General features: G+C 45.6%; 1 protein-coding gene across 3 annotated transcripts; it reads left to right on the top strand.

Annotated features, from left to right (window-relative positions):
• Positions 1 to 20,102: 20,102 nt before the first annotated feature.
• Positions 20,103 to 235,561, top strand: TMEM183A (transmembrane protein 183A). 3 transcript variants are annotated; one of them, XM_069633681.1, is made up of 8 exons: positions 20,103 to 20,299; positions 77,543 to 77,632; positions 87,144 to 87,308; positions 101,254 to 101,410; positions 121,313 to 121,493; positions 139,591 to 139,671; positions 140,037 to 140,189; positions 234,034 to 235,561. In XM_069633681.1, exons 1-8 carry the CDS (start codon positions 20,236 to 20,238, stop codon positions 234,217 to 234,219), a joined length of 1,077 nt encoding a protein of 358 aa, XP_069489782.1. In that variant the 5' UTR covers positions 20,103 to 20,235; the 3' UTR covers positions 234,220 to 235,561. The 3 variants fall into 3 exon arrangements, with proteins under 3 accessions (XP_069489782.1, XP_069489784.1, XP_069489783.1); XM_069633683.1 differs by having other exon boundaries at positions 140,037 to 140,206; positions 234,034 to 234,169; XM_069633682.1 differs by lacking the exon at positions 234,034 to 235,561 and adding an exon at positions 192,642 to 192,767.
• The last annotated feature ends 52,797 nt before the right edge of the window (positions 235,562 to 288,358 follow it).

Consider the following 288,358-nt stretch of genomic DNA (forward strand, 5'->3'; position numbering starts at 1 on the left):
CAGAGGATGTATCCCAGGGTGAGCTAAAATAGTTGGCATAGGTAGCAGGCCGGAAATGGTGTCAGGGGACAAGCGGGCTGAGTAAGTAGGACAGATGTCGAACATTGGACAGATATCGAACATGTCTATTGCTGGTCAAAGAGCCAAGATTTGGTTTTAGTCTTGAAGGTGTTGAAGGAGTCTTGGCTCTGATAGTAGCGGGGAGGGTGTTCCATAGTTTAGAGGCTAGGACAGGGAAGCTAGTGCCTCCAGCTTTTTGAAGCTTAAACCTAGGGATTGTTAGGCAATGAGTCTGTGCAGTTCTTAGTGGTCAGGCAGTGGAGTGGCGCGAAAGCTGACTGCAGAGATAGATCGGGGCTTTGTTGGCTAGTCATTTGTGCATGAGGGCAAGGGTTTTAAGGGAAATTCTCTGCTTCACAGGTAACCACTTTAGGCTAGTTCTGGCTTCTGAGATGTGGTGGTTGCGAGGGATGTTCAGGGCCGCTCGAATTGCATTGTTCTGCCTTGAAGGCTTTACCCTGATTTTAGATGTCCACAGTAGACCAGCACCAATGTAAGGGGACTGGAGGAAGGGGCTTCGGAAGAGAAGTCAGACCTTGATGATTCAGATGAAAAAGAACAGATTAGAGAAAAGGAAACAGAGGAGAACATCACTAAAGCGTGATATCAGTATCTGACCTACCGAAAGCGGATAGCCATTCGACTTTACAGAAGCAAGATGCGTCTGTTTCCGGCTGTATACCCTGAGGTATGATGGGTAGTGTAGTTCGGGTGAATGGTACAACACCTATGCACTGGAGGGAAAAGGATACTGTAAAACAGAGCCAGAAGTAGACTAGTGAAAGAGTATGGAACCGGAATCGGGGTTACATACGTTCTGGGAGAGGTGACATTTCCAGGGTATTACGGTTCCCATACCGGAAACAAAAGCGTCGAGGGTCAGAATCGGGAAGGGAGATGTGACTGTAAGGAAGTAAATGAAAGAAGAAAAAGATGACAAGGACAGTGAGAATCACTAAGCAGATCCAAGGGTTAATAAACCTATTGTTAGTGTGAGACTCACGGAGTGTGGCAACTTTAGGAGTAGCAACGCACTGTTGCTCTGGACAAGGCATCTGAAATACAGGATCTGAGTGAAGGGGAGGAGCCCCGCCAGTCACATCCTCCGGGAGAACTGCACTGCTGAGCTGCAGAGCGGATGCCATCTTGAGAAGAGGCAATGCAAACCCATAACACAGCGCCATTGATGCCAAAGAGGCCATCCACTGCGCCTAGACATAACATTGTCCATATTTCTATGTCCATTCCTGGCCACCAATATGATTCCCTCACTTTCCTTTTCGTCATGTTGTTTCTGAGATTACCAGCATGAGCCCTGCATATAATGGTTCTTCTGAATGCTATGGGTGGGATTACTTGGTCACCTCTCATGAGCATCCCCTCACATTTAAAGATTTCATCTGCTACTTTCCAATAGGGCCGCAACCTTTCTGGGATGGATTTCCCATCAGGCCACCCTTTCCTGACCCATTCTGTGATTTTTGTTGTGGTGGCATCCTTGGCTGCTTCTTCTTTCCAGTGCCCTTGGCTCATTTAGAGGAATTCTGGTCTGCTCTTTTCACACTGGCAGTCGGGACATACAGTCGCTTGGGCATTTTTCCACCCCGCTGTGTGCTGTATTTCGTATGTGTATTCTTGCAGTTTAGCTGCAATGCGAGCAAGGCGGGATGTCGATGTTCGGGTGCCTCCCGGGCTCAATAGGTGTACTAGGGGTTTGTGGTCCAAAACCAGTAGAGATTTCGTGTTCCAGACATATGTGTGAAAGTAAGCTACAGCCCACGCACATGCCAACATCTCCTTTTCTATGGTGAAGTAATTTTTTTCTGCTTGCGAGAGTAAATCAGATGCAAATACAACAATGTGTTCATCATCGCCTTTCTATTGTGTGAGGGTTGCCCCTATTCCATACCAGCTGGCATCAGTGGTGATCATTATTTTCCATTGAGGATTGAATGGATGTGAGCAGGGCGCATGCGTGATGCCCTCTTTAACTTCTTCAAATGATCTTGATTGTTCTGCATTCCAGTGGTACTCCGCACCTATCTTGAGCAATTGAGCAAATTTTGATTAACGTCTATATCATTCCCCTCTTGAGACTGTTAGACGGCCTGGGTGTCCAGTAGAATAACTATGCTGATGACACCCAAGTTGTTATGAGACTCACGGGCTAGTATGCACAGGATCTAGCCGACCTTAACAAAACCTACACTGCAATTCATGATTGGATGGCTATTAATTCACTGGCACTTAATACAAAAAAGACCGAACTTCCGATTGTGGCCACTGGCCCGAAACTCAAAACCTTACCTCAGGAATATGAAAGCTTCACCATCCTTAATGCTGTTATCCCTGTGGCAAAAAAGTGAAGACCCTCGGCGTCACCCTTGGTGCCGAGTTAACAATGAAGCAGCAGGCTGCTCAGATTCAGAGCTCGTGCGGCCATGTTAACAAACTGCTCAGTAATATTCGGCCATTTGTGTTTTATGAGAATGCAGCCATCCTTGCAACTGCTCTCGTCAATTCTTGCCTGGATTACTGCAATAGTCTCTTGAGTGGTTGCTCTCAGACCATTCTATCCAACCTCCAGGTAACCCAGAAGGATACAGTCCGTGCCATTATTGGCCTTTCTAAACGAGCACATATTACAGCCTCCAGACGGTAACAACATTGGCTCCTTGTGAAGCACAGAGTGACACACACGCTCCTTACTTTGACTCATAAGTGCATACTCAACAATGCTCCCAAATATCTTACTGACTGCCTCCTGCACCATACCTCATCACGTACCCTTAGATCTAGGAACCAACTTTGACTTGTACAGCCTTGGTTTAGACTGGCTAAAGCAGGCAGCCTTAGCTTTGATGTATTTATTGAGCCCTGTTGCTTGGAACTCACTTCCGATAGCCCTCAGAAATGCTACTACGACCATTGACTTAAAAAAAAGGCTGAAGACCTTACTCTTCAACCTCCTGCCTGACTTAGTCCTCTGCATGATGTCTACCTTATGATGCCACTGTCTTCTGCAACCCAAGACCCGGACCTTTTTGTTTTACCTATTCAGTTTGTTTTGTTTTGTTTTGTTTTGTTCTGTGTGCGCCCTGAGGCCTGCTGGCATCTAACGCAACGCGGTATATAAAAATTAAAATAAATAAATAAATTATCTCATGGGCTGGTGGTCTCTGAAAAATGTCACACAACTTTTGCGTAATATTCGGATAATCCCAAAAAGTATCTCAACTCTTCTTTACTGTTTGGGGGAGGCACCTTCACAATGGCTTGCAGTAGATCTTTCTTTGGACTGATACCTTCCTTGGATATGGTGTATCCCAGATACTCTACTTCATCACCCTGTGGTACACACTTAGTATAGTGTAGCCGCACTCCTGCGTCTTGCAACTTTGCTAACACTTTCCAGAGAGCTGTATCATGTGTCTCTTTGTCCTCCGCATAAATTTAAATGTTGTCTTGGAGCATGAGAGATTTCCAATTTTTTTCAACAGGGAGTCCATCATGCGCAGGAACGCAGAGGCTGCTGAAGACAACCCGAAGGGCATTCTGGTGAACTGAAATGTTCCAAAAGGGGTTATGAATGCAGTGAGAGGTCTGGACTTTGGATGCAAGTGTAACGCTCACCTGATTCCCACGGAGGCGCTGATCCCGGCTGGGCTGCTATCGTTTTTTCAATGGAGAAGCGTAGAGCTCGGACGACTCTCAGGACTGGGCTTCCTCTTATCGAATGTCTGACTTGCAGGGTAAGTTTTCTGCAGGTGGAAGAAAAAGGGTTAATCACCGTTTGATGGGATTCCTTCTCCCACCAATCGCCAGTTTCTCCCACAGCCTAGCTTTCTACTTGTCTCGGCGAGCTCTCACCTTAGGCGTATAAATGCTGAGCTCTCCATCCTGCGTCTGGTGCAGGGGTGCGTGGATTCCAGTTACGTCACTGGATGAGTTCAGTGTTGAGGCTCAAGTCTTTTGCGGCCTTAGTTGTGGCACTGGTGCTGGGATGCCGAAGAGCGATGCCGCCGTTACTGCATGAGCGGATGCCTGTAAGTATACTGTAGTCTTTAGGCTTTAAAAGATGGGCACCTCAATAATGTCCCTTTTCCTTTGTTTCAGGCCTCGGGATGCTGTGGGCGTAGTTTTCCGTTGCCGCTGCACGTGCCGATGCACGTAAGTATAATGATCGTTGGCCGCTTTTAATGGCACCTCTAATAATGTCCTTTTTCTAGTTTTCAGGTGCCGGGATGCTGCGGTTGATGCGGCCGCTTCTGCACGTGCAAAAACTGGTAAGTTAAGATGAATGCGACTGCCTTCACCCGAACCCCTTTTTAATTATGTCCTTTGCCTTTCAGGTGCAGAGAAGCTGCCGAAGAGAAGGCAGCGGTTAGCTCCGTTGCAATCACGGATGGATCATGTAAGCGGGCGCGTCTGCGAGCGAGTTGCACTTTTCTAACCTTATGTTTATTCTTTGCAGGTTTTGCCGGTGACTGGATTCCGGGATCTGGTAAGTATTGTTCTGTGTCTTTCTTCATCCACAGGTTGCTGCGCGGAAGCTGAAGATGACTCTGGACCTGGAATGCAGGAGCCGACTCGGTGAGCGTCCTGCTGCTGCTGCAGAATAACGCGAAGCACGTGTTTTCCATCGGGCGTGGTTTAAATAGCAGAGAAGTGCTTCCAGTGTGTGTTCTTCCACCGGTTCCACCCAGGTAAGAAAAGAGTTCCTGAATGGAGGGAATAGTTCCTCCCAGCCCTGATGGCTGGGGACTTCAACCAGACTGGATTGTTCTGGGTATATATGCAGCATGGTCTGCCTCAGGTAAGTCCACCCAAGCATTATTACACTCTTTATCAATATGAGCCCGGCGCCTATGGCACCGGGACTGAAACCCTTCATGAGCCTGGCGCCAAAGGCGCCAGGACACGGTCCAAAGGGCCCCTGTAGTGGTCTGCTGGGTCCGGAGTAGTGGAAGACGGGTCTGCTTCCGAGGGCGCTGGGCCAGTCCTGGCCCCTCGGGAGTAGCACCCATGACAGCACCCCCCCTCAAGGCCCCTCCCAAACTTGTCCTCCCCGGGGGTTTTGGTTTATCGGGAAAGGTTCGGTGAAATTTCTGGACTAGACGAGGAGCATGGACGTGGTCATAGGGTTCCCATGACCTTTCCTGAGGTCCGTAGCCTTTCCAGTCGATTAGGTAGAATAGCTTCGATCTGATGATTTTAGAGTCCAAAATGTCTTTTACTTCAAATTCGGGCTCCCCATTCACTTGAATGGGCTCTGAAGGATTGGTCAATCTGGTTCCAGGTTGCATGGGTTTCAAAAGAGATAGGTGAAATACAGGATGTATTCTCATATGGGTTGGCAATTCTAATTTAACGGGCACTGGATTAATTATGGCCGTAATTGGATATGGTCCCAGGTATTTGGGGTTGAAGGTGCGAGGCCCTTTAAGCGATAAATGTTTGGTGGACAGCCAGACTTGATCCCCAACCTGGTATTGAGGGGCATTGCTTCGGTGTTGATCTGCTCCTTTTTTGTACCTCTCTTTAGCTTGTTGTAGATGTGCAGTCGCTTCCTTAAAAGCTTGGGTAATAACGGTGTGCAATTGATCCACGGCGGGTGTTCCAAGATCTTGAGGTGGATCAAGGTTGGAGGTTCGAGGATGAATCCCATAAAAGATGTAGAAGGGACTCTTCCCGGTACCCGAATGAACTGAATTGTTGTAAGCATATTCAGCTATCCAAAGGATGTCCTTCCAGTTACTCTCCGACTGTTGTAGCATGCATCGTAAATATTGCTCGAGAGTCTGGTTTGTTCTCTCGGTTTGCCCGTCGGTCTGGGGATGATGGCTGGTCGAAAGTCTTACATCGATTTGAGCTAATCGACAACAGCTACGCCAAAAGTGGGAAATAAACTGGCTCCCCCTATCTGAGATTAGTATTGACGGGAAGCCGTGTAGCCGGACGATGTTTTCAAGAAATACTTTGGCTAGGACTGATGCTGAAGGTAAGCCTTTTAGCAGAATGAAGTGGGCCATTTTAGAAAACAGGTCCACAATAACAAGAATGGTGTTGTACCCGGAACAGGAGGGTAAGTCTGTGATGAAGTCCATGGAAAGGGTATGCCAGGGACACGGTGGGATGTCTAATGGTTGCAGAAGACCAGCCGGCCTCTTCTTCTGACCCTTGTTTTGAGCGCACACACCGCAGGACATCACGAATTCCTTTATGTCTTTTCTCCACGAAGGCCACCAGAAGTGTCTCTTCACCTTTTCTGTGGTTTTGGCAATGCCAGGGTGACCCTCAATTAATGAATCATGATAGCAGGAGATTACCTGTCTTTGTAAATCGGCGTGTGGTAGGAACAATCGTCCTTGGAAATAAGGCAAGTCATTGCTTACGGTGAAATCTTTTCCTTTTTGTAACCAGTTCAGTAAGTCTGGTGAGGTTACAAGTTGTTTAGTTTTTTCTTCAATATCCTCAATGGATTGTGAAGAAATCAGACCCACGATCCTTTGTTCAGGAATTATTGGTACAGGTTCTGGATTGGCAACGTTATCTCCCATTCCAATTCGGGAAAGAGCATCCGCTTTGCCGTTCTTGTTGCCGGGGCGATAAGTGATCACGAAGTCAAATTCAGCAAAGAATAGAGCCCTGCGAAGCTGTCTGGAGGATTGAGCCTTGGCGGTTTTCAGATACTGCAGATTTCGATGATCGGTGATCACTGTGACAGTGTGTCTGGCCCCGAGGAGATAATGCTGCCATGCCTTAAAGGCTGATTTAATGTTACAAACTTGATGGTTGATGGTCGTGCAGAGTATGGGCAACCCCTCTGTCCCCAAGTATCACACTGGCAACACCAGAAATACTGTCTGTGTGATCTTTGAAGCCACAGGTGGAAGTCCGCAAACTCGGACGTGGGACACAGCCGGAAGAACCCCTTGAGCGCTGCAAGGCAAGGTGCAATTATGGTTAGAATGCAGGACGAGGTAAAGTATACGGAATGTCAAATACAAGAACACAATGTACCTGTGAGGATATGAAGGTGGTTCTGAAAAAGGCCGACGAGGCGTTGACCTTTAGACGGCTGTTGGGCCAGGCAGTGTGCAAGGTGAACACCTAGTGCAGGACCGTAATCCCAAATTGGTACGTGATCCGTGGAAGAAAACCAAACAGTCCGAGGTCAAAAAACATACGATCCAGGTAGATAAAGGGTTTAAGCAGAGCAGTCCGTTTGGGCGAAGCGTAGTAGTCAAAACCAGTAATCCAGAGTACAAGAACAGTTCAAGGGCCAAGCGTAGCAATCCGTGAAGCAAACCGTGGTCAGGCGATGGGTAAGTTCCTTGGAACGAAGAAGTGGGCGACACGTGATCCAGACGAAGAACAGCTGTGAAGCAACGCTTTCTGTTTCCAAGCGTCCTTTATCCATCCGGCAGAAGTCACGTGATGTATGCACGTAACCGAAGCGTTGCGTCGTTGCTATGAGACAGGGAATCACGGGATCCGCGGCGCGCAGTGACGCGCGGTTCTCCGCAAACGGCGCAGGCCGATGTGATGATGCGGAAACAACCTCCAGTTCAGCTGCCACAGACGTGAAGGGCGGTAAATGCCAGTCCTAACATTCTGTGACCGGGAGTGAGGGGTACGTGTGCCAGATCTTGTATGTCGGGTAGCAGGGTGAATGGGAGTTGTGTGTGGGGAGGGGCGTGACCTAGATCGTGTGGTCGGCGTGGTCGGCGTGACATTTAATCGCTAGAAGCTCTTTGTCTGTGATGGTGTAGTTGATCTCAGGCGCCGAGAACTTCTGAGACCAGAATGCCACAGAATGCAGTTGGTTAGTCTCTGGATCTCTTTGTGATAGGACTGCTCCCATTGCTAAGCTGTAGGCGTCAGTTTCAACGATGTAAGGGAGGTCCGGGCGTGGGTGTTTCAGTATTGGCGCCGAGGTGAATTTAGCCTTTAGCTCTTGGAAGGCTTGTTCTGCTTCTGCGGACCATTCAAAGCGTTTATTTTTTCTTAAGAGGGCGGTGATGGGTTGTACCACTCGTGAAAACTCTGGAATAAATCTACGGTAAAAATTGGCAAAGCCTAGCATGCTTTGAACGCCTTTCACGGAAGTAGGAGACGGCCATTTGAGGATAGCGTCTACTTTTCTCGAGTCCATGTGGACTCCTTTGGATGTCAGAATAAATCCCAAAAATTCGACCTCAGTGACATGAAAAACACATTTTTCGAGCTTGGCAAAAAGTTTATGTTGGCGAAGTTTTTCAAGGACCGCCCTAACATGATTTCGATGGTCAGCTTCTGAAGATGAGTATACAAGAATGTCATCTATGTAGACGACAACGCAGACATCAATGAGCTCTCTGAGGACATCATTCATAAAATATTGGAAGGCAGCCGGTGCATTGCATAGTCCAAAGGGCATCACTTGGTATTCAAATAGCCCATACTTAGTGCGAAAGGCCGTCTTCCATTCATCTCCTTCCTTGACCCGTACCAAGTGATAAGCTCCCCGGAGATCAAGCTTAGTATAAATACAGGCGTTTTTTACCTGGTCAAGGAGTTCCGGGATCAGAGGTAAGGGGTACCGGTTTTTTACTGTTATCTGGTTCAGAGCACGATAATCTATACAGGTTCTGAGGTCACCTTCTTTTTTTGGTACGAAGAACAGAGCCGAGGATGCAGGGGACTTCGACGGACGGATAAAGCCATTGGCCAGGTACTGGTCTAAATACTGTCGCAGATGAAGATTCTCAGGCTCGGTAAGGGCGTAAATCCTACTGCAAGGGGGAGTTGCACCGGGTAGCAAATCTATCTGACAATCGTATGATGCGTGGGGTGGCAAGGTGTTAGCCTGTTCCTTTTGAAAAACATCTTGGAACTCTCGATACTCTAGAGGTAATTGTGGACCGTCAGCCGTTACTGACGCTAGGCCAATGTTGGGTCGTGGATAACAAGTTGGTGTGCACTCTGGGAACTTTATCGTCTTTGCTCGCCAATCAATCTGAGGATTGTGTTTCTCCAACCAAGGAATCCTTAGAATTACTTGGAATTGAGGAGCCTTGATCACGTCGAACACAATTACCTCCTGATGCCTGTCTTGGCCTAGTATCGTCACTTCAGTAGTGGTATGGGTCACTGGTCCGGAGGCGATTTCCTTCCCATCCACCGTGGTAATGACGTCTTTAACCACCTTTGGACAAAGAGGTAAGTTCATCCTCGAAGCCAATTCGCGGTCCACATAATTTCCAACTGCTCCGCTATCAATGTATGCCTTAATTGCATGCAAACGATCCGGTTGCTCTGGGTTTACGAGGACCATTGGCATTATGAAGTGCGAGGTCAAAGAACTGGTTTTTACGCTCGGCAAGCGGACCTCTACACTTGTCGGGCGAGGTCGTTTCCCGGCTCAGGCTTTTCAGAACTCTTATCAGAAGCTCCCACTGTCTTCTTAGGTGGTTTCACCGGGCAATCTCGAAGAAAATGTCCTGAATTTCCACAATAGAGACATAGTTGCATTTGTCGTCTCCTGTCGCGTTCTTTCTGGGTTAGGGGACCCTTTACAACCCCAATTTGCATAGGTTCGACGGCTTCAACTCCTTTGGTGTGACTTTGAGGCTTAGGGAACACTCGTGTTTCAAACCTGGATCGATCCGCCTTTCTGTTTTGTAGTCTGTGATCCAATTGGACCACCAAATCAATGTACTCTGAACAATCCTGAGGAGGATTCACTACCTGGGCAAGGACGTCTTTGAGTTCGCCACGCAAACCCCTGTGATAAAGCGTGATTCTTTTGTCCTCAGGCCATCTGGTTTCCACGATTAGCCTATTGAATGATGCAATGTAGGCCAAAAGATCTTGATTGCCCTGTCGTAGGAAAGGAGTTTGTTGTCCAGGGCCTGCCCCTGGGAATGCCTTGCAAAAAGTCTTTCCATATTTGCCTGGAAGGTCGGGAAATCACGAAGGATCGGGTCATCCTGTGTAACCAGAGGGATCGACCAATCAGCGGCACTGCCGCTAAGATACGAAAGCACAAAGGCTACCTTAGTCTGCTCAGTCGGAAAGGCTGCAGGTCTACAAAGAAAGTGCAATCGGCATTGATTTATAAACACTGCAAACCTTTTAGGGTCACCAGAGAAGCGTTCAGACGGTGCCAATGGCACATTTCCGGGTAGGTTGATTTGAACAGGATTGGCTGAAGCCGCTGGGATATAGCTCCCTCCTGAATTAGGTAGCGGGGTTTGCCCCGCTTGTGTCTGTAATAACTGTCTGGCGAGATCATCAGTTCGTTCTTTTGATATTATCAATTCCCTCCTAAGGGCATTCGTTTCCTGGCGGGCAGCATGAACTTCAGCTCTTAATTCCCCTAATAACTGGGCCAGTTGGTCTGTGTCGGAAGTTTCCATAGCGCCTGGGTAGGAGGTTATTGGTGGGCTTCGCGTTCTGTAACGCTCACCTGATTCCCACGGAGGCGCTGATCCCGGCTGGGCTGCTATCATTTCTTCAATGGAGAAGCGTAGAGCTCGGACGACTCTCAGGACAGGGCTTCCTCTTATCGAATGTCTGACTTGCAGGGTAAGTTTTCTGCAGGTGGAAGAAAAAGGGTTAATCACCGTTTGATGGGATTCCTTCTCCCACCAATCGCCAGTTTCTCCCACAGCCTAGCTTTCTACTTGTCTCGGCAAGCTCTCACCTTAGGCGTATAAATGCTGAGCTCTCCATCCTGCGTCTGGTGCAGGGGTGCGTGGATTCCAGTTACGCACTGGATGAGTTCAGTGTTGAGGCTCAAGTCTTTTGCGGCCTTAGTTGTGGCACTGGTGCTGGGATGTCGAAGAGCGATGCCGCCGTTACTGCACAAGCAGATGCCTGTAAGTATACTGTAGTCTTTAGGCTTTAAAAGATGGGCACCTCAATAATGTCCCTTTTCCTTTGTTTCAGGCCTCGGGATGCTGTGGGCGTAGTTTTCCGTTGCCGCTGCACGTGCCGATGCACGTAAGTATAATGTTCGTTGGCCGCTTTTAATGGCACCTCTAATAATGTCCTTTTTCTAGTTTTCAGGTGCCGGGATGCTGCGGGCTTTATATCCGTTGCCACTGCACGTGACGATGCATGTAAGTATAATGATCGTTGGCCGCTTTTAATGGCACCTCTAATAATGCCCTTTTTCTAGTTTTCAGGTGCCGGGATGCTGCGGTTGATGCGGCCGCTTCTGCGCGTGCAAAAACTGGTAAGTTAAGATGAATGCGACTGCCTTCACCCGAACCCCTTTTTAATGATGTCCTTTGCCTTTCAGGTGCAGAGAAGCTGCCGAAGAGAAGGCTGCGGTTAGCTCCGTTGCAATCACGGATGGATCAGGTAAGCGGGCGCGGCTGCGAGCGAGTTGCACTTTTCTAACCTTATGTTTATTCTTTGCAGGTTTTGCCGGTGACTGGATTCCGGGATCTGGTAAGTATTGTTCTGTGTCTTTCTTCATCCACAGGTTGCTGCGCGGAAGCTGAAGATGACTCTGGACCTGGAATGCAGGAGCCGACTCGGTGAGCGTCCTGCTGCTGCTGCAGAATAACGCGAAGCACGTGTTTTCCATCGGGCGTGGTTTAAATAGCAGAGAAGTGCTTCCAGTGTGTGTTCTTCCACCGGTTCCACCCAGGTAAGAAAAGAGTTCCTGAATGGAGGGAATAGTTCCTCCCAGCCCTGATGGCTGGGGACTTCAACCAGACTGGATTGTTCTGGGTAAATATGCAGCATGGTCTGCCTCAGGTAAGTCCACCCAAGCATTATTACACTGTTTATCAATATGAGCCCGGCGCCTATGGCACCGGGACTGAAACCCTTCATGAGCCTGGCGCCAAAGGCGCCAGGACACGGTCCAAAGGGCCCCTGTAGGGGTCTGCTGGGTCCGGAGTAGTGGAAGATGGGTCTGCTTCCGAGGGCGCTGGGCCAGTCCTGGCCCCTCGGGAGTAGCGCCCATGACACAAGTTGATCTGGTGGGAGGCATCTCTCATATCTAATTTCGAAAAGACATTTGCCTCCTTCATCAGCAAAATCAGCTCATTTATGCTCAGTAAGGGATAACTATCCCTTACCTATAACTATCCATCACAACTTCAAGGTTTAGACTGCGTAAGCCAATCCAGATGCGTAAGTCGCCAGTGTTCTGTTTCTTTATGAGTACTATGGGGCTGAGCCATTCTGACGATTCCACCGTCTCTATGGTTCCTTCTTCTGGCATCTTGTTGAGTTTCTCTTGCAATGCAACTCCGGCACCGGTCTCACCCTCTGCTTGACTGGTACAGCTCCCTGTTTTAACCTTATATTGTGTACATAGTTCTTAATTTGGCCGGGCATGTCTGAAAATAGCTCTGAAAACTCATCTTTGGTGATCAACGTCCCACTTTTGTTTATGGACAACACTTGTCCCTCCATGCTGGGGTCCAGCCTAATTTGCAATTTGGCCTGGTCATCCCAGCCTAATACTGGTGGTCCATTTGCTGCGAAGTACACTTTGGTTTTTGTGACTCTTCCCTTGAATTCCACTGTCCCCACTGATGTATCCTAGGAGATTCACACTAAACTAGATTCCGTAAACCGTGGGACTGATGTTTGTCTTGTATGCCTCCACTCTTTTCTTTCCCACCATGCTTTTGTACAGGTTCAATAGTAGTATGGTGAGGTCTGAGCCCGAGTCCGCCGTTACCCTTGTTTCATGACCGTCAACTTTAAAGGCACAATGAGGCTTTTACCTTCGGGCCGTGAGGCTATTAACCATGAGAACTGTGGCTCATGCATCTTCATCAGAGTAGGCCTTGTCTCTGCCCTCTTCACTCTGGATTGCCGCAACGGTCATCCTCCCTTTGCAGGTACAAACTGATTCAAAATGTCCATACCTTCTGCATTTCGTACAATCTTTATTCCTTGCTGGACATTCTCTGCTGTTGGCTTGGTGAGTGATGCTGGCACATCTGTGGCACTTCAGCGGTTCACGTCCCCCTGCTGCGTCATCTTTGGCATTGCATTGCCCCTTTTCTCTTCTGCCTCCGGACTGCACCCACTGCACTTCTGGTGACTGCGAGTTGGTTTCCCACTCCTTGCACCCGCAGGACGTCTCCTCTACCACACTCGCAATTTGGATGGCTTTGTGTGACAATATCTCCTTCTCAAGAATAAACTTATCTTACACTTTTTTGTTATTCGTGTGCACAATGAGCCTGTCCCAAATTCTTTCTTCCGACTTTGCTCCAAAAGTGCACAATGCTGCCAACTCTCTTAACTTGACCACGTAATCATCTACAGGTTCGGCATGTTCCTGTTTTCTGCCATAGAACCTGATTCTGTGTAGCACGATGTTTTCTTTGCATGAAAACCTCCTGGCTATTCTTTGCTTCTTGATAGGCATCATGGCCTTCTCCCGCCTGGGCTTTCAGGTTAAGGCCTGTAAACGTTCTCTGTCCTTCTACCACCAGCGCATTCAACAACATGGTCTTCTTACGTGCCGCTGGGTAGCCTGTTCCCCCCATTGCTTCTAAGTATGTTTGAAACAAAGTGTCCTATTGGAGCCATGGAATGGCTGGCTTGCCTAAGACTAGCAGGAACGGTGGAGGTGATGTTGCTCCTTGCATTGTGGGGTACGTGGGTCACACTTGGATCCTTGTCGCCAATTATGTTGTGGTCTAGTTAAGGATCACACGCAGGCAGGAAGGTGTAGTTATTGCTATTTAGTTTCTCTACACACACAGCACTGGCTTCTGGCTCAATAGATACTCTCTCAGCATTATTGTCTTGGATGTAATCACAGTCCCTGCTGGATTCACCTGTGTCCAGTGCAGGAGATTTGTAAAGCAAAAAAGAGAAAAAATCCTTCCACTCCAACTCATGGTTCTCAGAGGATCTCCAAGCAATGCGCACAGACAAACGTCAAGCGCTCAAGAACTGGCAACGTAATCCCTGCGACAACACAAAAGATATATTCAAAACCATAGCCAAAAAATACAAAGAGGCCATCTTCCGAGCCAAATCCGAAGCGTACAACCAACGCATCACGGCGGCCAACTCTCAATCTAAAGAGCTATTCTGTATCTTTAAAGAACTAACCATACCGCCCACCTGCCCAGACGAGATCATCAAGGACGAGGCATGGTGCACAGGCATACAAACAGCCATGCTAGAAAAAATTAACCTCCTCCAAAAAAAGATATCACACCACTACAACTCCTTACCTAAACAAAGTACACACACACACATGAAACATAGTGTCGAAGCCAACAACATACACAAGTTCACTTTCAACGAAATCACCAAAACCGAGGTCATCAACATCCTCAAACATCTCAAACCCTCACTCTGTAAGGGTGACATATGCCCCCCAAAAATCATCAAAGAATGTGCGGAACAGCTCGCTCCTCTCCTCACTGCGTTCATCAACGCATCATTCAGGTCAGGCATAGTCCCAGACACCCTCAAAGAGGCCTGGGTGCGCCCCCTCCTAAAAAAACCCACACTTGACCCCGAAAACCCTAACAACTATCGCCCCATAACCACAGTCCCATTCCTTCTAAAACTACTTGACAAAGCCGCACATATACAGATCCAACACTACCTAGAATCCAACGCAATTCTAGGCAAAAGGCAATCTGGATTCCGTAAGGGACACGGAACCGAAACTGCCCTTCTAGACTTAAAAAATGAAATCACTAACATCCTCGACAAGGGCAAGCCTGCCCTCCTCCTCCTCCTCGACCTATCAGCAGCATTTGACTTGGTAGACCACGACACTCTCACCAATCATCTAACACAAGCAGCACACTTTTCCAAGAACGCGGCCTCATGGGTGACCTCCTTCCTACAAGGCAGAGCTATGAAAGTCTTCTCAAACACAGCTCACGCTGCACCATCCATCATCCATTGTGGGGTTCCTCAAGGCTCTTGCACGGCCCCTACGCTATACAACCTCTTTACTAAGCCCCTATTCGACAAACTGGACGCCATGGGGATCACATACACGAACTACGCTGACGACACGCAGATACTCCTGCCCCTGACTGGTAATTATCATCAAGACTCCACCTCCCTCCAACTAATCTACTCTACCATACAAGCCTGGATGGCCACCAACGGACTCTGCTTGAACGGGGACAAAACTGAAATCCTCATTTTAGGCCAGAAGCCCACCCTTGCCAACCTCAACCCACTCTACACTAACTTTAGCATAGACAACTGCACTATCCCAGTCCTATCATCAGTTAAAACACTAGGAGTTCACATAGATGCCACCCTATCGATGGATAAACAAGTAAACGCAATCGTCTCAGCATCGGCATTGAGCACTAAACTCATCAATGCTATAAAACCGTTCCTAACAAAAGAAAACTGCCTGTCCATCGCAAGAGCCACTATTGGAGCCAAACTGGACTACTGCAACGCGCTCCTAGCCGGCACCTCCAAGAACAACCTAGCAAGGCTCCAAACCACCCAAAATAATGCCCTCAGAGCAGCACTCAGCATACCCAAAAGAGAGCACATCACCTCAGCAAGGAAAGCCGTCCACTGGCTCCCAGTTAAGGACAGGATTACTTTCAAAATACTCACCACAACACATAAATGCATCAACCTCACAGCACCTTCCTACCTATCTGACACACTGTCTAGATCCCAATCCACAAGACCCACCAGATCCACATACGCCAACCGTCTCACCATACCACGCATCAATAGATCCAGGGCAGGAGGTATAGGCTTCCCATACCTGGCACCTAAGCTTTGGAACGCATTGCCCACCAACCTCAGAGCAGAATCTTCCCTCCTCTCCTTCCGGAAACAACTTAAAACTTCTCTCTTCAACTAACCTGTGCACCTGACCACCTCTGTGCTCTCTATGCACATGTACTAAAGCATAACCATTGCCAATGTAACCAAGGGCACAAATGCGTGTAAGAAACACTGTAACCAGCGCCACGATGCCTCAGGTCTGATGTGCGCTTAACAAATGTGAATAAATAAATAAATAAATAAATAAATAAATTCTAAGTATGCAGGGAGAGTGTTGGGCTGCCGTCCTTTTTTCAGCTCGCTGAGGTCGTAATGATCTTAGCAGGAAGCCCTGCTTCACATCTCGTGTCCGCTCTCGCAAGCCTTCCTTGAAGTCCTTTACTCTACACCTATGAATGCAAAATGCAAAGAAAAACAATAAACGCCAAAACTATTGGCCTTGCCAATGCTTGTTGGATTCTGCCTGCGTAGCACTAGTTCATTTTTTCCACTTCCACCACTGACTGTGATGAGAAAGAGTAGGACTAGTTGTAATGAAAATAACCAGTAACATAGTTGGCAACGTTTTGGGGTGCCAGGGCGGGTGAAAACACCCGATTTAATTTTGGACTGTTACAAGCCCATTGAATTATATGGGCGGACAGGGAGCTGAGCGTGTGAAAGAGCTGCTTACAGGGCGGGTGTTACCCGCCAAAAGCGTGGGAGTTGAGAAGTATGCTTAAGTAACCAGATCATTTGAAAGCGTTAGGTTTTCGTTTATGGTGCCCTTCTCTAATGTTAAGCAGTCACTGCCAAATTCACACTACTTTCTTTAACATCATAGCTCTCAACCTTTCTTGGTCCTTGGGCGGGTGAAAACAACCGATTTAGTATTTGGCGGGTGAATGCCCATTGATTCCTATGGGCATATCGAGAGCTTGGCGGGTGATAACAGTCCAGTGCTTACATATGAAACGTATACATTTTCATACTTGCCAACCCTACAGATTTACGGAGTAGGCTACTGCTTTTGAAGCAGCCCTACTGCCAACAGATTTCAGTGACAGATCCTGTTGCTTTTTACAGTGGCAAGTAATTTATTTTTTTATTTATTTTTATTTAATTCTTTATTTTAATTTTAGTACTTAGAACAAAACTGAACAATAAATCACAAAATATCACAACACAGCATAAAGGATATATACATGTAGGAATAGAAAAAGGAAAGAAATAAGCGATGAACTAGTACCTACTCAAAAAAGCTCCCCAGACCTTTGTATGTAAACTCAATTTCCCCATTTTCCTGTATATAAATTTCTCAATATTCGCTAAGCAGTTCATTTCTGTAATCCAATCCTCCAATATTGGTGAGACACACGATTTCCAGCTCCTCAAAATCATTTTTTTGCAAATAGAAGCACCTCTGAACAAAAATTTCTTTTCCGACAGTGAAAGGTCGTCCAGTAAATCATCACAGCCCAGCACCATAGTCTTAAAATCCAAGTCAACATTTTGGTTCAGAACCCCGAGACAAATAATACAAACCTCATGCCAAAAGCCACGAACCCTCACACAGTCCCACAGCAAATGTTCCATACTGCCTTTCTCACTCCAACAACACCAACAAACATCAGAATCAGACAAACCTCTATTTTTAAGCCTTTCCGGGCTCCAAAAAACTCTATTGAGAATTTTGATTTGTCTCGACCGTTCAGTCAAACTTATCGAACAAAGCTTCACATTCGCACACATCACAAGCCACAGGTCAGGATTGATTTCACAACCCAGTCTTCTGCTCCATTCATCTAGTAATTCAGTATTCTCCTTATAGTTCGATACTATTCGATGATACACCCTACTCGCAAGCGACTGAACGCCAGAAGTGAAAAGTTCAACATTCACATCCCCGTCACAATGCACTTCACCAATACATCTCTTCAATTTCCTGAAGTCCGAGATAGAAAAATTTTCAACAGTAAAAGTAGCACTTAACTCAGCATAGTCAATCCATTTTCCATCTTTAAAAACATCACTAATCCATTGAATTCCGCCAAGAAAACACTCCGGCCAAAACAACAACTTTCCATTGTCCGTTATAGCTTTATTCAGCCACAGAGATGCATCAGGCGATTTCAGAGCAACCGAGCCACACATATCATAGATATTCTTCCAAACGTCTCTTAGAAACTCCGTCAAGGGGCATCTATTACCACGTTTGCTAACAGTCGTGAATATCGCTCTTGGGGCGAGTGGGCCCATCACACTTGCCTCTGCCATCGCCCATTCACTAGGAGAATCCTTCAGAAAAGGAAGAAAAAATTGGCACGAGAAGGCCATGTGATATGCCTTAAAATTTGGGACACCTAGTCCCCCCTTCTCGACCGGGAGCTGGAGTTTCCAAAGCTTCAGTCTAGGCGGTTTCTCATCCCAAAGAAAGGACTGGAGAGTGGTATTGATCAACTTCCAAAAGGATTGACCAATTTTCAGGGGAAGCATACTCAGAATATAATTAATTTTTGGTGCAGAATTCATCTTTAGCGCATTTACTTTACCCCACAGAGATAGGTGCAGTACCGACCACCTTTGGACGTTCAATTTCAGTTCCTTACAAACCATACCCATGTTCTCTTCAACCATATCACTAACATCCGGAGTCAACCAAACCCCCAAGTATTTAAGCTTTTTCTCACACCATTGAAATCCAAACCCCACCACCAAAGACTTATCACAAAGTGCAGTCACCGGCATTACCTCCGATTTAGACCAGTTAATCTTATATCCAGCCACTTCATGAAACCAATTAAGCGTGTTCATCAACGAATGCAAAGACTAATCCAAGTTCCTCAAAACTAATAAAAGATCATCTGCGTAGAACCAAATCTTCTGTTCAACACCGTGAAAGGAAACACCTTGCAAATTCAAATCACCTCTCAATGCAATAGCCAGCGGTTCAATGGCTAGGACAAACAGCAAAGGGGACAATGGACAACCTTGCCTAGTGCCCCTATGTAAATCAAAAGATTCCGACAATAAGCCATTAGTTTTAACATTGGCTGTGGGGCGAGCATATAAAAGGGCCACCCACGTAATGTATTCCTCTCCCATGTTCATATTTCGTAAAACCATTAACAAATATTGCCAGTTAATTCGATCAAATGCTTTCTCAGCATCTAGGGAGAAAATCGCCACGAGAAAATCCTGCCGGAGAGGGTGTTGGGTCTTTTGAAGGATATGTATACTGAATCCAAGGAAGCTGGGCTTCTCCCGTCGTCTACAAACCATGCTACTATTTCAGTCTTTTTAAAGAAGGGCAAGGATGGTAATTTGCCGTCAAACTATCGACCAATCAGTTTGATAAACACTGACAATAAGATTTTGGCTAAATTACTTGCTTTACGGATTGAACAACTCATGCCGAAGCTTATTCACACTGACCAATCTGGGTTTGTTAAAGGCCGTAGGACTTCCAGTAATATCAGGAATTTGTTATTGACCATGTCACATGCACAGGATTTAGATGAAGACGTGGCAAGTAATTTATGTGATTCTAAGGCAGACTGCTTGAGACCAGCCCAGGAGAAAGCATGCAACACATTAATGAGTCTGTCTGTACAGTGTGCTGGTAGGTGATTACTTTGATTGGGCTCAGACCAATCCACTGACCTGTCAGCTACATGACTCTCTCCTGCACTCTTGCCAGTACAACCCTTAGGTGAACCAGAAGTGAAAGCAAATGGCAGAGTGTAACACCATCACACAGCATCTGCAGACAATATGGTGTTAGCATTCAGAATTATACATTTTTAACATTTCAACATTTTTCCATGTTGTGCTGTTTGTATGTTTTGTATTTTCCTGTGATGTCATTGTTATGGGAATTATTATTTTTCAAACTTGAAAAATCCTACATCTTTTTGGTCACAGAATGTTGGCAAGTATGCATTTTAAATAATTGTACTAAAAATATATTTTACCTGTTTGAAACATTATTTTAAAATATGGAAGATTATTTTTGATGTAATACTTAACATTAAAACATTTTTTAAAGCATTTGTTCAAATTTAAAAATACCGGAATTAATAATGTGCTCATCATGCATGCCGTGCCCATACGAAAGTATATTCAGTATGGCAGAATAACACATCTAACATGGCCACCCGCGTAGCCGTGACGTCCTTCGTCCCTTTCCACGACTGATCGTGTCACAGTCCCGAGCAGAAACATAAAAGACGGACAGGCGGAGACGAGTCGTAGCCAACCTGTGGAGGCTCCTTGGGTCTCTCGGCTCCAGCATGGCGGCCGAACCAGGAGCGTCCCAGTTGGGTCTGCTCCCACTTTATTGTGTAGTCTTCCACAACGCCAGAAAGCCATGTCGGAGCACAGAGTAAGCCCCGCCCACTGCGCCCACAGACGCCCTGGGACTGGCGGCTTTACACCATGCGCAAGAAACGTCGCGGGAAGCGTCTAAAAGAGCGGGGAGAGGAACTGAATACAGCACAAGGTGAGGGTGGGTGGGTCCGGTAACATTACGTCACAGCTTCCAATTTTCACTGTGATACCACCCCCTTAGCAGAGGACACATTCAACTCCGAGGGTGGGGGGCGAAACTCAATCACCTGAACAGGTTTTCTAGCCTAGATACTTCATTTAACGAAGTAACGTATTCTGGGAGTTGGTATTCCACCACTTCAAAGTAAACGTGCAGAAGAGTACTTAATAAGGTTGTATTGCCAGAAAGCCTCGTATTGTGTCAGTGTTATGGCATATTGGTAATAGTTGGAAGGTACCGAATGTACCACACCTGTCGCAAGCCATGGTCACATGTTTACTCTTCCAAGGAACCACGAGTCTTCCATAGACTGAAATGTTGCAACTAACACAATTTCATTTTTTCCCACTGACTTATGGGCTCACTGGCATTTCTAGGAATCCGTGTTTGTTGGGAAAGGGGACATATTCATAGCTCTCAACTCACCCGCTTTTGGCGGGTGTCACCCGCCTTGCAAAGGGCTGACTCACCCGCCAGGCCTCCTGCACGCCCATTCATTCCAATGGGCGTCTCACCCGCCAGAAACAAAATCGGGTGATTTCACCCGCCTTTGCAAGACAAATGGTTGAGAGCTATGCATATTAATAGAAATAAACGTGCACTATTTAGTGAGTGCAGGTAAGTGGCAGATGCTTTTTCAGCGTCCATGAGAAGGCGGACATCCCGTTATTAAGTGAAAGCTAAGGAAATAAGGTAAAGCCCAATCTGGACCTATTTCACTTTGAAGAGATACATTTTTCGGCCTGGGGCTGTTGCGTTTACTTTAATTTGGAACAGTTTGGGGTGGTGTTTTGATGGCCCCATTTAGAGCTTTGCTATTGTTGTTTTCATTAAATAGATGATGACAATATACTTACATGCTGACTACCAAGCAGGACCAACTAAAGACAGAGGTGAATGAATACACATTATGCTTATGTTTTCATTGAGTGAGCTGAATTACTATGCAGAATGTAGATCTAATTGGATGTTTTGGGTCCGTTTTTTTCACGTTTAGTTTGAACAAGGAGTGGTTTAAGTTATGGTGTTACAAAGCTTATTGACTACTGTGATGAAGTGAATGCCACCACGATTTACTAACATTCTCTTGATGTTTTGCTGTGTGTCCAAATATGTTTGTTTTTATTTGTATTTTCATCCATTGATGACACTTATTGTAAAACGGTTGAGCCCCGAAGGCAGATTTCATCCGAAATGCATAGGCATCTTTGAACCCATTTATCAACAACACTGCTGTTATGTCCTGTTTCCCGGCCGATGCGTCGGCGGGAAACAGGAGATGAGGGCCTCGGGCTACAAGGCCCCGCTGCGCAGCTCCAGCAGGAGCAGTGATGAGACGGACACAGAGGTGTTGCTGTCCTGCCCCGGAACTGCCCACGCAGAGCAGGGACGGGGCCTTTATTCAAGACGCCTTACGTCACCACATAGCGGACATTAGGCGGATATAACATTCCTCCTTTTTTTCCCAACAAAACATTAACATGATTTGAACAGAGAGTTTGGTAGCCTTGCGGGCTGGTCTTTTACCACTTATAGTCTGAGTCTTTCAGGGGGTCTGTGCGCAGTTCTTAGGGCATACCGTCCACCCCTGGGTGCTATCCCCTGACTCCCACTGGGTTGCTCACCTTCATTGTTTGCCTCGTCCACCTCTGGTTCGCTCGGCGGCTCTTCCACTCTGCCGTCCATGGGTGCATCATCTTCCTGATGGTAGCGCTCCTCTTCATTTTGCGGGTCTTCGTCTTCCTCTGGTCGCGGCTTGCCGTCAGTCCACAGGTCTTTCGGTACTGTCTTGAACCAAGACACGTTTCTTGTGACTTGTCTTGGTCCCCTCTTGGCTGTTATCATGGTTCTGTGCCTTTGGGTTATGGTCCATGGGACGGAGTCGTACTGGGTGTCCAACTTTGACTTGGATGGGTTTCTCACCATTCCCACCTGGTCACCGACTTGGTGATGGAACCTCCTGGAGTTTCTCTTGCTGCTCATGTGTTCGTTCGCCATGGTCCTTCTTTGTTCGGTGCGTGCCCTGTTATACATGTCCGTACCCCTGCTCGGGTGGTGTGGGATGGACTAGTTGATTATGGTTCCGTACATAATGTCCACCGGTGGTATCCCTGTTGTGCTGTGGGGTGTTACTCTATAATTCCTCAGGAATCGGTACAAGTTCACTCTTCAGGGGTTTGTGTTGACGTGAGAGAGGCACAGAACTTTGTTGATCGCATAAATTGTTCCACGTCGCTGTTGGCCTGCAGCCATCTGGGCATTATGTGGTGGTAGTGAATGTTGCGATCGGTGAGGTACTTCTTGAATTTCTCTCCTTGGAACGGTGGACCATTGTCACTCCGAATCCACCTTGGAAGGCCATGAGTGGCGATCATTTTCTCCATTGCGGGTATGACCACCTCTGCTGCCGTGGAGGTTACGATTTCAACCTCAGGGTACCTGGAGTGGTCTTCGATCGCCACCAATAGGTACGTGCCCCGCTGTATCTTGCAGAAATCCACGCTGATGACGTCCGATCTCGAGGACCCCTGCTCAGGCGATAGTATGGGCTCAGGATTGGGCTGAGCCCCCGTTATTTGGCATGGGAGGCATGTTGTGATGAGCTGCTCCACTTTTTCATCGATGTGTGGGAACCAGATACAGTGTCTGATCTGGGCCTTGGTTCTTACCATTCCCTGGGGACCTTCGTGCGCCAATGCCACGACTCTGTCCTGCATGCTTGGGGGGATGGCGATTTGGGTCCCTCTTAGAATGAGCCCTTCCTCTGTGATTGATGGGTCTTGTCTTACTGTGAAGATGCCAGCAAGGAATTCTTTTGCTTCAGCCGTTTGATTGTGAATATTCCGTAGGAAAAATTTCCATTCACCAGAGATGATTGTCTTTTACTAGGTCACAGCATGGGTCAGCTTGCGTGGCTTCTACAATGTCTTCAATGCCGATGGCTCTTGGTTTCATTGTGTGGACCACCTGACAGATGTGTTCTTCCGTTTTCTTCCGCCACGTGTATCTCCCCCGTTGTGGCCGCTCTTGGGTGCCTGGACAGGAAATCTGCTGGGTTTTCACTGCCTGGCTGGTATGCCAGCTCAAAGTCATATTGTTGTAGGTGTAGTAGCCACTTTCCGATCCTGGCTGGGGGGTGTGATGAAGAGCCAGTGAAGATGGGGAGGAGGGGTTTATGGTCCGTGTAGGCCTTGAACTTTCGGCCGTACAGGTGTAGATGAAAATGGCGGCAGCCCCACAGCACTGCGATTACTTCCTTTTCAATATGGGAGTACCGTTGCTCCGTCGGTGTCAGGGCGCGAGAGGCATATGCGATCGGCATTGACTCTCCTGTGTTGGCCACTTGTATGAGGATAGCTCCTAGACCCACCGGGCTGGCGTCATCATATCGTTCTGTCGATAATGTGGGATCGTAATACGCCATGGTAGTGTCTGCCGAGAGTGACGCCTTGATTTGTTCGAACGCTTCTTGGCATGTGGGGCTCCAAACCCATTTCATGCTGGCCTTCGTGAGTTCTCTTAGGGGTTCCGATAGTGTGGCCAGGTTGGGGATGAACCTTCTGCAGTAGGTTGCCATTCCTAGAAAACTGCGTACCTCCGTTGGTGTGGTAGGGTGCGAGGCAGCCTGGATGTCTGCTACTTTTTGAGGATCTGCCGAGATGCCTGTGCTGTTGAAAGTGTATCCAAAGAATGAGATCTCTTCCTTTAGGAACTCGCACTTGTCCTTGTGGATTGTTAGACCCGCGCTCTCTAGCCCCGCGCTCTCTAGCCTGCTGAGTAGCATGTGGAGCCGTCGTACGTGCTCTTCCTTGCTCTCTGCGTGGATGAGAATGTCATCGCTGACGTTGAGTACCCCTGGGATGCCGCGTATCACCTCCTGGATAGTTTGTTGAAATACTTCAGCCGCAGAGGATATTCCGAAGCTGAGCTGTTTGTATCTGCGTAGGCCTATGTGGGTGGAGAACGTTGTGATGTACCTGGAATCCCGGTGGAGTTTGAGTTGGTGGTATCCGGCATTGAGGTCGACTTTGGAGAAGATTTTGGATCCTGTAAGGTCTGTTACTATTTTATCGAGGGTCGGGGTGATGTGTCGCTCCCATTTTATCGCCGCGTTGGGGAGGCGCATGTCAATGCATATCCTCACTTTTCCAGGTTGTTTGGGTTTCTTGGTGACGACCATGGGCGACACCCACAATGTTGGTCCAGTCACTTCTTCAATGATGGCTGCTTTTTCGAGTGCCCGGAGCTCTTTCTCCACCTGGTTTCATGTGGAATGGCATTCTTCAGTGTCACACTGCTCGTAGATGGACGGGCTCATCAATATGAAGCTTGATGGACTTTCCTTTGAGGCATCCAATCTCTTTAAGGAGTTTCGGGTACTTTCTGAGAATGCTGTTGATGTCTTGTGAATCGGTCACCTCACATATGAAATTTATGAGTCCCAGATCCTCTGCCGCGTCTCCACTCGGTAGACACTCAATTCCTGCGTTCACAACATAGTTTTTGGACTGCAGTGATTTATCACCCTTGCTGAGTGTGGTCCGGAATCTTCCTACTATGGGCATTGGAGTTTTGCACCCATATGCAAACAATAGTGTGTCCGTTGTTTTCAGGACTGGTTGGGGCCATAGTCTTCTGAATGCGGTTAATGGCATGACGTTAACGGCTGCCCCAGTGTCTATGGTCATTTGCGTATCTTGTCCTTGGATTGCTATTTGGCATTTCCGTCTTCTCAGTTTCCTTTTGGATGTAGTCTAGTGCTGAAACCAGGTACACTTTTTTTCCATTGGTCGTTTGCAGCTTCTTGCTGGGTGTGTGTCACATCGTCCCCTTCCTCCTCGGTCGACGAATTGGCGGTCTCGACTCGGCGAACACTGGCTTGTTTCTTCTTCTTTCCCGAGGTTTTGTCTTCGGGTGTTTGGGGTTGTTGTGGCAGCCCCGATGACCTGCATACCTTTGCGTAGTGGTCTTTTCTGCTACATGCACCGCATGTGGTACCATTGGCTGGCCAGTTGCGTCTTCCGTGGCGAGGTCCTGCGCACCACCCACATTCCGTAGGGCCTGGGATTCTTTGTTGCCATCTGGGGTGCGTGCTGTTTCCGCTGGCCTCGTCTCTCAGAGATCTTCCTTTTTTGCTTAGCACCATTCTCCTTAGCTTCTCTGAGTCTATCCCATTGATAATCTTGCGTCGGATTTCATTTTCAATGTCGTTGAATTCACATGAGATCGCAAGTTTCTAGTGCCTGGTGTGATAGGCATCCAGTGTCACGTCGTCCAGCTGGATGGTGGTACAGAAGATGAACGTTTCATAGTCTGGATTCAGCTGGGGCATGAAGTGGAACGTCAGAGCGTCCTTGGTTTGTTGGTAGACGTCGAGGCCATCTGTTATCGCCAGCGAGTTGAATATGCGTTGAACCTCATCCCCGACATTCAGTAGGAAGTGCAACCTCATTTTCCTTGATGTGGTAATGTCTTTGCAATCCATGGCCATCTCGAATTTCTGTATCCACAGCTGCCACTGACCATCAACCAAGGATGGGTCGGTGTATGGGTCGAAAGGGCTGAGTGCAATCGTTGTCCCTCCTTGCGGGCGTGTGTGTGGCGTGGATGGTGATAAATTGGGGCCATTCTCGAGGGTGTGCTGGGTCAGGGCGTGGATGTGCCAGTTGCCATGGTGCGTGGATCTGGTGCCTGTCTGTGCGCACGTGATGCAATCCCCTCTCACCTTAGTAACGTTGTGTGTTAGTGTTGGACACGAGGCTTGCAGTTGTCTCCTGTATTCACCACCTGGTGGGCCCAAAGACAACTGTCCGTTGGTATTGGGCCTCCCGATGCTGAGGTAGTGGCAGTTGTGGGGTGATCTGGAATGATCCAATATTGCTTTCTTTATGTTTGGAGAAAAGAGAGATTCCAAAAATGTCACCGTTGCCGCGGGCTGTATTCGCTAGGCGGCATCGGGTGTGCCGTTGTTACTGCTGCCCTTGTCGCCAATGTTATGTCCTGTTTCCCGGCTGATGCGTCGGCGGGAAATGGGAGATGAGGGCCTCCGGCTACAAGGCCCCGCTGCGCAGCTCCAGCAGGAGCAGTGATTACACGGACACCGAGGTGTTGCTGTCCTTCTCCGGACTGCCCCCGCGGAGCGTGGGTGGGGCTTTTATTGAAGACGCCTTGCGTCACCGCGTAGCGGGATGTAAGGCGGATATAACTGCCTCTATTTGTTTCACTGCCTCTATTTTACATTAAAACAAACTGTGTTATGCATTTGATCTGATGTTTTTTCACCTTTTTTATTTGGTTCTCATTAAAAAGAAAATGTGTCTGTCAGTGAGACTGCTTGCGCTAAACCCACTGACTCAGTATTTCTTATGGCTCTCTAGCACAATATATATGTTTTTTTATAATTGTTCTAACACGCTTAATTTCGGAGACAAGTTTTTAAGTGCTAGACCGGGATTCAAACCTGTGTTGCTATGCAGTGTCTTGCTTCCAAAACAAACGTGTTGCCCCTGAGCTATCCTCCCAGCCTTATACACAATAGAAATGTCAATTCTTCCATGTAATGTTTTTAATTTTCCGTGTTTTGACCTTACAAAGGTCTTCCACAGAGAACGTCCGTTCTTTTGAATGTTTCAAACTCTCTCTGATCTCAGTTACCTTAAAGGGGTATGGTTCTTCTCTTTTCCATTGATTGTCATTGTTCCACTATTTCAAGGAGGGGTTTTGACCCCTAAACTTCCTTTACCCTTTCCTACTCTGCCAGGGTATTGACAAGTTTGTTACTTATCATTAAAAAGAGGTTTGGTTCTTCCCTTTTTATATTGGTTATCACTATTCCATGACTGGGTTTTTTACCACCAACATTTCTCACTTCTCTTCTTACCTCTGGTATACTCTCCTGCCAGGGTATCTGCCTTGAAGGCGCGTTCCAGACTTGCACACTGCCTAGTTTACTTTCCTGCTATGGCTTTTTATGTCCTCTCATGGGTGTGAATCCCATGGCTATTCGATGCTCCATTCGCTCTCTTGTGCCCAGGACATAATGCTTTTCAAGTATTTGGTCGCCAACCCTTTCTTAACAATGTTTGTATGTTTATTAACTATTCCAGTTCCTTTTTATAAGGCTCTCTTGCTCTGTGAATGGTACACAGCTTTCGGCCTGAAGCGCCCCGGTTTCCTATTCGCTCTGACTGGATTTACCAGTCTAACTGGCGGCTTCTGTGTTCCTTATGTCTCACTGTCTTCTTTGCTCTTGTCCCGCTGCCTGGGAGTGCGTCCTGTTAGCCGATAGGTTCCTGCTTTGCCTTCCTCTGCTTTTGGTGGCTCCCACTGCACCTTGTAATAATGCAGCAAACTTCTCTTGGCTCGGTTTCTCTGCACGCTGTTCTCTTCAGCCTCTGTGCTGCGTACTGCAGTCTGCTCGCTTCCAGTGCCCCAACCAGCATCGGAACAAGTTTGATTCAGCAGCATTCTCCCTTCTCGTGTTCTGTTCAGCTGTGTCAGTTTTAAATGTCCCGGCATTGGTTAGCATTTTCCAAATACTAGAACGTAGCATTGGCTTACCGCTTCTGGCCATCCTCATTACTCTATCCCTCTTCCTCGTCTCAGTACTATACAAGGGTGGGGGGATAACTAATGTTCTTGGCCATGAAACCCCAGGAATTCTCTACACCACGTTAAGCCATACAGGAATGTTGCAAACGCAAATGCCTCCCTGGAGTTTGAACCTCCCTACGTGGTCCGTCTGTAGATAGCCATCCCCAGGGTCAGAGTCGGATAGCTTCTGCCTTTCCCTGGCCATGGAAGGGAAGCTTAGAAAATACAAAGTAGAGACTGCACACCCTGTATTTGATAGGAAAACGTTTAGCTAAGTTTATGAAATTTAGAGCTCCAATTGGCTCATACCATTTTATCACTCTTCAAGGGATCCGGGGAGAAAAAAATGACTCTGGTATCAAAAAAGTCAACTCTAACATGAAAAAAACAAAGTTCCTATTTGCGATAGCAACTCCCGTCCCCTGCACACCATGTGGTATTGGAAAAGGATTCCAAACAGGATTTAAGCTATTTAAGTAGTTAATCTGTTTCCAACTAAAGATTCCTGTTATGACAACTATTTCAGTCCAAATTTTCGTATGGCAAATCAATTCTAGCAACAAATTGCAATTTTATCAAAGTTTACTGAAGAATACATTCAGTCATAAATATTTTTAATCGAAAATCAAGAATCAGAATTCAAATCACTCAGTGTAATAAATTGAAAATTAACAGTAATAGGGAGCTCTACGTGTTTCGAGAGTGAACCTCTCTTCTTCAGGAGCAATCGACAGTGTTTTTGAACCAATATTTTTAACAAGAATTTAAACAATCCCAACATGGGTTTTTTCAATGTTTTTTACAAACACAATATTAATATGTATTAGTGATCTGTTATGTCAGAGGAGTAGTAATGTTAATTCTATTGGGTGTATAAATTATTCATACCTGTGTGATGTTGCGGCATGCTCCAGAGAATTTCAGATTCTCAAACATCTACAAATTCAAGTAGTTGTGCCCTACAAAAGGTAAGTATATCTATGTGGTAAGAAATTGTAAAAAATTTAAGAAATGTGACTTTCAATCCTTGTCCAAAATTTAAAAGCGATTATAGGGCATTATGCACTCACCATTTCCGTGTTGCGCTGTGTGTCGCAATGTTCGATTAAAAATATTTGACTGTATGTATTCTTCAGTAAACTTTGATAAAATTGCAATTTGTCGCTAAAATTGATTTGCCATACGAAAATTTTGACTGAAATAGTTGTCATAACAGGAATCTTTAGTTGGAAACAGATTAACTACTAAATAGCTTAAATCCTGTTTGGAATCCTTTTCCAATACCACATGGTGTGCAGGGGACCATAGAACTGGTGATGATATTGCTAGAATCGTCGATCCAACCATGTGTAAATGGCATGTGAATGGGTGGAGAAAGGCACACTAGAGAAATAAACTGGAGGGTGTGTGCAAGAGGATAGTCCCTCGTGTGTGTAGCTACAGTTCTAATCTTTGTCTTGAAAGGAAGCTGGGTTTTTATGGTAGACGTGTTGAGCGAAGTGTCATTCGAGTTGTGCATTAAAGCAGATGCATGCAGACGTGTGGTCGCGCCTTTGGCTAATTCCATAAACGCTGGGTACGAGATGAAAATGTAATGGTTATATTCCAAGGAATGCCTAGAATCTGTACATTCGGGGAGATTGTAAACATCTAGGTAGATAAAATAAGATGCATTATTTTGCATGCATCCAGCTATCATAAGTGACTACATTAAGACAGCATATGAAGTCTCAAGTTACACACAGGTTCTGGAACTAGTACAAACCAGAGTCAATAATGGAAATAGATAAAGTGCAAGCCAAAACCCATTATAAAAACAAAGCAGGGACAGCATATAAGCATAGAATTCTTGGCGCTCTCGCTGGTTACATAAAAAAACAATGGTTTATATATTCAACATTTGTCATAACTGACATCATACTGTAATCTTAGTTACCAAACTTGTGGGGATTGGTTAATAGTGGTGACTATTCATTCTATAGAGGTTACATTTCTAATTGGCTAACACTCCTCCTTCGACAACCTCTAAATGATAACTGTAAAAAAAATAATTGGCTGGCACCTTGCATCATGGGTGGCGTAACATTAGAGATTTTCAATGGTTGGCTTCTTACTAACCAACCTTGGATAACTGACAGGCCGTCAAGACATGCGCCAGACAGGAGTAGGGAGAGAGAGTCCACTGACTTTGTTTCCTTTCAATTAATGAAGATGCCATTCCTAATTTCTTGGCCTTTAACCAGGGTGATCTCTTTGTATTTGCAGACAAGTCTGTCCTGCTGGCCATGTCCCCTATGGGGATCAAGCGGGTCCTGGAGCATTTCTCAAGTGTTCCCAGTTAGGACTGACCCTTAATAGGAGTAAGACGAAATTGATGGTTGTCAGACCAAGATGGTCAAGGGCTACGGCCCTTGGGTTGGATATTGAGGAGACTGCTTTGGAACAAGTTCCCTTTTATGACTATTTGGGGGTTAGGTTTTCAGAAACTGGAGCATGGGTAAGCAGTCTTGTAGGTTGCAATCCATCTTAGAGAAGAACACTGATGGCCTTAAGACATTTGTTGTCTCCCGTGGTGAGCAAGCAGCTCTGCCTGCCATTAACATCTACACGATTCAGGTCACATCAGCAGTACTGTATGGACCCGAGATTTAGGGCCACTCCAACTGTTCAAACTTGAGGGTGGCGAGAGCACATTTCTAAAAAAAACTATTCAGTCAACCGTGTAGCTCTCCAAGTGCTCATATATTAATGGACTTCTGGCTCGAACCTCTAACTCAACAATTCGCCTGGAAACCAATCTTCTATTGGGTTAGACTTTGGGGCGCATCGGAACTTGGGCAATATCAAGAAGCCCTCTTAGATCTGCTGAACCACCCGGGAGGTGGTTCTTTGCAATGGCCGAGTCATGTAATACAACAGTTGGTATCGATAGGCTTGGATGAATTGTGGAAGAACCCGCTAAACATGCCCCATAGTACAAAGGGAGATATTAAGCGGCTTGCTAGATGTGATGACCAGGAGCATCTTTTAAATTCATGCCTAAGATTTAAAAGCAGAGTTGGATTATCTCACCTCGAAACCTATTCAAGCTGTGGAGAATTATGTAGATCTAATAACCCCAGCCTATGCGCCGTGCCCTGTTTATGGAATTGAGGGTAGGCACCCTCCAGATTGAGTTTTACTTGCGGCTGGAAGGGTGACACCTCTGATATTTGCCCGGCTTGTGGTAAGGTGGTCTGTTTTGCACCTTTTTGCTGTTTTGCGAATGCTATAACAAACAGAGGAAAATGTATTTGGTACCAATATTTAGAAAATCATTTGTCAAAAATATTTCAGAGGCAATTGCAATGCCATTCTACTGAATTTACAAATTATATTTATTTTCTATTGCTCATTGTCCAATCTAACTGATTTTTTGGTGCGATTAAGCAATCTTACCACCGTTATGTTTTAGATTTAAATTTTGAGATTTGTATGCTGATGTCAAATCTGCTGAATATAGCATTTTTGACTGACTGTATTTGACCTTGTGTGGTTTCTCGTGTCTAGGGATACCTGTAAGGAGTAGGGCAGTTGTACTATCTGTGTTTGTGCTAATGAATAGACCATGTTTTTTAATTATGGGTCACATGTGATGGGACTGTTTGGAATTATTTGACTCTTAATTTATTGGGAATATTAATGCATTGTTTTTTCTTGCCACTGGGGACACTCTTGAGTTATTCCTCATGGAGTCTTTTAGCTTATAGTTGGCCTGCACCTGTTTTTATAAAAACTGGTGGTTCTCTTTTATAAAACCCTTAAATTATCTGGGAGTATCCTTCTTGCGTCCTGGGAATTGCTAACTTGTTTAGTTTATTCATTTGTATTGCGCACCAGACCCGAGGGTATGAGGGCGCATGAGCAGCAAGGTGATTCAACTGCAAGGTTCTACCCCTCCCTTAATTCGCGGTAACCTTGGCTGTGGTTGCACAAATCTCTATTTTTATTATTTCCAGCATTTTGAGGTCTAGTGAAGCCTTGAGGCGTTTCGTTCACTTTGAAGCAGGTTGTGGTTTCCGTTTCTGCCCATTACTGTTGCGTTTCTATGTTAGTGAGCAATATTTGCGTGTCGTTCATGTTGCAGTCAGCTTATGCATTGCTTATGTTAGCATTTCTCATGTCTTATGGATCCTATGTTAATATTGTTCCCATTATACTTGCATATGTTACCCAGTGTCCACGTTCTTCATGTTGAGCGCACATTTGCTTCGTGTCTAATGCATGCACATTTATTGTCACAACGGTAATTTTGGTTGCAATCTTCAGCTTAGATTTTGTCCATCTCCTGCTGCACCTGCCTCGGATATGCGTGGTACGGTTCCTAGTAACGTTTCTCATCTGTGCAGTATTGAGCTGGGGGAAGGGCAGAAGATCTGGATGACTTATTCATCTGCCTCCCACCAATGTTCTAACACCAAAATGACCATACAGGCTTCATTTTGCCGTCACATGCATTCCATGTAATGGACACGTTCTACAATCAATAAATTGGCTACTCTCATAGAAACATCTAGGTGCAGCACCCTGGCCAGCTCCACAACCTTTTCAAGTGCTGTGTGGAGGCTGTCGCCTTAGTTCTCTTAGTTGCAATGGCTGCAATTTCATAGAGCAGTAACTTGACTACACGTAGCATCTAAGTGCTAGACATTGGCCGCCTTTCTGGACCATCTGGTTCAACGTGTTGACTGTTAAGATGGATTTCTGAACTCTGACCTGGAGGGGCAGCGGTTCAGAAGGCTAGACTAGTTTCTTGGAACAGGATATCCTCTGGACAATCCACACCAATCAGGGTAGATATGGCAGGCGGTCAAGATGTCGCGGGAGGGGTGAGGGTGACTGAAGGACCTCAGTGAGCCCACAAAGCAAGGACAGTTCAAAATTACTCCAGACAGGTGTTATATCAAAAATATAGACCCATTTATTACAAGGCCTTTGTAACATAGACCATAGTAAAATAATCACAGTAACACTAAGTAAACCAGCACAACACTATCAATACAATGTATATACAAGACCATTGGGGTCTGAAGGGTTAAATGCACGAAATATGTCGACAACCTAGAGGGGATGGAAACGAGCAGTGCAGGTAGTCTTTAGGCCCCTTTCGACATCGACAATACACCTAAGAGGCAGTCCAAGCCCTAAGAATAGCGGAGCCTTGTGCTCAATAGTACATGCAATGCAAGCACACTCAGTTGTTCCAATGGGCAAAATAGGGTCTCTTTGAAATTGAAGGGAGCTGGGAGCTATTTAGCTCTTGCTCTTAGCCTAGAAGAGCCTGGTTAGCTTGACACCAACCAACACCTACAAGATACCTTTGACTCCCCAGCCCAACTGATGCGGAACAAACACGCCTATGTGAACTTAACCCTTTGTGTTTGGAACACTCTATAGGTAAACATTAGGAAAAATCTTTACAAAATGTATAACATAAAGGGCCATGAGGAATGAAAAAAATGATGTTTCCATCTTATGTGGAAGTTAGATTTGCAAAGCTCTATGTACTAGCTCCTTGTTCCCCAGTGGTAGCTCCTGGTCACTGGTTAATGCTGAATACCCAGGAGCTGCTTTTAGTTCCTGCTTATCCTTAATTTCGAGCCCTGTGACTAAGTGCAATATATTGCCTCTCCCCATATAATCCATCTAATTACAATCCATTGCCTATCCCAAAATCCACCCACTGTTACGCCAAATGTGATCTCTACCCAATTGGCAGCATTTCCTAGTAACATGAGCAGGTGCAAATCACAAAGAAGGCAACTTTCCTCATGGTTACTTTGAGACTCTAGTTTCAGAGCAAATCTTGGCACATCCATTCAAGGAGTGAATGAGCGTTATACATGTCACCACTACAGTGCTTGCAGCGCTCAGCCCCTCAGTCACAATATGGTCGCAATGTGGTGCAAACGTGGCACAGAAGTTATCCCTCGAAACAGCACTGCTTCCCTCTTGCAGTGTATAGGGCGCAGTCTTCACACACTTCTGATTGCTGACAACTTGTATTTTGTATATAATTGATATAGCCCTTTCGCCAAAAGCGCTAATATAGGAACAATATGAAACAGTACAATCAAAATGCACAATGCATTCCAGATACAAATCAGAAGAGGGGAGAAAGCTAAAGCTTAGTTGTTATGGTGAGCTTTGAGATTAGACTGAAAAGTATGAAGGGAAGGGGCAATGGAGTTATATTTAGGGGCAAGAAGGACAAAGGAACGAAAGCGAGAAGACTCACATGGAGGTTTGAGAACAGAAAGAAGGAACTGACTCTGGGAACAGAGGGGCTTACACTGGGAATAGAGTGTGATAAGCAAAGAGAGATCAAGTGGAGCAAGTTCTTGGATGCGCTTAAAGACAATGTAGAGAACATGAAGGAGACGAGACTCAAAAGGGAGAAGATGTATATCGAAAGTAGGCAGAGTGTGATCGAAGATCGAGGAGAGAGAGCAAAAAGAAGGCGAACAGAAGAGTTATAGTTGGAGCAAAGAGGAAGATGGGAAGCAGAAAAACCAAAAAGGAGGGATGAACAATAATCAATATGCGAGAAGTCTTAAATAGGAAAAAGGGGTTTAGCATGAAAAGAAAGATACGGTCGGGTACAACGACTATTCTATTAAAACGAGTATAAAGACCAGATGGAGCAGTAGAAGAAATATGTAAAGAAAAGGAAAGCAAGGGCTCAAAGATTACACCCAAGTTATAAGCAGAAGAAGAAAAAGAAAGAGAAGAAGGGGGGGGGAAGAGGGAAGGAGGACGAACAGTGGGTGGATCTTAGTGGCAGGAAAAAATAGAACCATGGTTATTGAAGACTTAAGGTTGAGTAAGTGTGAAGACATCCAGTTTCCAGCTGCAGAGGCAGTCGGAGACAGAAAAGTGTAAAGTGTCATCAAAAGAAGAACGAAAAGAACATTTGGTTATTAGCATAAAGATTAAGAGAGATGAAAAGACGTGTTATAAATATGAACATTGTTATGGTATGACTATATTTTGTACCGTGAAGGTCTCGTTATTCTAACAACCTTTGTTTTCCTTAATACCAGTTTACTGTCTTTTACCTCCTTTTGCTCTCAAAATACAGCAATTGTTTCTAAAGTAATAGCATTCACCAACAGAAAGCTTTATATCTTAATCACTAGAATTCAAGTCCACTATTTCACCATTCCTCTCTGCTCATTTTTGAAAATCATTTGTAAATTATGTTTGCTTAATGATTTATTTTAGCCGCAATATATGGATAACTTTAGGGATTTCTGGTGTTTTGTTTGGTGCTATTTTACTATTGTTTGAAAATTAGGGTGAGTCAAGTAATCTGAAATAGGCCACGAACTTGAGCAAAAAGTTAGTGGCATGTGGTGGAGGACTTTATCCAAATAATCCTAGCAATTTTGTACAATAAAGTAACAATTATAAATATTTGCAAAACCTTAAGACATATGATTTTGTAATTATAAATCAGTGCAAAAATTAAAGCTGCAAGCTACTAGCAAGCCATATAAAAAGTTACTCTCAAGTTACTAGCCACCTAAATGCTATAAATAGACAAAGGACACCATTTCCTATTTGCCAAGAGTTAAATATCGCTAGCTAGTGGTGAGTGCACATTTCTTTGCACCCTGAATGATACTGCGGGACACAATTATAACATGGAACATGACTGCGGTCAACTAAAAATCCAATGAAAAGTGGATCTATGCTCCCTTAATTCAAGAAACCTCCAAAAATGTGCGTACTCCAAATTGAATAGTTGATCTAGGCATGAGTATAATACCCCTAAGGCCTCAACTTTGAACTTCAAACAAACCTTAAGGGAAATTTTAAATACTTGCGCAATACCGTGATAATCCATCACTTTGAGGTTATCATACCGGTGAAAAATTAATACTGTGATATCCCTATTGGTAACAGTAATCGGCGTACATCTCACACTGCACAAATATAATCCACTCTTATCTTCAAGTGAGTGTGTACATTTTGAAAATTCACTGCCACCACCCTGCAAATACTCCTCACTCATCCTTCCTTCTCTCACTGTGGGGATGAAATAAACAGGCACACAACAGTGTCCCTTCGCATGCGTACTGGTTGGGGCATGATCGTTTGAGGCACTGATGAGATCAGACGGCCTCCGGAATCCACTGTGCGCAAATCTCTGGAGCCCAAAGCCATGTCTCATGCAACAATGCTGTGCAGCGGAACACATCTTATTAGTGCACATGCCTGCAGTGCTGATCAATTGGTTGGGTTCTCAGAACGAGCAGGCACTTTTCAGAGTCATCAATACTATTTCCTCCTTAAGTGGTAAGACCAGAAGCAAAAGCACATGGTCACTTCCTTGCAGAGTCACAGATATTTGAACCGCTCTGCTCAAGCAAATAAGTTGGCCCCAGTGGGGACACTAGGGTTGGAGCACCACCAGCTAAGCATCCAGACAAAGGATACCAGTAGGATGACAGAGCATACGAGAGGCGGCAACAAAGGAGATCATACCTACACAAGCCTTGCAAAATCCCCTCACCTGCTCGCATTGGCGTATACTTTTTTGAAGGAGCTTGTACAGGGCCAGGGAACACCTTTAGGAAATCTTTAATATTAAATATGATAGATGCATCGTCCTTAGAAGCTTCTGGGTGGCAGCACTGCACTGTGCCCAGCATTTCAATGCTATATGACTCGGAGCAGGAAGCTTAGGTGGCAGATGTCTTGGCTTGCCTTGTTTATTTCCTCAAAAAATAAGAATAGAGGTATGGTTTGCGTTGGACATGGCATACAGCTCTCCAATTTGTAGTTGGACAAGGGCAAATGAAACGCCCAAGAATGTGCTGTTCTCTTGTTCTGCCCAGTTGCAAAAGCGAGCAGCTCTGGCATTTAAGTAAAGACATTGGTAGAAATAAGTTGTGCTTTGTACACTCTCACCCATTCATCATTTTATGCAAAGTATTAAAATCACAATTTAACAGAGATTTGAGCAATTTCTGAAAGCACACATTTTGTAATCCAATTAAATGTGACAGCTGGCAGGGCATGAGGTGAAAACGGACAGTTTTAGCCATCAAAAAAACTGCAAGTGACAGAATACAACTAAACAAACGGGCATGTTCCAAATTGACGATGGTCAAATTTACATATGTCCTAGACAGGAACATGCTTTTTACAGGCTAATTCTAAAGAGCAGCACAGATCGAGTCTACCATAAGCAGGATTTCTGAATGGAATGTTTAACATCTGTCTTATTTCAGCTTCTTGCGTAATAAAAATGCTTGCCTTAAAGAATATAATCAAAAATGACTGTGCTATATGAGGGGAGCTTTTTTTACAGGAATGTCTGCAGGCAGGTGTGCTAATCGGACCCCTCGTACCCGCAAATAGGCATGCCCTTCCTGGATGTAAGAAGGCGGCATCCGGAGAACAATAGACTATGTAGACAGAATACACCACGGCGGGATGCGGCCATGGTGAGGGGCGACTGTGATCTGTGGCTACCCAGTCGGAACCCACACGAGATCGATATTACAATCAGATTGTGCACAGCTGAACTGGAGACCAGAGCTACAAGGCACACAGTTGCTGCGGGGCCGAAACAGGTGATTTTGGCGATCCCGCCGAGTGCAAAGCAGTGCAGCCCCTCCAGCTGCAACAGCAACATTGGCACCGAAGTTACCTGAGCGGAATAAGAGAGGAGAGAAGTGCCCGTGTATACTGGCCTCATGGAACAGTAGCGGGACCTGCATGCTAGCCGGCTGCTACAACAACACTGCAGACTGTAGGAAACGGTAATGTGCCCGTGGCAATACTGTCCCCCTTGGATGATGCATTGTGTGTGGATGTGCGTAGATGTGGGAAGGAAGGACTCCGGCCAAGCCGCAGCAGCAGTATTGAAGGCAGGCGAGCCGCAGCTCGTCAAGAACGAAACATACAGCTAATGTCAATTTCACGTGAGTGCAAGCCCAGCTGAACAATAGAAAAGGGTTACATGCTCTGGCAGTTGAACTCCATAAGTAGCACTGGCAACATTTGTCTAGGAATACCCTCAGTGGTAACAAACATCCCAAAGCAAACCAGTAGCTGCAAGTAGGGGGGAGGGGATTGACTGGTTAGGGTCCACTGACTGGGGGGGAGGGCCTGCGGTGGCCAGGCTAGCAGATAAGTGCGCACATATGGCGCAGGAACGCAACAAAACAAAGAATATTTACATGTAGGTTGTCTACGGTTAAAATGGCGCAAGAACCCAGTAGCAAGTTGCCAATGATCACAAGCGCAACAAGACCCCCAGTACAGAGAGAGGTGCAGTACATGCATTTTAGCAACAAAATACATGCGTGCTACCACAATCTGATACAGAAGGAGGGATAACGCGCACGCTTTACAGGGACATAAAGGGCTGCCACCCATTGAGGAACACATAACCCAACAAATAAGTGGCAGCAAGAAAGTTCACTTGGGAAACCGGAAGCTGTATATCGAAGGGATAACGCTGCCTGTCTCCAGAAGCATAAAAGGTTACACATTGAGCGAGGTGACTGCAATACACAGCCGCAGACTCGCGCATATATCTGCAGCATAATAATATATAGCAGTGCTCAGTCGCCCATCATCACGACAGAACCTAGACGGGTGGTTCAGTACCAGAGCACGGCCAGGATATTTAAGTACCAGCAAAGCAGCCTAGAACATTGCAAGTAGCCCCCCACCCGACGCTGCCCAGACAACCTCACCACCACAAGGAGAGCAGATGCACATGAGTGGGGACCAGCAGGTCTTGGATGCTATAGCAGCCTTGAAAGTCGCTCTTGAAACTAAAATGGACGCCATTAGCATAGATGTGAACGTTTTGAGCCAAGATGTGAGGTCTTTGGCGGAACGCACTGGGGCACTTGAAAAGCAAGTGGGGGTGAGAAGTGATGGTATTGCAGCAGCAAGTACACAACTTAGAGGACCGAGTTGAAGACGCAGAAGGAAGTGCTAGAGGCAACAATGTGAGAATTATTGGGCTCCAGGAAGAAGGAAGAATGGATCCTGCCAATTTCATAGAGCTTTGCTGTTACAAGAAATAGGCCCTGGGGGCCTCATCCAGGACTTCACGCTTGAAAGAGCAAAAAGGTCTCTTGACGAGGAAGCTGCCGCCGGGAGCCCTACCACAGCCAATAATAGCTCGGATACTGCACTTTAAAGACAGGGAAAAGATCCTTGAACACTTCCGTAAAGGAGGAACAATTGAACGTGCATCTGCTAGCATTACTGCATACCCGGACTACACCCTACAAGTACAGAAATGGAGGATGAACTACATATCGGCTCAGAGGAGGCTGCGGACTGCGAACCTCAAGTATATGTTGCTGTATCCGGCAAGACTGAAAGGTATAAATAAAGGACGCACCATTTTCTTCGATAATCCTGAAGATGCGCATAAATGGATGGACACAGAGAATTTGCCAACCAGTGCAGACACTCAAGAGAGCAAGGAGGGAGTCGCACGCTGAGGGCCGATATTGAAGTCGAGCGAAGGCGGGATTGTAATCGTGGAACGTTGTGGAGATAGAACCTCTGGGCGGAAGCCTCAGGACTTCAGCTTGACCAACTGCAAGAGCCAACAGTGCAGTACCCATTTAAGATCGCACTGCATGGAAGCGTCCTACACCTAAGACTGGAATTGTTTTACGGAGATGAACAGTTGCATATCCGCCCTCTGCGCCCCGTGCACCAGGGCAAGTATCTAGGACGAGGGCGAGACTCGGTGATGCCTGAGCACAAGGTATTGAGCTGGGCAATTGTTTGGGTAGGGACACTAAGGGGGGGGCAGTTAAATGGGAGTTAGCCTATAGATCCACAAATGGTATGCTGTATTTGTGCATCGGACTGTCAAGGCACGTTGGAACCTTTTAGGTGCAATGGCGGAACTTAAAATAGTGTCCTGGAATGTCAGGGGGCTTAACAGCTATATTAAACGTAATAGAATTATGACATATTTGAGACGCCAACGAATTGCATTTTACTAGAGAGAAACAGTGTGCCCTGGCCAAGAAATGGAGAGGCAGAATGCTAGGTTTGCCATACTCCGCATATGCGAGGGGGGTATTAATTTGGATAGCGCAGTCTGTACCATTGAGGGTGCTCGAGACTTTTCAAGATAAAGATGGCAGGATGTTAATAATGCGAGGATGGGTTGAACATAGAGAATTTTGCATCAACACATACACTCCGAACCAGGATACAGCAGCCTACTTCTGCACATGGTAGCCACAAATTAGCCCATACAGGGAAGGTACATTAATTTGGGTTGAGGACTCCAATTGCACCCACGTTAGATGGATCTGATGCATCCTGCCCCTTCAGCCAAGGCCTTGAATATACTGTTACAAACGTTTAAACTTTGATAAATGGTAGACCTGACCTTAAACCTGCAGACCCGTGGATATTCGCATTACACTGCTCCCCAAGATCTACATACTAGTTTGTCTTTACAGGGGATGAAACCATGGGGGAATTTACAATGGCAGAATATAAAGCATGTGTATTAGCAGATCATTCCCCTCTCATAGTGACATGGCATACTCCTCCCCCTCCGCTCCCCCAAGGGCACAGATTCCGATATGGAAGCTTAGGAGCGACTCCTTGAAGGATGGAGTGTTCCAAGAACACTTGAGAGACGGAGTGAAGGACTATTTTGCGCACAACACAGGAAGTGTAGATTCGGCAAGTACACTATGAGAAGCCTTCAAGGTAGTGATTAGAGGGACGGCAAGTGTTAAAGCAAAAGGGATACAGGCCACGATAGAAAAGGAGCTACATAAAGCAGAGATTAAATTGGAAGCCTTGAGTTGCCCGGGAGACTGGTCCAAGGAAAAAGCTTGCGAGGACATCGCCTTACAGCAGAAATGCCTAAGGCACTGGGGTAGATTGGGCATGTTGAGCTATAGGAAATATGTGGAAAGGCAGCACGCCGAGGGAGATAAACCGCGACGATTACTGGCCTGGCTGTATAAAAGTGAATCTGACAGAGGTATGGGGTACGAGCGATCGCAGTGGAAAATAGGGAGATCTGCGATACAAGAAGGCATAAATGATAGTTTTCATGATGATTACAAAGCGTTCTATTCAGAGACCAGAGAGTCGGAGATAGATGAAGCCCTAACACTGATAGACCTTCCGAAGCTGGATGCAGAGACAGCTGATAGACTAGAGCCCTCCCCATTACCACAGAGGAGCTAAAGTATATTATAAGGGGGCTGCCGATGGGGAAAGCTCCCAGTGCTGACTGTTTAACAAGTGAGTTTTATAAAGAATACATGGCCGAGGTTACGCCCCCGCTATTAGCAAAGCATCACTAAATGAAGGCACTCTGCCTATGTCGTTGAGAGAGTCGATCATTGTTCCACTATTGAAGCCCAACAAGCTTGAAACTGAATGCGGCTCATACAGACCCCTTTCCCTGCTCAACCAAGACGGGAAAATATTAATAGCTCTGATGGCTAATCGGCTGAAGCCAGTGATTTCCAAACTCATACACCCGGATGTGTTCCGGATAGGAATATTAAATGTAACCTACGGCGGTTACACCATATCTTGGATCATGCACAAGATGGTACTCTGCTCCTAGCGGTGGCCTCATTGGTTGCAGTCAAGGCATTTGACTCGGTCAGATGGCCATGGTTGCTGGCAGTATTGAAAAGCTTTGGTATGGGTCCCACATATATCAAATGGTTTAAGCTGCTATATAGCAGTCCAATACCGAGATTCAAGATGGGCAATTCTATCTCAAAACAATGGCGATTAAGCAAAGGCACATGGCAGGGCTGCCCGTGGTCTCCTATGCTATTTATACTAGTGTTGGAGCCATTAGCAGTGTATCTCCGGAAAGAATATCAAGAGGCGGTCATTAATACGGTGGGCAGTAATAATCTAATTTTGTTATATGCTGATGAAACGCTCCTTTACCTACGATATAATGGATTTTTGAATGCTATGCAGACCTATCTGGTATCACAATGAATGCACAGAAGTTGTGTTTGTTCCCCCTAGCGGGATATAAAGGGAGACCCCTGAATGCACTACCAGAGCTACTGACTAAATGGGAAGCGAACACATACCTGGGGGTGTATGTGTTTCACAAACCTAAACCAGAGCACATACCGAATATGTTAAAGGCGGTGGGCAAAATAGAGAAATCCATGACTTCCACTTTCATTGATGGGGAGGGCGGCATTACTGAAGATGGTAGTACTCCTGAAGGTGCTTCATTACTTTACTAAAATCCTGTATGATATACCTAAAGCCTTTTTTAGGACACTTAACACCATTTGTCGGGGTTTCCTATGGCACAATTTGAGGTGCAGGATGTCTTGCAGAAATTACAAAGACCATATGAACAAGGAGGGATAAGAGTGCCTAACTTTGAAACATGTTTTGTTGTGTGCCAACTTCAGTTCGTCGCAAACTGGTTGTCAGACGAACACCAGTCACAAGAAGCCCAGTTGCTACAGCCTGCATGCACCCCATTCTTTTTGAAGGAGGTGATATGGACCACAGCACCAAGAGATTCTAGACTCCCGCTGCTGTTGGAGCTGGGAAAGAAAATATGGGATAGGGCCTGTCTCTTCTTAAATAAAGACACACCTTACACCCCCTGATCCCATTGGTAACACTAAAAGGGGAATATGCACAATTGAGGTTGAATGTTATGAAGTATTGAGAACCCATGGGAGTAGCGACATTGGGCGATGCAATACGTGAGAGGAAGCTGATGTCTAGGGTACATCCCAGCACTGTCACCTTAGAACATGAGGCTGATCTCTTCCTGCATACAACAACGTTTAAGCGGGCGCCTCCCCGCTGCAGGCGCCCCACTGCTTGGCCTGGGCCGCGACCCCTGGCACGCCTGACACTTGGGCCCCAACAACAACCCTGGTTTCACTTTCTTTGCAGGGCTGTGGCCCCCCACCAAGATTACTCACTCCTTCTCAGGACTGCCTGACAACACGTACCATCTTGGCAACTGCCCATCCTCCCGGTGGGTACCATACTGCCCCTCCCCCCCCGCCTATGGCCCTGCTGTATCCGACCCCAGGATCCCTTGACTTCCGGGTTTGACAGTGGTGGCTGGGCCGTGGATTTTATTTACGCGCTAAGTCGTCTGCCAAGGGGCCCATAACAACATCTTGGCTCCAACACCACAGTGCTGATCTGACAAGTGCCTCACATCTGCTGTTGCGCCCAACATCGCTCTGGCCGCTTGACAACGTGACCCTTTATCGCCCTGACATCCCCAACGTTGAGGGCTACATGGTCAACGGACCCCATTGAATCCCCATTGCAACCTCACCATCGAGTAACCTTGAATGCAACTGCTGGGCTGCCGCCTACTCCTGGTTCTTTCATTGGGCACTAAAACTTGGTGCTGCACTCCTGCGCTCTACACTGCCCCGGGCTTGAGCCACTTGGGCTCCCCCAATCACACTTGCAATGTCTAACAGATCCAGAGGGGCCAATAAGGTGGGTGCCATGGACAAATTTGCGAAAGCCACCCTGCGAGCGACTCCGAACCCGCGACATCCGTCCAGGAGGACCCTGAACCCGACCCTCCCTCCATCGCACTGACCCCCGACCTTACCGCAATGATGGAGTCTATGGCCAAGAATTTTGCCTCTTTCCACAAGAAACTGGACGATATCAACGCCAATGTTGCATCGCTCAAGGCACAGGTTGATCAGGCGGGGACTAGAATCACTGAGGCCGAAAATCAAATTGGGGCAAATGAGGACGGGCTGCACATTTTGCAAGACACAGTGGCCACTTTGACCCGGGATATGAAAATGGTGAAGGCGAAGTGTGATGATCTCGAGTCCCGCTCGCGCAGGAACAACCTTCGCATTGTCAGGGTTCCTGAAAACGCCCTCAAAGGGCGCATGGAATTGGCTGTCGAGAACCTACTTAAGGACCTACTGGGTGATCCCGCTCTGTCCCCTTACTTCACAGTCGAACAAGCTCACCGGGCCCCATCACCGCACCCCAAGCCAGGTGACTTTCCCCAGGCCTATCATCGCCAGAATCCTCAATTACAGAGATAGGGACCTTATCCTCCGCCTGTCCCGCAGAAAGGGGACCTCCGCCTTGACTCACATACCATCCGTATATTCCCCGACTTCTGTGTTTGGGTACAACAGGAGAGGCGCCAGTTCCTAGGAGTTAAGAAAATGCTACGTCAGCGCAACATCCCCTATGCAATCCTTTTTCCGGCCTGGCTCAAGATTACCTTCAGGGAAAAACTGTACTTTTTCACCGTCCCGGAGGAAGCTGTGAAATTTCTCAGATACCACTCCACAACTTGAATGAAGACCCTGCGGTCGAAGACTGAGCCTCAGTTACCCAGAAATTATGTAGCCTAGTCATTATTGCTTATTCTATAATGTGCTGATGGTAACAACATCTTACTGACCCAACTACGCATACACGTTTGTCACTTGAAACAACCACACCTGGCAAGTGCCCCAACAGAGGCCATCGACAGTCTCTCACCAGTCCCTGCTTACTTGTTGTCACTCGCTCACATTTGATCTTGTACTCACCCAATTGCTCCAATACCCCTGGGTATTTACCATCCATGATGTGGGCGTTCTTACTTCTGACCAAGCCTGTTGGTGTGGGATAATGTGATTACTATGCATTCCATTGTTTCATGCACCGCTTGATACTTGTCATCCGCGTTTGCTCAAAGGTCCCCCTCACGGCAACAGCCCATCCCACTGCGATTGCAATGGTTATTCTTGTTGAATTGTTGTTGGGTATTGGCCCCCGGTTGGGCCACCACCAAGACGGACCCACGTTGGGACTCCCCCCGCTGACCCCTGTTTCATGGGGGATTTTGGTTTTGTAGGGAGAGGAAGGGGTGGTGCGGGAGGGGGGGTGGGCCTGGGTTAAGGAATGTTATTGAAAATGGCGGAGGCAAACTGGCAGACCAGACAACATTGGGGTGCACGCAGAGTGGCGGATCCCGCTGTGAGCATGTTCTAAGGTGACAGTGCTGGGATGTACCCTAGACGCTTAGAATGCCTACTACAGTAATGTCCTGGAACATTCGGGGCTTGAGTAAGTATACTAAGGCCCGTAAAATCATGGCCTACGCTAACCGGTATGGATGCTATATATTATTCTTGCAGGAAACGCACTCTACGGGCCCTCTTACTAAGTGTATGGCACTTCACCTCATACTCTACGCGGGCCAGGGGGGGTCCTGACAATGATTCATAAATCACTCAAGTTTGTACTACACAGGAGCTACGTTGACCCGGAGGGTAGATCTATCATATTGCGCTTCGCAATAGCTAACAGAGAGTATTTCTTGGTGAATACTTACGGTCCTAATGTAGACCCCCCCCCCCCGACTTTGTAGACCTGGTGGCATCCATATTACTGGGCTATGTGGGGGTACAGATTATCTGGGGGGGGATATGAATTTCATATTAGACACTGTATTGGACAGAACTGGCACAGCTCCTAGACTATTGTCTAGTGTGTCACGTAGACTGCTAGCTCATAGCACAACGCTCGACATTCGAGATGTATGGAGGACATTGCACCCACAAACACGAGAATATACTTACTACTCCTCAGTTCACAATAGTTCCTCCAGAATACACATGTTCCTACCGTCAAGCGGAATGCTAGGTAGAGTGGTGGACACACGAATACTCGCTCGCACCCTGTCGGACCATGCCCCAATCTTGCTATCCCTGAACTGGGAGCTCCTGCCCCTACCATCAACACATGGCGATTCAAGTCGGCCGTCCTGCAGGATATCGTATTCAAGGCAGACATCCTTGCTGATATCCAGTCCTACTTTGAACACAACACACCCCAGTCCACCACCATGGGAGTCCGATGGGATGCCTTCAAGGCCTTTATCAGGGCAATGGCCATTTCCAGGGAGGCGGGAGCCCTCAAAACTATAAGAGCAGCCCTCGGCCGCTTCGAAGCCAGACTACACAAACTAAAGCGGGCACACCCGACATCAGTTGAACCTGCTATCCTCTCTCAGATTAGCGAAGAACTCCAATTATTTAATGAACATACCACAAGGGAAGTCCCATACTTTAGCCGTCCACAAGCCACTCGGCGTCCACAAGCCACTCGGAAATATGGGGAGGGCGATAGACCAGGCAAAACACTGGCCGCTTTGACAAGGGGAGAGTGGGGCCAAACTCAGATCACTTGTGTCAAGAATAGTCGGGGGTGCAGCACAATAGTCTGACCAGCAGATATTAGACGTCTTTACGGACTTCTACACAGAACTATACTCCCAACCCCCGAACATAGTGAATCCCATATGAGAGACCCCTTTGAGCGGATTCCCATGACCTGTGTCTCCCCCACAACCAGAGACCAACTGGACTCCCCAATCGTACTAGACAAAATTGTCGAGGCCATATCCAGTCTCCCTAAGGGCAAGGCGCCGGGTCCCGACGGGCTTACGGCAGAAGTTTACCAAGAGCACTTTGCTATACTGGCCCCTAAACTACTTGAAGTATGGGACGAGTCACTTCGGGTAAAGACCCTTCCCCCAACACTACGCAAGGCCGTCATAACGGTGTTACTCAAACCTGGCAAACCCAGCGATGAGTGTGGATCATACAGGCCCTTCTCGCTAATGAATCTGGACACCAAAACATTCGCTAAAGTAATCGCGAACCGCTTCCTTCCAGTCATGACATATATGGTCCATGATGATCAATGAGGCTTCGTGCCTGGGAGATCCACGTCCCATAATATCAGAAGGCTATTCAATGTCATGTTGCGGATTGATCAAGGCGCAAATGCAGTTGCGGTCACACTCTATGCCCAGAAGGCGTTCGATATGGTGTCCTGGAAGTACATGTGGTTGGTACTGGAAACTATGGGCATTGGACCTAAGATGATCGGATATATTAAGTTACTATATGCCTCTCCCATAGCCAGAGTTCGAGTCAACTCCCAGACGTCTTGCCTAATCCCACTCTTCAGTGGCACCCGACAGGGCTGCCTGTTCTCCCCGATACTTTTCGCCTTGGAGATAGAATCAATGGCGGATCACGTCGGGGCACGCCACTCGCGCAAAGGGATACGGCTGAAAGATGCTCCTGAAATCATTTCACTCTATGACCCCCCTGCACTTCACTCTGCCAGAGTGTGGCTGCTTCTCTTCTAACAGAATGGCTAACAATTCTACTTTCTATGCATTTCTCCGGATTTAGCAGCTGAAGTGCAGTGGGGTCTTTAAATGTGGGTCGCTGTCGACTGTGCAGTCGGATCCTTTATGTTGTTTGTAATGACGCCATGAGTTTATTAAGAGTGTAAATTACGTTTTTTGAAAGAACTCTTGTTCAGAGTGCGAAGACAACCCGTGCTTCCCCATCAGTGGACCACCTTCTCACATGCCAGGAATAAATCCGACTCCATCCTATTTGGTATGTTTCCAGTTGGGATCTGCAGTATAGTTCAGTGTTGTGGTGATCTCTGAAAAGATAAATATTTTACTAGGGTGCACTATTGCTATTTACTTAATTTCAGAACAGTTCTCTTCAAGCAGTTCATTCAAGTTATATAGTTTTCAGGTGCCCTGGGTACATCTCTCGCTACAGAGAACTTAAACTAACGTCATGAACATCCCAGTCGCTCTGAACGAGGTAAAAAAAAAAAAAAAAAAAAACATACATCTTTTCAACTAAAATTACTTAATCACTTACAGATATAAAAATTAATTATACACTTTCTGTAACTCTTAAATATACCGTAATTTACTGTTGTCTTGTACATATATCCTTTGAAGCAAGAACAGAACTCTTATATTTTATTCAAAAAGGAAGAGAGACCACTAATACCTTCAATAATTTGGTCTTCACATATAATTCATGAGAAATATAACATATGCATGTTGCATAGATAACAATTTCATGTTCAATCTGAGCAATACAGTCGAAAAAGAATGAACAGATCACCATCCGTTCCTGAGCGTGCTCTCTCGTAACTCTCCCCCCAGAGTTGAATTCGAATTTCAATAATATTATGCCAATAGGTAAACGCAATACCACTTGTCTCAAGATATCGGTGAGTCATATGTTATTTTAATTGTCAAGGTGCTTTCAATATTTTAGTTTGCCTGACTTATCAGTGCCCAATTTAATTTAGCCAATGCATTTCAGACATAAATCCATCGTCTGCGCTCTCAGGCACTGTACAACAGTTGTCAATAATCATCAGTTCACCACAGATTTAGTTATTTATATATATATATAATTAGTTCCAATACCCAATGGTCAAAAGGTGAAGCAAACATACATTTAACACAATAACATATGTGAAATCCATCAAAATTAAGAAGATCAATATTTACACATAACAGTAGTTGAAATCCATTCACAATGATAGGAGAATCAAAACACTTTCCTTGTTTTAGTCAAATGTATCTCTATACATAATTTAGGATGTGTAACAAATAATAATTCAAGGGCAACCCTGCAAAATGTATTTCAAATATGTGGCTGCAGAGGCACACGCTTAATTAGTCAGAAATCAGGCTGCCATCCATCCTTGGTTTGAACACATCTGCTCACATTATTACAGGATTGCAATCTTTATACTCGCTCAGGATAGTGTAGGGTCATCTTTCAAACCTTGGGCCCAACTAACTCACAGGGAATTCTGGGCACAGGTCCCCAAATACCAATGGTCGCTGCAACCTGCCTTATAATCTGTGGTTCATTTGAAGGAAAAATTACTCTGGCATCATTCAAGCACAACATTTAGGAGGCAAAATCTTTAGTGTAGGCGAGTGAGCTGCATGGGAAAACAACTTTGCCAAGTATTAAAATTACAATAGAGGTGGGTAAGTTGTCACTAGGGCGAGGGAGAGCGAGAGGGCGATCATTGGAAGGTGCAAGTTTAGGTGTAGCTGGCAATTTCTGTACCTATTCTGTATGAGTGAAGGTTTCACTTTTCTGCCCATTCACCTGTGCTGCATGGTATAAACGTAACCATTAAAAATTTGAACTCACTTTTTATGTGAACATTGATTGTGATAACATATTTGCAGTTGTGGCAGCGAGGGGGACACTTTTTCCATTCCCTTTTCAGTTTTGGCTATTAGGTGGCGCCGAAAGAGCTCCCTTTAAAACTAAACTATTGTCATTAAAATAAGAGCTTTAATGTAAGAGCTTGAAATGGGGACTTTGAATGTAGGTGTGTAATGCTTTTCAATGCAGGTGACATATGAGGATAGATTTATGTAGTTTGGCTATATTTCACCCATATAAAAGCAATATAAACACAACTGCACACCTAGCTATGTTTGAATGTAACCTTGTTCACAAAATGTGGGTAAAGTAGTGAGGTGCAGAGGAGAAAGACACAACCCTGACACTAGGTTGTGATGATCAAAAGAGCGGTAAGACAGAGGGTTTCAAAGTGCTGTGGAACACTCGCGTCCCCTGCACACCATTTTTTTTGTCTAAAAACAATCAATCAGTGAGACAATTTCAATTTGCTCGTTCAGGGATAATTTGATTAAGCAGTTAGGTGTGTGTGTATTAACAAAGGTTAAATATTGGTCAATAAATTTGGCAAATTTCTTACACCTCTTCAGGTAGTATATAATTCACAACTTTCAAAATTGTTCACAATTTTATTCATACATGCTACAATATGTGACTCAATTTTTTCAATTAAAAGCTCATATGCAATAGTCCATATTTCTACAATATTCCCTTCATATCGTAATATGCAGATAAATGTCTCTGTATATGACTATGTTGACTATTAATACAACCGCTCAACGCGTTTTGGGAAATACTTTCCCTTCTTCAGGAGCAGATACTTACATTTTTGCACTTTACACCAGTTGAAATATTCTTAAATTCTTCATGGGCATCTATGAGAAATAACATAAGTAAATGTCTTTCAGAAGTCTTATTGAACAATGATATATCCACCAGTTATGTGGCACCCTACCTCTCATTGGTGCCCAAAGTTCCTCTCTTATTAATGTAATTTCTGTGGTAATAAGAATCGGGTCTCGAGTGCTTTTTGTCTCCCCAGGAATCACCTAAAAATGATGATTAAGATATGTTCAAGTAATGTCTGTTTCTATAGGTAAATAATCACAGTCGTGTCATTGCAACGTTTTCTGTTCAGTGCTACCGAAAGTCTCAGGAACTCAAAAAGACCTACCTCCAGAATGGGGCAGTTTCAAGATTATGATCCGCTTCTAGTCATATTGCTGTGGACTGATTAAGCAACTAGTCTTTCTAAGATGCACTGGTTTTTCCAGAAGCCGTACACCATCTCTGTAAGAGATATATTTCTGCTAAACATACTGTGCATGTTTTCCACGGGGTGTCAATGCAATTCAACAGACAATGGTCTAATGGGTGCAGGTAATCACCTTATTATTTTACCTTTAGGAAACAAAGAGATTCTTTCCCGTGGCTGACTTATTGTGGTCGACAGTTCTCTCTTAAGTGCAGTATACTCCTATTGTAATGTGAACACGAGATAAGGGGGACAGTCTTATTATCTGTTAGAGGACGTTCTTAAAGAAAGAATAAGCGTAGGTTGAGCTGAGACGCTAACCTGCACTTTTTGTTACCACCCATGTAACGCCCATTTCTAAGTGTGATCTATTAGATTTTCCTCCCATTCCCACCCATTTTCCCTCCAACCTCTTTTTGCACTCTTTGGCTGAATTTGTACTGTGGTAAATTTGTCAGCCATTTTTACTTACAAAATGGCAGCCGCCATCTGTTAATGTTATTTGACCTGTTTGCATTAAAATATATTTAATGCAGCTTTCAAGTTATGTTACACATTTTACAGTATTTTCTATTAAAAATGAACAAAGCTCTGTAATAATTTTGTTTTGGTTTAAAATGTTTCCGAAAATGTACATCTAGTGACTTGTGGGGGATTAGTGGAGTGTTTTTGATGAAGGGCACACCTGATTTGCTGTGCAGTTATTGATGTATTTGGATGTTCAGTGTGTGCTTGTTTGTAGAAGTGAGCCATTTTGTTTCTGGTAAGCCATTTACTTTGTATGTTTGAAGAGAGCTGAAAGCTATGTATTTTGTTTGCATTTGTTAATTTGTGTCGGTGGCTTTAAGCCGCTGCCGACATTGAATTCGTTTTATTAATGTTGCAAATATGTAAAGGCGGCAGATTAATGTTAACCCGCCGCCAGCACGTGTTTGCAATGTTAGTGAAACGAAGTGAATTTCGGCGGCTTTGCTTCTCCCAGGCCGCCGACTTTGACTTTGTTTTACTAACGTTGCAAATATGTGCCGGTGAGGGATTAATGTTTTTAACCTCCGCCAGCACATAAGGGATACCATAAAAAGTACAATGAGGTGACCAGCAGAATTTATTTAAAATGTTGCTGGTACACTAAAAATACACTAGTACTACAGTATAGAAGGTCGGTTTATAACTAAAAACTATGTTCTTGTAATGGATTCCAGTACAAATCATGATATACTGTAGCTGGTCACCTCGAATTTTAACGAGGGAACCTTTCACTTTTGCATGCAACAAGATGCTTGGCGAATTGAGTTATGTTTGTTCTTTTGTCGGCCTCTGTTTTTTGTGTGCAGTAGAGTCTTCTCTAATGCACAAAAAACGCAGAGGCCGACAACATCGAACGTGTCCGGTTTAAACCATTGACTTAACAATATTTATGTTGACGATTGCTAGTAGTTCTTGTGATGTATGCTCTGCTTTTAGTGGCCGCAGCCTGGAAGAAAAAAATGAAGCAAATTTCCACTATTTGACAGATAAGGAGAGTAATTTCCATCATGATGTAAATCAAATTTCTCCCAACTGAAAGCACGCAGCAAAACACTATGCAGTCAATGGAGGCAACATTCTACTGGACTTTGCAGCTTGTGCTTTTCATAAAGCGCAGAGATAAAACTTGTTAAAGAAAATGATATGCTAGCTGAAGAATTATTGCAACATCAACCATATGTTCTGGGAAAATGTCAAATCTATGACTGCCAATTTTTTGTTATCTTCCTGAGGGACAATTTAAACATTGGTACCTATAATATCGATTATGCTTTTGGGACAGACATTTTTGTATGCAGTTTAAGGTGCCTCTGGTATCCAAGAAATGGCGACGTTAAAACAAGTGCACTCTGATTTAACACACCAAGTCTATCTTTCTGAAATGTATAGCACTGTGGGTTATTCCGGAGCTTTGCCCGATTTGCAAGGGAGGCACTGATTTTGAGAAGGTGGTAGATTACAGCAGTCCTGCTATGTAATTGGGTCCCACACAGTGTGACATCTGCCATGTTAATGGCCTCTTGTGATGTAGGGTTCTACAGGAAGTGGGATGGGGGTTTTGGTTTGGGATGTTGAAGTGATTAGCCTGATGGCAGAAATGTAGATGTTGCTGCAGATCAGAGAAAAACAGGCGCTTTGTGCGAGTGAACTTCTAGGTGTTTTTGGAAGCCAAATATATTGTGCGACAGTGACCTGATCATACCCTAGAGTAGGTATGTTTGGTTTCAAGCATGAATTGGTTTGGGTTCATGCATGGATGTGGATGTCATGTTCTCTAAGATGGTATTTAAGGATGTGGCGCTTCAGTGTTAAGACGGTGTGAAGGGCGGAATGGCTTGCCAGCGTGCGATGTGCATGTAGTTTCACAGAGCTCCCGCTCCACTGGCCTAAATGCTGCTGAAAATCTGGCATTAGAACCCTGTGAGCTGAGCCAAGACTAACACGACGGGTGCAGAAGGGGCAGGTGATGCGAACAGCGGTCCGGAGGAAAAGGAACGGGGTATAAAAGTCCCAGGAAACTGAATCAGGAAGGGGATGGAGAGTGGCTCCAGCACGGATCGAAGATGGCCGCCGGAACACCGTAGCGGGACGCAGCAGAAGCCCACAGCCGGCCAGACAGAAAAGGATCGGGAGGCCACGCTCAGAGGACCTGAAGGAAATCGGGAACGTCCCTGACGACGACGGAGACAGTGGCGAGCTGCTTCTGGACTGCAGAGGGACTATGCTGGCTAGATCTCTCTCGCTCGTTGCAGAGATCATGGACGCCACCTCCTCACTAAGGGAGACGGAGCACCAGGCCAAGAAGGGGCCACAAAGCTGTAACGCTACAACTTTCAGTGAGGAGGGAGAGACCGCAGGGCATTAACTTTAACTTTAAGCCCAAAATGAGCAGACCTAGCATCAGTGATTGGGAGAGATGCCGTACTGGTCTCACATGGCCTGAGAGTCTGGGAGGCCATCCACTGCAGCCCGGACAAGGGATAAAGGGAACCGGACCCAGTGGATCAAGCACAACGAGACAGCTGAGGAGGTGAGAGACAAAAACATAGTTATTCACCTTGGGGCCTCGACCCCCACCCCCCCTTAATAAACTGCCACCTGCCGCATCTCCACTAGATTGGAGCTGGGGAGACGCGAGTGAGTGGACGATCAGGAGCAGAGAACTGCAATCGAGATGAGGGAAGCAACTGGGGGTGTTCGGGGCATTACGGATACGAGGGAATTATTGCTGGATAGAGTAGTTTGGAAGCCTGAACTGGCCAAGTGCACCGAATTGGAGGCGCCCCTGTGACACAACAAGGCACGCTAGATACCGGGGGGGGTTGGCCCATGAACAAGGACGCAACAAACTAACCCCCAGTAAAGGAAGTGAAGTGAAGGGAAGGATGGGAGCAAAGTGGGTCCGGATTATGCTCCTAGAACCCTGAGCCCAACCACGGGCTTCAACCTGCCCCCCCCCCCCACCTGATATTGGCTGGAACGAGGTGGAAAGGTACCAGCTGCCACCAACCCGTGACGGGAACAGAAGGACTGACACCGGTGCCATTGGGCAGATGCCCAGAGCAAATAATATATTACAGAAGGAGTGCCATACTGCTACAACGCTCCCCCTACCCCCCCATCGCCCCACCCGGGTACGCCAGGCAGGAGAGCCAGGAGCTACACTGAGGAGGTGACACCAGACTGAAACAGAGGCAGAGGGGAGATGTGGCTGAGGAACGCCCTCAGCGCACGTGCTGAACCCGGTGGCATAACTTTAAGAGCAGCCCTGAAAAGGTCCATGGCCAGTATGGTTTTGGGACAACAAAGGATGGAGAAATACACAGAAACAAAAGGCAAGTCGCAAAAAACAGGAGGGGCCGGATCAGACCACGGAGGAAGGGGAAACCGTAGGGGGTGGAGGAGGAGTGACCCTGGACACGCTGATGGAGGCAATTCAGGCTACTAGAGCCTCCCTTGAAGGAAGCATTAAGGAAGTAGGGGTGGATGTCTCCTTGGTGAGAGCTGACCTCTGCAATGTGTGCGACTGGTCATCAGAAAGTGGAACAAAGGGTCAGTACAGTGGAAGATGACATCCAACTCCTCAAAAACCAAGTGGCAGGCGTCGTGGTGGCGACCAGAACTTTGGAGACACGAGCGGAGGATGCAGAGGGCCGCTCTAGGTGCTGCAACATTCGACTTGTTGGGGTACTGGAGAGAGAAGGACCTAGTGCAGAGCTATTTGTGGAAAATATGGTCCTGAAGGTGTTGGGCATAAAAAGGACTGTCTAAATTCTTCACGATGGAGAGAGCTCAGAGGGTGCCGGGTAGACCCCCGCCGCCCGCCGGGTGCCCCATCGAGAGTAATGGTGGTCAAGATTATGAAGTTTCGGGATCAAGACGCTATACTACAAGAAGCCCACAAGGTAGGCTTCTTCCCGGACGTCACACTCGTAGTGAAACGGCAGAGGAGGACATATGACGCAGTGAGATGCGGACTCCGGTAATAGAATCTAAAATGCATGATTTTTTTTTTTGTCCAAAAAAAGTCTTATCGGGGGGGAAGTCATGGTTATTTGCGTCCCCGAAAGAGGTGTGGGACTGGCTGGACCACCTCACCGCAGGGAAGGGAATCACAAAATGAGAGGGGATCGGGGGACACAATCCGGGGCAGGGGATTGAGGACAGATCGGGATGCTACGATATGCAAGTGGGGAGCCACTAGTAAGATGACACCTAGGGGTAATTATGAGAAATTGAGAATTGGAATGGGCAGGTGGAAGCGGGGGCAATGTGAAACCCCCCCCCCCCCCCTGGCTACTAACCCACGAGGAGCGGGGAAAAGGTGGGATATGTTAGTCAAGGGTTCCATGTGTCTGGATTGGTGGGATGGAACCTGGGGGGGGGGGCTCACCCAAAGGACACAGTTCAGGAGTTTGAGGGAGGGGGGTAGAGCTCAAGGGGGAGGAGGGGAAAATAATACCAAGTTGGGGATGGGTATTATCTGGGGTACAGTTAAGGGACAGGAAGGATGCAAGGGGCCTGGGGAGAGACCAGACACTGGAAGGTACAAGGCCGGAAACGGGATCATGAGAGAGGGACGGCAGCACAACAAGGAAGATGGAATGATCGGAAAAGGGACCTGGGGGGATAAGAGGAGAACCAAGAGTAGAGGACCCTGGAGGCGGGTGGGGATAAGATACACGTTTGGCCTCTAAGATGGGAGAGAAGGGAGGGCTGAAAATCGGAACATGGAATGTTCGGGGGCTAGGATCGAGACAAAAGAAACGGAGAGTAGAATATTTGAAACGGCATGGGGTACAAGTGGCCCTGATACAGGAGACCTATATGGGTAAGGGGGACCTTGGGGAGAATGTGGGGCGGACATGTGGTGGGTACGTCCTACTCGACACAGGCAAGGGGGGGTACTGATTTGGGTGGTGAAGCGGGTATCATTGCAGGTGGAAAAAGTGCTGAAAGATGAGATGGGTTGGATGGTGGTGCTGGTGGCAACATGGGGTTGGGGGGCCCTCAATGTGTATGATGAATTCATACTCACCAAACATTGACGACAAGGCGTACTTTCCCCTCCAGTGCTACACATGATTATGGCGTTCAGAGGGGAAATGATCATATGGGGGCGGGGGGGATTTCATTTGTCACCTAGACACGCACTTGGATGGAACGGGGGAGGAGAGCCCAGTAAGAAACGCATGACAGCGTCTCACTTCACGAGGTAATGGAGGAACTAGACTTGGTGGAAATATGGAGGGAAAGGCACAGTGAGCAGAGGGGGTTCTCGTATTACTCAGGAGTACACAGATCATATTCGCACCTGGATTATCGTCTGACAGGAAGGGAACATTCTCAGCAATTTCAGGGGCCAGAATACTTGGGACGCACTCTCTCGGATCATTGCCCCCCTGGTGGTCAAGCTGCTGGGTAAGAGTAGGAGACCCCCATGACGGGTGTGGCGTATGCTGAAAGGAGCATTAGAAGATGGGGCTTTTAAAAATTAGATGCACACAGGGATTGAAGGTTATTTTGAGTTAAATGAGGGGTCAGTGACATCAATGGGGTGCTCTGGGAGGCCTTCAAGGTGTATATGAGGGGGATGTGCCTCTACGTGATGGTGGGGATGAGAAAGAGACTGCAGGAAACGCTATGGAGGACAGGGGGACAGGTGGCAGAATTGGATAGGGAAGCTGCGAGGGGAATCCGGGTGGGGGACAGTTTGGTGCAGAACCTAGCGCTTCACCACAAGACCCTAACGGATCTGACGCACTTTGACAACAGTAGACTGAATGTTAGGCGAGGGAGACCAAGCAGGGAAATTATTAGCTTGGCTGGTAAATGGGGCGAGCTAGAACTCAAAAATAGTGGGCACACAGGGATTAATAATGGGTTCGCAGAATTTTATGGGGAACTGTATACGAGTGGAAGAGGATGTGGAAGTCCAGCTGGACATGGTTCGGCTACCAAAACTAGGGGGAGATGGGAGGGAATGACTGGAGACACCGATAGAGGAGGGGGACATCAGATGGGCAATACACTCCATGAGGAAAGGCATGGCTCCTGGTAGTGATGGGTGGCCCATAGAATTTTACTCTGAGTTTATAGAACTCCTAGCCCCATGGCTCAAGAAGTTATATGACGAGGCTTTCGAGAATGGGAGCCTCCCAGAATCAATGAGGGAAGCCATACAGTGACCCTGAAGGAGGGGAAGGACCCCTTGGACTGTATGTCATACCAATCCATATCCTTATTGAATGTTGATGGGAAAATACTGGAGAAGATTCTAGAGCCAGGATGGCGAGGGGGTAGCTCCGATATTGGTCCACTCAGATCATTGTGGGTTTATTTGAGGAAGAAAAACGTACGGTAAAATCACTCACCTCCACCACGTCATGGATCATATAAAATCTCAGAAAAAAGACATGGCGATTGCCTCCTTTGAAGCCATGAAGCCGTTTGACTCGCAGGAGTGGAAATGGCTATTCCGAGTGTTGAAAGAGTTTGGGTTTGGGGAAAACATTTGTAAATGGCTGCCCCTGCTATACAACAAACTGGTAGCGATGTAAGAACCAATGACAGGGTCTCGGGAAATGGGAATTAAGCAGAGGGACAAAACAAGGATGCGTGGCGTCCCCAATACATCAGGTCCTCGAAGGCACAAGACATTGAGACTTGGACACCAGAGCTACTGATACCTGGGAACGGAACTGTAGGTTCGTGCTGGGAAAGCTCGAGCATGTGCTGTGCTCAGGAGTCCCGCCTTGTCCCGTGCTCAAAACGTGGGCAAGGGAGACCTCTGCCTACCACATCCTGACTTATCATTTGTGAACACTTCTTTCTTTCTTGTGAACCCTATCCCACAAACATTTTGTATTTAGTTGTAATGATTGGTAGTAGGTTTTTCTTAGTATAGGCCCTTTTATTTGACAAGCCACCACTAGGACTGCCTCGTTATTTGATGGTAGTAGCTTTCTCCCATCTTGGATTTTGGTTTAGATTAGGTGTTTTTCCAACCTACCTAAACAGTTTAATGAACACCCTTGAACTGTGAACAGTTGTGCCTGTCTTTACTGTTGCTACCATGAGTTCCTTACACACCTTACAGTTATAAATTGGAAACCAACATGGAATCACGGCTATGGACCGCTGTTAAAAGAACTCTGCTTGAAAATACGAGAGTGGTATTGGATTAAAAATGCAAGAGCACTTATACAACCTACCAAGTTCTAACGAATATATGACTGTATAGGAGACTTCTTACACCACCCAAATATTTAGTATTACATCCTTCCCCTAAACATTGTAGAATATTTTTATTGCGCCTGAATCAATTGCCAATCTTGGAGGTTGTAAGAAGATGGTTTTGGCATTCCTAAATGTGCCCATTTATGTTGATTTTGTAAAGTTTAGAGGTGTTAAGAAAACAATAGGCACATAATGACTTCATGCTCATAGTTTGCATATTTACATGTAAGATTCCATTGGAATATGATTAGTGTGGGAAGTTTTAATTAATTGAAACAGAATAAGAAAAAACCATGTTGTCGGAAGTACTTGATGGTCGGTTTGATTTGGTAGAGACTAAGCAAGCTTAAGCTGCAACCGTGAAGCGAGGGTATGTGTTCTAATTTGAATAATTGCCTTTTGAAGACCCCAAAGGAAAAGTAGCACTATTCAAGCTGGGGAGGAACGCATGTAGTTGATGACGGAGCCTAACACGTGGTATGCAAGAGGTATTTGCTTTTGAATGTATGGAAGCACAAATAGTTGGACTTGGCACATCGAATGGTTGGTCATTCACTCGAACGATAACTCATTGCCTAATACAAGAACATTTTAGCTCTAAAGCTAGTCGGCTGTTTAATTGTACCACAACACTAACATTATTATCAATGATGCTGTCTATATTGATTATATAGAATTTCTGCCTTTTGCCAAAGGATATAGTGCCAGAGTGCATTCAAAGGCAAATCGTATTGTTAATTTGATCATGTCACATGCTCCTTGCTATCTAAACATGGGTTGCTAAACACCAAGCAGGCTTTTCCATTGAGTCTATGGTGAAGACATTCAAGGTGAAAAATCGATCAAAACGGTTGTATGGGGCAGAAACCTGGTCCATCAGAAAAGTATAAGAACTAGACAAAATGGAGGCAAGTTGTCTTAGTATATTATTAAATCTACCAAAGAACCTTACTATTGAATCTTTTGGCATGAATGTCACACCTGCTCTATGTAGTCTTGCAATATAAGGGTGAGATATTGTTGAAAAATTGCTAATGCAGAGGGACATACCCTATTGTAATTGTTGTTCGTGGAAGCCTCTAAAATGAAGGAATACTCTATCAAAACCTCTATCACCAGAATGGAAGTTTAGGCAACCACTTGGAATTGGAGGCTAAATGTATCTCCGAGTGAAATCAGTGATATGTGAAGGGTATCAGAGTCAAATCTCTATCCCTACAGTCCCCTCCCTTGCACTTATTTGCCACCCACTGGCTTCACTCTTGTTTCTCTCCTTTGTCTCGCACTCCACCCTACCCTCACCCTCAGTACCCCCCCTTCTCCTGTGTGATCTGACTGACACAAGGCCTAGTACAATTGTTTGTCCTCCTTTTTGTTTTGTCCTCGTCTTGTCGCGCCTAGAAACCCTTGCGCACAGGCGCGTTATAAATGCTATATCATATGATATATATCAGTCCAGATTAAAAAGGGTATTGAAGGAAGGCATATAGTGCGTGGGCAGGATGCAGAATCTTGTACATATATCCACCAAGAGTAGTAGTGATAAGTCTGGTCCCCAGGAGGAATGGCTAAAGGAATTCCCAAACACCTACTGAGAGCAGAATATATGCAAGCCACATTTTAATCTGTCTAGCGCTCTGGAGGTTCTAGGAGCTACAAGTGGAATACTGAAGATTGGACGGACTTACAGATTCTGCCAGCATGATGCATTGGAAACTGTTAAACATTTATTAGTCCAATGCGCTTATTTTGAAACTGGTAGGAGAAATGCTTCGAGGGCAGCAGGAATTAGTAACAGGGCTGACATTGGAGGAAATTATATTTGGGAGGATTATGTAAGGAGAGAACATATCTTGCTTATTTATCATCTTGGAAAAAACTGGGTGACCAATAACGCCAGTCTTGAAGCGCTCAATAGGGAATGGAAGTGAGTTGGGTTCCTCCATGCTCACTAGTGATGGGGATGATAGCCGTAGTATTACATGTACGTGTATGTTTACACTGTTTTATTTTTGTAATCTTTTTGTGTTTAAAGCAGGGTGAAGTTACTTGCTATCCATGTAAGTATTCTTGCAAATGTCAGTGTTTTTAAGGAATATGAATTATTGGGAATTTGTGTTTGAAGACCCCTTATTTTAAACTTGTATTATTTCTTTCCTCCTTAACTTATGTTGAAGATACATTGGTACATTGGTGTTATGTAATGAAAAGTCATTTTTACGGCCAATATAAAAAGTGGGTTATGACTTTGGAATGAGCTGATGGAATGTGTGGGTGCTATGAAACGATGATCTATGATAATAGAAAATCGGGAGGGGGAAACAAGTGCTGTGAGATGTACATATTTGGAATTTGGAACATCATAATAAATATTTGGGCATGGTTACTCACTACGTTTCAAACTTGCACTGGACTGAAGCCCCTAATCTTAATAGTATACATAGTCAATGCTAAAATTCACCAGGCGGAGGTCTCCATTAATAAACACACTAGTAAGTGAGTTCAACAATCATTTATTGCAATTCAAAACTTCCGCGGAAGGGCTGACTGCAAGATACACCATAGGGATGCTATCTAGAGTGAGCTACTAACATTACAGTGAGCAGGCTCTTTATAGGAAAAGGTTTACATTGAGTCTTATGACTGGCGCGAAGCCCATGCACTTCCTGACATACAGTTTCCTTCCAAAACACATTTGGCTGTTATTCCAGCCCTTGCGGTGACACTTTACAAAGGCCGAACATTTGCAAATGGTCATTACTCATATAGCTTATCTAAGCAAGTCAAAATATCCTTCAGGATGCACGTGTAATCTTTAACATGCGTGGTCGTAAAAACAAGCTAATTCATCACATTTGACACAGTGGGGAATTTGCAAACTACACATATCTTGCCGCGGTAGTGATGATAATATCCATTCATGGGCTGCTGGACAATAGCAGGACATATCTTTTAGAGAATGACGCACGAGCTCTGACACAAGTTCCCCTTCCCACATATCCCAGAGAATAAGAACTCCGAATATAGATACGCTTTATGCTTATGTTTCGGGAAAGAGTGCGGATGCTAGCAATCATCATTCATAGAGGAGACCCCAGGGTCAATGAATGCATGCTGACTCGCACGGCAGCTTTAGACAGGACGGGAAGTGCAAGAGTTTTAACAGACATTATTTATGTAGCCTTTACAGGAAAGGAGAACAGAGGGAACATTCCTAAGCCTGTGATTAATATCTGTTCCAGGCGAAAACCCTGGGCCTCGTGTGCGGACACAAAAGCAGTTGGTTTAACATGGACATAATGCTATTACATGGGCAATGGGTTTAAGTCTTGCTGAGGCAAAGAAACATGGCTATTACATGAGTTAGGTAGGCTCTATATAAGATACAATTGTGTGATTGTGCTACATTAGCAGCAAAAGAAGTGGACAAACACTGCTCCCAAATTTTAACCCAGGTATCTGATGAGAGTTGTAAATCCCAATCAAATACCCATTGTTTAGTAAATTTGGTATTTAGACAGTCATTTTCTTTGGGCTGATTGAGAATGGAATATAACTTAAATGCTTTATTAGACGTAGAGTGAATTAACAATTCAATATACTTGAAAGGTGTATTTTGGTAGCAGATGGGAAGGGCTTTAGTGTCAGAGTTTACAAGATTAACATAGTGTTGTAGTCTGCATTATTAAGGTTGAATTGAGTACAAAGTAGGGGAAATGGGATAGCTTTATTATTCAGGAATAAATGTTTAACCAGAAAAATTCCAGCAGAGTACCATCTATGCAGCATATCATGTTTCCATCTAAACGGGATGAAATCATTGAGCCATAAAAAGCAACACAAGCAATTTAATAAGCTGGTCCAAGCATTTTTTAAACAATGAAGGAGAAGGAGAGGGAGCTTCTTAATGACGGGCCAATATGAAGTCTGAAGAAAATGAGATTTAGAGAATGGAGCAATTTACTTAGATTGTAATGTAATCCAAGTATGAGCATAGTTTAGTCCAGATTCATTATATTGAAACAAAAGGATTTGTCGGACTAAAAATGATTTGTGATATTTGGGGAAAAATCTGGGAATTTTACCCCTCCACTATCTTTATTTGCTTTTAGTTTATTCAAAACTATTTTTTGAGTTTTATTGTTCTAAAGAAAATTAGTTAATTTAGTCTATTTTTTGTAAAAAACATAGTTGGCAACAATAATGGAAACATTGAAAGAAAATAAAGGCTAAGAGGTCCATGTGTCATTTTGATGGAATCTAGAAGGCCCCACCAGGATAGAGGGAACCAATGGTTATTTGAACAATTTATTTAATCTCAAATTTTGTTTTTATTTAGAGTTAAAGTAGAAGTATTATCCTTGGATATAAGGATGCCTAAATATTTATTAGATGAAGGACACCATTTCATACCATTTATAAAGGAAAATTGGACATTAGGCAAGAATAAGGTAAGAAATCCGATTGATCAAAATTTTATTTATATCCAGAAACTTCAGAAAATGTATCAATAATAGTCCTTAACGCAGGGATAGATGTGGAAGGATCCAAAATATAAACCAGAATATCAGCTTAAGCAGAATTTTAGATGTCCTTTATTGTAATTCATTGTATATTGTCATTTAAGGTAATGCTTTGAAGAATAGGTTCAAAATAAAAATCAATGGAGAAAAAGGACAACATTACCTAGTTCCACGAGAGATGGGAAATGATTGAAAGAATTATTAATTAAAATTCTGGTACAGGGTGAATAATATAAAAGTTTCATACATTTAGAGAATGTAGGACTAAATCCATGCTAAATTAAACATTCAAGCAAAAAAGGCCAGTTGACACGATCAAAAGCTTTCTCAGCATCAAGTGCAAGACGCAGAAGCGGATCAGACGAGTTTTGTGCATGAGAAAGAACAAGAAAAAGAAATCTGGTATTAGAAGTAGAAGACACATATCTTCCTTTAATAAAACCTGATTGATCTATATTGACAAGCTTAGACAAAATCCCATCTAATCTATTCGCAATAACTTTGGATATCATTTTTTATTCAGAATTTCTTAAATGGGGTGATCATTTTTAACATATGATTTATGCGGTTTAGGCAATACAGTTAATATAGCTTTCCAAATGTCCCAGAGCTGGGACCTTTTTGACACAAAATTAATTAAATATATCAAGAGGTTTGGGAGAAAGTATGTTTGTGAAGGACAAGTAAAATGAATGGGATCACAAATCTGACCCAGGAGTCTTAGCAGTCTTAAGCTCAAGAATAGCTTTTTGAATTTCTTGTATCATGAAAGTGTCATCTAAAAAGGACAAATCTACTGGTATTATTATGTACGAAATATTGTCACTAAGTATAATGCGATCAGACAAAGTATCTGACTAAGATTTGAAAAATGCACTATTCATTTTGTCAGATCTAGTAACTTGTTGATTTGATAATGGAAGTAATCGTTATTTCTTTTCTTTTTTTGAAATATTAAGCTAATAACTTTTTATCTGACCATCTATAAAATGTTATTCCCAATAAAGAGGCACAAGCTTTAATGGAATTCAATTTGACAAATTCAATGCCTTTAGACATTAGGGATTTAAAAGTAGCATCTGTCGAGGATTAAAGTATGACGATTCAAGTAGCTTAATAGAATGGAGTTGATATTCTGATATCTTGGTTTCCTCTTTAAATACAGTATTGTGTATAACAAAACCTCGTAAAATAGCCTTGAATGCATCCCAGTTATTATGCACAGAGGTATCAAGCGGATTATAGATCAAAAATTCAATACTGAAGTAATTAATTTCTTGAATAAAAGACGGATCATGTAATAAAAAGGAATTAAACCTCCATCGAGAAGAGAAATTGAGTTGAGGTTCCCATTCAAGGACTAGGGACTGGGGCATGATCAGATATAACCATAGGGCCAATTTCTGAGTGAAGAATATTAGAAGCAAGTGGTGAATTGATGAAAATATGGTCAAGTCTAGATAGGTATTTATGTGAGGGAGAGTAAAAAAGTAAATTCTTTCAAATTAGGGTGACAAACAAGTCTGAATCAGGTTGAGATCTACTATGAAGTTATACATTTTTTGTGTGATTTGGAATTTATGAATTTAGTGTCAGATTTTCAATTGAGTGAAATCACAGATTTGGTTACAGTCACCACACAAAATAAGGCGTTCATAAGCATTTGAAAAATAATTTGTATTGAATTAAACCAAAAAAAGAACCTGGTGCATTATGTCCATAAACATTGTAAATTGTAATTTATTAATAATTGCTTCAATGATCGCCAACGCCCTAAGGGATCATGGTCTTCACCAATTACTTGATAAGAGGCTCTTTTGTGGATGAGTATACTAACTCTGCCTCTTTTCCATAAATAGCTGGTGCAAAAAAAGCATGTCTAACCCATAACACCTGTAAGATAGCTCAGTGGGTTGAGCGCTCGCTGCTGCGATCTGTGCATGATCTGCAGGTCACAGGTTCAAATCCCAGTAAGGCCAACTCAGCCTTTCATCCTTCCGAGGTTGATAAATGAGTACCAATTTCGGTTGGGTAATATTGCATGTAAATATGTGCTCTGCAAAGCGCTTTGGATTAAGGCGCTGTATAAATAAACACATCACTATCATTATCGTAATCTAACCTACTTATTATTTTCAGTCAAATCTAAGTGAGTTTCTTGAATACAAGTAATGTCAGATTTACTTTTCCCGCAATGGCTCAAGATTCTCTATCTCGTTAACAGGTTTGTTTAGCTCCTTCACATTCCACAAAATAACTTTACTTCTCCTAGTAACATAAGTCTGGAATATTGGAACTCATCACTCTGAACTGTAAACAAATATAAGTTTCTTCTATCATAACAAGATCATTTGAGGCTAGGGGTGTAACAGTATAACGGTATACTGTTATAGATAACGTGAACAGCTTAATTGAACTATAAAAACTGTCACGTTGTTTATACCGGTATACCGTTTTAGGGCCTGCAGCAATTAAGTGAGCCTTTCAAACTGATTTGAAAAGGCTTCAGTAAGCAAGAGCTGCACATTCTGGATCTTGGGATGTTGCATTTGGCATACAAGAGTATAGGGAAAGTGAGGCCACATTGGTAAATGCAGCTTTGATGCTGTGACCGCTCTTTCACTGTGATCAGTAGAGTCGGGTTAAAGATCCAACAATTTGTAGTTTTCCCCGCAATTTGAAAGATGGGGGAACTACACATCCCAGCATTCAAAGGGGGAGATAAACTGGATGCCCTTCTGATGCATGTCCACAAAAACTGTTAGGCCCAGTGTTCATACAGTCTACAGAGCTATCAGTGCTTTGTGCTAGTATATAAACTCCTTTATAACACACCAGGCAGATGGTAAACTAGCTATAGTGATTTGATCAATATGCAACCTTTTGGTGAGGGTGTGTTGGCTATGACGTTTTGACAAAAGAAACACAATGACATGGGCTTTCAGACCTCACATGAGTGACTTTTCTCCCTTTAATGAGATAAAGCGTTATCAAAACAAACTTTTATGACTGATCGCAGCAAGGGGTCATGATGCCCATGCCATGTGGTTCCAAAATAATGCAGGTCGAGGCTGATTTTCAAAGCGATTACCTGTGACTGAGCAGCAAGCTCATTGCTCAAAATGCGCATTTGATCATTTCCATTAGTCACTCTTTCATTCAAGGCGATCAACGAGTGCGCGCCATGAAAGACCAAATCTGCAGCCCCCTTAGATTGTTGGAGGATCAGCTAAAAATGTGCAGAGACCAGATTCAAAATGCTGACAATTTATGACCTGTAAGAAAATATTTCTTAAGATTAGCTAACTCCATCTGCAATACCGCGATAACCATGATATACCATCATTTGGCAAGAAGGTTATCATACCGCCATAAAACCAATAACATGACACCCCTATTTGAGGCACGATTTATGCTTCGAAATATAAATCACAATGAAAATATTTAATAGAAAATTTAAAACAAAAGGTGAGAAAAAAACAAGGGAAGGGATCATACAAGGACATGTGGCATAGAAAGCAAAAATTGATGATTAAAGACGCAATAAAATAAAAGTAAAATGAAATATAACAAGAGAAAGAGGGAAATAACTCTCAGCAGGTGCCATAGGCAGGAATAAGACCGACTACTGCGAATAAGCCCCGACACAGCACATTGAGTAAAAGGGTAGTAAACGCAAACCATGAATAAGCAAAGGTAATTAAACAAAAGCACAGATTTACTGTTTGGGGCCACCCGGTCAGGTTCAATCTGCTTAATAAGGAATCTGGATTTATCCTTATGTTTATCTGAGGCTTAAAAAGGATTTGGTGCAGGATCATGGTCCGGTTTATTCCTGGAGTGATGAGATTTACCAGACTTGAACTTACTACGATTAGGTAAGTTAAAAGACATGAAGTGCTATTGCAAACTGGAACAAATTGTAAACAAAGAAGTAGGATTGGGCGAGGTGTCCATATTTGTAGATTGAAGAGACTTAATAAGAGCTTGCAACTCATCGTGTATTCTTCAGTGGTGCATTGAGGTTGCATTCTTACAGGTTCCAATAAGTCATATTTAATGTCGAGACTCTTTCCTTTTGTCTTGAGTAGCTTTTGAAAAATCTGGAGAAATAAATATCTGATTGCCTTAAAAAAATAGAGGAGATAGTTTTTTTTTCATGCCTCTCACCTAGATCCCAGCCCCCTTTTTGTAGTCTGCTATATAACGTAAAAAAGATAAAGAAATGTAAGGGCGCTTGTGTAATGATAATTATCGGGTCCAAGGGCAGTGTGAACGGGAATTGTTCATATAGAAAAAGGATGCAGGTGGGTTTCACCATACTCCTTCTGCGCACGGCTCAAAATGGCTGAAGGAGCTGCAAACACTGGGAGAAAGGGCTTGGGAAAGAGGCTAAGCAGCTTGGGCTGCCTGATTCTTCTAAAAGGTATTCCCCCCCACCCCTGCATAAACATCAGCCTGCTTGCTGCTATGCTTTTGCTGATGTTACTCTCTTCCCGCTTGTAGCTGATATTTTGGGGTGGGAGCAAGCCTGATTTGCATACGGTCTTTCCCCTCTGTAATGGCTTGGCAGGCAAAGAATGATGGTCTGGATGGTTGCCCAGAGCAATGCCATAGGTTAAGATTCCTTCCAGCCATCACCTCGTCAGTGTTGACTAGAGAAGATGGCGATCTCTTCACATTATGCACCGTTTTGCACTTGGGGACACCCAAACAAACAATTGACTATATCACTATAATTTCTGGTTCTAATCATATTAGTTTGAATTCGGTCAATCTTGATCATGAATAGTACCTCAATACATAGTTTGGGGGTACTCCATGCTAATATGGACCATAAGCTGCCCAGGGCTGGTAGTATATTTGGCGCAGTGGAATTTATCTACATTTAAAAGACCACTATAACTAATGTATATCAAATGAATCTGCATCCAACAGGAAAAACAAGGGAGTGCTACTTGTAATCATTTCAAACCTCAACTATTCTCAGAGGTTTGACAAGGAGATAGACCATGCCAAAAGAATACTGAGACATGATTTACTGTCAATCTCTTGCTTGAATCTATCTGCTTCGGACGTTGCATTTACAATTCGAGCAAGGAAATCTATCAGAAATGGCTTGAGGTTTCAGCAACTCCTGTGTGTCTCTAGCATCATTTACCCACTACACACGTTTCTTCCATAAGAGATGGCACCTACTATTGTCCAGTAGTAAGGAATTGGTGATCATGGCGCTGACATTTACATTCCCCATCTTTTTCTTTACATTTTCTAGCCATCCAATTTGAAAAGCATTTTTTTCCCCAATAGATCCTTTATCATTTTCTGTGTGGGCCCTTGTTAGGAAAGATTTCGTAACTGTAGGTAATTTTCCTTCCATGTGGCAACCCCTAAACTTTTTACTGTTGTTTTTCACCTTGTTCTCGACTTTGCCAGAGAAGTGCAGCCTTCTGCCGCACTCCTCTGGGCTTTCGCTCCATTCGTACGGGGAAACTGACATGCCCTTAAGACAGTCAGTCCCGGGAAACGCTGTTTTCCGTAGTTTCTTTTATCATGTTGCGGCTTTCGTGCAACATGACACAAGAGGGCACTGTAAGCTAAGTTACTGCTCTCTTGGGTCTCTAGCCTTCTACAGGCCCTAGATACTCTTTTAGGATTGTAACTGATCGGTGCAAGTGATTCACGGACGGGAATGGTGGCAGCGATCGTTTCTTGTGTTTTGAGCTCCTTTTGGCGTTCTAAGCGCGTTTCTCGCGCTTAACCCAAAATGGTGGCCTGGCTCCCAAAATGGCCAGACCACAAGGCTCCTTTGTCCTGTCCGCTGACCGTCTTGCTCCCTTCACCTTCCCCAGGTCGAGCCGACCCGGGGCCTTCCTTATTTGGGCATGTACTTTCCCGCGAAACACGGATGCTTTCGCGGGCTTCTACATGCCTGGTGTGTCCCTCCAGGATGTGGGCTGGGATGTCTGGTCCGAATACACATCCTGGGTGCCAGAGAGTCTAGGGTGGTGTGAATGCCTGGGACCACCGTGGTCCGTGATAGGTCCACGAATGGTGTGAGTGTTGATGAGCGGATCTCCCATTGGGTCCCCTCCGTTTTGGCGCGAAGGGAACCGTGGATAAGAGGGGGCTGGAAACACCACTACCATGTCGATCTCCTGAGTTCTCACGAACGAAGGAATACAGGAGCCAAGTATCCTGTAACCAAGAGGCTGAACCGAGGAATCGCTGGTGACCCGCTGAAGGACTGCTCCTCTGCACTGCTGTCGCCTTGTGAAACCCTTTTTACCTTTGATCGAACCAGAAGGCCTGTACTGGTACTTCGACCCTTGGAATAGCGGGGACAGCTATTCTCGGCATCTTCACCATCTCCTGCTAGTAAGCCTCCGGAAGCGTCTCTGGGCCATCCAGCAGACTGACCAGCCTACACAGGAGTCTTGCTCTGTAACCGCCGCCAGGTTGTGTAGTATTTCGAGTCCTTGTCACTCTCACACGATTCGTACACTTGGCGTTCCCAGGTCTGAAGTGAGTAGTGTACATTTGGCTCAGATACACACGGCCGCTCCGTTGCCCTGCTGTGGTAACAAACTGTGCGGGTTCCTTCGTTTGGGACGTCTTTTACTCAACTCTGCTGCTTCAGACGACGACGAGACGTCCCCTGCTCTTCCGAACCTGCCAGCGACTGAAACTGACGCGGAGAAGCCTGAGTCTGCTTGCATCGGGGACCGGTGAGTAGCATAGCTAGGAACTGGTCACCCTCCTGCAGGAGCCCATAGCTTTTCCCCGCTGTGTCAAAACAGCACGCCTTTCCGTACTCGCGCTCTGCTTCTGCCCACAGTGGAGGCTGCGCTTGAGTTGCGGAACACTGTTCTTCTTCATTTGTGCACTAAACTGAACTGCCTGATTTCCCTCGAAGAGACTCCCCTTTTGCCCGTTGGCACCAGCGTGTGCAGGTACTTTTGAGCACAAGGCTCCACTCTTCGCAGGGCTCGGACTTCCTTTTAGTTAGGTGCCTCTGAAGGCGGACTGGGTCTAAGCATTATTTCGCACTGCCTGTTTTCCTTCCCTTTTAGGTGGACTACACATTTCGTGCATCTAACGCTTGAGACTTGTTGTATTTGTATTGGTATGGTATGTGTTGGTTTACTAGAGTTGTATTGTGATTTCTCGCTACGGTCATTGTTTTAAAGGCCTTGGAATAAATGTGTATATATTTTTAATATAATACCTGTTTGGAGTAGTTTGTAAGTGTCCTTGCTTTGTGTGCTCATTGCGGGCTTTCAGTCACCCTCACCCCTCTTGAGACCTAGTCTTGACCGCCGCGATTGCTACCTTGATTGGTCTGGCTTGTCCAGAGGTTACCCTGTTCCAAGTAATTAGGTTGGCCTTCTGAACTTCTGCGCCACCAGGACAGAGTTCAGAAATCCGTCTGAACAGCCCTACCCTCGGATTAGTCCAAGCACGCAACCATAACATGCATGGCTCCTGGACCAATACATCTTCAAGAAAGGCGAGGCCTATCTCTTTGTGTGATGCAAAGTTTGGAGCTGACCCGGATAAACCAAGAGCAATTTCATGAAGCAGTTTTCCTCTTTTTGTGATGCACCATTATCCCCAAGCTCCGAAATCGCTGCACCATATTTAATCGCCCCTACAATGCGAGCATTCTAGATCTTTTTCACAATACAGAGCACTTGCTGCTTATGCTGTTTCATAAATCTGTCAATTTCAACAACCGATTGATTTATAACTAGGACCTGTTTCTGTATATTTGCGTTGCCAGTCAAATTCTCGTTGAAATGAACCCCGAGATAAACAAACTGGTTCACTCTAGGCATCACCAAACCATCACACCAAAGTTTTGGGAATTTGCACCATCTTTTTTTTCCCCTCCTAAACATACCGTTAGTGCTGATTTAGTAGTATTAACCTGCAGGTCCAAATCTCCCATGTAAGCAGAGAATGTGTTAACCAAGATCTGCAATGCTCTTGTGGTCCGTGCAATGAGCATTGTATCGTCGGCATAGATTAAAGCTGGGATCAACATATTTCCCAACCTAGGTACATCAGTATTACACTCCAACAGTTTTTCCAAGAGCTTATTAATAAACAGGGAGAAGAGGACAGGTGCCAAAACACACCCCTGTGTAACCCCAGAATTAATCGCAAACTTAGTTGTACAGTGTCCCTCAATGACATACCGAAAACAGGCCTTCTTTCTCTATGCAGGATATCCAAGATGGTAGCTGGGCAATTATATGTCCTGAGCACATGCCATAGTTCATTGCGATTAACATTATCGAAAGCAGTCTATAAATGCAAGATTAATTGGTTTTTGTTTAATATTCAAGAAATGGGCAATTACCAGGTACACATTTAGACACTGCTACATTGTCCCCAGTTTGGGCCTAAACCCCAATTGAATTGTTGATAGAATCTCGTAGTTTGTGACCCACTCTTCCGATTTGGTGAGTAGACACTTCCCAAGCATTTTAAAACTAGTGTTCAGAAGGGATATTGGGCGATATAATTGTGGGCTTTTTCTACAACCTTTTTTTTAAATGGGAACGACGATTGCTCTCAACCATTCCCTTGGTATAGACTTTGAGTTCAATATCGCATTAAACTGTATTGTTAGAATTTGGCCCCACATTTCACTATTATCTTGATAAAACTGGTATCCAAATGCTACAGGAGCACGCCTACGTGTTGCAATTTGAATGGCTGTAATCACCTCTTCACGCGATAAACAGACTTCACCATGTGCGTTATCTGCTTGCCTCAATTTTGACACAAAAACAAGCTCCACATTAATGTCCCCTGCTTGAGCTTGAAAGAATGTACTAAAATAGTCTACCAGTTTATAATCTTGGATAATAGACTCCAACCCTACTAGCTGCTCTATATCTGCAGGAAGCCATTAACTGCTTTCCAGAAACTTTGTGAATCATTGGTTTTGCTTGCTATCCCCAGCCTATCCCAGGCTTGATTGTCCAGCATGATCTTCCCTTTTCTAATATGTTCTTTATAGTTGGTCCTTGCCTGAACAATCTCCCACTTAGGAGCCCTATTTCACCATGGACAAACATTTCCCCATAAATCCATGTCAGATTCTTTCCCCATCAGCTACGTTAAAGTTTGAACTGTTACCACTGGTTTAATAGCGGGATTCAAAAATGCCTCTAAGAGAGCCATATTATCCTTCATTATATGTCTCCCCACCACAGCTTTTGTTGAATCATTCCATCTCAGTCTTTGATAGTATTACCTTTTCAAACAATCTCTGTGTTGTGGTCAAGAGCGTGATGGTATGATATGGCATTTATAACGCGTCAATACACAAGTGTTTAAAGGCGCAATGAGGCAAGGGAGGGGGAACAAAGGCAGGACGGACAACGATCCTACTATAGAACTCTTCCCTTACTCAAATTCTTAACCAGACTCCACATATTAACGGATACAAGAAAGTAGTCTATGGTTGAACTCTCTCTCGTGCTTCTAAAAGTAATCGCACCAGGAATATCTTCCCCCAAATCTGCCATTAGGTGATGTAAGGCCTACTTCCATCATCCAATGCCAGAACCGAAGCCCATCACCACACATCCTTATGGCCATCATATGAGGCAGGGAAACGCCTAATACCCTATCGGGCCGATTCGAATTAAGATCACCCCGACACAAACCATTACGTCTTTGTCGTTTGTTTATTGACGTAACCTATTTATCGCCTCTTTTAGTGCTTTGGATGAGTCCCATGCCATTTTTCTCAGAGGGGCTATTATAAATATTGATTACATACACCGGGAAGTCCTCCAGTGGGATCATTTTGAGAACCTGAATCAGTGTTTCCCATTTAACACCTACGTCAATAATTTCACAAGCAAGTGAACCCTTGATCAAAGTTGCCAGCCCTCCATAATTTCTCCCTCTCAATCCCTTTTTTTGAAAATCGTGCCTTTACAATCAAACGGACTTTGAAAAAAAAATCAAGTACATTGGCTAATATACTAACTTTAGTTACCACTGTTGAGACTGCCTGGAACACTCATAAACTGGCGCCCATCTACATATCTTAAGTTTGATTTTGGTTATGCTTTCGACACGTTAGGGGGACGTACTCTATGGTAAAAAATGTGCAGAACTGGAACATCCCGAAGGAGCTACTAACCATGATTATTGCTTTACACTCAAACAGAGTCAGAATCCGACTGAATCATTATGGTGCTATAACAGACTGGGTGTCTACCTGTACAGGACTGAAACGGGGCTGTATATTGGCCCCCACCTTATTTAACCTATACTTGGCTGACCTTCCTATGGCTGTGACCACAGACAAGGCTCCTGCGCTCCCCTTCCCACCCTCCGGAATTAGAGGACACTGTCATACAGTGGTTCGGGGAGGCAGATGTTTTGGTCATCATAAACTGCACCCCAAAAGGCTTGCAAGCACAACTGAATCTTTGAAACACCTATGCTCTGCAAAACGTCTGAAAAATAAACCTTGAGATATCAACGATTATGGTCTGCAACCAAGTAAAGCAAACCATAAAGGTAACAGTAACAAAGTTGAGATAGTCGCAAAATACCTAGGCCTAACAATAAGCTGGCGTCCGTGACTGAAAAGCACCCAAATAAAAGTTAATCAGCATACCGGAGTCTTTTGAGCCTTTTCACACAATCATGGTGGGTACGCAGTTGAATCAATTATCAAATTGTATACTGCACCAAAATCCTGCACATTATTACATATGGGGCAGAAATTTGGCTAACAACCATGATCAGGATTTAGACTCATTTGAGCATGTCCTCTCTCCACCCTTATTGAATATGTTAAGCTAGAATGTAATCTGTCAGCTCAGTAACATACTGTTTGTGTGCCGACAAAATGTCCACTGAAATGTGTAAATGCTACTCGAGGCACATTACTTCACTTATCCACAAAGGGTTTTATCTTGCGCCTCAGAGCAAGTACATTTGGATAACATCTGCGTCACGGAGCTCTTATAGAGGTCGTATTTACCTGTAACAGTTGATAACACCAAACATGAGTGATGCAAAGGATGACAAGGTTAAGCACCACCGCTCTTGATGTAGAACAGGCTATTGTACACTTGACAAGTGCCAATTATATATCTTCCAAGTTAGAACAACTGTGCATCACAGCTTACTTAAACTCTTTCCCGAACAACAACATACTTTGGAAATACATTAAAATCAAAATCAACCTGGTCAAATCATATAGATAATTGGAGTTAGATAGTAAGTTCTAGAGAGAAACGTTTATGTACATTATATGGGGATAATTTAATGGAAACCACCAGATCTCTTTTAACTGAATGTGAAAGCATTGTATTGATCCGATTCACTTGACTTCAATTAATATCTGGGGTCAGTATATGGCTGGTCATGATTTAATCTTGATATACCATTTTACCGTATTTCTGGAGCTTATCAAAATAATATTGGTTGATGTAACTGTTTTTAGCTGTTTTATGTTTTTTTTCTTTTTGTTGATATATGAACCCTTTTAGGCAAAGTTTACATGCAGTACCCTCTGGGACCACTACACACAACTATGACTACAGGTGTAAGCAAAACCAACCTTTGGTATAAGTCTGTACCACACAGTTTTTGGTAGCGAGCTGAGCAGCCAGGCTTATCTCAAAAGGGAATGTGAGCTGTAATGATGTTACACAGAGGTCTACAATCACAGTATTCAAATAGACTCTTATACTTAAGGTTTCATGCTAAAACACTTATTAATTTGTTACACAGTCAGTTAGAAAACATTCACTAAAAGGAGGCAATCAATAACACACACAAATATTGTACAGTACTTCACATTGCTCGGTTCTGAGGCATTTAAACTACTTTGAAGGAGGAGCAAAATGGCATTCAGAGCATTTGAAGTAGTAGCAAAAATGCATAAGTTGATATAAAACGAATAGTAGAGTTATTCTTAAACAGTGCAAATAGTTTGAGTTCACCAGAGGAGTTGATCCAATGCAATAGGTAGGCCAAAGTCAATGGACTAGAGTCTTGTATCAGTAAAAAACGGTTCTGGTAGTTAAACGGAAAAGTCTTTGCCACGGTTCTCAGGATTAGTTCATAGAAGAAAGCGTTATATGTTGGGTCACAAGATGACTAAGCCTGCAAGTTGCCAAGTTTCACACACTTTTGTGAGAGGTAAGTTCTCTTGGTCGGGTTTTCACATTACCTTATGTTGAAGAAAAAGATGCAGCTAAAGACTTCTGTTCCTGGCAGTTCCTGCAGATCTCGCTGTTCCTGAGCCTCAGTCGTGGGGACAAGAGGGAGGACATCAGGGGGACTCCTGCACTGCACGTGGACGGGTCAGAAAGCTGGCAAACTGGCAAGCATATATGCGATTCCAGTAGCTGTAGTCAAGCACACAAACTGGTGTCCTTCTCCCTGGCTATTCAGTTTCCTGCAGCACTCTGAGGAAAATGCAACCAGCTCCAAGAATGGTATCCAGGTGGTTTACGAGTTGATTGGTCCCACCAACTCAAAGGGAGAAGTCGTCCTTGAAGGGCTTCTCTGTTGAGATGAACTTGTCGATTCGGACATGCAGCCGTGCTTCACCGGACAAACCAACAGTCCAGGAGTTGCAGCAGCCATCCTCTTCCAGCTCTTCTTGGGTTCTTTCGTTCCAATGGTCGACTCTGCCTTCCAAGCCAAGAGACTTGCCTTTTATTTCGTTTTCTCCCTTTCATTCCAACCTAGCTGCCCCTCACCCTGCAGGGTGGCTGTCCTTGCCTGACAGTCAGCCAGCCAATCGCGCCAGAGTGCACTTGGGTCTCCCAGGAGACTAAGCACAGGGAGTTTCGGGCACCACCCTCACTTCCTGCCCACCCCAGACACTCGGGCTGCAGAGGCGGTCTTCAGTCCTGAAGCCCGCCAAAGGCATAGGAACAAAGGGACCAAACCTCGTTTGGCGTGCAGAGACAAACTCTAGGGACCTTTCCAAAAAGAAATGGCAAAAAAAGAAGACCTGGACCCGTTTAAACAAAGGAGGCTCAGACACCATCTTGAAAAACCTGGCTCCTGCGATGTAACGCTACTTGTGTTCGTGGTCTGGAAAAAATCATGGTAGATCGTTGTAAAACCACTGCCACCAGCCATTTTGAGAGAAAAGGGTAACATTGGCCCGCTACATGAGTTTCTAGACATAGGGGATACTAGGTAACCCCGCCAGCACTCTATTGTAAGATAGTGTGTGCTGGATCTAGGAATTTAGAAAGACTAGTAAAGTCAATTTCAATTTACTTTCTCTGGGAAACAGTAGTTTATCCCAGAGAAGGTATTTAAACCTTAGGATAGCCTAAAAGGCTTCTCTGTGTCACTGCACTGAGGATGCTGTGTGACGCACATGAAAAGATGATGCCTATGTAGTTGTCTAAAACTCCATAATCAAAGAACACAAGAGTAAAACACACATCAAAATACATGAGAGTGGGGAGAAAAGGCTCACGCTCTTTCCAGGTAAAAAATCAAGTCCTCAAAATCCAGCAAAGTTGCTGGGGGTCTCTAAGGTGAAGGGAATTGGCACACATATGAGAATTCTCCCTGACAAACCCTGTCTGGGAATGTGGTATAAATGGCTGCATGTATATGTTGTATGTTGCTTTTTAACAAAAGTCTTGACTTCTATTATCCAACAAAAACAAAAAAAAGATACAGCAATATATGGATAATTGTATCATGATTATTATCGGGTCCAAACGCAGTTCATCTTTCACAGCTGCAAATGGGAATTTCACATGTCGAACAATCATGCAGGCAGATTTGAATTTTCTCTTTCCGTACACGACTCTTAACGGTTGAAGGAGCTGCTAACACTGGGAGAAAGGGGTTGTGGAAAGAGGCAAAGCAATACGAGAGGAGGGCACTGAGGAGGAGTCTAATATGGCAGAGCTGCCCCATTCTAAAAGTTCTCCCACCCCATTATGAACATCAATTTGCTTTCTGCCTACAACTGAGTCTGCAGCGCCTCGGGTGGGGTGGGGCCGGCCAAATTGTATATACAAGACAAATTCCTAACTTCACCTAAATCACATGTACATGCGTCCCTGCATAGCCCTTTAGGGTTCAAATCGCATAGTGATGCAGAGTGTAAAAGGACCTCCCGAAGCAGAGATGAAGGAGTTTGAAGGTGAGTTGTCAGGGGAATATGGAACAGAAGAATGAGTGAGGACGAAGGGGATAGAAGTTGGAGGAGGGCAGGACTATGAGTAAGGAAAGGAAGGAAGGAAGGAAGGAAGGAAGGGTTCAGCAATAATGCTGTTGCGCTTCGTGAGGTGGAGGGGGTAGTAACAGACGTTAGGGTACCGTGTGTATGAGGTACATTTATTTAGTGAAAGTTAGGAAGAGAAAAAGGTGGTTAGGCCACTGAAGGGATTGCAATGTGGAGTCCTACACTAACTGTCTTTATCAGCAAAGTGGAGGTTCTTGCTTTGGTTTTGTTCCTATGAAACGAACTTGGGGTTTGGGGGTCAAGGGAATCGTGACATTTTGGATGTGTTCAGTTTACGTTGTACCTGCCTGGTGAGTACTCATGGAGGGGTCTTAATGTCCCATGACCGTGATTGTGGGCGAAACTGCTTGGTAGGTTTCGGTCATTGGGAAGGCTCAACCGGTGAGGTTGCAATAGAAGAGAATTTGACTTGTGATAAATATAAAGATACTGTCATGTTGCCTTTTTATGCAGAATCTTTAAATTGTAAATTCATTTGTGCATAGAGTTTATTAATTCATGATAAGCAGATATGTCTTTGCTTTTAAACTACGTTTCTGAATTGGCATGAAAATATGTGACCTTGTTTTATTTATTTAGATATTAAACCCCCACCACTCCTGTATTTGGCATTGTCACTCTGCATCCTGGTCTTTCATGTAGAGCAATGCCCAATCGGAGACCCTATTTTCATAGTGCGTTGTGTGTGTTCTAAATAACCAAGGAAATGCTTTTATTCCATTCCAGTAACAGTAGCCGATTTTGCCAATTCAGATCCAGCTGTGGTGAAATCTGGTCGTGTTAGAAAAGCTGTAGCCAACGCAATTAAAAAAGAAGGTAAGTCAGTCGACAGATCTTGATAATATAGTTCAATTTGTTTTGTAGCTTCTCTTTACTTTTTTCCCCTTGCCAAAGCATAAGTTAATAGTGCAATTGTCTGTACTTCAAATGTTTCTTGTTTTATACTTTGGACCTCATGTGCCTGTTTTACTGACCAGCCCATGAAAGAATCCTTTATATCCCTCTCCCCACTAACGAGACCGTTTGAGTAAGTTCCTTTCTAACTTTGCTCTGTGTGATAGACCTCCGAGCCACCTTTAATGATGAAAAGACTGAAATTAAAAATAACCTTCCCCTCGTATTTAATTCTCTACTCCATTTGGGGTAGTGGCAATACGTTGAAAGAAAATTTCTCTTTTTTTTTCTTTCAGAATTTCCATCCTTTAAGGTGACTTCCAGTGCCCTCCCTGTCCTTATGCTGCTAAAGGTAAGGAGGGGGGGGGGCCTTTTGTGAAGGTTACCCACACAATCACAGTGGTGTCCTATGAATCACACCTTTTTATAGTGGGGGTGCCTTGAGTATCGCCTATGCACTTTTAAGCTGATTGATAAGATCTGGCATGGTTCGAAATTGCTGGGAGCTATTTAACTCTGGTTGGCGTGCTACCAGAAGCTACCTTTGGTTCCATACAAACATACCTATGTGCTATTAAGATGTGTTTTTGGGAATGTTTATAAAGACACATTAGAATACGTCTAGAAGGCATTTAGGTCATAATGGATTATCCATAATGGACAGAAAGTTTAAACTTTTCATCTTGGGTAAGTAAGATTTGTGGCATGCTATATACTCGCTCCTGGTTCCACAGAGGTAGCTCCTTCCCACTGGGTGATCTTACCAAATCTTAATTTCAAACCCTGCCTGGCATTCAAAGAGAATAGCTTAATACTGGATTAGAATGTCTGTCTCTTAGGCATCCTGTTTTTAAAATTCTACAATGCTTTGCAGATAATGTCACCTGAGGCATGCTTTATTCATGTGCAGGAAGTCATGGTTTGAAGTCTGGTTTTCTGCTTCCAATTTAACTGCAGAGTGTTCCTTCTGACCGAAGGCATGAATGGCTCTACCTCTGCATGAAACCAACTGAATCAAGACACGGGTGAGGTGGGAGCTATCTGCCAATAACCTATTCTGTTCTCCTTTTTCCTACCCACCAACCCAGCTGTCTAACCCTTCCACAAAATCCATCCAAGTGGTCATTGCAAACCATGTTTAGCATTTGGTTCAGGTACAGCACTTTAGTCAAACATGTTTTTGAATTTTGTTGTGCATTTTCTTTTGGATTGGTGTTATCACACTGATAACACAGACTGTCAGCCAATGGCATACTACAGAAACACATTAAGTGGCTAAACAAGTTTGCTTAATAACCAATTCAATGACCAAGCAAATGTGTGTTACCTACGCTGAAATAATAACCATGCGGTTCCCTATGCAACGAAAAGTGGACTGAGTGAATGGGTTACACAGTCCTGAAGCAAAGTTGCCAGTTGTGGGAATCCTTTAGCTGATTTTCTTCCCTTTGCTCAACCAGTGGTAGCAGCCATGAATGGGAGCAGGGTATATAAGAATACAGGGTAAACGTGTTGCTTTAAATAAAACCGTATCCAAACAGTTGTGTATGGCTAACAGGCTAAAGACACTCACAAAAATGTTAAAGCTTTTTTAGATTTATTTTGCTTTTCATGTTTTTTTATACTTTTTGTATGTTTAGAATGGTACTTCTCATTGGGAAGTCTTGTGGTGATTCTTTGGGAAACAAGCTGCCTTTCCCAAAACGTCTGCTTCAATGTGTTTTTGGAGTTTTCATATTTTCACACCATTTCCCAGAATGCAGCATCTATGTTCTTTGTCTTACAATAGTTTTACCCATTATTAACTTTACCTGAAAGAACTGCGTTTTCACAACTTTCCTTGGTCGGTCTTTCCATTCCTATTGCTTAATAGGCCCTTCCTAACTTTACTTAATTTACATTTCAACTTGAAAAGACCCCATGTCTTTACGCAGCACATGCCTCTGCTCTCCGTATGTCTAGCAAGTCTTTCCAGGATATGCAGGTGCACTTCTGGCTCCTCCGATGGGATTTACAGTATTGTTGTGTGGGCACAATTGCATTTTTGTGGGTTCTGTTGTCTCTTCTTGGGGACCTGCAAACGTATTGCTTTTTCCCTGTGATTTAAGATTTCACTTTTTGTTTTTTTGTGGTCAGAGGATCTTCTACTGCAGTGCTGTTGCAAACTTTCTTTTAACATGACCCTATAACTGTTAGCGCAGGGGTGCTTTTTTTTAAGCACTCCATGTTGCCCACCGTGTGATCACCCTACATTAGTTTTAGGGAGTAGGCTGTTGGAAGCTGTAATTTTAATTTTGGTTTCACCAGGGATGCCATCCAATTTACTGCATTAGTAACTTTTCTTTTGGTAGCCGTTGGCATACTAATGTATGCTCTTCTGTTGGCCATTTTGTTTGTTTCTTTGTTTAGTGAAGCTACAAGATAAAAGAGCTGTTGTGCATGCAGGCATGCATCCATGGTCTTACTCTGAACCCATCCCTGCGTCCTCTACAGTGGGTTGGAATGGTATAGACTAATCACTGGTCCTAAAACGCTGTTGCACATCCTTTGGGGAGGTCCTGATAGGTTAGTGGTTTTTGTGGTCAACCATTGTGGCTAGCTGACAAAACCTTTGTTTGGAGCCCACTTGTCTGATTGCAGCACTGCCAATGAGGGTGGCATTTTAGCTTGATCCTTCCGTCGGCTCTGCTAGATTTTTCTTGGAAGGCTGCAGGCTTAGTTGCCTGCTGGAAGATTTAGACACTGAAAAGTTGCTGCTGAATTTTGAGACGAAGTTTGGCCATCCTGGCCCTGTTTCGGTCTCTGTACCTTTTTAGCTCCAGTTTTGATTTTTGACTACCTGATATTCTTCTTTGGCTATTCTTTTCCTCCTATGGGCCCTCTGCATTGGCTGGGCTGGGTCTTCCATGCTGTGAGTTTCTGGGCAATTTCACCGTCATCCACCTTGGTGTATAGGAAGCTGCTGTCATCCAGAAGAAAATTGGTATCCCTCTACCCACACCTCTCCTGCTCTTTTGTGCTGTCCTCATCCACCTCTGGCTGTTAAGGGTTAGGGAGTATAGGGGGGAGTATACGGGCCGGACCGTGGTAGTGGGGGGGTTAGGCGGGCTATGGGGGTGTCCCTATTTAAAAAATAAAGTAAGACTAAGTAATTCTATAGAAGTAAATGTCATCGATAAAATAACATAGAGCCTCCACATAGCTGTTTTGTGGTAGTGTTCTGATGACTGGCTGCCCACATTTGCCTTTCCGTTGGAATCTGCTTATTCAGGTTCATCCTTAGTCTAAGAGCCATCTCTGCCAGTGCTTGAAATTCCGGTTGGTGGGTGCCACTCCCACAAAGATAAATTCTTCTTCTTTTTGGCTTCTGAGTTGTAATTGGCACAATGTTCAGGTCCCTGGGTGACCGGATTCTGTGAACTGCATCTGAAAGGAAGGGCTGTACTCAACTGGTTGTTTTCTATTTTCTGAACAGCCTTTTTCAGAAACCAACACTGTGCAAATTTACCTCTAGGTCCTGGGTTAATGGGATGTCTGAGCGTGCACAGGTAAGAGACTAACACAGAGGTGGCATGTTTTGGTCTATAAACATTTAATGTAAAATGGGTTGGGAAATAAGCTATCTTTCCCTGTGACCAAGGGGAATTTCCCCTACCTCGAAACAATCTAAGGGGTCGGTCAGGATGTCAAATGTAAATCCACTGTTGTCTAAAACAACCTATTTCCTGCCCATACACTAAGGCAAGAGGTGAATATCTTTTCAAGTTCCTTGACAAAACAAAGTGCACAAACTGAACTTTAACTTGTGTTTGCCTTGCCTTCCAAGATAGTTGGTTTCCCATCAGTACCTGAATATCCAAATGGTTCACCACTCTTGATCTTAGGGAGATGACTCCCTCATCCTAACATTTTCCCAGTCCGGAGTGCCAAGGGGGACAATCTACTTCATCTGGTCTATTCCACTTTAACATTGGCTAAGATGATGCCTCTCTCCTTTTAGTGCTCACAAAGACCTTAATCCACAGCTCTGGTATACTCTCCTGCCAGGGACACTCTCTCTTTTTCCTTAGTATTCGGGTCCTCAAGGGTCCCAGCCCTCGGCTGCTATGGTAAGCATCTCGTGCTTCTAGGCTCTCGGGTGGTCTTCCGCCGGCTTTCCCAGCTACTTTCCCAGCTGCTCAGTAAGGAAGTCTCTTGGTTCCCTCAGTTGCTTGTAGACTGCTGCTGCTCCAGGTTGTACTTGGAGAGAGAGATTCAAGGCTTCCTCAGTTCCCCACAGACCGGCTTCCTCAGTTCCCCCTCTATCTGGATAAGGTAGTGGTCCAGAGCTCCTTCTGCTCCTGCATAGGATTCCGGTTCCCTGCTCCTCCATGGAAGGCTTGACAATACTTTGTGGAAACCAGCAACCACTAAAATGTTGTTGGGATGGTTCCCCGGTATGCCAGAGGTCGTCTGGGGGTCCGTCCGACTCCCAAGGGCCCAACACCCTTCCCGCTCCTCTTCAAGGTGATGTGAAACGATTGTGTCTGTATTGTATCTGGTAGTGTACCACCTTTGCCTGTGAGAGTGTGTCTCCACATTGTAACACGTGTTTCACTCTTCGTCTGGGTTGCTGGGATTGGCTCTCCTTCCCACCATGGGTGAATGCCCATTGTCTAGCTCGGCTGCATCACATGCGTGTAGACCACAAAATCGAGCTGTTGGACCTGCATTTATGAAATGTATTCAATTTTTATTTATTCAATTATTCATTGTGGGTACACTCCCCGGACCAGAAATGTTTCTGCTCTAAGGGCATCAGAGTGAGAACAGCGGCCTTGCTCAATCCACCGAGAGAATGGGCATACAACTGCTATCATGTAGCGGTATGCTTGGCAGACTTGGATCATGCCGACATGGAGGTGTTGAAATGGACCAACTGGGCGAGCTGTGGCTCCTCTCACAGCTCTCAATGTATGTCATGCAGTAAACTGCTTGCAAGACAAGCAGTTACTCATATATTTGGCCACTTCCACCAAATTAGGGCACAACCATGTTTCTCCAATATGGGCTGCAAGCACATCCTTCCCTGTATGTGTTGGATAATGTAGCTCTGTCAGTGCTGTGTGCAGCAATGCGCTTGGCATAACCACTTTCCCCTCTGTTATTCTACCGTCATAGGGTGTCTGTTGGAGATACTGTACATCCCCTCCTAGTCCACCGATCCTTTTCTTCCCTGTGATGATAAAGAAGAACGAAAGAACAAGAAAGAATGCTGAGTGGAAAGAGAAAAGACTTTGATGCTCCGGTGCAAAGGACCCAGAAAGCCAACATTGAAAGGGAAGGAGAACTACGGAAAGGGTGTGAAACTTAGGAGTTCTCAGCCAAGACGTGGAAGCTGCTGAGAACAGAGCAATCCTGACGGGAGTACCCGGCCCTTGGGTGTAACAAGGAGGCAGGGAGAGAGCCGAGAGCCGAGGGCCGAGCCATGCAGCGGAAGAGCACCCCGAGCGAGTGTACCAGGGGATTGGTGGCATGACCAGTGGAAGGTGGATTGTTTGGTCCAAGAATAACGCCAAGACAGTTTGTACACTGGTCCTGCCAGGCCATGAAAAATCACCAAGAAGCATCAGAGTAAACACAGGAACTGTTTAGACTCTCAAGTGTTGGCCCAATCCTGGAGAAAGACCGAGTGACAATAACTGGTGAACAAGAAGGTAACTGGAGAGGCAGGAGACCTGGGAGGGGATACAGGGACCAAGGACACACACAGCCAACTCTTCCCAGTGAAGGGACAAGTGTTTGTAAAAGTGAGGATATCTACGACACTCAGCCTACTCGTCCTAGTAAAATGACAAATGTTTATAATAGTGAGAATATCTGAGACCCGGTTTAATCATCTCAGTGAAGGGTCTAATACCCATAATAAGGAAAGTCAGTTGAACCTGTCTCACTCGGTACAACAGGACAGGAACCAAACAAGGGAGTAAACATAGTTGCCTGGACGGATATATTCGATATAAGGAGAAGGGCAGTTTGCCAGAACAAGATGATTGTGATAAGAGACATATTGATTATGCAGAAGTAAGGAACAAGAGGAATACAGAGACACTTCAAGAAAGCATAATACAAGGGCATGAAATCCCAAACAGCGAAGAGACAAAGTCTAATTCAAGAAAGAAGAGGGACACCAGAAAGATGGCAAAGTCCCCAAGAGGAACTGTACAAATGAATCCAAGAAATAACCAAGAACTATTTAAGAATCGACTACTAAGGCTTCAGAAAGCCTCTAGGGGAGAAGGGAGTCTGTTAGGGAGAATTTTCATTTCTGTGCTAATTTCCTCCCACAATAGAGACCAACAGCTCTTTTGCTGGACTTAGGACTTCTTTTTAATTTTAACACCTGAGCGAGTGGGACCTTTTTCTCACTCCCTCATGTGTTTTCCCTGATTAGGATTTTGTTTCGACAGTTTTTGGAGTCTAAACCTCATAAGCAACTGTTTTTTGTATAGTGACACACAGCACCCTCAGTGTAGCGTCACTGAGTCTCTGAAGGTTTAAATAACTTTTTCTTGGGTGAACTACTGTTCCCAAGGATAGTAAGGTGAAATTGATATTACTTACCTTTTTTACTTTGTAGGTCCAGTGCACACCATCTTATGTGGAGTGCTGGGGGTTGCCTAGTAGCCCCATATCCTCCTTTCTCATGTAACATTTTTTGTTACCCTCACTACTTCAAATGGCTGGTGGCAGTGGTTTACCTTTTACTACCAATGTGCGTTTTTACCGCAGGCTGAACTCTCAACTGCAGTACAGCACCCATGGGTGTGCATTTTGTCAAAATGGCCCCTGTTTTCTTTTTCTGCCATCTTCTCTGTGAGGTCTTTCTTGGCTTTTATTATGTAAGTTGAGACAGGTTTGAGCCCTTTTTGTGTTTTGCCTTTGGCGGGCTTCAGCCAAAGTTGTTGTTTTCTCTTAGTGGTAGGGTCAGGATAGTTTAGCTCTGAGAGAGAGGACGGACTGTTTACATTTTGGAATTCACTACTGACAACGAGCACACTTTTTATTTGGTTGGGAAACCCATAGAATAGGGATAGAGAGGCGTTTTTCTTTTAATTTGAATAAACAAATTGTATATCATGACAAAAACTGGTCCCACATCTGCCAAGGTTTGATTAATGTGGGACTGAGAATGGGACGGGCGGTGGGTTGTTTATTCAGGAAAGCGGCAGCACTGGTGTAGAGGGGGCAACAAAAAGAAGAAAAACATAGGCCACAGGGGAAACGTCCCACCCTCCACCCACGGCGGGCTTTTAGGAGGGGCCTATGGGTTGTGTCAATGTGTCTGGAGAGAGCTCAGTGGTGAAGCAGAGAAGTGAGGACACAGCGTGAAGATGTGCTGTGGAGAATGCAGGTGCAGTAAGTTTCCCGTGATCCATTCACAATCTTGTCATACCTGGTTCTGGCAATTGTTGTCCTCACTCTCCGGTACAGGCAGTGGTCATGACCTTCTATATCAACATGAATACCCCATTCTCTTGTAGGAAATGTCTGACCTCTGTACAAGATCTACACAGGTGGGTCATTCCTGGTGTTTGAGCACGCTGTATCCTACTATAGTTCACAAAGGCTCCTATAAGCCAGTAAAGCCCACACAGTGAGTGGTGCAAGTCAAACGAGGATTCCTTGGTGCGCACCCTAACTACCGTTTTCTCAGGTGGCACAAATGGTTTTCACTTCCCAGTTGATGCACATGTTGGGACTCACTAGGGAAACCATCCGTTCCGTTGGCTAAGGAAAATATTCAAATACTGGACTAAAAGTGGAATTTTCTCTCTCAGATGTGAGCAACAATTTGGTTAAAATATTATGCACATTGCTTCGTTTAGCAAATAAACATTAAAGTTCTCTACACCTATGAACATTTAAATCGGATATAAGAAAAGTAATTAAAATGTTCAGGGGGCTGCTAACTTGTAAAATGTCTGCTCTAAAAGAGGAATAGCAATCCAGTGTCACACCAAGGTAAAAAGCCAAACTTGGATGGTGCAAAATCGAGTTGAAACTTTGAAACTCTACATTAATCACCTGGTAATGTGTGCACAGCCTAGTTTTTGTACCTGTAAAGGCATTTGTGGCAGATGGTCTTTTTGAAGGAAAGCGCAAATGAGTACGAAAATAGTCTGATAAAGTAACTCCCTGGTAACAAAGAAATTGAGCTAGTGACCTATGTAGCAGAGGGTCAATGCTTATCCTAAGTGATTGGACTTTTGGGATGACTGTTAGGGGTGCATTATTTATATTGCAAGGGGAGCTGGAGGTTTCTTTGGGTTGAATGTGTGGGCGTCAATAGAACTTTGCAATATAATATCTGTAGAAGACTGAGCCAGTTACTGTCAATCCATGTGTTTGTTTTGAAATGTGCTCAAGTTTGGAGGGATCTTGATGATCTTCCCTGGAAGGGTTTATAGTTGTTGGGTGCTATTTTGCTCCTGCTTGTATCTTATGAGAGCCTGGTTAGCTTGACACAGACAGCTGCCACTAACTACCTTTACATCACCATATTAACTGGTACTATATAAACATACCTATGTGTCATTAACTTTGTGTGTATGGGAATGTCTCTAAAGGGCACCTCCTAGAAGATATTTAAAGCATGTTGCATGAAATGTTTCAACTCATTTTGAAGTTAGACTTTCAGCAAGCTATATATTAGCCCCTCATTACTGAGGGGTTGCTCCTGCCAACCAGATGATATCCAATACAGAGGAGCGCTTTCAGCACCTGCTTAGCAAATCTTAATTTCGGCCCCTGCTCATCAGTGAGGCAGTGAAACCGTAGGTTGGGATGGGAGAATGTGAATGTGTTTAGTATATAGATTAAAAAGGTGGGAGCAGCGTAGATCACTGTTTAAAACCCTCTAGGTTCTCTATAGAACAGTTGTAGGGAATGTTGCATTATCAGATACACCATTCCTCTGCCTAACATGTTGTAACTGGGGAGTCAATGGTTGGAGTAGGGGAATAAACTTGAGGCAAGATCGGGTGGGTGGTGTGTGGGATTGCATTATAAAACAAGTATGAAAAAGACCAACTAGTAATGGAACCAAATATTTCGATTATAGGGAGAAAGAGTACCGTGACAGCAAATTGGATTACGGATGTCTGAAAACCGTGAAGGGAGATCTGTTTTTAATTACATGCAGTAGGCTTTATGTTTGCTTTCTAATGAAAAATACATAATACAAAATGTGTTTACTGTTTATTTTATTTAGTTTTGCTTTCCTTTTTATTGCAGAAATGATTATGTATTTTGTGTGCTGTACATGATCATGACAAGAAATTTAAGGGGGCCATTGATGTTTCTGAACTGCTAGCTGAGAACTTTTTTTTGGAAGATATCACAAAGTATAATCATTTCAGCTCCATCTCATTGTTAATTTGGCTTGTTCCAGTAAAATCGCTGTGTGGTTTGGAAGCCTCTCTGGTTCCAGTGGACGATGAGCTCACATTCTGTACTGTAAATGAACAGTGTGAAAGCAGTGATGACCTGGACATGGCAGAAAACTCACAAGAAATAGTACCATCTGGGAAAAAGAAAAGAAGCAGAAGGCACAAAGGTATGGCTTGGCAAGAGCCGAAAGCAAGTGTTCACTTTCTTTAACCCCTTAACTACCATGGTTCCCCCTACCCCCGTGCCAAGGCCTTTTTTGGTGATTTCGGTATGCCGCCATTCAATGCCTTGCAACTTTTTATCTCGGCCATATTTGGCCCTTTTTTCCCACATGTAGGCAGTTGTAACGCCACCCACAAATCCTAGTTTGCCGTACGGGTTGAGCGAAAATAACCAAAAAAGGAGAACTTTTTTTTTTTTTTTTTTTTTCAGAAAATGCAAATAAAAGGTTGTACAAAGAAGCCTTTGGATTTTCCCTTGTAAGAGCTAGGAACAATTGGTTTGCTGTGCTGAATTCGCCATTTTCCAGGTTTTCAGGAATAGGTTGAGTGGAAACGAAAAAACATTTTGATATATTAATCCAGCTGTGAGAGGTAGGCGATTATGGCCTTTTTTGTCCAATAGGACATGCGTGGGGACGGAATGGAAGAAAAGGGTAGGAAAGCTGAATGTGAAGCCAGAAAGGCATTCATTTCTGAAAAGTAGACAAAATTCCAAGTTTAGGAAGGAGTGATTTGCGCAGGTCAGGAAAAATTCTATAGTTTGGGGGGAAAAACGGGAAAATGACAGAAAAAAACCCACAATTTCCGCACATTTCACTCTGATCAACCACCGAAACACACTGGCCACAACGCATGGCCTACCTTCCCGTGTTCCCACAGGTGTCCTGCCGAAAACGGTACCTCATGTGTGGGTGCACCTACCTGGGGGCAAAGGGAAAAGCCTAAAACACTGGTAACTCCAAGTCTTTCGTCGGAGCAGATTTTGATCATGTGGACAACCTACAGATTTGTGCCTAGGGTGTGGAAGCCACTAAGGAAAACGGGGAACCTCATGCATTTCTGAAAAGGGGACACCTGTGGGAATCCACAGAGGACTGACTTGCGCGAATTGGCTCAGAATGTATTACCCACAATCCCCGGCAAAGTCCGAAATTTGGTGAAGAAAAATACAATTTTCAGACATTTCACGCTGCCAACACCATATGTCCTACCATTTCCGTGTTCCCACAGGTGTCCCGATTAAAAAAAAAAAAAAAAAAACGGTACGGGGGGAGGGGTGCAAAACGTACTGCCCCCATGCTTGGGGGGGTTGGGGGGCCTGTGCCTATATTTCTGGTGACCTCTTCCCCCCCCGACCCCAAATGGATGGGGGCATCTCATGTACCCCTTCCTAGGGTCAGCAATCTGCCCCCAGGGAGGACTACATGAATTGCTCCCCATCCATCCACTTATGGTGAGGGGGTGGGAGGAGGGGTCCAGGGCCAACCCCCTTTCAAAAATACCCGGTGGCTAGTGGTCCCACCCCCACCCCCACCCTAAACGTTTTTTTAAAAAAAAACATTTTATTTTTGTTTATCCCCTTCCCTGGGGGCAGATGATCACCCATCTGATCCCAAGGTATTGCCCCATGCTTTGGAGGCTGGGGGGTGGAGGGGAGGAGGGTCACTTACATAGTAAGCAGCCCCTCCCCCACTTAAACAGATCCCTGGTGGTCTAGTGGCATTGCAGTTGCGGATCGAGCGCTCTGCGCCCAGCAATGCTTCCAAAAAGGTGTTGTTGGGAAGGGGAGAATCTCCCCTTTCCAACGACACCTCCCTCGATCTGAACGGCACAATACCTGTTCAGATCGAGCGAGATAAAAGGTGTAACGCACCTTTTCTTTTCACCGCGGCAGCCGCAGTGAAAATTACTTTTAGTTTCACGTTGACGTGCGTTAGGCATGCTGACATGAAACTGAAGGAAATCCAACCCCCGGCTGTGAGGGGGGGTGGGACCTCCCCCTCACATAGCCCGCGGATTGGATATATGTTTTGTGCGATCCCTACTTTAAAGGGACTGCACAAAACACAGTGCCTAAAAGGACGAGCTCTCTCGTCCTTGGCAACACAGAAGTAATGTCAAGGACGAGATAGCTCGTCCTTTGCACTTAATGAGTTAATATACTTTCGAATGGATTGTGTCCGCCAATGCATTCCACATCTTTGACATTTCATGTCCACAGCTGTGCACTTCGGAAACTTTTTCGGCAGAGGGAGTCCTGTCTCGATAGCGTCAGGTCCATGTCCCTCGAGGGCCTCTGTCTAGGACGACATCACAGGATGTTACAAATAGGACGCACGGTGCCCGTAGCCTCAGTTCCGTTTTTTCCGTGAACGTGTTCACTTCGTGAGACCTGGCGCGCCTCGTGTGTTTTCTTCATTGAAGATGTCTTTCTCTTCAACCCCCCTCCAACTCTGCGGTCCGGTTTCAAGGCCTGCCGGGACTGTAAGTCCAAGATGTCACTCACCGACCCCCACCGCATTTGTTTGTGGTGCTTCGGTGAGTCACACGACACCGACGACTGCTCAAAATGCCAGTCGCTGACTGCAAAGGTCTTGCCGGAGCGGAAGAGGAAGCTCCCGCTAGATAGGGGCTCGAAGCCTGTTACGTCCCGGACTTCCAAGTCCAAGGGGTTTTCCACCGATGACTCCAGGGGCGACTCTCAGTGTCGGAAGGAATCCCGGGGATCCCGGTCCCGGAGTGGTTTCCGCCACTCGTCTTCCTCATCCCGGCACGCGCAGAAGCACTGTCACCGGTCGCCTTCCCCGTCCTTCTCGGAGGAAGGTTACGTTCCCTATGAAGTCTTCGACCCCGGAGGAATGGGCAGCATTCAAGAAATCTATGATGGCGATTTTTCAGTCGCAAGACACGGGTCTGGACGCGCCTTCTGACGAAGCCGGCCTGGATCAGTCTCGGTCTATGGCTCGCACGCCTTGGGGCTCAGGTTCAGGACACGAAACACATTAGGAGCAGTTGAGGTCCTGTACTGACAAGGTTTTGAAAGGTCGCAAGAGACGTGTCTCTAGGTCTTGGGCCTCGTCCCCAGCGAGACCGCAGCAACCTATTAAGGGCTTGGGCAAGAGTCGACTTGTTCGGCGTCGTGTCCGTCTGATTTGGACATCGGCACCTTGCCGTCGTATCGGCCCATGGTGCCATCGGCACCTGTGTGGACACCGAAGCCTTCAGCGATGTCGAGGTTGTCGACGCTCTCGACGTCGAAGCCTTCGCCGCTATCGGCGCCTTCGGGATTTTTTTTCTCAAAATTTGCAGTTTCAGTACCCAGACATTGTGGATCCTCCAAGAAAGGCTACATAGAAGTTGGTGAGGCCGGTTTTGGCCTCCAGGTCCTCTTCTGTCCCAGGCCTTGGTTTCAACCCCCTCTGGATGATATTTTTGAAGAGGAGGAAAGGTCTGAGGTTGAGGAACCTGGTGACCTTGATGATGCTCCAATTTTTTCTGGGGACAGTCAGTTGGGGGAGTTGAGACAGACCCTCCATGATGCAAGTGGACTGGACACTTCCCCGGAAGTGGAGTTTGGTAGACCTGAGCCTGGGGCTCATGCAGAGTCTTCTTATAGGAGACTTGTGGCACGAGTCTCGGAGGATCTGGACTGGTCTAGTCCTCCAGAAGATTTTTGTGCAAGATGATCTGACAGACATCTTGGATCAAGGTCCGTCCTATGACCCTGTTTTGCCATTTCATTCTACCTTGCAGAAAAGGATGGCAGCTGCTTGGCAGTCCCTGGAATCTCTTCTGGCTGTGAATAAAAATATTACTAAAAAATACCGCCCTTCCGTTAGCGACCGCAGCTTTTTGTCTACTCACCCCACTACTGAGAGTTTGGTGGTTCAGGCGGCTACAGCCACCTCGAGGCAGGCGGCGTACCCTACCATCCCTCCGGATAGGGACGACAAGGGTTTTGACGGTTGGGCACGGAAGGTGTTTTCTGCTGGGAGCATGGCCTTGAAATCGGCCAACTCCATGTGTGCCTTGGCAAGGTTTACACACACTCTGTGGTCTTGTGTTGCTTTTGCGGCTGATCGTATTCCCGAGGGGGAAGAAAGGGATGGTTTCCTTGCTATCGTGCAGGATGGCAAGGATGCCATGTGTGAGGCCCTTCAGTCGGGTTTGGATACGACTGACAGTGTGAGCCGGTGCATGGCTGCGAGCACCGTTATACGCATATTTGCGTGGTTGCGGAAGTCGGTGTTTGCTCTGGATGTGCAAGCCCTTCTTCTGAACATGCCCTTTGATGGTGCTCATTTATTTGGCAGCAAGGCTGACTAGAGCCTTGGGGTTACAGAGCTCAAAAGCTGCGGCGAAGTCTTTAAGCGCCGCAGTGCGTCAACCTCTGCCTTTTCGTCCCAGGGGACAGCAGTGGAGGGGAGGTTCCTTTTTGTTTCTACTCCTCCTTTGGTAGAACGAGAGGGGCCGCCAGTCAAAGCGGACAGTGGAAAAGTACCTGTGGTGGTCGGGGAAATTGTGGTGCCAAAGCCGCTCAGGCAGCTGCCTCTTTGCCTTCAGGCACTCACTGCCGCAGCTGCTTCCAAACTGTCATGAGGCCATGTCCCATGGTTCGCCGGTTGGGGGGAGACTGTCTCAGCATCTCGAAGAATGGTGTGCCATTACTTCAGATGCGTGGGTTCTGGATACCATCGTCCACGACTACTGCCTTCCCTTCCTTCAGCGGCCTCACGACATTCCACCGGGGAAACACTGTTTGCAGAGTCTGGATCCGCCCCTTGCGCAGGAAATCTTGTTCCTGCTGGAGAAAGGTGCCATAGAACAGGTACCTGTAGCGGAGAGGAACAAGGGTTGGTATTCCCCTTATTATTTTATCCCAAAGAAAGACTGGGGATTGAGACTCATCATGGACTTGAGTTGGTTGAACAGACTTCTCAGGAAGGACAAGTTCAAGATGGTCACTCTTTCTCAGGTCCTCCAGGCCCTTCAACTTCAGGATTGGTTGGTGTCTCTGCACCTTAAGGATGCATACTTCCTGTGCGCGGGATGGATCAGCACATGGAAGTACCTGAGGTTTGCGGCTGGCGACTTTCATTTTCGGGTCTTGGCATTTGGATTGACCTCTGCTCGAGGGTCTTCACCAAGCTCATGGTCGTGGTGGCAGCATATCTCAGGCGAGGGGGGGGTGATTCAAGCCCCTACCTGGACGACTCGCCTCGCTGATCCGGGCGTGCTCTCCCAAGCCAGCTTTGGATCAGCTTGGTGTCGCCTGCCGCACCCTCCACAGACTGGGCTTCTCCCTGAATTTCAAGAAGTCGCATCTGACACCTTTCCAACAGCTCCAGTACATCGGGGCTGTGTTGGATACGTCCCTGGGGAAGTGTTCGCCTCCCAAGGTAAGGGCTCATCACATTGTGCAGATGGTGGACAAGTTTCAACATGTCCAGAGTCTCCCAGCGTTTGAATTCTTTAGGTTGCTCGGCCTCATGGTTTCCTGCATTTTTCTGGTGCCAGAGGCCAGGCTGTGGATGAGATCCCTGCAATGGGTCCTCAAGATGCAGTGGTCGCAGTTCTCCGGCAAGATGACGGATCCTGTTCAGATCCCACGCTTGGTCTCCCAGGACCTTCTGTGGTGGGTGAACGAAGGGGACCTGATGAAGGGGGAACTGTTTTGGCAACCGTGGCCGGAGGTGACTGTAGTTACGGACGTTTCCCTCACAGGATGGGGCGCTCATGCCAACAACCTGACCGCCAGCGGTCGTTGGTCTCCGTCAGAGTCCAGAATCCACATCACTCTGTTAGAGCTGAGAGCCATCGGGCTAGCCCTGAAGGCTTTTCTGCCCTCGGTACGGGAGAAGAGTGTCTTGGTCATGACAGACAACACAGTGGCCATGCATTACCTCACCTCAACAAAAAGGGGGGGGGGCAGGGTCACTCCTGTTGTGCAGAGAGTCAGTGCAGCTCTGGTTCTGGGCCATCTAGCAGGAAATTTCAATCTCGACAGTTGATCTGGCCAGCGACTAAAAACTCAGCGGCTGACGCTCTGAGCAGGTAGAGCACAGTCTTTCACGAGTGGGAGTTGGCTCAGGAAGTCCTTCAGGAGATCTTCGCCCTTTGGGGAACCCCGTAAGTGGATCTCTTTGCCACCAGTGTCAACTGGAAGTGCGAGAGGTTCTGCTCAAGGGAATTTTCTCCAAGAGGAGCCTTAGGAGGCACGTTCGTGGTGGATTGGTCATTTCCACTGCTGTACGCACTTCCTCCAGTCCCCGTCATTCCTCAAGTGTTGCGGAGGTACGGTTCCCACATGATCCTCATTGCTCCGGATTAGGCCAGGAGAGCGTGGTACCCAGACCTTCTGGAAATATCCATCTGCCCTCCACGCCGTCTTCCCCCACCGAAAGGATCTGCTCTCGTGCAAGGGAAGGGGGAGTAGGGGGGGGCGGGTGGCGGTCGGAGGGATCTAACGATCGGTCGATCGAGGGAGGGAGGGGTAACCAGGTTCTCCATCCAGAGGTCAAGACTCTCAACCTTCATGCTTGGTATCTGAAAGTTTGAGGTATAAGGATTGGTGCATCCTGTTGGTACCAATTGGTGTAAGTACCGTTGGTGTAAGTTCTGCAACTGGTGCAGGGATCACAATGTTGATCCTTTTCAGTGCTCCATTCCTATGGTTTTGTCTTTCTTGCTTTCTTTGGCTCGCAGGGGCCTTCATGTGGGTACCATTAAAGGTTACCTGGCGGCGCTGTCTATCTTTAAGCACTCATCTGACGAATGCTCTTACTTTAAGATTCCTTTGATTTCCAAGTTTCTTAAAGGTCTGACTAATGTATTCCCGCCGTCCCTTTTCCAGGTGCCGGTTTGGGATTTGAATTTGGTTTTGAGATTTCTCATGGGTGCTCAGTTTAAACCCTTGCACTCCTGTCCTTTGAGATTACTGTCCTTCAAGACTGTGTTCCTGGTTGCGGTTACTTCCGCTCGCAGAGTGAGTGAATTGCAGGCACTTTCAGCTAAGCCACCCTTTACTGTGTTTCGTAAGGACAGGGTTGTACTGAGAGTATGTCCTTCTTTTTTACCTAAGGTAGTCTCTAAATATCATTTGAGTCAGAAGGTAGTTCTTCCATCTTTCTACCCTCCTCCTCATACTGGTAAGGAAGAGGAGTGTCTCCATCGGTTAGATCCTAGGTGAGCTCCTAGCTTTTACATTTCTAGGATGTCCAGGGTCAGAGTGGACGATCAACTCTTTGTAGGATATGCTGCACACCGATTGGGCCAGGCTGTTGCCAAACAGACCTTGTCCAGGTGGATTATCCTTCGCATTACGGAGTGTTACCGGTTGGCGGGTAAAGACCCTCCTGAAGGGTTGAGAGCTCATGCCACTAGGCTACTTCCACTGCCCTCAAGCGAGGTGTTCCTTTTGGGAATATTTGTGATGCCGCTACTTAGGCTTCAATCGATACATTTGTAAAACGTTATTCCCTGGATACAATCCATGGTCGGGTTATGGCCTTTGGGAAGGTGGTTCTTTATTCCGCAATCTAATTGGGTCTTCTAAATTCTTTTTCCCGCCTCCATTACTGATACTGCTTTGGGAGTCTGTCAAAAATGTGGAATGCGTTGAGGACACAATCCATGCGAGGAACAAGTTACTTAGCAACTATTAACGTTCTTTCGACTGGATGTTCCACCAACGCATTCCACATCGCCCTCCCAGCCTGCCCCTCAGGAGAATTTCCTATGCGATTGCAGCTTCTGTTTCCGCAAGGCTAAATGCAGTCCAGCTGCATCAGACTGGTGTCACACATTCTAGGGCAAAAGAACTTAAACTGAGACTATGGGCGCTGTGCGTCCTATTTGTAACATCCTGTGGTGTCGTCCTCGACGGAGGCCCTCGAGGTGCATGGACACGACGCAGGACGCCCTCTGCCGAAGAGGTTTCTGAAGTGCACAGCTGTTCACATTACATGTCAAAGATGTGGAATGCATTGGAGGAACATCCAGTGGAAAGAACGTTACCAATTGGTAAGTAACATATTCTTCTCCTGCATGTCTTCCTAAAACAGGGTCTATAGGATTCTTGAGAAGTATTTTTGTGTGTGTTATGTGAGGGCTGAGAAATGTGAGGCAGAAAACTTGGTAAAGATTTTTCACATGTAGCCATTTCATTTTAATACAAGGGTGAGATAAACACCTCGCTTTCCCTAATCTAACGAGGATTTCCCTGCCTACAAAACTAAGACTAAAGGAAAACACACTAATATGAAATGATTCTGTCCCTCACACTTGTACATACAATAAAATCATACAGGAATATAGATGGCTGATCAAGTTCAACAAAAATGACAAATATATTCAAATGAACTAAAGATCCTTGTAACCAGGGTCAGATTCCCTTCCCCAAGTTCAATGCAGGGTTTCTGAATAAAAGTCCCAAAAAGTAGAATTTTCCAATGGTAAAATTCCACATCCACAACAACCCAAAGTTCCTTTTTAGCATCCAGGTTTGGTTTCACTCTACACTTGAATTATCTCAGGGTTGAAACAGGATAATCACTTGAAAAAATTAGCTTTTCCACACGCCTCAACTTATCAAATGAAAAAGTCTGTTCTCTTGCTACTGGATCTTTCCCCTCCTACCTCAATCACTCTCTTGTGCACCACCTCCTGAAAAAACCTTCTGCAGACCAATCCTGTCCAGCCAACTACTGCCTCATATCGATCAACCACTTCCTTGGGAAACCCTTGGAGAAGCTGGTCTACCCCCCAACTGACCCAGCACACTGAACTTGTTGGTTGCCTGCACAACCATCAATCTGGATTCTGAGCATCCAGAGGCATGGAAACTTCACTACTGAACACCTGTGACGAAATGCTCACATCTCTTGACTCCAACTCTCCAGCTGTTCTCATTTCACTTGATCTCTCTTCTGCATTTGATTCAACCACTCCATCCTCATAGAACAGCTTCAATGATACCCTGGATATATCAGAGCCGTCACTGGACTGGCTGACCTCCTGCCTCAACGACTGTCTGTCCCAGGATATTCTGGGCTCTTTCTACTCGCCCACCTCTATCTCCACCTGCAGCGTCCCCCAGGGCTCCAGCCTTCTCCCTGGCTCTTTAACACCTATCCTGCTCCTCTTGCACACCACATTTACATACACCTTCTCCCCTAACTAACTTCCAGTGTTATGCAGATGACGCACAACTCTTCTTCAAACTTCTCACCGATGCTCTCCTCCTCCATCATTCCTGACTGCTTATCTGACATCCAGTCCTGGTGTACTTCCAATGATCTCTGCCTAAACGCCAGCAAGACTGAGATCCTTCCTATTGGGACTTCTGCTCCCTCTTCCCCTCACTCTGGCCATCCTCTTTGGGCTCTTCCTTTTCTCCTTCATCTGAAGCCAGAAACCATGGAGTCATCTTCAACTCCTCTTTTCTTCCTCCCTCACATTCACGACCTTGCCGAGAAGGCCCACTTTCAACTCCACCTCCTCAAAAGAATTCTTCCTTTCCTCACTTCCCCCAGAAGCTCGATGTCTGTAGAGCTCTGGTTCTCTCTAGACTAGACTACTGCAATAGCCTTTTCCTCACTCTACCCTCTTCTTTACGACCTCTCCAGCTAATCCAGAATAGAGATGCAAGACTGATCCTTGGCCTCAAGCCTATGGACCGCATCTCTCAAACCCTAAAATCTCTCCACTGGCCCCAAGTTGCTACAAGGATCAAATTAAAATCCCTCTGCATCATCCATAAGGCTGTCTGGGGCGGGGACTACGCTATCCTACAACTGGCTCTCACTAAATGCTCTCCTTCTAGATCTTTACATTCCTCCGACACTGTGTGTCAAGCGCTTCGCTAATCTCTGTGCTGGTGGGCGATCTCTTTCCTCAGCAGGCTCACTCCTATGGAAGAGCCTTCCTCTTCGTCTTGAGGCAAATCGCCTCAAATTTCGGAAGCTACTCAAGACCTTCCTTTTCACCTACTCCTTCCCGTCCTCCCTCCTCTGCTAAACCCCACAGTGGCTAAGATTGGGGACCAGGACCCTTATGTGTCCTCCTGGATCGTGGCCTCCCACACCCAATCACATTCAGCCTCCGCCCGCTCCCAGCACTTGCCTCAGCACCCACTGGCTTATGCTACCTCAGACCTGCACTTACTTATTTTTTGGCAGCTGACCACTTAACAACTGCTCACTCCTTAGTACTTCCCTCTTGGTACACCTAACAATTACCCCCACTCCCTCATCCCTTCTCTCTCGCTCTGCACTTGCACGTTATGAATGCTCACAAGGCGTTCTGAATGTTCAAAAGGCCTAGTAGGTCTGACTCTATCTTTCACTGTTTATTTGCTTCTCATTACCATGTTCCCTCCCTATTTTCCTGTGGCCGCTTTGAAACACAATATTCTTGATGTATAAGCGCCTTACAAATGCACAATAAATATTCCCAATAAATGTTCAAAAAGCACTTCTCTTCTTTGGAAAAAGACAACTGCTTCACACCAAACACAATTATGTTTTCATCAGGATGTTTTTTACCACAGTTCATCAAACAACTTTAGTGGCCTTTCCACCACAACCTTTCACTGCAATGTAGTAATGTCTTCTCCCTGGTTCACTAACCTGCCAGGACTACCACTAATGGGCCCTCTCCTGGTATACTCGCCTGCCAGGATAGAAAAACTCCTACCACTACAAGTACTCTGTGATGAGGTTATGTTCAAGCATTAGTAAAGACTTTAGCTTTCAACAAGTTTGAGATTCACAACTTTTTCAGCTTTCAACACGTTTGAGATTTAGAACTTCTAAATAAAACTATAACAACCATTGATGATGCTTCACTCCACTTGTTTACTTGCCATATGTCCAACTGTTTTCCCTCTCGCTGTGATAGATCAGCTACGTTTTGTTGCTATTGATCTTCAATATTGCCCCCTCTTTGCTTTGGCAATGACAATTCAGTATTACCCTCTCTTAGCTTTGGTGATGGGGTTACAGTTAAGTTTCACTACTGCATTTAATGGCTTTGGCAATGTAGGATATAGTATACTTTTAATCTTGCATCCTCTTGACTTTGGCAATGATAGTTGAAGTCTCTTCCTCTTGGTTCCGCCTTTACATATGAGTAGTAGCAAATATGCTTTTTTCCATTAGTACGGCATTCAAAATAATTACACGTATCATGCAATGTCTGACAGAGCGCTCTGGGGGTCACCACTCCTAGGCAAACTCACTGGTCTTTGTTTGCACCTCTGTACTCTTCGCTGCTGTGACCTCGCCGGTCCTCGCGATTGGAGCCTTTGACAGCTCCTGTTTAGTTTCCGTATCCCGCGCCTCTCCCAAAAGGAGCCTGCTTTCCTCCTAGCTTTCATCGATGCTCCCAGCCACCGGAGAGTGGAGAAAGGGAAGCTTCTTCTGTTTACCGGGCAGCCTTGCAGTTTGAGCTTCTTAATCCTACGAGTCTCGGCACCATTTCCCGCTATATCAACAGTGGCAGTCCCGCTGTCTTCATTTCTCAGCTCTGCCTGCATACACGGCTGCTTGCTGCTTCTCCAGCTTCTTCTGCCACGACTTCCACCGTGATTTCTAATGGCCTGCACCTGAAGTGCTTTACGTAATCAAAAGTCCAGCTCAGGTGTGGGCCATTAGAAAAAACTACACTGCACGTTGCAGTTCTGTGCATCCAAGCCCCTCTTCCTCGTCCCAGTACCTATGGTATTATGGGACCTGAAGTACCTAATGTCTGGGCTTATTTTGTTTTAAAGTCCTTAGTTTTACAATAGCCATTCAAAACTGTGGGGTCATCAGGGAAATTAGTTAACGGGTTCTCCCAATTTTCCTGTCCCAAGTCCCCTCCCATGGGATCATCCTGCAGAACACCACCCCCAGGGGCAGGATTTGGTAGCATCTGCCTTTCCCCTCTGCCACAGGAGAAGGGTCCTAGGCCATGCTCTTTGGGATAATCGCATCGGATTCACATATGCTTTTGCAGAGTGGTTGACTTTTCATGGCATGGTTCCTTGGTAGTTCTCTTTTTCTTATATCTTGGTTGAATGTTTCAGGCTTAGTGATACTAGACCTTCTTTGCAATAATTATCAGTGATCTCCGCACACAGATGGGCCTGTGAAACCTCATTTCAAAATCACAGTCCTTCATAGAGGTATGTTTATGGCAGCTTAAGAATGGGTATGCAAGTTTTTTTTTATACCCTTATGTCTTATTTGTGCTGCTCTACCTGGCAGAAAAGCTTCCATTTAGCAATCCAAACATGAGAGACCCCCTGAAAGAACATTTGGGAACATTGCATTGCATGTCAGAAAAGTTGCATGGATGCTTTTTCAGAAACCATTAATGCTGCCAAGGTTTAAGAGGTTTTTAAGAACCTACTCTGGTGATGGGTTCAGAGTAGTTAACTTCGTCGTGCACAATGTTTACATTGAAGTCTAACCACACACTCTCAGTATGACTGAGCAGCACAGCTTAGATTCAGGAGGATGTAGGTTTGGCGTTAGAGCAGAGACTGCTAGTTAACAGAGCCACACAGGTGGTTACATAAATACTAAATTGAACATTTGGTTGCTTCAAGTTAGCTCCACTGCTAAGATTAAGTTCTGTACACATATATGCATTCACAGTCTGGTCACCAACATGGATTACACACCACTTTAGGCTTTTATGCATTTATCAAGCACATGCAGTGTGCCAATTCTAGAGTAGGGGGAAAAGGAAGTTTGTACCTTAAATAACAAGCTGTGTTTTAGATGCCCAGCCTCACTGTCCGTACTGCCTAGGTTTGCTACATGCGAGTAGTCAGGCATGTAAGACATGATCATTTGAGTACATACATTTATATGGCCGACCATTGCAGACAATAGGTTTAAAAAGGCAGCACAAATGGCAAAAGTGGTGAAAGTCACTTTTCCTGCTAAGGGAAATGAAGACCTCCCTTCCTTGTGTTCAAACTAATGGTATTGAGAACTTCTCACCCAGGCTTCACTGCCGTTTGACCGTTAAAGTAGCAACTTATGAGGACAAGGCTTTACACCGATGCATTCCTAGGGGGCTTGGGTTGGTGCAAGAATTATAATCCATTTTAGACCCAAATCCTGAAGAAAGTAACAAAGGACCTCAGGCGACATGCAATCCCTGGGGAAGAACAGGCTCACCAGTGGTTCGGCTTCAAAGGGATTTATAAAAAGGGACTTCCTTGTTTGTTCAACTGGAGAATTGTGATAAATAACCTGACTATACGACCTGTTGCAAGCCGAAATCATGTCCTGGGGATTGTTTGCTTCCACAACATTTATGGCAATTACTGACCTGAAATGGCAGGAGTATCCAAAATGTTTCTTTCTTACAGGAAAGATAACATTGTGTCCCTGCTGCACTCCACATAAGGTGCCCTTTCATACAATGCAGAGAAAGAGACATACACAGGAGAACCCTCACTGCATTGGGAGCCTCTAGGGATACCCAGTGTGAACCAAACGAAATTATTTGATCTGATTTAGTGAGGCTTAAAAGACACCTTTCACCCTAAGTCAGCCAGAATCCTTTTCTATATTAACAGATGTGACCAGTGCCCCGTTGAAGTCAAGCAAATGTGCAAAAAGGGGAAATTCTGAATGGGAGAATAGTCAGTTAATTAGCAGAAAACCTTCTGGGAGGTTAATGTGAGGCCCCACATTTGGTATTCATTAATTATGAAGTGCATGTCTATTTATAATGAAAGCTGAAAGGTTTGACATGTTGAAAAAGTCCATCCTTGTGAGGATCCTGCATGCTAGCCATGCAAAGGCCAAAACAATGTGGCCTGACATGTTTGTGAAATAGAAGAGAGAACCATTTCATATGTGCTCTTTGAAATTTTTCTTGTGGGGAAGAGTTCCATAGTTTGCGATGTCAACACGCACCAAGGCGAATTTCGCAAAATGATGCTCTTTGCCAAAATGTAAACATGGTATACATTTGTCACTGCTCTCTAGATTATATTACGTTCAACTGTTTTTTGTTTTGAATATTGCTTTGATTTTGTACTGTACATAGTTGAGCACATTATAATGTTTCATTTAATTGTATAATTTCTTTGTCTGCATTTTGTAGCCCCAGAAGACAAAAATGGGGGCGACTATCCCATAGATATTTGGCTGATGCTTGCTTCGTACATACGCCCAGAAGACATTGTGAAGTTTGCTCTCATTTGTAAGAATGCTTGGACTGTAACTTGCACAGCAGCCTTTTGGATGAGATTGTACAGAAGGTATGACATGGAAATATAATTTGTACTTGGGGTTTGTTTTTACTTTTCACCGCAACTGTTTTGTTTTATTCACTTGTTTTTAAGTAGTGAGCTTATCGAAGTTTGTCAGTTTACAAGAGCATGTTAAATGCACATGTTGGATTAAAAAAAAAAGCCTTTTAGCAAGGCCTGGATGTTTTTTATTTGATTTAACTTGACTAAGTACATACATACGGACTTCTTTTTAAAGGCTGGTCCCACCTCTAGGATTGCATTGAGTGTTAAAATAGTAGTTGTGCCACTGAGCATAAATCAGTTATTTTATTTAAAATATTTATTGCATTTGTTGGGAATGTTTTCCTTCAGACCTGTGGTCCAGGTCTGCAGTTAGGTCTACCTGACTTAAAGGTACCAGTCATTCCCTCAAGTTCACCAGGCTCTGTACATGGCAAGTGACAGAGCATCCCACTCCTAACTACCAGGAGGTGGAGTAGGGTACGTTACACAAGTTTCACAAATACCAAATGGGGGGAGTCTTTTTGTAATGAGATGTTCTTTTAGCACTGCGGTCAGGGTTCTTGTGTGTATCTGTGTTAGGGAGAATTCTCAGAAATTTGCTAATTCCCCTCTACCCTAGAGACCCCCAGCACTTTTGCTTCACTCTAGGACATTTTAATTTTTACCTGACAAACTCCATAGGCATCTTTTTACATTGTGACACACAGCACCTTAAGTGCAGTGGCACAAGGAAGCGTTTCAGATTTCCCAAAGGTTTAAATACCTTCTCTTGGATAAACTGTTTTCAAGGGCAGTGAATTGAAATTGACTTTACATTTTATATCTTTCTAGACCCGGCACACACTGAATTACAATAGGGTGCTGGAGGGGTTACTTAATATCCCCTTTGGCTAGTTTCTCATCTAACATTTTTGGGTCACCTTTTCTACAATTAATAGCTGGTGGCAGTGGTTTACTTTTAACTACCGTGGTGTGTTTTTACCACGGGCTGCATTCGCAGCTGCATTAAAGCACCCTTGGGTGCCATTTTTGTCAAAAAGTCCCCAGTCGTCTTTTTTCACCATTTCTCTGTGGAAAGGTCCTTTTTGAGATTTACTCTGCACGCCAAACCAGGTTTGGTCCCTTTGTTCATTTTGTCTTTGGTGAGATTCACGAGTGAAGCCCGCTTCTGGCTCCAGAGTGTCTGGCAGGAAGTGAGGGAGCTGCCCGACACTCCCTGTGCTTAATCCCCTTGGTTACAGGAATGCACCCAAAGGTGACTGGCCGGCTGGCTGTCTGGCAAGGACAGCCACCCTGCCGTTTGACAGACCACCCTGCTGTTTGACTGACAGCTAGGCTGGAATGAATGGGAGAAACCTGCATAAAAGCCTAGGCTTTTTGGCTTGGAAGGCAGAGTCGACCACTGGATGAAGGAATCCGAAGAAGAACTTTGATGAGACGCCTGCTGCAACTCCTGGACGGCTGGTTTGCCCGGTGAAGACCTGCTGCTGTGCTGAAACTCCGAATTCGCCTCGACTAGAGAAGCCCTGCAAGGACGACTTCTCCCCTTGAGTTGGTGGGACCAATCAACTCTAAGTGAACTAGTCTGGACATCCTCTCGGAGCTGGCTGTACTTCCTTGCTGCTACAGGAACCGAAGTGCCCGGGAGAGGAACAGCAGATTTAGAGTGCATCACTTTTAAGCTGGCCAAGAGCTCCAGGAAGATCCTCCGGACTGCCAGGAAGCGGGACCGAGCCACCTCGACAGAGTGCTGGACCCCAGATGCAAGGAAAGCCCATCTCGACAGCCAGATGCGAGAAGCTGAAACCACCGTGAAGTGCCTCTGATTTGAAGATTGCCGGTTGCTGTCACTGACCATCCCATTGCAGTGCAGGAGTCCGCAGAGTCTTCCCTCTTGTCCCCATGACTGAGGACCAGGAACAACAGGATCTGCAAAGCTGCACAGGAACAGAAGTCATCTGCCACCTTTTTCTTCTAACCAAAGGTACTATACAGTCTAAGAGAACGTACCTCTTGTTGTGTAGCCTTGCTTGTTCTCAGTTGAGACTTGTCTTGGTTGCTTTTGTAGAGTTGCTTGCATCTTCTACTACTCACAGGCCTAACAGCTTGTGCCCCTACTGTGATTCTTCTTTGCTACAAAGACTTCTAAAACATTGTGCAAGACTTTTACTTACGAGCAAGAAGTGCTTCAGCTCACCTAGACTTTTGCCTAATTGACATTGGCCTAGCCTGGCTCCCGGAATGACTCTTCACTCCCCTGACATTGTGTTGCACCTATCCTTCCAGGAAAGGGTTAACTTACTCTGCATTAGGGGGGTTCAAAAGTACTTACCTGTTTCAGAATATTTGTGTGATCTCTTGTTTATTCTAATAACCCTTTTCTTTGACACCAATAACAGTATTGCTCTAAATGTACCAGTAATAATGTCCTCAGTGTCTTAGCTATTTAAGTCACCTGAGGGTGTAGGAAGTGTCTGTGTGCCATCTCCAATGGGTATTTGCTGATTTAGATAAACTGATAGTGTATTTGGAGTGTACTTGTGTGTTACTGTTATATTGCCCCTTCTGAAGAAGGCTTATTCATACTGACTGTTAAATTAATAATTGTTTAATCAAGAAACCTTGAGTGTAAGTGTAATCTCTGTGTAACTACACTACTGCGCACATTGACCCCTCTTGAGATAAGCCTGGCTGCTCCTACCAACCTGTGTAGTACAGACTTATACCAACAGTTGGGTTTCTATTGCCAGGAGGCCAAGGTTGGTGTGCAGCCAAAGGGTACTGAATCGAATCTTGCCTAACAATCTCCATGAATAAGGTACTGCTAGCAATTTCCTCCAAGTTCATCCAGCTCTCTAAGCAGTAGTCACTGCAGAGGAGGCCAGGCCTAATTCTTGGGAGGTGGAGTGGGGTGGTTAACCAGTACAGTACCCATTTTTCATTTATACCGAATGAGAGAATGTCCACACTACATTTTTATATAAATATCTTTATATGAGAAACAGTAAAGTGATAAATCACTACACTTAATGGTAAGTGAGTGTTGTAAAACATGATACCAGATATAGACTTAGCTTATAAGTAAAGACACGTTTTGTTTTTTTATAAAGTTGAGTAAAGGAATCGTTCCCAGTAAAGAAAATGAAGTAGCCGGTAAACACCCTTTTTCTATAAGGGCTAGAACGCTAAAAGAAACCAAGATGACCACTTATGTGGATTTGGGTCAGTTGTTGGCAGTCATTTTTGATCCAACCCACCCTGGTCAAGTACGTCTTATTGCAATACTCTTCCCCATCGCCACTCTTTCTCAGCCTATATGTTGAATCCCTTGGACAGATCCTTAACAAACACAAGGTCTATTTCCACCAATATGCAGACCAGATGCAAAAACTATTACAAATCTCCCCCCTGTGGCAGAGGAGCCAAGTACCCCCACCTCAACCACCTTGAATATATTGCCTATATGTTGGGACCCAGAGTATGAAAGCCATGCAGTACCATTGGGAATACTGATACCAAGGAGAATCCTGGAAGCAAGATTCCCATTGAGAAAACCATACCTGCATAAAAGAAAAAATGATGGCCATTTAAATAAGATTCCAGAAGAAGCAGAGCACATGAATGGCAAAGATGAATGGTGACGTCACACTGAGTCAAGTTGACGTACATGGAGGATGCAGAGACGAGAGAATGAAGATATTCTATAAGGCATCAAGAAAGTATCAAAGATAAGTGACATCTTGGGATCAAGGTGAAGAAGCTTATGCTACAGAACTGATATCATCAAGTCATTTCACACATGTACATATGCAAAGAAACGCAAGCAGACCAAGTATTCTTGAGGCTAGCTTCATAGTGAATAGATTGCGGCAAGTGGCGACATGTATATATGTATATGAACCATTAAAGGATGGATGTTTCTACTACGTATTATAGCAGTGCTGGAGTTTTAAAAAGAAGGCCTCATTTCTACTTTGTTGCAGTTAAGGCTGGATGAGCTAAGTAAGCCAAGGTCTTATCAGACTGGAGTAAGCTGACATTGGATACAAATCGTGTCAAAGAACAAAACTCCTGTTCAGAAGGCACGAACAAAACAAGGAAGAAGTCAGAAAATAGTATTTTAAATACACTAAAAGCTCGCTGCCATGGTCTTCAGTCACTTGGAAGGATGAAGTTGAACAAACAAGATGATCACACCTACGCATGAAGGCAGTGAGTGCCTTCACTCCCCTGAATTCTTCAAAGTAAAGATCACTCTGAAGGACAAGTTCAAAGCCCTAATTGACAGTAGACCACTGAGGTGAAGATGGATGAATATGCTAATTGGTGGGAAGCTGTGGTTAAGACGAGCGGCCAGCACCTGGAAGGCCAACCTGCGTGCTGCTAGACGTAAGTAGAAAAGTATTTACAGAGGTTAGAATGCCAACCAATTTTAGGGGACCGCGTAATTAAGGGTCCTATAGTTGTGTAGCCAATTGGATGTTGTACATTTAGTGACGTTCATAGTGGCCATTTTGGGGGGCGGGCTTAGTTGCTCCACCTGATGTTGAGTAACCAATCACATAGTTTCACTCTCTTAGACCAGTATGGAACGTATACTTAGATGTTCACTGAGAACAAATCACTTTTCTTCATAAGTTTTTGTAGTTTGCCACGTAGGATGACATTAGTAACACGTAGGATACACGTCACTTATGACGATTTTTTACTTTATAAGGAGGTTTTTTCCAAAATACACAGAATTGCACTGCGACATCTGTTGATGTCAGTTGTACTCCCTGTTTTAGATAATTGATATTAAAACAGTTTTCTTTTTTGCCAACTACCGGAGTCGTTTCGATTATTGATGTATGAATAAAATCTGCACCCCCATCCATCTCCAAGGTATTGCTACTCATCTTAAAGGGCTGGGTTATCCTGTTCACCCCAGTCTCCTTCCCAACTCCACACCCTCAAAAGCTGTCTCTCCGCCACCCCCACCTGGAGGGCCAGTCACTACCTCAATCTCAACCCCCCCTTGCACCCCGGATCAAAGACTAGGCCACAGACAACTCTCGCAGATCCCTCACCACCCTTGCCAAATCCCTTGGCTTCACCATTAACCCCCCCTCCCCCGTCCCACCTTTGCTTCACACTCCATATAGCTGCTGTCAGCAAAGCAAGCAACCTACAACTACACCTCCTACAAAAGATCAGACTCATCGTTCCCCTTGACTACTTGCACACTGCAGCCCAAGCACTGGTTCTCTACAAGCTGGACTTCGGCAATGCTCTCCTCAATGAATTCCCCACCAGCACCCTTGCCCCCTGCAAGCCATACAAAACGCAGTATCCTCCACCTACCCGCAGATTCAAACATTACCTCCGATCTCGGCCAGATCCACTGGCTCCTCGTACAACAGAGAATTGCCTTCTCTGCATTGTTTTCAAAGCCATCCATCACAAACCCCCATCTTAACTGCATGACAAACTCACACCCATCATCCACACAAACACTAGACAGGTATGTCAGCATCTCCTACGCATTCCACTCTGCAAACTAACATGCGCACAAAAAAACGCAGTTACCCTGTGGGCACTGAGAGCATGAGATAGCCTACCTCTTCACATCTGCTCTGCGGCCTCCATCACTATTCTCAGAAAAGCGCCACAAAACATACCCTTTTACCCACACATAACCCTGTCACCTCCTCTGCTACCACTTGTCTATCCTAACCTTCCTGTCCGATGCTGAAAATATTTTAATTCAGTGTCACTTCCTACCTGGTGATCCTTATGTACCTTGTAAGGAGTTTCAAGACCCTCTGGGTTGGGGCCTGTGCTGAACAAAATTGTCAATAAAATAATCCAAGCTGGACTCCTCCATGGCATAGCCTTCCACTTTTTTGGTTAGTTTGCCTTCGATGTCCCCTTTGGTTTAAGCTTGCCCTTAGTCTTGGCCGGGGGTGGTGTAGGGGGGCAGCTTTTGTAGTTTCAGTGGTTGGAGAAAGGTCTGTAATAGCCCCCCAGAAGACTCCTGTCTTTGAGGTAATTTCCTAAAAGAACTCTTACTGAGGCCTGCTTCTGAACACCCCCGTATCCTAGCAGTCTCTCCATTAACTGAGAGGACTACCGGCATCATTGGGAACATCAACAGGTTTAATAGAGCTCGAAGAGCCCTACCAAGAGTTTACGAAAGTGGAGTTTTCTATGGTCCAACTGGCCCCAGTGTCCCTCATGCATTAGGCTCATTACCATCGACCAGAACATTATGCTTGTTGGTTATACAGGCATACTACTGTTTCTTCCAGGACTTGTGATAAATTCTGCAGAGTCATCACTGAACCCCAGCCTAAGATCCCCTCCCATATGGCTAGGGGAAGGCAGACTCTACCTGATTCTAACCTTGGGGGTGGTATCATGGGGGAGGATCTCATGGGAGGAGATGGTTGTCAGGGAAGTGGGGACTCCTTTGGGAGTGACGTGGTATTCATCTTCTTGTGAGGATGGGTGTCCTGCCATTCCCAAATATCTGCTGATATTTAAGTCCCTCTCATGAGGAAACCAGAGGAACCTTCTGTGAAAAGTTACCTAGACAGAATAAGTTGTATAATCCGGCTGTTCCTGAATTGGATAGGACATCCTCTAATGGCCACAACTCTGTCTTGGGTGGAAGTCTTAGCCCTAATACTAAGTCACACATCACTCATATAGCATCTCCTAACTCTGATAACATCCAGTTCAACAATCAAATAGAAATGAATAGACTTAAATCACTCAAACCATTATGGACTTCAAGATCCATAAAGTATGTGGAAGGACCAAGAGTCAATTGGGATCAAAGATGCCACTGAAGGGAATATGCGATCTAGTTGTTTGTAGGCAAGGCACCTGAGCGGACATTTAAACCTGAAAATGGACCACAGCTGTGGCGCAGGAAAGGAGCAGCAGAAGCAGTCAGGAACGACACTGAAGCGGTTGGAGCTGCAGTAGGAGTGGGAACACCAATTCATCATTGCGTTGGCACTCCCCCTCGTTTCAACGGTATACACATGAATGGTGTACCTCGCTCATAGCATCTACCCCCTCACCAACATTGTATCACTGATGCATGAGACGATACTCCTTGAGACAACCTTACAGACCCGACCCAGATGACGTCCCTGAAGCAATAAACCTGCAGGCGATGGAACCACTGCATGAGCTATAATCGTGAAAGAGACAAATGACGTCATGGTGGAAGCCAAATGACATAGGTGCACTAGACACAAAGCACATATTCATCCAAATACGAAGATGCACAAACACTAGGTAAAATTGCACTTTGACTCAAAGAACACACTTGCATCCACTAGGGTAGAAAACATATACTCTCTTTTCTATGCTGAAACGCAAGTCGCACGAAAATACATATAAAAGCTTGCTTAGTGCATAACACAATTAGAATGAGTGACCATGTAAACCAAGATGGCGGTTGCAGGTTTGAACCAGCATTGGAAAAGTACAGACAGTAAGGAGATCCCAGATGACGGACATAACTGTATCTGAAGAAGCAAAGAAAGACATTTTGCTGGACGGTCACGTCCCTTCTGGCTCACACCTGACACAGAGAGGAAAGTAGTTTGAACAAGTCTCAAGAGGCCAAGGAGGTAATGACACCCAGAGTAAAAAGGGCTAAAATCCTCATAAATTACTGAGCAGAATAATTGGAAATGTGTTCCCCACACACGTGACTTGCAGCTGGCAGAGAATGTCTGTTGATTAGAGCCGGCCATGGGCAGACGGAGACCTTCATTACCATCCATCCCTTTGGGACGAAAGATAGAATGCAGTGTAAAGTTAAAAGCTGAACGTCCCTGCTCGAAGTGTACACGCAGCACCTTTCGGCCATTCTCGTCACCTTCAATTGTTGCTCCTGTGCTTGTGACAGTCCAGGGTGCCGAGGCTGAGAAAGCCATCCTTGACCAATCACTTTCCACCTTTAATGCTCACCTGAACAGTGTTGCAGCCACCACTCATAACGCACCCTGGTGACATGTTCCCATGTATCTTTTTGTAGGAGGTCCCAGGCAGAACTAGGCACTATTTCCAGACCAATTTGATTCCTAAACCCATATAGAATGTATACCCTACCATACTGCTCACCCAATCCCATCCCACCTAGGCTTGTGCAATGTATCATTTGTTTGTGGAGTCATATTGGATTAAAACTCCGTGACAAACGTGTACCAAGACGAGAGAGAAATGGAGATCACCTGATGTCCATTGCTGTCCCTGTTATATTTGGATGTTAATAAAACGGTACTTTTGCCACATTACTGGACTCTTATGTTTTTTTGCCCGTGGGATGCTCTCTGCCTATGCGCTGCATACCTGAGAGGGGGCGTCCTCCCCAATATCGAGATATGGTAGAAGAGGATGCTTTGAAAATGCCCCCAGTGATTATATCACCTTTTTTCCCACCGCAATCCTGAAGCACTGCGTCGCACCCCGTGAAGCCAAACCGGATTGCCAATCATGCAAAAAATATCAGACGGTCGTCAGGAGCCCCCTTGAAAAATTCCTGCCCGCTCTGCACAGGACACTTTGCAGATAAGATGGCAAATTGTGGGAAGAGGCGGTTCCGAAGGTGTCGTCTGACCAACGGATGCAAGTATGAAAATAGTATCTTGCAAACCTGGGGGGGTGGGGAGGGATATTGTACATATTGTGGGTAGAAAAGAGACAAGAGTGAGGCATGGAAGTAGGGCCACGCCCCTGATGGCCTAATGGGGCTGTTATAAGAAGTGATAACCTTGTCATGAGTAGACAAGATGACGGCCATGGGGTTCAAATGATTTGATTATTGTATTTATTTATGAGTGCACTCATATATTGTATGTATATAGGGGTTGTTGTTGGAGGAAGGTTAATAAGAGGAGGTTGTCTGCCCCGGATAAGGGGCACATGGATTGCAGCAAACAGATGCAAAAGATCTAGGCTTTTTGTGACAAGAGGCAGTAGCTAAAGAGTGGGGAGCCAGCTCGAGGTTGTTGAGGCTGTGAACTCGAGGGTGTGACAAAAGGTTGTTCTGACATTACCACAGGCTCCAGCAGCACGTGCCTTATATGGTGTGGTTTGAAGTAGTGGTGGAGAATGTGGTGCATGCTCCAAATTGAAGTTGGTGGAGCCAGAGAGGCTTGTGGGAAGACTTGAGGTGTTGAAATGTTGTGAAAATATATTGATAGTTGATGAAGGATTGTGAAAGAGTGAGGATATTCCAGGTACAAAACAAAAGCCCATTTTGAGGTCACATAAGTATCGGCAGTCAGAAGAGGGATATGCCATCATGGGAGGCACTTCCCTAATGCATATGTGCAAGTCCCTTCCACTGTATGAGGTCAAAATGTTTAAGTATAGTGCAGAATGGACTTGCGAGACAGTGGGCAAGATGATTAAACCTTGGTCCCAGGAGGGCAGTTTTCTGTGCTGCAACACCTGACTACATATTTGAGCCGCACAGAATGGCAAGAAGTTACAGAGCAGGATAGCTGTTCTAGAGCTATGAAGTTGTTCGGTGGCTCAGTGGCGGACCCACCGAGGAGAGAGTGGATACTTAACCAGCATAACGTGGGGGACAAAGTGTCCGCAGCTGCTCCTCCACAGAGAACCGAGCCACCAACGAGGGACCGGCATTCTACTCATTGAAAGAATTAAAGGCTGCAGCAGGGTACACTAACCCAGTGTCTGCACCTCCCCCATATAGTAGCGAAGACACAATAAACGGAGCCAAGTAAAATAATTCAACGTCACTACCCATGCTTGATGAGTATAACGAGTGCTGTGAATTACAGACGATGCTAGCAGAGAGTGACAAGGGAGGGTCGACCACTGACCATAGCAAATGGACAGCATAAGACCCACCATAAAGACAACGAAAAGGAAGCTAAAGACAAATGGGATAGAGAGTAAGCAGAAGCGTGACAGAGAAGGAAGTTGGAGGAAAGAGAATGGGAAAGAACGATAGAAGAAGTGGGGGGGAAACGAGAGAAGAAAGAAGGTGGCAGGAGAGAGTGAGGCAATTGGAAGAAGCAGAGGGGGAGAAGGAAAGGGAAGCAATGAAAGGAGAGAAGAATGGCAGCAAGAGAAGCAGATGAGAAAAGGGAGAAACGGGTGCAACTGAATGAAGAAAGGAAGAAAGGCTTGTTTGAAAGTATCTGCTCAAGAGCAAGGAAGAAAAAAGCAGGAGCAGGAAAGGGAGAGAAGCTTGGAAAGATGAGTTGTGGAAACAGAAGAACTAATACAAAGTAATATGCTTCCAGATGAGGGAGGGGGAATATTAAGGAGGATTGGGACATTATATCAAAGCAGAAGGTATGGCGAGGCTACCGTTAAGACCGCGAGGAGCACAGCGGAGTCTCCACAAAGGGAGGAGCCAGGGTTGTTCGACAAGGCTAAGAAGTATGTTAAAACAACTGAATTTTGAAAGTGACAAGAGTGGAGACAGTTGTGGGACAATGGAGTCAGATGAAGAAAGAGAGGCAATTGAAGATGAGGATGAGGATGAGGATGGGGGAGTGGTCTGAGAAGATGCAGGAAGAGAAAGGCTGGTGCTTAAGACTCAAACGAAGCACCCAAAGGGCTGCTTGCATAGCTTAGATGTAGAGGCTGAGGGTGATACCAGGGTGAAAAGGAGGTGAGCATGGCTGGACCATTTACAGTGACAAAAGGTCCCGAAACACCCAAGAGTTAATGCACAAATAACTCGGGGAAGAGGAAGGCCACAATATATGCCATGGCTCCAAATGGACAAGGACCATTTCAGTTGTAAATTGCCACTGTTAACTGCAGGGGGGGGGAATTGATTTATGAGGTAGAGGAACTGACAGCAGGGGAGACTCTAGCAGTGGGTGACATTAAAAGCTTGCTCTCTGCCATCTTTGGGGAGAGAGCGTGTGGCATTTGGAAACGAGCAGGATATCCTGGGGCAACCGCACTGAACACATCTCGTAACAGAGCTCCATTTTAATAACTGCTGGGCAGCCGTGTGGCAAACATACAGTATCCTGACACGTCAGACACAAGCGCGATTATAACACACAAAATGCGTGATGACGAAGACCCCATTGCATATATTCAAGAGGTCCAAGAGCGTTGGCGTCTCAACTCGTGAACTGTGGGACAAGGCAGTGTGTTTATTTGATAACATATCAAGTCAGGGACTACTCAAGTATGTACAAAAACAGTTAAAGAAATTAGTGAAGATGGAAGCAAGACGGTGACGAAAAGAAGGTACAGAAGAGCCTGCTGCATGAGCGGGAGCAACACAGACTCCAAAAGAAGCCGGTGAGTTGGCCTGCAAAAGAAGGTAACCCCAGGGCGCTCTGAGTGGAACGTTTGCTAAAATCAGACTATTTTCAATACCGAGCAAGTGGAATACGAAGGCAAAAAGGGCCCAATTCTCAATTTGTGAAACGTCAACTTGGGGAAACCTGTAATCCACATTCCTACATTGCCAAGAGCTATTGTGGAGAGTCAGAAATGCGAGACTGGCACAAAGGTAAAGTTTTCCGAATGTTTGCCATTTTTTAAATGAAAAAGGGTGAGATAAACACCCATCATGCCCTATCCTAAAAAGGATTTCCCTACCTAGCAAACTAAATTAAAGAAAGATGACCTAATGGCCAAACCTCTATGACCCTCACAATAATGCATACAACAAAATAACATAAGGGATATTTGTCTGTTTTCAAGTTCAACATAATAAAGTAAAAGTTCAACCGTATATGTTTTAGTAACTACTCCTTGTGACCTGCGTTGGATTCCCTTCCCCTGGATCAATGCAAGAATACCTTGAGATAAGTTCTGCTTCCACAGAGTTCTATTCAGTTCAATACAAAAGATCTTTTCCTTCCAACACGACCTTCCATTTGTTAAAGTAAATGTGTTTCATAAACACTTGTTCCACAGATCAAAGCAATTGGTATCCTTCCCGATATCCTTCTTGGGTAAAGCAAAAATGTCTTTCAAACACCATTTCATAAACCAAACCAGTTGGTGTCTTTGCCAATATCCTCTTTGGTAAAGTAAACATTTCTTTCTTTCAAACACAAGTTCATAAACCAAAGCAAATGCCTGCATATCACATTTCTTCTTCAAATGAAAATACTTTTGTCAGAATAGCCCAACAACTACTTCTGAGAATGCCACGCTTATACCTTTTAACAAGTTCTTTTTATTACACCTCTTTGCCACAAAACATCTCCTTCTTTCCTGGTCTTCTCAAATGCCAGGATTTTAACCCCTACAACTACAATTATGCTTTATTGCAATAGTTGTTCCAAGATTCTCCACACTAGTATTCCTTGTGGGGAGGTTTGAACAATGTCTGCCTCATTTTATAGTCTCTTCACTTTTGGTAATGTGGGTTACAAGTCTCCCCCAGTTGGTGTCCCAGATGAGCGGAATTGCGCCCTTGATGACTTTATGCTCCTTTACATACTCTTGGCTGTTGGCAATGTGGTGTTATTGGTTTCCCCCAATTGGTGTCCCAGGTAAGGGGGAATTACGCCCTTGTATTGCTTTATCTGTTCGGAATTCAAAAGAATTGGTTTTTGATAAATGTTCTACTCGAGTGCCCCGGGGTTACCTTTTAGCTTTAGGCCAACTCACTGGTCTGCTTTGGCATCTGTTGTTCGCTTACTGATGCTACAATGGACCTTTTACCTGCTTTCTGCCTTTCTGTCGACTCCCATGTAAGTCCTGCGGTTTGTACAGCTTTTTTCCAAAGCGCCAGCAGTGGTCCTGCACACTGAAGCGCTGCTTGTTGGGTTGGGAGCACTGTGACGAATCGGATGATCTTGTCCCAGAAGCAAGAAGAAACAGAACTCCACACCAAAACCCTGAAAATTCCTACAAAATCCCACTTCTTATTATAAGTTAAATCCAGATATACCATATAAGTATGTGTATCTCTATAAAGCAACACCACTCTCTCAGGCTACTGGGTCGAGGAAACTGCATCCAGAGAGACATGGATTAGAATCTCAGCGCCAACATGTTAGTCCTCATTTTGTGTCCATTAGAAAACCTGACAACAAAAGAGAAGAGGGACGGGGATCGTTACCAAAAAAAGGTGGTAGCAGAGGAGACGACCAGGAGATGGGCTGGCAGAAGCAACAGCTGTGATAGTGGTGGAAGTAGCAGCGACAATTATTGGAAGCAGATGAACCGAAGAGGTGGAAGTCGTAGAGTCGTAGCGCTGGACTAACAAGTGAGGAAAGGAGAAGTAGAAGAGAGCTGGAATAGGCATGGGCATATGGGAGGGGGCGGAGGAGACCGCGGTTGTGACCGGACCTGCCTACAGTGCATTAGAGGTAAAAGTGGTTATGCGAACGGAAATAGCGTTCGTAATATTGAGTCATTTAGAACTGCCCTTCAGGACATGACGTGTTCACCGAAGACATGAAACGCAGGAGGGTCGTAACCCCGGACAGCTGAGCACCTGCTACCGAGGAAGAATGGGACGCCATGAGCATCAAAGACAAGAGCCGGGCTACAGCAGCGATTAGGAGGTACAGTAAAGTCAACAGCCTCCCTGGGGAAAAGTGGGATGCAGCAAACAGCAAGGGAGAGACCCGGGCTGTGGCATGAGATTTAGAGTTACATTGTGAGGAGGGGAGCGGAGTGGTTTGAATTAAATACATAACAAGCCACCCCCACACGTTTCCTGCACAAGAAGAGAATTGGGGGATGAAGGGGGAAAGGGCCAGTATCAGCATACCCAATCCCAGTGTAGCAAAAATATATTGTCAGGGAAAGGGGCAGCATTGGGACACGAGAGGAAAGGAAAAGCCCAGCCCTCCCGGCTCACTGTATTGTCAATCAACCCTTTTCTTTGCCATATGCACTAGTGAAGAAGTAGGGGTAACCTGAACACACATGATTGGCACTCTTCCTCGCCCAGTGGGATTTGGAAGAAGACCCGCCCCCTTAAACATTATAAATGCTAAGATAAATGCAATACTCCCAAACCTGGTAAATAGTGATTGTATCTCATCCCCCTCTTTGAAAAAGTGAAGACCAGGGAAGGGGAGTGTCCCCCTGGCATAGACTGCTTCAAAACCTTGCCAACTGGGCAAGACCAGGGGAAGTGGATTTTCCTCCTTGGCACCAGGGTAAGACCAGGAAAGGGGAGTGTCCCCCTGGCATAGTGAAGGACCAGCAAAATAGAAGTGTCCCCTTGGCCTGTAAAATACACTGCGGCGATAGTGGGTGTGAAGACTGTTGGAAGGCAAGTATTGTTTATTTTCCCCGATGATGATTTTTGCGATATATTAACTGCGAGGGTCAGAATAGGTTTTGAACACAGCACTGTAAACGTTTATTTTGGGCATCCTGACAAGGACTGGTCCACTAGTTCGTTTTGTTGGGGCACGGAAACACCTCGTAGAGTTGGGGCAAGGGAGGCGTTTTTCAAATCCCCTTTTTCATTTGAATAAAGAAATTGTGAAGCACATCACTGTGTCCGGTATCTCACAGCACATTTCCCTCACGGTCGGATTTCTCTCAGACACCGTTTCCCGCTGCGTTTACTATGCCATGCCGCCGTTATTCATATCTTGTGTCAGCATGAGCTAGTGTTCTTCCTTCTGCGTTCAACCCAGCAATCTGGTCTACCGCAGCTACTGCTTCAGCGTCCTCCGACACGTGCATCTTGAGTTTAAATATCCTGCTCAGGTGTTGTGGTCTACAACAGCCAGACTGCACATTCTCTTTAATGGCATTGTTGATCCTTACTAACTCTGGGCCCCTTTTCTTCGTTAAAGTACCAAGGGCATTATGGATACTGAAATCTATAATGGGTTTGGGGTTTTGATGTTTAATTATTTTGAATTGCTTTGTGAAAGTTAGGGAATCTTGTATAAAAGGTTGGTGTTTTAACATTGGATTTTAAATCTCTGTTTAAGACATGATCGTGACAATTAAAGAATGTTACATTCAATTCCTGATTAGATGACTTTTCACATCCTGTTCTTTGAATATTTTCATAGGAGGGACTTGTACAAGAACAGCATGCCATTAAATATTTTGGGAGCTCATCCTCATAAAATGATCAATACTGCGCCCCTCCCAAAGGAGTCATCACTTCCCCTGTCAGCAGTCTCCTCACTTGTGATCCTCCCCCATGTTGATACCCCCGGGGTTAGGATTAGGTAGTGGCAGCCTTCCCCTGGCCCCATGGGAGGATATCTCAGGCTGTGGTGTAGTGATGACGCCGCAGGATTCATCACACTGTCCAGTAGAAGTAAGAGGGCAAGAAGGGCGCAATTCTACATTTATGAGATGTGAACTTGGGGAAACCTGTAACCCACATTGCCAACAGCGCAGAGACTATAATAAAGAGATGGAAGGGAAACGAGGATGCATTTTGCCTTTCCTTAGAGAAATCTGTAACCCATATTGCCACTAACGGAAGAGACCTACTGTAGTAGTAGTAGGAGGGAACCAGGAAAAGGACCATATGTAGTCAGTCCTAGAAGGTGAGTAGACCGGGACAGAGACAGTTTATTTGAATAAATACGGTTGTGGTAAAAATGTTGTGGAAAGACTTTATCGTTTTGACAAACTGTTGCACCACCAAAGGTAGTTGCTGTGCTATCCTGACACAAGTATTCCATTGGAAAAATAATTGATATGCTAATAATTGCTTTGCATACTGAGAAAGACATTATGTGGAGGAAAAGAATTGCCTTTGTTTATGAAAGTGTTGGGACAGTTTTTCTGAAGTACTAAACCATTCAACTGAGGCAGAACAAGACTCCAATTTAGTATAAGGCTGTACCACCTGAGTACATGGTAGCGTAGACAGAGCAGCCAGGCTTATCTTAGGAGGGAGAGAGGGCTGTAGAATCAGTACAAATGAAATTGTAATAAACATGGTCCAAAGAAACAGTGAAACACTATGCATGTAAAAATAAAGGATTTATTTAAATACAGGTAGGCCCAGATAAATCTAGGGGTAAACAAGTACTATCACACATTATATGTAATCACAATTATCAAAACACACTATACTTGAAGGTACACAGATCAAAGTATAAACCTTATTTAGAACACCTAACAGTAGTTCTAGGGAAGTCAAAACTTTTTCATACACATTCAGCATAGGTTACACCTATTCTTGGGGAATAAACACCAATGGTTACTTTCACAATTACTTCCAGTAATGCAAGGGCAGCAGACCCTAACAGTTGTACAGTGACTCTCAGTACAAATCACAAATTCAGTCAACTGGACAATATACTTTTGTGAATAGTGAAACACTTATTCCAGGTACAGTAAAAACCTACAACTACTTTGGTGATAAAACACAGTAATACTTGGTGAGTAAAACCTAAGGATATAATATTCAATTACAGGTGCTTTTGAGATCAGTGAAACACAGATTGAGATCAGCAATAACTCGTGTAACTTATTTTTGGGTGACACATAGCTAACTCAAGGTAAGTAAAATCCATATACTTTTTTAATCTCACAGTGGAGTCCAGGTTAGATCTTTCCCACCTATACAAGTAACTTGTGTATGACTTATTGGGGACAGGTAAAACCACAGACTCTTCTTGTGCCTGTCTAAACAGCACAGGGAAAGCAAAACTCAATGCTACACTTAACTGAATGGCTCAGTTATTCTAGGTAGGCAACAACCTAATACAGACTTATTCTGGACAGGATAGCAGCAAGTCAGGGGAAGGACAACCCGGTTGGGGGACACTCCTAAAATTATCCTCAAAGAGCTAATCTGGTGATACCAACAGTTGGAGATTATCCTGCAAGAATAATCTGATGAAACAAACACATTACTTTTGGGAAGAGGCACAACCTAATCACGGGAGAGTAATCTACATTCACATCTACTTTCTATTAGAATGGCAAAACGGTTTCTAAGGAAAGAAAGATGTTAACTATACTTTTAAGAATAGTGCATCACACATCCAAGGTAAGTAAGAGCTTTTGTAACAGTTCACTCTTAGAGTTACAGTTACCAACCAACTCTTTACAAGTAAGTAACTTTTAAACACATATTTTCTCTTCTAGTCAAAAGGCCCAATCCTTTCAAAGTCTTTCCCTGGTTCTTGGAGCATGAGTGTTCACAGTGGCAGAAGGGGGGTCACTGGGGACTAGTGACCAACAGACCGTGTCAGAATAGGCTCTTCAGTAGCAAAGGTCAGAGTTCCTCAGGAAGACTGGGCAAACAGGTGAGTACTTTTACTTCTAGAGTTAAAAGAGCGTCCAGGGGCTTCTCAGAAGACCACCCTAGCAGGATTCTAGCAGTGGGACTGGGTGCACTGAATGAGAGGCCTCCCCATCACAGAAAACACCCCACAGCTACACAGAAATTCTAAGAGACTTAAGGTTAGTACATACCCAAGCCAAAACAGTCATCCAGGCATTGTTTTGAAAAATAGTTTCGGATGACAAAAGTTTTGAAAAAATGCATCGACATTTTTTTGTAGATAAAGTTGTGTTTTTTTTATTTTTATTTTTTTTTTTTACTAAAATGGGTATTAAGGGATAAAAAAACAGGGGATGGGGGAGACCCCCATCATTTTTTTTAAATTCCTTGTTTCGACGCATTTTTATTCAAAACTTTGCCATTCGAAACTAACACTAGGAACTGCCAACACAGTACCTCAGCATTGACGATTTTGCAGCAGGAGGACTTCAGGATCTGCAGCCAAAAACCCAGTCGGTGGATTCCTTGTTGTGGTGACGGAAAACAGGACCTTGGAAGGGACTTTGGAGCACGGATCGATGACGAAAGCTCTAGGCAAGGTTATCCTCACGGCTGAATGCGGTTCTGTGGATTTTTACACAAGCATAGATGAAGAGAGAAAATCGTGGTTGAATTCTCGTCCTTACAAAGGTCCAGCACTCTGAGGGGACTTTTCAAACTTGATTTGTGTCTTTGGAGATAAACCAGGATGCCCACAAAGTTTCAACGAGAGGAATTAGCACATTTCTGAGAATGTTCCTTGACACCAGGTTTGAGCCCTTTGTTCCTTTTGCCTTTGGCGGGCTTCATTACTGCAATCTGCCTCTGGCTCCAGTGTGTCTGGAAGGGCAGGAAGTGAGGGAGATTCCTGAAATTCCCCTGTCCTTTGTCTTTAGGAATGCCTGAATGCACCCAGTCCTGATTGACTGGTTGGCTGCCCTTGCAGGACAGCCACCCTGCTGTTTGAGTGACAGCTAGGCTGTGCATGAATGGGAGAAACTTGCTTAAAAGGCGATGGTTTTGGAACTGATGACCGAGTCGACCACTGGGAAGAACAACCCGACAAACCCTGAACAAAGCTTGCTGCATCCTCATGGACCTTGAATTGCCCGTGAAACCCTGCTGCTGTGCTGAAACTCCTTTTTCTAATCGACAAGAGAAGCTCCAGAAGGGACGACTTCTTCCCTCGGGTTAGTCGGACCAACTAACCAGAGACTAACTCCACTGGACCATCTTCCCTGACTGGCTGTACTTCTTTGATGCTGCAGCAACCGAGTGCCAGGGGTCGAGAAATCCATATTCTAGTGCAACGTCTGTGATCTGGCCAGAAGCTCCAAGAATCTCTCGAGGGCCCTCCAGAAGCAGGACGACCAGAGCATGAGTCCCCTCACCAGAGTGCAAGACTCAATGAGTGAAGGAAGCCCAACTGGTATCCGAGGTCTGCAGTGGTGCTGTTTACCGATCGCTGAAACCGTGAAGTGCTGTTGATCTGAAAAGAGCCCGTAAATGCTGCCGACATCCGAATGGCTGCCGCAGGAGTTCCCAAACATCCTCCCTCTTGTCCCTACGACTGAGGCCCAGGAACCCAGGATCTGCATCGCTGCAACCAGACAGAAGCCAGCTGGACCACTCTTCTAACCAAAGGTACTGTTCTGACTTGGGGTACTTAACTCAGTGTCTTTAGCTTCGCTCTTCTCAGTTGAGACTTGCAATAGATACTTTGCAATAGTTGATTTTAGCTCTACCCTTCACAAGTGTAACAGCTTGTGACCCTACAGTGATTTTTCTTCAACAAACTCTCTAACTTTGCGTTTGCACTAGACTTTGCTATCTACGAAGTGTCTCGGCTCTCTAGACTGTGCTCCCATTGACTTTGGCTGTACTGGCTCTTTGCAGACTCTTCTAGTCAATTGGACTTTGATAATTACTGTCCCATATAGGTGATAACTTGGTTTTTATGTATTATTGCTGGGAAAGGTTATCTACACTTTGTTGGAAGATTTAAGAACTCGCATGTTCTGAGAACCTGTTTCTTTTTCCTTCCCTTAACCTTTCCTTTCTGCAATCCTCAGAATCTACAAAGTGTACTAGTGATATATAAATGCCATTACTTTCCTAGTTAGTGAAGTCACCTATGGGTGTAGGAAGTGTGTAAGAAGCATTGCTAAAGAGTATCTACTAGCTGTGTGTTGATTCTGGAAAAGTATTTTAAAGTATATTTGATTGCTACACGTATTGCCCTTTTTAAAGAATGCTCATTTAAAAACACTGTTAAATAGTTACTCATAACAAAAACCTTGAGTAGAAGTGTTACTTGTCTACTTATATTTGTGGATGTCATTGCTACAGCTCTGCAGCTCACATTTTACTCCTCTTGAGATATGCCTGGCTGCTCAGTCACACTACCAACTTTTGTATTACAGGCCTATACAAAAAGGTGGGTTACCGAATGCCAAGAGGACAAGGGTTGTGTAGTCTTCCACAGGGTTAACATGCAAAAGCTGACTGTGTATTGACTGTAGATATTAAATGTTATATAGCCAGCTGAGTAGAAAGCTTTGATTAAATCGTTAACGCACACTAAACTGTCCTCTTATTTTTTTTAACTGAGCAGGACCCATATTGCTGTAGGAGTAACCCTGTTTTGCTTTTTGATAATTATTGATCTTTAGGCACTATCACATGGATGCAAATTTGCCAGTTCGCCTGAGGCCGGAGTGTATTGAAAAACTGAGAAGTCTGCGTGCCTGTGTAATCCGCTCCTTATATCACATGTATGAGCCATTTACCTCGCGTTTGTCAAAAAATCCTACGATCCCAGAAAGTACTCCCAGCAATTTAGCTAATTCTAAAGTAAGTGAGAATATTTTCTGCACAGCTTTTCTTTAATGTATTTTTTCCATTTCCTTTGTTTTTATTTCGAACCATCATTATTTCAAAAAGAGATGATTGCTATTCCTTACGATAGAAAAATGTTAGTCTTTGAAAAAGGCTTACCTAATTGTCTTTCCCGGTTGGTTTGCTTATTTTTTCTACCCACCAGCATTATCTGGAAGGACAACGGGAATTATGTCTCAAATAGTATAAATATATGTTTGTTAGGCAATGTAGTAATCCCGGGCAATCTATACATTTGAATATGTGCAAATTCATACCCATTGACTTTGACAGGTTTTAGTGAACACATAAATGCATATCCATATGGGGGTTGAGACCTATTGGGTTTGACATACTTTACTTGCAAACGCAGGTAATACACACATCATTATTAAAGCTTTTCAATTACATTTGCCACTGATTGAGGTAAAATGCGAGTCAGCTACAAATTGCACATGTTCATATAACGAGTAAGCTTGGCTAAGTTTAAAATACTTTTTTTCCATGCAGACTACACAGAGAAGATGACAACATGCAAGAGGTTTAATTTGTATTGCCCCTTTTCTCATTGCTCTGTGAAAACATCACTCTGCTTAATATCTAAATGAGTGCACAGTGAAAGGACATTATCTTCTATTTTTCATTTTTGTCTGAAAAGAAAGAGAATGCATGGATTCAGAAACCTAGTGATGCTATTTGATTACAATGTTATTTTAAAAGCTTAGTTGATTACCCTGGCTTATGAAAACGGTATTTGCATTCATAAAGTATGTGTCCTTGATATTGTAACAGTTAAAGAATTCTTGTTTTATTGCAATCCATATTAACATAACATTTGATATTTTTCCATTTTGAAGGTCTGACTGCATGAAAAAAAAATGTCTATCTTGCGCAGAAAATACTGATAGTCTGTAATTACATTGATCCCTTATTTGAAGTAGGAACGGAAATATTTTTTGGAAAGACATGTTATTCAATGAGATACAACTGCCCGGCCAGAGCTGCTTTGTGATATGAGCTGACGGAGGCCTGCAGTGGGAAGGCATTAATCTGGAGGGCATTACAAAGTTTTACGACATTATATGCACCATACATTTTGTGAAAACCCATGTTATCCTATGAGAAGCACAAGCTCCCAGCAAGGGCAGCTGATCAGACCTGGTGATTAATGAATAATGCCCATGAGAATAGATAAGCTGACCATGGTAAGAGAAAATCGCCAGCATTGGCTTGCTAGGAAATATTGTTGGTTCCTATGGGACTGAGGGGGTGGGCTTTATACCATTTGTAACTATCTGCACGATGTGATGAATCCATTGGCAGTCACTACCTGATACTGACCATGGGGGTGGCTACATGAGGGAGGATCACATTGGATTAGACCTGGTATCCCCCATACTCTCATGAAAATAACCCTCCCATATCTAACACCCTCATGGCCTATTGTGATGCATCCAGTCCGCGCAGGAAGAATGCAGGAATTGCACTCTCCAGCTCCACCTATCAATTATCCAGAACTCATTCACCATTCAAAACTACTGGAAATGTTCATTAAAATCGATTCACAAGTTTGAACTTCATCTTCCAGAAAGACAGAAATACTGGGACGAGGAAGAGCCGTTGGGTAGTATAGAGTGAGAAATTCCACAAGCCCCGCAAGCGCGCTCTAGTGGGTGCTCGCATACATCTGGTTCCAGGAAGTTCAAAAGGCAACTGAAGCTGGGAATCAATTGGCTGCTGCTGACTGGAGAGAGCAGCACCTCTCCGTGAAGGTGAAGAAACCGAAAGGCAATTACCGGCATTGTGGAGCCAGGTGGCTCACCAATGAAGAAGAGGCTGCACGAGAAGGACATGCTGTGGGAACACCAGGTGCCAGCGAGAGACTACAGGGTGTTCGCAGGTGAAAAGAGCTGTGATTTACTTACCAGAGCCTGGCAAGAAGCAGCCATGTCAAGTGGAAGCCACAAGAGACGAAGGAACAACGAGAAAGCGGTTGCAAGAAAGAAGCAGACCGAGGTGCTTCTCCGGTTGACGGCGGGAGAATCCAAGGACGCCGGTGAGTCCACCCAGAGGCAGTGGGGACCCCGGGGAGTATCAGCGGCAAGTAGGGAGAGCAAGTAATTGAACCACAAACAAGAGTGAAAGAACAATTTAACTTAATGTGAAAAGTGGAACTAAGCTACAAACAAACCCCTTACAAGCAAATTAATATTGTATGCACATATAGGGGAAACCCAAAGGGGATAAGATATCCAGAGGACAGATTGACAAACAAAGCATATGTGCACCTTTGGGGAGGGGTAGAAATCCTGTGTGAATGCAAGAAAACCTGGCAGGTGAAGAATACCAGGCAATTGCAAGTGTGCGAAACCCAGATGTCCCGGCAGGAGAGTATACCAGGCAATTACAAGCATGTAAATGGAAGAAGCCCTGACAGGTGAGTATACCATGCAACCATAACTTTGTGAAATACAGAGGTCCTGAAAAACGAATATCAAGACTAGAAAAGAGATTATGTGAACCAAGAGAGGAGAACTAAGATCCTGGCAGAAAGCATACAAGGTGTTCTGAAAGAGATGCAATTGCCAAGTCAAACAAATTTGTATGTCAATTTTTGTGGCCCTAAGAAGGCCTAAGGAACTGTTATATTTGAAACTTTGGAGAGTAAAGAGCAATCCAGAGGAAGGGAGCCACTCTCTGGAACAAGGACCCCTATCTTTGAAGAACGTTTGTGTTGGAGCCGTTTATTCTTCTTTTATGAACACTTTCCTAAACCTTCCAAGGTTAAAGACCTTGTCTGTTTCATCTTGGAGCAGTGTGTGGTCGCAGCCTCATTCATGGGGGGAAGAGTGGGAGGGGCGCAAAACCACAGCCTGAAATGTAATGGGGGTACACTTTGTTTTTTTACAAAAAGGGAGGAAAGACAAAGTGGGTCAGGGGGAGCGGGTGACTCGTCTATAGTGGGTGAAGGAGTGTCGATCCACTGCAGGGGGAGCTAGCCCAGTGAATCGCTGAGCGCTGCCTCAGCTGCTTTTTCCAGCTGAGGGAGCGCTCCTCGGTTGGCTGGTCTGTCAATGGGAAACATTGTTTCCCTTTGACTGTTCAGTTCCCCAGTGGCACATGCTCAATGAGCCATGTAAGACTGGGGGCGTTTGCTTCGCCAGCCGTGCATAGCTCATTGGAAATGCTGGCTGGGGAATTGCATGTATGAGGGGGAGCTCCTGTGCCTCTTCGCACATACAGAGCAGGCTGGAGCGCAGCGTTTCGACACCCACAATATCGGGCACCTGCATCCATGTGTAGGAGGCTCTTGCCTCCCGATTTCTGGTCATGATGCAGGAGCTCAACCTCTGGGGAGGAAACTTCAGGACGGGGGGCAGAAATGTGTTCATTTATTTTTTATTTAAATGTGTATGGATGTGTGTATGCTTGTGCAATAAGTCAGTGTATGGTGATGGGTGCCTGTGTTAATGATGTAATGCTTGCTGTGTGAATGCTGTGTGTTTGTGTAGGTCAGTGGAGCTGATTTTGGCGAGTGGGGGGAGAAGGGTTGTACAACAAAGGCATTTTAAAAATGCCTTAGTTGCATAATCCCCTACCCACCTGCCAAAATCAGCTCTCCTTCTGAGGTGCTGTGAAGCCTAGGGGACTCGGATGGTATTTCTTTACTAGATATCTTTCATAGATGTCCAGCCAAAGATACCATGCCCGCCCCCGGGGTCCTCCAGTGCCATGCATATACACATAATCATGTTGATTGTGTGTGTGTGTTAGTCGATGTGAGGACAAGGGGACAGGGATGGTATCTTTTTACTGGACATCTATCATAGATGTCGAGTAGAAAGAAATACCATGCCTGCCCCCTCGCCCCCCCCAGCACCAATTGCAAACTGTTTGGCTTTTTACCCAATTCTTTTTAAAGTATACTCTACAATGCACAATTTTAACCCATTATTTAAAAATATGTCCCTTGTACTCCCCCCCCCCCCCCCCCTCTTATTGGTTCGGGCTCCCTCACTATGGCATATGTGAGGGAAATATTTATGTCCCGACACTTAAAAAATTCAACAGCCGCCACTATCCCTGGTACTGTGCTGGGAGCGGGGTTGGGGGAGCCATGGGATAGTGGTGGGAGCAGGGTGGTGAGAGCCCAGGGTCTCTGCTGGGGTAGGTAAATCACAGGGACTGGGCAAAGAGCGGGATGTGGGAGCCCAGAGACTGTGATGAGAGCAGGTGGTGGATCCCAGGGACTATGCTGAAGTAGGGTGCAGTGACTGCACACAATTTGTTCATAGCCATTTGGACTTGCTATCCATTTGGCATTTTGGGAGAGGCCGGCCTGCCCACATTTTGCACAGGGGGGCCCAGGTCAAAAAAGTTTGAAGGACCACTGCCTTAGAGTTACGTTTTAGTGTGAGGGTCAGAATAGAAATTCGGACACAGGGCGGTGTTTTTTTTTTTTTGTATTCAATTTTATTAATTTTTGATTAATGCAAGTCGCAGCAAAAAAATACAAACAAGAAATTACAGAGCATAATCGGAGACTTTCGAGAGTATTGTCTAGTCGTGTATCTCAAAAATTCATCCAATTTCGAACTGCAGGTCTTCAACATGATGTTCCCTTCTCCCTCCTCCACCCCCCCATGGGCCGAGCAAGCATCGTTGTGTTTGTGTGTGTGTGTGTGTGTCTATGAGTGGTCAGTTTGTACATCGGGGGACTGCACTGCTGGGTAAGTCTTCTTATGTCTTCGTTCACAACCTTTCGTATCTCATGTATTACAATTTGACCCAGTGCGTCGGTCAGTCCAAATCCGCTCAGAAGGTGGGAACCTCTACCATCAGTCCCATTGTCCATCACTTTAGTACTCCTGACAAGTGTTTACTCGTGAAGTCCATCCATAAAACCTTGCATTGTGTAGATCTCCCATGGAGAGACAATGTTATCTTTTCCATTATACATATATTTGAGGCCACATTAACCCATTTACTCTCACTCAGGATCGTTCTGGACTTCCATTTCATCACCAGTGTGGCATGGGCGGCTAGCAATAACTGAGGGACCAGACCTTTAATCCTTCTCCATTCATCTTCACATTTCTCAAGACCGAATAGAATAAGATGGGGGTCTGCGGTTCTGTGGATGCCGTCTGTCTCTGATCCAACCCAGGACCTCATCCCAGTATACCCTTATCCGGGGACATCCCCACAACATATGCCAATAATCACCAACACCACCACATGCACGCCAACATCGTGGACTGGCCGTTTGGAACATCCTAGAGAGCCTGTGAGGATCGTACTGCCATCTTTGTAATAGTTTGATGGCGTGTAATTTGTATTGACTCAATATGGATGTTTGCGAGGCCGCTCTGCACATTTTCCCCCACATGCCTGGGCTTATATTTCCACCTAGGTCTCTCTCCCATCTGCCTCTCAGTGGTTCCATAGTCCCATTTCCCACCTCTACCAGTTCCTTATACATGGCAGATATCAGACCCTTCCTCTCTGTCCTGGAGTCCAATAGCATTTCAAAGGGGCTAGGGTCCCTCTGCAGCTTTTCCTTCCACTCTGTTCTTGTCAGAATGCCTTTAATCTGCAGGTATTGATGGATAATGTGCCTATCCCCAGGGCTTCTGTCAGTTGTAATGTGTAATGAAAAGAGTCATTTTTCAGCAGTTGTCCCACCCGCTCTAGACCTGCTTCATATCATGTTTGAAATCTCTCCACATTGGGAATGTGTTCGTTAATTCCCGGGGACTATAAGTAGCTCAACGGGGATGGCCATGTGGAGACCTTTTGCATCCTAGTACCCTCTCTCCAAATCTCCCATATGGTTCTCAGTATCGGGTGGTTTTTAAGTCTATTATAGAGCTTCTTCCTGGGGGCCCATAGCCACTCTGAAACTGTGGCCGGTGATAGCTAGTGATTGTCCATGGCGATCCATTGGGGTTCTTTGTGGTTGCGTAGATGGGGAATTAGCACTCGTAATTGGGCTGCTTCATAATATTTTTTGAGATCCGGGAGCGTTACCCCCCTTTGTCTTTGGGAAGTCATAGGGTGTTGTATGCGATTCTAGCCTTTTTCCCCTGCGAGAGGAATCCCACAATAGCTCTCTTGACCTCTATGAAGAAATTCCCTGGCATCTCGATAGGAAGCATTTGAAAGGGATACAGGAACTGTGGGAGACAGACCATTTTAATGGCGTTGAGTCGCCCTAACCATGAGATCGTCAACTTGCTCCATTTAATAAGGTCTACATGGAACTTCTCGACAAGGGGAGGGAAGTTGGCTTTGTATAGGCCGACTAGGTCTCTAGGGATTTGTACGCCTAAGTATTTCAGCTTAGAGTGTTCAATCTTGAGACCCAGTAAAGAGAATTTAACTTTGCTTGTCTCCGCTGAGCCCTGTAGGGGGAACAGAATAGACTTGGCTTTGTTCACTTTAAAACCAGAGAGTCGATCATAGTCTTCTAGGGGGTGAAGAGCCCGGGGATGGATGTTATCGGATTAGCCACATGCAAAAGTATGTAATCGGCGTAGAAGGCCACCTTGTATTCAACCCCTCCCAGCTGCATTCCCTCTACCCGGGGGTCTGCCCTCTATTGTGCCAGGGGTTCCAGGGAGAGAGCGAAGAGAAGGCATCCCTGCAGAGTGCCTCGTTCTAGTTCAAACCATCTGGAGTATTCTCCATTCACAAATATAGATGCTTTGGGACATGTGTACATCGCCTGTATTCCCTTTCTGAACCTTGGGCCTATTCCCACCTTGCGCATAACCACCCTCAAAAATCCCCACTCTACCCTATCAAAGTCCTTCTCTGCGTCAATCAAGAGGAGGACCGGCTTTTTGGTCATATTCCGGAATGCATGGATAAGATGTAGGGTCTTCACATTGTATCAGCCCCCTGCCTCCCCAGTATAAAACCCACCTGATCAGGATGGATGAGTTGAGGCATTAGCATCTAATCTGAAGGCCAGATTTTCGCGTCTACGTTGAGCAGGAAGACGGGGCGATATGACCCGCATTTTTTTGCGGTTCCTTTCTTCTTTGGGAGTTACCGTAATAAGGGCTCGGATAAAAGAGTCTGGGACTATCCCTGAATCTAAAATTTTATTGAAAAGTTCTACTATAAATGGTATGAGTTGTGTACTAAAGGATTTATAGAATCCGGCTGTGTAACCGTCCTCTCCTGGGGATTTGCCCAGAGTTGGCATCTTTATTTCATTTTGGATTGTTTGTTCGGTTATAGGGGATTCTAAGAGCTCAGAGTACAAACCTGATATCTTAGGCATATTGATAGAGGACAAATAGGTTTCGGTATATAGTAGGTCTAAGTCTGTTTCTGAGGTGTATAGGGTCTCATAGAAAGTGGCGAAGGACTCTGGAATGGTAGGAGCGATTGTGGCTGGGGCAAGCCCCTCCTAGACTATTTCGAGCACTTTTCGCTCAATCCTTTGTTCCCGAAGTGTGGCGGCTAACAGTGCGTCAGCTTGGTCTCCTTTTTCATAGAATTTCTGCTTCTGGAGTCGGAGCTTGTGCACTATCTGCTCATGTTCCAAGAGTTGCAGTTCGTCCCTCTTCTTTTTTGCTTCATTGATTTTATTGGGATCAGCCTCATCTTCTCTCCTAACTTCCCCGTCTAACTGACAAATCTCTGTTCTGAGTCTATTTTCGATTTGTTTTCTTTCTCTTTTCTTGCGATACCCCTCTTATTGGGGCACCTCTCCAGGTAGCTTTCCCCGCTTCCCAGACTACCTATTTGGATACCTCCCCGGTATTATTCACCTTAAGGTATTCGCTAATCTCTGTCTCCATCTGTGTGTGGATTCAATCCTTCTTAGCAATTAGGAACATGAGCGTCTTTGCACCCACATCATCTGCTGAACGCGTACCAATCACCTGTGTCTCTCCCACTCTATACACTATCTTTACGAAGCTCCCCTTCGACCACCTTGACGACTTGGGCGTCACCTACACTAACTGTGCGGACGACACCCAGGTCCTCATTTTCACTGGCTGCTACGCCACAGACTCACAAATGTTAAATGAAATCTATCATCACATTCAGGCATGGATGGCTACCCATGGCCTCTGCCTCGATAAGACTGAACTACTTCTCATAGGCTCTCAGTCTCTTCTAAACAAACTCGATACTCTTTCAACATTGATGGAAACATCAAAGTATCTAGTGAGGTTAAAACACTAGGCATCTACCTAGACTCCACCCTCACTAGGCAAGTCAATGCTACTGCCTCCAGCCACAGCATATACTACTAATTTGATCAATGCCTGCAAACCTTTCCTTTCTACCTGCATTAAATTAGCCAGAGGGCTGCTATTATCCAAGTTGGATTACTGTAACAATTTATATTTAGGTTCCAGTAAACGTAACCTGAACAAACTACAAGTGCTTCAGAACAATGCACTTAGATATGCCCTAAATATTCCATGTACCAACCACGTCGCAGCAAAAACACGTGACACACATTGGTTTCCAGTGCAAGACAGAATTACACTTCGAACATTAGTAATTACAAACAAATGCCTCTCCAATACGGCTGAAGTGTTTACTTCAAGTAAGGTAAGTACCCCACTCTATCCTATTCCCAAGGCAAGTCCTAGGAAAGGATACTCGGCCCAGGTTCGACGACCAAAGGCAAGGCCAGAGGGAATTTAGGGACAAGGGCTCTACACCAAATGTTACCTTATGGGAGACAGGGGCACAGAAACAGATATGTTCACTTAACTGCCTGACTCAGATTCTTACAGGTGACACTACAGGTCTTCAGGAATTGGCTGTGGACACAACCCTCTGTCCTTTGTTTGGGTGAGGGAACCCAGGGGTTGTGGGCGGGAGGTCACTTGTTTCAGGTCAGCAGCTAGTCGCAGTTTTCCCCAGACGGTTCCTTGCAACTTTTTTGAAGAATGTCCCCAAAGGAAGAAAAGATGAAGAATTTGACAGTGCGAACACTTCAGAACTCCTCACGGGATGGCAGAGATTGTTACAGCGGAGGTCGCTGTTAAGGAGATTTATCAGTTGTATGCTTAACCTAACCCCACCCTCCCCCTCTCCCCCCCCTCAATCCCCCTTCTCCTAGTGAGACTCCAGCACTTTTTTGCTGGACTTCTGAACCTTATTCTGTCTATCCTGAATGAGGGGAGCCTTTTTCCCACCTCATTCATTCTTATTTGCTCTGACTTTTTCTTTCACCTTATTCCATGGAGTCTACTTTCCTCTGTATCTCTTAAAGGCATCTATGTTACACTTTTGCAGCACACTGCACACTTTGTGCAGCGTTGCTGGGTACCCTTTGGGAACTCCTTTTTATGTCTTTATTTCCTTAGAACTCCTAATACGTTCCTAAAACAGTTAGGTAAGATTTTCATAGCAATGATGAATCTTCCTGACCTCTGTGAGTGGGAACCTTTTTCCACATTCACAGAATCTTTTACTCTTTTTATGGGTGTTATTTTCTTTTTTTTTTTTAACAACTTTTATTTATGTTGGTTACAGCATTACAGACATAGTATACATTATGGGACAACTCCCGTCATTAGCAATGTGCATGAAATATGTTCAATCAAACCCCCTCCTCTGTGGCTCCTCTCATGCTCCCCTCCATGTCTATGACACTCTGACGGTCCGGAGATCTATCATGGTTCTGGGGGTCCCAAAAAGTTTGTTGCCAGGCGCGGTTGGAAAGTCAGTGCTGGGAACCTGCTATGATACTCCAACACTGGGGCCCAGCAGTCTGTGAATCGGTGGAGGGCCCCCTCTTTCGCTGCTGTGACTTTCTCGGCCACTAATATTTCCCAGAACTTTATCCACCAGAGGGGTAGTATGGGGCCGCCTTACGTTTTCCATTTGCATGCCACTGTGATCTTGGCCGCCAACAGTAGTTGTGTCAGCAGTTTAGTCGCGCGTCCTGTTTTGGGATAGGAATCCGGGTCTACTACTCCTAGGAGGATTACATCCGGGTCCATCAGCAGCTTGCGTTGTGTGATGTCCTCAATGGCATGAATAATCTCCTTCCAGAAGGACTGCACCGTTGGGCAACTCCACCACATATGAAAGAAGGAACCCCATTCGCTACAGCGTCTCCAACAGCCAGGGTCTACGGATGGGTTGCAGTGGTGTAAGCGAGTCGGGGAGAGGTACCAGCGGTGGAGGAGCTTAAGGGCGCATTCTTTGTTCGTGACACATCTGGAGGCCGAGTTAATCCTAGTCCATATCTCCACCCATGTCTGGTCTTCGGTGGGATGATCCAGGTCTGTCTCCCAGGAAGGCCTGACCTGTAATATATCTTCTTGGAGGAGGCGGTATAGCTTAGAGATCCGTCCTTGTTTTGGGCTTTCCTCCAGTGCATGGTCAAGGGGCTGCAGGTCTCGGGTCACCCCTTGGCGAACTGTTGGACGAAGTTGAACATATGTGAACCTTTCCCTCTCCGATATCTGCAGGCGGCCTTTACATTCTTCAAAGCTGAGCGGAGAGCTGCCTTCGTAGAGTTGCGAGAGGGATCGAAGGCCTCCTGCGGTCCATCGGCTGAAGTTCGCCTCTTCCATACATGGGGAGAAGTCGGGGTTCCAAATGATCGGGGAAAGCGGGCCGAGGCCTTTGGGTAGCTTTTTCCTTCGTCTGGCCCACAACCACGCCTCTAGGGTAGCCTATGGGTGTCATTTTTAAGACTCTGCAATGTCTTTTAAAATTTATTTGAGACAGCTTTTTGTCAATAAGTGCCTATTGTGGCTGGGTTGCACTAGGGGCTCCCCTTTTAACTCTCTGTGGCTAACCTTGTGAGGACTACAGTTCCCAAGGGTAGAAAGGATCTTTGGATCCCTTTTACATTTTATTCGGTGAGAGACAGCCCTTTGAAGGCACCCATGGGTGCTCTACCAAAATGGCCCCTTTTTTTCTTTTTTCGCCATTTTAGCGTGTCTTGTCTTTTCTTGTTCCTTCCCCTGACATCCAGGGTAGGAAATTCCTTTGTTTGATTTTTTATCTTCGGCGGGAGTCCTGTGGATTCCTGCCCAGGCTTCAAAGTGCCTGTGAATGCAGGAAGCGAGGGAGGAGTCCAAAACTCTGCAGTCCTTTGTCTTCCAGCCTAAGTGTGAGAATCCAGTTCAGACTGGAAGGCTGGCTGTCCTGAAAGGATTGTCAGTTCCCCAAGTTTGAATGTTGCAAGGCTGTTTGATTGGCTGGGTTCCTGCATAAAGGTCTGATCCTGGAAGCTGAAGAGGTAGTCGACTACTGGAACCAAAACCGAAGAGGAAGATGAAGAATTTGCAGCTGAAACGATTTCCAGCAACCGGAGAGGTTGCTGTCTAACGGGAGCCTGCTGTAGCCCTTCCTTCCAATCCACCTGGGCATTCCAAAAACGAGACCCAGAACCTGGTGAGACCCACTAGATTCAAGAAGACATGTATTTTGAGCCTTCCTACACCATGCTGTGATCTTGCAGGGCTGCAATATCTCAATACCCTGGGACCTGGAACCATTGTGCAGTGCACAGTCTTCCGAATTACGAATCTCGCTGAAACTTCGTGGGCATCCTGCTGGATCTCAAGAGGCACGATTCCAGTCCGTAAAGTCCCCTCACCAGAGTGCTGTACCTTGCAAATGACAAGAATCCAACCAGCGATAATCTGCTGTCTTCTGTGCTTGTGAAAAAGGCGCCAAATAATCAGAGCCGCATGCAGCCACAAGGAAAACCTTGCCTAGAGCCTTCCCCGTGATCATTGCTGCCAAAGTCCTTGCAGTGTCCTGTCTTCTGTCTTTTTAATGAAGGAATTCTACGACCAGGTTTTTGGCTGCAGATCCTGAAGTCATCCTGCTGAAAAATCTTCTTCTGTGCTAAGGTACTGTGCTGGCTTGGGTATTTACTTACCTTAAGTCTCTTGTGATTCCTGTGTAGGTGTTGGGGTGAATTCTCAGACATATGTTAATTTGCTTCTACCTTGGAGACCGCCAGCACTTTTGCTGGACTTAAGAACTTTTAATTTTTAACCTGGAGTGAGTGAGACCTTATTTTTCTGTGATTTTAACTGTTTCTTTTGGTTTTGGAGTCTGACAAACTCCATAAGCATCATATTTTTACATTGTGACACACATTACCTTCACTGCAGTGGCACAGGGAAGTCTTTCAGATTCCCCACTGTTTCCAAGATTAGTAAAGTGAAATTGACTTTCTAGACCCAGCACACACTGTCTTAAAATAGGGTGCTGGAGGGGTTACTTAGTATCCCCTTTGTCTAGTTTCTCATGTAACATGTTTGCGTTACCCTTTCTACAATTAATGGCTGGTGGCAGTGGTTTACTTTTTACTACCATTTAGTGTTTTTATTGCGGGCTGCGTTTGCAGCTGCAGTACTGCACCCATGGGTGCACATTTTGTCAAAATGGCCCTGGTCGTCTTTTTTCGCCATTTCTTGTTCGAAAGGTCCTTCTTGAGATTTACTCTGCACGCCAAACTAGGTTTGGGCCCTTTGTTTGTTTTGTCTTAGGTTGGATTCACTGGTGAAGCCCGCCTTTGGCTCCAGCGTGTCTGGCAAGTCAGGAAGAGAGGGAGGTTCCCAAAACTCCCTGTCTCCTTGGTTACAGGAATGCACCCAAAGGTGATTGCCTGGCTGGCTGTCCTTGAAGGACAGTCACCCTGCTGTGTGACTGACACCTAGGCTGCAAATTAATGGGTGAAACCTGCATAAAAGGCGAGGTCTTTTGCTTGGAAGGCAGAGTCGACCACTGGACGAAGGAATCAAAAGGAGAACATGGAGGAGACGCCTGCTGCAACCCCTGGACCGTTGGTTTTCCCGGTGAAGCCCTGCTGCAGTGCTGAAGCTCTGAATTCGCCTCGACTAGAAAAGCCCTGCAAAGGACGACTTCTCATCTTGGGTTGGTGGGACCAATCGACCCCAAGACAAACTCCTCTGGAAATCCTCTTGGAGCTGGCTGTACTTCATTGCTGCTGCAGGGACCGATTGCCACGAGAGGAACACCAGAATCGAGTGTCGTCTTTAAGTCGTACCCGAGCTCCAGGAAGATCCTACAGACTCCCAGGAAGCAGGACTGACCGAGCCTGAGCCACCTCAACAGATTGCTGGACCCCAGATGCAAGGAAAGCCCATGTCGACAGCCAGGAACCGTGGTGTTGCTGTTTGCACTAGACGCGAGAAGCTGAAACACCGAAGTGCCACTTGTTTGATGTTTGCCGGTTGCCGTTGGTGACCATCCCGTTATTGTTCAGGAGTCCCCAGAAGTCCTCCCTCATGTCCCCACGACGGAGTCTGAGGAAGAACAGGATCTGCAGAGCTGCACAGGAACAGAAGTCATCTGCTGCATTTTTCTTCAACCTAAACGTACTGTAAAGTCTGAGAGAACTTGCCTCTCTGTGTAGAGTTGCTTGTAGCTTTCTACTTCATAAGTCCCCCGGCTTGTGGCCCTACATTTGATTAATCTTTCTTACCAAAGACTTTCTAAAAACATTGTGCAAAGACTTTTACTCACCTGCAAGAAGTGCTTCAGCCACATAGACTTTTGCCCACTGACATTGTCTTATCCTGGTCCCTTGAATGACTCTTCTCCCCTCTGTTATAGTGTTGCACCTATCCTTCCTGGAATGGGTTAACTACATTGGGGGGTTCAAAAGTATCTGCCTGCTTAAGGAATATTTGTGATCTTTTATTTGTTCTAATGACTCCTTTGACACACTCAAAGCCTAATCTGAATGCAACAGTGATATATTAATGTCCAGTGTCCTAGGTATTTAAGTCACCTGAGGGTGTAGGAATTGTCTGTGTGCCATCCCCAATGGGTCTTTACTGATTCCGAGAAACCCAAGAGTGTGTATTTCTGAAGTGTATTTAATGTTGCTTTTATATTGCTCTCTTCTGTAGAAGGCTTGTTTAAATGAGTGGTAAATAAATTAATAATTGTTTTATCAGGAAACCTTGAGTATGTGTTTATTTGAATACTTGTCACTGTGAATCTCTGTGCAACTTCACTACTGCTTCACATTGATCCCTCTTGAGATAAGCCTGACTGCTCAGCCTCACTACCAACCTGTGTAGTTCAGACTTATACCAAAGGTTGGGTCCTATTGCCAGGAGATTGAGGTTGTTGTATTGCACCCAAAAGGTACTACCAAAAATCTCGACCTTACAGGATCATTCTAGATCAGAGGGGACTCGGCAAAACATGTGGATTGAGAGGAAGCTCATTCTGTATCCTCGGGCTGCATGTGGAAATGACCCTTCTGTCACACAGGAGCATTTGGAGCATCGCGTCACCAAACGAGAAGTGGTGTTTGAGTGCAATATCCTGTGAGGAGGCAACCAAAGATGATGTTTGGCCAGATATTCTGGGTCCAAGCCATAAAGGCATCAGTGTGTTATGCAGTGAACGCGGAACAGGACACGACTATTCACCGGCAGCCAGTGCAAATCTCTTCTGGCTGAGGCGACATGGTCTGCCCTGCCCAACCCCATCACAATGCGCCCTGCATTATTCTGGACCACCTATAGTGTGATTAGTTCCACTTTGGTTACCCCCAGCAGAAGGTTAGCACAATAGTCCAGATTGGCCCCTATGATGGAGTGAATAATCATGGCACAGTTGGTGTTGCTCAAAAAGGGGCGAAGCTGGGCTAATAGTTTGAGGTAGTAAGAGGAACAGGAGACTAGGCTGCTCACATGTGCCTTCATTGACAGGTTTTGATCAAGGGCGACTCCCAAAGTCTTAACCTTAGGTTGTGTTTTAATTGGACATCCTTCTATGATGAACATTACTGTTTATCTAAAATGTATGCTAGTGTGCGTTCTAACTAGTAATACTGTCATTAGTGTCATTCTCTGTAAAAATTGTAACCGAGAACAACTACAATTGAAGCAGTCACCATTTAAAAGTATTGTTGATATTTCCTATGTGTTAATGTCAATGTTAAAGGACATGTGTACCACGCACTATCACCACCGGAGTAGTCCCCTGGCGGCTCTGAAAGAGGAGGGGAGGTTGAGTTAGTGGGAGGAAGCAGGAAAAGTGCAAGAGAGCAGTGATGTGCCGTTGGCGGCCTCAGCCTGGTGGGTCCGTTGGCTGGGCCTGGGGTGTTTGCGGCCGGTAGTCGTCATGTACTGTTGTGCAAGACTGTGTGTTTTTGTTTTGTTGTTGCAATGTAATGAAGTTTGTGCGGTTTGTTGTGCTGTAGGTTTTGGTTGCGTTTGGTTTGGAGTTTGAGAGGTGTATGCAGAAAGGGAAATTTTTAGTAGGGTTGGTTAGTTTGCGTCTCTATCCTGAATTGAGGTGCTCGGCTTGCGTAGTCTCCCCTGATGCGGCTCTGTCCTGATCTGGGTCCGACTGGTATACAAGGTTCCTTACTCCTCTGGCCCCCACCTCTAACATGCTCTCTCATAGCTCCCCTATCTTCCCTTCATACTCCTGTGGCCAGTGCACCCGCCAATGTCAACCTCTCAGGTAGTGTGGTGATTGCCAATATCTCGACAATTCCACACTACTGGGGTACCCGGCAGTAACTAAGGGGCAGGCGAAAGTGTTATATAAAGAGTATTTACTCACCTGCTAGTGTATATACAATAAATATATGTTGATAGGTTTGGGTGTGTTTGGCCGTCTGAGAACTGATCGCAGCAAACTGATGGGGAAAAAATTGCCTGCATGCGATCAGTTTTCAGAGGCTGAAAAGCACTCACACCAACCCCCCATAGCTCTTCCCCACTTGCCTGATTACCCTCGCCTGGTCCAGTTCAGCCCTGTGGCGTCAGATCCGTCCCTCCAACGCGGGTCTGATCCAACACTGCAGGGTCCCTTTTCTTTTTTTTTTCTGTCCTCCGCCTCCAATATTGCAGAAGCAGGGGGAATCCCCCGCAACCCCGCAAGGCAAATACATACCGGACATGGGGAGCGAGGGACACACCTGCAACACCCTGCTCCACATGTTCAGTATGTATTAGCCTAATTGTTCATTTTTTGTTTTCGATAGTATGGTACCGACCAAATTCGGTCAAATGTACCATTCGATCAAAAGAAAATGAACAATTATGAGAATACCTGTTGATATAACTTTAAGTGCTTCTTTCTTTGGACTATTGTATTGACTGGGTTCTGTGTACTTGCCTGAAAATGCGACGCCAGGCGACTTGTAGCATAAACTAAAGATCTTGTAAGTGTCGAGGTTCTGCTGGGAATGACGAAGGCTGCAGCAAGTTAGTCTAGTCTAAAAGGTAACTGGTCAGTCCGCCAGGTGGTCCACGCACACTTTCGAAAGCTTTCAAGACCGAGATCCTCAATCCAGGGGTTGAGAGCATGGTTTCACCGGGCCATCACTGGTGTTGATGCTGGTCATCTGCAGAAGTAGTCTGTGTGCTGGTCGTCTTAGTAGAAGTCTTGGTTCCAACAAAGATCTGTCGAATAAGAATCTGTCATTACTGCGACACCCCCCCCCACTACTGCGACCTTGAAAATGCAGACTATTATTTTTTATTTCGACCCCTTTTACAGCACATATATATATGCAGGGGAGACCCCACGTCCCCTGTCTACCACCTACTTGTGTTATATACCATACCCATGTATGTATGTATGTATGTATGTATATATATATATATGGTTTAAAGGGGGTCGAATAAAAGAAAAGGTCTGAATTTTCGGCAGTCGCAGTTCTGGGGCGCAGTAATGGCATTGTTCCGTCGAATAGCTGTGGGAGCCTTCCTTTTATCCAAGATCCAGGGTGGAAGAAAACCTACCAATGGTAAGGATCTGCAACATTCTAACAGTCAAGGGTTGCCCAAATCTGGACAACCACTGGTCATCCCATCCATCCAGCAACACTCTTTCGGATGTCAAAGGATGTGGACTAGGACCAGACCGTCCAACCCTCTTCTCTGGCTCACACATACAGCAGCAGCTTTCACGCACAAAGTGGTTGCCAAATATGGCATTGTCTGGGAAGAGTGGTAGGCGGCCAAAGGACAAGAAGGCCAAAGAACCAGGGTAAATCGTGTGGCACTGCCATTTAGGGTGCTTGTCACCTTTTAGTAGCCATTTGCGGTAAATGCAAAAGTGCACGAGAAAAATATCACAAACAAGAAAAATCACAAAGCTGCCACAAATTTGTCTTGGGCACATCGTCAAACTTACTAAACAGCCATTAGGTAGAACGTATAAGGATTCAAAATGTCTTAACTGCACTTCAATATACAGTGATCTGTGCAATTGTAAAAATACAAGAATTCCAAAAGAGAGGGTCCCACAGTATTAACAGTCTTGGGGATTAGTCAGTTCCCCCCCTAAGAATGTACGCAAGGGAAGTAAATCGGAAGGCTTTACTGACCTCCAAAAGTCGGGACAGGTTTAAAAAATATGCAAAAAGACTGGGGGGTCCCATAGGAATCAATGGAGGGAAAGGTGCAAAAAGACCATCTTTCCTAGCCCTCACCACCAGAGGGTTGTGGTGGCTGGGAAGGCAGGGATGAGGATGTCAGTGCCCCATATTCATTGTTAATACATCTGTAATTGTGTTAAAGTTCAAGTCAGACCAAGGCAGGTTTGAATCTATGGGTTTGTACAAGCCTACAGAGAAAGTATTTGCACCAGTTGGTAAATAGGCTTGCAAAGGGCCTCTGGTATCTGGCCCCTTCAAAATTCTGATATTACAATTGGTGGGTGTAAAAAAAAAAAAAAAAAAAAAAAAAAAAAAAAAAATAATAAAATAAATAATAATAAAAATTAAGATGTCAATTGATATGTGGGGTCTTGACAATTCATTGTAGACAATGGCAGTAGCTTGATTGCTGAGAAAGGTGCGATGGGGAATTGTTTGGGGGCGAGTCAGTTGATCAATGTAAACTAATAGTTTTAGTTCCGATAGACCCAAGGGTACAAAGATGTGCATATATACCTTTTTAAGCACTCTTGTTTCTTTAAGCTCTCACTTTATTTATAGCTGGTCTAAGAATGTTACAGCACTCTGATAAACCAGTGCTTTTGTTTACTCATGTTTGACTACTGTGGTGGAATTTTAAATAAAATGTTGGCATTTGAAAAAGATTAATTTTGTTTTTGGCAGTGTATGCTTTTCTGGTGCAGAAGGACTGTTGGGAATCGGCAAGAAACAATGTGGGAATTTAACTTTAAGTTCCAAAAGCAGGTAAGGTCAAGCGATTTTACAGTTTCATAGGTGAAATATTGATTTACTCATAATGTGCAAAATAATGTATAGTTTTAATTGTGTACATTTCAGTTATATATATATATTTATATTATAAAGATGCAAACATGAAACTGAGCCAAATTAAAACTTTCAAACCAGGATTTAGTTGTTCTTGGATCTTCACAGAATTTATTTTCTTTTTATACAATGGAGTTTTTTTCCATGATCACTGCGCAACATATTTCAGTTGGTTAATAGGCTGGTAATTTTTCTAGTGTTCTCAAATGAGTTTCGGTTTCAAATTTTGAAATGGAGACACTATTTTAAATGCAGAGTTTTAATTATGCTTTTGTTTTCTTAAGTTTACCAGGTTTAAGAACAGTCATCATGTGTTGCGTCCCCCTACACGGTACGAAGAAGTGCATAATAACCCAGATGAAGACTGCTGCCTGCTACAAGTCACCACACTTAATTTTATATTCATACCTATTGTCATGGGCATGACATTATCCTGTGTAAGTGTGTGAACATTGTAAGTGTTTACTTTTCTGAAGTAACTCGTGCATGTCCCATGTTCCTAGATGGCCATTGATTGTTTCAGAAGACTTTTCTTTACAAAACCTTTAGGATCATTGGTTTGAGTGTTTTGATGTATCCCCATATCAGCTTCTTCCTGTCCCCCTAGGCAAGGTCACCAACAATAACATGAACCATTGCGGTCGTCTGTTATTTCAAACACTGACTTCTTTGGAAGTTCCAAGGCTTTGTCTTTGGCGGACAACTTTGTAAGACTTTTCAACTGTTGCCACTTTATTAAATAAACAGGTTGAATAAATGCCTCACTATCCCTACCCTGACAAGGATTTCCCTGCCTAAAATAAACTAAAGGGAACACTTTAACCAAGGGATATCTAATACTCGCGCTTATACAACAATCAAAACAAAAAGGATGTATATGGCAATTCAATTCAACAAATATATATATCATATAACCTGCTTCACAGTATGATCAATGTCTCTGGTCGTGGTCTGGGTGAACTTCACTTCCCCATATCCAAACAAAGCTTTTCTCCACAAGGAAAAACGAGGAAAGCTGTTTTAACACAATGTTCCAATATAGTTCTGAAGTTCTTGTACTCAAGTTCACAAAGTTCCATTGCTTCAATAAAGTATCTTAAATGAAAATCATTAGCTCTCACTCCTCCTGGAATAAGAACTGTCTTACACTTCTGCCAACAACAAATAGTTTGATCAGGATGGTTCACCACAATTTTAACTGCAGAAATAATTGTAACTTTTCTTCAACCGGCTTTCACAATTCTTCCCCAAATGTCACAACTCAACATGTTTTATATTTGTACCACTCTTAAGCACTTGCACCTTTTACTACTTAGCTTATCCTTTCACTGTGTTTCTTCTGGGAAATCACTTTTTGCCTTACGGGTATACTCTCCGGCCATCGACCTCTTCAACCCCAAAACAGAAAAATGCTTCAATGGTAACTTTCAGATTACAATAACAATAACTTCAATAATTTTCTTTGGTATCAAAAATGTTAGCAGCTTTCAGGGAATAAAACATTCACATTGTATCGGGTCCCAGCACCGGAATCCTGCCGGAGCAGACGAATAGCCCACAAGATCCTCCCCATCCTCCAAACCGGTTCACCCAACAGTTTATTGCAACAAGTATTGAGTTGACCAGACCTAGGGAACGGGGATGTGGATAAAATAACAAACGGCCAGGACTTCTCTGTCTTCCTTCAACTTCAAGACTCCTTGGAACTCTGGAAAACCTGCAAGTAATATGTCATTTATTAGCTTTAAACCTGAGTACTCTGCACTTGAAATGTTATGTACTGTCCTAGAACCTCTAATTACCCGACTGCCTCTGATAATTGCCTACAGACAACTAAGAAAAGTTGGATTCTCATAGATCAGCGACTGCCCTCTGCCGCTGAGTCCTCGCTGACTACCTTGATTCCTTTTAGCTGTATATATGAATAACTCAGTACTGCTAAACCTTCTTTTTATCCTTGGACAGTTGTGCTGTGAACTATATTTCCTTCTGACTTTGCTTTGCCAATGTCCTAAGTCTCTGTTGTGATTGTATCTTAGCCTAGTTTGCATTGCTTCACAAAACTGCTTTCACCTTTGCTCAAATACGCTGCAGTGCCTCACCTCTTTTGACTACTTCAATTTGAACTTAGCTACGTGACTTGCCACACTTCACTTCTTCGCTTTGCTTAAGATTTATACATTGCCATATTGCTACCTCTGTTGCCACTTCAGTGGAATCTGCTCTTGAAATACGTGTTACACCGCCGTTGATGCGCTGCTAAATTCAATTCAGCTCCTTATGACACACGGACGCACGCACAATCACTGTATTAACAGCTGACACGTCACTGCACCGACTGAGAGATGCCCGCTACTTTTCTCACGAAACCGCGCCAAAAAATTAACCGCTCGGATCGCCTCATCTCTTTCTTCCAAACTATGCACACGGCTGATCACTGAAACACAAGATGCGGCCTCTGTCACGTTGCCTCACGCCGCAGGGTTCTTTACTCGAATGCGGCTCAGCGCACGACGCACTCGCAGGGAAACATCATTGCTCTGTTCTTATGCTGGCACGCGCACAGAGATCACTCCATTAGAGCATTAAACAGTTACTTTCAGGAAAATAGCCTTAAACTTGAAATTAACTTTCACAGGACACGGGAAAGACTGTCTTAAGGCTTTTCCTTAGTCAAATTCTTAACGACTTTATACAAGCAACTTCCAATTCAAGTTCTGTATTGAAAATACATTCATGGATTTAAACTTGGATGAACTTCTGTCACTTATCTGAATATCTTGATCTCTTGCACTTTCAGATGAACATTTCCTTGATTGATTTCTTTTTCTCTGGTTTCTCTTATTTCCTCTGGAGCTCTTGAGTGCTGTGACCACACCTGAACAGACCTTGAATGAAAGGCAGTTTAGAACCTCTGCTGAGGTTCCAAACTGCATCACAATAGTCTTTGGCCAATTACTGCTCAGCAGGAAGTTCTCGATTTTGGGCTGGGGCAATAGTAGCTGGCTGTTAAGATGGTTAGGTTAAGGAAAAGAAATTTGAAATTACAACCAGTACACCTTCCCCAGCAGCTACAACCACTATTGGCAATTAGTAATGCCTAACCTAACGCATTCTCTTACCCAGGAATCTGACAATAACCCCCCACCCCCCGTAAAGCCCTGCTCCATGGACTGGTTTCTCAGGTCTGTGTAAATGAAATCTCTTGATCAACATCGGTGAATGGACATCTTGCTCAGCCACCCATGAGCTTTCTCAGGGTCATACCCTTTCCAATCTATGAAATAGTGCAGTCTACCCTGAACCACCCTAGGATCCAGAATGGCCTGAACCGCATACTCCTCTCCTGAACCTTCCACACAAACTGGACCTGGTGCCTGAACCAGACTAGTTTCTTTAATACAAGATTTCAAGAGATTAACATGGAAAGTGGGATGCACCTTTAGACTAGTTGGTAACTTCAGCTTGATAGTCACTGGAGATAGAACTTTATCTATTTCAAATGGCCCCAAAAGCGTGAACTAAACTTTGGTTGATATATTGGGGCTGCCCTATGCTTACGATCAGCAAATATTTTATAATATGATTTACTCTTTCGCAAAGCCTCTTATCGCCCTTTTGATGTTCTCTACCATGGCTTTCAATCTACCCTCGACATCAGGAACTTCCACTTCCTCCTAATTCACATCCCTAATTAAGCTGGGTTGAAACCCTTGATTTAAATAAAATGGCGACATGGTAGTTGAATCTTTAGACCTATTGTTATAACAAAACTCTGCCAACCAGATTAACTCCACCCAAAGCTTATCTGACTTGAGATAACAACGCAAATATTTCTCGAACTCCTGATCCACTCTGTCTGACCATTCGCCTCTCGATGAAAACTCGTAGTTAGACTAACCTTAATTTTCAACTCCTTATAATAATGCGTGCCAGAATTTGGACACAAACTGAGACCCCCGGTCTGAAATTACTTGTGTAGGAAGTCCATGTAATCTTACCACATTTTGCAAGAAAGCTTGTATTAAATTAGTGGCTGTAGCTGAACCTTTAATGGGAACAAAATGACTGGCCTTGGAAAGAACATCTACCACTACCAGAATCGTTGTGCAACCCTGATCAAGAGGTAATTCAACAATGTAATCTAAAGACATAGTGTGCCATGACGAGGCGGTATGGTTAGAGGAGTCAACAATCCTGGTGGCCTTTAATTTTGTGACTTCACTCATGCACAAATTTCACACGTTCTTACATAATTAATTTTTTTATTTGCATCCAAATTGCATCGACAATTTTTTTTTTGCAAAACAATTAAAGTAAATCGGAATCACTTATCCATAAGAGGAGAAAGAAAATAAAAAAAGAGATTAGTATTAACATTTTCTAGAGACTCCGCTTTCAGGCAAAACCTCCAACAGAAATTTCGTCACGGCTAAGACATAATATATTTTGTGTCCTGACATCAGATGTAACCACCATACTTTCTCCTCCAAGTGCAAAGTCCGAAAAAAGGGAACGGAAATGTTTGGAACGCTGGTCTTTCAGGACGTGACATTGGGCCATCAAGTGAAAAAGAGACTCGGGTGTCCAAGGATCTAGACCATAACGACACAAATTTGTCATGATCTCTGCTTCCAAAAGGTCAGGGTTTTCCCAACTCCCTTGGAAGCAGATCCATAACCCAGGTTCCGAGTGCCAACCAGTCCCAATTGGGACCTTTTGGACCCAGTCCTGGCGCCAGTGGCACCAGGCTCATAAATATGCCCAGTCCCAGTGCTGGAAGTGCCGGGCTCATAATGCTTGGGTGGACTTACCTGCAGCAGACCATGCTGCTTACTTGCCTTCCAGTTGAGCCTCTGATCCTCTTCTGTTTGGAACTACTTTTCCTGTTGGGTGGGCAGGAGCCACTCCCTAGATTCAGAACACTGGAACTCTTCTGGAAAGCAGGAACTCTTTTCTTACCTAGGCGTGGCTGTGGAAGGAGACACCTAAGCACTACAGGAGGCTATTTAAACCACACCCGATGGATGAATCTTGCTTTGCGTTATTCTGCATCCTCTGCAGCAGAACGCTCATCGTGTCTTCTGCATCTGATCCTGGGCCTAAGGAAAAAGGCTTACCATCCTGAATCCAGTCTTCAGCAACACCTATAAAGACAAGAAAGAACAGGTTAGCATTACGGTCTTCAGTGACAGCTCTTCACTTACCTGGTCCATCGGCTGTCACCAACGCCTCGCGCTGCATTCCGGCATCTGAAAGACAAAGGCTTACCTACTCTTCGTGCGCTCCGGAGGTCTTCATACTGCATTCCGGCATCTGAAAGACAAAAGCTTACCAACTCTTCGCACGCTCCGGAGGCCTTCGGCGCTGCATCCCGCATCTGAAAGACAAAACAAGGTGCGTTTAAAGACATTGGGGAACTTTAATACTCACGTGCCATTACTCCTTTCCACATCTAACCCAGTGGGTATTCCGGCACCCTGCAGCCGCTCCGAACTTGTACCTGCAAAATAAAAAGACAGTTAGAGCGCATCGTGAAGCAGGCAACAAGCGCTTACTTACGTGCTTCCAGGCGCTTCTATTCATCACACGGGCTCCATCTTCAACTCACTTCAGCCCGTCATCCGCCATCGCCGGAACCCTGCAAAACAAGAAACATCATTACTAAAGACTTTAAAGACATTAGAATTACTCGAAACTTACCGTTCGTGCAGTAAACGACAGACAGCAGTCCTCTGAAGTCAAGAGGCCTGCTCCCCTTATCCAGTGAAGAAACTGGTTACAGCACCCTGCCCCGAGGCAGATGGAGAGCACGGCGTTCACTTACCTAAGGTGAGAGCGTTAACCTTTGGGGTTCTACAGGAGAAGAGAAAGGGAAGAAGAGAGAGACATTCAATAACCCAGTTCCTTAATCCCGTATTTTCTATCTGCAGACATCTTACCGTTCAAGTCAGACATACAGTGCACAGAGGTCCAGCCCATCACATCACCTTTGAAGATACGGTATACGCCCAGTCAAGACCGGCTCCTCTACGGGAATCAGGTGAGCGTTACAAAATTCTCGTCCACCTGACCTCTGATTGCTCTGATTTGTTTAGTTGGGTGTAGATTCAGTGTTGTCCGCAGGAAAGAGACCCTGGCCCTTTTGTCAGGAAAAAGTTTCAGATAAGCACAGGGTGTATTTTGGCTGGACATTTCTGAAGCAATGTCTGCCACAAGCTTATAACCTCTAGCCTGGTCTAGGGTTTTAATCCAGTCCTACTTCTGGGTTTTCCTCTTTACTCTCTCAGGATCAGACAGTAGTTGGTCAAGAGAACTGCCAATTTTGTCCAACAGAGACAGGGTCGCATCAGACCATTTCACCAACATTCGGTTTGAGCCAGTCCACATCTCTCTATGGACCAGGTCCAAGACTACTGGCCAAAGCTGCTCATGACACCTTTTGTACAAAGCCAAACTATTCAAAGTCACTGTGTTTTTCAGAGAGTTGAGACCCAGCTCTCTCTGGATCAAAGGTAGTGGGGTAGAGAGGGGAAGACACAGGACTTTTTTCCAGAACCCCCCTTCTAGGCGATTCCACAGGGGTCCGGAAGATTGAACAGAGCTTCCGCCCCATATGTTAAAATTGGTAATACTTTAGCCTAGTAACACTTCAGTACCGTGGTTATTGAGAAGCTTCCAAACTTCCTCTTTACAGCCGATGCTTGGCTCGAAAGCAGTTTCATCTTCTGGAAGGTCCTCTAAAAAGAAATTAAAGAGCCCCGGGGCCAGCCCTGCTTTACTCCAAGAAAAGTTCTTATTTCGTCCGAAAGTAAGCCGACTTTAAGTCTCACTCGCAGCGATGTATTGGAGTGCAGTGCTCTAATGGGGTGGCGTATGGGCGTCGGGCAGTTCTTCAAAGTTAGTTTGGACCATAATTTGCCACGGTTGATCTGGTGAAAGGCGTGTACTACATCCACAAACGCCATATAGATCTTTGGTTTGGCGGGGCCAAGATTACCTTTCAAAAGTTGGAGAAGAAGGATATTGATGGAAGTACCCAGCCCCTTGACGAAACCAGTTTGAAAGATGTCAAAGGACCCAGATTCTCTACATCACTCAGTAAACTGCTCCAGAAAAATCGAACTGCAGAGCTTGCCAATGACGTCAAGCAATGAGATGGGCCGAAAAATCTTGGGCTTGCTCCAGTCCCCCTTTTTGTGAATGGGGACAACTATTGCTCTTGTCCACGAGGGCGGCAGAAGGTGAGACAAGGCTATTTGCCCGAACAGAAGTGCGATAAATGCAGCCCATTAATCTGGAGACTCCTTCAACATTCGATTTGACAGGCCGTCGGGCACTGGAGCTCTGGAGTTTTTCAGCTTTATTATTCTTCGAGAGATGTCGTTTTGGCAGGTTGAGGTGGCCCAAGGATCCGTATCTTTGTTGCTATCAAACAGAATAGCAGGCCCATCAACTGCAGCGTATAGTCCGCCAAAACGTGAAGTCCAGGTGTTTTCCCCAATAGGATTTGTTTGATCTGCTCTCAGAGCAAGGTTGTCCGCCTTGATCAAAGACCAGAATCTATTTGGGTCTTTGCTTCCCAAGGCAGCTAACATCGCCTCAGCGTCTTATTGGAGACGTAAATGTCTAGATTTGCGCACCCAATTTTTGTAATGGGCCTTGGCGGTTTTTGCTAATGAGAGATGCTCTGGAAGACCTGACTTTTTGGCTCTTCGAGCACTTTTTCTTACCGTCCTCCGAGGGCCCGGGTGAAATTGCTCCAGTAACGGGAATAGTTGACGGTTGCTCCTACCCAAGACAGATCAATTGATAGTGAGTTGATCTCTGAAGGAGAGAGTTTCAAACGGCGACCTCTATTACAAGTGTCCAGGACTGTTGGATAGTGCTCACTAACCGGAAAATCTATGGGGGACCAATCCAGTTGAAGCAAATGATGGTCCCTATGTATGGTTTTGATAATTTGGAAATGCTCAATTAAGGGCAACAAACTTTTTGAGACGTATATGTAATCAATGGTGGATGCCATGGCCTGATTCTCCCACGTTGGCTGCGATGGCTTGTCGCCTATACATTTTCCATTCAAGACGTGCATATCGTGGGCATCCATTAGATTACTCCACAGTTGTCGTTTAGTGTGGCCTGGCTCGTCTAAGTTCCAGTTATAATATTGCTCCGTTGTTGCTAAATCCAGAATATTGAAATCCCCACATTGAATAACGTGAGCAGGCCCATGATTCGTTGAGCTGTCATCCAAGATTTCAGCAATTTGGTCTATGAACTCTTAAACGCCCAAACGGTATCTCTTTCTTTGCAGGGTTTATGGAGATTTGAAATCCATCCATACCTGGAGTCTCCCAACCAGGTCTCCTGTAGGCAGATCAGATCATAGTCTCCCAAATGTATTTCCGATGGGACTGTAAGGTGGGTAAATCCCTGAGTGTTCCATGAAATCAATTTTAACTTTCTGTTCAAAATGGAGGTAACACTGGAAGTTACACGGGGCTGCCCCCTGATGCTAACATCGGGTGGCTACAGAGGTTTTTTGGCCACTAGGGCACCTGAAAGCCACAACCAGTCCCCATTGGGCAGGGTTGGTTTTCTCACATTTGCTACTAGGTCGCTACATTTTATCAGGCGAGTAGATGATGCAGCTTCTAAGGACACAGATATTTTTTTGAGCGGGCCGCACGGAACTGTGCCCCCTCCAACCTGATCTTTATAAATGATTGTCCTCTTCGAGAGGCCTTGAGTCGGCCCTGTTTCAACTGACAGGGCATGGCTATAAGTGGATTTGGGTCTGGTTTTTGAGGAAATGGAGACTTCACAATTGGGTTCCTCCTGCAGAAATCCAGCCAACCCTGTGTCTCTGTTCCATTCGTCTTGGTGCAGGGACCACATGAGGTGTGGCTGACTCTCAATTGCGCTGGCCGGAAACCGCAGGCGAGGTGACATTGACCTCGACCTCCACTGTCAGAGTTGAGCTGGCCGCTTCTCCAGATTTTACAGCCGTCGGGTCAAAGCCCAAAATCAATAGACTTTCTGAGGCATCCAACATGTTTTTTTACCACTGGTGAGTTAATGTGGAGAAAGACAGCATCAAGACGTCTGTCTTCACAAAATTCTATCAACGTCGGATCAGATGATCGTAGGGGTCTCAGGTTTGGAGTTGAGTAAAAAAAGGTCCAGAATCGTTCTCTGGTTCATGATGGTCGTGTTGTTTCGGTCCAATATTTTTTCCAGTTTAAGAGTTTGCGTGTGGGTGATTTGGTTCCCTGGCCTATCCAGACGACGGCCATAGGGTTTCATAAGTGGAAGATGGGGCTTCACGCACACCCAACCACCTGCATCTTCTTTTGCTGGATGAACAATTTGGTTCCTGGGAGCTAAATAGATGTCAGATGGCTGCTCCTTTGAGGTTAAAGTATGCTACCTCGAGTGTACTCGCTGACGTTTTTCATCCCATGTCAAAAAGGGGGACAAGCCGGGGCCTGGCTTCGGCGGCTCTCCCCCCAAAAGATCTTGAACCGTTGCCGGCGCCCGGACGCATCTCCACATTCTCCGATCTTAGACTGGTGTCAAGGTAATCCAGTGAGTAAGTCGATAAGTCCAACAAAGCCAATGAAGTCGGACTGAGGAGCTCCACAGCAGGACACGTCGTGGGGAGCACTGGCTGAGTTTTTCCAGCGACAGCACTTCCGACAGGCAAACCGCAGGAGCCAGGTACCAAAGTGAATTTTTGAGGGGCGGGCTTGTGTGTGCACGCCCTACCAGATAGACCGGATTTTTGAATAACAATTTGAACTTCAGGCTGTGGCTTGTTGGAACGTTTGGTCGGTACCCCAGCCACGGAGCACCTAGGGCGTATTAAGATGGTAAAGGCACCTGAGACCTCCACCTCCACACTGACTGGTGTGAAACACTGAAGAGTCTCTTCATTACTGGAACAGGGTCCCGACCTTCTGTCTCGAACTGTTGTGCTTTGTAGAAGCCGCTGGTGACCTGGTCCTTCCATCGCTAGGTTGACTGACAGTGAGGCGTTATTCATGTGAACGACTTTGAAATTGTAGTCCTTACATCATTAGGCAGCCGAGGCACCTGCTCACGTTGGAAATGTATCCCGACCAGGCGGTCGCTGCTTGCTGTCACAAATCCCTCCAAGAAAATAAGTTTAGAGTGAAGCATGGCTAGTAAGGTGGTATGATCCTTAGCCGTGTCATTCATTTGCTCGTACAGCTTAGCGAACGGGTCAAGGACAATAGTTAATGTTGACCGGATTGTGAAAAGGTACATTTTCTCCTCCTTGTTCTCCATCGTTAGTTGTTGTGGGTCAGGCTGGTTTTCGGGTTGTTTGATGGATAAGGCGTCTGGTTAAGCTCAGGACCAGGGGGAAATAAACTCAAAGGAGGGCTCTGAGAAATGACGGGCAAGATATTTGGGAGGTCAGAGACCCGGAAATGACAGCTGGAACTCGAAGCTCGGATGACTCTTGAGTTAATCTCCGGCACTAAACATGGAACACTGGAGCACGATCCAAACTCATTGCTTGTAGCTTTTCCCCCCGCAGCAGAGCTCACCGCTGTCTCTGCAGAGCTCATTAGAGGAAAGGCGCAAGAAACGGGTCAAGCCGCACTGCTTATGCTCCCAATCTCGCAAAGCACCTGCTTCCAACACTTCGTACATAATTCAAAGTGTCCTTACTCATTCCTTCCCACCAAACCTCCCTACGTAATAGTTCCAAGGTCTTCCTGAAACTTGCATGTCCAGCAAGCGAAGAATCATGACTCTGTTGAAGAGCCTCCACCCGCATTTTTTCATAAGGCAAAAATAACATAGCATCCACAAATGGCAAACCATTCTTGATCACTCGTTCCGGATCCTCTCTTGCCCATTCAATCATTTGCTCCGCAGTCATTTCTCTAGACACCTGTTCATTCAAACACGCAACCTTTTGTATCTCGGCAATCACAAAGTTACTATCTTGGAGCAACGGCACTGGAGATAATGGATCTTCCTTGGAACTTCCAGTGTTACATCTGGATAACGCATCCGCCTTGCCAATTTGTCACCCATGCTTAAAGCTAATCACAAAATCATAACCTACGAAGAAAAAGGCACCATCTTAACTGACGTGGTGTTAGCCTTTGCTGAGCACAAAAAGGTCAAATTCTGATGATCTGTAAGTACTGTCATTTTATGTGGAGCTCCGAGCAAATAGTGTCTCCACTCTCCATATGCTGCTTTAATTGCCAAGAGTTTGCTGTCTGAGATGGTATAATTTCTTCGGCACTCAAAAACTTCTTGGAATAGAAGGCTACAGGATGTAGTTGGCCCGTACTCTTGATGTCTCTGCAAAAGCACTGCTCCTAAGGCCACATCAGAGGCATCTGCTTCAACAAAAAACAGTTGTTCTACATCGGGCTGTCATAATATCGGTCCTGTGGTGAACCTAGTCTTTAAAAAACAGAATGCCTCCCCTGCTTCCTTCTCCCAGATGAATTTGACACCTTTCTTCAACAACTGGGTGAGGGATATCGACGCAAAAGTCTTGAATAAACTGCTGATTGAAGTTGGCAATCCAATGAAGCTCTGAACATCCTTCACGCAAGTGGTTACAGGCCAGTCCAAGACCGTCTTTATCTTACTGGTACCCATCTTCAAACCGGCCAGAGAAATCACAAAGCCCAAAAATTCTACTTTAGTCGTGTGAAATTGACTTTTCTCCAACTTGGCAAATAGATGATTCTCTCGCAACTTCAACAATACCTTTCCAACATGTTCTTGATGTTCATCTTCTTCCCGGGAAAAGATAAGAATATTGTTGATGTAGACAATTACAAAGACATCTAGATACTCCCGCAAAACCTTGTTGATGAAATATAGGAACGCTGCAGGCGCGTTACAAAGCCCGAATGGCATCACTTGGTATTCGAACAATCCAAAGCGAGTTTGGAACGCTGTTTTCCACTCGTCACCTTCTCTAATTCTTACCAAGTGATAAGCTCCTCAGAGGTCCAGCTTAGTGAATACCTTGTCAAAATTCCTACCACTGCCCCAATCACATGCTCCTTAGCTATTCCACCAGCTAAAAACTCTCCCAGGCTCTCTTCTTCACCAATATCACACTCCTTCCAAGCTTTAACACAATGTTCCGAACAAAATTCTGATCTAAATTCCACTGTCCTCTTAGCCCAATCATTTAAGGGATTATGCAAGGTCAACCAAGGCATACCTAAGATAATTTGCAAATGAGGTGCATCACTTAACTTGAACATGATCTTCTACCAATTCCCTTCAGAAATGTTCAACCCAAGGAGTTCTGGGGTTTGTGTTATGTGCCCCGATCTGAGCTTTGTCCCATCAACTGCTCCGACCTGTTCTCCAACCTCCTTTGCTACAATTGGCACTCCTAAACTAATGGCTGGAGTCTTGTCCATGAAGTTGCCAGTCGCCCCTGAATCGAACACACAGGGCCCCTCACACTTCAATCCACCCTTCCAAGACAAGGTTACTTTTATTGTAATGTGCGGTACCGATGCCTGATTTGTTTGCCACCATCTGACCTCTTCCTGAAGACGTGAAGATTCTTCGAGGGGTTCTGGGACAGTTCCCTACAAAGTGGCCACTATACCCACAATATAGGCAAAGATTTTCCTTCTGCCTTTTCTCCTTCTCTTCCTTTGTTAATGGAGGCATATAATGTTTCTCTCTTCCTGGACCCTTAACTTCCCTCTGAACTACGTCCACCTTAGGTCGCTCACTTCTTACCCAAAGCCTCCCCTCAGGAGCTGATCTTCGACTCTCCTGATGTCTCACTTAATCTTGTGTCTAATTTAAGCACAAGTGTCATTAACTCCTCCCTAGAGGTTGGCCTCTCTACAATTCTAGTCAATGCATCTTTTAATTCCTCCCACAAACCCCTATAGAAAAAAGAAGATCTTTTCTCCTCCTGCCAAGCACTTTCCAATACCAATGCTCGTAACTGGGTGATGTAAACTGATAATTCCTTGTTCCCTTGTTTCAGTTCCAATAGCTCACTGTCAACACTCTGAGTCAACGTACGTCTATCAAACATCTTACTGAACTCAACTTTCAATAATTCCTAACTCTCTAACTCTCTCGCCCCACCTCCAACCAAAGGAACGGACCGTGCTGCCACCTTGCCAGCCAAATAGGAAATCAAAAATGCTATCCTTGCTTTTTCATTGGGAAACAAGTCTGATCTACGCATGTAATGCAATTAGAATTGCATTAGAAAAGATTTAAACTTTTGCTGATCTCCAGAGAACTGCTCTTGTGGAGCCAATGGAGTAATTAACACTGAAATCGCTGGCACACCCCTTTCTCGCTTCTCTACCGATCTAACACCTCCACACCCTCCTTGCTCACCAAAAGACTCAACTCCTTAAGCCGAACACTTAGCCATGTAGTCTTTAACATCTCCTCCCTCATCGACAAAAGCATTGTAGCTAGGGAACCTAATGACACATCTGCTTCATCTCTGCTCAGGCGGGTATTTAACTTGGGCCTTTCATTCTATCAGGTCCCAGCGCCGAAATCCTGCAGGAGCAGACGAATAGCCCACCAGATCCCACAAACCGGTTCACCCAACAGTTTATTGTAACAACTATTGAGTTCACCAGACCGGGGGAAAGGGGAAGTAGATAAAATAACAAACGGTCAGGACTTCTATGGCTTCCTTCAACTTCAAGACTCCATGGAACTCTGGAAAACCTGCAAGTAGTATGTCATTTATTAGCTTTAAACATGAGCATTCTGCACTTGAAAATGTTATGTACTTTCCCAGAACCTCTAATTGCCTGACTGCCTCTGATAATTGTCTAGAGACACCTAAGAAAGGTTTGATTGTCGTAGATCAGCGAATGCCCTCTGCTGCTGAGTCCTCGGTGACTACCTTGATTCCTTTTAGCTGTATATATGAATAACTCAGTACTGCTAAACCTTCTCTTTATCCTTGGACAGTTGTGCTGTGAACTAGATTTCCTTCGGACTTTAATTGCTTTGCCAATGTCCTAAGTCTCTGTTGAGATTGTATCTTAGCCTAGTTTGCATTGCTTCACAAAACTGCTTTCACCTTTACTCAAATACGCTGCAGTGCCTCCCCTCTCTTGACTACTTCAATTTGAACTTCGCTACGTGACATGCCACACTTCTTTGCTTTGCTTAAGATTTATGCATTGCCATATTGCTACTTCTGTTGCCACTTCAGTGGAATCTGCTCTTGAAATACGCGCTGCTTACACATGGCCGTTGAAGCGCTGCTAAATTCAATTCAACCCCTTATGACACGCACGCACACTCGCTGTACCTTCGCTATTAACAACTGACACGACGCTGCACAGACTGAGAGATGCCTGCTACTCTTGTCACGAAACCGCGCCAAATAATTAACCGCTCGGATCGCCTCCGCTGTTTCTTACAAACTACGCACACAGCTGACCACCGAAACACAAGACACGGACTCCCTGTCATGTTGCCTCACACCGCAGGGTTCTTTACTCGAATGTGGCTCGGATCACGACGCGCTTGCAGGGAAAAATCATTGCTCTGTTCATGAACACGCACCCAAGCCGACTCAATCTACAAGCACACTTCTTATGCTGGCGCGCACATGGAGATTAGTCCATTACAATATTAAACAGTTACTTTCAAGAAAATAGCCTTAAACTTGAAATGAACTATCACAGGACATGGGAAAGACTGTTTTAAGGCTTTTCCTTAGTCAACTTCTTAACCACTTTATACAAGCAACTTCCAATTCAAGTTCTGTATTGAAAATACATTCATGGATTTAAACTTGGATTAACTTCTGTCACTTATCTAAATAACATGATCTCTGGCGTTTTCAGATGAACATTTCCTTGATTGTTTGAAGTTCCAAACTGCATCACAATAGTCTTTGGCCAATTACTGCTCAGCATCTGGCTGATATGCTGCTTAGGTTAAGGAAGAGAAATTTGAAATTACAACCAATAGTTCAAGGGGATTGGGTCCTTCAACGTATTCCATATCTATGACAGGTAATCACCACAGCTGTGCTGCTTCGGAAACTTTTTTCGGCGCCTGCGTCGATGCGCCGTCGTCGAGGACCTCGTCCGACGTCATCCGATGTGATGAGTAGGACGCACGACGCCCGTAGCCTCAGTTCCGTTTTTTCCACGAACGTGTTGCTTCGTGAATCTCGGTTACGCCTCGACTCTTTGGAGTTCTGTTCCTCTCGGTTCTTCGAACCTGTTTGTTTTTGTGAGAAAATCCTTCGTAAGAAGATGTCTTCTACTTCGTCTTCGACCCTGCGTCCGGGCTTCAAGAAGTGCAGGGAGTGTGGGTCCAAGATGTCGGTGACGGACTCGCACGACGCCTGCCTCTGGTGCCTCGGGGAGGCCCACGACACGGATGACTGCCAGTCGCTCATGTCCAAAGCCTTACGGGAACGTAAGAAGAAGTTGTCGGTAGGTCGGGTGTCCAAGCCCCGGAAGTCGAAGTCTGGGGGCTTTCGACGGATGATTCGAGAGGTGACTCCGCGTCGTCGTCGTAAGTCTTGTGGGTCTCCTTCTAGGAGTCGGTCTCGCCACTCCTCGGTCTCTTCGACGCATTCTCGGAAGCGGCGACAGCGGTAGTCTTCCAGGTCCTCTTCTGAGGACTCTTCTGAGGCCCGGCACGTCGCTTACCCCACCAGCCGTGCGACGCCGGAGGAATGGGCTTCCTTCGGGAAGAAAATGCTGGCGATTCTCGAGTCGCAGGGTACTAAACCGTCCGCACCCCGAGTGGGGTCGGCCGTGAGAGGTCGAGAGACACCGCTCGCAAGAGTAATCGGCACGAGTCACGGGAGAGGTCCTGTTCTCGACGTACCCGTTCCAGGTCCCGGTCCTCGACGCGTTCGCGACCGTGTGCACCTGTGATGTCTTTGAGGAAGAAATCGACGCTTGAGCCGTCGAGGGCGTCGACGGGCTTTCTCGAGGCTCAGGCTCCGAGGAAGTCGTCGAAGCCGTCGACGCTCAGGTCATCGAAAGACACGCTCGGAGCTCCGGCTTCGAGGACTGTGTCAACGCCGTCGATGCTGGCAGCGCTGCATCTGACGTCGACGCTGATCCTATCGGCGCCGATGCCTGTTCTCTCGACGCCGGCGCTGATTCACTCGACGCCCTCGACCCCTTTCGAGGCCGGGGTGTCGGAGGTACCCAGTGGCACGGGGGAACCTCCTAGAAAGGCCCTGGTTAAGAGCAAGCACTCTCGGGTGCCTTTTCACCACCTGGAATATATTTCGGAGGTGGATGAGGATTCTGATGGCCTGGTTCCTAGTCCGGTTCCAGATGAGATGGTCTCGGGCCATAGCCAATTTGACGATTTGAGGCAGTCACTGCATGATGCCAGTGTACTGGACACCTCTCCGGAGGTGGAGTTTTGTAGGCCTGAGCCTGGCTCTCATGCCTATTCCTCGTACCAGCGCCTTATGGCTAGGGTCTCCGAGTACTTGGGATGGTCTGCTCCCCCAGGGGAGTTTGTGCAGGATGATCTCACGGACATCCTTGATTTGGTCCCCAAACTGACCCGGTACTGCCGTTTCATATGGCTCTACAGAGAAGGGTGGCGGCGGCTTGGACTGCTCCGGAGAGTCTTTCGGCGGTGGGCAGGTCCTTGTCGCGAAAATACCGTCCAGCCAGTAGCGACCCCTGCTACTTGACCAGGCACCCCACTCCGGAGAGTTTGGTGGTGCAGGCGGCCACGGCCCCGGCAAAGCAGGCATCGTACCCTACCATCCCTCCTGATAGGGACGACCAACGTTTTTATGGCTGGGCGAAGGAAGTGTTTTCATCGGGGTATGGCGCTTCAGGCGGCCAACTCCATATGTGCCTGGTCTCGTTTCACACACACTCTGTGGAACTGTGTTGCGTTAGCGGCTGAACATATTCCCGAAGGGGACGGACGGCATGGTTTCCTTGCTATGGTCCAGGATGGTAAGGATGCCATGTGCGAGTCCGTTCAGTCGGGTTTGGACATGGCTGAATGCGTCAGCAGGTCCATGGCGGCGAGCACCGTGATACGCAGGTTTGCGTGGTTGCGGAAGTCGGGGTTTGCTCCTGATGTGCAGTCCCGGCTCCTCAACATGCCCTTTGACGGTGAACACATTTTTGGCAGCAAGGCTGACGAGAGCCTTGAGAGGTTGCAGACCTCCAAAGCTGCAGCGAAGTCGTTGGGCGCTGCAGTTCGCCAACCTCCGCCTTTTCGTCCTAGGGGACAGCCATGGAGGGGTGGTTCCTTTCGCTATTACTCGTCCTTCAGTAAAGCGAGAGGAGCTAGCAGTCAAAGAGGCCAACGCAGGGGTACCAGAGGTGGACGACAGGGTACCTGTGGTGCCAAGGCCGCTCGGGCAGTTGCCTCTTTGCCCTCAGGTAACGCCGCAGCCGCTACCACTCAGTCATGAGGCCATGTCCCATGGTTCGCCGGTTGGGGGAAGGCTGGCGCAGCATCTTGTAGAGTGGCGTGCTATTACTTCAGATGTGTGGGTTCTGGAGATCATAACCCACGGCTACTGTCTTCCCTTTCGGCAGAGGCCTCACGACAATCCACCAGGGTACCTCTCTTTGAAGAGTCTGGATCCGCTCCTTGCGCAGGAAATTCAAGCCCTGCTGGAGAAAGGCGCCATAGAACCGGTGCCTGTAGCGGAGAGGAACAAGGAATGGTATTCCCCTTATTTTTTGATTTCGAAGAAAGACTGCGGATTGAGACCCATCATGGACCTGCGCGGTTTGAACAAACTCCTCAGGAAGGACAAGTTCAAGATGGTTACTCTCTCTCAAGTCCTCCAGGCCCTTCAGCTTCAGGACTGGTTGGTGTCTCTCAACCTCAAGGATGCTTACTTCCATGTGCCGATCCATCCCAGGCACAAGAAGTACCTGAGGTTCGCTGTTGGCGACTCGCACTTTCAGTTTCGGGTCCTGCCGTTCGGATTGACCTCCGCCCAAGGGTTTTCACCAAGCTCGTGGTGGTGGCAGCGCATCTCAGGCAAAGGGGGATTCACGTCTACCCCTACCTGGACGATTGGTGGATCAGGGCGCGCTCTCCCGAGCAGGTCCTGGATAATCTGTCCGTCACCTGCCACTCCCTTCACAGGCTTTGCTTCTCCCTCAAGTTATAGAAGTACTATTTGATGCCAACACAGCGGCTCCGGTACATCGGAGCAGTGCTCGACACTTCCCTGGGGCAGTGTTTTCCTCCTCAGGTGAGGGCTCTTCACATTCAGCAGATGGTGCACACGTTTCAGCATGCCCAGACGCTCCCAGCGTTCGAGTTCTTGAGGTTGCTCGGCCTCATGGCATCCTGCATTCTTCTGGTGCCAGAGGCTCACCTGCGGATGAGATCTTTGCAGTGGGCACTCAAGATGCAATGGTCGCAGTCCTCCGGCAGGATGTCGGACCCGGTTCAGGTGCCGCCCTTGGTCGTCCAGGACCTTCTGTGGTGGGCCGTCGAAGGCAACTTGATGAAGGGGGCTCCGTTTTGGCTTCCCTGGCCGGAGGTGACGATCGTGATGGGCGCATCCCTCACGGGATGGGGAGCTCATGCCAACGAGCTGACAGTCAGCGGTCGTTGGTCTCCGTGAGTCCAGACTCCATATCAATCTGTTGGAGCTGAGGGCCGTCAGCTGAAGGCTTTTCTGCCGACTGTGCAAGGAAAGAATGTCCTGATCCTGACGGACAACATGGTGGCCATGCACTATCTCAACAAAAGGGGGGAGGGCAGGGTCACTTCCACTGTGCAGGGAGGCGATGCAGCTCGAGTTCTGGGCCATCCAGCAGGAAGTTTCGGTCTCGGCAGTTCATCTGGCCGGAGACGAAAACGTGACGGCGGACGCTCTGAGCAGGCAGAGCACGATCTCTCACGAGTGGGAGTTGGCTCAGGAGATTCTCCTGGAGATATTCGCCCTTTGGGGGTCCCCTCAAGTGGATCTCTTCGCCTCCAGTGTCAACCGGAAGTGCGAGAGGTTCTGCTCGTGGGAATTTCCTCCAAAAGGAGCCTTAGGAGACGCGTTCGTGGTGTAGTGGTCATTCCCACTGCTGTACGCGTTTCCTCCAGTCCCCGTCATCCCGCAAGTGCTGCAGAGGTTACGGAAGTTCGGTTCCCGGATGATCCTCATTACTCCGGCGTGGGCTCGGAGGACGTGGTACCCGGACCTTCTCGACTTGTCCATCTGTCCTCCACGTCGCTTCCCTATCGAGACGATCTGCTCTCACGGGAGGGGGGTCAGGTTCTCCATCCAGAGGTCAGGTCCCTCCACCTTCACGCTTGGCTTCGGAAAGGTTGAGGAATAAGGATTGGGACCTCCCTGAAGACATGATGGAGGTGTTGCTCTCGGCCCGACGGCCAGCAACAAAGTCTCTGTGCCGTTGGCATAAGTTCTGCGACTGGTGCAGAGTTCAGAATGTGGATTCTTTTGCATGTGACATCCCCATGGTTCTGTCCTTTTTACTTTCTTTGGCCCACAGGGGCTTGCAAGTGGGTACCATTAAAGGTTACCTGGCGGCGCTGTCCATCTTTAAGCGCTCGTGTGAAGAGTGTTCCTACTTTAAAATCCCTTTAATTTCACAGTTTCTGAAAGGGCTCACTAATGTGTTCCCTCCGTCACCTTTTCCTGGTGCCCGGTTGGGATTTAAACCTTGTTCTCAGGTTTCTAACGGGTGCTCCCTTTGAGCCTTTGCACTCTTGTCCTTTGAGACTGTTGACTCTTAAAACTGGGCTGATAATTTCCAGTTGCTACGCTTCATGTTCGCAGGACTGCTGCACCCGTGGCTTCTCCCGTCCACGTGCACCCCCTATCTTTGATTCTCCCCCCACACCCCCTGTTTCTGCCACGCTGGTTTGGGGCTACTCTGACTCCAGAGAGTCTCTGGTGCAATCCAGCCACCTGAGACCTCTCGACTGCTTGCGCCACGTCTGCTTCCCGCTACGCAACCTCTGCACAAAGTAGTCTTGCTGGGAAAGCATTTCTTCTCTGTGCTTCCCACTGCACGACCTTATCTGTTTGGAAATTTAGAGGCACAGACCTGTCCCGTCCTGGTCCCGGTGTCTTCTTGCTTCTCTACTTCTTCTTCCCACTGAACACACGACCCGCACTGTATTCTCCAGAACTGCTTCGCTTTTACCTGCATCTGCGGGGGCCTTTTAAGCCTGTCTTCCTCCGGTGTAGGTCATTTTTTACTAATTAGCTGACCACTCCTGCATCTCTGTTCCTTTGCATCCCTCTTCCTTGTCTCAGTACTGAGGGAATCGTGGGACCTGAAATCCCTAATGATAAAGTTTGCTTTCTTAGCCCCTTCTTAATTACAAATTGCATTTCTACTTTCTTTCTTAGCAAAAGGATATCACAAGAATCATGCATAAGGCAGGTTTGAGAAGAGGAATATGGCTCTTTGATTTCTATTGTCATACAACATCCTTTTATTGTGCTGTTGGGAGCTAGTGGAATTTATAATTATATGCATTTCTTGCGTTATAAGAGAATGTTTATTACTTTTAACAAAACAGGGTTTATGGCTAAATTCATTCACATTCAGATCGTTCACTTGTGAAACAATGGGATTATGATAACAAGCCATTACATAATGTGGTATTTTTCGGACGTCGTCTTCTTTTAAAGAGGTTGAATACCACGTCTCATCCCACAAGTATCCCTCACACCCCTGAACCTTTTCTCCTCCCGGCTGATCCTCCCACAGTACACCACCCCAAGGTCAGGATGAGTAAGTGCCTGCCTTTCCCTGGTCACCTGCGAGGATACTTTAGGCGGGGTCTCAGTGTGGCTTCTGTAGGATTCACCACATTAAGTAGTGTGCCTTTGTTTAACGTTCCCACTCCAGGGGTTCTCTTTTTCCTGGACCCGGAGTCGTTATACTGGCATTCATGGGTGGTAGCAGTCAGATACCAGTGTGAGGTGCTCCTTGGCACCTGATCATTGACTTTTGAAGCGTTGCGACAAAACTACCTTTCTCTGTTCTACTATACCAATTCAGTACTATGCTATAAATTCCAGTACAAGCGATGCACCACGGCTCAAGCAATCAAGTGTGCTCCAGCAGGATGCTAGCACATGGCAGATACTGAAAGGTTCTGCTGTCACCAGCATGGGTGCTGTTAGGGAGAATTCTCAGAAATGTGGTAATTCCTCTCTACCTTAGAGAGCCCCAGCTCTTTTGCTGGACTCTAGGACATTTTCATTTTTACCTGGAGAGAGAGAGAGACCCTTTTTCCCACTCTCATGTATTTTAATGGGTTTTTTACACCGTGTTCCTTTTGGTTTTTGGAGTCTGACAAATTCCATAGGCATCTTTTTACATTGTAGCACACGGCACATTCAGTGTAGTGCTACAGGGAAGTCTTCCATATTTCCCCAAAGGTTTACATACTTTTCTCTTGGATAACTTTTGTTTCCAAGAACAGTAAAGTGAACTTGACTTTACTTACACTTCTAGACCTAGCACACACTATCTTAGAATAGGGTGCTGGAGGGGTTACATAGTATCGCCTTTGTCTAGCTTCTCATGTAATATTTTTATGTTACCCTTTCCTCGATGAATGGCTGGTGGCAGTGGTTTGCTTTTTACTACCGTGGAATCTTTACCGCGGGCTGCGTTCGCAGCTGCAGTAAAGCACCCTTGGGTGTCAGTTTTGTCAAAATGGCCCCGGTCTTCTGTTTTCGCCATTTGTTTGTGGAAAGGTCCTTCTTGAGATGTACTCTGCGCGCCAAACCAGGTTTGGTCCCTTGTTCATTTTGTCTTTGGCAGGATTAACGATTGAAGCCCACCTCTGGCTCCAGGGTGTCTGGTGGGGGCAGGAAGTGAGGGAGGTGCCAGAAATTCCCTGTGCTTAGTCTACTAGGAGACAGGAATGCACTCCTAGTTGATGGGCGGCTGGCTGTCCGGCAAGGACAGCCACCCTGCTGGGTAATTGACAGCCAGGCTGGAATGAATGGGAGAAACCTGCATAAAAGGCAAGGCTTTTTGGCTTGGAAGGCAGAGTCGACCACTGGACGAATGAATCTGAAGAACTTGAAGAAGACGTCTGCTGCAACTCGTGGACCGTTGGTTTGTGCAGTGAATCCCTGCTGGCGTGCTGAAACTCCAAATTCGTATCGACAGAGGAGCCCCTGCAAGGACGACTTTTCCCTTTGAGTTGGTGGGACCAATCCACTCCAAAGTAAGGCACCTGGACATCCTTCTCAGAGCTGGTTGAATTTCAACAGAGTTGCTGCTGGAAACCGAAACGCCAGGGAGAGGAACACCAGTTTGCGTGCATTGCTTTTAAGCTGGCCAAGAGCTCCAGGAAGATCTTCCGGACTCTCAGGAAGCAGGACGACTGAGCCTGAGCCACCTCAACAGAGTGCTGGACCCCAGATGCAAGGAAAGCCCATCTTGACAGCCAGGAGCCGCGGTGGTGCTGTTTGCGGTAGATGCGAGGAGCTGAAACACAGAATTGCCACTAGTTTGAAGATTGTTGGTTGCTGTCAGTGACTGTCCCATTGCAGTGCAGGAGTCCCCAGAAGTCCTCCCTCTTGTCCCCACGACTGAGGCCCAGGAATACCAGAATCTGCAGAGCTGCACAGGAACAGAAGTCATCTGCTGCATTTTCTTCTAACCAAAGGTACTGTAAAGTCTAAGAGAACCTACCTCTTGTTGTAGATTTGCTTCTACTCTTCACAAGCCGTAACAGCTTGTGGCCCTACATTGATTCCTAAAGACTTCTAAAACATTGTGCAAAGACTTTTCTTACTTACCTGCAAGATGTGCTTCAGGCACATTCATCAAAGCAGCATTGGTGAATGCTAGGTCCCTCTCTGCCCACGCATTGGACATCGCTGATTTCATAACTCATGAAAAGCTTGATCTCCTTGCGGTTACGGAAACCTGGTTAAATGCAGCCTCTGGCCCAGCCCTCTATCATTAGATGTGATAGAAACACCAATCAGGTGAAGGGAGGCGGACTCGCCCTCATCTTCAGAAACACCTACGACATTAGTCATTCAGGACGCTCAAATCCCCTCTGCTGAATCCTTGTCCATCAAACTACCACTATCTCCTAACCATACAGCAACAGTGCACCTTATCTACCGACCACCAGGACCCATTTCTTCATTCATAGAGGATATTGTATCCCTTGTATCCACTGACACTAAACCCAATTCACAAACTATCCTACTCAGGGATTTTAATCTTGGTTTTAATGACCCCACAAACGCCTGTGATTTAGCCAACACCCTACCTGACTTAGGTCACACCCACATTATTCATGAGCCTACACATATCAAAGGAAGAACGCTGGACTGGCTCACCAACATTAACTGCTCTATTGATCTATTAGCTAATGATCCATGTATCTGGTCAGATCATCATAATATAACCTTCTCCATCAAAGCCAACACACAACACCCGGTTCCTATCATCGCTCCAGCTACCCGCACTAGAAACAAGAAAGACATTACACCGGATAAACTCCTACCGATATTACTCCCCCTTCTCAACAACACTGCCACCTCTGACCCTACAGTCTTAGTGGAAATTTACAATCAGGCAATACTTAAAGCCCTGAATACCATCGCACCCCTAAAATTGCGGAAATCTAAACCACAACGTCACTTGAATACATGGTTCACGCCGCATCTAAGAGAACTATGCAAAATTAAGAGAACTGCAGAAGCACATTGGAAAAAGTGCCCTACAGTAACCAATAAAAATGAGCTAACCCTAGCATCCTCTAGCTACAAAGAAGCCACTATACTCGCTAAAATAGACACCTACAACAAAAGGATTACTCAAGCGGAATCCAACACTAAAAGAATTAGAATCCCCTATTGCCTCTATTGACAAATCTGTCACAGATGCACTATGGTGCAGCAACATCCAGAAGGCACTATTAGATACAATAGCCCACTTACAATCTAAAATCAATGCGAAAAAAGGCCTTTTACTCTCTGACCCTGATTACAAACAACTCCCCAACAAGTCACCCACCTTTTGAGCCAACTTGTAAACCATTTAGTTTCTCACCCCTCTCAATTTCAGAAGTAGAAAACATCATTAGGAAACTCAAACCATCAAATTGCCATGGCGACGCTTGCCCTGCCCCGATTATCAAAGCAGCAGCACATGATCTGGCACCATTTATTACGAACCTTATCAATGCCTCCTTCAAAACTGGAGTAGTGCCTGATAACTTAAAAGACGCTTGGTTCATCCCACTAATCAAAAACACAACTTTTGACCCAGCCAACCCGTCTAACTAGAGGCCGATAACAACTGTACCCTTCTTACTAAAAATACTAGACAGAGCAGCCTACCTGCAAATACAGGCTTATCTAGAATCAAACAATCTTTTGGGACTAAGGCAATCCGGCTTCCGACCCAGACACGGCACGGAAACTGCCTAAATAGATCTCACTACTCCGATCCAAATCTTAAAGACAACGGCAAACTAGCACTCCTCTTACTGCTTGATCTTTCAGCAGCTTTTGATTTGTTCAACCACCAAACGGTCTGCCACTATTTGAAATCTGCAGCACACTCCTCCGACGCATCCACTGCCTGGATGAGCTCCTTCTTGGCGAACAGAACTATGAGGGTCTTCTCTCCCACTGACTCGGCTGAACCTTCACCGGTACCTTGTGGGGTCCCACAAGGCTCCTGTGTGTCCCCAACAGTCTATGATGTATTCACGAAGCCCCTCTTCGATATCCTTGACTATCTGGGTGTCACGTATACTAACTATACGGACGACACCCAGATACTCATTCCTATCTCTGGTGACTATGCAACCAACAGCAAAACCCTTAATGAAATCTACGTAGTAATACAAGTGTGGATGGCACATCATGGACTTTGTCTCAATGACGAATAAACGGAGTTGCTCATCCTTGGTACTCACGCTAAACTAAAAAAACTAAATACTGCTTTCAAATCTTTCACCATAGATGACATCCCTGTCTCAAACAACACTAAAACCCTTGGTATCTACCTTGATGCCACGTTATCCTTCTCCAAGCAAACTAATGCAGTAGCATCATCAGCCGCTTACACTTGTAAACTTATCACCGCATGTAGACCGTTTATCTCCACACCCAACGGCATTATACTTGCTAGAACGTTAGTCTTGTCCAAAGTAGACTATTGTAATGCCCTCTATTTAGGCACTAGCCACAAAAATATTAACAAACTACAAGAAACTCAAAATAATGCCATCAGGGCAGCTCTCAACATCCCTAAGAAGTTGCATATCTCTGAGACTAGACGCAATCTGCACTGGCTCCCAGTAGAGCACAGAATATCCCTCAAAACACTTGCCCTTGCACACAAAGCCAGGGCTAACCTTGCACCATCCTACCTCACCAACCAACTTAGCCCACACACATCATCAAGACCACTTAGACAGCTCAAGCAAACACTATGTCCATACCGAGATTCAAACTCCATAACTCGGGATGAGCTAGTTTCCCTGTACAAGCCTCAAAGCTATGGAACACACTCCCCGCTCTCCTCAGGTCAGAACCCTCCTTCAACCTATTTAAACACAACACCAAGCGTTGGCTTCACGACTTGGACACAATGACAGTTTAACCTCCTATATCCTAGACTTGCTGCCTGCCCACTGTACCTATTATAAATAATATACTATATTACTATCTGCATCCTCCATTGCCTACCGCATGAAAACTGCAACATGTATGTATGTACCTGTAACACCAATGTCTGTATTTATCTGTAACCGTATCCATTGCAACCTTTACCTACCGCATGCAAATGTAACTATAATTCTATGTAACCTGATCTAAACTTACGCGCCCGTATGCCCCTGGGCCTGGCTGCGCTTTATAAATAATACAAATACATAGACTTTTGCCTATTGACTTTGGCCTAGCCTGTTTCACTGAAAGACTCTTCTCTCCTCTGACACTGGGGAGGGTTGAAAAGTATTTGCCTGCTTAAGAATATTTGTGATCTTTTGCTTGTTCTTAATAACCTTTTCTTTAACACATCTGTGCCATTCTAAATGCTAACAGTAACATATCAATGTCCACAGTGTCCTAACTATTGATGTCACCTGAGGGTGTATGAAGTATCTCTGTGGCATCCCAAATGGGTGCCTGCTGATTTACGAACTAAGAGTGTGTATTTTTGAAGGTATTGTTGTGTTGCTATTATATTGCTCCCTTCTAAAGAAGGCTTAAACAACTGACCGGTAAATAAATAATTGTTTTATCAAGAAACCTTGAGTTTAAGTGTTTGTTTGAATACTTGTCACTGTGAATCTTTGTGTAACCACTCTACAGCTCACATTGACACCTCTTGAGATAAGCTTGGCTGCTCTACCACACTACCAACCTGTGTAGGTCAGACTTCTACCAAAGGTTGGGTCCTATTGCCAGGAGGCTGAGATTGTTGTAGTACACCCTAAGTGTCCTACCCCAAATCTGTACCTAACAGGTGAAAAATGTAGAGATACTGGGCTAGGTGCGCACTGATACAGGGATTCTATGGCTCTGGAAGTATCCTATTAGAGAGATTTTTAACACAAAAGGTAAACCAAACCTTGCTAAGGTAAATGGTGTAGCAGAACAGTCAGGCTTAACTCGGTCAAGGGGAAGTATGCCGAAACTTGGGTGCAATTAGTCCACAGTTAACCAAAGAAACCACAACACACTGATATACTGAAAAATATACACCTTTTATTAGTTCAAATAAGTACTTTGGTACAAATAGCTTGCAATGTATGTTTGACAATGTATTGTCTTTAATCAATAGTTTTACAACGGTAGCGGGTGCCCCTCTCTCGAAAGAACAGACTTGATAACCTGTTCAGTGGTTATTAACCACTTGAGAGTTCGCAGCCACTGCTTTTACTCACTGTGCCTTTCACAGATGGGAAATATCCATTTGCATATCAGTCTTTGTCCTGCCCAGGGGCAGTCCAGCACCGAAATGCAATGGCAACTCCAACCTGAACGAGAGTACCACCAGCAACCCCATACACGTGTTTCACCCTTGTTGGGGATCATCAGTGAGGTGAAGCTGATGCCTCTCTAAGCACAGTGAGAGGGAGACCACGTCTGGTTGCCCCCAGGAGACCTAGGGTTACCAATCCCAGGTTCCTTGAAAAATAGTTTTACAACGGTAGCGGGCGCCCCTCTCTCGAAAGAACAGACTTGATAACCTGTTCAGTGGTTATTAACCACTTGAGAGTTCGCAGCCACTGCTTTTACTCACTGTGCCTTTCACAGATGGGAAATATCCATTTGCATATCAGTCTTTGTCCTGCCCAGGGGCAGTCCAGCACCGAAATGCAATGGCAACTCCAACCTCACTGATGATCCCCAACAAGGGTGAAACACGTGTATGGGGTTGCTGGTGGTACTCTCGTTCAGATTGGAGTTGCCATTGTATTTCGGTGCTGGACTGCCCCTGGGCAGGACAAAGACTGATATGCAAATGGATATTTCCCATCTGTGAAAGGCACAGTGAGTAAAAGCAGTGGCTGCGAACTCTCAAGTGGTTAATAACCACTGAACAGGTTATCATGTCTGTTCTTGCGAGAGAGGGGCGCCCGCTACCTTTGTAAAACTATTTTTTAAGGAACCTGGGATTGATAACCCTAGGTCTCCTGGGGGCAACCAGACGTGGTCTCCCTCTCACTGTGCTTAGAGAGGCATCAGCTTCACCTCACTGATGATCCCCAACAAGGGTGAAACACGTGTATGGGGTTGCTGGTGGTACTCTCGTTCAGATTGGAGTTGCCATTGTATTTCGGTGCTGGACTGCCCCTGGGCAGGACAAAGACTGATATGCAAATGGATATTTCCCATCTGTGAAAGGCACAGTGAGTAAAAGCAGTGGCTGCGAACTCTCAAGTGGTTAATAACCACTGAACAGGTTATCATGTCCGTTCTTGCGAGAGAGGGGCGCCCGCTACCTTTGTAAAACTATTTTTTAAGGAACCTGGGATTGATAACCCTAGGTCTCCTGGGGGCAACCAGACGTGGTCTCCCTCTCACTGTGCTTAGAGAGGCATCAGCTTCACCTCACTGATGATCCCCAACAAGGGTGAAACACGTGTATGGGGTTGCTGGTGGTACTCTCGTTCAGATTGGAGTTGCCATTGTATTTCGGTGCTGGACTGCCCCTGGGCAGGACAAAGACTGATATGCAAATGGATATTTCCCATCTGTGAAAGGCACAGTGAGTAAAAGCAGTGGCTGCGAACTCTCAAGTGGTTAATAACCACTGAACAGGTTATCATGTCTGTTCTTGCGAGAGAGGGGCGCCCACTACCTTTGTAAAACTATTGTCTTTAATCAATACATTCTAGTTTATTGATGAAGTGCGAGTTCACTATCTAGTCATAGACATAGAACATATAGTGACAAAGTGTGGGTGGGATAGCAAGAATCTATGTGATCACTGCGCCGCCAGTAATTCCGCTGACGAAAATGTCAATCAATTACGGCGCGGCACAGTGATCAGATGGATCACTTTTGCCTGCATGGTTCGGCCCGCAATCCTCCAACCCGCATCCACCCCCCACTTAACTTTACTGCGGTGCACTTCTGTGTGTGCCGCCGACTGCTTTGTACCCCTGCAGCGTCGGTTCCTCCCGCTTGCATGGGGTGGTGCCGATGCCACTGGGCCCTTTTTTAAAATTTTTTTATTTCTTATCTGCCGCTTAACGTAATGGTAAGTGGGGGACACCCCTGAAACTCCCGTTACTGAAACAAAGGAGAGCAGGGGACACCCCCTCAACCCCCGCTCTGCTTGGGCTCAGTAATGGGACTCGGGGGTAATGTGTAGGGGGAAAGTCGCAGTAACTGCCTGGTCGCAGTTATTTTGGTATATTTCTGATAAAAGGGGAAACGCTGATATTGAAACACACAGTATTAAATTCCTGAATTGAACCCCAATTGCTAATGTTATGTTGATTTATACTGTACACTGCTATCGCCCAGGAGCAGTCTGCTGCTGCTCACGTGGCTCTGAAAGAAAGAGAACTGGGTTGGTTAGTGAGAGTAGAGTGATATGATGGGTCCAGAACCTTCTTACTAAGTCTGGTAGGAATAAGTTCAAAAGGGATATCCTGGTCTCCCAACGCAGGCTTCCCTATCGCTGATACCTACACCAGCGCTTTCTCCAGCCAGACCCTCACTGACACTAATGGTGGCACCCGGTGGGAGGCCCTCGTGACCCCCTTAAACTCCTCAAAGACCATTATTAATGTTTACCTAAATGGCACAGTCTTGGTCCAAGGCCGTCCGGCCGACCTCCTCCTTTTTGATAGACTATTCCTGCTCGTCATCAACTTCCTTTCTTCTCCTGCTGTCCCTTCTTTCCCTTCTCTGGCTCCACCCTCTACGACCACTTTGGCTTCCTCGACTGTTTCGATGGCTGCCCTGTTGCCTCCCGCCTCTGCCACCTCTCTGGCGTCCTCATCCTCCTCCTTGGCTACCTTGCCCCCTCCTCCTCCCTCATCTGCCCACGCTCGGGCTCCTTCTACCCTTCCTCAGGACGTACCTCAGACATGTACCCCTCCACGGAAGTCTTTCAAGGGTGGCAACCGCCTCCACATTGCCATCCTCAATTCTCACTCAGCCGTCAACCACTCCATCTGCCATCTCCTGGAAGAACTCGACCTTCATGTTCTCGGTCTGACCGAGACGTGGTTCACGGCCAGATCTGTCAGGAGTTTTGACACTCTCTTCCCTGATGGCTACAAGATCCTCTGTGCGCCCAGAACCACCCGTCCCGGTAGGGTTGTAGCCTTGATCTTCCCAGAGTGGATCCCTGCCTCTATCATTCCTCTGCAGGCTCTCTCTCCTCTCTCCTGCCTGCTCTTGTATGGTGGCTGCTATCTACGGGCCGCCTGGCCAGGTAACCTCCTTCTCCGAGTGGGCAGACCTCTCCTCCCTCGTTGCCTCTACCTCTCAACTCCTCCTCCTTGGAGACCTCAACATACACTTGGATGCTTCCCCTCTTTCATCTGGACTCTTTTGCAACCTCTCTGATTCTCTTTCTCTCTCTATTCTTCCCTCTGGCCCGACTCACTCTGCAGGGCACACCTTGGATGTTGATTTCCTCAGACACCCCCTCTCCAACCCTTTCACCACTCCTCTCTCGGGGAGTGACCACTTTCTCCTCTCCTCTCTCTCTCTACCCCTCAGGCCGAGCTAACTCCAGCACTGCCACCCACCTTCTCAGTAATCCGACCCATTAAACGTGTGTCGGTTGAGGCTTTCACTCCCACTTTCACTCCCCTCCTGCTCTTCTGACTGACTCACATCCTGACACAGCCCTTTCTAACCTCCACTGTTCTATCTCTGATACTCTCGATGTACTTGCTCCTGTCATGAGGATCCGCTTGAAGCCCAAAGCCAAGTGCAACTCTTGGTATGACTCATACTTAGTCACCCTTAAAAGCAAGTGTAGGGTGGCTTAGAGAAAGATATATTTAAAGGGCGCCTGGCGGAGTCCTGATATGCCCAGGAGGGTACATGTATGAATAGCAATAGGAATCAGGATGAGAAATCCATGTACAGCTGTCGGGTTTTGAAACTATTTTATTTGGTCTCAAACCAATTTTTTGCATAGATGATATTTTAGGTATTAACATAACTTTCGATAAGCACGAAAGTGGCACGGACAGGTATAGTATTAAACATAGGAAATAGAGGTGCGTATCAACCTCTGTAATATAGAGGTAACATTTCCAACATGATGCACAAGCAAAATGACAATTAGGTGAAAGCGGGACTGAACAAGGTGCTGCCCACGACTCTAAGTCCAGGGGTAATTAACAGCAGTGTACACAACGCTATCTACAAAACATACAATGGGGGTTAAACAGTTGTCACAGATTATCGACACTGGAATGTTTCGGCCATAGAGGGCTGGATTCGAGCCTGTTACTGTGATGGCCTTCGTCAGGATAGACACAGAGCGTGGTTCTGTACGTGAGTGTTATCGTCTGCTGAAGTTGCAGCAGTGACGCTGTGCTTGCGAGTCCTTGATTAATGCAGGACTGTTAAGTGACCAATGCACTGAAACAAGTACACCATGGGGTCCCGAGTCAGAAATTTTCATCAGGGTCCCGGAGGCTGAATGTTGGGCCCGGTGGGTCTAAGATCGGCAAAATGAATCGGACCTCTCTCGTGGCATACACAGCATGTATGTGATAATGATTGGTTAGAGGAAATGAAGGGCATCATGTTCACCCTCTGACAAACTGGTCCACTGCCTGCTTCAAAGGCAGTACAGACACTCTGTCCACACTAAGGAGAGCGCATGCATCCAAACCCACGTCTCTGCAGTATCTAACAACTTGGTGAACTCTTTAAAATATGCAAGGAGCTGGCCAATCCTGCTGCAGTTTCTACCTCTCTTGTTCCCTCCCAGTCCCTCTGCACAGCCTCGGCCTCACATTTCATCTCTAAAACCCAAGACATCCTCTCCTCCTTCTCCCTCGACTTCTGGCTTTTTTGTGACCACCTCTCCTCCTACCTTCTCTTCCTTTCCTTTGTTCACCTCTGACGATATCTCTAGACAAGTCTGATCTATGAAAGTCTCATCAAAACAAGTTCTTCCCTGTTCATCCAAACCATCAAAGACCACCTTGACACCCTTGCTCAAGCCTTAGTTGACTTTTGCAACCACTCTATCACCACTGTCCCCTTCCCCCTCCCCCTTTAACACTCCCTTGTGCACCCTCTTCTTAAGAAACCCTCGGCCTATCCCTCCTGTTCAGCTATCACCCAATCCCCATTACTCCTTTTCTGGGAAAACTCTTGGAAAAGCTGGCCATCTCCCAGCTTTACCTTCACACTGAATCTGTTGGTTGTCTCCATGACCATCAGTCTGGCTTCAGAGCTTCCAAAAGCACAGAAATCGCTCTCTTGAACATCCTTGAAGACCTGCTCTCATACCTCGACACTAACCATCCTTCTGTCCTTATCTTGCTTGATCTCTCTTCTGCTTTTGATACTGTCAACCATGCCATCCTGCTCAACCGGCTCCATGATAACCTTGGTATCACTGATCAGGGTCTGGCCTGGCTGACCACCTTTCTCTCTGACCGACCCTCCCAGGTCCAACTTGGGTCCTTCCTCTCATCTATCTCTCTCTCTCTACCTGTGGTGTTCCCCACAGGTCTAATCTTTCTTCTTGGCTGTTCAACCAATACCTGGCACCTTTCACCCACTGCATAGCTACTCTCTGCCCCAACTTCCAGTGCTTTGCGTATGATACTCTGCTCTCTCTCAGGCTCCCCTCAGCCACCTCTTATCCCTCTCTCATCCCGGAGTGTCTGTCTGCAGTGCAGGAGTGGTGTGCTGCCAGTGAACTCTGCCTTAATGCCAGTAAGACGGAGATCCTCCTCATCGGATCACCAGCTGCCTCCTTTCCTCTCACTCTATGGCTGCTCATTCTGGGCCCTCTTCCTGTGCCTATCTGTGAGGATAAGAACCTCAGGGTCATCTTTGACTCCGCACTCTCCTTCTCTCCTAACACCCCGAACATATATAAGAAGTCAAACTATCAGCTGCACCTCCTCGAAGGTATTCATCCTTTTCTCACTTCCCCCCAGTAGCTCACTGTCTCTAGAGCTCTGGTCCTCTACAGGTTGGACTACTGCAACAGCCTCTTTCTAAATCTACCTGCCTCTACTCTCCATCCTCTACAACTCATCTAGAACAGGACTGCAAGACTTGTCCTTGGCCTCAAGCCCAGGTGTCGTATCTCTCCAGCACTGAAATATCTTCATTGATCCCAGTGGCGGCAAGGATCAAGTTCAAGACCCTCTGCAAGGCATAAAATAAGCGGTATTGCATTGCTATTTGCCATATAATATAATTTAATACCATTGAGCTGCTTTTTATTTGTTTACTAATGTTGCACTAACTGCGAGATGATTTTTGGAGCGTGCTGTACTCCAGTGCTGCTAAATGTATTGATGGTTTTCAGAGCCTGTGGTGCATGGAGCAACCAGGCGAGCAGATGCCCCGGGGCTGTAATGAAAGATTGTATCATTTCATGGCCCAGACCCATGCCCTGCATCCATGTGTTGCTGCTGCCAGTGGAAGGCATGTGCAAAGGAGTGGATGGGGATAAGCAGAGTTGCTGCACCTGCTGCTGTCCTGTTGAGGATGTGGTTAGAGGGTAGAGGACAGGGTGGCTAATACTTATAAGGGGTCACCAGCACTGACATGCTCAGTATCTATCTGCAGAGGAAAGGTCACATCCCATGCTGCTGACTCTTGAGAGACGCTCGGCACATTTGTTGATAGATTGTCTGTTTATTCTTGAAGTCTAACACACGGTTTGAAAGATTTACGGCCGCAGGCTGGAGGAGTGAGCGGCTGTGAACTAATCACTCTAGAGTTTGAGAGTTCTACAGGGCACATTTTACCAACAGATAATTGCACAGGGCCCTGGACCTGAGCGGGGAGTAGACCTGGTGGAGGCGTTTGTTAAATGCAGGAAGAGCGGTGTTCAAGTACAAAATAAAACCGCGCGAGTTCTGCCAGGTCTTTGTACAGATCATGCTGGGGGCTGGTGCGAGGGTGAAATACTGTCTACTGCTGTTGTGTTAATTTCCAAATTGCGTTTTACATTTACAGTTTATAGTTTGCATTGTAATGTATGCACACACTATTAAGTAGGTTTCCTTGATCATGCCTGTCATGCCACCTTTCGCTGACCCCATCAAACAAAGGATTTATGCGGGAAAGGACATAGAAGTAGTCCGGTTTGGATATATTTAGCAGTGCGGCACAAATTATTTATTTGCCAGTTACAGGCACAAGAGCACTTCTCCGGCACAAAGAACGTGTCATAGGAAAAGCCCGAACCCCTCCTCCATCAAAACTGTGCATTTTACAGCACGTTTTTCCCAAAGAGTTGAAAAAAATTCTGAAATATTTAAAAAGCAGCTCTGAACAGGTTGTATCCCAGCACTAGTCACTCAACCTGCAGAGCTGCCTGTACAGCTTTTTGCTCCTGCATCAGGGGCATTGTACACCAGTCTCGTCTCATTTAGTATGCACAGTCACTGAAGACTGTAAAGATGTATACATGGAGTAAGATGGGTGGCAGAGTGAGGTTCTACGCATCACTAATTGTGTTTGCAGACACCCCCTAACCCTAAAATTCTTGGGTGTGCATACGCACAGTCAAACCAATTAATGTCTTGTTATTAGCAGGGACTATGTGGGAAAGATTAGGCAATTGGCATTGAAAGGTAACCTCTCCCACTGAAAGACTCCCAGCCATCTCTTTCCTAGCAAATCTGTCTGCTTCCGACATACTTGGAGTGAGCAACACAAAACCCCTTTTGAAAGATTCGTTTTTTTTCCACTCTACTAGCTTGACAGGGAAACGGGTTTACTTTTTAGTCAAACACTGTTAACAGCAGCCGAATATCGACACGCTGGAAGTTTGTGACAAATATATATATATTGTAACTTTTATTTAAACATTTATCTTAGTGTAAGTCTTCGTGGTAAAAGTACAATGCTGAAAAAGATTTCAGACTTAAATTATTTTGCATTCTGGGACTTGTAGTTTTCTATTCAGGGTGTGGAAAATAAAAAGGTACAGTGATATTCTCTTGGCTTAACATCTTTATATGTGAATGTACATACGGCCCGGTTGCCTTGTGGCTTACTTGGTCCGACAGAACCCCGTACTGTGCTCATATGTGAACAACCTTAGAACAGTTATTCAGCCCCTACTATGAAAGTCATCCAGCACAGACAATATCTGGGGACCTAGGCGCATACAGCAAAATTAACTTGCTTCCAAACACAATGCATACTGCCTTAACAAGTAACTAAAACAACTAACATTTAAGATGCACGTACTCCTCTTTAGTAGACTACTGGGCACTTAACACAAATATGTCAATAGAATCTAGGCTGACGAGCGCTTCCTTTTGTTCTTGGATGTGAGTAATACCACCTCTCTGGGTGAGATTTGAGAAAACGAATGCAATTAGTTAAGACCTGGGTCAGAAAAGAGTCAAAACAGCATAATACCTTGAAACTAGAAAACAAAGTAAAGCCGCATCAACCACATAGCCACTTGGACAAAATAGGTGGCATTCCAAATACAGACCTTGAATGGAAGAGCTGCACTGGTAGATGAAAGGCAAAGAGCCAGAAGTCACAAGGTACGGCTAGAACCAAATCCACATTGAGCTAAAGTCATGACCTCCCGTGGGAGCCAGTGTTTAAATATGTTGTGGCACAGACAAACCGGGATTGCACCAATTTTCAAAAAATGCTAAGACAGTTCCAATTGTTTACAATCTGTGCCGCAGAAATGATTGGCAAAAATCAACCTCTTGCAGAAACCTAAAATTGCTGTGCATCTAATAACTTCTGCTTCGAACAGATGACCAGCGTCCATTACTTAGGGATCAAAGATGTTTGCCTCCGTGTTTAACATCTAAGGTCTGCCACTGCAGTATAGAATAACAAAAAGGGCACATTTGCCATAGAGAGTTTACTCCTGAACTGCAGATCATACATAATGCCTTTTATTTATTTAAGCAACATTGTGTGCTCCCTTTGTGTAAATAGTAGTACTTAACTGCAGGAGTGGGCAGAGCATGCAATGATTTCTAATAGGCATTCAGAACGAACATAGATGCCCTTATCCCTTTAAGGCAGGTTTTGACATTGGAAGATTGGGTCCTGGACTCCAGCACCCACCTTTTTCCTTTCAGACCCTGCTAGCTTTCAAGAACAAAATAGGCATCATCATGAGATAAGTTAGCCTAACAAAGCTGTCACCTATGCAATATTGCACTATTTATATACACACACCCATAGTGGCCTTTCTCTCCTTACAAATGATGACCCCTCTCCCTCGACACACATACATACTGTCACCTGTAAAACTTCATACGCAGTCACTGACCTCATTTAAAACTGCTGATCCCTTTTCTTCAACATTAAGCTTATTATCTTGCCTGGAGGGGCTTAAAGAAGAGTCCTTAAAATGGCCTTTATTACGAGGATACCTTAATGTAGCAGCAAATTTATTTGGTTCAGTGTCACTGCAGCCCAAATAAATTCTGGAGTTAATAGTAAAAATGTAGTTCTAGCCCCATTGCAAATAGTGATTAAAATAATTGCTAGTCATTTAGGTTGAATTGCTAATCAAAAAACGATTATTTAGCAATTTTCACTAATCAATTTTGCAAAACTAATTTATGTCTTGCTCTGCATCACCCATAAGGCTCTCTGGGGCCCGGGACCGCAATACCTCCAACTCTCTCTACCAAGATATCTTCCTACTCGGGCCCGCCGTTCCTCCACCTCCAACTCCTTGAGGGTCAATCGCTTCTCCAAGCAGTGAGTTGGGGGCAGATCTTTCTTCGGCTGGTCCTCCCTCTGAAACAGCCTCCCTTCCTCTCTGAAACTGAGCAGAATCTTCTCTGTTTCCGGAAGCACCTAAGACCTTCCTCTTTGCTTCTGCCTTCTCTCTTCCTCTCCCCTGCTGATCTGATATCCTGTCTCCATGCACTGGCCACCTGGCCACCCTCTGAACTCGGGCCCAGGTTCCTGCCTGTCCAGCTGCAAAGCCACACTGCCACTTGGCACCCTTCTGCACTTGTGGTCTGTATCTGCAACCCTACAGTCCCCTCTCGTGAACTTATTAGACACTCGTCTGCACTTCTGTGAACCCGCACTTGCCAACCGTTGGCTGCACTGCTGTTTCAGATTTTTCCTTTGTCCTGCACTTCTCCACATCCTACTACCCCTTTGAGCCCCCGGAACTTCTCCCCTCCTGTTGCCCTTGCGTGATCTGAATGTCAATAGGCCTAGTAAGATCGTTGTTTTTTGTCCTCCCTATGTTTCACCCTCCGTTGCCTTGTCACGCCTTGAAACACTTGTGTATAGGCGCGTTATAAATGCCATATAATATCATAGGAGAAACTGGCGTCTGTGTGTGTTGACTTGCAGATAGTTGATTGCGTGCACTGCCTTGTTGTATCCATATGGGTGTTCCAATGCCGGGGTTATTTCTGTGTGAATGCTTGTTATGTTGGGGTGTGTCTGTGTGTTTTATGTGTTTTATGTGTAGATTGGCTGGTACTTAAGGTTGTGTGCACTGGCTAGTTGTATCCATATGGGTATGGTCCAGTTTTTGGGAATGTTTGATATATACAATATGTTGGTTGTGTGTTTATGTATCATTTGGCTAGCCCAGTGGGTGTGCATAGTACTTGGGAGGTGTGTTGGAGGCAGCAGGAGGGGGGTGGTTATTAAATTGGCTACTCTCCAATTTCTTCCAGGTGGCTAATTTACACTATTTTATCTAATGTGATGCATGATTAATCTTCACAATGCTTTCTAGTGATAAGCATGGTTAATTTACCAATCTAGCCAAGTACGAGATATTACTGACTAGCACAAATGGGCTAAATGCAAAATAGGACTACCTTACACAGTTTGGCTAAGTGCGAGATATAGCCGACTAACAAAAAACCTCCTCTCAGGTGGCCAGGGGAGGGCAGATGCTTCCTGATCCAATCCTGGGGATGGTGTACTGCGGGAGGATTACCTGGAAGGAGGCAGGTGCCAGGGTGGTGAGGAGATTCTGAGGGGTTATGGCTTATTGTCATTTTAATGTCTCCCAACCTTGCATGAGGTCTAAGGTTGTGAACCCTATGGTTAGAAAATCAGAACAAACTATACTGAAAGAAAGATCCTTTTTGGTATCCCAGACTAAACATATTCCTCAAACCCAAGAGTACAATGTAAAGGATTATGGAAATGACTTCATTAAAACCCCTTCCTCTGTAATAACTAATTCAGATAGCCCCTCTTCTAAAAGCATGAAGGGAATTAAATCTACCCTTATAAATAATGTAGATGTTGAAAGACCTAACTTTAGTGGAAGGAACTAAGTCCCAGAATCCTCGATGTACGAGGAAGCGGGATGAAGAATGTTAAGTGAGTTTTCCTAAAGTCCACTTGAGTTAAGACTTCATTAAACTATCCCAATGGCATACAGGTCCCCAACTCTTAGTATCAGTCGGTACTACTCATGGAATTTTGGTAGAGTGGCAGAGCAGTCAGGCTTATCATAATAGGAAGATGTGAGCTGTAGGTAAGTACACTGAACCCAGTTAGTACAGTAGTCCAAAGAAACACATTCACCAATACATTTATATTACAATTTCTGAGGCTTGTGGAATCTGCTTAGATTGCATGCTATGCAAAGGCCAACATCTAGTGGAAGCTGCAGAGTATTACAGTTGGTGTTTTCCAAACTCGAAAAGACACGTCGACAGGGCGTGCCAGTAATACTACCCCTAGTGCGACGTCCACTGTACCCATGATCCTTCACGCGTCGAGGTCCCTCGGTTAGTTTTTTTCCACCATTGTGACGGATGCTTAATTGCCGAGTTCATTTTGGCTGACGCCATTTTATTATTGACAAATTAGAGTTGGCTACTCTTTCTATCCTTTCTCTTCTACCAGCTTCGACTACATCTTCAACGACAGTGGGAAGGAATGAAAGTCGGACAAAGTCCTTGATTCGGCGATCCTTTTGCAATTGGAAACCCGCACCGGAGAATGGGGGGTGGACATTGGAGAATGTATTTTCCCCTTTACACTCTTTCCTCGTCTAGCTGCTGCTTCCTTTAACTATGGAAAACACTCCATTTAAATTTTTCCCTGGTTGTAATAAGAAATTCCCCTGGGTAGACAAGCACCGGGTGTGCAATCTCTGTCTAGCACTGGACTACAACGAGGAGCATTGTTGAGCCTGCAAGCTCTTCAAGCCTAAAACACTTAGAGACCGAAAGACAAAGCGATGGGCGCATCACATAATGCAGTCCGAGGTCGCTATGGACGTGGAGGGAACCTACAGCGAGGGCAGCATTGCAGTCTTTTCGGATGGCGAAGGTGACAGGGAACCATTAGATTCCCACGTGAAAGCCCCCGACCCCAATAGATGGCCCGGCGGCTCTGTTATGGGGACGACACGCGATAGCACTCGCACTACCCCTAACAATAAGCGCATAGCCAAGGGCAGAGATTCGACACCAACGTTGACCAAACGCCCCCACACGGCATCAAAGGGGAGGTCCACTAAATCGCTGTCCTCTGAGCACTCGAAGTCTTGATCGCCTCACGACAGACCCTATAAGTCGAAAGGCAAGACAGACACACTGTCCAAATCCCACGCCGAACATCAGAAGACGAGGCTTTGGCCTGCTCCCCTGCTGAAATGCGACACTCCACCTCGAAATCGGCCAAAAGCACCAAGAGCTCAGAATTAGCCCAATTGGTGCAAAAACATGTCCCAGAAAGCCTCCTTAAGACAAAACGTTCAAGTTAACACTCCTTCAAGAGTCACTCTCACAAGGAGAAAACAAGCACACCTCACAGGGAAAAACACTCCCAGGAGGAAGGGACCCTTACAGAGGCCTTGAAAAACAAGGACCAGGCTACACCCCAGACCCGGCCTACACCTCAGCCACAGTCTACACCTCAGGGACAGACTACACCTCAATTCCCTGGAGTAATTCCAAGCTCAGCAACATGGTCTGCCGAAGACATTGACAGGGTTATGTCAAGGATGACATTTATGGCTAACTTCTTTGAGAAGAACCCCCAGACTTTGAAGAATTTTGAAATTACACCAACTACTCAGGCTTCATCCTCGCAACCCCCAGCTAAGAGGCCATGTTGACACCCTACCTATTCCACCTCAAGTGCATCCAATCCATAGTGATCTTTATGATCTAAATACAGACACTGAGGACAATGATACAATGCCAGAAATAGACCATTACTATGATGATGAGGACGAAGAGGGTGTGTACAACTTGCCCTCACCAGTTATCCAAGATGCACCAGTGGCAGATTCCCCAATTTACAATCAACCAGTGCATAATGTTATGCTTCTAAAGGCAGCTGAGCACTTGGAATCCAAACCCAGGAGACTCGGGTAGATAAAGATTTTGGTGAAGATATATTGGGGGACAGGAAAGCCGGCACACAGTTCATTCATATTCTTCAGTCCGGCCAAAGAAGGATACAGCCTTCTCTTGAGACCCGAACCAAAGTCAACCCGTGTGTTAAACTCTTCCGTCCCGCACCATCAGACCCACTTTACATTAGGGGCCAGCTTAAACCGTACTCTCTTGTGGTAACCACAACTAGAAAGAGGGCCGGAACACCTTTAGCCTCATCGGAGGCGCCCCCCAGATAAGGAGAGTAAAAAAACTCTATAGTATGGGGAGGAAGGTAGCCACTTCAGCAGCCTTCCAAACAAGGATTGCGAATAACACTTACTACTGGCAAGCTACAACTGCCACAAGTGGGACGTCCTGAACCCCTCAAATCACAACTGGCCCTACTAGCAGCAGATGGCAAGGCAGTATCCAGCTACATCTTAAACTATTTAGATGTCGCAGACAATGCGGGCAGGATCATTGCCGAAGGTACTATCATCAAACGCCACGCATGGCTGCGCCAGTCTGGTTTCAAATATGAAACTCAAGCACCACTCCTTAACATGCCGGTGGAACCCAACGTGTTATTTGGGAAAGCCGTGGAAGATGCATTAGAATCTGTAAGGAGGAATATGACGCTTTAAAATCTCTAGGCAAGCTAACGAACCAGCCACCATACCAAAGAGACGGAAGCATTTTCGTCGGTTTCGTGGTCCGAACTCACAAAGGGGTTCAGGTTATGGACAAAGTCAGGGGTCATCATGGGGTTACAACCAGGCACAAGGCTCGCAGAGATTCCAGAGAGGCCAACGTCGGTCTCGTGGCTGGGGGAGGACCTCCTCTTCCAGAGGTGGAGCTACACCGACAAACCGCTTCAGGTCCCCTCCCATGCCTCTCCAGTAGGAGGGTGTATTTCACACTTCACCCACGGATGGGAGAGAATCACCACAGACCAGTGGGTGCTATCGACCGTAGCGGGAGGGTATTGTATGGAGCTAGTTCAACGACCTTCAAACAATCCCATGCGACAAATAACCACGAAGGAAGAACAACTCATCCTTCTCGAAGAGTTCACAGCGATGTTAATCAAGGACGCCATAGCAATAGTCCCAGTGAACAAGCTAAACAAGGGTATTTATTCAACTTACTTGCTTGTGCCAAAGAAAGATCTAACTATGCGCCCAGTGTTAGACTTACGCCCTGCAAACACTTATGTAAAGCCACTAAAATTCTGCTTGACAACGCTACAAGAGGTGTAATCCCTCTGCTAAAGCGGGGGACTACATGGCAACACTGGATATGAAAGATGCCTATTTTCATATTTCAATGTTCCCAGCGTACAGAAAACTCTTGCGTTTCAAGATAGTAAACCAACACTACCAATTCAAGGTGCTGCCCTTTGGAATAACATCTGCTCCAAGAGTATTCACCAAGGTACTGGCGGTGGTGGCAGCGATCACCCCATCTTTACAGGCAGAACACTCAAAGAACCATAAACCTTCTTTTCCAATTGGGCTTCTCATTAAACGAGAATAAATCAAGTCCTGTGCCGAGCACAACCAAACAGTTCCTAGGAGCTGTCTTAAACACGGAAAAAGGGTTAGTCTTTCCATCAATGGAAAGAGTGCAAAACATGATATGGAAAATACCCCTGTATCAAGCCGGTCGTCAGATAAGCGTACGCAAAGCAATGCGTTTACTAGGCATGATGGCATTGTGCATTTACCTGGTTCCACACGCATGTTTGCGCATGCGCCCCATGCAGGAGTGGTTGGTGAAACAATGGCCTCAGGCAAGCGGTCAGTGGGATGATCTAGCGGTCGTTTCACCAACACTAGTAGGTGACATATGCTGGTGGACAAAGGAAAACTTGTTAAGAGGAAACCTTCCACGATCCGGCAGTGCAAGCAGTCGTTGCAACAGACGCATCGCTCTCTGGGTGGGGGGCACATCACCTACAGCACATGGTCTGTGGACGCACATCACAGCACAGAACCACATCAACCTACTAGGACTTCTGACAGTATTCAAAGCTCTTCAAGCAGTCAAAGCTCAGCTAACAAATCAGTCGGTACAAATCCTAACCAACAGCACCACTGCAATATTCTAAATCAACAAGCAGGGGGGCACACACTCGCCAATCTGTCCAAGCTAGCACGGAAAGTATGAAGATGGGCACTCAAACAGGGAATGTTCCTATCCTCACATCATGTTCCAGGGGTACTCAACTCTCTAGCAGACTCCCTGTGCTCCCCCTACCAGAAGAACACGAGTGGCAACTAGACTCAAATGTCGTAGACCACATCTTTTCGCAGTGGGGTTACCCCACGCTAGACTTGTTCACTCCAGGAGCAAACCAGCAATGGCCAGGCTTTGCGTCCAGGTTTCCCCAACCAGTCTCCAAGGGTAACACCCTGTGGATTAGCTGGTCAGGGAAATTTGCTTACACTTTTCCCCCCAAACTCCTCTTATGAGCAAGGTGATGAACAAGATTAACAGAGAACAAATGACGCTCATCTTTGTTTCTCCCATGTGGGAAAGACAACTATGGTATGCACATCTGTGCAAACTGGTGATGTGTGATCCCATCAAACTCCCGTGCCAGACTGATCTACTGACCCAACACGGGGGAATAACATTTCACCCGCAACCTCACTCAATGAACTTGGCAGCATAGCTCCTGAGGTCATAGAGTTTGACATCTAAAACTACCACAGAGGTGTATGGATATTCTCAAGGAGGCACGCAAGCCACACCAGACACTGTTTCGACAAATGGAGGAGATTTGTAATTTGGTGCCAGTCTAAACAATTTAACCCTGTAGAAGGTACTCCATCCCACATTGTTACACTCGGGGTTAGTATTCAATTCTATAAAGGTCCACCTGGCGGCTTTATCGGCTTACACCACCTCCCAAACTAAAGTATTGTGGTGGAATGTTCAAGTCATTAAGGTGTTCACGGAGGGAGTAAAGAGGCTCCACCCTCCAATTTCTAACTCACCGCCAGGATGGGATCTCAGTGTAGTACTCGCAAAGCTCATGGGACCTCCCTTTGAGCCGATGCATAAGTCAAGTCTTAAACACCTGACATACAAGACTGCCTTCTTAGTGGCTATTATTTCCATAAGAAGAGATGGTGAACGGCAAGGACCTATTCTTTGTCCTACACAAGGACAAATTGGTTTTACGTACACACCGTAGGTTTTCACCTAAATTCCTTTCCAAATTTCGTGTAAACTCCAGAGTTTGAGCTACCGGCCTTCTTTCAGAATCCAACAAGCTTAGCTGAGAACAAACTCCATACACTATGTGTAAGGAGGGGGTCCTTTACTATGTAAGCAAGACCAGACCGCTCAGAGAAACAGACCAACTGTTTGTCTCTGTAGCAACAGGCAGAGAAGGAAACTGCATTTTCAAGAATGCCATCACCAGGTGGATAGTCAGATGCATATAACTCTGTTACTCATTATCAAACAAAACACTGCCTTTCACACCAAGAGCTCACTCCACAAGAGGTACAGGAGCAACCTTGCCTTTTCTCGTAAATGTCCCGCTGGACTCAATTTGCAAAGCAGCTACATGGCGCTCAGTACATACTTACACACAGTATTACTGCATTGACACTCATAGCAAAGCAGATACACAGGTGGGACAAGCGGTTTTAAAACATCTTTTTGCGGCTAAACCTTCTCACAACCCACCACCTTCTCCTAACACTGCTCGCTAATCTATACCCACCACCTTCTCCTAACAGTGCTCGCTAATCTATGCATAGCATGTGATCTAAGCAGATTCCACAAGCCTCAGGAGGGATACATTACTCAACGTAATCGTATTTCTGATGCTTGTATCTGCTTAAATTCACATGCGCCTACCCTTCCTCCCCTTGGAGAGAAGGTGTATGGATGTTTATATTGAGCTTATCTGATACATATCTGCTTTGATATACCTGTACCCACGCTACATACACTTCATGCTACCTTATGTCAGAAACAAAACTGAGGGACCTCGACGTGTGAAGGACCATGGGTACAGTGGACGTCACACTAGGGATAGCCTTACTGGCACGCCCTTTCGATGTCCCTTTTCGAGTTTCGAAAACAACTGTAATACTCTGCAGCTTCCACTAGATGTCTGTCTATGTATAGCATGTGAAACTAAGCAGATACGAGCATCAGAAATACGATTACCGTGAATAACATATCCCATATATTTGTTATATACACAAGAATTGTCACAAAATACATAGATCACTTAACCAACACCAACAGGATTACTTGCGGATACTTTCCAAAGGCCACTACTTAGTTGGTAGTTGCTTGCAGTTACAATTGTTAGAGTTTAACACTAATGACAGTTCTGCCGTATTATCGGTAGGACCACACACTCGCACAGAGACAAAGATGTACAGTGATTGTATTTAGTTAGCAAAACCACAGAAAATAGTCTTTTAGGAAGGAAAAAGGTAGGTTAGTCAAACAGTAGTAGAGCTTAAGGTTCTACAGAAGTTTTGTTGGAAAACTACAGCTTTAAAATGTCAATCTCTTACTCTATGCAAAAGTGAGTCTGGTGAGGCTCAAAGTCTTAAGAAGCAGCAGAACAGCAAAAGTTCCAGTGGTTACTTTCAGTCTCTACTTAAGGATGCTAGTATTAACAAAACATTGGAGACACTGTTAAATGAATAAAAAAAGGGACACACACCGACAGCTTGGGTCAGAGGTAAGAGTGGACACCTCTACGTGCACTCCAACACTCTGGAGCGACTTCTCGATTAAAGGTAAGCAATACCCTTTCACCCCACAGTACACTAGGTTAGAAGATTATTTTGTGGCTGGATTCTCCTCTGTGCAGCAGCAATGGACCCAGCCTCTGGATTCCTTGGTCGGTGACGAAAGGCAGTACTCTGATGGGGTATATCTGCAGCAGCCTCGAGAGAGGAACTCTGGCATGGATTTCTTCAGCTTCTCTGGTCAGTCTGCGGTTTTGGCGACTTTTCTGCAGCACCAACAAAGGACTCAATACACCCGGTCAATCTTCTTTGATTCCTGGGGGACTTGGATGAGTCCGATTGTGTCTCCGGAGGTTCACTTGGAGCTCAGCAAGACGTGGACGGATTCGGCAAGACAATGCACTACGATTGGGTCTGAGGTCTCCTGGTATTCGCGGTCTGCAGCTGTGGAAGTCACAGCACCTCGGGAGATGACTCAGATTGTAGTTCGTCTCAGGGCTAGTTGGTCCTTCCAGCCAAACTGAAGGAGTCGTCCTCTTAGGAGTTCCTCTATCGCATAGAAAACTGGGTCAGGACAGCAGTGGTCAGTTCACAGTGTTTTAAAGGTTCTGCAGGTATCTATTGTCATCTCCTTTGGTTACTTCAAGTTCCTTTGGTCGACTTGCCTTTCACCTCCGGAACCTCCACTTTTATTTAGTTTTAGCACACTCCTCTGCAATCTCTCTCAGCAGTTTAGAGATGGCGTGTGGCTGTTCAATCAGGACAGTCAGACCCCAAGTGGGAGCTTGTTCCATTCAGGTACTCGGGCAGACAAAGGGCAGGGGAGTGAAAAACTCATCCCCCACTTCCTACCTGCCCAGACGCACTGCAGCCTAGGTGGGAACACCCAAAGGCAAAACACACACAGACCTCCCCCTCCCAGAATGGTAGAACGGCTAACAAAGGACAACCATGCTTGCAATGGAGACAAAACAAAGAGGTCACTGTGTTGGGACATAGGTGACACTATTGTGCACAACCGCGACTGTAGATACAGTCTGCGGTAAATAAATAGTACAATAGTTGGGTAGAACACGTCCACTGCCACCAGCCATAACTAGAGGGTTGTTTGTGACTAAAAAGTCACAGGAGCAGAGAGAAGGGGCTACTAGGTGTCCCCTTGGCACTTTACATAAGGTGGTGTGCCGATCTCTCATAGTATAAAGTTTTTAGGAGGGATACAAAGGATCCTTAAGAACAGTAGTAAGTAAGGATAAAGAAAGAATCTCAAAGGCAAACACAACGAATTCCCAGCAACACTGCCCATAAGGAGCTGTGCGCTGAAAAAGTTAGACATGCCTTAAAAGAGATATGGAGGAAAGTAGACTCCATGGCAAAGGTAAAAAGCAGAGACCAAAGTTCCAAAAGATAGATCACATAGGAATGAATGAGTGGGAAAAGGCTCCACTCATTCAGGATATAAAGTACAGTTCAAGCCTATAACAACTTTTGTGATAACCCACAGTTATACTCAGTGATTAAACCTAAGGATGCAATATTCTATTACAGGTGCTTTTGAGATCAGTAAACACAGATTGAGATACGCAATCACTCTTGTAACTTATTTTAGGTTGGCAAACGGCTACTTCAACTCTTGACCTCACTTCAGCATATCATCAGATTCGTTTGCACAGGGACTCAAGACATTTGACAGCGTTCATAACCCCGGAGGGTTTGTACCAATATAAGAGGATGCCGCTTGGCCTTATTTCGGCTGCTTCTGTGTTTCAGAAGACCATGCATCACACATTTGATGGCGACAAGGGCATCATATTTTTTCAAGATGACATTCTTATATTTGCTAAGAACCAAATAGAGCATGGTAGGATTCTGGATGGAGCATTAAGGAAATTACATAAAATGGGAATGATATTGAGCAGAGAGAAATCAAAGATTTACAGAAAGCAAATTGAATACTTAGGCCATGTTATATCAGAGCAGGGAATTACACCCAAGCCGGACTTGATGTCTGCAGTTAATGAGATGGCTAAACCTAGCAACAAAGAAGAACTGAGAACTTTCCTGGCAATGGCTGAGTATTACTCGAAATATGTTAGAAAGTTTGCTGATCATACGGCTGCATTGAGGGATCTTACCAGGATGAATGTCAAATATGAGTGGAATGAGGAGTGTGAGAAAGAATTCAATAACATAAAGGATGCTCTTACAACTGCATCGGCACTTAAGAATTTTATAAGAGGTCAGCGAACAGTAATCACAACGGATGCCAGTAATGTGGACCTAGGTGCGGTATTGGCGCAACTGCATAATGGAAAGGAGAAGATAATTGTGTTTGCCTCGAGGCTGTTAAAAGGAGCAGAAAAGTCGTATGTGACTATTGAAAAGGAGGCTCTAGCCATTATCTGGGCAGTGGACAAGTTCAGGAGTTTTGCCTGGGGAACGCAATTTGAAGTGAACACAGATCACAAACCACTTGTAGAACTATTCATGAACAAAGGACTGGACAAAGTATCAGCAAGGATACGGAGATGGGTACATAGAATGCAGGAGTTCAATGCATTGGTCAAGTATATTCCAGGAGTGAGGAATTATGCTGCAGACTGTTTATCTAGACTTACGAATAACCAAGAAGATAATGGGAGTAATGGTGAAGAGAATCATCAGGAAATGATGTGTGTTACAGGACACAGCTGTCACCAAGGAAGAATGGTTTGAAGGAATGAGTAAAGACGCAAAGTTGCAGTTCGTGATGGAAAATATAAACAGCAAACCTGTTCCCCTCAATAAGATCAAGGAGGCAGATGTGCAAGGACTGTGGAGTATCAGGGATGAATTGAGTGTACAAGATGGATATTTGCTCAGAGGGGATAGGTTAATTCCACCTGAAGATCTAAGGAAGAAAATAATTGATCTAGGTCATGAAGGCCACCAAGGCATTTCCAAGACCAAATCCAGGATAAGAAATACATACTGGTGGCCCGGCTGTGATGCAGAAATCACGAGGGTCATAAGAAACTGTATCCTTTGTAATAAGTCGGATAAAGGCTGTGCGAGTAGTGAGTACCCGATGGTTATGACTGATGTGCCGAGCAGACCGTGGTTGAAAGTTGATATTGATATTATGGGTCCCATATGGAGTGAAGGCAGTCAAACGTTTTGTGTGGTTATGATTGACATTTTAACAAGATGGGCAGAGGTAAAGATGATGCCTAGTGTCACAACTAAAAACATTATTAATTTCATGGAAGAGGTATGTGGTAGGGAAGGATATCCAGGAGTTATCCTATCTGATAATGGCCCCCAATTTGTCTCGAGAGAGATGGAAGATTATTTAGAAAAGAGATCGATTAAGCATGTGACCAGTGCGGTCTATCACCCACAAACCAATGGGGTAGTTGAGAGGTAAAACAGAATTCTAAAGCATGCCATTAGGTGGGCATGGGCCAATGGTATGGCCTGGAAAGAAGCAGTCAGAAACGTAATTATGGCTCACAGATTTTCGCCGCACTGTTCTACAGGTATATCACCTTTTGAACTGAGCAGGGGTAGAAAGGCTATCACCAAGCTTTGTCCTGGATGGATGGGTGAAGTGATAAATATGGAAGTTGTAACTAGCAATGCCGTAGATATGATTAAGAAGAGACAATTCAGGAATAAAGCAGGACATGACAAGAAAATATTTAGGTGTAATGAAACACTTAAAGTAGGATGTTTTGTGAGAGTGAAGCTTCCGGAAGCTTTGAGAGTGAGAGGCAGTAATTGGTCTGATCCCATTCAAGTTATTGAGGTGTTTAAGCATGCTATAAGAACAAGTGATGGAAGTGTATGGAATAATGGAAGAGTTATGGGTGTGAATGGCAAGGTTGATTGTGGAAGTGCAGACGAGAGTGATGTTGGTGACAGTAGAGGGAACCAAGAATTTTCCCTACCAATGAACTCCATACATGCACCGAAAGTAACACAGCTGCCAGTGTCAAGGTTCGGCAGAAGATACCAAAGACAGGAATGTTTAATGTACTATGGAGAATGAAGATTTGTTTAGAAAGAAAGGGGATGTGTAGCATGGTACATCATATGCTACACTGATATGGAATCTAAAGTGATTCTGGATGGAGTGTGGACACTGAGAAGACGGTTGGAGAGACAGAAGCAGCTCCCTCCAGAGACTCCTTCTCTATTCCCCATTATACATACTTATAGTACTTATAGTAACTTTATAACTTACATAAATAATAAACCTAAAGACACTATAAATATCATATCTGTCCTGTGCTTCGTACTACAGAATGGATTGTGTCCTCCAACGTATTCCACATCTTTGACATGTAATGTCCATAGCTGTGTTCTTCGGAAAGCGTTGAGAGCGCCAATGGCTTTGGCGTCGAGGGTGCCGAGGGCTGATATGAAGGCAAAGCTTCAACATCCGTATCCAACGGACACAGAGTCGACGCCGACCTCGAGCCCTTAGCAGGTGTCTGCGGTCTCGCTGGGGACGAGGACCGAGGCCTGGAAGCACGTCTCTTGCGACCATCCTGAGCCTTGTCCGAGCTGGACCTCAAAGGTTCCCTTTGAGGATCGCGCCTAGGACTCGAGCCCGAAGGCGCACGAGCCATGGCTCAAGACAGTTCCTTGCCGGCTAAATCAGAAGGTGAAGCCGGAACTTTGCCCTGCGATTGAAAAATAACCAAAATGTGCTCCCTGAAGGCAGCCCATTCCTCCGGAGTCGAGCAGGACGGGGAAGGCGACCAGTGACGGCACTTCCTAGAATGCCGAGACGAAGAGGATGAATGGCGGGAACTACTGCGGGACCAAGATCCCCGGGACTCCTTCCGACGTGGAGGGTCGCCCCTCGAGTAGTCGGTGGACATTCCCTTGGACTAAGATTTACGGGACTTACTGGGTTTAGAACACCAACCTACTTGAAGCTTTCCCTTATGTTACCGCAAGGCCTTAGCAGTTAGCGACTGGCATTTGGAACAGTCGTCGGTGTCGTGACTCTCACCCAAGCACCACAAACAAATGCGATGCGGGCCGACAAGTCTTGAAGCCAGACCGCAGAGTCGGAGGGGTTGAAGATATATTCACGAGGAATACACGAGGCGCGCCAAATCTCCTTAACAAACTGAGGCTACAGGCGCCGTGCGTAATATTTATAACATCCGGTGACGTCGCCCTCGACGGAGGCCTTCGAGGGACATCGACCCGATGCCATCGACGCAGGACACCCTCTGCCGAAAAAGTTTCCAAAGTACACAGCTGTGGACATTACATGTCAAAGATGTGGAATACATTGCAAGAACATCCAATCGAAAGAACGTTACCAGTTTGTAAGTAACTTGCTCTTCTGTGCTAATTTCCTTGAACCTTAGAGAACCCCAGCTCTTTTGCTGGAATTAGGAATTTTTAATTCTCACACTGGACTAAGTGAGCCCTTTTGCTCTGATCTGGATTATGTGTTGCCTTTATTTTTGGAGTCTGACAAACTCCATAGGCATCTACTTTTTGTATGGTGACACACAGCACCTTCAGTGCAGGGTCACAGAGAAATCCTTTAGATTTCTCATAAGGTTTAAATACCTTTTCTTGGGCAATCTACAGTTCCCAAGAATAGTAAAGTGAAATTAACTTTACTTACCTTTTTCCTTTGTAGGTCCAACACACCCCATTTTATGTGTAGTGGTGGGGGGTTATTTAATGATCCGCTGTTTTTGGATACCGTTTGTGTGTTCTAGATGCTGCTCTCTTCTCTTCTGTGATACGCCAATCTTCAGCCCATAATATTCTCTTGACGGCCATAGGATTTTTCCACTGGGTGTCTTCTGATGTTCCAAGATAGGAAAGTAGATTTGAGCATTCTAACTTCCAGTTTGCAAGTACCCACTCATCGTTCAGGTTTTCTCTTTTTTGAGGATCTCAAATTGAGGAGGGCAATTTTCCAAAATTACTTTCCTGAAAAATTAAATGTTGTGCCATCTGATCTTAGAATATAATGAGTTCATGCCTAACTCATGTCTGATTATGGCAACAGGGGTTGATTGCAGTAAGTTTAATATTCGTTTCCCAAAAAAGCCTTCACATCGTTCCCATGTCTTCTCACCCAGGCTCTAGCTTGATTCTGCTCCATAAATGATGGCAGGCGTTAATTTTTGGTTGAAGAATTTTATAATCGGAGTTGGTGAGAATTTTCCGAACCGTTAGTTTAATACTTTCCCCTGTGCTGTCAACTGACTTCGTTTTTTCTTCACATTCTCTATCCATGGTCTTTCGCTTTTAAACACATTCAGGATCACACCTGAGTATTTCTGTTTGCGAACTGGATAGAGTCTGTCTTTGCCAAGTATCCAAAAGTCTTTTGGTTTGCTTTTCTTTTCCCCCAAAACCATAATCACAGATTTGGAAGCGTTGATCTTCAGATGGTTTTTCTCAACTTATTTTTGCAGCATGGCGAGTTTCCATTGTAGGCCGATTTTGGTCTGTTCTAGAAAGACCAACTCGACCGCATATAGCAGCCACCCAACCTCTTTTCCATTTAATTTCTGTGGAAAGGTGTTGCGATCTGTCAGATCTTCCCGTATATCTTCAATGAAAAAGTTAAACAGGATGGCTGCTAAGGGACACCCTTGTTTCAGCCCCATGGATGTTCGGATCGTTCTGGTTAGATTTCCTTGCTGATCAAGTTTTACTTGCATGTTTGTGCTAGAGTAAAGTTCTTTAGATCACTTGGGCATTCTTTCTTTTCCAGTTTTCTCCATAATAATGTACGATCGATACTATCGAATACCTGACTCGGAGCTATGCTTGCTGTATATATTTTGATTTTCTTATGCTCTGCAGTTTTAGAAGGATTAAGATCTGCATATTTAAATTGCATCCGACTTCCTTTACGAAACCTGTTTGTCTTTTATCAAGCGAATTAGATGTTTTTATCCATTCTTTTAATCCCGTTAGGATGTCAGTCGCAACAATCTTTCCCACCACATCGAGGAGAGCAATCGGTCTATAGATCCCATTTGCATTTCTGTCCCCTTATTTAAAAATTGGTATCATTATGGCCAACTACCATGATTTGGGTATTTTCCGCTTTGTAAATATTCTGTTGAACAGCTTTTCACAGAATTCTGCCCATTGTTCTGGACCCTCTTTCATTAGTGCGTTTGAGATCTAGTCTGGGCACGGCGCTTGGGACTTGCTACTTTTCTTTATCAGACACAGGATCTCATCTCTTTTGCACTTTATCTCCCAGACATTCATTTTGATCCCCTTTCTCAGGTTCCTCGAGTGAGTCAGTTGGTTTATCAAATACATTTTTGAAGTGATTCACCCATGCTTCTTCCCTTATCGGATTGAGTTCTCGTGAATCTACTGCTTCTCCCTTTTCTTTCATTAGCTGCCAGAAGTTCCTTCCGTTAGTCTCCGCAACGGATTCATGCACGCTTTCGGAATCTTTCAGATCCATGTTTATTCTTTGGGATTTCAACCAGTTTCTGTATTTTTGTTTGTTTTTTTATAACTCATTTTCATTTGGGATTTTCAGTTTTTTTCAATTCTCTGATCTCTTTCCTTAGTAGCTTTTTTGGGATATTATATCTTTATTAAAGATATGTAGGTTTTTAAATGTCCCCTTTATGGGTCCTTTTTTGGTCTCTCTAAAAGCCATTAGGGTACTGCTGTATTCGACAGAGTCCAGATCTTTTTTCAATAACTCGGCTAGATCGTTTGTTAGTTTATGGACTTCAGTAGTCCAGTTCCAACACATTTCAGTAGTATTTTATTAGTAGTCGATTTAGGCCTCCGTCGACTTCAATTTTATTTGTTGTACATTGCCCTTCTTAAAGAATGCTTATTTAAAACTGACCGTTAAATAATTATTTAACTAGAAAACCTTGAGTGTAAGTGTTATTTGGGTACATGTATTGGTGGATTTTATTGCTACAACTCTACAGCTCACATTTACCCCTCTTGAGATAAGTTTGTCTGCTCAGCCATGCTACCAACTTGTGTAGTACAGACCTATACCAATAGGTGGGTTACTGAATACCAAGAGGACAGACTGATGTAGTCTCCCACAGGGTTACTGCATTAATTCTTGCCTAACAATCTCTGCTGCAAATTCCCTTCCAAAGTCCTGTCTTCTCTGTTCAGGACAAAGGAATCCATCAACCAGGTTTTTGGCTGCAGATCCTGAAGTCTTCCTGCTGCAACTCTTCTTCTGTGCTGAGGTACAGTGTTGGCTGGGGTATTTACTTACCTTAAGCATGTGGGATTTCTGTAAAGCTTTTGGGGTGTTTTCTGTGATTGAGAGTCCTCTCATCCAGTTCAGCCAGGCCCACTGCTGGAATCCTCCTATGGTGTTTTCTCAGAAGTCCCTGGACCCTAACTAACTTTAAAGCGGACTACCTACTTGTTTGAACAGTCTTCCACAACAACTCTGACTTTTGCCTGCAACAGAACCCTATCTCACCCTGCCTACAGCTGGCACCTACACCTCTATGGTCCCTCTTCTGCCTCTGAGTGAACTCATGCAATAGAATTGGGAAGGACTGGATAAGTAAAGGATTCTACTTTATAAAGTAGAACAAGTGTTTAATAGTACTTACTTGTGAAAGAGTTAGTTGGTAACTGTAACTCTGGAAGTGGACAGTTACAAAGTTCTTACCTTGAATGTGTGTTGGCCATTCCGAAAAGTATATATAGTATGTGTTCCATTATTCAAAAAAGTATCCTCATAACAGGGTTGGTTGATTGTGATTTCTTTGTGGAGTGTCACTGCTTGACTGACAGTCTACTATCATTGAATTACAGTAATTAATCAAAAAGTAAGTAATGGTTTTTACTCCCCATGAATAGGTGAGCCCTATACTAAATGTGTTCGATAAGGTCTGATTTACCTAGAAATACTGTTCATTTTCTAAGTAAGGTCTATGCTTTGGTCTATGTACTTTAACGCATAGTGTTGTTTTTATATTGTGTTTATTTGATTAGTGATAGTACTTATTTACCCCCAAGATGTATCTGGGCCGACTTGTATTTAAATAAACCATTTAATTGTAGTTTCTTTGGACCATATGTGTACTACAATTTCTTTATACTGATTCTAGAGCTCTCTCTCTCTCTCTCTGTCTCTCTCTGTCTCTCTCTCTCTCCCCCTTCCAAGATAGCCTGGCTGCTACGCTACCATATACACAGGTAAATACTAAGAGTGAAGTCTAGTACTGTCTCTGTTGAATGCTTTTATTAAGCCCTTAGTTGGACTTCAGAAAAACTGGCATTTTCCCAACCCTCCTTTTTAGTTAATAAAAGTTTGTACACTAAAAGCTTGTCTGTGTCATTCATGATGCCTTCATACTACACACGTTTTTAACAGTCAAGTGGAAAAAGAAACAAGCACGCCATTGCTGCCTGAAGCTGAGAAAGTGGCACATACGTTTCTGGGTAATTACTTGGGCTGCTAACTGGCGGAAAGTTGGGAGCAAAGCTGGGGAAGGGGAACCCAATGCTTGTGAAGAATACATTGAAGTAAAATACAACCTGTGGTGCGAAAGACTGTTGAAGCTAGAAGGGAGAGTTTCTTATGGGCAGAAGCAGGTTGTTCTTGTGGTAGTTGGACTGACTGAAGAGGCAAAGAGGCTGTCCCTTTTGAGAAAGCTATTAAAAGGAAGAGTGCCTTGCTTCTGTAGTGAAGGCATAGTATGCTATGTTAAAGGATATTTGTACCGCACACTATCACCACCGGAGTGGTCCCCTGGCGCTCTGGCGGCTCTGAAAAGGAGGAAGGGGGGTGAGTTAGTGGGAATAAGCTGGAAAAGTGCAAGAGAGCAGTGATGTGCTGTTGGCAGCCTCAGCCCGGTGGGTCCGTTGGCTGGGCTTGGGGTGTTTTACGGTCGGTAGTCATCGTGTTCTGTTGTGCGAGTCTGTGTGGTTTGTTTTGTTGTTGCAGTGTAGTGAAGTTTGTGCAGATTGTTGTGTTGTAGGCTTGTGGTTGTGTTTGGTTAGAGTTTGAGAGATGTATGCAAAGGGGTGAAATTGTTAGTGGATTGGTTAATTGGCAATTGCTGTCCTTTATTTTAATTATGTCTAGGTGTGATGCTTGCTATCATTCACTATTCCATCTGAGTGTGGCACTTGCTAATCTTCAATATCCTATCTAGATGTGAGGCAGGCTAGTGATCACGATTCCATCTAAGTGCGGTACATGCTAACATTCATAATCCTAGCTAGATGCGACGCAGGCCAAAGCTCAGAATTACATCTAAGTGTGGCACATGCTAACATTCATTATCTTATCTAGATGTGACGCAGATGTGACGCAGGCTAAAGTTAAGAATTCCATCTATGTGTGACAGATGCTAACAATCACATTTCTGTCTAGATGCAACGCAGGCTAAAGGTCAGAATTACATCTAAGTGTGGCACATGCTAACATTCACAATCCTATCCAGATGTGACGCAGGCCAATCCTGACAGTTCTCTATAGCTGTGGCACTAGTTAACATTGGCAAGTATGTTAGTATGTAATGCAAGGCAACGTTTACAGTCCAGCCATGAATAGATTTAGGCTGGTGGTCACAAATCTCTCTGTGTGCATGGTGTAAATCTATGGTAGTCTACGCTATGGAAAGGTAAGGTAGAGTGGCAGGGTTTTCTGGAGTAGATTAATTGCTGTACACCCCACGCATGCCACACTTAGTTTTTGTTGGTGTCTGTTGACTGCTGGCTTCATTGGCTTCCCCTGCGGACACCTGCAGACACTTTCTGGAGTCGCCATTGTAGGAGCCGCCCTTTGCCTTGGTACCCTTAGCCACAGGGGCTGCCCTGGGAAGGTCGGGTATGACTAGGGGTAGCCAATCGGGGAAGGCAGGAGGACGACGCTGGAACCAGTCAGGAGGGGAGAGGGGACGAGAGCATTTTTAAGTTTGCAAAACGGGCCCAAAACCGTCCCAGGGGCCTTTCCACTCACCTGCAAGGTGCAAGCAAAGTTGCGAGGGGGCGTGACGGCCTGTGGCTGGGCCTTCCTCAGCATTCTGGCAGTAGCCAATCAGGGGTGTGTGGGTGGGTTGGGAGGCGAGAGGACGATGCAGGAACCATTCGGGAGGGGATGAGGGTGCAGTCGGGGCAGGGAAACATTTTTTAAGTTTGCAAAACGGGCCCAAAACAGTTCCAGGGGCCTTTCCACTCACCTGCAAGGTGCACAAGTAAGACACTGACACAGTGGATACAATTTCTAAAAACTTTATTGAAAATGTTGGTCAGAAAAACTCCGATTTTGCGCTATAAGTAAGATGAACAAAACAGTCCTGGTAGAGTCTGTCAAATCAAAATGGCTTATGCTAACAAAAAAGACGGTCCTATCTCTTTTACAAAAAGTGTAAAAAGGAGAAATGTATGCAAAGGAAAAATCAGTGTTCAAAAGAATAAAGGTAGTTGAACCAACGCTCCTCACGTTAAACCTCATGGAGTAAGGTTGTCCTTGTAGGCAGGATGACGCACTCTGGCTCGGTTTCTGACACTCTAAGCAGTTGCAAACCATGGATTAAGGCCCGATAAACTCTCTTTCTTGACTTTCAAAATTGTATTCCAATGTAAAGTTTGCTAAGGTCCCCCTCTGCCGGTCTCGGACCTTACAGCACACAGATCACATAGGTCACCCTCTGTCTGGCTCAGAACTCTCACATCACAGTTCAACACAAACTTGCCGGGGGGGGTGGAGGATCCCTTCCCTAAGATTATTGTACTTCGGGTCTGCCTCAATTGGGCTCGGACCCCTTTCAGATGTCAAAGACTTTCGAATCTGCGTGGCTCTCTTTACAGAACACAGCAGGACCACTTTGACTCAAAGTTCACGTTTTCTCTCGCTTAATTAACTTCTTCTGTTTGTTTGCTTTATAAATTCAAACAATGTACCTTTCACAGAGACTTTCGTATGGGCTACTTCCTTTTACCGGACCACTGCGTTACTTAGTATCGCTGATCTCACAGCTGTCTTTTACTTCAAGGTTCATTCACGGGTCTGCCTTTCTTCATGTCTCATCAACATGCGTGCAGCCTTCACTTGTGATATAATGTTGCTACTTCATTCTCTTTAACACAATCTGGTCTCTCCGTTTGCTTGCCAACTCACCGGCTGTGTACGCTTCTTTCTTTTTTTGATATTTCCAATTCACGAGTCAAGGTTAGTACCACAGGCTTGGCCTCACCTCCCCAACTCTGCTGTTCACCCGGGAGCGTCGCTGGCATCCTTGAAACGCAATGCAATCTTCTCCAGTGGGATCTAGCCTTCTCCACGTGTCTTTTGCAGTCTGTTGGTGGCAACAACCTCCAGTAGGGAACCCTAGGGGTTTTCAGCCGCTGCTCTTGTTTCTTGGTCCGTTGCACTGCTCCAGTAGTTGTGCCTTCGTCCCGGAAGTTCTGCTCATACTCGTGTTCTGCCTTGCTCAGTGTGTGTCTTTAGGTGTTGCTTTTTATTTGTGTGAGGTGAGCTAACTGGTATCTGGTGTATTCGCTTAGTATGAAGTGCCTGACTTTGCCTGAACCGATTACGGGACATGTCCAGTATGATGTGAGAGAGTTAGTCTGTTTACTCTTAACCCTCTTCCTCAGGCCAGTGTTTGTGTAAAAAGGGGAGGGGCGGGGTTTGGGATTTCAGCAAATCCTACAATATGGGATGGGGGTAGATGAACAAAAAAGGGGGGAATACCGCATCTCACCATCGGCTGTCTCATCCCCACTCCCTGAATACCCCTCACCCAGGTGATCCTCCCGCACTGGTCCATCCTCAGGGACTGGATCCAAAAACGATGGACATGTCCTGGCCACCTGGATGACCAGTCTCAGAGGACTAACGGGTGAGACATCCTTTTGTTTCTCACACCTACCTGAAGAGGTTTAAGTGTCTTGTAAAAATCTACCTAATAATGCAACAGTACTTGGCAGTGGTAGTTATATTTGAAATGTGGTGGTATATTACGTTGTCAGTAGATGTCACATTGAAGTGGTTGGAAGCAGCAACGTACTGTGAGACAAAGGTGATTGTTCTCATAGTACCAACAGCAGAGGTTTAGCTGAAAATCGAAGCTGCAGCACATGGAAAGCATCCTGACAAATATACCAAATGTAAAGTTGAAACTGAAGCCGTCCTAAAGAATTGTGTACGATTGACAATGAGGAATATTACACCTTCTTTTGAACTGTGGCAAATTATCTTGGAGAAGGCACAATTTACCATCATAACCAGGATTACCATTGGTGCCATTTATTTTCTGGAAGTTGGAAGGGGATCCTTTCATCCACAAAAAAGAGGTTGTTACTGGTGGATCTTTGTTGAACTTTTGTTTTGACTTTGAACTTTCAAGAACTGGTTCAAACCCTTTTTCCTTTAACCTTTTGGAAATTGGCTTTGAAACCTGGGGAAAGGACCTTACCGAGTTTAGGAGAAACCCATTCAGTGTATTAATATTGTTTATTTTTATTGTGTTGCTATATCATTTCCTTTGTATGTTTTTTGTTTAGTTTGAGGGCCAGTTTACCCATGCTAGAGGATGTTCCCTTAGCCTCTAGAATAGGTAGGGAATTCCTCTGTAGAGTAAGGCATGCAAGTTATTTTCTTCATTTAATTTCTTTAATAAAATGGCATATTTTGAGAAATTTACAAGCAGTTGACCACCTCACGTTACTGACCCCTCACACTGCCCTTTGCCTTGTGGCCCTTAGCCAGGGGCTACCCTGAGTAGGTAGCCAAAGTGGGCCTCAAGGACCAATCCGCATTCAGTGGGAGGCGGGATCAGGGAAAGACTAGGAAGCAGGCTGGGGAAGGTGCTGGGGGGCTTTGGGGGCAGGCAAGTGGCAGAGAGCCACAAAATAAATTAATAAAACAAAATAATGAATACACAAGGCGGGCACTGGATGCGGTTGCTAGCAGGGGCGGGGCACAACACTTACCCGGAGACAGGTGGATAGTAATATCAGTTTCATTATTCCTAATCTTTATGACCGGGTCATTGATGATACAAATGTGCATCCACAGTACACGTAGCACCTACAGGGAGGGGAAAAAAGGGAACTCGGAAACAGCCGGAGGCTACCAAAAGTCAGGATCAATTTAGACTAAAAGCCCCAGTATATTGCGCTCCTATAGAAAAATACACAGTGATTGTAATCGGGCATTTTCACAGACCAGAGTATAATAAGACTTCAAGAAATACATAAATAATCAAGTGTAAACTACAATTTCAGTATTTAGCTTAAAACTCACTTGGACTCAAGGTGGATAGAAGACAAATGTCAAGAGGCAGTTTAAATGCCTTTAAAGGCACTTTCAGAAGTTATGGTTGAGTAATGTTTCCTGTAAGAATAAATGGAACAGTCACTTGGCAAACCTGTGGTTATGGGGGAAAATGACGTTAAGTCTGTTCTCCTCACAGGTTCCAAGATGGTTGCGACCAGCCCGAGGGGATGTCAAGAGGAGAACCTCAAGATGAGCTCTGGTGCCAGGTTCAGGACTCTTTAGCCCCAGGTCGAAATGCTGCAAAGCATAATTCAGCCCCAATACAAACAAATGGGAAAACACGGTTGAAAGATGCCTGCATACATCTTCACTCACGGGGTCCCATGTGGAGTATGTATCTCAAATAACCCAGGGCCAAGAATTATGGACTTGCGGTGTATTTCCCGAAAAGACCTTTATAGGAGGTGAAACAACCTAGTAAGTACAGCTCTTCTTTTATATATCTGAGCATTCAAGCACTTCAACCATGGATCAACAATGACCCAGACTGGAAAATAATAACCAGTCTTCCCAGGAGTCGAACCATCAGGTAGAAGCGAAAGCTACATTGAGGATGGCTGCTAAGAGAAGGAAACCTGGAAAAGCAGATTCCGGTGGCTGAAGGTACGAAGGATCGCAGGACACCACCAGAAAATGGTCCTGCGATAAAGACTATGTTGAAGGGGGACCCAGAATAACCCAAACCAACAGTTGAAAGACCAAGGCAGTAAAATAAAAATGATTGTGGTAAACAGGCATAGATAGCACCAGCACGGAAGGTCTAACTCACAGAGAGGATCTGAGGAGGAAGAAGACCGCACATAAAGGAATGTCCAGCAATCGAAAATCAAATATGGAGCCAGGTACAGTGACACAAGCCTAGCCAGTATGGCCAGACTTGGTCTCAAAGGTCAGCAGCAGCTTTACGGTGCCAAATCCCTACTAGCAGGTAAGTAAACGCACATCCTTTGCAGGAAAATCCAGTAGAACTGAGTGTAGGCACAGTGTCTCCCTTAGATGTAACACATACAAAGGTGGTGGCCTAAGCCATCCCACCTTTCTCAAGAAATCGATTAATACCGAAGGTTTTGGTGGCCAGCCATTCCCAAGAACTAACAAACAATCAGGACCACTTCCACAGGATGTGCTGTGGTCATCCATTGGCCAGGCACAGGTCTTGACCAGTTCAAACTACTGTGGAGGGTGCATGGTTGACCATGTTAGGCCGCCTAGACAGAGATGGTCCAAAAAACAAATTGACAGTAAGCAGAACATCAAGAAATACATTGGTACCCCAATGGCTGCCATAAAGGTATGTTGGGCTACTAATGTGGTAAATAGGCTTGCACCCTTGAAGTCAAACCTCAATTACAACTGCCAACAGCAAACTCCCTAAAACCAATGTAAGGTGATAAAAACACCCTAGGGCCAAAGTTATGGAGCTTAAAAAGCATCCCTATCCAAGGAACTGTATGGGTACCCATGAGACCATATACCCAAAAAGAGTTTTGTGCCAGCTGGGCTTCAGGATAAGTCTCTCACCACAAAATAGGTCAGAGACCCAAACGAATGACAGTGGGTCCCTAAAAGGATACTGCAGAACCCTCAAAAATGTACTTCTACCCTACAATCCCTTAAGTAATGGGCATGTTGCAAAAACAGTTTCTGCTTAGCTGTTGGCAGGTTCACAAGTGGATTAACGTCTTGGCCATCAATACCTCTGCTGACTTGCCTAAAGGGGCAAAACATATTTGTATAGTCTGGCCTTAATAACTAGAGATCGGTGGTTTAGTGTGCATATCTCTAATAAAGTAGTTGAAAAGAGGAAATTCTCACTTTGAGCCTCTGAACCAAAAATATGAACAGAACAATCAATTTAGGATGGAGAATTATTTTTTGCTTCCTTCCTAGACATCAATTGGATTGGATGACTTGGGCATTTCTGACATCCTACTTGGATGTAACCAGCTGTTGCTGACTATAGCCAATAAACTTTCTTCCATGCCCATTGATAGTGTTTTGTTCCCTTAGCTCAGATAGTTAACTTAGGACCAGTTGTTTTTCTGATCATGATCCCTTTATGTTGTAAAGCTTGCAGCCCCTAAAGGTCTCCAGATGTGGTTGGTTTAGACCTGGCTCTGACTACTCTTAACTGCCACAGCTTCGGGCTGACATACTGATGTTACAGGCTCTTTTTTGATACATAAAACACCATAGGATTTTGCAGGGCTCTGTATTTTCTTAAAAGCCCCTGTTATAGTATTCTTAGAAGTACGAGACTATAGATATCGTCATATCGGTTATAAGGGTTTGTTGGGTAGATTTTTCGTTTTTATGTGAAATCCCCTTCGCATGCGTGGCCTACTGGATTTTTGGTCTCTTCCAAAGAGTGAGTGGGAACCTTTTTGCCCACTCTCATTCTTTTGCTCTATCTTTGGTATCCTTTTATATTTCTTTTTATACCTTTTTCTTGGAGTAATGCTTTCCTCCAAGTTTCATGCCATCTGTCTTTGACATTTGCAGCACACAGCACTGTGCAGTGTTGCTGTGAGCCTTGTGGGGAGTCCCTCTTTATTTTCTGTTTTAGTGGGTCATTATTATCCTTCCTACATTTTTCATCTGTAAGTTCAGCACACCCCACCTTATGCAGAGCTGAGGGGCTTAACAGTTTCCCCTTTCTCATTGCTCCTGTATGTTTTTGGTTACAGTGACAAGCTAATTTAAATGGCTGGTCGTAGTGGTGTTACCCTACCTACTTTTGTGCAATTTCTACTCCCAGGCTGTACTCACAGCCACAGTAGTGCCCAGAAGGGTCACCATTGACCCAAAATGGTGGCTGTTCTTTTTTCGCCAATTCAAGATGGCTTGTCCTTTCTTGGTCCTCCTTTTGCCGTGCAAGGAGAGGGAGATCCTGGCTTGCTTTTTGTCTTCGGAGGGATTGTGTGACGCCCGCGAAGGCACTTGTGTGTCTGTGAGGACAGGAAATTGGGGAGGACTCCTAAACTCTTCTGTTCTTTGTCTTCTGCTGTGCCTGCCCGGAACCCGTTCCAACTGGGAGGCTGGCTGTCCTAAAAGGACAGCTACTACCCACAGTTTGAATGGTGCATGGGTGCTGAGTTCCTGCTTAAGAGGCATGTATCCTGAGGCTGAAGACAAGCTGCCCACTGGAGCTGAAGAATCGACGGGGAGGAAGAGGAGAGATGCCCGCAGCCACTTCCAGATGACCGGAGATGCCTTCTGAGTATTCGCTGCTGTCTGACCCCTTCTTCCAAGCGTCAAGAGAGCCCCGAAAAGGACTGGTCCTTTAGACTGGTGGGTCTGTTCAGTCTCCAGATGACCTGTCCGCTTAGGGCTTACACTTAGGTCTGATGGTCTTGGGCGGTATGTGTTCTTTGGGAGCCAAGTAGGCAATTACGCCCCGCCACCCTTTTGAAGACAAAATAAGGATAATGATATCAGTACACCACCATAATACCGTCCCCCAGGGCAGAGGTGACGCAACAATGAACCTCTGGCGTGGAACTTGATAACCGAACTGGGAGCTGCAAGCGGTGAGTGAAGGATAGATTGTGATCATAGAGTTCAGTATGATAAGGTAGAAGTTTCCCTAACCCCTAAGTAAGTACATTTCTGTTATAGAATCCTCACATGAACCATGAAGGAAGTCCTTGACATGAAATAAAGAGAAAAGAGCGAGCTGCGCTCTGCAGTGACAAATCTAAATACCTACTTAGGAAGTCTGCAGGCATCAGCGGATGGTGAAGTTTGCAAGACACTGATCCAGCTTCTTGCTGGGTATTGTGTACTGGTAAAAGGTCTGCCGGCCATCTTAGTTGGGGAATGGATTTCCTGACTTGGTGGCCATTTTGAAGGTCCTGGTAGTTTTCCCATGGAGCTGTGGTGCTGCTACAGACCGCCTTCATGTCACTTGGACTGTGGAAGACTGGTGGATCCCAAGTGGAATACCTGACCTGGCCCGTTGCCTCTGTTAATCAGCGGGTCCATCTGGGTTACCAGAGGCGCCCTGGGAGGAGCGGCGCCGCGGGTGAGTAAATCCTAACACATGCATTTCAAACCAGCCCACAACGAGCTGTGACCTTCACCAGCTGCAAACCGCCAATACCCTGGGACCTGTGGCCACTGCAGTGCATAGCCTTCCAAAGATGAATACTCCTGGTGCTTTGAAAAGTGTGCCAAAATCACAGAACCACAAAGAATCCTTTGCCTCGAACCTCTTCACTCGACTGCTGTTGGGAGATTCATTCCAGTGTCCCTTCTTTTGTCTGCCTGACCAGGAATCTGGTGACCGGGTCTGCTGCTGCATCGTGGAGGTTGTTAGGTACAGATTTGGGGTAGGACACTTACGGTGTACTACAACAATCGCGGCGCTGCGGGTGAGTGAATCCTAACACCTGCATTTTGAACCAGCCCACAACGAGCTGTGACCTTCACCATCTGCAAACCACCAATACCCTGGGACCTGTAGCCACTGCTGCTTAGCCTTCCAAAGACGAATACTCCTGAAACTTTGGTGGACTTCTTCCAGGCTTCCAGAGGCAAGATTACACTCCTAAATGTCCCCTCGCCAGAGTGCTGGACCGAGAAAGCTAGACTTATCGAATGGACGAGAACTGTTCTTCACTGGTGCTTTGAAAAGTGTGCCAAAATCACGGAACCACAAAGAATCCTTTGCCTCGAACCTCTTCACTCGACTGCTGCTGCTGCGAGATTCATTCCAGTGTCCCTTCTTTTGTCTGCCTGACCAGGAATCTGGTGACCGGGTCTGCTGCTGCATCGTGGTGGTTGTTAGGTACAGATTTGGGGTAGGACACTTACAGTGTACTACAACAATCTCAGCCTCCTTGGTATAAGTCTGAACTACACAGATTGGTAGTGTGGTAGAGCAGCCAGGCTTATCTGGGTCAATGTTAATAGGGGTCAATGTGAGCTGTAGAGTGGTTGCACTTAAATTTAAGGTTTCTTGATAAAACAATGTATTTATTTATTTACCGGTCCGTTGTTTAAGCCTTCCAAAGAAGGGAGCAATATAATAGCAACACATAAATACCATCAAAAATACACACTTAATTCCTAAATCAGCAAGCACCCATTTGGGATGCCACACACACTTCCTACACCCTCAGGTGACATCAAGAGTTAGGACACTGTGGACATTGATATGTTACTGTTAGCATTAGAATAGCACTGAGATGTGTTAAAGAAAAGGTTATTAAGAACAAGCAAGAGATCACAAATATTCTTAAGCAGGCAAATACTTTTCAACCCTCCCCAGTGTCGGAGGAGAGAAGAATCTTTCAGTGAAACAGGCTAGGCCAAAGTCAATAGGAAAAAGTCTATGTAGCTGAAGCACTTCTTGCAGGTAAGTAAGAAAAGTCTTTGCACAATGTTTTAGAAGTCTTTAGTGAAGAAGAAGAATCAATGTGGGGCCACACGTTACTTAGGCTTGTGAAGAGTAGAAGAAAATCTACAACAAGAGGTAAGTTCTCTTAGACTTTACAGTTCCTTTGGTTAGAAGAAAATGCAGCAGATGACTTCTGTTCCTGTGCAGCTCTGCAGATCCTGGTGTTCCTGGTCCTCAGTCGTAGCGACACAGGGGAGGACTTCTGGGGACTCCTGCACTACAATGGAACGGTTACTGACAGCAACCGGCAATCTTCAAACCAGTGGCAATTCGGTGTTTCAGCTCCTCGCGTCTACCATAAACAGCACCACCATGGTTCCTGGCTGTCGAGATAGGCTTTCCTTGCATCTGGGGTCCAGCACTCTGTTAAGGTGGCTCAGGCTCGGTCAGTCCTGCTTCCTGGGAGTCCGGAGGATCTTCCTGGAGCTCTTGGCCAGCTTAAAAGCAACGCACACAAACTGGTGTTCCTCTCCCTGGTATTTTGGTTTCCAGCAGCAACTCTGTGGAAATTCAACCAGCTCCGAGAAGGATGTCTAGGTGGCTTACTTTTGAGTCAATTGGTCCTACCAACTCAAACGGGAGAAGTCGTTCTTGCAGGGGCTTCTCTGTCGATACGAATTTGGAGTTTCAGCACAGCAGCAGGGCTTCACTGGGCAAACCAATGGTCCAGGAGTTGCAGTAGGCGTCCTCTTCAAGTTATTCTATGGATTCCTTCGTCCAGTGGTCGACTCTGCCTTCCAAGCCAAAAACCCTTGCTTTTTATGCAGGTTTCTCCCATTCATTCCAGCCTGGCTGTGCTTGCCACTAAGCCAGCCGGCCTATCACTTAGGAGTGCATTCCTGTCTCCTAGGAGACTAAGCACAGTGAGTTTCAGGCACCTCCCTCACTTCTGCCCCCACCAGACACCCTGGAGCCAGAGGCGGGTTTCACTTGTGAAGCCCGCCAAATTCAAAACGAACAAAGGGACCAAACCTAGTTTGGTATGCAGAGTAAATCTCAAGAAAGACCTTTCCACAAAGAAATGGTGAAAAAAGATGACCGGGGCCATTTTGACAAAAAAGGTACACAAGGGTGCTTTACTGCAGCTGCGAACGCAGCCGGTGGTAAAGGCCCACCATGGTAGCAAAAAGTAAACCACTGCCCCAAGCCATTCATGAGGAAAGGGTAACATAAAAATGTTACATGAGAAGCTAGACAAAGGGGCTACTATGTAACCCCTCCAGCACCCTATTGTAAGATAGTGTGTGCTGGGTCTAGGAAAGATACATGTGTAAAGTAAAGTCAATTTCACTTTACTGCTCTTGAAAACAGTAGTTATCCAAGAGAAAGATGTTTAAACCGTTGGGGCAATCTGAAAGACTTCCCCGTAGCACTGCACTGAAGGTTCTGTGTGCTACAATGTAAAAAGATGCCTATGTAGTTTGTCAGACTCCAAAAACCAAAAGCGAAACAGAGTTACAATCACATTAAAATGCATGAGAGAGTGGGAAAGAGAGTCTAATTCTCTACAGGTAAAAATGAAAAAGTCCTAGAGTCCAGCAAAAGAGCTGGGGGTCTCTAAGGTAGAGAGGAATTAGCACATTTCTGAGAATTCTCTCTAACAGGGGTATCGTGCTGCATCCTCCTCTTCACGTTTACTATGAGACTTTTGGAAGAACTTATCTAGAGTTACTTTACTGCTCCTGTGTTGCTGGAGTGCTGATTTGTGTGTTTGGGAGTTAGCCCAGCCTGTGTGCCCTCAGGGCGCTTTCGCTGAGGTCCCGGAACCTTTGCCCCAAACAAGAGTGTTACTTGATTCTGGGGACTTCCTCTGGAAACTTTTGACTTTCTACAGCGTGTGCCTTGCTTGTTTGGCCCTCCAATCTGACCCTGAGACACTCATAACTAGATAGGAATGGACTACATAAGCTTAAGGCCTCTGTGAAATGAGTACAAGTATTTACCTGCTTTATGTTGGTGTTTCATTAATTCTTACCTGGAACAGTTATTACAAAAGTACTTTACTTAACTTTTGAATTGCATACTGCCATTCCGAAAGAAGTACATACGTGTCTTACTGTGAATATTGCATTGGTTCTTCTATGCGTTTGAGTTATAGTACTTGCCTTCTTGAAGAATTATCTTGAGCTTAGTGTATTTATAAAAGAAGCCATTATTTTTTTATATAGCTTTTACTGTGTCAGTGTTTCTTTGGCTTATGTGTATACTCTAGTTCTTTGTACCTCCCTATAGCCCTTTGTCCCTCCTAAGATAAGCCTGGCTGCTCAGCCATTGCTACCAACATACCTTTTGAAAATGTTATTTGCTGAACAGTTTTATTCTCTTAGTAAGCAAAACTTTTGCAATATCAGATCAAAGCAAGACCAGGCAAAGATCCTTATTTATTAGGACAGAGAGTTCCATAATGCAGAAATTGTGCTGCTGCCAATGATGGAATCCACTTTTTCCCACTCCTTAGCCATAGCCACCATTCATCGACGGTCATGTAGTAAAATCTGTTAAGAATTTTTCGAAAGTGTTTTGTTCTGTGAGAGCTTAGTTATTTGCAGGCTGAGAATAAATGGCAAAGATTCTCCACCTGACCGACTGCTTTACAGAATCTACAGTCTGAGGAGAGTCCCCTCCTTGTAGCCCACATTGACATCACTTTGTTACTTTTACAGCAGTTCAGCCGAATTCTCATATAGTCAGTTCTGAAATGTGGGTCTTGACATTTTCTGAAATAGTCTGATAAAGAGCCTCTGCTTCTCGTCTCTTTTACTGCATTATATTACAGTTTATATTCAGTTAGTTCGTTGCCAGTGGTGATCCAGTCCATGGTCCACAATTTCTTTTTTATCCATCGCTATCGAATTCCAAAGATGTATCCAGTTCCAGATGATTTCCTCCTTTTCAGAATGGCACATCTGATAATTGGCAGCATTGGTGGTACATCTGGGTTGAGGCATTTGACAAAGAAGTTTACCTTTTTACACTCCGCAGATGCTTTGAAAGAGCAGATGCACAGCTCACGCCTTATCAGTTGAATAGGCATGGATTTCAGTAGGCCCAGTATCTTTTTCCAGTAAATCCCCTCAAGAGCGTTACATTGCTTTTTTGTGAAAGTCAGCAAAGCTTCTGTGCCATAGGATAATAACAGGACCACCTTAAGTTTATACATTTCCAGACCGGAATCCTAGAGAACCGACAAAATCTGTGTTTCATAATCAGTGCCTGATTAGTTAGTGCTGTTGCCTTTTCTCTCAGGGCATCCACGTTACTGTTTCTATCAAACTTGGTGAGACATAGACCCCTAGGTATTTAAAGGTTTTCACCTGCTGTAATTCCTCCTCACTGATGAACCATCGCAGATCTTTCCTCGTTGCTTGGTTTCCATTTGTAATTTGCATGATCTTTGTCTTTGCTGTTGATTGTTAGGTTATTCTGAGGCGTTCTCCCTCAAGGCTTTCAATTGTCTCTGGAGGCCAATTACAGTTTGTTCCATTATGACCAAATAGTCAGCATATAACAATCGGGGTATCTTCACGCCCTCTATCGAAGGTGGAAAACATCTAACCTTATCCATTTTTTCACTCGGGTCAGAGATGTATAAATTGAAGATGGAGGGAGCAAGAGGACAGCCTTGCTTTACCCCGTGATTTTTTGTGATGTTGTTACTTAACCGACCCTCGGTATTCAGACGTTTTTTGATAGAGGTATTTGAATGTAGACTTCTTATTTGGGATATCAGATCTTCAGGGCATCCCCACTTTGTCAGTTTGTGCCACAGACTCTCCCTGTCAATACTGTCGAAATATTTTTGTAAATCAACAAATGCCAGAAACAGCTTGCCCTTTGCCTTTAGGGTTTTATTCTTCAGGATTGATAGAATACAGATTAGGGTACAAGTACCTAGTCCCTTAGCAAAACCGGCCTGAAGGACGTCATAGTGCTTTGATTCCCTCAGCCATCACATTATTTCCTGAGCCTGGTCCCCCTCCATTGGCTGCCTCATTCCTCATTAGCCAACCAGTGGACCCGGGATGCGGGAGCGGCCCATTCCACCAAAGGCCCACATCTAATGCCCTGTCTGCTCCCTGGTCGGGCCTGGGGGGGTCTGTCCCACATCCCACATGATCGCATTGTAGCGATATGACCCTGCATTCACTTTGTGCCCACTGAGAACATTGTGACACTGCACCCCCCTTGTGGGTCCATCAACAATACTTATCGCCTCCTCCTCTCTGACTTTCCCACCCTCTTTCCTTTGCACCTGGATTTCCACTCTCTCTTATCACCTCTAGCTGTGCCAGTGGCTGTACTGTGTTTTTCATCTTCCCTGCTAATTTTGAATCTAGCTGTGCCCAGTGGCTGTACTGTTCATCTTCCCTGCTAATTTTGATTTTAGCTGTGCCCAGTGACTGTACTGTGGTTTCATCTGCCCTCTAATTTTTGCCCCACCTCTTCCGCTTGAACACCCCCTGTGTTATCCCCTAGTGTCACCACCCCTTCCGTTCTTCCTTCATTCCTCAGCCACCCTCTCTCCTATTCCCCCTCTCCTATGGTGCTCTGTTTCTCCTATCTTCAACTGTTTCTCTATTGACTATCCTGCCCTTCTCAGAAAGTCTGGCATGAAGAAGTTCAAAAAGAATATCCTGGTCTCCAACCCAGGCCTCTACACCAGTGCTTCCTCCAGAGAGACCCTCACCAATATCCTCTTGGTGCCCCCTTTCGCCAGACCTATGGACTCCTCATATGGTCTCTGTGCTCTCTCCTTACTCTTCCTCTCCTGTTATTGGTGGCAACCGGTGGGAGGCCCGCTTGGCTTCCTTCTTCTCCTCTAAAGTCATCAATGTTTACCTCAGTGGCACTGTCCTCCTCTTTGATGGACGCTTCCCGCGAATTATCAATTTCCTTTCCTTTCCTGCTGTCCCTTCTCTAGCTTCTTCGACTCCCTTGCCTCCTTCCTATGCCACCACTTGGCGCCCTCTTCCTCTTCCTTGGCTAACTTGCCCTCTCCTCCTCTGCCCTCCCTCGGGCTCCTTCTACACCTCCGCAGGGAGTACTTCTGCTTTGTACCCATCCCTGGAAGTTCTTCAAGGATGGCAACCTTCTCCATCTCACCACTCTTAAACTCTCACTCAGCTGTCAAACACTCCTCTGACATCTGCCGTCTCCTTGGTCTTAGCGAGACATGGTTCACGGCCAGCTCTGTCATGAGCTTTGACACTCTCCTTCCTGATGGCTACAAGATCCTCTACCTGCCCAGATCCAACCGTTCTGGTGGGGTTGTAGCCTTGATCTTCCGGGAGGGGCTCTCTGCCTCTATCATTCCTATGCAGGCCTATTCCTCTGAGTGCCTTGTCTGCAGGCTCTCTCTCCTGGCCACTCTCTCACAGTGGCTACTATCTACCGACCACCTGGTCTGATCACCTCCTTCCTCTCAAAGTGGGCCCCCCTCCTGGCCTCAACCGCTCAACTCCTCCTCCTTGGAGACTTCAACATTCTCCTGGATGCTTCCTGTCCTGCCACAGGACTCTTCCACGACCTTTGCAACTCTCTATTTCTCTCTCTATTCTTCCTTCTGGCCCTATTCACTCTGCAGGGCACACTCTTGATGTTCTGATCTCCTCAGACCTTCCCCTCTCTCACCACTGTGCTCTCCTGGAGTGATCACTTCCTCCTCTCCTCTAATCTCTCTCTACCCCTCAGGCCAAGCTTACCCCCACACTGCCACCCACCTTCTCAGTCATTCGCCCCATGAAGTGTGTGTCAGCTGAGGCTTTCGCCACATCTTTCTCCCCCCCTGCACCTCTGTCTGACACACTGACACTGCCCTCGCCATGCTCCATTCTGTCACTGATACTCTGATACTCTCGATTTACTTGCCCCCGTTATGAGGATCCGCATGAAGCTTATAATCAAGTGCAGCTCCTTTTACGACTCAGACCTTGTCACCCTCAAATGGAAGTGTAGGGTGGCTGAGAGGAAATGGTTGGCATCTTTTACACCCTCTTACAAACTGGCCTGGTTGCCTGCTCCAAAGGCAATACCGACTCTGTCCTCACTAAGAAGAGAGCTCACGCCCAAGCCCATGTTTCTGCGGTATCTAACAACTCAGCCAAACTCTTTAAAATCTGAAAGGAGCTGGCCAATCCTGCCGCATTCTCTACCTCTCGTCCCTTCCCAAGCCCTCTGTACAGCCCTGGCTTCTCACTTCATCTCTAAAACCCAGGAAATCCTGTCCATCCTCTCAGCTTCTCCTGCTTCTCCCCACATGCTCTAATATCCCTCCTGCCCCCCAGTGGCCACCCCCCTCCCTTCTCTGCCTTCCCTCTCTTCTCCCCTGATGAGGTTTCTAGACAAGCCCGATCTATGAAAACTCCTTCTAAACAGGTTCTTTCCTGTTCTTCCAAAACCATCAAGGACCTAATTGACACCTTCGCCCCAGCCTTGGCTGACTTTTGCAACCACTCCTTTGCCTTCGGTACCTTCCCCTCCCCCTTGAAGCACTCTCTTGTGCACTCTTCTCAAGAAGCCCCCAGCTGACCCCTCCCTTCCGGCTAAATACCACCCGATCTCTATCACTTCTTTCCTGGGCAGACTCCTGGAAAAGCTGGCAATCTCCAGCTTAATCTTCACACTGAATCTGTTGGCTCTCTGCATGACCGTCAGTCTGGTTTCAGAGCAGCCAGAAGCATGGAAACTGCTCTCCTGAACATCTGTGAAGACCTGCTCTCTAACCTAATCTCCCCTCTGTCCTCATCCTACTGGATCTCTCCTCTGCCTTTGGCACGGTTAACCTTGCCATCCTGCTGAACCTGCTACGTGATAATCTGGGTATCACTGATCAGGCTCTGGCCTGGTTAACTTCTTTCCTCTCTGACGGACCTTCCATGGTCCAACTTGGGTCCTTCCTCTCTTCTCTCTCTCCACCTGCAGCGTTCCCCAGGGGTCTAACCTTTCTCCCTGGTTGTTCAACCAATACTTAGCACCTCTAGCCCACTACATTGCTGCATTCTGTGCCAACTTCCAGTGCTATGCAGATGACACCAAGCTTGCTTTCAGGTTCCCCACTGCCGCCTCTTCTCCTTCTCTCATCTCTGACTGTCTCTCTGCAATCCAAGAGTGGTGCACTGCCAATGATCTCTGCCTGAATGCCAGCAAGATGGAGATCCTCCTCATTGGCACACCTATACCCCTCCTTTCCCTCACTTTCTGGCCGGCCTCCCTTGGCCCTCATCCTGCTCCTACCTGCGAGGCTAAGAACCTCCGGGTTAACTTCAACTCCATACTCTCCTTTTCTCCTCCCATCTCTGATGTCTCTAAGAAGTCAAATTATCAACTGCACCTCCTCAGAGGTATTTTCCCTCTACTTTCCCTAGAAGCTCACTGTTTCTAGAGCTATGGTTCTCTCTAGGCTCGACTACTGTAACAGCCTCTTTTTAAATCTGCCTGCCTCTACTCTCCAACCTCTGCAACTCATCTAGAACAGGGCTGCGAGACTTGTCCATGGCCTCAAGCCCACCCTCCAGCATTGAAATTTCTCCATTGGCTTTAAGGATAAACATTCAAGACCCTTTGCATTGTCCACAAGGCCTTCTGGGGCCTGAGACCCCAATATCTCCACCTTTCTCTTCTGAAATATCTTCCTACTCGAGCCCTTTGCTCCTCCACCTCCAACTCCTTGAGTGTCAGGCGCTTTTCCAAGCAACCAGCTGGGGGGCAGATTATTTCGGCAGGTGCCTTCCTCTGGAACAGCCGCCCTGCCCCTCTGAAACTTGAGCAGAACCATCTCTGCTTCCGATAGCACTCCAAACCTTCATCTTTGCTTCTGCCTTCTCTCTTCCTCTTCCCTGCTGATCTCCTGCTGATATTGCACTGGTTACCTGGATACCCTCCGAATCATAGGCCCAGCTGCACACCTGCACTGCCTCCTGGCAACCCTGCACTTGGGGCTGTAGCTGTAACCCTACAGTCCCCCTACCTGCACTATCACTTGCTGTTTTGCACTTAACCTTGCACTGCCACCTGCTGGCTGCACTTCATATCTCTTGTTGTTTAGATCCTATGTCCTGCACTTGCTCCTCCTCCCCTTTCCTCAGCACTTTTCCCCTTTCCTCTCCCCTGCACTTGTGCAATCTCATTGTCACTGGGCCTAGTAAGATGGTTGTCTTGTTCCCCTCCGCCCCCCCGTTGTTCCCCTCCCCTGCCTTGTCACGCTTTGAAACTCTTGGGTATGGGCGTGCTATAAATAAAGTATCATATCCAACATAGTGTAGCATACATTTTGCCAAGAACTACTAACATACATTCATCCCTATAATAAGATTTGGAGCCGTGTGAGCCTATTTATTTATTGGTTATTTATAAGGCGCTTATACAACAACACAGTGTTTCAAAACACCACAAGGCGCAGTGCAAGGGAACAAGGGAGCATATAAACACTGAAAATGACAATGCGTAAAATAAAAAAACTGCAGTCCTACTAGGCCTTTTGACATTTGGAGCGTGCAAGTGCAGTGCGAGGAAAAATGAAAAAAGGGGGTGGGGATAAGTGCTACTGGGGTCCCGTATGGGAGGAAGTACCAGAGGTGTCTGTTGGGGAGGCAACAGGGAAGTGCAAGGGCAGAGACATCCCAGGCGAAGAGGGAAGTCTACTGCCCAAGGGCGTAAGTTCAGGGCAGAAGAAAACCACCCGACAGGCAGGTGTGGGCCCACAGGCTGGTGCCGGTCGGGGGTGCTGAGTGAGATTGGGCAGAAGGCCAGGACCCTATTGGACTCTTGAGGGACCAGGCCGCCAATCTCAGCGACAAAGAGGATTGTTGGCACAGGAGCTGGAGCGGGGAAGGAGGTGCTGAAGGGCAAGGTCTTGAGATGTTTGCGAAACTTGGTGTTCCGGTTCAAGACAGAGGGAGCGAGAGAGAGAGTGTGTTAGAGGGAGGCTGTTCCATAGGAGGGAGCCAGCTGAGGCGAGGGATCTACCCCCAGCTCTCTGCTTGGAGAAGCATTTGATCAGCAGAGAGTTGGAGCAAGAAGATTGAAGGTATCTGGAAGGAGAGTATTTAGTAAGAGAGAATTGCAGGCAGCATGGTCCAGGCCCCAGGCAGCCTTGTGAATGATGCAAAGAGTCTTGAATTGGATCCTTGCAAAAACTGGGGGCCAGTGGACAGATTTTAGTGCTGGAGAGATATGGTCCCAGGGCTTGAGGGATAAGTCTTGCGACACTACCAGCGTTTACTGTCCAAAGATGGCTGTGCCACGAGATGTTTTGCTTGTTCTTTGGCCATTTTGTCCTTTGACCTTCTTCCTGCCTTCCCAGGTCAGGAAGTTGCTAATATGGTCATGCCTTTAGTTGTTTTCGTGGGCTAATGCATGCCATTTGTGTGTGGACCCAGGAAGTAGGTTGGGACTGTCCGGTCCCAATCCACAAACTGGTTCCAGTGAGTCTTTTGTGCATACATGAGTCGGACCCACAATGGTTTCTCATTTGGACCACTGCTGGCTGAGTGAGGGGTGCAGGTCCTTGCTATTGGAGGGCTGGGTTTGATCACTCGCCTACATTTAGGATAAGAGGAGTCCTGCAGCCATTCCAGCAGATGAGAAACTGAGCCTAGTATCCTATGTATCTGTACAGCCGACTGAAGACCCAAGGCTGACTTGTGATGAGTCCTGGCAAACTTTCCTGCAACTGTCCGGTTGAAGACGTGCTGGACTACTGATCTCAGAAGACACTCATGGGTGCTTTGTCTGTTGGACTGGTGGTACCAAGAGAGAAACCAGTCTCAATGCCTTCTCACCATCCTGGAGCCTTTACAAATGTCCCTAAACCACCCAGTGAACTGACCAGCTCTGAATTGGGCTACCGTGCCGGATGCGTCGCCACTCCACTTTTTGTCTGGAACTTCAGTGGTTGCCAGCTAGTCCTACAAGTTGCCTTTCTGCCACGTTTCAGCCTCCCAGCATCAAGGGATCCTGTCCTGGAAGTGGGTCTTTGTACATGACTGGAGAGATGCCTGCTGTCCCCCGTGTGCTGTGACTGTTGCTGAAACCGGCCATCCCCCGTCTGGTAGTGTGTCCTGAAGAGACCTGCATCAGTGCCTTCTGCATTTCTTCTTCGGAAATGGTTGCACTCAGCTCCTGGACCCGACTGGAATCACCCTTGCACCGGCAGCTCCTGGCCATCTTTTACTGGATCCAATGGTGGGAAAACCTACCTTCGACTCCCATCCGACCTGCCAAGTTCTTTGGGAAAATCAGAGTAAGGGCAGTGGGTAGTCTCCATACTTACTGGAGGCCCTATCTCCTCGATTCTAAAAGTTTGTGAGTAACTTTGATTTATTCCATTCTTTTGTTTTTCAAATGTTTACCTAAAAAAAACTGCTCTAGAAGATGAAGTACTTTACTTACTTAACTGTAAACTTGTTGTGAAGCTACCTGGAACACTTTTCACCACTATGTGAAGAACCAGGAATGAGACACAGACACATAGACTTGTGTTTTTGGCTATAAACTTTTATTGACAAAAGAAAAGGGGTTTGGAAAATGCCTTTGTCCCTACACTAAGAGCGGTTTCCCTACCTCAAACAAAACTAAGGGGCGGTCGGATGTCAGAATGTCCAAAGTAAAACGTCATGTGTCCATGTACTAGTCTGACCCTCGCATTCTAACATAATTAACTCTAAGATGAAAAGGGTAATGTCTTTGGCCTTGGTAGTGTATAAATGTTCAAAAAGAAAAAATGCATAGCTCCAACACAAAGGTTTGAGGATAGATAGTTCCTTGTTCCAGAGGGTTGTTCCCTTCCCCTGGATTTCTCTTCAGTCCATTTTATATTCAACAATATCAGTTCTTTGAGTTTCGCTTGATCAACAACACAACTGGTACACAACTACTTGGCTTTGTTTGCATCTTGGTAGAATACCTGGTGTACTCCTTTGCCAGATTCTCACACCGCTTCTCTTTGGTTTCACACAGCCTTTTTGCTAGTCATGATACATTCTTCTCAGGACCTCTTTAGGTGATAATTTCATATACTCTGTTCAGCTTGTCCTTGCATGCTGTTTCCCTACCAGGGCTTTTTTTGATAACCAGAGCATTTGTGTGAGCACACTTATAACTACGTGGTATACTCTCCAGCCAGGGTTTTCTTACTTATGTATGCATTTTCCTTGCAGCTTTAGTTTGCCTGTTGTACTCTCCTATATATACACACAGCTCCATTGAAGGTAATGCGAAAAAATTATGTAAAGCCTGACAATCCCTACTAATTCATGCACTACTCTCTTGACATTCTTTGTCTCTCACCAGCCAACATGCCTGACAAAAATGAAACATTTTTTAATTTTTCTATATAAAAACTCAAATTAATGTTTATATGTTTCAATTCAACAATTATAATTCGCAACTGTAATACATTCCTTTTTTGTCAACACACTGCTTACTAAGACCCAATAAAGAAACAATAACAGATACACTGAAGATGCATTGGGGTTGGTAAACGAGTGCTCAAATACTCTAGCTCTATATGGCTACTAAACGTGGCTAGTGCCTTAAAAGGGCTGTGCCACGAGACTTTTGCTTGTTCTTTGGCCATATTGTACGTTGTCCTTCTTCCTGCCCTGCCAGGTTAGGAATTGGAATTCCCATATAAGGCCATGCACCTGCCTTTGAAAGGTGCTGCGTTTGCCAGCTAGTGCTGCCTTTGTGTGTGGCCCAGGAAGTGGGGGGTGGGGAGAGGGGTGTGGGCGTTGTTGGGGACTGTCTAGTCGCACTCCACATCTGTGGTGCCAGAGAGTTTAGGTGTGGGGCATGAGTGAAACCAATAGTTGTCCCTGATTGGTCAACTGCTGGCTGTTTGAATCATGCATATCCTTACCATTGGTGGGCTTGGATTTGCTTCCAGGCTGGATTTTGGATAAGAGGCGGACTCCTGCAGCCATTTCTTCATATCAGCGTTTGAGCCAGGAATCCCAGCCGACTAAAGATCCGAGGAAGACTCTTGAGGAGGCCTAGCATCCCTTACTACGCCTGACCCGAAGACCCTGAGCGGTGCTTAAGCTCTTGGAATAGTCGGACCAACTATTCTTGATGCCGTCTCGAGGACCCAGCCATTCTGAGCCTTTGGAAGTGTTCCTGGACCACCCAGTGGACTGACCAGCTCCCTTGTGGGCTACCTCGTCAGAAGCATTGTCGTTCTGTGTTTGCACCCAGAACTTTGGTGCATCAAGTCTCTTTCGCTGCAAATTTCAGCCTTCCAGCCTTAGGGGATCCTGTCCTGGAGAAGCTTCTTCAACTGTGATTGGAAGGATGGCTGCTGTCTGTGTGTTGGCCGTCGCTGGAACTTACCTTCCCTCATCCTGTGAAGTTCCCTGAAGAGGGCCTGCATTGGTGAATCTTGCATTTCTTCATTGCCGGAGGTTGCATCTTGCATCTGGACCCGACGAGAAGAATCCTTGCGTCGCAGCTCATTGGATTCTCTCACCAGAACCAACAGCAGGAAATCCAACCTACAGTTGGACGCCCCCCCCCACCTTCCTCAGTCATCCCTTCAAGTCACATTGAGAACCAGTCTCTTTGTATCCTACCATTCCATTCACTGCTATTTGCTTGTCGAACCTGGGTAGTACCACCTAAAAGAGATCACATTTAACTTACCTAATAACTTTGTTGCATTTCTTCTTTTGAACCATCGTCAACACAAGTAACTTACTTCATACAGATACATTCTGTTCTGGGGTGAAGCATTGTGGCTCCTGTGACTTTTGGGCACAAGGCCCCATTCTTCTTGATTTGGACTGCTGAAGTTGGGGAATATCACTTGTGGCCTGGTTCCGTCTTTATGGTATTAATGTATCTACCGCTTGTAGTGGTTAAGTAATTTGAATGCATTTTAAGAACCTATGGTGAATGTATATATTTTTATTATTGAGCGATTATACTTGCTAGTTTAATTTTTTTAGTGTGTGTTTTTAAGGGCTAGAAAAAGTATTTGCATTTCTATACATGCCTATCTAAATTGGATTGCTGTGTGCTTCATTGTGTGAACCCTCATCCCACTCACTCTCCTGAGAATTGCCTTGACTGCTCTCCACGTTTACCTTGATTGGGTTTTGGCTAACCTCTGAGTTCCTTGTTCACTATAACTAGGGTGGCCTCCTAAAATCTGTCCACCAGGCCAGATTCTAGAAATCCGTCTTAACAGCTCTAGAAGAGAACCACTAGTTTTAGTTTGGGGAGAAAGCCTGCCTTTCCTGGCAGCCCACCTCACAAACACTTATCAATATGCCAGTGTGTCTTTTTCAGGAAAGCAGAGATGGAGATGGACTGCGCATGTGGCTCATTTTTAACTTTTAGTTTTTCAAAGCAGATTCTCCATGTTCTGCCACCATGAGGCTATGAGAAACAACAAGGTGGTGTCACATGAGTTAAAAGTAAAATAATTTGCAATCATTAATATATGATGCAATTCCACTAGTCCTCTCAAATTGACACGTAAAACATGTTTTGTGTACAAAAATACATGTTCTTATAATTAAGCAAAAAGTCTGTGTGTATTACAATTAAATAAATCATACATAGCAACCATTTATAAAAAAAAGACATGAATAGGAGACAAATGTTAAGTTACCTCATACATAACAATTCTTAACTAGCAGAGGTCATTATTCACAAAAAGGCTAGGTCACAAGACAATATTCTAAAGACCTTGCATAAGCTAGTTTCAACATGTCGGCGCATTTGCTAAATCGGTTTTCCTCAGGACCCGTTGAACAAGCCACACAAACAGAAAGACAAAGACCAACATAAATGTACTAACCAATCTGTGTGTGTGCACATCACATGACTATATGTTACATGTCTAGTCCATGTCTGGAAAAGTAAACAAATTAACTCTGTTATGTCATGTGGCAACCTGATTCTGCTAAGCACTCTTTTCCATTGGACAGGTTCATTATCACCTGCAAAAAACGATAATGTAATCTGTAGGAAATATCCTTACTGCTGCATTGTGTAGCGTTCTGAAAAACACACCATCAAATTACCTGCATGTGTTGTTGTCCAACTAGACGCCCTAATTGTATTCAGAATGGGGAAATGCAACTGAAGTCGGCATTGACTTACCTTCTTCTATGTCTTTATTCTGTGCACGCAACTGTAGTGGTAAAGGAACCACAAACAGGTTGTGTCCAAAAGTCATCCTGTGTATGAACAGATTTTGCCCAGGCCCTTGACTCAGCTTCGCACAAGGTTTCAAGGTTGTGCAGCTAGTGTGCGTAGTGTGGGCCCTTCAGTGATTTCCAGGACATTGCGATCCTCCTTTTCACAAGTATTTATGCGAGGTCCATACATTTAGTGACATGCTTATATTTACTTTGTCTAGTGTATGTACCCAATAAACATTCCTGTGGGCTCCAGGAGTATCTGACAACCCCTGCTGTTCTGCCTGCTCATTCAATTTGAGGCCAGAAGGCTTGCACCTTGACACACCCTCAGAACGTGTGCATGAGGTCTGCTTCGGCTTGGTGGGATCGAGGACATTGGGGCTGTGCCTCCTTGTTGAAATTAGCTATCCGGTTGGGGGTCATAAATGTTTGGTGAAGTACATTAATTTGGAGCAGCTTCAACCTGGCGTTTCAGGACACTTGTTTAGGGAAGTTAAGCGCTCGCTCCCATTCTTGCTCATTAATGGCAGAACCCATGTCTGGTTCCCTTTTCAGTTTTGGGTCCCTAATGCTAACTCCATCCAGTAAGAGACTATGTGGTCGGGTGACAGATCTCAGCCATCCTCTAACGCATACATCAGGGCTAGTAGCCTCTTCTCTTCCCGTTCAGCTGGCCATCCTTCCCATTTACGTCTTGCAGTTCCCCTTTACTTTCATGTATTGCAAAAATTGTCTTTTGGGTGGGCCTAACTGTTGAGATAAATTGTCTGTCCCTGAATTGGCCGTTGTACATGCCCCCCATGTATAAACCCTCCCAATGCCTAGCAGTGCCCAAGTATGCCCTGCTTTTACACACACATCAGTAATTATCGGTACGTTAGGAGAATATGTGTTACATATTTTGAGTATTTGTATTGCCCTACACCAGATCTGCTCATCTAATCTCACCAGCAATGGGGATGTGTTCGTACAGCTTGCCGGGAGCCATAGGATTTCATTGAGCCTGGTTGAGGCCCCCAATTCTTGCAATAGTCCTGATTCTGATGTGGGAGGATCCGCCAGACATTTTGTGACACAGTTTAGTTGGGCAGCCAGATAGTAAAGTTTGTGATTCGGTAACTGTGGCCCTCCGTCCTTGTGAGGTATTTGCAGTACGTTGAGAGCTAGTTTGTCGACCTGTGCCCCATATTAAGTCTTTGATCACTGAGTTGAGGCGTGTGTGTGTGTGTGTGTGTGTGTGTGTGTGTGTGAGATCTGGGTGCCTAGATACCGAAATGATTTTGTTTCCCTGGGGAGTTCGATATCAGGCAAGATGTTCTCGTCCACCTCCCGGAGACCAGTCAGGGGGAAGAGGCAGGATTTCTGTCCGTCTGAACGAAATTCCTAATAGTTCTGTGAATCAGTCCAGTACCTCGAGAACTAAGGGGAGATAATGTCGGTGCTCACAAAGTTAGAATAGGACGCCATCCGCGTAGAGTGATATTAGGTGTTTGGAGTTGCCTGAATGCCTGCCGCCAGGTATTCCTGTCGCAGGAACACCACAATGGTCAATATATACAACATAGGTGAAAGCAGGCAGCCCCGATGGGTGCCCCTCTGTATGTTCCATATTCCAGATATTAGTTTACCTGATTTTAGTCATGCTACCGGGGAAGTGTAAACGAGTTTAACCCAGCAGATGAACTCTTGGCCCAGCCCAAAATTCAGTAATGATGTAAGTAGCCACTCCCAGTAGATCGAGTCGAAGCCCTTGGTGGCGTCTAAAGATGCCACCACATATTGTTCCTTGCAAGCGTTTTTGATATATAATATGTGGAGTCTGCGAAGGTTCAGGGCCATGCTGCGTCTTGGTATGAACTGTCTGATCCGCATGCACTAATGTGATAACTCTACGAAGGCGCTTTGCTAATACTGTTGTGAGTATCTTGCAGTTTAGAATGGCCAGAGGTCTGTACGAGTCACATCTGTCCAATGGTTTCCCAGGTTTGGAGATTGGTATCACCAGGGTTTCCCTCATGCCCGCTGGTAGTGAGCTATTGGCATAGGCCTATGCGAATACTTTCTGGAGCACTGGGGTCAGGATGGTAGTTTACGCTGTGTAGAAGTCTGAGGGGAGTCCATCTGTGCCTGGGGCTTTACCGGTAGGTAAGGAGGCTAAGGCTTCACTAAGCTCTTCAACAGTGATGGGCAGGTCCAGGGGGTCTTGTTGGCTGTCAGTCTCTGGAGATGAATCTGGGAGAACGCCTCATCCGTGTCTTTTTGTGGGACTGGGTTATCCTGTTTGTATAGTGTGTAGAATGAGGTAACGGTCTCATTAATCATTAGTTAGAATCTCCATGGGGCCCGCACTCATCCTAGAGTATTGTAATTTGGGGTTTGAGGTGTTCCCATTTACAGAGCCATGCCTGTATTTTCCCAGGCCTGTCCCCCTCTGCGTGAGCTCGGGTTATCTGGGCAGTGTAGTCAAATTTGGTCAGTCTTTCCCAGGCATTGCGGCACCTGGATCGTGCCTCTGCCAGTTTCTTTTCCTGAGACTGCTCTCCTGGGTGTTGGGATTCGAGCATTTTTATTTCCTCCTCCGTGGACTCTATGAGCTCCCGCAGTTTCCAGCGAATGCCCCCAGCACTGGCTATGACTTCTCCTCTGGTCACTACTGTCATGGTTTCCAAAATTGGTGCCGCAAATGCTCACCCTTTCGACATTGTGTTCAAGGAAATTAAGTAGAATGTCTGATAATGTCTTCCTAAAGGCAACATCAGTTGGGGCGCCATGTTGGCATAGGTGGTCTAGGATATGTCATGCACCACTCAGTTACCAGCGGGCACTGGTCCAACATTGTACGACCTAGGTATTCTGCGCTGGTGAGTTCTGCAAGGTGTGCTGATCCCCTAAAGAAGTAGTCGATTTGTGTGTAGTTTGTGGGGCGGATGAATAATGGGAGTAACCTCTATCACCAGGTTGTATTTCCCTACATAAGTCTTCCAGGTCTCTTAACATCTCTTTTAAGGCTATCAGGGCCGGGGACGGTTTGGTATTTGGTGGAGTCGGTCTGTCTATCGTAGGGTTTCTAACACAGTTAAAATCCCCGCCCCATAAAATGAAGCTCTCACTTCTGGCTGCTACTAGTTTGCTAAAAGTGTATGTATGCGCTACATTTTGTGGTTTGGGAAGTATGAGATGACGAATACAAATTTCCCTTTGTTCAAGGTACCCCTTGACAATCCAAGATCTCCTCTCTTTATCCCTGATTACTTCCATTAGTTGGAAGAGCAGTGAGCTGAACCAGGTGAGCACTCCTCTAGCGAATTTGGAGTAAGTTGCCCCGTATTCCGTTCCACCTCAGCGGGCCAGCAGTGCCTCCTGCCCCTCAAGGAGTAGGTGTGTCTCCTGGAGGAGTACAATGGATATCTTTTTTGCGTTGTATATAGAATTTTACCCTGTTTCTCCGGAGGTAGAAGCCCATGCCCCATATGTTTCAGGACATTATTTTAAAAGTGGTCATCGTTGTATGAAGTGTCGGCTGGCCCTCCTTTTTCGTGGTCGCGTGTCATTCCTTGATACAGTTCAGGTGTTATAAGTCTGTTAGCCTTTTGTCAGTCCTGTAGGAAGTTTACCTGGGTTTCAATGTAATCCTGGATATTGCAAACGCCCAAATTAGAATCTCTCTCCCCCCCCGTTTCCGACTCACTTGCCAGGTGGGTTCCCTTGAGACTCGTGTTGCATGAAATTTGTGGAGATGGAACAACGAAAAACTGAACAACAGTAACGTAATTAGAACTTGATCCCCAACACCACCATGTTGTTCGGGCGAACCTGTATCCTCAAGGCCTGGTCTGGCCAATGTGCACTAGGTATAGGGTTCAGCAAAGGGCAGAGACCCTTTAAGGGCTTTGGAAGGGCGAAGAAGGCTGACAGTGGATGGCTGTGTTCCGCTACCAACAATGGTGTGGGAAAATTAGCAGCAGCAATCGTTTGTGTTTCACATTCGGCTAGGGGCACGGAGTGCCAGATAGTAACAATGTGTCTCGGTCAAGGCGGGTGGGTTATTGCGTATGGGCTCAGAGTTGGCAGTTTCCCACACGTGGTTTGAGCGGGCACCTTTTGGACACCAAATAGGCGCGGCGTTGTTATGGAAGACTTGTTGTATAACTTGCTTATCACGGGTCTGCATTGTTTTTGTTGGACAGTTTGCTGTGGTCCATCCACATGGCCGCAGCCTCTGGGCTGTCTAAGAATTGCCCCTTGTCTTTATAAAGGATTTTGAGTCTTGCAGGATATAGAATCATGTACTTTAGTCCCAATTGTCTTAGCCTCGCTTTTATAGGTATAAATGAGTTCCTGGCCCTCTGGACTGTTGGCGTATAGTCCGGGTAGATGGCGATCCTTACGTTGCCCTGCATTATCTCGCCCCCGTCTCTAGAGCATTGTAGAATGACTTCCCTGTCACGAAAGTTGAGGATCCTGGTGATCATTGGTTGAGGCTGCGACCCAGGGGAGTGGGGGAGTGGGGGCAGACTTGCCGAGATCGGTGGGCCCTCTCAAAAGCAAATCCCTGCCAGAGTTTGTCTGGCCCAGTTTCTTGTAGCAGTAGGTTTTCTACATAAGAGGTAGGGTCTGGTCCTTCAGTTCCTTCCGGTATATCAAGTACTCGTACATTGTTTCTTCGCGACCTGCCCTTTGCGTCTTCCACTCGTAATTCCAATGTGGTGTTCTGTTTTTCAAGTTCATTGACCCATTTTTCTAGGTCCTTGGTGGAGTCTGATGTTTCTTTCAGGAGAGTTTCGGCAGACATTACTTTTTCAGCTAGCTGTCTGACATCTTGCCGTAGTAGCTGTAAGTCCATTTTGACCTTGTCTATTTTTTGTTTCCAGGGACGAGTGTAGGGCTGCTATGGCTGCAAGAACCTGGTTCTCTTGTGGGTCCAGTAGAGTTGCGGGGCCCTGTTGGGCCGTGCTTTCGGCCTGCAATGGGGTACAGATTTTACCCTGGACCATGATTGACTCCATGGACATTGATTTGTTCTTGGTAGGCGACATCATGTAATATATTAGTGTTGGGGATATGTCCACTGTGTCCTGTTCACTGTTTGGATGGTTTGCCATTCCTGCTTTGTCTGCTGTATGTGCTACGATCCTGCCTGTGTCGCTGCAGCGTGGTGTCGGTGTGTGGTCTGTAGACCACCAGGTGGACGGAGCTACTGGATATAGAGATCTGCAGGTTGGCGCCCACCTTTCGAGGGGTCCAGGCGCCTCGTGTGGGCTATGGACGCAGTAGGGTGCAATGTACAGTCCAAGTCTGGAGGAGTTCACTGTCGGTGTTCCAAAGGTTTGTATGCCTGCACAATTATTTGTGCCTTCAGCAACTGGGGCAGGTAAGTACTCTGTTGGTCTTGTGTGGCCCTCTGATCAGTGAGCATGGGGCATTGGGGTTGTGCAGTACTGATCTCTAAACAGAGGCAGCAGTGGGCAGTATGTAGTTCGTCCACAAGATGGGGAGGAGGGGGTTGGCTCCACCTGGGCCAAGGCCCCAACCCTTTCCCGCGAGTACTTGGTGGCTACACAGGGTTCTGTGCAGGTCTGGGGCCCCAGGTGTTACAGCAGGCGAAAAGCCACTCTCCGCTTTGTTTGGGAGTTGAGGGACGCAGGTCCCATGTCGCACGGGCCGAGTCTCAGGCTGCTGGCAGTGGGGGTGGAGCTCTGGGCCACTCCTCACACATCGGGCTGCTGGGTGTTGGGAGGGTTTCTTGCCTGTTCCCTCCTCTCTGGCTGTGGGGTGCCGGTGGCTCCGCGGACGGTGGTGCGTCATCGCCACTGCAGGCACTCTGGTCTGCCTTGATGCTCCCGTATCAGGATCGGGCCCGTGGGGATCCGCCGCGGGTCACGGTCACATTCCTCAGTTGGCAGCCAAGGAGCGCCATGGCAAAAACAGCTGATGGCCCGCAAGGGAAGCTGCGCCTCAGTGGCTGATGGGGCCGGCGTCCCTCACTGGCTGCATTGCGACTTTCTCCCTCTCGCCGCAGCGGCCATCTTGAGGGTGGAGGGCTGAGGGATTCCAGTTCCCCGTCAGCTTCCTTAGCTCTACCGCTCTGATTTTGCCCGGGGTATGGTTCGTTTAGTGCAGGGTCGTTTTCCCCACCTTGGGGTGAATTTTGGTCTAAAATTGGTTTGTTGCTTGCAGGATCAATTAGGATCTGGGTGAGGAGCCACATGCAGCCACGTCACACAATCAGCTCAGGCCACGCCTCCGTCCATCAACCACATGAAGATACATTCATGACAGATACACAGGGATTACACACAACCCAATTGGTGCTATTCCTCTTGACTGTTCAGTCCGTCTGTAGTCTGATACATCCACATTTGTCCTCTCTGTACCAGTCTAGTTTCAAATGCATGAGGGTCTGTGCTAAACACTTTTTCCACCACCTACCATTTGATATAATCTGGTCTATGTCCCTGAGAGCTGTAGTGCTCAATGAGGGGGCCGGAGGGAGGTCAGATTCCTAGTTCTGATCCTTTGGCCAATGTTCAACTATCCTTGTTTTCACAGGTCTAGATGTTTTTCCAATATACATTTTGTTGCATGGGCATTCAATTAAATAAATGACATGTTTACTGGTGCATGTCGTGTCATCCGTGAATGTCCCCGTAGTGTTGTGGCTAGTGAATGTTTTAAGCTTCATATAAAGGCTCACTAGAACAAATAGGTTTTCAGTTTTTTTCTGAAAAAGGGCGATGGAGCCGATATTCCGCAGATTATCTGGAAAGTTCCAGAGACAGCGACCCTTGATAGACAGCCTTCACCCCAGGAGACATGATGAGAAAACGTAACAAACATGTTGTTTCCAGATGAACACAAAGCTTATGATGGTGAATAAGGTTTTATTTTTTAAATCAAATACTTAGGTGCTGTTCCATGAATACATATATGTATAAGACTATGTCTAAATTAGATTTTCTTCCGAACTGGCAACCAGTGTAGTCTCCTCTGATAAACCGAGATGGAAGCCATTTTTGGCAAATTATAAATCAATCTAAGAGCAGCATTTTAGGCCACCTGCAATCGTTGGAGTTGGTTCTCAGGTGCTCCCAGAAGAAGAGTGTTGAAGTAGTTTAATCTGGAGTTAATCATTGTCCCCACGACCACAGCCCTAACTAATTCAGGAATTAATGGGTTTAGGGAGCCTAATTTGATAGAACACATACTTAACCACCTCTGGGAAGCATCTCTGGGCTGTAATGCCCATGTTTCAAATACAGCCGAGATTTTTTACCTTACCTGAGAACAATGTTATGTTGTATATGGTATACAAGAAGTAGTTTCATGATGGTTACTGAGATGTGTTGAGCCAAACACTATCGCCTCTGTTGCAGAAGAATTGTGCTGAAGCTTGCTTTTGATCATCCAATCTTTGATCGGGTTAGCACAAGCTAAGACCTGGTCAATCGTGTTTTTATTTGAACATAGATTTGCTTGTCATCTGCATAGGAGGGATAATTCAATTTGTACTTCAAAAAGATATGCATCAGGGGTCTAAGATAAATATTAAACAAAATTGGAGAACGAGATGACCCCTGAGGCACTTCGCACATGACTGGGCAAGCAACAGAATAAAAACCTCAAATTTTAACTACTTGGGTACGGTTGTCATGGAAAGAAGAAAACCATTTCAAGGCTCCTTCCACCTCAGCCACCTTTAAGTCTGGGCAATAAAAGAATGACATCAACCGTGTCGAAAGCTGCTGTTAAATTGACCATGGTTAACATGCTCAGATCGCCTCCAGGAAATCTGAGTAGGACAAACTGTGATAAAAGGATTTTATAAAACAGCTGTTTCAAACATTCAAAACGCACTTCCTACCGGCTAACAAGATTCTGACCGGTCTAGGTAAGAGATCATGCAGAATATTTAATGATTAGGTCCAAAATGTAATTCTAGTTTATGCGTCTACACATTTTCCAAATTCTGATTTGTATTTTATTTTTTGTTTGCTTCAATAATTTGGACTAAATAAACAAAAGAGGGGCAGGATTGCTATACATTGGTTGAAGAGGGTTGTGCCCAAGCAATATTTTGTAACATGGAAAGGGGAAAAACACCCTGACCAATTTATTGGTACATATGAGTATCTATAATATTGTGGATGATATGAAAATGTCCCAGGGGGTGAGAAGAGCAGAAAAAAGCTGTTTATGACCTGTCTTATATCTCAGGGCCATTTTTGCCCCCGAGGTATAAGACCGGTCATAAATAATTTGGAGACAACATACAAAGCTCAACTGCCTTGGAAACAAGCAAACTGCTTTTAGAGCTTACCCTATGAGACCATAAACTGTTAATGGGGCTAAAACCTAACACTTGCCAATTTTTCAAAATTGTCATTCTTTTACTTTTTCTATAGTTTGGGGTCGAAAATTAACCATATTATCAATTTTTACAACATATGCTTTTCTTTTCCATGGTTGCACTATGAAGGCACCATGATGTATTTTTGTTAGGTTAGCCATTCACTTTCCACATACTGGTAAAACACTTTGGTTTAGAGTGGTACCTAGTTTCAGCACAGCGTCCAACTATGACCCATGTTGCCCCCCGTACTTCTTTGCCCAGGATAAGGTGATCCATCAAAGCAAAGAGGAAGGGCAAGTGAAATCCTTAAATGAGCATTTACAATACTTTACCTGCAATCTTTTTGATCCATCCCTGTAGATCACATTTTAGATTATTCTTAGTTAACTGCCCATAGAAGCCATGGACCTTTGACAGTTTTTAAACCCTTTCTACCTAATGGGTTATTCAGAGGTTGGAATGTATAAGCTCACCTGTTCCCTGGCTTGCTGATCCAGAGCTTTCACAATTGCGAGTATGATTTTAAGTTTTACTGTGCCACAATGGCTACACGCTCATTGCTAATTACTTGTAGGTAGTTTAAACATTTTACTAGTTAATTGAGTAGAATGTTGGGTATCTACTTACTGGCTATTGTTTGACTTTATTTACTATTTTCAATGATCATATATTATCTCTACAAGAGAATAAATGTACATAAATGCTAAATGAGAAACAGCATTGTTAATGTTTCTATTCGAGTATACCAGCACTATATGTAGGGAAGTGTATGCGGTCAGAAGCATGAGGCGGACACAAAGGTGGCATTTTGATTGCTCCAAACTTTTAATGAAAGTATAAAAGGGTTCAGGAAACTTCTAGCTTGCCCCAAAGCTAAGAGGGGGTTCCCTACGTCAACCAGAACTACTAGCGTCTTTGTCCGGATGTCCAAATCAAAATGCCTCCACAGTCCTATGTTCAAACCTATTTCCGTACCTTACATTCGTAACTCAGGATAAGATGAAAAAGAAATTTCTCTGTAGAGAACAAAGTTCCAAAAACAAGATTCAAAACTAAAATTCAGCAGTACCTCACTCCTCCTGACAGTTCTCCAAATCTTAAAGTTCCAGTTAAACCAGGCAGGCCGATTCCATCACCCTGGCTTGTTGCCACACAAAAATCAAAGACAGTCTTACTCCCAGACTGTCGTGCGCTCCAAATGTTCAATGAGGGGCTTTTAATTCTCACGAATAATCACTGGTCAATAGGATGCCTCCCTCCTCTTGACTTATTTTATCAAAGGTTTCAACACCAAGGGGAGGGACTCCCCTCACTTGGTCAATCTACTGCTGATGATATCACAGCCAACCTGGTGCACTGTCTTGCCAGGTACTGTGACTATGAAGATTTAGTGTGATGTACTCCCCATATTGGTGTGAGTCCCAGACTCACCTTCCTTGTTTCACAAATGTCTTCTGCTTCTACTTCTTCAGCACTACTTTGGGGCACCAGCGCCTCCCCGACAACCGATGTGTACCCGTTTGCTTGGTCTACAGTGGTTTAGGTCTTCCTAGGCGCCTGCGGTCTGCTGTGGGGCTACACCAGTCCTCATGGTCGTTCGGTGGCTTGTAGCAGCTCAGCACGATGTGCCACCTTCATCGGGTCGCAGGACTTCCTTCCCGCTTCCCCCTGGGTCAAAGGAGGGGGCCCCTCGTCACAGTACTGGAAAAAGGATCTTCACTTAAAGAACTTCTATTCTTCCTTGTCTCAGTACTTACTAGTGGAATGTGAGGGTGATAATTCATCACCTCATAAGGAAAGAAATTGTTGTAAGAATGGGGTCTAGAGTCAGATGATTTGTTGGGATACCGCTTCCTTCACGGGGGTCCATCATAAAAAGGTGTTCCTCCCCCTTTCGAAGTGATGACGCCTTGCGCTTTGTCACCGAAGATATTGATAGCATCTAATGCTTATCATACATACAAGGGTAATAAACAATGGTCTATAAATACTCTAGAGATAAACCCTTGACAATATTATTGTCGAATAGTAAGCGGTCAGGTGCTCGGGTTTAGTTGTTTTAGTAATTATCTAGTACTAAAGTGTAGATCCCCATCTTTCTTCAGAGTGTTGCTTCGGGTACAGCAGTATTCTCTGCTACAAAAACTGCTAAGGCCCCAGGTGGACGTTTAGACCACCTTTGGGATGGTGGTTAGGCTTTGGCATGGAGGTTATGATGAAAATAATGACAATGCAAAAAGTGGCCTCAATCTTCCAATCCCCACCCAGAAGCTCAGGATAAGGTTCTGGTCTGTCTGTCAGTTCGATACTAAACGGCTTGCCAGCCTTACCGTGAATGAGCATCTTACAAATATATGTCTACTAATACAGCCATGTATTTCTCTGTGAACCTGAAGACATTCGCAAACCCTATGGCGTCAGGCTCTCATTGACAATCTTTTCAATCAGAGTCACAGACCTCTATAAGGGTTTCAAGATTTTCACAACTGTCTTCCCAGCAGAGGGGAAATAGATGGATGATTCCTTATGTGACTTCAACACTTAGTGAAATTGATGATCCACTAGCACAGGGGTGCACAGATTATTTTTTACAGAGGGCAAATTGTACCTTACATGCTGCGTATAGTGGGCCGAAAAATAAAGGAGGGGGGCATTGCAGCAGACTTTTTGACCCCCAAATTTAAACGCCTGGAAAAAGATTACGTATTTTGATGTGTACTTGTCTTTATTTCTGTATCCCATGTCCTTTGAAACCCCACCAGTCTGCATATACCCCACCAAACAGCATGGCCCTGGTCTACCACATACCCCCCCACCCCTCATCAATGGCATTGCCCAGGTCCCCCTATTTCCCACCCACACCAAACAGCATAGCACTGGTTCTCCCCTGTACATCCCCATTCACAACATGGCCCTTGCCCCTCCACCAAACACCATGGCCCTGCGCCCCCCTCAATCCCCTCCAACAGCTAGCCCTGGTCCCTCCCTATTCACCCCCGCCACCAGTGACATGGCAGTAGTCCCCTCACACCTCCACCCCCTCCCCACGGCATATCCGTGGTCACTCCCTACCCTCCCACCAATTACATGGCTGTAGTACCCTACCACCTCCAACATTAAAAGCTTGGCCCTGGTCCCTCCCTCTACCACCACCCACAAGCAAACGCTACACCCCATGACCCCCCACCAAAAAGCCATGCCCCATGACCCCCACCTCAAGCAAATTCCATCACCATGACAAAGGCCATGTCCCGTGAACCCCACCCCCAACCAAAAACCAACGCCATGACCTCCAACCAAGCGTCATCCCTTTGACCCCCACGCCCAAGCAAACACCTACCCCATCATCCCCATCCCCATGAGCTCCCAGCAAAATGCCATCCCCATGAGCCCCCACCCACAACAAAACATCCCCATGACCCCCTCATCTCCCAACAAAACCCCATCCCTGATGCCTCCCCCACCCAAAAATGTACTTACCTGGACAAGCAGGAAGGCAATCAGGCAGGCAGGCTGGCGCACTCGCTGGCTGGCTGGTGAGCAGGTGGGTGGGCAGACCTCTTCCCAACTTGTACTGCGGCTGGCGTGACTAGGCTTTAATGACTTCCAGCAACAAGCCTGATTAGCCCCTATTGGTGCAGCACATGCACTACATGGCTCATAAGAGCTACGTAGTGAATGCACTAACCAATAGAGGGTCAGTATTTTTCCGGGCCCGGCAAACAGTCTTTCCTAATGTACGTTGGCTGTTGTTGCTAGTGGCCGCCCTTCATTAGTAAAGTTTTTAACCTTGGCGAGTCGGAAAAAATCAGCATGCCAGGCCGCACTTGCCCCATGGACCATATATTGTACACCAGTAGGTAGCAGTAGCTATCTTTATTTACGTGCCTGGTTCCAAGAGACTGTTGGGCCCACTCTCTGGTGATCTCCATTGGTTCCTGCCTTCCAGCCTACACGCCTGTCCCTCCCTCCACCCCCACCAATCTCAGAAAAATATACAGAATGTGCAAAATCTCTTGAGGATGAGTGATGGTACCTGTGCTCCTGTACCAGAGCTTTCGAGGTGTGCATCATTGTTTTTTCCATTGGAAAAAAGACAAACAGCTAGATCCTTTATGTATTAAGGGAGGGATTCCAAATCTTAACCCTGCACAGATCTATTTGGCAGTCATCCATGTGACTGGTTCTGTGTAGTCTACTTACGTATAAGGCACTTATGTCCACATTCTTATCTGGGTACCTTAGCCCTCAAATGTGTTGGTGGGGGAGGGGCAAGTCCAAGACCAATAAGGAGTCCCCACCCCCTTTTGGGATAGCACTGCTCCATAATATTTCAACAGTTATTGCAACAATTATGATTTTTTTTGTGTCACCGGATGATATAGGTCATTTTGTTAATTGAAAATGGCATTTAAAGCAAACTCGTAACCTTTTCAACCTTGTTTTGGGCCACACAGCTGCTCCTTTTGCTGTTGCATCTCTTGTGACCATGTAGGGCTGTGGCCTGCCTATCCAGTTGACTACTGTTTGTCAACATACCCACAAATGTGCACTTGCCCAGCTTCTTTCTATGTGTCGCTGAGAAAGCAGTGCAGACAGTTGCATTTTTCTCAAGAATTAATAAGGTACAAGCCACAGCAAGTACCTGACCTAATCTTTCTCTCTTAATTAAGCTAAATTATATGAACTAGTCTTGATATTCTGGTCTAGCCTACTTACAACACCCTACCATGCGTGACCTTAAAATCCCCAAAAACAGACTATGCCGTCAAGAAAATAAAAACTAATGTGAAAACCTAGCTCCATGAACAGAATATCTAAGATATGCCTGCATGCATTAAGCAAAGAACCTTCCCTCCCCACCCATGACCCATATAGTTGAGGCTAACAAACATATACATTGTGTGCTAACATCTGCCGCAGGAGGCATTGAGCTATTACTGGACAACCTTGACTGCACACCATGGCTCTGCAAAAGCTCACCAGACTTGAACCTACATCCACTGGTTTTACGTTTGTTGTAATATGAATAAGGTTCAAGCATCAGCATTTCTGTTACTCATGGTGCCTTAGCAAAAGTGTCAGCGCCACTAGTAACCCAACTGTCAGCTCAAATATCAGATACTGAATGTAAGCAAGCAGTCTACTTGGATGTGTGACCTCATCCCAAGCGTTCCGGAGGGGAGGCACAGAAGAACTATCCTCTGGGGTGAAGAACAAATTGGGTCCTTTCAAAAACCAAGTCAGACATTTCTGCAGAACAGTACAGTGAAGGAAATGTGTGTGTGCTTGCTAAAGGATTGGAACTTCTGGTAAATCTAGGTACACTGCACATTTTTCTTTCTATGCTGAGCTGCTGAGGGCTTTTAATATAATGTGTTCTGTGTTTGTCTGTAGGATCCATGTAGGATCCCTATGCATCTTGTTTAACTGATAACAGTGAATTGCAGAAGATGGACATCTAGTTACAGAAGAAGCCAGCTAATCTGTTGTACCTCTGAGCATTGCTGTTAACTAAAAAGGCAAATTCAAGTGGTTTTCTTCAACGGGGCTCTATAAGAAACCTCAGTGAGGCTCTTCTTTAATTTTGTCTAGGCTGTGGTGAGGGGAAGGGTGGACAGAATTATAGGATGTATTATATGCCCTGTCATTTCACATGCTTTGTCAGGGCTACAAGCATGGCTCTAATGAGATTTTACTCCTATACTCAGAATGATATTTCAGGGAGTAAATCATTAATTAACTTTGCAAATAGTGATGCATCATGCTTCTTAAAATGTTCTTTCCCTTTGAAGTTTCTCTTGAGATCGGGCAGTAATATAAGAGCTCTTTCCTATGCTACTCCTCTACTGGTCACTGATTTGAAAATATCAGTGGAGCTCTTTGCGTAGAAGTCGTGGCTAGGTAATTATATGTACATTGTTTCCCCTTTTTGACCTTGGGAATTACAAATGGTTATTGTGTATGCCTCTTAGCTGTAGGGATGTTTTTGAGCAAGCGTTGTCACAGCTCTGTTCACAGGACAATGTAATGTAAGCAGAGGCACATGGATTACGATAATCATATTCTGTGGTGTAGATATTCTGATGCAGTTACCATTGTGCAAATTGAGAAGCATGCTTGCCTGGCCCTTCAATTACTTCCTTAAAATGGTCACATGAACTGCTGTTGGCATGTTTTCTGGCATATTCCTTTTAGTTGCCATTATTTCATCTGCAAATATTTATCCTGTCTGCATTTATTGCCAGCCAAATCGGTTATAAGCAATTTGTTTTTTGTGGACTATTTTTTGCCAATGACCTAAAGCACTTTCTGCATTGTCTCTGAGCAGTCAACAAATTAATACCTGCAACTAGACCTATTGTTTATACTGAGCATACATTTCTTTTTTTTCTACAAACACATTTGTCTCTGCACAGGAGTAATTTTGCTAGGTCCTGAGACAGATCTTGAAATATTGGACTGGTTGATGTGCTCTTTATCATCACATACAAATATTTGGTTGCTGTAAGATGCACCTTTTACAGTGGTTTGTAAAGAATTGTAGGGGTGGGGGAACGAGAAATTCCCTTCCAAGCTCTCTTCAGAGAGGGATAGCTCACTAACTATGCATGCCCACAAAGTAGTTTATGTCGTTTTTCCGCTGCGCTCATGGAAAATAATGTGCACACAAAAGCCAACCATGTACGCCCTTAGAGAAAAATATAGAGAGAACATTGATCCCCACCCAATCTGTGAGGCAGACCTTAAGTGTGTGGTCAGCTGATGGTGATGGAAGAACTTGGAACGGTAAAGGCCTCTCTCAAGGCAAAGTGTCTTGAATTTGAATCAATCTGTTTTTGGAGACAGTTTAAGGTGTTTAGATTTGGAGAGATATGATGCAGCTGAAGATCTATGAGCTAACAAGAAGACAGGTGCTGTATGCACCAACTCGATGCAGTAATCTTCTTTTTTGCCCGACACGCTTGTTTGTGGATCAGACTCCAGCAACCAACTCAAAATCATCCCGTTTAGCTACTGCCTACATTTTACCACCAGCCTCTCTGATCCCCTAGCCCTTGTAGCCCAGTCCTTGCTGTGTATACACTCTTACAAAATAAGCTTATTTGGCATGACATTTTGTACTTAAAACTGAGTACTGTTGAGTTGATCACATGTGATATGAAATGTGCTTTTTGTTTCCTTTTAGCCATGAGTGTACAATTGTGTTATTTCCTTTATTTTTAAATACTGCTTTGTTTAATAACATGTCTTTTTGACGCACTAACCTTAAAACCATTAATTTCTGAAAAAACATACATTGTTACCCAGAGTCCAAGTTCCTTTTATCTAATAATCCTTGTTATTATTTTCTTCAGTTCACAATAAATGTTAGCATGGATATGAGGCATCATCGAGTGAGGTTGTTATTACAAGATTCACCATTTCACAACAGAAAGAAACCTCGTGGCGATCAAGGAGTTCAAGTAGTTTTGGATCCAGTGCACAGCGTGCGTTTACTAGACTGGTGGCATCCTCAGTATCCCTTCTCTCAGATGGCATAGAAACGTTTGCTTGTCACTTGCAAATGTTTACTGCACAATTCACTGGACAATTTTTCAGCAAACTCAAGAGACTCAAAAAAAAAAATACAATATGAAAGAAGACATTGACACGAAAGGGAAAAAGCACCTTCTTACTGAAAAGCATAACCTACCCTCCCCACCGGAAATGTTTATAACTCGGTGAAGGAGGTCCAAGCTACAGCATCTTTTGCAGATTAATTTCTGCATAATGGTGAATATTGGTGTAAGAACTCCGAATGGTTGTAGGTTTCTGTTATCCAATTTGCCTGACACTTGAAATGCTCTTAAATGTCGTAAGTATTTGGAGCTCTAAATTTAGTCAAAATTATAAGCACAATAAAATTCAAATATTTTTGGCTTCTGGATCTTCAAAAAAGTGAGGAAATGTGCTTGAAGAAAGCTGCATTCTCGTATTTCTACTGGTGGTTGGACGTTGGCAGCTATTTGCCTTTCAGAGTTTTTTTTATTTATTAATATGTCCACCATGTATCATGTCTGTTTATGTTGATTCAATTATTAAAAGATGCTGTTGGTTGTCAGGCAGGATGTAGATGTGCGAGGTTCAGGGACGATCATATATAAAACATTTATTTGAATGCAGAGTAGCGCTACATTGCACAATAGAATGTGTTTGTGCTGATTCACTCCGTATATACAATTGTATATGGAGCTTTACCCAAGATTACATTGATACTTAATGAAATTCTGTTAAAAAATGTATATATTGCCAGGCTGTTCATAAAAAGTAATGAGCCATGCACTATGTTCAACAATAACCTATAAAGTGCCACTGCATTAGCGGCACCAAGAGTTCTAAGGTCCCTTTCGATTAGCTGTTCATTTTGGAGTAACCATTTTTTTTTTATAGTTTGTTGTCCAAAAATGTCTTGCCTACCAATATTCATATGGTGTTGCTTTGTATTTTTAGTCAGTTGTGAGTATGCTTCAACGTATGGTTTCAATTTGAGATTAACTTTTCCTTATTGTTGGATTAGTATACTCAGTGGAGATTTTTGGAAATATCACTTATCATGCATCTTCCTTTCTTGTCAATTTTATTCAACATTTTTCACTACATTTTTAGTCTTGGTCCCAGAACAAACGTTCTCTTAGCCTTTGCAGACTTCAAGATTCCATTTTCAAATACAATTATTTTTTTATATTTTGTTCAGGCCAGTGATCTCCTAGTTGTGTTGTCTAGAGTTGTCAATGGGAACATTTCTTAAATTGCTAATCTAGTCACAATTTAGAAGCCAAAGTTGCAGAAATAAATGTACATATTTCTTCTAAAAGTGAAGATGACAATATTTTCAAAACAAAACACTGTGGTTGAGGATCATTTTCATTAAAGTATGTATGTACATGTATAAAATAGCTAATGCATCAAAATGCTATTAATGATAAAGAGAATGTACATTTTAATATTGTAATATTTTGTAATTACACTAAGCTGTTTTGTTTCTTAACCAGCCACCTCTTATGATGGCATATTGTATGGGGGATGAAAAGAATATTTTGAAAATTAGTTTTCTGTTGAAATGGCAAGGCCAGGTGATTTTCTTTTTTAATGGATTTTACGATCTGGAGAAAATGAGAATAAATTAGTTAGCTCAATTTCTGTTCCTTTTAAAGTAAACAGTGGTTTTAAAGTTCAATTGGGTACATTTTATTCATATCAATTCTGATGTTTTATAGTCTTGATGAGTAAACCACACTTGAATGACATGCTCACACATGGTGGTAAACAACCACCCTTCTCTGGCAAAACCTGTAGAAATTCTTTATCTGGTCAAAATGGTCTGATTTGCTTAGTGATTTCAGCTGCCCGGGTAAAATAACTTTATGCAAAATGCACAACTTCTGACCATGCCTTTTTTTTAAAAAAAAAAAAAGCAAAGATGCACATCTGTGTGGGGACATGGATAGAAAAAATCTATTTCTATGGGTCATGATAAATTCTTACAAAATGTATTCAACTTTCAAAATAATGTTTAGGCTCATATAGAGAAGAATCCCTTAGAAATATTTGATTTGTACCCACCAGTAAAGTCAATTTCATTAACAATACATTGAGACAAATTGGCTATGTGGATAATTGGTGACCTTAATTTGAGGGTTTCTTTAACTACTGGCGCTTAAGCAGCCAATACGAGGCGCTGAGAATGTTTGAGTAGTTTGGCACTGTGAATCTACTATATGTACATGTTCTTCTAATGACATTAGCTAGCTTACTTATTTGTATCTGCATTAAACAAAAATGTCTGTAAGGAGATTCCTTATATCACCTGATGGACCTTTCATATTGTCCTATCCATTAACACTTTTTTCTACCTTTGAGTTGGGTCAAAGAGAAGGGGTTGGGATCGACCCCTGAATTCAAAGACCCTACAGTTTCTCTGGCTTCGAGCACAGTAGACCTTGACTCTGATAAAACTAAACGTGACACACAACCATCACAAAAACATATTCATACAATGAAGGAGGTTTCCAAATACAGAATAGCGCTGATGACTTTTCTGTCTACTGTACGGGTGAAGACTGTCCTAATTGAATTGAAACATTAATAACTGACTTTAAGGAAGCCAGACGAGAAACGGGAAGACCAAAAAGTAAAATGGAGCAGTCAAATTACAGCGAGGAGATCAAAAGTTTGGTAGCGCAAAAAAGTAAGAAAATACAGTATGTTACTGATGTTAAAAAGATATCTGCACGAGCCATAGATAATAGAAATATGAGTAAAAGATAAGTCTGTGTCAAGATTAAATACTGAGATCATGAGCAGTAGAAGAAATAGGGAGATGAGAAGAGAGAAACAGGATAATATAATGGGGAGGAATAGTACAAGCTTGTAAAAAAAAAAAAACACTTATTTTTTTAAAGAATATCCTAAAGGGTGGTCCCTGTGTAATTTCGGGGGTTAATGTTACATCACACCCATGATGTGATAACAGTGGGGCATAGAGGTTCACAGTAAACATTGGAAATATTAAAAGAATATGCTTATTGGCTGCATATGACCCAAGATGTGGGATTGTATACCCGAGAGTGTTTGGTGTGTGCGCAATTCCAGCCTGCCCCGCCAATGCATAGAGCACCGTTAATAGGGAGGTTTGACACTTCCCAGGTCAGATTTGCAAATTGATTTTACTGTCCCAGTCCAAAGATCATCACAGGGAAACAAGTACATGCTAACAGTTGCAGGTTTGATGTCAAAATGGTTAGAATGTATAGTTGCTCCTGATTGCAGTGCAAAGACTGAGGGCATCTTGTTGGTGAATTACATATTTAACAAGTTTGGGTTGCCTAAGAAAACAGAATTAGACTGTGGAAGCCATTGTACCAATCCAGTAATGACCAAGATATGGGAAGTTATTGAGGTAAAAAGGAAGTAACATGTTTCCTACCGGCATCCTCCAGTGGAGTGGTGGAAAGATGCAACACATTGATAATTTGCATAGTTAAACAGTTTGTGGCTGAAGAAGGCTCTAGTTGGAATTTACAACTCCCTTTGGTACTGGTGGGTATTAGAAGACAATGTCAAAATATACAAATCTAAGTTCACACAAGATTATCACAGGCAGGAAGAGGGTACTGCCCTAACATTTGTTGTACTGGACCAATGAGCAGGTCTTTGTAAATGCATCCACAATTCATGAGTATGTGGAAGAGTTGAGAAAGCATTTGTAAAACGCATTTGTATTTGCACAGCGAAGCCTAGAAAGAGCAGCTTAGGGTGCCAAATTATACCATGACAGGAAATCATCTGTTACGGAGTATGAAATAGGTGACCAGGTATCCAGGACTGTGGTGTGCCTGGCCTACTGCGGCACTGTGCCTGCAGGAGGGAGAGACCTGGCCTGGTGAGAGCAGCTGGCTATGAGCGGCAGTGGGCGCGGGGAAGTGCATTACACACACCAGCAGTTTCAACAGCTGTGCAGGGGATCTGCCTGCAGCAGACACCTTATCCACATGGTGGGGGTTACCCGCCGATGTGCAGAGGCAGGAACATCGAAATGGAGTTCACCCATGAGGAGTGGCGAGCTGTGAGACAACCCCCTAAAAAATACACTGGAGAGTTTACATGAGCTTCTGAGGTGCTGCTGGAGGTAAATCCTGAAATTGATCCTTTGTGCCAGACAATGCTACTGAGGGGATAGACTTTGTGCTGTTAGCCCAGCTGGACCCTGTTCAACATTTCCTGGCACGTTGCCCCGTGTTGAGAGGTGCAAAGTCACTAATGCCCGGACCTCCAGGGCCTGGGTGGAACATCAGAGTTGATACTGGTTGCCCCGGTGCTCTAGCCTGATTGGGCCCCCGTGCTGGGCTCTTTTGTGCCTTGCTGGGGGATGGGCCCAGTGCGGACTACCCTGCTGGACCTTCATCTTACTGGATGACCACTGGAATGACTTGTGGGCCATCTGGCCCTTGGGCCCGCAGAGTCTTGGTGAAACACTATAACAGTGGTGCAAGCTGTCCCTGTGCTCTAACTTGGCTGGCCTCTGATGCTGGGTTTTTTTTTGGGTGTTTGGCACATTTGTTAGTTCCCCTCAAACATGCACTGTGAATCCTACATTTGGTGGGTTGCGTGGCCATGGGAGTCTGCCTGGATGCCATGCTTTGATTGCTGGTGATGGAGCTGGTGGGTGCAGTGGGCGGAGTGCACCGCCAAGACCAGCGTCCATCAAGTGGAACAAGCTGAGCGAAGGGTTAGTAGCCCATTGCTGCACGATGATGAAGGGGGCATGGAAGAAGGGACCCAAGCCTTCCTATACAAACACCCCTGCGAGGGCCCCTAGGATGGAAGTGTCTGAAGATAGCTGTGCCCAATGTGTGCCGGAGGGCATTGTCGGGGAAGACCAATTGCTGGCAGTAATGCAAAGTGGATTTATGTCAAATTGGATGACATTGCGGCTAATATCCAGTCCCTGAAATCTAAGCTGGATAAAGAGAATGGTTGTATCAATGAATAATAGGTGAAGTTGAAGATAGGATGAGGCAGCACGACCGTGCCATATTTGGTCTGAGGGCTGAGTTGGCAGTAGTTCGGGCAAGTGTTACAACCTTGAGTCGCGCTCCTGTCGCATTTACGTATGTATAGTTGGGGTGCTGGAGAAGGCTGTTAAAGGCCCGAGGGGAACCATTCATTGAGGAGCTACTGAAGCATCTATTTGGGGCAGACCAGATTTCTGCAAGTGTTTGGTGGAGCATGCTCATCGTGCCCTTGCACCTCTCCCTAGTGCCCGCCCCCACACGCACCATCATAGCTAAGCTGATCAACTATAGGGTCAGCAATCTGGTCTCGAAAATGTCCTGCGAGCAAGGAACGCTCTGATATGAAGCCAGTAAAATTCACATCTATCGCTGTTTTGCAGTTCGGGTTCAGGCTCTGCAGAGATGTATGACCTGGTGAAGCATCTCTTGCAGGCTCTGCAAATCCTGTAGGCCCTCATGTTCCCTACTAAACTGCGAATACAGCATGGCGGGCGAGCACACTTCTTTGAGGCTCCAGCTGATGCTATTGCCTACATGAAGGCCTCTATCCCTTTGCCGCCAATTGATCACCGCAACAGAAGCCCTAGCCCAGCACTGGTTGCTGCACCAGGGAACGGGGGAGAGTGATTGAAATATTATTATACTGCATGCCTGAGCTGTAACATAACTGGACAACGGCATATAGAAATGATCAAGCGTTTAGCTGGGGCATGTAGTCTCCCTACGAGGGACGTCGTGGTTCACAACGAACCCCAGGAGATTTCCACAGTTATGGGATGCATCATCGAGTTGGCGGTGATGATGGGGGGGTGGGGGGTGCTGGATCAAGAGTAGAGCTGTTGTTCGTGGGGGCAATGGGGGGCCTAGTGGGGTGGGTGGAGTTATGTTTCAAAAGTTGGCAGACGTAATGCAGGACAGGTATGAAGGTAGATCAGGTCTCATGGATGGGAGGGATATGGTATGTACAATTTATTCATCTGATGGCTGCCAATGGGTGAGAGTGTAGCATTGATAACATGGAATCTTCGTGGCTTCAATGACCCTTCTAAGGCAAGGAAGGTCCTTGCGTATTTAGATTGTACACCCAAGATAGTAATGCTCCAGCAAACCCATGCGCTCGGACCATTGATTAAAGAGTTTGCACCTAAGTGGGGCCAGCAGCGCTTCTACACTGAGTATTTGTCACAAGCAAGTGGGGTGCTCGCTTTAATACACCGATCATGTATCAAGTAGATAAAAACTGCATAGACCCTCAGGGGCGATATGTCATAGTCTGGGGCAATTTATTTGGGACAAGTTTGGGATTGGTCAATACATATGGCATAAATATCAACGAGCCTAGATTTTATGGCGATTTGTCTGAGATACTTAGGAGGAGGGCTGCCACCCCGATGATGTGTGGAGGGGATCTTAACACTGTCCTGGACTGCATTCTGGACCGATTGAGAACTACCCTAAGGGGCCTGTCCGGCGCAGCACAGACGATTGGACATCTTATGTGCCAGAAGGAGCTGGTAGAGGTCTGGAGGAACCGGAATCTAGGTGTAGCAGAGTACATTTACTACACGTCAGTCCATGATGCGCAGTCCCAGATAGATTATTGGATATTGTCAGCCGATTGGGTGCCACGAGTGTGGGACTGCACAATCCATCCGAGGACCCTCTCTGACCACTCATCCGCGTAGATGTCTATGTTGTGGGATTGTCCCACTGCACCTCGTCTGTTATGGAGGATGTCTCCCAAAATATTGTGGGATGCAGGTTTACTGTTATCACTACAGGAAAAAGTTGAAGGGTTTGGGTGTCCCGATATGCCAGGGTGGAAGGCATTTAAGTTATGTTGCAGGGGGAAATGATGTCTATGACCACGGGGTGTTGAGGGTAGCTCGTCGAGAATTGCAAGAGGTTGAAACACAGCTGAGACTGCTTGAGAATGACTATTGTATATCCGACGATAGGGCATTGTTGTGGTTGATCAAGGGGAATGTGCTGGAGTTGCGGGAGCCGGCAAATAAGGAGGTCAGGTGCATGGCAAGGCCAGGCCAGTCGCACAGATATGGAGAGGCAGACAGGCCTGGATGCTTCTTAGCTGGAGTGGTTCGGGGCGAGAAGGACTTACAAAACTTTACTATAATCAGGGGGCAGACAGGGGATACATTAAGCTCAAATCAGGGAATTTATGAGGAACTTTGACATTACTATGCAGCCCTATATGTTAATACTGATGAGTGTACAGATGACGAGATGGAACACTATTTCTGATGCTTGTTAATCTGCTTAGAATCACATGCTGTGCATAGGTCCGACATCCAGTGGTCACTGCGGAGTATTGCATTTTGTTTTTCGTAGTCGAAAAGGGACGTCGACAAGGCGTGTCTGAAATACTATCCCTATAGTGACGTGTGTTGTACCCACAATCCCTCACGCGTCGAGGTCCCTCAGATTGTTTTTTTCCGCCCAGCTACTGGGCGCCTTTACGCGGAGCTCCTCGAGAGACATTGCAGATTCCATCTCCTCGACCTTTGGTCGTTTTTTCCTGTTTAAAGATTTAATATATCGATCCCTCCCTCGACGCAGTTGTGAAGCTTCTCCGCCGAGCAAGATCTTCGACGGAGGGGACGAGCGGAGGAGATCCTTCGGCGTTGCTGAACACGTGGCCTGGCCTCGCAGGCCAAATACAGTAGGGAGAGTGGGGTCGTGGGACATCTCTGATTCTTTTTCTGAGAATGCCTTTCCTTTTCCCCTTCCTTTCCCTTGGGGTAGTTATCACGGTTTATTGCCTCGGCTATGGAGAGGACACCCTTTAGGTTTTGCCCACTTTGTAAGGGCAAGTTTACTTGGAAGGACAAGCATTCACGGTGTAACCGCTGCTTGCCCCTCGATCACAAAGAGGAGGGTTGCTCGGCTTCTAAAGCCAAAGACTATAAAAGACCGTAGGGTCAAGAGGTGGGCGGCCTACGCGATGTCGAAGGCTGGGTCTTCACCCGCCGCTGCTACCACCGACAGTGACGAGGAACGTGATAACACGACCTCCGCTTCGGAAGTCGTACACCCCTCTAAAGAGCGCTCGCGCTCTTCGTCGTCTGTCCCCGGCCCCGACGGGCTCGGCTCACGCCCTGCTTATGGGGATGAACACCCCGGCGACACTGACGCACACGATACAACACACAACCCATAGCTCTTCTTCGTCGAAGACGAAGAAAGCATCAGCACCCAAGGAGACGCAGGTTACACCGGCGGCCTCCTCGGACCGTTCGGGTTCGAAGCCCCTCTCGCAGCCGCGACCAGCGACTGGGCTTTCGGCAAATAAGGGCACCGCCCCCAAACCATCGGCCGGCGTGCACCAGCAGAGAGCGCACGCCGCCGTAGAACGATCGACACCCGCAACGTCGAAACCACAGCCCTCCGCTGACAAACGAGTCACAGAGAGCTTGGCGAGGATCGTTGTAGCCGACGCCCAGAAGCGTACGCCGAAAGACACGTCGAGCGCTACGCAAAGGTCGAAAGACACGCCGAAAAAGCCTGAAGAAAGACAGGGACTACCCCCTTCAGTCGGGGGGACCCCCAGCACACCGGAAGGCTTTTCGGAAGGCGACGGGACACTTTCCTCGACGTTGTGGGAGAGGTCGAGCCGTTTTCAGCAAGATGACACTAATTTTCCCCCGCTAGACCGCTCAGGGGTACCCCATGAAACCATGGAAAGGCTCCATCTCTGCATGGAGAGAATGGAGAGGTTTATGAACACCCAGAACCCTCCCACTCCCAAGAGAACAAGAGAAGGGCCTCAGGAGGACCCCAGGGCCAAATACCCGAGGCAGGACACAGCCTTAGACTTCCATAATGTGTATGACCTCACTGGTGAGGAACAATACTTAGAAGAGGAGGATGATTTTGTGGACAATGAAGAGGGACAGAACCAAGAGGAAGGTCTGGAAGACAGCCCAGATATGGTAGTAGAAGGCTTCGGAGAAAATCCAGAAGAAGGACCTTCTCATCCCTGGCAATCCCCATCAGTATATTCGGACACTGATGTCCTGAACCTAAATCCTCCTGACAATTCACCTGTTAGAAACACGTCTCCCATTGACGATCAGCCCACATTCAATGCCCTGTTGCGCAGAGCAGCAGCACATTTTGAACTGGACACTGGGGAGATCTCTCCGGAATTAGACTTTGTGGAAAGAGTAATTAAGGAGAAACCCCCAGTCAGCCAGACCATTCCCATCCTCGCTTCAGTGAAGAGAAGAATCATCCCTTCGCTATCCACACCCGCACTAATCAGAGGAGTTAATCCAAGGATTGAAAAACTTTTCACTCCTTCACCCTCAGACCCGCTGTACATCAGGGGACATCCCATTCCGGATTCCCTTGTAGTAACTAATACAAGGAAGAGGGCAGGGGTGCCGCTGTCCACCAGTGAGGCACCACCTGACAAGGAGGGCAAGAGGTTATATGCCCTTGCTAAAAGAGTAACATCCTCGGCAAGAATTGCGAACAACAATTCTTTGCTAGCTAGCTACGCGGACGCGCAGTGGGCCAAACTGCGCAAGGACGCCGAAGAAGCGCCGGAACCACTACGTACACGCCTGCTATCAACTATTGGCGAAGGAACCCAGGTCAACCAGAGTATTGTAAAGAACTCTCTGGATGCTGCTGAGACAGCGGGACGTTCCCTGGTTCAGGGAATACTCCTAAAACGCCATGTATGGCTGCACAACTCAGGATTCAAACCGGAGACACAGGCGTCTTTAATAAATAAACCTGTTGAAGACTCAAACCTCTTCGGGAAAGCGGTGGATGAGGCTCTGGAAATGGCTAAAAAAAGAGTTCGATACTATCAAAACTCTTGACCAGATCTCTAAGCCCACTACCAGACGCGGCTATGGCAACAAACGCTTTTTTCGTGGCCACCGCCAACAGCAGAATCAGCAGCAACAGTACCCTGCCACCACTTACCAGACCAATAGTGGGCAGTACAGCCAAAGAGGCCAGCGCAGGGGCAAAGGGAGAGGTCGGGGGTCCACCCCCAGAGGCTCCCAAGCCCCCAACAACACCAAGTGACGCGAAGATTCGCGTCCCCTCCCATGCAACACCGGTCGGGGGCCGGATAACATCCTTTCTTCCAGCATGGGAGGGAATAACGTCAGACCGCTGGGTACTTTCCACCGTAGCCCACGGATACTGCATGGAATTCAACAGTTCCCCCAACATACAGACCCCCGAGGGGATGACGCATGACACCGGAACACCTTGCCATCCTTCTCCAAGAAGTACAACAACTGCTGGAAAAAGGAGCCATAGAGGTCGTGCCTCTATCTCAGGTAACGGAAGGTATTTATTCAGTGTACTTCCTTGTACCCAAAAAAGATCTAACCATGCGCCCTGTATTAGATCTGCGCCCAGCGAACAAGTTTATCAAACCCCAGAAGTTTCATATGGTGACCTTACAGGAAGTGATCCCACTGCTATCACAGGGAGATTACATGACAACATTGGACATGAAAGATGCATACTTTCATATTTTAATGTTGCCAGCGCACAGAAGATACCTCAGGTTCATGATAAAGGGCAAACACTACCAGTTCAGAGTGCTACCCTTCGGCATAGCATCAGCACCAAGGGTATTCACGAAGGTACTGGCAGTGGCTGCGGCCCACCTGCGCAGGTTGTCCATCCCAGTTTACCCTTACCTCGACGACTGGCTCATAACAGGGGATTCTTACGAAACATGCTTCGCCAATACCCAAAAGACTGTAGACCTTTTGTTCCAGTTGGGCTTCTCCATCAACGAAAAGAAGTCCAGCCTAGACCCCAGCCAAATCAAACAATTCCTAGGGGCTCTAATTCAAACAAAGGACGGCCTCGTCTTCCCCTCCAACGAGAGGGTCCAAAACATGCTGTTTCAGATCCCTCAATATGTGACCGGTCGAGAGGTGACGGTACGCAAAGAAATGCGCTTGCTAGGCATGATGGCGTCGTGTATTTATTTGGTACCTCACGCACGCCTGCGCATGCGCCCTATGCAAGAGTGGCTCAACAGCCAGTGGTGTCAGGCCAGCGGATTATGGGACGATCCAGTGGTGGTCTCGCAGGCCTTGGTTCTCTCGCTACGATGGTGGACAAAGGAAAACCTGGAAAAAGGGAAACCCTTTGCCTCACCAGCAGCGGAAGCCACTCTAACCACAGACGCATCCCTAACAGGATGGGGGGCTCACCTATCCCATCAGACTGCTCACGGAGTGTGGACTCTGAACGTAGCATCCAAACACATAAATCTACTGGAGCTACTAGCGGTGTTCAAGGCGCTAAAAGCCTTCCAGGAACACCTACAAGGCAAAACTGTGCTGGTCCTTACAGACAGCACCACAGCCATGTACTACATCAACAAGCAAGGGGGCACCCACTCTCCAGGACTGTCCAAACTGGCCCAAAATATATGGAAGTGGGCTCTCAAACAAAACATGTTCCTACTGTCAGAACATGTACCAGGGGAACTCAATCTGCTGGCAGACAAACTCAGCAGAGATTTCCCCCTGCCCGAAGAGTACGAGTGGCGACTGCACGAAGACATCGTCTTCGACGTCTTCACACAATGGGGATTCCCAGAGATAGACCTATTCGCAACCCTGGAGAACTCACAATGCTTAAGTTACGCCTCCAGGTACCCCCAGAACCAATCCAAGGGGAACGGTCTGTCGATGCAATGGTCAGGGAAATTTGTTTACGCTTTTCCCCCCGACTCCCCTTCTCAACAAGGTGGTGCACAAGATGCACCAGGAACAAGTAACCATGATACTGGTGGCCCCAATGTGGGCCCGACAGCCATGGTTCGCTCACTTGATGGAGATGTCTCTATCTCCCCCAGTGAAACTCCCCTGCCCGTACAACATGCTGTCACAAGACAAGGGCAGGACTCTGCATCCATGCCCCCAGAACATGAACTTAGCAGCTTGGCTCCTGAGATCATAGAATTCGGGCATCTACTGCTTCCGCAGAGATGTATGGACATTCTCAGGGAAGCCAGAAAACCTAACACTCGCCACTGCTACTCTAGCAAGTGGAGGAGATTTGTCTTCTGGTGCAGAGAGAAAGGCATCAACCCTATTGACTGCTCTCCCACACATATTGTTCTATACCTGACCCACTTATTGGATTCAGGTCTAGTGTTCAATTCCATTAAAGTCCACCTAGCGACACATTTTTTGCATACACCACTTCCCAACTCAAGGTGTCGTGGTGGAAGATCCCTGTTATAAAGGCCTTCATGGAGGGAATAAAGAGAATACACCCCCCGATAGCTGACCCAGCTCCCGGATGGGACCTTAACGTGGTACTTACCAGACTCATGGGCTCACCTTTCGAACCCATGCACAAAGCATCTCTTAAAGACCTCACTCTTAAGACTGCTTTTTTAATAGCTATCACCTCCATCAGGAGGGTAAGTGAACTACAGGCTCTTTCTGTTCTAGACCCCTTCGTTACAGTTCACAGAGATAAGGTGGTTCTACGCACGCACCCAAGGTTTGCTCCGAAGTTCATATCAAAATTCCACGTAAACCAGTCTATAGAACTGCCAACGTTCTTTCAAAATCCTTCCAACTTGGGAGAAAAAACTCTGCACACACTAGATGTGCGCAGAGCGGTCATGTTCTACATGGAAAGAACCAGATCACTGAGGAAGACTAATCAGTTCTTCGTCTCGGTGGCAGCAGGAAGAGAAGGGGATGCAGTTTCAAAGTCCACTATTTCTAAATGGATTGTTCAATGCATCACTCTCTGCTATACTCTTGCTAAGAGAGAACTGCCCTTTAAGCCTAGAGCACACTCTACTCGAGGCACGGGGGCGTCCATAGCATTCATTGCAAATGTTCCCCTGGAGTCCATCTGCAAAGCGGCCACCTGGAGTTCTGTGCACACCTTTACAAAACACTACTGTCTAGATGCACACTCGAGATCTGACTCCCAGGTGGGCCAGGCAGTATTAAGACATCTTTTCTCTACTGTTCCTTCTCACAACCCACCGCCAACTCTGGGTACTGCTCGCTAGTCTTTGCACAGCATGTGATTCTAAGCAGATTAACAAGCATCAGAAGACAATGCATTACTTACCGTAAAAGCATTTCTGATGATTGTATCTGCTTAGATTCACATGCGCCCACCCTTCCTCCCCGCTCGGATGGAAGGAACATAGACTTCCTTTTATATCTCTCTTTTCTGTACTCACTCACGTCTAGAAGGCTCCCTCAGGGCAGAAAAATACAAACAGAGGGACCTCGACGCGTGAGGGATTGTGGGTACAACACACGTCACTATAGGGATAGTATTTCAGACACGCCTTGTCGACGTCCCTTTTCGACTACGAAAAACAAAATGCAATACTCCGCAGTGACCACTGGATGTCGTACCTATGCACAGCATGTGAATCTAAGCAGATACAATCATCAGAAATGCTTTTACGGTAAGTAATGCATTGTCATATGGAATATCACCCTCCCAGGCTTGACTGAGGAGGCGTGCGTGACCCTTGATTAGCCGGTTACGGTAAAGGAAATTGCAGCGATTGCGTCATTGGCATCCGGGAAGGCCCCTGGGATCTAATAGGTTCGGCATTTAATTGTATAAGGCGCTCTGGTCGATATTGGCGCAGAGACTTCTGAGTCTCTGGGAGAAGTCGTTGGAGCTCGGCTGGCTACCGTTGTTGCTTTTGGAGCCATCATTTCAATATTGTTGAAGCGGGGCAGGCCATACCACGAAATGGCCTCGTACAGGCCACTGTCACTGATCAATGCAGATGCAAAGATATTTGCAAGAGTTACAGCCACTCGGTTATTACTATATATGTCATTGCTGGTTCATCCGGACCAGTCAGGATTTATTCCAAACCAGTCCACTGCACTTAATTTAGGACTGCTTTTCTGTCTTGTATTAAGATAGACCCAAGGTGCAGGGCTATTCCGGCTTCCTTGGATGCTGAGAAGGCCTTCAATCTTGTGTCTTTGAAATTCTCGTTTGGAGTTTTGTGGAATTTGCAGTTTGGGGGTTACTTTATCGGTTGCATGCAACTGCTGTATGCCGATCGGTTGCCAGGGTTCGCACCAATGGCATGTTATTGCAGGCTTTTCCGTTTGGGCAGGGGACACGACAGGAATGCCCCTTATCCCGCTTGCTGTTTGCCCTAATTATAGAGCCTATTGCACGGCTGATGAGGGTAAGGCATGGGCACAGAGGGATCCACATAGCAGTTCCGCTATTTCATTGTACGCTGACAATAACCTGCTCTATATCCGGGACATGGAGGGGAATATGGGGCCGGTGATGGAGGCGGTCCATAAATGTACACATTTTTCCGGCTAGAAAATGAATGCAACAGGACTTTCCAAGATGTCGGCGATGCTGAGTGCACCGTGACCGACGTTCCTCCGACCCACTGCGCCGCAAAAAGTATAAAAAGCATCTTCAGTCCCTCCCCAGGCACAAGAAACTCAGCACAAAGCCCAGAGGTGCAGCGGGACTAATGGGAGAGCAGCCGTGCTCACGTCCGGCACAGCAAATTGCTGCAGAACCGCCAGAGAGAAGCTCCCCAACGCACAAGTTCCCGCGGTGGCAGCCAGCGGCGGGACTTCCCGGCCAGTCATACCGTGCTTCTCGTTGGTGCTGGAGAAGGCGCAGGGGGAGAAGAACGGGACAATGAGATTGGGAAGCAGTCAAACCCTCATGCCTACCCCCTGCTGAGGCGCAGGGAGACAGCTTAACCCCCCCCCCCCCAAGAAAAACCGGAGCAATAAGGCTGCGCCACTGCAGAGGAGCCAGAGCCTGTCCTGCATCTGGACCGGAACAGCCAGCGCAGCAATGCTAATGGGGTGAGCTGCCCCTTGTTGTTGGAGTCACCATGGCAGAAAGGCTTCACAGCAGGATCCCCGGCGTTCAAGCCACAAGTAAGCAAGGGTGAAGCATACACATGCTCTATATACTCCCAAGGCCTTGATCCCTAGAGATATGGCGCAGTGGACACCCCGCCGACCCGGACGTCTGGCTTGGAATAAAGATAGTCGCGGGTCATCATAGGCAAACCTTAGCCCTGGAGGGCACGGCACCCCGGGCCATCATTGCATCCACATCCAGCTATCTCCTTGAATGGAGGTGTAGGCACAGAGAGGGGCCGTCTTCAGAGCCCCAAATCAACAATCTAAGGGAAGGCACCCAACTCGTCTCACTGAAGGCCCATACCCCAGCACCTAAATGATCTAAACAGCACTAGAGAATTCTGGCTGCAGGCCCTGGGGGAGACACACCCTGACATACAGCATTCTAGAAGTGTGTGCAGCAAGCACCCCGCCAGCGCCTCTTCAGAGGGGAGCAGCCCTCATGGGGTGTCACAGCTGTGAGATTGAGGACGGAATCTCCACAACCACACCACCTGATCAATTCAGAGGACCACTCCACAAATCCAAGGGCCACCCATACCCAGTCTGCCGCAGACGGGGAGTCCTGTGACTTACATCTCCACCAGCACTCGGCGACTCCCGGGGTATCCCCTCGGGGGCCGCGGAACACAAAGAGAGACGACCCTATTCAGGCACACGAAAAGACCACACAAGTAATCAGGCCACCCACTGAGACATGAGACGCTTGGGCCCAAGGCAAGAGGAACAAACTCCAAAATGGTGATCCCACCCCCCCGAGGCCCGAGAGGCACGCAATAGGAATCCACTAATAATGACCTAAGGATCTCGGCGCACACCTCAACTATTGACCATGTCGTAATCCAGGGGGAAAGACCCGCCAACCTACCTGAAAGGTCCCAAATAGGGCCAGGAAGGCTCCCTCGCCAGGATCTGGTCTAGAGATCTGGACCTTCTGGGAGCCCACAAACGACAGACCTGCCCCCAGAGACAGGGGACGATCCCACGCAGGAGGAGCAAGACCGCCCTGTAACCCAATACCTGCTCAAACAGTTGTTCAATGATTTTGGAGACAAGATAACTTCTACAGTACAAAACAAATGGACGTCTTGAGAGAGGATATAGCAGAGGGGCTGCAAGAAATAAAGCGAGACATAAACAAAATGTAAGAGCGATCCAGGAGTTGACAGAAGACATTAGGAGAGCTGATGCCCTGCTGTAGACCCTGGCAACGGCCACCCACAATCTCGAGTTGCAGGCAGAGGACTTAGAAAATAGGTCAAGGAGGTACAATATCTGCATCAAGTGTCTCCCGGAGGGGACACAGGACAAAGACATTGCAGAAGCCGTCAAGAATATCTTTACAGGACTTTTGGAACCCAACGCTAACCTGTAGATGAAGTTTGATAGGGTCCATAGAGTTGGCCCCCGCAGACAAGAACCAGGGGCAAAACAGAGGGATGTCCTAGCAGCCCTCCAGGACTACACAACCAAAGCAAGAATACTCCTCAGGGCTAGGAAAGCAAATCAGATTACATATAATGGAACTGAAATCTTCCTCTGTCAAGACTTAGTTCAATCAACCCTCACCAAGAGGAGGAAAATGTGCCCAATCCTGGTGTTTTTGAGGGACCAAGAGGTCTGATACAGATGGACATTCCCATTTGGCATGCTCTTCGACTGGCAAGGGAAGCAACACATAATAACGTAATACGAAGGAGGAGCTACCCTCCTGGGAATCGAAGAACACCAGACGCAAGTCCGCCCATCGGACACCCAACAAAATAACTGCAGACTCTGGGAATGGTCCACAATGAGACCCATAAGGCCCAAGAAGGGGGGGATATCAGCCACTCCTCATAGGCCCCACTGCAGGAAAAGGTCCGCATAATGACAAATCTCCCACAAAGACCCCAGAGTGAACACACATTTTCATAGGGGCCCACATATCGCCTTGGTAGGGCACAAGTCAAGAGGGTCTACGCAAGGTCCCGTGGGGAGGGAAGGAGGGAGGTATTCTTGGAATTGGTTTGGGCGAACCTGCGCTGGACAGTTCTGGTGCCAGTCATGGGTTCAACTCTCGAGACACCAATTCGAGGGGGGCTAGAAGCTGGTTGAATCCACCCAGACCGGGGAGGGCAAGGGGGGAGTGTAGTGGGGGTGAGGGTCCAGGAAGGCGGGAGGCTTCAAGCCAGGGGGGCATAAGGGGAGGAAGGAGCGATCAAAAGGGAGGCCCTCCAGGCGAGCCGAAAGTCAGACAACTGATAAAGTAATACCCATGCGATGATGGTCAGCATCAATAACATTACACTTCTAACCCGAAATGTCAATGGCCTAAACTTGCCACTCAAAAGGAAAATAATAGAGAGATGCCTAAGAAGGAACACCCTGATATAGGATCTCTACAGGAAACTCATGTCCATCCCCATGACGGAGGCAGAATTAGGTTTTGGTGGTACACCGACTCTTCCAAGTGACGCAACCCAATAAGAAAGGGGGGGTTCTCCTGGCCCTGAAAGACGGGCCGAATGGGACTGATAGTGATGATCTGGGGAGATACCTCGCAGTAGCTCTGATGGGGAGTGGTAAGTCTACACAGTAGCGATATTATAAGCCCCCAACTCAGGACAGGATGCATTTATCCAAAAGGCAATAAGTAGACTCGCGTAATTTTCAAAAACTCCCATTATTCTGACAGGGGAATTCAACATAGCTTGGAACCCCACTATGGATGGAAGCAACAAGGGTCTAGGGGCACAAAGGCAACCATTGGGGGAGCTCAGGGGGAAAATACAAGACCTGGCCCTGGTGGATGCGTGAAAGGAGTTAGAGGGCGACAGGGAAGGCTATACTTTCTACTCACATGTCCACCGCCCGCTCTCCAGGATAGACTATGTATAGGTGTCCAGGAGTCTCCTGGGACGCACACTGGGGGGTCACGGTGGGTCCAATAATACAGCCTGACCACATGCCCTAATACTAACCCTAAAAAGAAACTAATGTCCTATGTGTCTGTGGAAATAGCGGTACCCAGCGTCCCTGTTTAGAGACGAGAAACTGACTCAAGAGGTCATAGAAGGGATAGCGTCCTATTTTGAGAGCAACAGGACCAGAAACACAAGCTCACATATTAGATGGGACGCCTTCAAGGCAACAATAAGGGGGCAGATTATTGCCATTAAAGCAAGGAGAGATAGGGAATTGGAGCTTAAGGAGGCGCTACTAGAGGCTAAACTGAGGGAGATAATGTCCTGCATGGGGACGACTCCAAATGCGGACACTAAAAGAGAGTACAGGGCTACAAAGGGCCAATTAGACCTAATACAAACTAGGGCAGCAGAACCTACCCTACTATCTTTGAAGCATGAATACTACATAAAGCCAATAAAGTCGTACAGGTTATTGGCTAGGTTGCTGAGGCGTGAAGAACAAGATAAAACTATCCTGAAAATTAAAGTTGACTGGGACAAGATTACCTCCGACGATAAGGATATTGAGAGAGAGTTTGTCGAATTTTACTCCAAGCGCTACAGTTCAGACTATACTCCACCATCGCGACATGAGTTCTATCTAGATAAGATTGATCTGGTGCAATTAACGGAGAATGAAAGGGAGGCCGTGGGGCAGGATATAACCTGCGAAGAAATCTGGGAAGCAATAAAAGCACTACCCATTAATAAAACCCCATGACCAGACGGCTCCACCGCTGAGTTCTACAAGACCCACAAGGAAAGTAACTACCCCACTTGACCAACTTGTTCAATCAGTATTGTGCATAGATAGGGCCATCACACAATCCATGGAGGGCGCAAAGGTGGTCCTTATTCCCAAAAAAGGGAAGGACCCAACAGACTGCGGATCGTAACGCCCAATCGCCCTGATCAACGCAGATTCCAAAATTCTAGCAACTAGCCTCAACCAAATTCTCCCCTGCATAGTCCAACCAGATCAATTGGGGAATGTCAGGGGGCGTCAGACCTGCGATAATGTTAGACGAATAGTGCACTTAATTGAAAAAGAACACAAGAAAGGAATCCCCGCTCTCCTCATGGCCCTAGGCGCTGAGCAAGCCTTTGACCGGGTGGAGTAGGGATTCCTGTTCGCAACAATGAAAAAGATGGGCTTTGGAAACACATTTATGGACAGTTTAAGGGCCAAATACCAGCACCCCCTCTTCTGACTGTCCATAAATGGCCAGGTCTCGGAACCAGTAGCAGTGCAGCATGGTACAAAGGGTGCCCTTTGTCACCTATACTCAATGCAATTCATTTAGAACCCCTCTTGGCAGCGGTGAGAGCTAACAAATTGTGGGAATTGCGTTTGGGGGAACATCCCACAAAATCGCCGCCTTCGTGGATGATATGCTCCTAACAATTACCCAAGCAGAACTCTCCCTGAGAGCAATAGAAAACTAACTCAACCAATTTGTGGCAGTGGCTGGTCTAAACATAAATGTGCATAACTCTGAAGTTCTCAATCTTACACTCCCGAAGGAAGTAGTACAGGAACTCAAAATGGGCTCCCCTTACAGATGGGTGTAATGGACCATAACCTTTTGGGAATCAAGCTGGCCAAAGCTACAGAGGAGTTGTATCAAGCAAACTACCCACCCCTGTTAGAAAAGCTCAAGAGTAAACTGATAGACTGGGGCCCCATGTCCATAACATGGCTTGGCCGAATAAATGTCCTAAAAATGGTTATACTCACCCAGTTATTATTTATTTTCGGCCCTCCCAGTCCACGTACTGCCCGCCCTATTTAGGACTATCCATAAAATGACTAACAGATTTGTCTGGAATAACAGAACACCGGGGGTAGCCACCGGGGGGGGGGTGAAGATACCCACATCTGGAGGAGTGCCGGGGGAACCAGACTTTAAGGCCTATTTTTTGGCAGCCCAGATTAGATTTATACAGGATTGGCAGAAAGATCGGGATGCAATTTGGGGGCTGATGGACAGAGCGGTAGCAGGGGAAAACCTGGAAGGGATACTCTGGAAACGCAAAGCGGATAGACCAGCCAAATGTACAGCAGCACAATTCTCTCCATAGTGGGAGACTCGTGGGATGAGGCCATGAAGAAGGCGCACATCGCCTCCTACCCATCTCCATTCACGCTGATATTCAGCAACTCACAATTCACCCCAGGGTATAAAACCTCCACTTTTACCAAATGGCAGGAAGGAGGATGTCAAAAGATCAGAGACCTGTTCGAGGGCCTCAAGTCAAACAATTCAACCAATGTAAAATAGACTTCGCTCTGGGGGAACGGGAGCGATATCGCTAGATGTAACTAAGGCACTGGCTTCATAACCCCACTAGGAAAGAAGCAGGGACACGCCAGCTAACCCCCTTTGAAAAATATCTGACCATGGATCCCGGAGACAGGCGGGTGGTAGCATCGATATACGCGCAACTAAAATCAGGCAAGGACCCGTCTCAAAGGCCTTACATAAAAAGATGGGAGTTGTTCACAGGGCACACAATAAAGGAGACCGAGTGGGAAAAATGATGGTCAAACATACCCAAACTCACGAGATCCCTCCAAATTCGAGAGCTCTGGGTAACAAATGCTCTTTCAGTGGCACTTAACACCAACAAGACTCCACAAAATATACCCGGGGAATCAAAATACTGTCAGAGGAACTTTGGGATTGAGGGACCATAGAGCCACATATGGTGGGACTGCCCCAAAATAGCTGAGTACTGGGGGGCTATACAAGACGTTATAGTTTAAGTGCTGGGGGTGAAGGGTGGAGGCAATAGAGGCATGGCACTGATGGGCCTTGATGGGGCCTTGGAAGACCTTCCCTCAAAAGCCGATTGCAAAGTAAACATCATCTTGATGATGATGGGGATGGGGGGGGGGGCACTAGCGCTGGCCCAACAATTGAAGTCTAAGGATCCCCGGTGGGACATGAATGGGTAGCGAAAATTTGGAACTTTGCAGCCCTGGAGTGGCTCACATATTCCCTCCAGGGTGAACACCAAGTGTATCGCACAGACTGGTCGAGGGTCCTGGAATTCCTACAAGCAGGATCAAGGGCGGCCTGGTGCCCAAGGAAAATGCACCTCCTCGGCTAGTAGGATAATCTCAGACGGAGCAAAAAGGACGGGCACTACCACGAGGACCGATCAGAAGGGGTCTGCACAGCAATTGTCCCCAACACCAAGTAACAGAGCGCTTCAGCAATACAGTCTTCATATACGGACCTTCGCCGGCCCAGAGGGGGAAGGCGGAAGGGGTGGAGGCCACAACCATGGTTGAAAAGTTATGTTTAAAAATGCATAAAAAAGTTAACGTTTAAAAAAAAAAAAAAAATGAATGCAACAAATTCTGAATTATTCTCACTCACGGAAAATATGCCAAAGCCCGATGAATTACTAGGGTTCAGGTGTGTCCCAACTGGATTCCAATACCTGGGCATATTGGTGTCTCTATCGCACCGCTCGCTACATGTTGAAAATCATGAGACTTATCTACATTCCTTTGCAGTTGAGCTGCAACTGTGAGCCAGATTACCTATACCTTTGTGTGGGAGATTATCTTTACTGAAGATGGTGGTGGTCCCTAAACTATTGTGTTACTTTAGCATTTTTCACACAACTCTGGTCCGGGAGCTTGGGATTGCCTGAATGAGCTGGGAGGGATGGGCGTCCAACTTCGCATTATATTACATTGTTGCGCAAGCACAATACACTGTTCACTGGTACTCTTCGGATCCGGGCCTGCTACATCGAGCATTGGAGTGCTAAAGTGCGGCACCAACAGAGGTTGGTCATCTTTAGTGATCAGCACATGGATTCCTGTACGTTGGACCAGGTCCGCATGACTGTGAATGCGTGGTCTTGACTATTTAAGTTGTGGTTCTATACGCCTGTGGAAATGCCCAGGGCTCACTCCCAGCAAATAACTCAGACGTTCAGACGTCCTGGGATGCTGACCAGCAGATGGTTTTGCAGGATTTGTTCCCAGAAAGGTTTGTGACTTTGGAAGAGTTTGTGGGAAAGTCGGGTAACAGCCCCATTAAGACATTACAATACTTCAGGATGAGGGTGGCTGCCTGTCGTAGGCGGCCATCGTTCCCGCAGGAGCCAGACACTCACGGGTGCATCGAGGCAGTGGTGTTGAGTGGTGATGCCAGGAGGCGGGTTTCTAGGTTGTATAGATTGTGTCAGGCTATTCAGCCTTCACTGAATAAGACACGGAAGAAGTGGGAGCAGGATCTGACTGTGGAGATAAGGGATGTACAATGGCATAGATGTTTATTGATGAGGCAAGTCTTGCTCACTGTGAGGTTTCGAATTATGCAATTTAAAATATTAAATCAGTTACATTATACACAGGCGCACATTTCCAAATTCACACCAAGTATCAGTGATGTATGTGTGAAATGTGGAAGGGCAGGGGCGGATTACTTTCACATGTTCTGGGGCTGCCCGCTGATGCCACGTTTTTGGCAAGAAGTGGCAGATGCCTTGAACGATATGGTGCAGATAACCTCTGTGCTGTCTCCCCCTATTGGCCACGGCCTCTGTGCTTGTGTGAAGATTCTTTAATGTGAGCTGTATCATTGCCAAGAAATGTATATTGGAATATTGGAAATCCAAAGTAGCTCCTACGGGTACAGAATGGCTTAAGGAGTTAATGTATGCTAATGAGAGGGAGGAGAAATATGTTGCAATGGTATACCGATGTGCAGGCCAAAGGACTTTTGGGGTCCATTTCGTGACTTCCTCTCCCGAATAAAAGCAGGGTGAGGAGGGTCTCGAGCAGACTGTTGTATTAATGTTAGTGTTCGAAGTGAATAGACCTACTTTGTTGAGCATGGTCAATTACTACCTAGAGCTGTGATTAATTGAGATTAATTGCAAAGCAGCGATCGCACAAACTCTAAATCCAACCCCGTGCTATGTGAGGAGGAGGTTCCTCCTCATGGCCCGGGGGTTGGATTTCATTCAGTTTCACGTCAGCGTGCGTAATGCGCATTGACGTGAGGCTGAATGTAAATGTCACCACTGCAGCCATTTTCGGCTGCAGCAGTGAAAGAGAAGGTAGGTTTCTCCCTTGATCTTGGGCATTTCTATGCCCTTCTGATCGGGGGAGGTGTCCTTGGAAAGGGGAGACTCACCTTTCCAACACCACCTACCTTGAAGCATTGCTGGATGCGGTTCGCTCAATCCATGCCCAGCATTGCCACTAGACCACCAGGGATCTGTTTTTGAAGTGGGGGATGAAGGGGCTGCTTACTATATAAGTGGCCTTCTCCCCCCTGGACCCTAATGCATGGAGCATAACGTTAGCCCATCCTGGGGCAGATGGACATAATAATGTGCCCATCGGTCCCTAGGGAAGGGGCAAACTAAAATAAAATGAATAAAACATGCTTTTTTTGGTGGGGTTGTTGTGTATAAGCGCTTTACAAATCTAGATGGGGTGGTTGTAATTGAAAGGGGGGTGCCCCCCCATCGCAAACGGATGGGGCATGTCATGAAGCCCTCCATGGCGGTAAATTGGCAATGCAATCTGCCCCTATGAAGGGGTACATTTGTGTTTACTTGGGGTGGGGACGGGGTCACTAGACCACCAGGGATGGTTTTTATAAAAGGTGGGGGAGTGTCCCTCTTCCCCCTGCCCCAAATGTATGGGGCCTGTCATTTAGCCCTCCCTAGGGGCAGATTAGTGTAATTCCTCGGTCAAAGACTTTCGACGGTACACAGGATTTTACAAGACCTATGTATGCCCACTTTGACATCTCTTCACCTCTTCCAAGGCCTTCTAGTTATGGTAGTCTTTCTAAACAAGAAGTGAATGTTCCCAAAGTGGGGAACTCCCATCCCCTGCACACTGTCTAAGATCTGTCAAAACAGACCAATAATCTTTTGACCATATGGTGTCTAAAATACAAAACACCATACGTAGTTAATGCTCTTCAAATGTATTTATATACTGTTCATTAACAATAATTGAAATGGAAATATTTCATAAGTATTAATAAAACCAAAAATTTCATGATTAACACAAGAGCTTCAATTTAATTCATCATTTGATGGCCCAGCGCATTTCGAGTATTCACTCTTCATCCGGGGCAAAATTCACAATTTTCAAAGTTTCTACAAAAGCAAAAACAAATTACGGAAGAAAGTATTAATGAATAATATTATAAAACAAACAAATCTACTGTGCAACAACAGTTTGTAGCAATCAAAACAATATACATCTTCAATGCATGATATGGGTAACATCTATGTAGTACTTCAATATTGACATCAACATTATTATCAACCTAATGATGTACATTTTAGATTAAATTCTTGAATTCGACACTCCAATCGGTCCAGAAGACTAAGGACTATTTATTTGAACCAAACCTGTAGATAAGTGTATGATTAAAAGATGTGAAGAGAAATTAAATGAAATGAATTCTGCTGACCTGTGTTTAGATTGTATTTTTCAAACTGGAATAGAACGTTTTCTTAAAAAGGATGTAGAAACATCCGGCATCATATGTGGGAGGCGCTATCACCCAGGGAATACAGGAAACTGCCTCTAAAAATAGTCATCGGGGATTATAAGGGTTGAATACGCACAATTAACAAAAATAAATGTATGTTAAAAAGATGGTGCTAACCTAATTAGGTGTATATGTCACATGATGACACTCCAGCCACCGCAGTAGGTTTCAAAAGGAATGTATATCAAGCCCGTACTCTATTTCTATGAGTGATCAAGAAGACTCCACATCAGCGAACTGTATGGGAGGGAAAAAAGAGTATACAAAAAGTACTAAGTCTCATGGTGTAATGGACCGGGTCTAAAGTAACCCAGAATATAAATCAATTCAAGACTTACTTATTTACACGAAAAAGAAGTCTCTCCGCAGGACACGTGAAGATTCACAGGGGCAGGCGCCGCCGCTGCTGGATGTAAAGATATTGATCGTAGTCCACTTAATATAGCGTCATTAGGGTGACGATTGTGCGTCCTACGTCACACGCGTCATAGCGTGATCCCGTCAACGGGAGCTGACGTCATCGTGCGCATGCGTAGTGCAAATGTACGGTAATTAGCATGATTAAGATGAAGGACACGACCACGTCAGAATAAGATGTCAGAAGTACATGAGCGTGATGACAGCTTAAGTTCTCATATACGATTGTAAGGAGAAGTGGAACGCAAACAAATGCATTCCGAAACCGGTCGAGATTGAGTGCCCAAATAAATTTAGCCATATAGAAATGTAGGGATACTGTTCAACAAAGTCTGTGAGTGTAATCATAGTAGATGTTACTTACACAAATGGGATGAACAACTCAGAAGTAGTAAAAAGTGTAGGAATGGGATATATATCCTACAAAATGTGTTCTATTGTTATTGTCAGGAATTATTGTAAACCTCAAATGATAAAATGGTCACTCTGTTGCTGTTCCGTCTATGGATTCACAATCTGATACATGACATACACATCTGTATATATAGAGAACTTGAATATTCATAGTAAGCGACTCCATTGTAAAAATGACTTCTGATAAAAAATGTTCAACTCATTTAACAGTGTCTAGTAAATATGGTAGAAACTGATGGGAACTGCTAAGTAGAGGAATGGTAGCTGTTTTATAGAAAAGGTCCCAGATAGTAATCTTCATTAATCCCTAGTGGGTTAAGAGAGTCAAGGCGATGGATCCAGTATAATTCTCTTTGAGATAATCTCTTTTGTAGATCTCCTCCTCTTGGGAGCAGCTGGAGTACCTCAAGTATAACCACTCTCATTTGTGCAACATTGTGTTTGTGATCACGAAAATGCCTGTAGACGGGTGACTTAATATTTTTAGTTCTGATGTTTGATTTAAGCTCCGTTCATCTTTCTTTGGCTTTCCTTGCTGTTTTGCCCACGTAGTATTTACCACATGGGCATCGTAGCGCGTAAATGACATTTTTAGAATCGCATGTAGCATATTGTTTGAGTGGAATTTTCTTGATAGTATTGGCGTGTCTGATGTGATCACCCTTAATTACATTTGAGCAGTGTTGGCAGTTGAGACAGGGAAAAGTTCCATTCTTTGGTTTGCTCAGGGTACTTTGTGTAGATTGTTTTACTTTTTCGGCGACTTATGGTAGTCTTTCTCGCATTGTGTGGTGCTGGCCTCCTATGTTACTGGTTTTCACCCTCTTTAGCTTCTCAAAGTTCAAATTAGCGGTTGGCTACTTTTTGTTCCACACAGTTCGGTTTCTTATCGATTCTCCCCTCGACTCACCGGCTGTGATGCTCCGCTTGCCTTTTTTTATCCTTGGAGTCAAGGTTGGTAGCACCGAGACAGACGTCCTTCCCTGGCTTCGTCATCACGAGAGGAGGGTCTTGCATACCATAGACATCTGCTGCAACACACGTTGGCCTTTGTCTGCATTCTTATGTTCTTTCTTTCCATTGACGTTTCACAGGCCTTGATCGGAAAGGACAAGGTCACTTCTCTCCTTGTCACCCTCTCAGTATGCGCTGTCTTTCACCTCCTCTTGAACTGTTGTGCTGAGTTAACTCTTACGTTGTTGGGTCTGCCTTGCTCATCCTGTGCTCTCGTGCACCACCTTCTATCCCTGTGGGGAAGGGAAAGGGCTGTCATGTGTGTGTAATTGTGGTAAATTGCCTAACTTTGCCTGACCATGGGATTGGGACCTGTCAGGTAAATGTCACGGTTGTTAGTCGTTGTCTTTCATGTTGTGCAAAAGTGTTTGTGTCAGAAAGGGGGGAGGCAGTGTTTTGGAATAACCCACATGACAGAAAGGAGAAGAGGTGTTACATGAATGATGGTGTTTGTACTGGGGGTTTGATAAACTTAGAAGGGTGAAACTGATAGGATTTGTGAGACAGATGGAAATGACAGTGTTCACTATTTTGAAATACACGAGGGGGATTGTGGGAACGGTAGTTTTTTTGTCCTAGAAGACTGGGTGTTCGGACAAGAATGACCAGAAGGACGTAAAGACGAAAGATGGTGAGTATTTGAGTGGAAAGCAGGAATACAAGGATTCTGGGTTTTAAGTACAATGGGGTTTGGGCTCCTATGGTATCTATCAGATACGGAGGATTTCGGGGGATTGGATTAAGGGAGATATTTTGCATGAAAGGGAGGTTTTGTTGGTGCAACCTATAAAAGCTTGAGGAAGCTAGTCTTCCTCATCCCTTTCTTCGGCATAATACAGCATCTCACCTTGGAAATTTACCCAAGCATAACCCCAGGCTCCCTTACCCAGGTGATCCTCCCTTGCTCATCCACCCCCAAGGTTAGGATTTGAGAGTGCCAGCCTGTCCCTGGCCACCTGAATGAGGGACTCCCGAGGTCTACTTGGGAGAATACCTTCAGGTTTCTCACAGTAGGGTTGGAGACCCTGCTGAGGCTCCCTGGGACTGTCGTTGGACTTGTGGGCATCAACACTTTCTTTTCCGCCCAGGTAGGTACACCCACACATGTAAGGTACAGTTTTCATCGGGAAACATGTAAGAATGTGGGAAGTTAGGACATGGGTTGTTGTCAGCCTGTTTCAGTGGTTTCCTGATGGCAAATGTCTGCAAATAGTGTTTTTTATTTTCCTTATATTTTGGACTTTGCCTGGCCTTTTTGGGTAATAAATCATAGGGTGATTTGCGCAAGTCAGAACTCTGTGGGTTCCCTGTTTTCCTTGGTGGCTGCGACACCCCAGGCCCAAATCTGTAGGTTGTCCACAAGACCAAAATCCTAAAAAGGCACTCTCCCCAAACCCTCTGGGTATAGCGGTGGTTTAACCTTTTCCCTTTGCGCCCAAGTAGGTGCACCCACACATCGGAGGTACTGTTTTCACCGGGACACCTGCAGAAACGTGGGAAGGTAGGACATGTGGTGGTGGCGTGTTTTGGTGGTTTCCTGGTGGCAAATGTCTGAACACTGTGTTTTTTTCTCCACATTTTGGACTTTGCCAGGCCTTGTGGGTAATAAATTCTAGGGCGATTTGTGCAAGTCAGACCTCTGTGGATTCCCAAGGGTGTCTTCTTTTCAGAAATGCATGGGGCTCCCTGTTTTCCTTGGTGGCTGCGACACCCCAGGCCCAAATCTGTAAGTTGTCCACAAGTCCAAATTCCTAAAAAATGTTCTCTCCTGAAACACTTTGCGATACCAGTGGTTTAACCTTTTCCCTTTGCGCCCAGGTAGGTGCACCCACACATGTAAGGTACCGTTTTTGTTGGGAGAATTGTGGGAAGGTAGGACATGTGTTGTTGGTAGCATGTTTCAGTGGCTTTCTGGTGGCAAATGTCTGAAAATTGTGTTTTTTCCCCTACATTTTGGTCTTTCCCAGGCCTTGTGGGTAATACATTCTAGGGCGATTTGTGCAAGTCAGACCTGTGTGGATTTCCACGGGTGTCTTCTTTTCAGAAATGCATGGGGTTCCCTGCTTTCCTTGGAGGCTGCGACACCCCACTCCCAAATCTGTGGGTTGCCCACAAGACCAGGAAGGTGCACCCACACATGTGAGGTACCGTTTTCATTGCGACACCTTTGGGAATGTGCGAAGGTAGGACATGTGTTGTTGGCGACATGTTTTGTTGTTTTCCTAGTGGCAAATGTCTGAAAATTGTGTTTTTTCCCTATCTTTTGGACTTTGCCGGGCCTTGTGGGTAATACATTCTATGGCGAAACGCGCAAGTCAGACCTGTGTGGATTCCCACAGGTGTGTTATTTTCAGAAATGCATGGGGTTCCCTGTTTTCCTAGGTAGCTGGGACACTGCAGGCCCAAATCTGTACGTTGTCCACAAGACTAAAATCCTAAAAATGTCCTCTCCCGTAACCCTTTGGGATACCAGTGGTTTAGCCTTTTCCCTTTGCACCCAGGTATGTGTGCCCACACATGTGAGGTGCTATTTTCATCGGGACACCTGTGGAAATGTGGGAAGGTAGTACATGTGTTGTTGGCAGTGTGTTTCGGTGGTTTCCTGGTGGCAAATGTCTGAAAATTAGTTTTTTCCCCCCTAAATTTTGGACTTTGCCAGGCCTTGTGGGTAATACATTCTAGGGCAATTCGCACAAGTCTGACCTCTGTGGATTCCCACGGGTGTCTTCTTTTCAGAAATGCATGGGGTTCCCTGTTTTTCTTGGTGGCTGCGACACCCCAACCACAAAACCGTGGGTTGTCCACAAAGCCAAATCCAGTCTTCCCCAGGGCATTTGATGTATCAGTGGTTTAGCCTTCTCGTTTTGCACCCAGGTAGTTGCACCCACACATGTGAGGTACCGTTTTTGTTGGGACACCTGTGGGAATGTGGGAAGGTAGGACATTTGTTGTTTTCTCTTGGCTGTGATAACATTTTCATACATTTGCTACTGTACTTTGTTACACAACCCTTTCATTTCCCAAATGTAACGTACAGTTAGTTGCTGCTTTAGGCACTGTACGCTTTTGTAACTTGCCCAAGTCACCTATCCTTCAAAAGGTCTGCCTGTGCTCTTTTGAAAAATGTATGCTTGCCATTCCTCACCACATTTGTTTTCCTTATTTCCACATGCTAGGTACATCTTTTTATGCCGTCATAAAATTCCTGTGTACCGTGGCTCAGTTTTTGGCTTGTGATATTGCCTGTTTTGTGAAACATTACGAAAAATGTGTGATTTCCTAACTAGAAGAGTCGGGGGAATGTAACGGTGCATTGCTTTTCTCAATATTCACAGAAGCCATTATCTTATAGGTCTAAAAATTTCCAGTATATACCTTTTTTTCTGTTATTTTTCCAATTTTTCCCCAAACTATGGGAATTTTGCCTACCTAGTTATTGCCTGCCACCTTCCTAAACTTGGAATTTTGTCTACTTTTCACAAATGTATGCCTTTGTGTCTTCCCATTCAGCTTTCCTACCTCCTCTTCCATTCCATCCACACATTTCCTATTGGAAAAAAGGGAAACATTGCCTACCTCTTACAAAACTGATGGTAACCATATACAAATATGTTTTTTGTTTCTACTTAACCTGTTCTTGAAAACCTGGAAAATGGCAATTTGTTCCTTACAAGGAAAAAAACACAGGCTTCTTTGTACATCATTTTATTGGCATTTTCTGAAAAAACACAAAATGTGTTCTCTTTTTTTGTTATTTTCTCTCACCCCCATACAGCAAACTAGGATTGCTTAGTGGTGTTATGACCGTCAACATATGGGTAGAAAAGGGGCCACATTTGCTGAGATATGACATGTAACAAAAAAGTTACAAGGGATTGAATGGCGACATACCGAAATCACCAAAAAAGGGCTGAGCACTGGGAGGGAAAACCCTCACAGTTAAGGGGTTAAAGGTCAAGTTGACAACACATACAATGTGTTACCTATTTGTTTAAAGATTTTCATCAATGGTGGATTCAAACAAACAACTTCAATATTCTTTTCTATTACTTTACTTTTGGGCAGACACAAAAGTTGTGGTTGTAAGTAAAGTGGTATGGCACAAGAAATCAAATATTATCGCCCAGTGAGAATAGCAAATGCCTGCATTGCATATAACTTTGTTTAATTTATTAAGTTATCTCTGTCCATGCCCTGCCATGGTACATACTGTACTCCTCACTTGCCTTTCTGCAACAGGGTTAACTGTGTTTGTGGTGTGGGGAAGTCCTTCCTTTTGTAGTGCTAGCTACCGCCATCTTTCCTACCCTATTTTGGAGTGTTTGGGATGAGTCTCTACTGCTCCCCCTATCTGTCTCCCTTTCTTTCTCTCTCGCTACCTGTCTTCTCCTCTTTTCCCTTTCCTTCCCTTCTTCTTTGTCCCATTGCTCGTTGCCCCATATCTATTGCCTGCCTAGCTCTGCACCTCCGTCCTCATTGGTTTTCTCAGGGTTTCCTTCAGACAACCCAGGGCTCTCCTCTTCCTCTTCTGGTGTCTTTTTTATCTAGTTTAAACATAATTTTCCCAGACGTCCAGCCACCTTGCCCTCCTCCTTTTTCCAGACCTCCTTCTCTATCACACGTTCGGTAGCTTCGAACACAGTTTTTAACTACCGCTGCCCACTTTTTGGCTATATTGAAAGATCTCCTTTCTCTACCAAGAGGTGTTCCATCTTTACCCCTAAAATTAGAGTTTGGGGTGGATGGACTTGTCTTCGATGCTAAGGTGTGTCCCCTACTGTATTGCTGTAAACTCTGTACCTTGTTAGGTAAAGATTTGGGGTAGTACCCTTAGGGTGCACTACAACAATCTCAGCCTCCTGGCAATAGGACCCAACCTTTGCTATACGTCTGAACTGCACAGGTTGGTAGTGTGGTAGAACAGCCAGGCTTATCTCAAGAGGGGTCAATGTGAGCTGTAGAGTGGTTACACAAGGATTCACAGTGACAAGTATTCAAACAAACACTTAAACTGAAGGTTTCTTGATAAAACAATTATGTATTTACCGGTCATTTGATTATGCCTTCTTTAGAAGGGAGCAATATAATAGAAACACACAAATACCTTCAAAAATACACACTCTTAGTTCCTACATCAGCAAGCACCTGTTTGGGATGCCACACAGACACTTCCTACACCCTCAGGTTACATCAATAGTTAGGACACTGTGGACATTGATATGTTACTGTTAGCATTTAGAATAGCACTGGGATGTATTAAAGAAAAGGTTATTAGAACAAACGAGATCACAATTATTCTTAAGCATGAAAATACTTTTCAACCCTCCCCAAAGTTGGTGGAGAGAAGAGTCTTTCAGTGAAACAGGCTAGACCAAAGTCAATAGGCAAAAGTCTATGTAGCTGAAGCACTTCTTGCAGGTAAGTAAGAAAAGTCTTTGCACAATGTTTTAGAAGTCTTTTGTGAAGAAGAAGAATCAATGTAGGGCCACAAGCTGTTAGGCGTGTGAAGAGTAGAGGCAAATGTACAACAAGAGGTACGTTCTCCTAGACTTTACAGTACCTTTAGTTAGAAGAAAATGCAGCAGATGACCTCTGCAGATCCTGGTGTTCCTGGGCCTCAATCGTGGGGACAAGAGGGAGGACTTCTGGAGACTCCTGTACTGCAATCGGACGGTTACCGATAGCAACCAGCAATTTTCAAACAAGTGGCAACTCAGTGTTTAAGCTCCTTGTGTCTACCGCAAACAGCACCACCGCGGTTCTTGGCTGTCAAGATGGACTTTCCTTGCATATGGGGTCCAGCACTCAGTTGAGGTGGCTCAGGCTTGGTCAGTCCTGCTTCCTGGGAGTCCAGAGGATCTTTCTGGAGTGCTTGGCCAACTTAAAAGCAACGCACACAAACTTGTGTTCCTCTCCCTGGCTTTTCGGTTTCCAGCAGCAACTCTGTGGAAATTCAACCAGCTTCGAGAAGGATGTCCAGATGGTTTACTTTGGAGTTGATTGGTCCCACCAACTCAAAGGGAGAAGTTGTCCTTGCAGGGGCTTCTCTGTCGATACGAATTTGGAGTTTCAACACAGCAGCAGGGCTTCACCGGGCAAACCAACCGTCCAGGAGTTGCAGTAGGCGCCCTCTTCCAGCTCTTCTTCGGATTCCTTCGTCCAGTGGTTGACTCTGCCTTCCAAGCCAAAAAGCCTTGCCTTTTATGCAGGTTTCTCCCATTCATTCCAGCCTGGCTGTCAATCACCCAGCAGGGGGGCTGTCCTTGCTGGACAGCCAGCCGGCAATCACCTAGAAGTGCATTCCGGTCTCCTAGACGACTAAGCACCGGGAGTTTCAGGCACCTCTGTCAATTCCAACACTTTCGGTGATGTTAAATTCTGACCCACTACCTCCCTCCGACTGCTCACCTGCAGAACTGGAGTCCGAATGATAGTGCACAGGGCTCTCTCTATAAGGCTGCAGTTGTGATGATGGGTACCTGTCTCGATTAGAAGCCACAGTGGCCACCTGTTAATGGTAGCACTGCGGCCCCCTCACGGAGGCAGGTGAATTTCTGGGAAAAAAGCCTTCAGCTGAAAAAACCCTGTGGTCGATGAGTCGCCCCGATGGTGATGTAGATGGTAAGGAGGGTTTGTAGAGAGGTTCCTCATTCAGGAAGGTAAGTGAAGTCCAACCGACACTAACCGGAAACGTCCATACACTCTGGCAGGGAAAAGGAGGAAACAGCTCCTGTGATTAATAATACCAGAAGGAGCCAAAAGTAGCGGAAAATACAGCAATGGAAGGGAAACAAGAAGAAAGAGCGTAAGAAAAAAGTGAGTCGGAAGGCGGCGAAAGATGTGAGTAGAAACAATGCGGTAAGACGATGAAGGAAGGGAGAGAGAGCAGGGGAGAGAAACTCCAAAATTGCAACGCATGGCTCGTCGGGAGGAAGGCTATTAAGTACCTCTCAGTCATCCGCGCGCCGGCAACCTGGGAGGAGAAAGACTAGAAACCACCATAGACTAGAGAAAGCGTGACGGAACATTCAATGGCCGCCCCAACGGAAGCGATTTCACTGCTTCCAGGAAACTGGGCGTATGACAACCTCCCTCACTTCCTGTCCCCAGCAGACACCCTGGAGCCAGAGGCGGGCTTCACTCGTGAATCCCGCCAAAGACAAATGAACAAAGGGACCAAAACCAGTTTGGTGCGCAGAGTAAATCTCAAGAAGGACCTTTCCACAAAGAAATGGCAAAAAAAGAAGACAGGGGCCATTTTGACAAAAATGGCACCGAAGGGTGCTTTGCTGCTGCGAATGCAGCCCGTGGTAAAGACACACCACGGTAGTAAAAAGTAAACCACTGCCACCAGTCATTCATCAAGGAAAGGGTAACATAAATTTGTAACATGAGAAGCTAGACAAAGGAGATACTATGTAACCCCTCCCTCCAACACCATATTGTAAGATAGTGTGGGCTGGGTCTAGAAATGTAAAAGTGTATGTAAAGTCAATTTCACTTTACTGCTCTTGTAAACAGTAGTTATCCAAGAGAAAGGTAGGCAAACCTTTCGGGAAATCTGGAAGACTTCCCTGTAGCACTACACTGAAGGTGCTATGTGCTTCAATGTAAAAAGATGCCTATGAAGTTTGTCAGACTCCAAAAACCAAAAGAAACAGAGTTAAAATCACATTTAAAATACATGAGAGAGTGAGGAAAAAGGGTCTAACTCTCTCCAGGTAAAAATGAAAAAGTCCTAGAGTCCAGCAAAAGAGCTGGGGGTCTCTAAGGTAGAGAGGAATAAGCACAGTTCTGAGAATTCTCCCTAACACTCATCCCCCCCAGACTAAGGGACAGGAGGATTTAATCCACCCCTGGATGAATCTCCTTACTCCAGTCGGACATGCTTTCTGGAGAGACCATCAGCATTTTGGTGATTACACACAGACCTGTGTTCTATGGTAAAATCAAACCCCTGTAGGCTGATACACCATCTTAATAATTTAAGATTTCCCCCCTTCATCTGCATTAACCATCGCAAGGGTTGGTGGTCTGTTTGCATTATAAAAGTGGATCCATACAAGTATTGTCTAAACTTCTTCAAAGAACACACAATAGCAACACATTCACGTTCTATGGTTGCCCACCTTGTTTCATGGTCCTTCAGTTTCCTACTGATGAAGCAGATTGGTTGTTCCCTGCCTTTCTTATCCAGCTGACTCAGAACTGCACCTATACCTTTATTGGAAGCATCAGTTTGTACAATAAAGGATTGGTTGCAGTCAGGAGCTCTCAAGACAGCTTGTGTTTTCTTAAGTCCTTCAAATGCCTTTGTGCACTCCTCTTTCCACCTGACCTTCTTGGGAAATTTGGGTGAGGAGATCACATTTAAGGGAGAAGCTATGGTCCCAAAGTTCTCTATGAAGTTCATATAGTAACCTGTGAGACCTACCAAGGTTCCCACCTGTGTTTGAGTAGTAGGGGTGGCCCAGTCTTGTACAGCTTGTACTTTGCTAGGGAATGGCCTTATTTAATCTCCTCCTACCTCATGTCCAAGGTAGACCATTTTACTCTGACCAGTTTGACATTTACGTGCCTTTACGGTCAGATTGGCCTGCTCAAGAGCCTGAAAAACATATCCTAGGTGGTCAATATGTTCTTTCCAAGTAGGGCTGAACACTGCAATGTCATCCAAGTTTGCCATGCAGATGTCCTCCATCCCATTCAGAACATGATTTACGATCCTTTGGAATGTAGCAGGGGCATTCTTTAATCCAAAAGGCATAACCTTAAACTGGAACAGGCCTACTGGTAGAGCTATTTGCCATTAGCCTGAGGTTAGGTCAAATGTACTGAGGAACTTGGCTAAACTAAGTTTGTCCACCAGCTCATCTGTCCTAGGTAAAGGATGGGCATCAGTAGTGGTGACTGTGTTAAGAGCTCTATAGTCCACACAGAATCTTAACTCTTTGGATCCTGCCTTTGGCACTAGCACACCAGGACTAGACCAAGGACTTGTAGATGGCCCAATAACCACAAGATCAAGCATCTTGTTTACTTTTCTTGTAGAACTTTATGTGGGTTCTTGTAACGCTCACCTGATTCCCGTAGAGGCGCCGGTCTTGACTGGGCGTATACCGTATCTTCAAAGGCGATGTGTAACACACGGCTGGCTCTTTGGGCTGGACCTCTGTGCACTGTATGTCTGACTCGAAGGGTAAGATGTCTGCAGATAGAAAATATGGGATTAATGATCTGGGTTATTGAATGTCTCTCTCTTCTTCCCTTTCTCTTCTCCTGTAGAACCCCAAAGGTTAACGCTCTCACCTTAGGTAAGTGAACGCCATGCTCTCCATCTGCCTCGGGGCAGGGTGCTGTAACCAGTTTCTTCACTGGATAAGGGGAGCAGGCCTCTTGACTTCAGAGGACTGCTGTCAGTCGTTTACTGCACGAACGGTAAGTTTCGAGTAATTCTAATGTCTTTAAAAGTCTTTAGTAATGATGTCTCTTGTTTTGCAGGGTTCCGGCGATGGCGGATGACGGGCTGAAGTGAGTTGAAGATGGAGCCCGTGTGATGAATAGAAGCGCCTGGAAGCACGTAAGTAAGCGCTTGTTGCCTGCTTCACGATGCGCTCTAACTGTCTTTTTATTTTGCAGGTACAAGTTCGGAGCGGCTGCAGGGTGCCGGAATACCCACTGGGTTAGATGTGGAAAGGAGTAATGGCACGTGAGTATTAAAGTTCCCCAATGTCTTTAAACGCACCTTGTTTTGTCTTTCAGATGCGGGATGCAGCGCCGAAGGCCTCCGGAGCGTGCGAAGAGTTGGTAAGCTTTTGTCTTTCAGATGCCGGAATGCAGCGCGAGGCGTTGGTGACAGCCGATGGACCAGGTAAGTGAAGCGCTGTCACTGAAGACCGTAATGCTAACCTGTTCTTTCTTGTCTTTATAGGTGTTGCTGAAGACTGGATTCAGGATGGTAAGCCTTTTTCCTTAGGCCCAGGATCAGATGCAGAAGACACGATGAGCGTTCTGCTGCAGAGGATGCAGAATAACGCAAAGCAAGATTCATCCATCAGGTGTGGTTTAAATAGCCTCCTGTAGTGCTTAGGTGTCTCCTTCCACAGCCACGCCTAGGTAAGAAAAGAGTTCCTGCTTTCCAGAAGAGTTCCAGTGTTCTGAACCTAGGGAGTGGCTCCTGCCCCACCCAACAGGAAAAGTAGTTCCAAACAGAAGAGAATCAGAGGCTCAACTGGCAGGCAAGTAAGCAGCATGCTCTGCTGCAGGTAAGTCCACCCAAGCATTATGAGCCCGGCGCTTCCAGCACTGGGACTGGGCATATTTATGAGCCTGGTGCCACTGGTGCCAGGACTGGGTCCAAAAGGTCCCAATTGGGACTGGTTGGCACTCGGAAACTGGGTTATGGATCTGCTTCCAAGGGAGATGGGAAAACCCTGACCTTTTGGAAGCAGAGATCATGACAGTACCCCCCCTCAAGGCCCCTCCCAAACCGGGCTTCTCCGGGGGTTTTGGCTTGTCAGGAAATGTTCGGTGAAATCTTTTGATTAGGCGAGGAGCGTGGACATATTCAGCAGGTTCCCAGGATCTCTCTTGGGGGCTGTAGCCTTTCCAGTCAATTAGGTAAAATAGTTTAGATTTGGAGATCTTGGAGTCCAGAATGCTTTTGACTTCAAACTCAAGTTCTCCATCAACTAGGATGGGTTTTGGAGATTTAGTTAGTCGGGTTTGAGGTTGCACGGGTTTTAATAGAGAGACGTGGAAGACCGGATGTATCTTCATGTGCGGGGGCAAGTCCAACTTGACCGCTACTGGGTTTACTATGGTAGTGATGGAATAGGGACCAAGGTATCTTGGGTTGAATGTGCGTGGCCCTTTTAGAGGTAGATATTTGGTGGATAACCAGACTTGATCCCCTACTTGATATTGAGGGGCTTCCTTCCGATGTTGATCTGCTCCTTTCTTGTATTGTTCTTTAGCCCTTTGAAGGTGAGAAACAGCTTCCTTAAAGGCTTGGGTGATTGTAGAATGCAGGTAGTCTACTGCTGGTGTTTCAAGATGGGAGGGGATCCAACTCCGAGGTTCGAGGGTGACTGCCGTATAAAAGAAAAAACGGGGTTTTCCCAGTTCCCGAATGGACAGAGTTATTGTAGGCATATTCGGCTATCCAAAGGATGTCTTTCCAAGTTTTTTCAGTTTGTTGCAGCATGCAGCGTAAATACTGTTCCAGAGTTTGATTGGTCCTCTCGGTTTGTCCGTTGGTCTGAGGGTGGTGACTGGTCAATAGTCTCACATCAATTTGAGCCGACCGACAGCAACTTCGCCAAAAATGAGAAATAAATTGACTACCTCGATCCGAAATTAGAACCGAAGGAAAACCGTGCAGTCGGACGATGTTTTCGAGAAATTCTCGGGCCAGAGTTGCTGCTGTTGGCAAGCCTTTGAGCGGAATGAAATGCGCCATCTTGGAGAATAAGTCCACGATTACTAGAATCGTATTGTATCCGGAGCATGGAGGTAGATCGGTGATGAAGTCCATAGAAAGCGTATGCCAAGGGCGAGGTGGGATGTCAATAGGGCGTAAGAGGCCTGCTGGTCTTTCCTTTTGACTCTTGTTTTGGGCGCATACTGCACAGGACATTATAAAGTCTCTGATATCTTTTTTCCAAGACGGCCACCAGAAGTAGCGCTTGATCTTTTCTGAGGTCTTGGCCATACCGGGATGTCCTTCCATTAAAGAATCGTGATAACAAGAGATTACTTTTTTCTGTAAATCTGTGCTGGGCAGGTATAATCGTTCTTGGAAATACAATAAGTTGTCCTTTACTGCAAAGTCCTTTCCCTGCAGATGCCAATTCTGTATGTCTGCTGGAGTTACAAGTTGCCTGGCTTTATCCTTAACTTCCTCTATGGATTGTGTGGCGATTACACCCAGAATTCTTTGTTCGGGAATGATTGGTACAGGTTTAGGGTTGATCAAGTGTTCTTCCACTCCCATCCGAGAAAGGGCATCAGCTTTACCGTTTTTTGTACCAGGTCGATAGGTAATTATGAAGTCAAACTCGGCAAAGAATAATGCCCAACGGAGTTGTCTAGAGGATTGGGCTTTTGCGGTTTTCAAATATTGCAGGTTTCGGTGATCCGTAATCACAGTAACGGTGTGTCGGGCCCCCAGCAGATAATGCCGCCAAGCCTTAAAGGCAGACTTGATAGCCAGAAGTTCCTTGTCAGTAATCGTGTAATTGATTTCCGGAGGCGAGAATTTGCGGGACCAAAATGCCACGGGATGCAACTGATTGGTTACCGGGTCCTTTTGTGATAGAACTGCCCCCATGGTAAGGCTTGAAGCATCAGTTTCCACGATGTAGGGGAGTTCGGGGCGAGGGTGTTTTAAAATTGGTGCAGAGATAAATTTAGTCTTCAAATCCTGGAAAGCTTGTTCCGCCTCGGTAGACCATTCAAAACGTTTGTTTTTCTTTAACAAGGCAGTGATGGGCTGGACTATTCGAGAAAATTCTGGGATAAACCTGCGGTAAAAGTTAGCGAAGCCTAACATGCTTTGCACACCTTTTACGGAGGATGGTGATGGCCATTTGAGAACTGCATCGACCTTCTTTGAATCCATACGCACTCCGCTAGGTGATAATATGAATCCCAAGAATTCAACTTCAGTCACGTTGAAGACACATTTTTCCAACTTAGCGAAAAGTTTGTGTTGACGCAATCTTTCGAGGACCATTTTCACGTGTTTCCGATGTTCAGATTCCGATGAAGAATAAACGAGGATGTCGTCAATGTAAACAACAACACACACATCTATGAGCTCTCTGAGGACATCGTTCATAAAATATTGAAAGGCGGCCGGGGCATTGCAAAGTCCGAAGGGAATGACCTGATATTCAAATAGCCCATATTTGGTGCGGAAGGCCGTCTTCCATTCATTGCCCTCTTTTACTCGTACCAAGTGGCAGGCTCCTCTAAGATCCAGTTTTGCATATATGCATGCTTTTCTGACTTGGTCCAGGAGTTCAGGGATCAAAGGTAACGGATATCTATTCTTGACGGTGATCTGGTTCAGGGAGCGATAATCTATACAAGTTCTAAGGTCTCCTTCCTTTTTTGGAACGAAGAACAAAGCTGAAGAAGCAGGGGACTTGGAAGGACGAATAAACCCATTTGCCAGGTATTGATCCAGGTATTGTCGAAGGTGAAGGTTCTCAGGCTCGGTGAGGGCATACATTCTACTACAAGGAGGAGTAGATCCAGGTATCAGGTCTATCTGGCAGTCATAAAACCTATGAGGAGGTAGAGAGTTAGCCTGATCCTTCTGGAAAACATCTTGGTATTCTAGGTATTCGGGAGGTAACTGGGGAGTCCATGAAGAAATTGCTGCCAGTGCAACACCAGGTGGAGGGTGACAAGTAGAGACACATTCTGGAAACTGGACCGTTCTTGCTCGCCAATCGATCAGAGGATTGTGTTTCTCTAACCGAGGTATTCCTAGAATAATCTGAAACTGAGGAGCCTTGATCACATCGAACACGATCTTCTCATGGTGTCCATCTTGACATACTAGCGTCAATTCTTGAGTGGTATGCGTTACTGGTCCGGAGGCTATCTCCGTTCCATCCACCGTAGTAATGACGTCCTTTACAGCCTTGGGACAAAGAGTTAGATTCATCCTCAAAACCATTTCATGATCCACATAATTGCCGATGGCACCGCTGTTGACGTAAGCTTCAATTGCATGTAATCGATCCGGATTATCAGGGCTAATGAGGACCATAGGTATCACGAAATGCGAGGTCACGGAACTGGTTTTCACGCTCGGCAAGAGGACCTCTATTCTTGTCGGGCGAGGTCGTTTCCCTGCTCAGAGTTTGTAACTTTGGTAACTGCAGCTCCTACTGCCTTCTTGGCAGGTTTCACCGGACAGTCTCGAAGAAAGTGCCCTGAGTTTCCGCAATAGAGGCATAATTGCAACTGTTTTCTCCTTTCCCGCTCCTTTTGTGTTAGAGGACCTTTCAGGCCCCCTATTTGCATGGGTTCCCCGGAGTCTACTCCTTTGGAAGGAGTTGGCGGTTTGGAAAATACTCGAGCATCAAACTTGGAACGATCGGCCTTCCTGTTCTGCAGTCTGTGATCTATTTGAACGACTAAGTCTATATAGTCCGAACAATCTTGTGGGGGATTCACTACTTGGGCTAACACATCTTTGAGCTCTCCACGTAGACCTCTTTAAAACAGCGTAATCCTTTTGTCCTCAGGCCATTGAGTTTCCACTATCAGTCTGTTGAAAGACGCAATATAAGCCATAAGGTCTTGATTACCTTGTCGCAACGAAAGAAGCTCATTGTCCAGGGCCTGCCCCTGTGAATGTCTTGCGAACAGTTTTTCCATACTGAGCTGAAAAGCTTGAAAATCATGGAGGACCGGATCATCTTGATTTACTAGAGGGATCGACCAGTCTGCCGCATTGCCACTAAGGTACGAAAGCACGAAAGCTACTTTAGCTTGATCAGTTGGAAAGGCTGCTGGCCGGCATAAGAAATGCAACCGGCACTGATTGATAAATACTGCAAACCTCTTTGGGTCACCAGAAAATCGTTCGGGCGGAGCCAGAGGTACAATCCCAGGTAGGTTGATCTGCACTGGATTCATAGAGGATGTAGAAGGAAGATTTCCCCCAGATGCGGGTAACGGGGTCTGTCCGGCTTGTGACTGTAGCAATTGTCTAGCGAGATCATCTGTTCGCTCCTTGGAAATAATCAGTTCCCTTCTTAGAGCGTTCGTTTCCTGATGGGCTGCATGCACTTCTGCCCTTAGTTCCCCAAGTAACTGGGCTAGCTGGTCGGTATCTGAGGTTTCCCTAGCGCCTGGACGGGAGTTTTGCGGTAGGCTTTGCGTTCTGTAACGCTCACCTGATTCCCGTAGAGGCGCCGGTCTTGACTGGGCGTATACCGTATCTTCAAAGGCGATGTGTAACACACGGCTGGCTCTTTGGGCTGGACCTCTGTGCACTGTATGTCTGACTCGAAGGGTAAGATGTCTGCAGATAGAAAATATGGGATTAATGAACTGGGTTATTGAATGTCTCTCTCTTCTTCCCTTTCTCTTCTCCTGTAGAACCCCAAAGGTTAACGCTCTCACCTTAGGTAAGTGAACGCCGTGCTCTCCATCTGCCTCGGGGCAGGGTGCTGTAATCAGTTTCTTCACTGGATAAGGGGAGCAGGCCTCTTGACTTCAGAGGACTGCTGTCCGTCGTTTACTGCACGAACGGTAAGTTTCGAGTAATTCTAATGTCTTTAAAAGTCTTTAGTAATGATGTCTCTTGTTTTGCAGGGTTCCGGCGATGGCGGATGACGGGCTGAAGTGAGTTGAAGATGGAGCCCGTGTGATGAATAGAAGCGCCTGGAAGCACGTAAGTAAGCGCTTGTTGCCTGCTTCACGATGCGCTCTAACTGTCTTTTTATTTTGCAGGTACAAGTTCGGAGCGGCTGCAGGGTGCCGGAATACCCACTGGGTTAGATGTGGAAAGGAGTAATGGCACGTGAGTATTAAAGTTCCCCAATGTCTTTAAACGCACCTTGTTTTGTCTTTCAGATGCGGGATGCAGCGCCGAAGGCCTCCGGAGCGTGCGAAGAGTTGGTAAGCTTTTGTCTTTCAGATGCCGGAATGCAGCGCGAGGCGTTGGTGACAGCCGATGGACCAGGTAAGTGAAGCGCTGTCACTGAAGACCGTAATGCTAACCTGTTCTTTCTTGTCTTTATAGGTGTTGCTGAAGACTGGATTCAGGATGGTAAGCCTTTTTTCTTAGGCCCAGGATCAGATGCAGAAGACACGATGAGCGTTCTGCTGCAGAGAATGCAGAATAATGCAAAGCAAGATTCATCCATCGGGTGTGGTTTAAATAGCCTCCTGTAGTGCTTAGGTGTCTCCTTCCACAGCCACGCCTAGGTAAGAAAAGAGTTCCTGCTTTCCAGAAGAGTTCCAGTGTTCTGAACCTAGGGAGTGGCTCCTGCCCCACCCAACAGGAAAAGTAGTTCCAAACAGAAGAGAATCAGAGGCTCAACTGGCAGGCAAGTAAGCAGCATGGTCTGCTGCAGGTAAGTCCACCCAAGCATTATGAGCCCGGCGCTTCCAGCGCTGGGACTGGGCATATTTATGAGCCTGGTGCCACTGGCGCCAGGACTGGGTCCAAAAGGTCCCAATTGGGACTGGTTGGCACTCGGAACTTGGGTTATGGATCTGCTTCCAAGGGAGTTGGGAAAACCCTGACCTTTTGGAAGCAGAGATCATGACAGTTCTTACATGGTCTGACATTCTGTAACCCCTGCTTTTGACAGGGAGACAGTTACCAGTGAGTATATCATGCTGGTCCCAAGAGGTCAAGCCTGGTGATGGTGAAAACCGAGTGGCAAACTGATTTAACAGAATTGTGCACTGCTCCTGTTGTTCCAGAGTTAGATCAGAAGATAGATTAACACCTATCTTTCCATCTAAAGGTTGTCCCCTGAGGAGGTCAGGCAGAGGTTCACTCTCCTCCTCCTCCGCAGAGGTTAGAAGCAAGCTCTCTGTTCTGGTCTAGAGACATAGACCTTTAGGCGGTTGGTGTGAAAGACCCTGGGGCCTCCTTGGGATTGCCCAGGTCCACCATATAATTGACTTCTCCAAGTTTTCCCACAACCTTGAAAGGTCCAATCCATTTGTCCTGTAAGGCCCTCTGCATTGTAGGTACCATAACTAGAACTAGCTAGTCTTGAGTAAATTGAACCATGTTGGCCTTCTGGCCATGCCAATGTTTCACCAGAGCTTGACCTGCTTTCAAGTTATCAGAAGCTTCTGTCATCTTGTGTGTCATTCTCCTTCGGAGACCTAACACATAGTCAGTGACTCTCACTGGCTTGAGGGAGAGAGCACCTTCCAAACCTGGACCTCTAACAAGATGACCATGGGGGAGGTCAAAGGGGCTGAAGCCAACTCCTTCCTGAGGGACTTCCCTATAAGCAAAGAGAAGGCATGGCAGTAGAAGGTCCCACTTTCTTCTAAGTGGTTCTTCTAAGGCACCTATCATGCTCTTGATAGTTCTGTTAAACCTCTCTACCAACCCGTTGGTTTGGGGATGGTAGGCTGTCGAGAACGTGTAGGTCACTTCACAGTTCTTCCACGTGGCCTGCATGTAGTGGGACATAAAATTGGTCCCCCTGTCTAAGATATGAAAAGATAAACGGTGCAACGAAAAACCTTGTTGGACAAACTAGGGTACAGCATGGGGCAAATAAACTTTGCTTCTATTTTATCTTAGTTCAAAAAATACTTCTTCAAAGTTAATCATTCAATTTATACGAATAACATTCATAATAAAAAAACCTTTTTGCAAAAACATTTATTCTCAATTACCATGATTTTATGATTTGTTTAAAAACATATCAAAATCAAAACTTTCTTAATAGCACTTTTGTTGTACTTTTACACATTTGTAATTTCACAATACAAATCTCATTCACATATTATCATATGTTTCAAACTGTATCGTTAGATGAAATCCAATAATCTTGATAGGTTTTCCAGTGAGATCTCCTATCTTTAAACTACACGTTTCGGTCTAAATGTGCCCTTCTTCAGGTTTTTAGAAAATTGGATTGGCTTGGTATTATCTGTAAAACATAAATATTTTATCTCAATTATTTAACTTAAACTTCAGGTTAATGAACAATATTACTGAGGTAGCTCAATTCAAATAAACTAACCTGAGAGTCGGTTTCCCATTTAAAGAAAGGCTTGCTGCCCATATGGGTGAAATTCAATATGAATGCTGTCAAATAAGGACAAAACAAAGTCCATTGTCACTAATCAGAAACCTTTTTTAGAGGTGAGCGGTGAAGTGCAGAGGGAACAGGCACTATCTTAAGCGCTGGGTCCCCCTACACATCACCTATTTTATGTAATATACTTTTGCGGTCAGTAAATTTAGGAAAGTGCAACTCACCAATTGGCGAGTATTTCAGTTGTACTCTAAATGCCTCGTTAATCTGTCGATGCTTACATCGTTATTGGTATGCTCCTGGAAAGTAAATTTGGCTGTGATTTAGGATACACGATAACTAAAATCATTGATTCTTACGTGTCTGATATAATAAGAGTACGTATATTTTGCGAGGCTCCTACCTTGTAGGTATTCCAAACTTGAGTGTTTTTGCAGAACAGAAAAGGTACTCGTAGCCCTCAGAGACTGCTGGCGTGTACGGAGTCATTTTTATTTTTGGATTCGCCCTCTCGTAGACCTATGGTTACAGAGATGTTTTTTAGCTTTGTCATATCTACACTTTCAAGTTGACATTCTACGATCGCGGCAAACCGCAGTAGGTGAGCTTACTTTCTGATTCCTGTAAGTCGTTCGTCTAAACAGGTCTGAACAGCGTGAGCTGCTGCTGTCTGTGTTGCTCGTAGTAGCGGTGCTGCAGAGCATGTCGCTAAGCAACCGGGTACGCTCGTAGTTCTTATTCTACCTGACCAGCGAGTGTGTGCCGATTTGGGCGCCATATTGGAGGGACCCAAATAAACACAACTCCTCGTAAGGGCTGCTATGTGTTAGTATGTACGTCCACAAGGGCGAACATAGCAGAAAAATATGGGGACTTAAATATAAGAAATATCGAGACGAAATCTGTTATCCCCTAAATCACTTTTGTGTGTGAATGTGGAGGCACCTAATGTAAAAATCGAGGTTTACAAATGTGTCGCATGAGACATACAGCCAAATCGTGTCAATACAAGCTAATAATTAGCAGGCCCAATATTCTGCCCTTTAGCATTATATTTAAGAGGATCGCATAGTGAACAATTTATTTTCGAGTAACCGATCCCAAGTGATTTAGAGGTAACACATTTCGTCTCGGTATTTCTTATATTTAACCATATTTTTCTGCTATGTTCGCCCTTGTGGACGTACATACTAACACATAGGAGCCCTTACGAGGAGTTGTGTTCATTTGGGTCCCTCCAATATGGCGCCCAAATCGGCACACACTAGCTTGTCACGTAGAATAAGAACTACAAGTTTACCCGGTTGCTTAGCGACATGCTGTGCAGCACCGCTACTACGAGCAACACAGACAGCAGCAGCTCACGCTGCTCAGACCTGTTTAGACAAACGACTTAAAGGAATCGGAAGGAAAGCTCACCTACTGCAGTTTGGCGCGATCGTAGAATGTCAACTTGTCAGTGTAGATATGACAAAGCTAAAAAACATCTCTGTAACCATAGGTGTACGGAGAGGGTGAATCTGAAAATAAAAGTTACTCCGTACACGCCAGCAGTCTCTGAGTGCTACGAGTACCTTTTCTGTTCTGCAAATACGCTCAAGTTTGGAATACCTACAAGGTAGGAGCCTCGCAAAATATACGTACTGTTATTATATCAGACACGTAAGAATCAATGATTTTAGTTATCATGTATCCTAAATCACCGCCAAATTTACTTTCCAGGAGCGTAACAATAACGATGTAAGCATCGACGGATTAACGAGGCATTAAGAGTACAACTGAAATACTCGCCAATTGGTGAGTTGCACTTTCCTAAATTTACTGACCGAAAAAGTATATTACATAAACTAGGTGATGTGCAGGGGGACCCAGCGCTTAAGATAGCGCCTGTTCCCTCTGCACTTCACCGCTCCCCTCTAAAAAAGGTTTCGGATTAGTGACAATAGACTTTGTTTTGTCCTTGTTTCACAGCATTCTTATTGAATTTCACCATATGGGCAGCAAGCCTTTCTTTAAATGGGAAACCAACTCTCAGGTTAGTTTATTTGAATTGAGCTACCTCAGTAATATTCTTCATTAACCTGAAGTTTAAGTTAAATAATTGTGATAAAATATTTATGTTTTACAGATAATACCAAGCCAATCCAATTTTCTAAAAACCTGAAGAAGGGCACATTTAGCCTGAAACGCGTAGTTTAAAGATAGATCTCACTGGAAAACCTATCAAGATTATTGGATTTCATCTAACGATACAGTTTGAAACATACGACAATATGTGAATGAGATTTGTATTGTGAAATTACAAATGTGTAAAAGTACAAGAAAAGTGCTATTAAGAAAGTTTTGATTTTGATATGTTTTTGAACAAATCTTAAAATCATGGTAATTGAGAATAAATGTTTTTGCAAAAAGGTTTTTTATTATGAATGATATTCGTATAAATTGAATGATTAACTTTGAAGAAGTCTTTTTTGAACTAAGATAAAATAGAAGCAAAGTTTATTTGCCCCATGCTGTGCCCTAGTTTGTCCAACAAGGTTTTTCGTTGCACCGTTTATCTTTTCATTTTTTCAGTAGAGGTAGTAGTCTACTAACTCGGAGCACCTTGAACTTAAATCTGACAATTATTGAAGTGATATATTACTATATTGAACTGGTTAATATTGAGTGCACCTTCACATATCCAGCCCCTGTCTAAGATAACCTCCTTTGGAAACCCAACCCTGGTAAAAATACCAAGGAGGGCCTTAGCCACTGCCTGAGCAGTAACAGTCCTCATAGGTATGGCTTCAGGATACCTGGTGGCATGGTCCACCACAACCAATATAAATCGGTTGCCTGAAGATGTTGATTGGTCTAAGGGACCAACAATGTCAATCCCTACCCTCTCAAAAGGGACTCCCACCACTGGGAGAGGCACCAAACGTGCCACATTCTTGGCTCCACTCTTGCCAGAAGTTTGACAAGTGTGACAGCTTCTACAGTACTTATCTATATCAGACCCCATCTTGGGCCAGTAGAAATATAGAGAGATCCTTTCCTTGGTCTTCTTAAAACTTAAGTGACCAGCCAAAGGAATCTCATGGGCTATCTATAGAAACTGGGGTCTCACCTCCTGAGGCACCACACATCTTCTGTAGTCCCCTGGGGTAGACTCTATAGGCTCACTGTAGAGGAGGCCATCCTGTAATGCTCACCTGGTATCCACAGGGACGTCACTCAGCCTGTTCTGACCTCTTACGACCTCGAACCCTTCCCTGGTGGCTATTCGACTGGAGACTGGGCCTTGTTTTCTTGGATAGTGTGCTCTCCGTCCTGCTTTCAGCGCAGGGGTGCGTTGATTCATGCAGGCTCGTTGCTGCCTAGTTACTTCACTGGCAAGAGTCCGACAGGTAAGTATAATGAGTCTTTTGAACAGTTCTCTAACTTCGTTCCTTTCCTTCCTTAGATGATGGCTGGCATCAGGGGATGGCGGCGTGCTGCTGAGATCAGTAGCGCTGAAGGTGATTGAGAGCGCGATGCACCCCTTTCGTATTTGCATTGAGCCGAGTTCTTTTTCTGTGTCTTTTAGGTGCTGCGATGTTTTCAGCGTGGATGCCGGTTATGAAGAACAAATGCGGTGGGTAAGCGCGGTATGCGGTGCCTCTAGATGTTTCCACGCTAACCTGGAGTGTCTTTTCCCTCTTGCTGATGGATGAGAAGTTCCGGAGACAGACTTCCCCCAGAGCGGCTGGGATTCAGGTAAGCGTTTGAAGCTCGTACAGTATTTAAAAATAAGCGAAGATTTGCAGAATGCTTACTACTGCCTTTTTTCTGTTCTTTTCCCCTTTCCGTAGGAAGCGGCGTGCCGGGATGGGAATGACACCGCCGAAGATGCCTGCAGAACAGAAGGAGCGATGAGTGATGGGCAGAAGCGCCGCAAGGTAAGGCTGTTCCTAACAGTGTTCTTGTTCTTGCAGGAGCTGAGCGCAGAAGAAAGATGCAGGCCTACTGGAGACCGATCCAAACACGGTGAGTGTCACGCTGCAGGTGCAGAAAATGCAAAGCATGTTTCTCAGCCTGGGTGTGGCTTAAATAGTCTCTGGATATCCCAGGTCTAGTCTTTTGGGTGTGGTTCAGCCCAGAGAAGTCTCTGGGCTGAACCACATCCAAAAGACTAGACCGCACATGCAGTTCTGGGAACCAAAATATGTGGGGGCATCCATCTTGTCCCCATCAATGCACTACAAGTCCAATACCCAATGTTATCCTATGGGAGTGAGTGAGTCTGGTGCCACAAGCGCCAAGTCTGACTCCAAGTGGGTCTTTGGAGGGATGGAGAAGCCCTTGAGGGCCATGTAGGTGATTGTGGCCTGGCTCCAGCCTGATATCTTGGAGGGCTAGGGACATGAGGGGCAGGAATCATGACACATCCTCCCGGTACACCCTGTGCTTCCCTGGCTCTTGCCCTTCCAGCTGGGAAGCTGTCTGTTGGCAAAGTCCTTCAAGAGTAGGACACTCTCTTTGACGTCTGCTGAAGTGTGCCCCACTGGGGCCAACTTCTGCAAGCAAGGTCTGCAGCTCAGGATGGTCTTTAGGATACAGATGTCCAACAGGGGGAAGGTCTTCTTCCAGCTCTGAGTCATCAGTAGCTGATTCTGGTTGAACCTCACACTCCGCCTCAGCTGGTGTAGGAGTCACAGGTGTGACTTGGGACTGTCCTCTCGGGGATATCCTGGTTTTGTGCACATGAGTTTCCACTTTTCTTCTGACCTGAGAGCTTGGGTTTCCCCTTTGTCTCTTTCTTCCTGGGATCAGAAGGTTGTTCTTCCTGTGGATTGGGAGTTATAGGCTTCTCTGTAACTTCCCATTGAGAGTCATTCAAAGTGAGCTCTCTGGCCTTCCTATTCGGTTCCTGCTTCCTTTTACTGGGAGGCCTGGGGGTGCTTGACACAACTCAAATAGCTTTTAAGTCATTCCTCAACAGGACTCTGCCAGGCACCTCATTTTGTACACTGACATGTATTCTCAGTCATATTGTTGCATTTGATGAGAGCTGGTAGTATTGGAACCATCTGGATAGGGCCTCCAGCAAGCTTAGTGGGGCCTTTGGGTGCCTTAGCAACATCCTCAGGTTTGAAAAAGGTTTCATCCACCACTGTAATGCTGGCCCCAGTGTCTCTAATGGCAGGGGATTCCTGGCCATTCACAAGTACACTGTCCTTGTAATATTCTTTGGCATTATCTGGAATAGAGTTATACACATCTAAATTCTGCTGTTCGCACAGACCCAGGGATACTAAAGAAACACTGGCAGAGACTCCAATGGTAGATGAAAGTTTCCACTTGCCATATGAACTGCTCCCTCGGGGACGAAGGCTAAGGAGGCAGTGTGGCCCCCTGAAGGTTTACCCTTGCATCTGGGATCCCCTTTCACATGGTCAGTTGACCCACAAGCATAACATTTTCCATGTGTTTTGACAAATGGGGGCTTCTGCTGACCTCCGTCTGGTTTAGCACCAGAGGTTTCACTAGACTGACCTGGTTTTCCATATGGCTTTCCCTTCTTATGTTTGTGGACCTCTTTTGGATGGGAGGTTTTAGAATTCTCTTTGTCATCTTTCTTGCGCTGCTGTCCCTCATCCTTCTTGTGAGTGGCCCCGGAATCCTTGTGAGTGGCCCTGTTGGCAACCCACAAGTCAGCAGCCTTTGCTAACTTCTTGGGATCAATCTCTTTAGAGTCAGCCAGGTGCTGTCTCAGCTTAGGAGAGCAGGCATCAAAAGTTAGATTCCAACAAAAATAGATTTCTCATTCCCTCGAAAGGAGTTCACTTTGTAACCCTTAATCCAACCATCTATATTTTTCAAACATTCACACACCCAGGTAGCCCAAGGGGTTCCATCAGTCTTTTTGAGGGTCCTAAACCTCTTAAGTGACTGGGAAGGAGTTTTCTCAAATCTAGCTATCAAAGCTAGCTTTATATTCTCATGCTCAAATATTTCAAGTTCCCCCACCTCCATTACAGCATCCTGTGCAACTTGGGGGAGCCTAGACAAAAGCCAAGGAATCGACTGATTCCCTGTGAGACCTGAATCCCATGATTATATTCAAAAGCACCCAATCAAAAATATCATGTTTCACATCATACATACTCACTGCTTCTTTGGGCAGGCGAGGCCTCTTAGGACCAGAAGACCTAGAGGACTCTGGGATAGACATTTTTTCAAGAGACAGTTTCTTCATTTCAAGAGCATGCTGCATTTCTGGTTCCCTGAGTTTGATATCCTGATGTTTGGTTTCAGCTTTGATTTGTAATTTTGTAATCTTGTAATCTTTTGAACTCTATCAAGTCTCATTTTCTCAAGAGACACACATTCTGGACCTGGTGGGGTCCCAGTAGATACAGGTTGAGGCAAAAGGGTCTGTTGAGGTAAAGAGGGGGAGCTCTTCGTGAGATTCCTCTTCCTTCTCTGACTCTTCTAAGACATTAGAGTTAGACTCTGAATTAAAATCCTCATTTTCAGTTTCCACATTTCCTGGGTTATAAGGTGTGACAGGCCTACTACTCAGACTTTGATTATTCAACAATCTTGTAATCAGTCCATTTTTCTTTCCTTTAACAGGGAGATTCCTGACTTTACACATTTCTTTCAGTTGATCTACTGTCTGAAGTTATCCATATTTGGCATGTTACAATTGCTGTTCTAGTGGAGCTTAGCCCTGTGAAGATTTTAGTTAAACAAAAAGCAAAACCAATACTAAATGTAACAACTCTACAATATATCCCACCGCTGCCACCAGTGTTAGGTAAATATTTGGGGTATTACCCTTAGGGTGCACTACAACAATCTCATCCTTCTGGCAATAGGACCCAACCTTTGGTATAAGTCTGAACTATACAGGTTGGTAGTGTGGTAGAGCAGCCAGGCTTATCTCAAGAGGGGTCAATGTGAGCTTTAGAGTGGGTACACAAATATTCACAGTGACAAGTATTCAAACATACACTTAAACTCAAGATTTCTTGATAAAACTATTATTTGTTTATTTACAGGTCATTTGATTAAACCTTCTTTAGAAGGGAGCAATATAATAGCAACACACAAATACCTTCAAAAATGCACATTCTTAGTTCCTAAATCAGCAAGCTCCCATTTGGGATGCCACACACACTTCCTACACCCTCAGGTGACATCAATAATTAGGACACTGTGGACATTGATATGTTACTGTTAGTATTTAGAATAGCAGGGATGTGTTGAAGAAAAGGTTATTAGAACAAACGAGAGATCACAATTATTCTTAAGCAGGCAAATACTTTTCAACCCTCCCCAACGTCAGAGGAGAATAGAGTCTTTCAGTGAAGCAGGCTAGGCCAAAGTCAATAGGCCAAAGTCTATGTAGCTGAAGCACTTCTTGCAGCTCAGTAAGAAACGTGTTTGCACAATGTTTTAGAAGTCTTTTGTGAAGAAGAATCAATGTAGGGACACAAGCTGTTAGGCTTGTGAAGAGTAGAAGCAAATCTACAACAAGAGGTAAGTTCTCTTATGATATATGGCATTTGTAACGCGCCTATACACAAGTGTTTCAAGGCGCGACGAGGCAGGGAGGGGGGAACAAAGGGAGACAGACAACGATCCTACTAGGCCAGGTGTCATTCAGATCGCGCAAGTGCAAGGTTAAGGGGACGGGAAAAGTGCAAGGGGAAAGGGAGAGGGGAAAGTGCAGTACACCGTTAGTAACGAACAAGATAAATAATAAGGGCCAGCTGGTGGCAAGTGCAAGATAAGTGCAGACAAGTGCTGGGAATAGGGGCTGTAGGGATACAGAGACAGTCCCGCAGTGCAGGGGTTGCCGGGAAGGCAGTGCAGGGGAGAGTGGCTGGGCCAAGGACCGGGATTGGTGAGTGGCCCAGTTGCTGATTTAGTACAATTTCAGTGATTTAGCAGGGGAGAGGGGGAGAGAAAGCAGAAGCAAAGAGGAGTGTTTTGAGGCGCTTCCGGAACCGGAGATGGTTCTCCTCAAGTTTTAGGGAGGCAGGAAGGCTGTTCCAGAGGGAGGCCCCTGCAGCGGAGAGAGATCTCCCACCAACTCGTTGCTTAGAGAAGCGGCTGACCCTGAGGGAGTTGGAGGCGGATGAGCGAAGTGCTCGAGAAGGAAGATATTTAGTAAGGGAGAGTTGTCGGTATTTTGGCCCCAGGCCCCAGAAGGCCTTGTGGACAATGCAGAGGGTTTTGAACTTAATCCTCGCAGCCACAGGGAGCCAGTGTAGCGATTTCAGTCCTAGAGAGATACTGTCCCGGGGCTTGAGGCCAAGGACAAGTCTCGCAGTCCTGTTCTGGATGAGTTGCAGAGGGCGGAGAGTAGAGGCAGGCAGATTTAGGTAGAGGCTGTTACAGTAGTCCAGCTTCGAGAGAACCAGGGCTCTGGAGACAGTGAGCTTCTGGGGGAAGGAGAGGAAAGGAAGGATACCTCTGAGGAGGTGCAGCTGGTAGTGTGACTTCTTAGAAACGTCAGAAATGTGAGGCGAGAAGGAGAGTGTGGAGTCGAAGATGACCCCGAGGTTTTTAGCCTTGCAGGTAGGAGCAGGAAGAGGGCCAAGAGAGGCTTTACAGTACCTTTAGTTAGAAGAAAATGCAACAGATGACATCTGTTCCTGTGCAGCTCTGCAGATCCTGGTGTTCCTGGGCCTCAGTAGTGGGGACAAGAGGGAGGACTTCTGGGGACTCCTGCACTGCAATGGGACAGTTACTAACAGCAACTAGCAATCTTCAAACAAGTGGCAATTCAGTGTTTCAGCTCCTCGCATTTAGCACAAACAGCACCACTGCGGTTCTTGGCTGTTGAGATGGGCTTTCCTTCCATCTGGTGTCCACCACTCTGTTGAGGTGGCTCAGCTTGGTCAGTCCTGCTTCCTGGTAGTCCGGAGGATCTTCCTGGGGCGCTTGGCAAACTTAAAAGCAACACACACAAACTGGTGTTCCTCTCCCCGGAGTTTCGGTTTCCAGCAGCAACTCTGTGAACATTCAACCAGCTCCGAGAAGGATGTCCAGGTGGCTTACTTTGGAGTCGATTGGTCCCACCAACTCAAAGGGAGAAGTCGTCCTTGCAGGGGCATCTCTGTCGATACAAATTTGGAGTTTCAGCACAGCAGCAGGGCTTCACTGGGTAAACCAACGGTCCAGGAGTTGTAGTAGGCGCCCTCTTCGATCTCTTCTTCAGTTCCTTCATCCAGTGGTTGACTCTGCCTTCCAAGCCAGAAAGCCTCGCTTTTAATGCAGGTTTCTCCCATTCGTTCCAGCCTGGCTGCCAATCACCCAGTAGGGTGGCTGCCCTTGCCGGACAGCCAGCCGGCCAATAAACTAGGAGTGCATTCCTGTCTCCTAGGAGACTAAGCACCAGGAGTTTCAGGCACCTCCCTCACTTCCTGCCCCCACCAGACTCCCTGGAGCCAGAGGCGGGCTTCACTCATGAATCCCACCAAAAACAAAATGAAGAAAGGGACCAAACCTGGTTTGGCACGCAGAGTAAATCTCAAGAATGAGCTTTCCACAAAGATATGGTGAAAAAGAAGACTAGGGCCATTTTGACAAAAATGGCACCTAAGGGTGCTTTACTACAGCTGCAAATGCAGCCTGTGGTAAAGACACACAATGGTGGCACAATTTAAACCACTGCCACAAGCCATTCATCGAGGAAAGGTTAACATAACATTGTTACATGAGAAGCTAAACAAATGGGATACTATGTAACCCCTCCAGCACCCTATTGTAAGATAGTGTGGGCTGGGTCTAGAAATGTAAAAGTGTAAGTAAAGTCAATTTCACTTTACTGCTCTTGGAAACATTAGTTATCCAAGAGAAAGGTAGTCAAACCTTTGGGGCAATCTGAAATACTTCCCTGTAGCACTACACTAAATGTGCTGTGTGCTACAATGTAAAAGATGCCTATGGAGTTTGTCAGACTCCAAAACCCAAAAGAAACACAGAGTTAAAATCACATTAAAATACACTAGAGAGTGGAGAAAAAGGGACTCTCTCTCTCCAGGTAAAAATGAATAAGTCATAGGGTCCAGCAAAAGAGCTGGGGGTCCCTAAGGTAGAGGAATTGTCACATTTCTGAGAAT

Source organism: Ambystoma mexicanum, chromosome 13 (assembly GCF_040938575.1).
Source record: "Ambystoma mexicanum isolate Mex_15411 chromosome 13, UKY_AmexF1_1, whole genome shotgun sequence".
Taxonomy (NCBI): domain Eukaryota; kingdom Metazoa; phylum Chordata; class Amphibia; order Caudata; family Ambystomatidae; genus Ambystoma; species Ambystoma mexicanum.

Excerpts from the sequence above, each read along its gene's own strand:
- TMEM183A (XM_069633681.1), top strand. The coding sequence starts at position 20,236 with ATGCGCAAGAAACGTCGCGGGAAGCGTCTAAAAGAGCGGGGAGAGGAA. Across the intron at positions 77,633-87,143 it reads CAACGCAATTAAAAAAGAAG|TAAAATCGCTGTGTGGTTTG; the intron begins GTAAGTCAGTCG and ends GGCTTGTTCCAG. Across the intron at positions 101,411-121,312 it reads TGGATGAGATTGTACAGAAG|GCACTATCACATGGATGCAA; the intron begins GTATGACATGGA and ends ATTGATCTTTAG.